The 288,358-nt window shown below is 39.8% G+C and overlaps 8 protein-coding genes and 2 long non-coding RNA genes across 17 annotated transcripts; 5 read left to right on the top strand and 5 right to left on the bottom strand.

The window, feature by feature from the left end:
- Positions 1 to 26,361: 26,361 nt before the first annotated feature.
- On the top strand, positions 26,362 to 50,455 carry lmo1 (LIM domain only 1). Its single transcript, XM_026167447.2, has 4 exons — positions 26,362 to 27,000; positions 40,592 to 40,805; positions 48,320 to 48,445; positions 49,937 to 50,455. Exons 1-4 carry the CDS (start codon positions 26,979 to 26,981, stop codon positions 50,040 to 50,042), a joined length of 468 nt encoding a protein of 155 aa, XP_026023232.1. The 5' UTR covers positions 26,362 to 26,978; the 3' UTR covers positions 50,043 to 50,455.
- Positions 50,456 to 64,068: 13,613 nt separating this feature from the next.
- Positions 64,069 to 67,086, top strand: LOC113022259 (uncharacterized). The gene is made up of 3 exons (XR_013905819.1): positions 64,069 to 64,196; positions 65,281 to 65,373; positions 65,513 to 67,086. It is a non-coding gene; the product is annotated as an uncharacterized LOC113022259 (long non-coding RNA).
- Positions 67,087 to 95,812: 28,726 nt separating this feature from the next.
- ric3a (RIC3 acetylcholine receptor chaperone a) lies at positions 95,813 to 100,200 on the top strand. Of its 3 annotated transcripts, none has more exons than XM_080298299.1 (6): positions 95,813 to 96,022; positions 98,082 to 98,299; positions 98,420 to 98,495; positions 98,640 to 98,736; positions 98,886 to 99,094; positions 99,258 to 100,200. In XM_080298299.1, the coding sequence occupies exons 1-6, from the start codon at positions 95,905 to 95,907 to the stop codon at positions 100,028 to 100,030; spliced, it is 1,491 nt and encodes a 496-aa protein (XP_080154425.1). In that variant the 5' UTR covers positions 95,813 to 95,904; the 3' UTR covers positions 100,031 to 100,200. The 3 variants fall into 3 exon arrangements, with proteins under 3 accessions (XP_080154425.1, XP_026023181.2, XP_080154427.1); XM_026167396.2 differs by having other exon boundaries at positions 95,814 to 96,022; positions 98,937 to 99,094; XM_080298301.1 differs by having other exon boundaries at positions 95,833 to 95,928.
- Positions 100,201 to 101,807: 1,607 nt separating this feature from the next.
- On the bottom strand, positions 101,808 to 168,357 carry tub (TUB bipartite transcription factor). 4 transcript variants are annotated; one of them, XM_026167365.2, is made up of 12 exons: positions 167,770 to 168,357; positions 123,864 to 123,915; positions 119,247 to 119,409; positions 116,573 to 116,710; positions 114,430 to 114,585; positions 113,502 to 113,623; positions 111,107 to 111,298; positions 109,211 to 109,323; positions 106,082 to 106,196; positions 105,198 to 105,296; positions 104,898 to 105,069; positions 101,808 to 104,262 (listed from the first exon to the last, which is right to left on the bottom strand). In XM_026167365.2, exons 1-12 carry the CDS (start codon positions 167,823 to 167,825, stop codon positions 104,129 to 104,131), a joined length of 1,512 nt encoding a protein of 503 aa, XP_026023150.1. In that variant the 5' UTR covers positions 167,826 to 168,357; the 3' UTR covers positions 101,808 to 104,128. The 4 variants fall into 4 exon arrangements, with proteins under 4 accessions (XP_026023150.1, XP_026023160.1, XP_026023169.1 ...); XM_026167375.2 differs by having other exon boundaries at positions 114,430 to 114,582; positions 167,770 to 168,355; XM_026167384.2 differs by lacking the exon at positions 167,770 to 168,357 and adding an exon at positions 133,722 to 134,396.
- Positions 168,358 to 169,515: 1,158 nt separating this feature from the next.
- On the bottom strand, positions 169,516 to 198,473 carry rras2 (RAS related 2). 2 transcript variants are annotated; one of them, XM_026167406.2, is made up of 6 exons: positions 197,636 to 198,473; positions 175,811 to 175,898; positions 175,519 to 175,621; positions 173,868 to 173,976; positions 173,080 to 173,198; positions 169,516 to 171,582 (listed from the first exon to the last, which is right to left on the bottom strand). In XM_026167406.2, the coding sequence occupies exons 1-6, from the start codon at positions 197,735 to 197,737 to the stop codon at positions 171,495 to 171,497; spliced, it is 609 nt and encodes a 202-aa protein (XP_026023191.1). In that variant the 5' UTR covers positions 197,738 to 198,473; the 3' UTR covers positions 169,516 to 171,494. The 2 variants fall into 2 exon arrangements, with proteins under 2 accessions (XP_026023191.1, XP_026023199.1); XM_026167414.2 differs by lacking the exon at positions 197,636 to 198,473 and adding an exon at positions 180,868 to 181,503.
- A 2,633-nt stretch (positions 198,474 to 201,106) lies between these two features.
- On the bottom strand, positions 201,107 to 209,608 carry copb1 (COPI coat complex subunit beta 1). The gene is made up of 22 exons (XM_026167354.2): positions 209,442 to 209,608; positions 207,840 to 207,992; positions 207,202 to 207,431; positions 206,869 to 207,038; positions 206,673 to 206,787; positions 206,464 to 206,556; positions 206,228 to 206,365; positions 205,968 to 206,087; positions 205,647 to 205,754; positions 205,384 to 205,530; positions 205,120 to 205,265; positions 204,865 to 204,961; positions 204,620 to 204,780; positions 204,394 to 204,514; positions 204,068 to 204,295; positions 203,408 to 203,587; positions 202,928 to 203,072; positions 202,701 to 202,820; positions 202,434 to 202,579; positions 202,132 to 202,221; positions 201,692 to 201,847; positions 201,107 to 201,356 (listed from the first exon to the last, which is right to left on the bottom strand). Exons 2-22 carry the CDS (start codon positions 207,928 to 207,930, stop codon positions 201,297 to 201,299), a joined length of 2,862 nt encoding a protein of 953 aa, XP_026023139.1. The 5' UTR covers positions 207,931 to 207,992; positions 209,442 to 209,608; the 3' UTR covers positions 201,107 to 201,296.
- A 4,372-nt stretch (positions 209,609 to 213,980) lies between these two features.
- pde3b (phosphodiesterase 3B) lies at positions 213,981 to 263,377 on the top strand. Of its 2 annotated transcripts, none has more exons than XM_026167329.2 (16): positions 213,981 to 214,998; positions 248,971 to 249,021; positions 250,888 to 251,136; positions 251,338 to 251,489; positions 252,144 to 252,244; positions 252,348 to 252,567; positions 252,682 to 252,767; positions 252,921 to 253,081; positions 253,623 to 253,757; positions 254,159 to 254,270; positions 254,394 to 254,507; positions 255,512 to 255,711; positions 257,829 to 258,032; positions 258,203 to 258,364; positions 258,719 to 258,977; positions 260,462 to 263,377. In XM_026167329.2, exons 1-16 carry the CDS (start codon positions 214,111 to 214,113, stop codon positions 260,662 to 260,664), a joined length of 3,297 nt encoding a protein of 1,098 aa, XP_026023114.1. In that variant the 5' UTR covers positions 213,981 to 214,110; the 3' UTR covers positions 260,665 to 263,377. The 2 variants fall into 2 exon arrangements, with proteins under 2 accessions (XP_026023114.1, XP_026023106.1); XM_026167321.2 differs by having other exon boundaries at positions 252,918 to 253,081.
- On the bottom strand, positions 254,312 to 256,424 carry LOC145425166 (uncharacterized). Its single transcript, XR_013905818.1, has 3 exons — positions 256,093 to 256,424; positions 255,881 to 256,013; positions 254,312 to 254,875 (listed from the first exon to the last, which is right to left on the bottom strand). It is a non-coding gene; the product is annotated as an uncharacterized LOC145425166 (long non-coding RNA).
- Positions 262,981 to 268,020, bottom strand: cyp2r1 (cytochrome P450, family 2, subfamily R, polypeptide 1). The gene is made up of 5 exons (XM_026167342.2): positions 267,397 to 268,020; positions 266,523 to 266,664; positions 265,785 to 266,417; positions 265,338 to 265,667; positions 262,981 to 265,179 (listed from the first exon to the last, which is right to left on the bottom strand). The coding sequence occupies exons 1-5, from the start codon at positions 267,631 to 267,633 to the stop codon at positions 264,962 to 264,964; spliced, it is 1,560 nt and encodes a 519-aa protein (XP_026023127.2). The 5' UTR covers positions 267,634 to 268,020; the 3' UTR covers positions 262,981 to 264,961.
- An 8,773-nt stretch (positions 268,021 to 276,793) lies between these two features.
- calca (calcitonin/calcitonin-related polypeptide, alpha) lies at positions 276,794 to 280,767 on the top strand. Its single transcript, XM_026165618.2, has 5 exons — positions 276,794 to 276,883; positions 277,300 to 277,391; positions 277,676 to 277,807; positions 279,161 to 279,342; positions 280,187 to 280,767. Exons 2-4 carry the CDS (start codon positions 277,306 to 277,308, stop codon positions 279,321 to 279,323), a joined length of 381 nt encoding a protein of 126 aa, XP_026021403.1. The 5' UTR covers positions 276,794 to 276,883; positions 277,300 to 277,305; the 3' UTR covers positions 279,324 to 279,342; positions 280,187 to 280,767.
- The last annotated feature ends 7,591 nt before the right edge of the window (positions 280,768 to 288,358 follow it).

The raw sequence follows: 288,358 nt of genomic DNA, 5'->3' as shown, positions 1-288,358 counted from the left end.
GAAAGTTTAGAATCACTCGGTCAAATTAGCTGACTTATAATTCAAGCACTTATCACCCAACTCTAAAGTAGTGCTTTATGAAGCATCCCGGTTTTTATCTGTATGTACACCTCCAATGTGATCACATGGCTAAATGATATTTCTGCTAACACTCATCCCTTAAATTAAAAAATGCAGTGGGCGTGCATTTCTGTGGGCATAATCTAATACTCTTGATCTCAATGGGGCATTTATGGAGAATTTTATAACTCTAATTATCTGAGCCCATTACAGTATATCAACTTTTAGTGGTCCATTGTATTCCCAGTATGCGCCAACTGGACAGATGCCTCTGTGGCATAGCACATTTATCTCAACTTAGAGTAAAAATACACCAGTTCAGATAATGTTCCTGCGGAGCAAACTCTCCTTTTTTTGACTCAGTCATTTAACAGGTGGGTCAGAGCAGCATGAGGATGGCCTTACTGTCAAAAAGTGACACCCAGGTTTTAGCCTCCATCTGTGACTCAAGGGTCACATTTGCATACAAAAACAAAGTTCAGCAGATTAATAACTCTAATAATATTAGCATAGTAATAGAAACTCCACATATAAGCAGGCATTTGATTGACAGGATTTGATTAAATTAAAACAACTTAGATAAAGGACACACTAAAGAATATGCAAATATGTAATGCAAAAGTTTGCCGTTTGTATCTGGAAGCCCCACAGGGTCTTGGCTCGGTCACTCTCAACCACCCTTGACAGTATATGCCATTTCGACTTGGAGACTTCCGGGGCATACTCAGCACACATTCCTTTATACTAAGGCAGCCACTTGGTTATGGTGTTCCATGTATGCTGTGTCGGTTAGCATCTTGCACCCTGCTGTTATGTCCTTGATTTGTCCAGCCGTTGGTGGGATTTCTCAGTATCAGCCACTTCTTCTGTCTGCTGGTGGTACATGCCATGCAGGAGCCTGTCCTTCCATGATGGTTTCTCTTCTCCCTCCTTTTCTTTCTTGAGCTTCTGCTGCTTGAGGCATTCGCTAAACACACGATTGGTTGTGACCATGTTCCTGATGTACTCTTTGATCTTAGTTGTTTCTTGATAGTGGTTCTGACACTCAGTGGTCTTCAGCCTCCTTCTGTCTGCTTACCGTACAGTCTCAGGGTGCTGGATTTGGGGTAAAAGCCTCCATGCATGGTAAGGAGTTTTCTTGTTTTGATGTCACCTTACATCAAGAAAGTCCTGGGTTCAAATTCACTTCCTCTCACAGTTAGATTAATTGGTGATTTTAAATTGGCTTTAGGCTTTCTTGCATTAGCTCTGCAACAGACTGGCAACAAGTCCAGAGTGTACTACGCTTCTCATCCCATTACACATGGGATAGGCAACTGGGATAGGCTCAACAGTTAGCGTGGTTTAGGTAATGTAAATTTAATATAAATATGATGATATAAATTTGAGTCTGATTCTGCTGGAGGTTTTGTCCTATTAAAGGGGAGTTTTTTCATTCCCACCATTGCAGTGTTTGCTCAGAGAGGGTCGTGTGATTGTTGGGGTTTTCTTCAGTACTGTAGGGTCTTCACATCATAGTGTGAAGCACCTTGACGCCACTGTTGTTGTGAATTGGTGATATGTAAATAAACCTGAATTGAATTTAGGATTAAGATAAACTATTGCTATAAAGCCTCTGCACACACTGCAGCTTTCTTGCACAGTGTTATCAGCCACAGATTACCCATTTGTTCAGTAGTTAAATATATCTCCTAAAGGAGAGACATATGATTTTAAATGCATTTTTAAACATCCTCATAGCTGCTTGTAACTACATTGCAGTCCAGTGCAATTTATTGCTGCTTATGGATGCTAAATAAGACAGACCTGCCTTGCATAATTAAAGCTGTGGGATAGGATAGGAACAGATTTCTTCCTAATGTTTTGTAAAAATTCTTTGCCTCTGAAACATGGGCCCCCATGCCATAACAGCCGTTAGCTCAGCCCCTGACAAAGCTGTTAATGTTCTGCAAAGAATGTGCAAATTGCAGAAACGAGTCCAAGTGTGGGCAGAAAACACTTCTGGTACTTAGAACCAGTGATGGAACAAATTTGGTCAAATTGGTAAAGTGCCCAAAGGGAGGAGGGAGATGTTCCACGGAAAACCAATTCCAAGCTTGGGTGAGCTCAGGATTGTTTGGAAACTCTCCAATCTGGGGGCCTGCATTGAATTGCATGTCAGGCAGAGACTGTTAAATAAGATTAGAATAAGGACCAAGAGAGCAGCACAGGTACCCACAGGATGGCTGTGTAATGTTGAATCACAGGCACTCTTTAACAGCCATACATCAGCTGCAGCAGCGTTGGAAAAACGTTACATGAGGTGACACGTAAACTCAGTGGACAGTTGCAGGAAACACAAGAGGTTTTTTTTTAGTACATTATGAGCTCTGTTTGGAACAAGTCCTACTTCCTGCTTTGATTTATTCCTCGTAGCACCAATTAGGCTATGCCCACTCCTGGAGGAGCTGAATGCCGGCGATGGATATGTCATGGGATGGTATGATCAAAGCAGAAAGAGGAACACAGAGAGAAAGAAATGTCATTCATTTTCACATTTATTAGGCTTTCATGAGTCTTGTATTTCAGCTTGTAAAAGCAGCCACTTCTGCAAAAATGCAGCTTAAATCATAAAAGACTAGAATGAAGACCTTAGAATGAAATGAACAGAAACATTATCATCTTTTGATGAGCACTACAGCGAGCTAAAGTGACAGAGAGGTCTTGAAGCTTACAAACACAGAGCGATCCCTCTCTCCCTTCTCTTTGGTGCAGTTCATCAAGTGCAGTAAATCATTACGTGAGAAACATTTAAAAGGAGCTGTACTTACTGCTAGTGTCTCCGTTTTACACTGAATGGTTCTGGACATAGTAATCACTGGAATAATGGCAGAGAGGGGTGGAGTTGCTTTGTTCACATCCTGTAATTTAAACTGAATAAAAAGCAATGGGGTGATATCGTAGGATGAAATTGGACACATTTATTTTGATGTTTCAATAGCCACTCAACAACTAACACATATAACAGCTATAAAACACTTATGGTAAAAATGAATTTACCAGTGCTCCAACTCACAGGAGGAAACACAGTACTTGTAAGTACTCGTCCATCTCATTATTGAGGCTAATTACTGTACAGACAGCTGGACACTTATAAGCAAGGTTTTGCACGGTTTGGTAGGAGTACATGTGTATTCTTTGAACAAAATTCCAATAGAAGAAACTATACTTTATTAATTAAAGCATTCAGAAGCCAAATATTTTCAAGTTGGTGCTCTTTTTTTTGTTGTTGTTCTTTTATGGCAACAAAAAAAATTTAAAAAGCACTTTAAGGGAAGTGACAGACTTCCATAATCACATAAGTTCCCAATGCTGTTTCCTCATGTTGCATTGCACTTTGGGTCACTTTACTTTCAATTACAGCTGAGCTACTGAAATAAATTTTCACCTAAAATTGTGTTGACCTGTGGGTTTTTAGCCCATCTGGGGGCAGCACAGAGAAACGGTAAACACCAGAAAGCTATATAACATCTACCTTTGAAGCTGATCTAGAGAGCCTACCAACAAACAATTGCTAATTTATACATGCAGCTATTACACAGCAACATTAGGATGTGTTCCTAACCGCTAGGCGAATGGAGGTCCAACATTCACTTTGTTTTGCCTCCTGAGCAAAATATTTGGGTCTTAAGCTGGTAAACACTCCAGTGTGTTCACCAGCTGGGAACTTTGTCAGCCTGGTGCTTAGTGCTGAGCAGATAGCATACAGCAGGCTTTTAGAGCTTTTATCTAAAAATACTTGCTTGTGAAAGTTAATGTTGACGAGGGCTGTGAGAGTGAACCAAAACTGCAAAGATACGGGTCAGAAAATCAAAACAATACGCCGAAAGATGCTAAAGTGTGCCACAGATAGCTGCCGTAGAGTCGGGTGATAATTCCCTGTGCGTTCATCCCCACGAGTGACCCCCTTCACCCTCAATAATATTTATGCATAAATATTGATTAGCGCAGCTTTAAGTTCACAATTCAAAACCATCCTATCTGCTGTTAGGAGCTAAACTAATAAAATATTGACGATGCAAAACCCATCTATAATCAAAGCTACTGCTAAAGTGTTCCTGGAAGTATGTGAAGTGGAAGTCACAGATTAGTCTTTTCCTACATATTTAAACAGGAACAGGCCAAGGCTAGAAATCAAGCACACTATTTCACAAACAATGTAATTAGAATAAGTATTATATGAAGAAATACCATTTTTGTTCAGGTGAAGGGAGTATCTTACTAAATTCAAGGGTGTGGAATTAACAGGCCACCTTCCTTCCAATCATTCTCAACTTAGTGCTGTTTGACTGAGACAGATGGGGAAGGTAAATCAAGGCAGCTGAGTGAAGAGGACTGCTGACAGCACATTAGAGCCTCTCTCAATGAACTGTCACAAGTGCACAGTGAAAGTAAAGTTTGATCATACGTGGCTGCTGTCCTGTCAGACATCCTTAAAAGCAAATGGGGCCTAAGTGCTGCGGAGCTCTGAATGAGCTTGAGATGACAGTTGTAGCTGGTGCAAAGAGAGGGCATCGGCACTCCATCCTCCATCCTGCAAAAGGACAATGAGGTGAGAGGGACTGTGGCTGCATCTCACACTCTGCACCCTCACCGTTGCGGTAAAACCATCTGACAAAGTGTCAGTCTTCCACATCATCATCATCGCATCATTAAGGAGTGGAGCTAAAGTTTTATGCTGCTTGTGCAGAAAGGTTATGAATATGTGCCTACACTCTGAAGCATACTTACCAAAATGGAGAGCTAGATTAAAACTCAATTTTTACCATAATAACTGAGAATGCCAGCCATTGCTGTTAGAGGACAAACAAATCTCTAAACAAATATATTTTATTAAGAGGTTACAACAGTTTCAGTGGCTATAAATAATTCCCTGTTTAGATTAAAATAACAGAAGTGACTTATAATGTGGAACTTCAGATTTAAATTTGTCTTCAGTGCACTGGTCAACATTATAGCATTGTTCCACTGTTTCTCTTTGTGTTGTGGTTTGTTTTGTTTTACTCTGTTGCCATTGGATCTCCTTTCAGCTCATTGAGACATCATATTGATATTGACATGATACTATATTGAACTTTACAAATATACGCTAATGACTTACAGTATGCATGAATTTTGTTAATGGCCAGTCTTAAAAAGTCTTTCATTGCTTCCAAGGAGACATCATTTATTTTCATTTCTTTTTAAAGTGGTCTTGAGCAACAGTTCTCCAAGCTTTCTAAAGGTCTTCCAAAAGCTTCCTCTAGACATTTGCTGCTGTTTCACTCATTTTCCATCCAGTCGTTGTACCCTTGTTCTCTTTGTCTATTTTGTCTATTTGTTTGCTAAGTCATGAATCATTCAAGCATAAAAAAGGAACCCAAGAAGTGCCTAACTCCAGGGTTGATAAACTGTATCTTTAGGTACTTTTTTACTAGCAGCCTGTCACAAAAACACATTATTTTCTTTGTTGAATCTACAAAACATCTCCAAGATAACACAGTTTGACAGGCATAAAATAGTACTTTTGCACCAGCAAGGTGATTTCCAGAGATCTATTAGCTGAAAACTTGCCATATATAGGAATAGTGTGCAGTTTGTCCTTAAAGTTCAGTCATTTTCTTAGATTATTTAACAAAAAAAGAATTCTGTACCCGTAGATATACACTGATCAGTGTCTAATTGTATTTTTTCAACGAATGCAACAGATGCGTTCGTATAAACTTACTGAAGAATGATTCATGGAGAATGCTGACATGGAATGTTTCCATTCCATGTCAACTGACATCAGGGTTCAAAAACACAAGGATGTGCATAAACATACTTTTTTTTTTCCTGATATTGTTGCAGTTACTTATTTTCAGCAGATTAGATATGTGACCCACACATCTCCCGACAGCTGACAATGATGACAACTAAGCTATGATTATGCCATGTGAGTTAATGTTAGGCTCAAGTGTCCTAAAAATGACATTTTACCTCAGATGAACATTGTCACAACATGTCTGTAAGCGTCCAAGTCCAACAATGTTAGATTCACTTTAAAGAAAGTTTCACAAACATTGAAAAACAGGAGCTAGCAGAGGCTAACAGCAGCTAACAGAGGCTAACAGTAGCTAACAGAGGCTAACAGCAGCTAATAGCGACAAAACCAGCAAAGTTCAGGATATCCTCAACCACTGACCACCAGTGTTGGGAAGGTTACTTTTAAAATGTATTCCATTACAGAATACAGAATACATGCCCCAAAATGTATTCTGTAACGTATTCCGTTACGTTACTCAATGACAGTAACGTATTCTGAATACTTTGGATTACTTAATATATTATCATGCTTTTTACAACAACGTGAATGTACTACTGCTGTGTGATTTATTACTGTTACTGAAAGGTCTGCGACTCCGAACTGTAGTAAAGGGACCTCTGACTAATACAGCGGGGTCCCTGTCGGCTCGTAGCCGAAAACTAGCTTTACTTTGTTGTGTGGGTCAACTTTTCTTGCGAGAGACAGAGAGAGGCGTTGAAAGGCTGCAGTGGTTATTATTATATTTACATGCTTCCAGCTCCCGTTTTTCCTCGATGACAACTCGTACCTTTCCACTCCCCCTTTTCTCCCTCCTCGCGCTCACAGACCCATAACGTGTATGGCAGTCCATTCTCCCTGCAACACGGACTACACTGCCCATGATGCTACATTCTTTAGAGCTATGCTTGTAGCATTCTGCCTGTTAGCTTAGCACAACAACAACAACAACGAAAAGGCGCTCTCTCCCCCAGGAAACACACAGTCGCAGAGAAAGAGAGAGAGCGTCGCCCTGTAACCATGGCAACCATAACGCTGCCGCCTGGAACAACAGCACGTAGCTGTCAAACAAAACCCAAACAGTCCTGACCCGCGACAAAATGAAACAGGAAAGTACCGCAGTGTAATCCATTTATTTCAACAAAGTAACTGTATTCTGAATACCACCTTTTTAAACGGTAACTGTAACGGAATACAGTTACTCATATTTTGTATTTTAAATACGTAACGGCGGTACATGTATTCCGTTACTCCCCAACACTGCTGACCACAGTATCAATGTCATGGTTTTTGGGTTTTTTTTGCCAACAACTGACAATGATCCCAAACAAACTGCCACCTCAATAAAAGCATTACCTGGATGGTAAAACACACAATGAACGCTATCAGTCATGGGTTTTCTTCCCCAGGGCCTGGAGCTCAACATTACTGAAGCAGTGTGGGATCATCTTGACAGAGAACAGAACAAAAGGCAGCCAACATCTAAAGAAGAGCTTTGAATGTCCTTCAAGGAGCCTGGTGAACCATTCCTGAATACTACTTAAAGAAATTACATGAAAGTTTCCCTAACAGTGTTCAGGCTGTGTTAGAATAAAGGAGATCATACTAAATATTGTCCTTTAAGGTTGTTAGAATTGTAAAAACGTTATTTTTGCTTTATATACTATATTTCTATGTACATTTCAATAAATTGCTGCTCCTATTTCCCCCCCTTTTTTTTTTAGCAATAAAAGAACAAAATGAGGACAGCAGTATATAATGATCCACTACAATAAAACAAAGACTTTTTTGCAAGTTATATGAGACACAGGTAAGGAATTTAGACTTTTAAAAAAAGCAGTAAAAATTGAGTAATCTGTTACAGAAACTGAATAGAAATAAATAATTATTCACACATTACTCTGAGCAATTTCCTCAACATAACTATTTACATTTCTTCTTCTAACCTGATTTATAACAACACAACAAGAGCTACGGACTTGTCTTGCACGCGGAGACTTAAAGTAAATTGGATTTCTTTCCTCCATCGCAGAGCTCCCTACCTAATGTAAAACTTGCAGTTCCACTTTAGAGGATGTGAAAGAGTGGGACATCTCAAAAATAGGTCTACTTTCAAAACTCAAACATCATATTTATGTTTAATTTGCCTTCAAGTTATAAATAACTATTTTGCACATAAGGTATTGAGATACTTTTGCTGAATGCAGGAATATGAGCACCTTTGGGTGTCAAAGTAAAGCTATTTCAAACGCAACTGCCCTTCAGTTGTGCACCAGACGGAAAAAGTCGAGCTTAATTAATGTCTCTCATAGCTTCTTATTAGACTCAACTTAGAAAACTTGGAAAACTTGTAAAAACTATAACTTTTGTTTTATATGTTATAGTTCAATGTTTTGTTTTAATATTATCCCATGAGGTGAAAGCTTTTTAGGCAAATCTTTATTGCAGCTTTAAAAAACTTAATCAATCATAACCAATCTTTAATGTGTGTAATTGGAAAGCAGGCCACCTTAAATTAAAAAGAAAGAAAACACAATATGGCTGTTACCGTGGGAATTAGTAGAAAGCACTGACATATATTTAATGAATAACTTACAGGCCTTTAGACCAACAGTGGGTAGAGCCTTGTTTACCTGGGCCCAAATCTGCACTCCTACACCGTATGCTACTTCACTCTTCCATTAGTGTGTGTGTTGAGGCCTGTGCCCACTGTTTAGCCTGGCGCAGAGGTACTTCTAGCTGTAGGAATATGGTCTCCCACATATTTTAAAACCCACTTTCAGTTGCTTCCCAGTGGGCCAGCAAACCTTATCTCTGATGCAAAAGAACACTTTCATAAGTGCCCTGCTGGAGAGGGAAAACACACAAACAAAGAGATATTCAGACATAGATTGGACTTTGTTGTTCTCAGCCAATTTGTTTGGTAGGTGGTATGTGGGCAAATGGGCTGTTCTTTGTTGGGGGGTTTTCAACCCAAATGTACTGTTTACACACTTAAAAAATTTACAGGATGAGTGAGTAGATGTACATGTACATTCGATGCAGTATCATCATTATGCTATTAAAAATGTAAACATTTCCAGAGGCCTTTTTAGGGTCCCAGTGTGAGACCATTTCTTCTACACTGGTGCTTTCAGTGTTGACCATTTAACACTCAAGTCATAGCTGTCCTCAAGGGAGTTTTCCCTTAACAAACATGATAAGCTAGCTCAAAAACGTGGAACAAAGGACAATAGCAAAAAAAAAACAACAAAAAAAAAACGCCCAAAAGATGGTCCGTCTCATTCTAGCTGAATGCTTTTAACGTGCCTGTTCCTTAGACAGACATAAACTCTGCATCTAAAAGTGGGTCTGAACCAGGAGAAACAGCCATTAGGGGCAATTCAGCTGCATGAAAGTAGTGTCTGACAGGTCCACTCTTTGTGACAGATGCCATTAAAACCTGTAAAATGCGATACTGGCACTTTAAGGTTATATCATTTTACCCTTCAACTCTGGCAGCCCATCTGCTCAAAAATAAGAGCACGCCACTTTGTTTTAGGTCAGGCAACATCAGTTTCTTCACTACACCAAGTGCATTTCTTTTAAAGTCAAATGGTAGGGAATGTTGCAAAAAGTCTGTAAATGAATAATATTTGTTTTACCTACAGTTTGATGTCAATATCCTCTCATGACAAAATGAAAGCAATATGACCCTGATTTAAGCGCTATACTTTATTAAGCTTTGAATCAAAGCTCCATTTTTTGAGCCGCTACATATACAAACAAGAAGCTACGGAGAGAAAAAATACTCAAATGTTCATTGTCGCCAAGGTTCAGATGACAATTATGACAGCCCAGGTTTAATCATAGAATCGGGTAGTTCATTTTCTCAATGTCAACATGAAACCTTGTCAAAAAATGAATTCTGTCTTTCTCTCGGGAGATAAGCAGGCTCCAGTGCACCGGGCTCATTCAGAGGAAAAAAACTCGCAGGTCACAAGGCAGCGACTTGCATGTTTTCTTATTTTTTTTTTCACCCTCTCTCTCTATCCTCCCCCTCTCCTTTTTTTCTGAAAACCACCCAAGAAGAGATTAATCATGAAGGGAAAACTCAACTTCACCCTCTAGCTGCAGGTCACAGTTCTTATTTCGTGTGGAATTGGCTTTCGGAAAGCAGAAGGCCTGCCCGGGGGGCAGGGACCTGATATGAGAGGAATTTGAGAATGAAGCAGAGGGGATTGATTAGCCCACTTCATATCCCACACTCCGTAAGCACAGTCCAGCTGCAATCTAACACACCGCTGAGCTGAATAGACAAGAGAAATTGGATTCCTTCCTAATATTTAACCTTCAAGTCAGCTCTAACAGCTGTTGATGGGTTGCTCTCCCAGGTAGTTACAAGAGGACTTTTTACATGTTACATAGAGAGGGAATAGCAAAGTGGGAATGTGATGACTTTTCTGTAGGTTATTCAATTACACTGGTGCAAAGAGCAGCTAGGCCATTGAAGCACATCATCTGCATGCCACTGCACTGAGGGATTTAATTTTACACCTCTACTTGTCTGAACAGCCTGTGTGAATATGTGTGGGCACACACACCACTCACATACACACACACACCGCTCACACGCAGCACTCACATACATGTGCACAAGCAGGTGTATGAACATAAAGAGCAATTAATGCCACAAAAGTTGAGGGTGCAGCTAATGGATGGATCATATACTGACATAATGACGTTGGCTGTCAAAGTAGACCTATTTCAAACTCAGAGCAAAAGGCCCTCTGCTGCTGCTGTGTTTTTTTTTTTTATTTCCTTTCACCAGCAGATGTTAGAACAAAAAGCAATGGCTTCAATTCCTTACACTTAAACTTCGAGTAACATACCATTTAGATGTCTGTCTTTCCTCATCTGTACACAAACCCAGATCAATGTATAAAAATATAAAGCACGCACGGATAAATGGCGCATCTCAGTAACTCTTAAGACACCCGTGATTGCAGTGGCTTCATTTACAGGCCAGTTTGATCGTATCCACCCATCATCTCTCGTGCCAGTCTCGGGGAAGTGTTGATAAGAGAGCAGGATGTTATCAGGCTCTTTTTCTCAAGTCATTAAGCCATACAGTTTATTCCAAGCAAAGTGTTGCCCATTTGAATGAGCACATTAGTGAATGTCTTATGATAATTAAGTGCTTGAGTTGCAGAATTGCAGAATCGGATTCATTAGTAGAGTCACACATTTTTTATTAGCACCTCATTCTGTTCCCGGGCTGCTGCAATGCCTGTTGACATGCAGCCTACCCCCCTTTCCAAACAATGAAGAGAAATTCAAGCACTGAACTTCCATGATTAGAGGGATTGTAAAACTCATGGACTTGAAAGTAAATTTAGCTGATTTTTATATTCCCCATAAGAATTTAGGTCAATTTGCTAAAGCATACTTCAGGCGCAGGAAAGCAATCCAATAAAGCAGTCTGGTACAAATCTATAGATAAATGATGCTTCACATTCAATTACAGTGAGGATTTTATCTTTACTTTTCAATGATTTTGTCAATTAGTCAACACAGTGTTTCTTAATTCATCAAGGACTCTGGCCTAGTATTAGTCAGTGTGTGAGCATTTATTAGATTAGCAAAAGCAAGGGGAGAGAAGAGAAACAAATTGGGAGACATTCTTTTTTTTTCCTTGCTAAAATAAATCCACTGGTAAAAAGAGCAGTCCACATTCTCATAAAGATGCTTGTCTGTTATTAGATAATGATCTTCCTGGACTGGTTTCATATCAGCAAACATAAAAAGAAGATAAACAATTCCTTATTCTATGAATTCTGACACACTGACTATTGTGCAAATAACACCCCAGCAGACCAAACCAATCCACCGGGGAACCCATGCATGGACCATGAAACTATACTCTCAACACAGATTAATTGGGGGAAAAATAACTAATTCTGACATTCCCCGAAGAGGTTCTTTCATCTTATAAATACTTGCTGCAAACTTGAGTATTTTTGCTTAAGTAACACAACACTGTAGATGATAGGATTCGTTTGGCTCAGCCTCAGGGGCCCGGCATGACAAAGAACACTTGTTTAGCAACTGCATAACCAGGTCCCAACACGGGCCTGTGACTGTGCCCAACTTCACCTAGAAACCGGCTCCATTTGCATTCTGCCTCTCCAGACACCGGGCGACACAATCTGAGGGGATACAACATCCCAGAGATACCAATGGAAGCTCACACATAAATTAGTCTTTGTTCCCCCATCTCTCCTCCTTTGCTTCTCCCGCTACTGCTCCTCCCCTCTCCTCCTATTTGTCCCATGGCTTCTTCACATCACAGTTCATGCAAAGGAGAAAGTGAAATCCAACTTTAGAGTTTTTCCACCTAATTACAATCTGTATTTACTTTCCCGGGGCTGCTGGGCGACCCAGCATATCTGCTTTTTTCGAAGTCTTGAACCCAATGTTTAATTCAGTGTTGAATGTGTCCTTTGGAATAATGAAACAGCACTGCAAATTAAAGTTCACACTAAATTCAAACCCAGAAAAACTGAATCATGTGCTCATATTGAAAACATGTATCATTTGTCTACAAAGTAAATTAGCCATGTTTTGGAATCACACATCTAATGGAACATGTTCCTTTTTAATCAGTGCAGCTGTTTAGACGTTTAGCATGGATTTGCATGTGCTTTTACAGCTAATTCATTTGGTCCAAACCAAAAACCAGTAGTGTGAAACCTCTCACTGACCACATGTATGGACCAAATACTTGATCCAGCCAAATCAGGTGGTCTTGGTTTGGATCAAACTAAACTATAAATAAAGGCCTTTATTCATTGAGCGCATTGCAAAAAAACAACGTGATATTTAGAATTTTTCAGATCCAAACTTGTCATGTAATATATTTACACACCCAGCTCGTTTAGTTTTTGTGGAAAGTTTGTCCTCAAAAAATGCACTGTGAAAAAAGATGAAGTCAACATCAAGCAATAATGAGCTGGTTCTGATGTTTCTAAACAAGAAAACTGAGATTCTGGGTTTGTCCAATTCTCACGAGAAAGCAGCAGCAGAGAGAACTTAACAGTTTGGGCCAAGAGTAGAAGCTGGATTGCGACCACTTTTGTACATATTTCAGGATGTCAGTGGGGCAATTTGAACTCTTGCTGGCAGAGTTGGGACCACATCTGAGGAGGCAGAGAAATAATTTCAGAGAGCTGATTGACCAGGAGCAGTATGTATCTGAGGTAAAATAGTATTATTGTGCTCTTTGTATATTCAGTACCTGTGCGTGTTTTGAGCTTCAGCGCACCTGTTGCAGAACGCAGTGGTCTGATTGGTCAGATCTGTTTATTCCGATGCAACAGCTTCAGTAAGAATAAGTGAGTCTGAAAAATATTTTTAATGCAGGAAGTATTTGCACAGATTTTTAAATAGCTGGTGTTTAAAAGAATTGTGTGCTAGTTGAGGCAGGTTTGGACTTTCAGACTAACCACGCAAGGTGCACAGGCCATCAGAACCACAAAAAATGAAAACATAGAGGAGATGCAGTTTTAATGAAAATAACAGACATTACAGGTGTTTTCTCCTATGATGAGAGTAAGGGGATGAGAGGATAAGAGAGCAATATTACCTGAAGATAGAAAAGCTGCAGTAAAAATGACAAAGTTGAGACAGACTGTCATTTAAACAGTTACAAGGACCACCTGCCGAAGTGACAACACTCTGTTGTCAGATGCAAAAGCTGTGCTTTTGTTTTAGCACCTAGTGAGCTCTTAACGGCAAAAAGCCTACAGAGCAGAGAAGCACTTCCTCCAAATCGGTCCATTTGACTCAAGAAAAGGAAGACAGAAGACCACTGTGGTGTGGACTCTTTCAAACCCCCACCCCCACCCAATCCTTGACTTTCCAGACAGCCCCACTCTTAGTTGGCACATCATTTGCTTTTGCTGCAAATGTGATCATTAATTTACCCTTCCCAGTGAAACTTCATATACCCATGACACTTTTTTTTCATAGTCTAATTAAATATAATTTTGAAGCTCTTTAAATCCAACTTCATCCAAATGCACAATCTAATTTTTCATTTGCTTTTGTACATGATATAAGACATCAAGTCAATAATTTATTAAATTACTTTTCCCATTCATTTTCTTCTATCTATAATTGATCTCTCCAGCTGAAATTCTGTTGTTCCTCTTACTCAGCCAGTCTACGGAGAGTCTGCGTGACATCACTGTGAACAGGGCTTGTACCTCACCGTGCCCTCACTGGAAAACACACTCACACAACCAAAATCACGCGCACACACACACAGCTGTTTCAAATAGCCTTACAATGAGCATATAATGCCTGTATGTTCACCGCCAATTCATTGATTCTTTCTCTCAAACCAAGAGCATTATTTAAGAATGCACAAATGCATTAACCAGTCCTCCGTAGAGGAGCAGTAGGCTCGATGCTCAGTAGCATCGTACTCTACTAGATCAAATAATTTCTTATTTCTAAACCGTCCGGGAAGCTTTTATGCAGAGACCCTGGCACCACTGTCACAACTCAATGCCACAAACAAATAAATTGGACAATAATATGAATAATTTGTCTATTTGCAAGTAATTACTGGTAACCAAAGATCACAGTTTGCTCGTAGCTGACCTTACCTAGGTATTATTTTGAATGATGATCCGGTTATGTGTCGGTTACACCACAGTGAGAGTTTTGCCGGGAGTTGTTGAATACTAATGATGAACTTCTAACAACAGGGCACCAGACCCTTTCTGGATCTGCTTACAGAGCTCTTTTCTCCATATTCACATTAAAATGCTACTAGTTGGCTTAGCCAGGTGCTTCACCACTGCAAGAACTTCAAAGATGTTTACTTTTATGTTACAGCGGGGCCCTGCCAGGAGAAGTTTCTCTGTGTACTTTTCTAGAGTGGCTTACAAATACTGCACACCATGCTGCCTTTGAGCTTTTTTTCTGGGCGCAAAGAGCCTTCTTCTACCTAAATGACCTTCAAATTGTTTCGGCCTTGGTCTCCAGAGCGATCCCTGCAGTGCAGTGCATCTCACCAGGTAAGAACGAGAGTTCAAAATCATGCATCATCATCATGCAGGGAATGGGAAGTGAACTAACTTTTGCCTCACTAAATAACAGAAGTCCAGGTGCAACCTTGACTTTAATGCATCTTTAAGGTTTATGGCCAACAGCTGACTTAGTGTGCTTTTACTTGGGGTTTTTTTGGCCTCGTATGCAGGAGCAGGTGTGTTTGGTGCCTCTTGGGTAATATCCTACGTCACATGCATCACATAGTAACCATTTCAGTCTGCAACATTCATAGTTTAGACAAGGTTCGATGAAGGATCTGAGCTGCAACAGCAACAAATCAATGTCTCTGTGAAAGACCACGGGACAGCCATGTGGTGTGCTGCCTGTGATAGTGAGCTAAATGATGCAGCATGTGTACTGGCACATTAAAATTTGTTGTATTTCCACTAAAAGAGAAAAATCACATGTAAAATGGTTTTCAGTGACCTTTTTGACTGCTTTTTTTCGACCTAAACTGTTGATGAGTCGAACAGAGAACAAGGATCAGGAGAAGAGACAAACAGCATAAGGTCTATAATTAAATGTTCACATTTAAAAAGCTATTTATTTTGTTTAATTTTAAAATTACAGTGCATCAACGAAACTATTTCCATTCCTTAATTATAATTTCCTTCTTGAGTGGGATTTAAAATCTTCAAATCTTTGAAAATGTGTTGACTTATTATTTCTTCATAAGAAATAACAAATTCATTTATAAAATAAAAGATCAAATTTAAAGGGCCTTTGACCTGGATAGCCGGCTCATTATCGCATGTCAAAGAAAAGCTGAACACTTTTGACAACCATGTACAGCAGAAGAAGATCAGAGGAAGAAATGGGTTGTTTCAATTTTCTCAAAATGCCTTTCTGCGATTGAAATGAACTGAAGGGACATCAAACATTCTCAGCTGCGTAGCTCTCAGAGGGAAGACAGACAAAATTATTTGATGCCATCTGAGGCTCACCAGTGCTAAGGATCACAATACAGCTAGCTGACACGCTGGTGATTATTCATGGCACTCACGCTTATTATTGTGGAGAGATTGAACAATGGTTTTCTGTTGCGGGAAGTGAACAGTTAGAAGTTCTACCCTCTGTCCTAAGCTTTTCTCTCCGCAGTGAAGCAGCACAGCGAGGAGGGATGCAGAAATCTTTCTTGGGCGTAATCACAGTTCAGATAAATATTTACCGTGCAGTCCGAACGTCATGCAAAATCCTTGTGATGCTTTTTTGAAGGTAGGCGTGATTGTTGTATTTCATAGCAAAGACAGATTTTAGAGTCTCACTCATAACCACAGTGATGGCAAACACTAGTTATTAAGGCCCCATCTCGAAGCCTCAAACTGATCACTGCTATCTTGGTGTTTTCAAACCAGACATGACGAGCAAGGGGTGGAACTGACCGAACACCATGAAACAGTGCATGCTTATACTGCGGCCATTATTATCGCCGTTTGTGACTCCAACTGGGACCACAATTTCCAAAATGAACATCCTTTGTATTAAATAACACTGAAAACTAGTAATTAAGAGCATAAAAACATAAAATTAACTGAAGTGTACAATCTGATTTCTTTTTGCAACCAAACGAGCTGCCCCCTGTTGGTTACTAGAATAAAACGCAGGTTAACGCGTAACATACCAACGATTTGTCACGGCCCGAGGCGTCTCAAAGTAACATTAAAGGTACCCTTTCAGGTCCCTATGAGATGCTCCGGATTCTCAATTGAATCCAATAGAACGCCGCTCACGGTGGTAACACACACTTAGAGCAGAGGCTCCAGCGGTCCATTCGAGCCCTAACCCTAACCTTAACCATAACCCTGTCAAACAATGTTTTCCAAAGTGAATCATGATCAGAGCGTAAAACACATTTACATGTATAGATTCATTCCAAACGGCTTTCATGCTCCCAAACATGTAACATACCGACGATTTGTCACATAGTGTTGGTATGTTACGTGTCGGGATGAGTTGTTAAGGCACGTTCACATTAGTTTTGTCTTTCAGAGAAAGAATTGGCTTTTAATGACAGTTTGGGCTCTTTGCTTTATCTGTAGGCTACACATATAAAGAGGAATGAAAATTAACTAAAGAAAAACCATTTGGGGTGTATATATATATAGATATATAATATATAGATAGTTATTGATCCAACATATTCAAAGCAACGTAAAGAGATTTTTATTTTGAATATTAATGCTTTAAAAGTTTCAAAGAGGTTAGCTGAGTGTCTGGCATCGACACAAATTATATTGCTTTTCTCTTTGAAGAGCACCAGTAAGACTTTTCGCTGAATTTCCGCTTACTCTACAGCAACCAGACGCGTGTAGCTCGTGTTTTACCATCTCCCACATCCATCATTAAGTCAAGAATCATATCAATACTCGCCCATTTCCCCATTTGGGGTGAGCTGAGTAGATCAATTCATTTAAAAGGAACCACAGCCAGACATCCGTTTTAGAGATTAGTGCATATATTGGCTAGTCAACTGATGGAAGGTTGAAGGTTCATTAAGTCAATGGAATCCTTAATCAATAAGCAAACTTTAAGTCCAGGCTTTTATGGAAGACTTTCAGCTGCACATGTAGTTACACTGGTAAAGCACTAAGCTATCGTTATCATGATGTTAATATTCTTGTATTTTACTCCCCAACTTTTGTGTATTTTGTCCTTGGTAAACAGCTAGCCTCGTAAAAGGTTCAAGCTATTTGTAACAGGATACTTCAGTGAAGTATTTGGAAAAGTATGAAATGCAGCCTTAGAGGAAAGATTTTTACAAATATGTTTCATAACCTTGGTACTGAGATGTGGTTTTGGGATAATCATAACAGCAATTTATTGTTCCATTCTCAAAGTCAAACAACTGGTAATCTTGGATAGTCAAACACACATGATAACCATCAAACTCATGCTGTCAGTACAGTCCAAGTGACAATGGGTAAAAAGTCAGCAGTATCCTCAATCACTGGGTTTATGTAAATCTTTCAACTCAAGTTTGTGTCGATGGTCCGATGTATCCCTCTCCAGCTAAATCATGGGGCATGCTCAGGCTGTGATTCTTAAGAGTCACTCGTGTCCACCTGAATTATTGTTTGTCTGTAATGCGGGGGAAGAACTGGAATGCAATGAGAAGTGGTTGTGCCCTCTGATTGATTGTTAAGTGTTGTCCAGGAGCCCATTGCCAGACTCCACTTAACGGCCTGCACAGCAGAAAGCAATCAGTGGCTGTTACTAAGGGTCTCGTGGGGATGGGCCCAGTCATGATTGATCTTCAGTGGATCTCTGAAGATGTCTAAGAGGACAGGGTTTCAACACAGTTGTGTTCAGGTCAGAGTGAATGCCCTCAAACTTGAGTGTGTGGCATCATGTCAAGTGAAAACTTTGGTTAGATCAACACAAATAACCTGAAACTCTTTTCTTTCATGGATTTAACTTTCCTTGTGAGGAGAAAATAAGACATATTGATATGTGTCATTGCAAGCGTACTGTCACTTAATTGGCAAGACAAATTTGTGCATTTGCATATATTATTCATGCAGTATGTTAACTTCAAATTGCTGCATGAGAAAGTGTACTCTGTCAAATAGTAAATCCCCGCAGATATACTACATGTCCCCAGGCCCTATTGTATCTGAGGACGCACGCATAAACACACACAGCCACCTTTAGTACCAGGCAGCAGAGCTGTCGGCTCTCCAGTGGTGTGTCAATGTGTTCAGTGACCACAACGCCTGGTGTTAGTCTCATTACAGACGGATCAAAGGGACATGAGCTTCATAGCAGCGGGGACTCTCTTCAGCCCCCCCGAGAAGCAACTCCTCCTCTAATCTCAAAGGTCACATTTAGTCATTCAAATATAAAACAGCGTCACATCATTCACACCCAAGCGACCCGCTAGTCTTCTCCAGAGCAGAGGTTCAAAGGAAAAAACACAAAGCCTATTCCATATAGAATTTAAATCTTAGTGCATGCAGGCAGTTTGTAAAAATGCAGTTCATCTCTTTGTAACAATTAGCTTCTTAATTTCCCATATGGTATATTTTATATAGATATAGTAGTGATTAGAAATATAAATTGTGATTCCAGTTATAGCAATTCATAGATGAAGTGCTGTCCCTGGATGGGGGACCTGAACTGAACTTGATGATAACTTTGTATTCTGTGAAATTACAGCCTAATAGTAATGACCTAACCTGGGCTAACTATAGACTGTATACAAAATATGGCAGAAGCTACGGCAACATTGCCCATAGGTTCATGAACTTCTGTTCTGAAGTCTTAATTTTAGCATTTTGGTCACAGACATCTCTCCTGGGAGTCAAAAGTGACTGTATTTGAACAAGGAGGTGAAATGCTAATGCTAGCAAGCTTGGCTAGCATAGCCATCAATAGATTAGATATTTGCTTCATATAGACAGTTAACCTGCTGATTAGTGCGAAGTAACATATAAATGAATATGTGAATTTGACTCACCAAAGAGTTAACTGAATCGATAGCTGCATTAGAAATGTTTTACGAGGCACTATTAGCATGTCGACACCAACCAGTCAATCAAAGTGGCCATACGTCTAATAAAATATTTATAAAACAAAGGTGGGCTATCAAAATAATATCCTGATCAACGATAGATCAAAGGACAAAAGGCTAAAAACATTTTAAATTTAGCTTTAAAATTCAGCCTTTTAAAGTCTTTGGGAACTGACATGTCAGCCTCTAGTGGTCATAATGGGAACTGCAATTTTTGGCATGGCTCTTTTTAGCCCCTCATGTTGCTACTATATGTTATGCAAGTAAATTTAAGATAAAATCTTGGAACTATACACTGATAGATATTCTTCTATGTTCCTTTTATTAATATTTGTCTTTAACCCGCTTACTTGCACGGTTATTTTCTGGGCACTGCCATATAACGGTTTCTGTGCACATATTAAATTCCTGCACACATACATGCCGGAATATTGCTTTTGCACAAAGACACAAACACCGCTGTAGTCAGTGCAGTTCTAACAATTAAAATCACACCAATGATTTTTGTCAGTGAATTTAGTTTTCCTTAAATGACTCTGTGAATGGACAATAATGGTGGCAGCTAATAACACTGCAGTGCCAACAGCAGTTCCCCGGGATCTGAGCAGCTGTTCTGCAGTCTATATTGGCCTGTTCCTCAAGTGGAGAAAAAAAGAGCAACCTAGATGAGAATTTTGTGCTTCAGTGGCTATTGAAAGATGAGGCAATAAACTGCTAAACTTGAGTAATCACACACTCCCTGAGGAATTTCTCAAATGGGGATGGTCAAAAACCTTGAAATTTGAGCCCCTTGCACACGACCCAAGCTTTAACATTTGATGAGATTCATTATTATAGAGAGCTGAATACAAGTGTCTGCTGATTACAGGCCCCGCCATTAAAAGTTGCTACCAGCATGCATTTCCATAGCAGATCGTCAATGGGATTAAAATCTCAATTCATTGCAGTCAATTCTCCAGTAACAAGATTTCATTAAAAGCAGGCAAGGAGGAAAATGGACTCGAAAGCACTGAAACAGCTGGACTATAAATTATAAAGATGTGCTTTCTGCTAACTGAACACACCTTCAGCTTGCATATGCATTATTATTTAATGTTCAGAGTAGCTGGCTTTATGTAAATTGGAGTCTTCTATTCTCTTCAGTCCCCTTCTCAATGCCAGGTACTTCCAAACCAAGCAAAGGGAGAGATTATGCAAACCAATTAACATATGAAAATAACGTATTAATATACTGTCTCTGAACTGTATCCAATCAGTTCCTTTTCACTGGCGTGTGTACAAAACAATTAAAATTAAATTTATACTGCTCTTCCTTAACATATTCTGCAGAAAATGGAATCAGTGAGCAAATGCTGACAAAAGTTTTACAGGCCTGTGTTCTTCCTTAAAGGCACACTGACTTTAAGAATATTTATAAGAAGCCATGCTAATAAATTCCAGTCTTTGTTTCTCCCTAATGATGTGTGCATCTGAGACAAAGCAGTGAAATCCATAGCGGTAGCCAGGTGCTAATGAATGGCTTACATTATGCTGTCCACTAATTACTACTGCACCATAAATAAAACACAAGACAATCAATTAGTGCTAGACGTGTGTTTGTTAGTCATGGGAAGCAAGTTCCTCCAGGCCAAGGCTCTCCAACAGACCCGCATCTTCATTGTTTAATATTGAAACAGAAAGATGGACGGGTTTAGCTAAATCACCTTTTTTGAATGTTAGCGAATTCACTTTAGGCAAGCTCCTCACAGAGATTACAAACAAATTAAAATCTGACTGACTGAGTGGGGAGTAAAATGTTAGAACGCATGTGGAACAGAAAGTCCTTTCCACCGAATGAGACAAAAGAAACCCAAAGGGCAGCTGTCATCTCTCTGCTTTTTTATTGGAGTTCTGCAAAGAAGAGCTCCACTTAATACAAAGACCCTTCCAGTTTCCCAGACACCAACTGGCTGACGTAGCACACTTGATTTGAACCAGAGCAGGGAAATCAGAGTGCATTAACACTGCATGTAGAAGGCACTAACTGAATGATCCCAGCATTATGTGGCCTCTGGTCTGGCCTATCTGCGTAGTTTGATGCATAATTTGAGCATTAATGTAATTTACATTTTCACACAGTCCCAAAAGTAAACCGATTAGTCGATAGTTATCTACTAATGTGCCAAGAGGACCCACGCGTCACTTGCATCCAGACAGGGACAGGATTACACATGACAAGGTTGGCCTTGCAGGAACACAAAGAGACAAAGCCTGCCAGAAGGACAGACAACAGAGAGTGGTACCACACACATACACACACAAAGTCTAGCACAAAATCTCGTGAGGTAAATGGCTGTCGTTCAGGTTTGCCAGTGTAGCATTTCTTAGTAACTGGATCCATCTTTCTTCTTTGTTTTCAAGGACCTTCAAACAGACCACACCAATAAAGAAGGAGAACCAGAAAGATAAATCGAGAGGATAAAGCAAAAAGGTTCACAGTTATGTTAACGCCAACAAATATGGCTATGCAGACGTTCGAAGGAAGCATTAGTCAATCTAAAATTCAAATCGAGAAACTTATTTAAAGTAGTGCCAGGCTGTCAAATGCATATTATCACAGCAGAGTTTCTTCTTTTTCATTGGACAAATTAGTGCCCTCCTAGATGATAGAAGTGCTTTAGAAAAAAGTGCAACAGAGTTGCAGTCCCATGATGCAACGCTCCCAGTGGTTACATCTGCTCCATTCTTTCATCTTTCTCCATTGTTAGGTGGGAGCTGTCACATTAGGAGGAGAATCGTGGCTCCTTCCCACCCCCAAGTATCCCTTTTTTCCCATTCCAGCAGTTGGCAGGGTGGCAGGCCCATACAAAGGAGCATGCACCAGGAGCACAGAGGGGAGCACCGTTAGAGGAAAAACAGTTTGGGAATTAAGGTCATTAATTTTCCACTTTCAAGGGCTGCCACACAGACGGAGATAAAGTCAGCATAAATATTCTGCCGAAGTTTCTCCTGTTTTTCTCCTCTCCCCATTTTCATCGGCAGCCCATTTATCTCCATGCTGTCAATTAGAGGCAAAAGCAAAGAACTAATTAGGAACTGTGCAATTTTAATTAGCTGTTTTGATAATTAAACTAATTGGTTCCCTTGTGTTTCTGCAATGTGTGCTGAGAACTTTTTTGATATCTGGGCAGCAGATTTCCTATCCGCTGGTTAATTAGTCACTTTTGCATTAAAAAGGAGCCTTCCTTAATAGCCTTAATTTGCAGTTGAAAAGAGAATCTACCATCAATAATTTGTGTAATTGGTAACCGTTTGATTGTAATTTAGAGGCACGGCCGGACAGCTCGGCATGTCTAATTCCTAATGACTAGGATTAAAGTTGGATTAACTGTTTGGGAAAGGGATTCACTCTCCCCTCTTCCCTACCCACCAACTGACACCTTGTCTACATGTGATTGGTCATGAAATTCAAATTGACTAGGTGAACAGCAGGGTTTATACTGTTTCTATATGTTTATATATGATGAACATGCCAGGTTACATCAAAAAGATTCCAATAATTATCATTTTCCACACGGCATTTGAGTAAAAGAAGAGAAGAAAAAGTGTTAGCAATGTATTACGAGATGTGTTAAAAATCAGCTATCAAAGCCATTTGTGAGCAAGTCTGAGGGGAAACATAGCCGGGATCAGCCACTAGGAGGAGCAGAACCTTAACTCTCAGGGTAACAAAGTAACCAGGCCTCACTCTTGAATGTAACCTTATTTGTGTCGTTTTTACAGATTTTCTCTGACTATAAGCACGGCACATTTACAAAACAAATGCCTACATTTAAGTTACAGACCTAAAAACCTCAAGTCGCGTAGTGACTACACTCTATTTTTATTTTTCCCTTTTGCAATGACCTACCAACCCATTTTTTCCTACAGTACAGAAACAGAAACACGAGGTAAATCACGCAGATGTTTACAGGTGTCACCAGAATGCCAAAATGCATTCAAATATCGGTGGAAGCTGGAAAAGCCTGGACTAAAAGCATATCGTTCAGCATCTTAACTATCAGGCACTATCTCTATACTTTTACAACACAGAGCCCCGTCAGTGGTCTGATTAAAAAGCACCATTCATCCCACTTAGCCAGAATACAATTAAGGGACATGGCTTTAAAAGCCCAGCCCTGAAGCCTCTCCCCATCCCACATAAAAGGAGCACTCTCCACTGAGCCTTGCCTGTAAATATCATGTTTGATATGAGGTTTTAATCTGCTTAGCCATTCTGAACTATAGAATGGGCTCATCCTCTCTCTGAAACCCCTGTCCAATGGCTGTGTGCCTGAGGACGAATAGGAACACAACACTAGTGTGCTATCTGATTAGGTGGGGTTAATTACAGAGCACTGTTTTGTAGTGGTTGCATTTGAAAGCCGCCCATAAATAGATGGGCATGGCTAATGCATGCTCAGAAATGAATTTTAATTAACTGTGTATCAGAGAGGCCCACTCAGGGGCCTGTTTCTAGTATTTACTGACCTAGCTGCTGGATGTGAAGTAGGAAAGGGTCTGCACCCAAGACAGAGGGCTGAGATGATGAGCAATACGCCGTGGCCTACCTGGAGCATGTATCACAGGTATTATAATTTATAATTGATCATTTTAGATTTATATTAATGAGAACTACCTTTAGTGAGAACCACTGCTCAACTTGTCTGTGACTTCACATATGTTAAAACAGGACTTTATATATGATCCTGTCAACACCATATAACTCCAAAATCATCACAGACTGATGGTTGGCAAGGAAGCGAAGGCTTTATACTGTAATGCACTGAAAACCCTTTTAGCGTCACTTTTCACTGTGCAGGGCAGTCTGCAAGACAACATGAGCTAAAATGCTCTTCTGGTTGTGCAACCCTGGTATCCAAGGACATGTAGCAGTCACATACATAGTCATAAACATAAAAGATGTCAGAAAACCTCGTTGGAGATGGCATACGTTTGTCTTTTAACATGTGTGAATAAATGTGTGGTAGTGCATCTTTTAATACAAACCATGCCTTTCTCCTCAAACTCTAACAATGTTGTTATGTTACTTAAACATAATGACGTAATTTTATTGTCAAGCCCAAACCAAGCCGCAACAGAAAACTCAAATATGGCAATAACATGGACTCAAAAGGGTCCCGGTGTGTTCAAATACGAAACTAAAATATGATGACCAAGCTGGTGACTTTAAGATACACGGCACCTCTCATCTACAAGATATTTTTCATAGCAAGCAGGCTCTAGTGAAACAACTGTGTCAGATCCACAGAAATCCACATAATGGTGTTCACATTCAAAACTCCACTTCCTGAAGTGGAGCCCTGATGATACTGAACCATTCTTCCCCTTTCCTTCCCAGTTTTCCGTGTGATTGGATTAATTATGTGTCACTCACTTTGCTAGAGGTCAGCAAACATACATTCTCGGTCATAAGTCATCAATCTATGTGACCGTGGAGATGAAAAGTCAAGCGTGTCAGCCAGAACGCTATACAGAGAAGGATCAGCCCATTGATTTGAGGGCCAACCCAATCTCACCACAGCCTGCTGCGCTGAAAACTGAAATTACCCCTACGGGCCATGTACAGTCAGCTTTATACCTTAGATTTGTAGTGCATGATCACATTAGAATGGCCTATAAAATGTTTATTTCAATTGCAGAGCAGGATAATTACGGCATAATAAAACATGCATAGTTCATCCACTGTAAACTAGTGTTAAAACGGAACCTATAATCAACTCAAAACCGGTGCAGTTTAGCTCGCGCTTCGTCATCAAAGTTTTATCTCACAGATAAGCTTTCGCCACGGCAAAGTTACTAAAATGTGCTCCGAAACAGTTCTGAATAGAAATTGCATTATTATCGCTATTGTTTATTACAATAATTTGCTTATATGGGAGCTAATGATGATGTGCCTGGAGGAGGTCTGTAATATGTGTGCAAAATGTAACAGAAGGCAAGGACAGACTGAGCAAGCTCACACCACAGACAGCCTGCTGGCTGCTGACGAACCTACATTATTGTAGCTATACTCCACTCTACTCTCCTAAATGGCTAATCTTTGTTGGATCTCACCCTTAATTGGTTAACAGTCTCCGCAGGGCAAGTGAAAGTGGTGCTATTTAAGGCTCCACCATGAAACAGCAACACTTTCATCTTGGCAATAACAGGCAACAATTATATTACCAGATTCGAAACTGAACCTTCTATCTACCCACTAATCAAAAACGCAGCCCATCTGTTGTGCTGTCTTTTGAAACGACTGTTTATCTGCAGCCTGTATGATAACTGTGTCTGGACACTAATTAACTGCTAAACAGACCACAATTAGATGCTATTTCTATTAAATTCTGCAGAAGAAAAAAAAAGTAGGGAGAAGGGGGAAAAAACAAAAAACAATGAGCGCGTTTTATGTTTACTCAAACTGTACCAGTGAAGCACTATTGCTCTCCTTCAACGTCTCTCTTCCTCTCTCTCATTCTCCCTGAAACATGCACCCGCGTGCGTGCGCACGTGCATCAATACCAACTTAGGTGCATGCGCGCTCTCCTTCTTTCTCCCTCTCGATCGCGCACATTCAGACTGGCAGGCGGACCAGTAACATACACGCACACACACACACATACACACACTTTCCCTTAGCTGTGCTTTTGTGTTTTGTCAGAATTAATGAGAAAAGTTCCCTTGCCCTAGGGGTAATTAGTGTCCTTGGAGTTAAATAAGCTAATACTTAGACACCTCTGGCACAAGCAATTATGTTTGTGTATTGAATAATTGATTCAAAGAGGGGGGAAGGGCTGCTAATCAGATCTGAGCATAATGAATTGATTTAATTAACAGGGGAATCCGAGGGTCTCTGGAAACTGCGCGCATTTATTCAGTAGCAGCAGAGGCGAGCGCGGCACATAAACTGGGAGAGAGGCGGCGCGAGTTTGCTTTTAGCAGTTGTCAGATTTGCAATTGGATTTGTTTGAATATAGTTGCCGTTTCGGAGCAAATGAGAACGGGAAAGAGAGAATATTAAGAAGCGAGGAGAGCTCAGCCGTTCAGTCTGAGCGTCTGATCCGACCGTGTGTGCACAGTTACAGATAGGCGACACTAGATTTGTATCGCTTTTCATTGTTTTTGCCCCCCTCCTCTTTTTTCTTTTTTTATTCTATTCGCATGGAATTTATCAAGAGCAACCGACGCTGTTTGATCGCTATTTGTTTGCGCTGCACTTCAGTCCGGATAGGGGTTTCTCGTCGTGTTTATCGCCGTATTCCGTGTGTGAATTATTATTGATAGGAGGGAGAAAACGCGCAGACGGCAATTCATCTTTCCAGGGTTTCGGTTTATCGAGGCGTAGTCTAGTCAACCGCGCGTTTCAAAGCCATTTCCAGGAGAAGCTGTGAGCACACCGAGCGGTGCAGCCTGCTGGAGCCGAGGACGGATCGCCCGAGGAAGGACTCCTCGTTCCTCAGGACGATGGTGTTGGACAAGGAAGAGGGTGAGTAACGTCTACCACCGTAGGATGCTATAACCTAGGGAGTAACGCGGCAAACTAGTGACATTTTACACACTGAGTGTTTTTTCCCCGGACCCTGTGCACCGGCAGCCTCCGCTTAACGCTGGCTTTCTCAACCCCATTCAGTCACGATGGGGTCCGGGCGATTTTTTCTCTTCCCCTCCCCTCCTTTTTTGTTAACTAACAATATCGTATGTGCTTTCTGTACCACGAAGTTGATGCGCTCTTCCACAAAAAACCCTACAAATGCCAAACTGCAGTTCAGTTAGGGAGAGTTTATTATAAACGGGATTTGTTTGTAGCTTTTTTTTGCCTTTCTTTTTTGTTTTCTTTTTTGTCTTTCTTCGTGTGAGCCACAGTTTGATGATACTCCACACAGACTGCAGTGCATGTGGCTCCTCTTTTCTTTCCTCCTCCTAAGTGCTTTTTGCGTCTGTGAAGTTGGCGAGGCAGCCTTTGACATCACCACGGGATGGGAGATGACAGCAGAGTGCTTTTAACTTGATTGCAAATTATGGATAGCGCCTGTGCAGCGTTCGCTCACTTTCCATCCAAATAGGCCTACTTGCATTACTTATCTATTTCAATGTATTTAGGTTAATGGGCGAGGCAATCTAATTAATTTTAATTTAAATCAAATTCGCCTCTAATGACGTCCCATTTTGGATTAAGCCGATGTTGAGATGTGTGCAGTGCATCCGTCACATTCGGCTCTGTTTAGTGCATATGCTCTGAACACATTTGCACAACCTGATTGAGATGAACTAAAAACCAAGTAGGTGTGTGTTGCATGTCTTTATTCTGTCACTTCTTTAAGAGTATTTTGAGGTCGATTTGCTGACAATACAGACCACCTGCTGGCATGCACGCTGACAGCCACCACAACCATAAAACACTTCTTTTTTTTCCCCGTGTGTGCGTGTGTGTGCATGTTATTTCTCAAAGTACGGGATATTTCTCTTGTACACTCCAGTTTATGCAGGACTCCTCCTCCTCCAAAAGTAATGGATGCATCTGTAACCCATTATTTATGTTTGAAAATGGATCTTTCATTCATCTTAGAGGAGCATCCTTTCACTTACACATCCAAAAACCAATAAAAGGACTGCGGTAGAGACATAAATTGGTCTGTCTGGCTGAATCTATGTTGTGCTGCTAATGTACTCAAATTAACTCAACTGTAAATTGTCTCCTTTGGATGTCTGTCTTGCTAAAAGTTCCCTATATGATTCATGATTCAGATTGCTTTTAACAGTTATTGGCTAAGCAATATGGTAAATGTACAAGGTGATGCAAATGGCATTAGTGGGAAAGGATGCACAGGAGCATGTAATGCAGTCAATACTACATTAACTACTGATGCCCAATTACAGAACCAGGGAGAGAGGCTTTTAGGAGCATTAGGACTTGCAGAAAAGCTGAGATCACCTGCTGCTCATTGCCTAAAAGCTTCACCCTTTATTTGCTGGGTCCAACCAGCAGCTCCAGCATTTTGGCCAGGTTGTCAGCAGAGCGGCTCGGATCTGGTCTCTTTCTCTATGATGCCTCTTAGCGTTTATTGGCTCCAAAGTTATAGGCTTGTCAATTCAACCTTCACGTCTAATGTATCCACTTAGTGCCTGCGCAAACAGATGCACGCGTATGTGGCAGTGGAGGTGTGGGTCTGGGTGGCCACACGTGTGTTTATGTGTGCTTACTCTGCGTTGCTGTTTTGTTTTTTTTTTTGTTAGTTTATTTGTTTTTTGTTTCCTTGATTGATGTACTACTATGCCCGTGTGCGAGTCGCCTAAGTGTTCATATTTCAGTCCTTGCGCGGGCTATAAAACAGATCATCAGTGTGTCTGTTCTCGTGTTCAAAGCCAGCGATCCAAGTTGGCAACAAAGTAATGATGCTGCTTGTTTGGCAGACCGTTTTTGAACTCTGACTCCTCTTAGAAAAGTCTGCAACAATTTGTGCTGCAAAAGCAATTACCAGAAACGAGCCTTTGTGACTGATACCAGTTCTCTTCCCACTGCGCAAGTTTGTCTCGAGTCGAAAATGTAAAATAAAATTTGTGACGCACCCCTGTCAGCTGTCATTGAAATCCTCGTCCTGAATGGTTTCATGTTGGATGCAGATACCTGTGGATACTGTGTGTAAACTTAGCTTCTTACTCTCAGATGATTAGGTCATTATCCTTGTATGTATATTATCTGGCAGAGCCCTGAGTCTGGGAGCACAGAGGACGACTGCAGTAGGAACACAGGCACTGCTCTGTGAAGTGACCTAATATGCAGGTTATAGTGGGCAATGAATAGCAACATGTACCAAAATATTCACTGTCAACATTTTATTTTACTCTGCGATATGAGGTTCCAATTTGCGTATAATTTGAGAGGGGTGGAAAAAGCAACTCAGCCGTTTTCTCTCTTTCTTCGTACACTGCAGGAGAAGAAAGTGGGTCCACGCTGAAGGCATCTTCCTGCTGAACATTACCATAACTACAGTATACTCTTTACAGACCTGAACCAAAGGGCGGGGGGGAGAAAACAGGAGAAAAAAAAAACCTCCAGCTACTTACAAGTTTCCAGTTACCTGTGCTTGTTAATTTAAGATCCTGTTATCAACCTGTCCACTAAAAATGTGTACATTCATAAAGCATGTGATTGAAAAGCAGTGCTCCAGATGAATACAGACTGGCGATCTTTCTGTCAGCTGCTGTAATAAAACTTGGGCTTCGGGCTCCGATTTTTATTTTGAAATAATAAGAATTGCTTCATTCTTTACCAGTGTTACCATGGTAATACTGTCTTGTAGCGATGTTATATTGATTTAGAAAGTGGACAGTAATATTTCTTTTCTGTTATTTGCTTTCTGAGGGTTGATTTCTAATTTCCAGTTGGAGATTACTTTTATATGTTCCTTAAGTCTTTTCACTTTTACAAAGGAATGCAATTTGCTCTCTCGTATTTGCTATTTTCTCAGCTTATTGGTTTGGTCTTACTTCAAAATTAAACTTGCCCATTTCAAATATTGAAATTGCATCAGGTTTTGGTGCTCTAGGGCTTGAACAATATTACAAACACATTGCTGCGTTTGATATTTCTTAAGTCAGTACGTTTTTTTTTATTAAGCTTTATTATAGGCACCTGCGTTGCCTGTATTGAACTTTTTCTCCTCTTACACACAGTTTGTCAGGAGGCAGTTGAGTATTTGAAACATTTACAAAGTGTAACCTAGTGCTTTTTTAAATGTATTTTTTTATAAATATGTAACAAAATGGTACCAAAAAAAAATACATGTGCGTAAATAGCACAATATACCCTGCACTGACAAGCAACAGTCTTACACCCTCACTGTTTTGGCTGTCCATGTAAATCATTTCACTTTATTCATTTTAGCTGAGCTCAGAAGAAAAAAAAATGCACACAAAATCGCATTAATACAATTTTCAGCTGCGAGTGTTTAATTCCATCTAATCTGAGCCTGATCTTACAAATGCAGAAGCCTCACAAGAGACAATTTCGTCTGTCACCACTAAAACCTCTAGATCCCTATCAGTCCTGATCGTTTCATATTTTACGAGTGCGGGAGATTTGTATCACTTTCCATGATCTAAGTGGAATTCAAAGAGACTGAACTGAGACTTAAGAGACGCGTGTTAGCGAGCGCGCCCACCTGCCTCCGATGTAAATTGCTGCACTCATCAGTGTGGCACACAAACTCAATTATGCACTCTTGAGCTGTAAGAGCATCCCTTTTATTATTGCCAGAGGCCACATGCTAGCTATGTTATCATACAAATTCTCACAACAAGATCTGCTGCCACCACATGCATCACAGAGAACAGACCATCCCTGTTGTGTTGTCCCAAGTCTGACCCCCTTTTTTGTTTTTGGCTTGTTTTTATTCACTTCAAAAACGATGTTTTCAGCATCAGCAGGAATATTGCGAGACTGGTGAGATTCAGCCAGTATAAAATGAGCAGGACCAATGCAGCATTTTCCCAAATCTGCATATATTCTAACAAGCTGAGATGAGTCACAGACACTGGGGGAAACCTTGTGTCTTAGTGCAAGTTCAGAGGCAAATGCAGAAGAATACATCTAAAAATATTAGATGAGCCGCTTTACTGGTGTCAGTACTGATTGAATAACTAACACAATACATGCGTATACACTGTATATACGATACTGCTTCATCTGTTTGAACCTGTTGAAAGCAAGTCTCACTGCTACCTGTCACCGTGAAGCCGACTCCCTCCAGCAGTTATTGACTGCGCTCATGTTTACGTGGCAAGGGGGGGGGAGAAAACCGATACACTGATGCCTCTGCAAACATACATGTACACACTTCCTGCAACATCTCATCAGTTATTTTTTTCCTGCTGTTGTTTTGTTTTTTAACATGAAGTTATTTATTCACCTGTTTACCGGTTGCATGCTCACGGCTGCTGCTTGTGTGTCGTTCCGCACTCACTAAAGCTCACTCTTTGCTCGCTGAGAGAAAAACAATCATTTCTCCTCTATTCTGTCATCATAGGCTTAGAAAAGGAAGACAAGAAACATGGGAGAGACGAATGACATGCAACAAAGTTCTTGAGATGAGCAGATGTCAAAACTACAAAGCCACCAACTATCGTTCTTCAGCAGCTTTGCTACAATGGGGGGGGGGGGGGGGGGGGGGGGTTAAATGACATTTGGAAAGATTTTAAACCTGAAATACCTGAAATATAAATGGATGTTTATGTTTGTTTGATTACGATGGTGCGTCCTGAATCATGTTTGACCCGACTCTCGAATCCTATCAGCCTCTTAACGCCTTCTTGTGTCACAAATCAAACTAACCTACATTTTATTTAAACCCTCCTGATTTAATCCCTTGATGCACATTTTTTAAAAGTATGCATACATGTGTTTTTTTTTAATCGCAAAACCCTATTCGGAGATTTTAAAGAATCTACTGACTATATCAGTATGACATATTGATTACTACTTACTCCTCCTTTTTACTTTCATAGCTATTAATGCTTTGTGCAAAGCTAACAAAGAAATCCTAATTGCGTATATGTTTTTTTTTGTTTAAGATAAGATAAGATAAGATAACCTTTATTAGTCCCACACGTGGGAAATTTGTTTTGTCACAGCAGGAAGTGGACAGTGCAAAAGTTATGAGGCAAAAATTAGAATACAATAAGAATAAATACAGTACACAGCTGTACAGAATAGAATAAAATACTATATACAGTAGAATAAAATAAAATAAATATACAATAAGATAAAAATAGAATACAAATACAAATACTATATACAACTGAGTAAAAATACAACGATGACAGAAAGGATTATTGCACTTAGTATTATTGCATATGTATGGATGTGTGTGCTTGATCAGTTAAAGTCTTTATTATGGAGTCTGACAGCAGTGGGGAGGAAAGACCTGCGAAATCTCTCCGTTTGTTTTGATCTTTCAATCCTTCATCGCAGTATCTATGAGCACAAATCCAGTCATACAAATTCAGGAAACCGGATCTCAGATGAGATAAACCTTTGCCACTGCCCTCACTAAAAGTCGTCAAAATTGGCCAATAGGTGCTTGGAAATCAACAATGCGTTATTAGCCTATGCTGCCTTTCATCGCATGCGCGCTTCTATAGTTTTTGCCGTTGTCATATTTCCATTTGCAGAAACCCTGATTGTTGTACATTTTCATCTGTCTCTGGCCCTGCCTGTGCGGATTTGTTTCTTAGGGTGTAAGTGTTCACTGGTCAGTGAAAGAGACTTTGTTCCTGTAAGTGTAAGGAGCAGCGCAGCCTCTAGGGGCTGCTAGTGGGGCTTTTAAACTTTCAGACTAACTTCACTCCACTCTCAACTTCTGAAAACAGATTTAAGCAGATTCAATGTTTCTGAAAAATTAGTTTGATTCTTTTAGGGCAACTTAATTTTGTCATAAATTTGCCATAAACCTTTTTGTTCTAATGTTTTACACAGCTTAAAATGACACGTATTGAAATACTTAAACTGATGCTTGCGTTTCTTTTTTATTTATGCCCAAAACATCAAAATTAAAAGCTGATTTATTGCATGAAATAGAGGAATCCAAAAGAAAGGAGGGTGGAGCCGTCACACTTTATTAAGATCTTGCAATTATCTTGTTGGTAAATAGAAGAGCCTGGGTGCCTTCACTTAAATAAGAGCCAACTTGCTGAGAGCTAACCCCTCATTGGTTGACCTTTAGGTAATAAAATCTTAAATAGCTAATTAAAGCCCGTGATTAAGACAGCCTTTTTGTTGCCCCTTAGAGTTAGATTAGGCTTTTGATATTGACTATCTGAGTATTTGCAAATACAGCTTCTGATCAAATAATGCCATTTGTGTGTGTGTGTGTGTGTGTGTGTGTGTGTGTGTGTGTGTGTGTGTGTGTGTGTGTGTGTGTGTGTGTGTTTTCCCAATGAAGTTAAAGTTAAACCTGTTCCTCAGACACTTTTGGCCCCCGTTTCAATCACATTACCTTTCATTTCATTTTATTACATTTCATTTGACCAGCCATTTGATTTTAGCCAGCAACAGGAATTACTCCTAGAGGGAATGGCATAGCTCTTTTATATTACGGGGTAATAAAATAGTATTCAAACGTATTCATTAAGACCATTTTCATAATGAAACATCAAATATCCTCTATGGCGTTTCCCTTTTGAGAGTTTTGGGACAGGCCTGACTTTGCGAGACAGCTTCTTCATGAAGACCTCTTTCTCTAATTGTGCACCCAACCTCCCTCATTATTTACCCCATCAGGTGTGGGAGTAGGTGCTTGAATGACATTAGAGGCCTGTGCTGCCAAATAACTGCCCCCTGTGGGGAATTTGCATTATTCAAGATTAAAGAACCTCACATAGTGCACCACAGTATGGTGTTCCGTCTTCCCTTCCATTTTCAACACACCGAGGACCCTGAATGGCACACCTGTCTCCTGGCATATCCTTTGAAATAATAAGTGTGCAGTAATTGCTGGGGAGTGGGAAGGATTTCGTACATCACTTCCTGACCTCATGAGTGACACAAACTTTAGAGGGCTCCATTTTTCCATCTCCAAATGCATTTTTAATGTGGACTGAAAAGTGTTTGTGCATTCTGTTCCGGATGGCGGAAAGTGGCTGTGACGGGTCTAATGGTTTGATTTCTTTCTTTCTTTTTTTCTTGACAGGAATCAGAAAGTGGCAGATAAGATTGCCTCTTCTATAAAGGTTTAAAAGTATCTAGTTTGACAATATATAGATTTTTTTTTAAAAACTTTATTCAATCTCAAATGGAGACTCTGGGGGAAATGTCAGTTGATCTTGTGCCTACTGTACTCAACTGAGATGAAGATGCATTCACCTTCTCGATTATTGACAGCTTGCACTTAAATGAAAAGCTGCAAAATGGCAGGTTTCAAGAACTAAACACCTTAGACCAACGGCAGACAAAGCTCAATAGTGAGCCCACATGTGATTGGCTGGATGAAATATCAAATGGTCTCCTTGATCTGTCAACACTGACAGTCTTCCTTCTTTAAGACCTCTCTTGGGGTTTATTTGGAGTAAAACTGCACGATCAAACCATGGCTGTTTTTTGCGTCTCTTCTCCTCCTCCTCATTCATCTTAATCCCCCACTCTCATTTTCTTTTTCCTCATTCTTTCCCCCTCACTCTCTTTCTGCTGTTGACAGCTTACCTTGCAGAGCTCTAATCTCAACCTACTACTGAGCAACCAAGTGTTGGAACAAGTCGCCTTCTGTAATAATTTGGAAACTCTGCCAGTTTCATGTCTTGAAAAAAAAAAAAAAGCAGCAATGAATTTAATTAGAAAGCTGTTGCATATCTCTGTGATACATTTCTTTTAATTAACCCCATGTGAATAAATTAAAAATAATAGGGGGCTGAAAAGTGTGGAAAAAAAGCACCCTAATGAAGTTTTCCGTTAATTGGGATGGAGTGTGCAGCCAAACCACAGTGAGTAGTGAGCACCAGGAGCTAACAATACCTTCTGTAAGCCTTTAGAAAAAGGGCCTAGGGCCTTCGTGCTGACTTCAAGTGTAAGAAATGCACCTCTGACGTGATGGAAATGACCGTAGGCTGGGAGAAAAGGCAGCCCTGTTCCAGGCTGCTCTGCTGAGACTCCCCATGCCGCGCTTGAAGCTGGGCCAGTGTTATTGCAGCCCTAATGTGCCTGACTCATTTGGAGCGGATCAGGAGTAATTATGGTAGGGAAAGTGGCTGCCGACCGTGGGGGTCAGGACACTTGTAACATGTGAAAAGAGCAATTATTCCAGGAGACAAAACCCTCCCTTATCCTGGGCAGTGCCAGGGTCAATGCAAGGGACGGCTGGGCTCCGTTTCAGCGGGGCTTATTAGCCACAGCAAGCTGCAAAGTTTGAGAGAGTGCATCTTGTTAATGAACAGTCCCCTCCTCAACTGCACCAGCCCTGTCTGCTCTCTCCCACTTACTGTGGGTGTTAATTATGTCATAATCATAGCATGCATACAGTCCCAGAAATCACCTCACAGACCCTAGCATTCATACACAACCATCTGGAAAAGTAGCATGCCGCACGGTAACATAGTAGGCTCTTAGAGCAAATTATGAGAGGGGGGAAAAACAAAAAAACACAGCCAGTATGAAATGTAATATTGACTTGGGCCTAATTCGAGAGAGCATATGCACGTGTTCATGCATATCTCTTCTTTTGCTCCTTGCATATGTGCCAGCTAACGATAGGCACATGATTCAGGGTTCTTTATTTTGTTTATCATTCAGAATGCGCTCATCACTCTGCTTTCGACTGACATGTCTATTCCAGCTGATATTATTACCAGATGTCTTGTATTTTGTCTCGGAGATATAAAAACACGTCTACGGACTCAATTACAGCAATGATGGAAGCTGAATGAAAAGGGGCTGATTTATGCGCACAATAGCAAGACATCTGCATGAGATGCCTATTAACCTCAGTAGCAGACACCTTGGCCCAGGGACAAATTTTATTTTCCAATGCCAAGGCCACAACATGGCTGAAGCACAAAACACTTGGATAAAGAACTAGACCAAAATCAGCACAGTAAGTTTGGATTTTTTTCTACTATTCTTCACTTTTTCGAGTTATTTGAGCTCAGCATCGTTTGTAACTTCATGCAGCAGTTTAAAGACTCTGTTAATATCCGGCCCGATGTCTTGTGCAGGAGTGGTTTGAATAAAGGAGAGGGTGGTGGTGGTGGGGATAATGACACATGCGCTTGTTCCAGATAAATGCAATCATTTGCTAATACAGTATCTAATTTCCCCGAGCATCGCGCTCTGTGTATTCACCACGCCGGTGGCTAACGCGTTCTTATTTAGTGCAGCTGGGAGTTGGAATTATAGGGGCCCCCAAGAAGAGGCCCACCCAGGGCCAGCTTCCACTTCCTTGAAAGACCACCTCCCTCCCCATGTGTCAGGAAGGCTGAGCGAGTCTCATCAAGATCCTTTACCTCCCCGTGAACCAGCAAAGTCTGCATCGCACCATGGCGTCAGAGCTTTTAATTGATCAAAAGACATTTAACAAACAGAGAAGCAGATGTAACTGTCCTTTCTGCCATTAAAGGTTGAGTGCCTGTGAGAGCAGCTGTTCCACTGGGAGGGTGTGGGTGTGTGTGCATGTACAGCAGTTGACTAGTGAAGGGGTGAATTTGTGAGTTCGTTTCCCTATCAAATGAGACAACTGGCTAATCAACATTAAAATTATATTGTTTTAAAGCTATTTCTGATATGAAATCAGTTTAGTTCTTTAGTGAATAAACATTTACTGTCAAGTTTTCTTTTTCTTTCATTGTAAATTTAATATAAGAAGAAACAGTGCTGATTTTAGCAGGTGATTATTCAGACTAATATTATCATTCCCACACCTTTACGCCCACAGAAGCTGATACAAGACTAACCAGTCTTCCTTTTAGTCTGCATGAAATGACACAGCAGAGCTGATGGTGGCTCCGGGATTCGTATAAATTAGTGTATGCGGAATACCATTCAAGCACCTGCTCACTTGTTTTAAAATAGCAACCAACACTTTAATGGTAATGATGGGGAGGGGAAAGGGAGTTTGGGGCAAATTGTAGGGTTTTTTTGGGGTTTTTTTTTTTACAGGTTTTCCCATGTCTGTGTGATAATTGTATTTTTCCATTTTCCTCCCCTGTATTTCCTTGAGTGCTCCATCCAGGAGTGTTTTCTTTTAAAACCTTAAATATATCAGAAAGGTTAGTGGACTGATGTGATTTTGTTGATAGCTCTACAGATGGAAGTGTAAATGGGGTAACAGAAATCGGATGCTATCTATAATGGGAAATACATGCTTTGACAGACTGCTTGGCTTGAGTAAAACTAACTGTACATATTCCTGAAAGATACAATCTTTAAAGGGGAGGAAAAAGAGGGAGATGACAGGCATTTTCACACAGTGCTAATGGCAAATTAAATTTCTCCTCAGGAAGGATATTTGGCAGGCCAAGTGCTGTCTCTCCACTTTGAGGGGTAAAATGCATCCCTTGTTGGAGAATGAATCGTGATGTGGAGAGGCATGCTTTTGGTAACATCAAATGACACTGGAAGGTCAGTGGCACTTGTATCTGTTAAATGGATTGGATTAAGTGGAGGCTGCCTCCTAGTCTGCTGCTTCCTTTCATAATGCAGCTTTTCTTTCTGGGAGGTGGCAAGCTTTGGAGGGTCTGTTCTACTCCACCGTTTCACAGAGCGCCGGGAGTGGTGACAGGTGCAAGAAAATGTCTCATGGCATTAGGGGAATTGAAAAGACATTTACTTTACACAATCATTTTTTTTCTGTCACCGCTCTTTGTTTAGTAGGTTTTAGCTACTGCTTGCTACACTACTATTAAAGCAGTTTTCCAGAGGCTGCTTTGGTAGAAGACATCAAACTTGTGTTTTTGGGGGTTTTTTTTCTTTCCCCCTCCCCAGTGTTGCTGCAAGGAAGAGGCATATTGGTTTCTTGGCAGACATTTGGTGCTCCTCTGCTGAGGTGTCTTTCTTAGTTAGGCCTAAGGACCGGGACATCTGCATAAAGAAACAGAGAAACCTCAGTGACATGAAGAAACAGTCTGTGTTGTCACCTTAATGATGCCGAGAAGCGTTTTATTTAAAAAAAGAAAAAAAAGAAAAAAGTGTTGAGCAGCACACAGTAACTCCATGATGGGTTAAGCTTTGGCCTTTTCAAATGTGATGTAAAACACACGCGATATGTTTAAGGGAAGTGTTGCGAGTGGTGGTGGTCTCGACCAATTACGAGTAGCCCTCCGGAGGTGGAGGAACGACCTTTTTGTATAATTAGTTCTCTTATTTAAAGCAAAGATTTTGAGTAGAATAACTAATTAGGTGTCATAAAAGGCAAATTAAAGATTTTTGAAATCCCTGAGGGAAATGCAGCAACTTCTATATTTTTCTTTGCACAACCTCTGAAACACACGCACACACACAGGCATTTTCTCTCTCCTCATTAAGACTGTTTTTAGTTCTGTAGAAGCCTGTCAGGCGAGCACTGTTGGCATACCTGCAGAGAGCTCCCCTAACAAGCCATGAAATACAGGTAGAAGAGTCCGCCCTTATCCAGTGTGGCTTGAATTTGAAGCTTTTTAGCTTCATTTACACTGAACATTGGTATTTATAGCAGGGTTTGTGATCCTAATGCGGCAGCTTCAAGGGGTCTGTTTTGGGAAGGAGGGAGACGAGGGAGCTGGAGGGCAGGCAGAACACTAATTGATGGCTCACATCACCAGCACTGGACCAATTAGCCTCTCCTTTCTACTTCTGATAAAGAAATAAGACGGCTCAACACCACCACAGCACTTACTGACATATAAACCAAAGTCATAAATTTGACTAACAAGCCCTGCAATTCCCTTCACCTCCTTAAAAAAAAGAAAGGGGGGGGGGGGGGGGGGGGTGCTATTTGTATTACAGTCATAGCATTATTGATGTGCGGATGGCCCTTAAAAAATTGCAGCGCAAATCTGGATCCAATGAGGTACTTTGTGGGTCCACTTGCTTGCGTGTGAGAGCATGTGAAAGAAGGAGAAAAAAGGCAGGGAGAATGATAATGATTTTCTGTTCCAAAGAAGTTCTGCTGAAAAGCGGTGTAAGATTTCTGTGAAGGAGAGCGAACTTGACAGATTGAGCTGAGAAAAACAGCGCGGAGCGAAGCAGTCCCTTGTTACCAGCTGAAGTTGTGTGTATCGCTCAGTAAACTGCAGAAGTTAAAACGGATCCAACTACAGGATGACCTTATTCACACGTAACATAACACAACTACACAATATGTCACATGTTTGCATACTTTCATTCCTGAGAAACGCCTGCGTGTGTGTGTGTGTGTTTGGACCGCATGCACAACTTTAAAGTGCAACAGTGACATTTCATATAAAACTGTATAACCCGTCTTTAAAATGGGGCCCTTCACAGATGCCCACACATACAAAATGTTGGCCTGACCCCCCATGTTGCAGACTGTCCAGTCTTTTTTTTTTTTTTTTCCGAGAGAGAGAGGGAGAGAAATGTGTTTTGAAAGTAGAGTGGCAAGTGGCGTCCACTGTGTGTTCTTTTAGATGGATCAATAGCTCAGTGTGTGAGAGAGTGTCTTAAGAGCTGTTGTCTTGTGCTTTCAGCTGTGGCAGACCTGTTAGTGCTACAGAGGGGAGCTGCGCACCCCTGCCTCTGTACCAGCAGTGGCCTGAGGGGGGCTTTTAGTCCAAACACAAATGTCAACCACACATAGACTATTAGTGTTTAGTGCAGTTATTAAATGGACTTTATTTGTCCTTTAGGAGGCTAAAAGGCGCACTTAAAGGGGACCTGTGTGACAGCAGGGCAATTTGCGAGTTTGGTAACTTAGGCTCGCTCATTGCAGACACATGAGTACAGATAAGTGTAAAAGGAGGAAAGGCTGTAATGCTCTGAGCAGGGAGCACTGTGTGTGTTGGCAATTTGTGTGCGCACACACGTGTGTATATGAGTCCGTGTCTGTGTGTGTGTCCCCGCGTGTGCTAAAAGGCACTTAGGCCATAACATATCTCACTGGGGTCTGGTAGCAACGTTTTTGTGGTCAGAGGCTTTTTAAAAGGTTAATGTTAATCTATACCAAACAAAGCCCACAAGGAGCTTTTACAGCTGTGGACAGTTGAGTGAAATGGGCTTTGATGAAATGATAGGTCACTAACATACTACGCAGCTTGTTGTAAATACCTCGGTAAGCAAAATAACTCTGAGAACTACCTGAGACGTGCTCCGTCCTCTGAAGCCTGCTGCCAGTGATCATGTAACTTTTGTATTACAGCATGTTCTTAGTGGAACAAGTAAGTCGAGGCTTTGTTGTCCAATGTGACCTGTGTGCCTATCTACATGGAAGAATGTTTTCTTTAATGCATATGAAGCAGGTAGGCAGTGTGCTGTGGCCGTGTGCGAGGCCAGGCTTAGACGCCTCGAGAAGCAGCCAGCTTATCAAAAAGAGAACATGAAAAGTCACTCGTGTTCCCCGGCCGTAAATCACGCGTGGCTGTTTGTCTCCTTATCACTACAGGTGTGCCGATGCTCTCCGTCCAGCCCAAAGGGAAACAGAAGGGGTGTGCTGGCTGCAATCGCAAGATTAAAGACCGCTACCTGCTCAAGGCCCTGGACAAATACTGGCATGAGGACTGTCTCAAATGTGCCTGCTGCGACTGCCGCCTGGGGGAGGTGGGCTCCACCCTCTATACGAAAGCCAACCTCATCCTCTGTCGCAGGGACTACCTGAGGCAAGAAAGACACACAATCACCTTTCTCCCCTCACAACAAGCACAAAAGCGATGTCGTTCCAAAAATTGTGTTACTTAAAAGGATCGCAGAGTTGTTGTTTTTTTGTTCCCTCCTCTCTTTTCAGTTTCGCATATAACCCTCCCGGTAGGGTTTGTTGTGCTTTGTCAGTATGAGTCGCGAACACTTTTAAAATCAATTTCCATCAGATAAGGTTAACGCCTTATTCTTTTACAGAATGTATATAGGTGAAGGCTAATTTGTTTTGCATAAGGAGAAAAATACGGGCAATTTTTGGAACACCATTTTTCCTTCTTCCTCTTTTTTATTTAAAAAAAATTTGTCCACAAACACAAATCACAGTTCCAACATCTACGATAAACCACGTGGACACACAACCATATATATATTTCTTCTTTACATGAACAATGAACTAGAGTTCTGTCATGACGACATGTTTTTGGTTGTATCAGCACTGTAGGCTGTGAGAAACCTCCAGGCAGGCTTGTTGCTTCACTAGTGCTGCCCCCCCCCACCCCTTCTTTCTGATACCCCTGCCATCTGCTTGTTAAATTAAACATGACCATTTCCTGGGCGTTAGGTCACATTCCCTACCATTTATTTGAGGGGGAATCCCCCTGGGGCCGACTTAAAGATGCCGGTGCCTTAGGCCCCTCCTCCCGAAACACCCTGCCCTGCACCGTCCTCCCCCCTTCCCCTTTCTCCATTTTCCTTCTGCCTCCTTGTCTCACAGCGTGTTCACTTTTATCTCTTACTGCTACCCATTTAAGTTTTGATTAGTTTATTCCAATTTAAGATGGTAAATTAAAAAAGAGCAGCATCACTTAAATAGCCACTAAAATTCAGCACAGAGAGCTTTAATCAACCTGGCTTTCCTCTACCTCACTGATGCCTTTTAATGACATTTCACTTTTATTTCAGCTCTTCCTTCGACCTGGAAGAAGCCTACAGCCCACTTGCGAGGTGCTTAGGGATGTTACGTTGAGATAGGCCATTACCATCCATCAGTCCCCACCCACAGTTAATGCTTTTAAGATGCAGTGAGAGGTTGACTAAGACCTGATGTTTCCCCCAAAAGGGGCAGATGGTGCAGATGAGGTAATAATAAATGGGCAAATGACCGAGAGAAGGCAAAAATGATGAAGCTCAGAGTTTCACTTGGTAAAATACATCAGCTGAAAGGACAGCAACCTCAACCCTGAAGCCATAAGTGCCTACTGGCACTGTAAAGGGAGAAGGAAAAGCTTTCTCGCACATTAGGCCACTAAGATGTAGAGTTCACAGAAGGGATGAAATGAAGAGAATGACATATGGAATCAAGAGTTAGGAATACTAAAATAAGAATAAAAAGGACGGAGCTGTAGAGAGCTTCCTGTGCTCCTCTGCTGCCCCAGATTGTCTAATGAAATCCATCCCACTCGCCTGCTCTTCAGCCTGCGACAAATGCAGAACACTTAATGGCTGAGATGCTCGAGATGAATTCTATTATGGAACAAATTAAAACCCTTGCCTTGCGTATATAGGAAAGAGGCAGTTTGAGAGACCAGAGTATTTGAAAGTAGGTGATGCAGTCTCCATGCAGCGCCGGTTTCCTTTTCATTCCTTCTTTTCTCTGTAGTAAGACGAAGGCTCTGCTCACCTGCAGTAATGAAGTTAAATCTGTACACTGAATTAGCCTCCCGCACTTCATTAAATACAAGCAGTGGATCAAACACACTTTGGTTATTTCCCAGGGTTTGGAACCCTGCCATGCTCACATTAATTATTATAGGAGCTCCATCTGTGATTGTCCTTCAGTGGCATTAGCAACTTATTGAATGCACCCACACTTTACTGAATATTACACTCCAGCGCGCGCACACACACACACACACACAAACACACAAAATGCACACCTCAGCCAGTGTCCTCCCGTGCCCTTCAAAACCATGGACCATCAAAAAGTTTAGTTTTAATCCACCTGATGTCAGTTCCCTGCATCTTTCTTTTTGTAAGCGACTTCCTTGTAAGAATAGCAGCTTTATTAAGCATTTTCTTTATTGTCAGTCTTTTGGTGAAGTCGTAAAACCTTTAACCCCTCGTATATATAGTGATGATACGATCATCAGGACATGAAGCTAGAAATAATTCAATATTCTGTTTCATATATTAGAGTGGACATAATAGTAAGCCACTTATCAAAATGTGGTGTAATTAACTGTAAGAGGAAAACGTTTTCAAGATAATGGACATTATAAGTTATCCTAAAACCAGCTGAATAGCAATGTGATAGAGGATGGCTCCACATGGATGTGACTGTTTTTCAGATCAGTCTTCTTCTTACTCCTTGAGGAAGTGAAACAGTCGCTCTTCTTTTTCAGGCGAGATAGATCTGTACAGAGGTTTACACTTTCAAAAAAGACACAACTGTTGAGGAAGGTCAGAACACGCGACGCATGCATTAACAGTTTTCCCTTTTATGAAATCTGACAAACCCTATGCAGGCAGGGAAGTCTCAAAGAGCTCAGAGAACAGGTAGAAAACTTCAAGAGCCACAGCCCAATCTGAGAGAAGCAATTCAGAGAGGCAGATGATGCACTGTAGGAGCTTTAAGGGTTTGAAGTTAGCAAAGCAGCGAGTTGAAAGAACTAAAGAAGGCCCTCTTTTCTCTAAAGACCCATTGTAATAACTCAATAACAGAGGAAGGAGAGCTCCTTTATGTTCCTGCCGTCCAACTTTGCTCGCAACATCCCACACCAGCACACAAAGTTACATTTTTAGCTACTAAATAGGAGCTCTTTTAAGGAGTCGAGAATAGGCTTCATTCCCCTGCACTGAAGATGGTAGAAAGCAGGGATAAGGCAAGTATACAAATTCTATAAAGTTAAGAACCTAAAATGCAACTAAATTGTTTAAAAACCCAAAGTCAGCATGCATATAATTAGACCTAAGCCATAATAATGACGGCAAGTGATCCAAACAAAGCCTATAATCTTGAGATGGTGAGATAAGAGTAATTTCAGCATTGTTAAGCAGAGACACACATATCTATTCGTCTACAGATGCAATTTAAGGTGTCACTCATCACTGTGTATCTGAAAGGTGTCAATTATGGTCATTAGATGAACCACAAAATTACTTTATTGATAATACAGTTTGCTGCATATTATACTGCAGATATATTAAGGTTTTTTAAGCTGTCTTGATCCTAATACTTACCAAGACTGGTGATCAGTGTCTAAAGTAAAAATGTACGTTTGGCATAGAGAGTCTTTCTTTCATGGCCATTATAGTAACATTCTCACACCCCCGGCATTGCCACCCTTAGATTTAGCAGTCTGAAATATTTAATTATAAAATGTTTAATCTCAGTCTGCAAAAAACACATTAAAAACATCACAGTGTGCGTTGAAGACATGTCGTAGAATATGGAACGACAACAGTGGTACAACAATGTCGTTAACATTTTCTTACCTTGCCACCCCATATTGCAAAACTATGGGGTGGCAAGGCCATTATACGAATTTGCATTGATCACCAACTTCTCCAATGACCTGTGAACTCCAGCTGTGTTAGAGTAGCACACACAAGCCACCACTTGATGCAAGTGTGACAAGCACAACAACAGTCTCCTCAAGGCACTTTTTGTTGTAAGGTAAAGACCCTACAATAATACAAAGAAAACCTCATCAGTCAAACAACCCCCGAAAGTGGAAAGGAAAAGCTCCTTTTTAACAGGAAGAAACGTCCAGCAGAACCAGGCTCAGGGAGGGGCGACCATCTGCTGCGACCGGTTGGGACAAAAGACGGGGCAAAAAACACACTGTGTGTACAAGTGCACAGTGAGTGAAGAAGAAACTCAGTGCATTATGGGAAGCCCATATCAGCCTCGGCCTATTGCAGCATAATTAAGGGAGGATTTAGGGTCACCTGACCCAGACCTAACTGTAAGCTGAAGGCTCTGCCTCCTATTCTACTTAAGAAACAAAAGCAAGCCATCAGTCTGAAAGCAAAGTGCTCTACTTGGTTGATGCGGTACTACGAGGTGGTTACGATAAGATTCGGCCAGTTTATTTAAGAGCTAAGGTTAATGTTCATTGTTGATCTTTTCCACAAAGATTAAGACTTAACAGTAATAACTGCAAAACATCGACAATAGCAAATTTAGCAGGATGCTAGCACATCTTTATCAAAACGTAACTTGTATTTATACCTAAAAGCATTACCACTTCAGTTTGAGTTCTGCCGCTACTGCCAGTAAAAACATTTTTAAGTTTGCAAAAACACAACACTCATCTAATAAGCACATCCAGCTTGCTTTTACTTATACTGCATTATGCCATTTAGAAATCCATATGAGAATGCGTCACAGGCTGTGGTGAGCAATCCAAATCAGCACTTCTAACCCTTTAATCCATTTATATGAACCACAGAATTGTTCAATTTTAAAAGAGAGCTTCTTGCTACAAACCCTGCTACAATACCGATGATTGATCAGCAAAGCACACAGGCCTTGGTGCATTACAAGCTGGAGAAATTTGCCAGTCATAAATGCTGAAAAAATGGTGTTGATGTTGATTTTTTTTTTTCTTTCTTTTTTTTTTACACTTTTCTTCAGAGAATATTGATTTATTTAATCCAAATGGCCAGGGAAATTGAAGTGCATGAGCCACTGCACTCCTACAATACGGGACATGTGTCAGAACAATGCATTCGAATTCCTCCAAAAATAGTCTATTCAAACAAAAAGAAAATCTACTTTAAATGAAATGAATTAATGAACAAAACCCATTTACAGCTTATGTTCGTGGAATGCACTGTTTGGGTGCGGTGAAGCATGTCAAGTTTATAAAAAATGACGGTTAAAATTAATGCAGTTTTATATATGTTGTAGTACACATGTTGTGTATAATTGCAGAGTCCTTGATCACACACAATCTATACTTAAGTACAAGTTAAAGGTGACTCTGAATAGCTTGCGTCTTCATTTTTGTGCTAATATGTTGGGATCTGTTGGCTAACATTGCATTTTAGTATGAAACTCATTACTTAGGATGCTCTGCTACAGTGGTGTTTCTCTCTGACTGCCTTTTAGTTTCATAGGAGCAGGAAGAAAAGAGTATAATGTGTGCTGAACAGTTCACTCAGCCTGTAATCTCCTTTTAGCACAAGGGGCTCAATTAAGCCATATGTTGATGCCACATTATAACCCAGACACGTCAGCTGTTGGCTGAAGAACAGTATGAGTGGGACACAGCGATTACCGAGAGCACTTTTTTGCACTCCAACTTCTCTGTGCCAAATATCTGCCTGCGATTTCAAATCACAAAGCTGATAAGGAAATCAGGTTAGCACGAAAGACTATTAAGACGCTTAAGACAGACCGGTTATGAGAGCCGTTACCGTCCTTCCATACTGAAGGCCTCTAACCCCTTTTTGGTGCCATTAGCAGAATACTTTCTCACTGTGGAGTTTGAAAGACGTGGGTGTTTACCAGGTTCTGCAGGCTTTATGTTGTAAATGTTTCGTATCCAACGACGAGCTCAAATAACCCTCATAATAGAGTGGAAAAGAGGTTATACCCACACTATTTGAATTACTGGTTTGTGGAGAGTATAGATGTAGCCGCAAAGTAAAAAGTAGCCACAGATGTGACACGCTGCTCTGACTGAAGGCGGAACTTGGTGTCAGGAGCAAGCTGGGCTTCCCCACCAGGCGTTTTCACAACCTGTATGTATCAACTGAGCACCATGTCTGCAGCCCAGCAGGGTGTAATGGAGATGGGTTAGAATAATCCTTCTGGCTGCTATAGGTGTGTGCATGTCAATTGCTGTAAATGACCAAGGGTTCTCTAGGCTCTTTTATAGCTTAGGTTCCCTGAGGGAGAGAAAGGACATCACTATGACCTGCTCACTACATGGAAGAGTCTCTGAATGTCATGATGACTCTGGGTGCTCTGGAGTTTTCTCTTTTTTTCCATCCAGGTTAAAAAAAAAAAAGAGAGAGAGAGAGAGAAAAGGGGTTCATTTATAAGCTGGAAACTCAACAGTTCACGGTTGCCAATACTTGTGCTTTGTCCACACAAACTCACTCATGTCTTGTAATATGAATGCTGGAATAGTGTGATAACAAGGTCAGGTTCTGTAGCACTGGTATTTGCTCTGTTTTCAGATCAATACTGAATGTGTGAGATTGCAATTTTTTAAAGCTGTTTGGATAAGTCTTTGTGTCTCTCTAAAGAGGGGGGGGAAAACATTCTTTGAGTTACAGAGCACCCCGTGGGTGGCAGATGTCTACTGTATGAGAACATTCAGTATTTTTTTTTCCTTTTTGTTACTGAAACAGTAACCAGTTGTAACAATGTTTCAGTTTAACACCCTGTGAATCCCTCTCATGGAACATAACAACCTTTCTCCCTCTGTTTCTGTCTTTCCTGCTCCTCTGGGGCAGTGGCCCCTAATTAGAAGCAGAGCTGCTGGATAGACATTTTCTTTAACAAGGTGAAAGCAACTGAATGGGACTCGCATAAACGAGGCAGAATATCAACATGGGGACTCCTCTGTCTGAGCTCTACAAGTTTGGGGGGGAAAAGAGTTTAACATACTGTTGGAATGACAATCTGCTGTTGCCTTATCCCCTCTTGCAAAGCTGTGAAGCGGTCCTTTTCCTGCTGCAGAATATATAAATCTATCTGTGCTTCAGAATCTCCAAATTAAACATAGGGGCAGGCGCTTGGAAAATGAAAATGTAAATCTGACTGGGGAAAGCATTTGAGGTTCCTTTTTTTTTTTTTTTTTTTGGCTTTGAGGAGATCTACACCAGTGCCTCCTTGCTGTGTTTGTGACCTTTATCATTTGGCTCCTATCTAATAAGCCCAAACAAGCCGCAGTGAGGTTTGAGCAGTGAGTCTGTTCACTGTAAAACATTTAGTTAACTCCTCAAGGTTGCATCTACCATCACTGTCTCAGGTTCTTCTCTGAATGAAAGAGGAAGACGGAGAAAAGCGAGAGAGCGAGGGTTTGAGCCTGAATCCTTGTAACAGAAATCTTTTTGAACTTATGACTACATTATAGAGTGTAGCCTCATGTGCAAAAAAAATCCAGCTGGATTTGGTTGAAGACAGACTCATTAGGTAGTTTTGTTTTGAAAGAAGAAAACTTTCAGCAGTTCAAATGGTTTGCCTCAGACCTGTTTTCGTTGCTTTTGCAGTGTGCGAGAGGGAAATTCTTTGAAGAAGGAGATTAAAACCATGTGATCATTATAATTAGATCATTAGCCAAGAATTAAGATCTATGTTTGTAACTCTCATTAACAAATATACCAACTGGATGCCAAGAAAGATTTTTGCCTTCAATTCGATTTTCACTCCCTTTTTCCTGTGAAAGCCCCTGTTTTTATTGAACTTCTTTCTTTTACATTTCTTGCTGTCATTTTGCTACGTGTTTGTTTGCTCTCTTTACTGCATCTAGGTAAAGAGAAGGTGGGTTAATCTCTGTCTGTGCGCTCTGTCTTTCAGGCTCTTTGGTACAACGGGGAACTGTGCAGCCTGCAGTAAACTGATCCCAGCCTTTGAAATGGTGATGAGAGCCAGAGATAATGTTTACCATTTGGACTGTTTTGCCTGTCAGCTTTGTAACCAGAGGTAAGAATGGGGGTCATAACTGCACAACAACATTGCATATTTAAGAAAAACACACACACACACACACACACAAAAATAGGGCGTTAAAATGGCCAGTGGCTTAAATATTCGAGGCTCTTAAAAAATAATCTCAGGTGGAAAAGAAATTTTATATTTCATTCCATTATTGCAGACCACAGTTTATAATTGGTGGTGGGGGGAATAAATTGTGGTTGGCTTGTGTTGCAAGAATCAAGGTTGCATTGCATTTGTAATGCCCTGCTAATTATTTTCTATTATGTCACGCTGCCAGCACTTTGTCCTTGTTTGTGGCTAGATCTGTAAATCTTTTAAGCCAATGGGATGTAAAATTAGCTTTTGTTCTCATTTGTCCGAGGAGGCAAAGGAGCCACAAAAAAAAAAAAAAAGACGTCCTCCAGATTTGTGCTGTTGCACAAAAGAGAATAGACACAGGTGTGAAATGGCGTTTTCCTAAGGGATAGGAACTATTATAGAATTGGAGCAAGCACAAAGCCTACTGTATGGTATGATGTACACAGAATATGACATAGCCAAATATTGCTTTTTCCCATTAATATACTGTCAGTAATGGCACCTCTCTGAAAGCAGAACGTCCTTTGCATGCTTGTCAGGGGTGCTGTGACCCTGTTCCTCCACACAGCACAAGCCCATTAACCTTCTGCAGACCAGATTCAGTTACCATAGTGAACACCTGCTGTAAGGGAATTATGACTGCAGTCTCTTTTCTCAGCTGGCAGACACAAAGCCAGGTCTCATCTGGCACAGTATTGCCACGGCTGTGACCGTTACCAGCTTTATTTACTGTGTTACCAGCCTGGCACATTACTAAAGCCAAGCCATTTTCAGCTGTATTCTTATCTTCACTCCCCTTCAGTCACATTATGGAGCTGTGTCCACTGTGTCACACAAACAAACAGCAGCACACAGAAGAACATCAGTGGGGCAGGCTGCTATGAGTTATTTTTCCCTCTCCAACTGACTGTGAGACTTTGGAGGAAAAATGTTTTCGAGCACCGGAACTAAACTGGTGTGTGAAAAGCTAACCCCGTGGCAGAGTTTCCTTGGAAACTCTTGCGGCGCCACCGCCGCTTTTGCCAGGCCAAGGAGAGCTGACCTGCTTTTCATTGGGTGCCAGCGCCTGTGTCTGTTTGATTCGAAACTGTTTAGGGTTTTAATCTACTTTTATTTGAAACCACACATTTTACGATGGCCATCAAAACAGACTCTGAATCTGGCGAGCCGCGGTCTCGGCGCATGAGGTAAAATGTCTCGAGCCAAATGGGTGCGATCAAACAGAATCATCAGTACCTGCTGATCCTAAACGCAGCGTTTTCACTGCCAGAGCAGAGTCAACCAGTCAACAAACACACACCACTTTGTCGTGATGCCAGCATTAATCATCTTTTTGTTTTCGTTTTGTTTTTGACAATGTTTTTTTTTTTTTCGCCTTTTGTTTTTGTGTGCCAACAGGTTTTGCGTCGGGGACAAGTTTTTCCTAAAAAACAACATGATTTTGTGTCAAATGGACTATGAGGAAGGTCAGCTGAATGGGAGCTTTGAGACACAGGTCCAATAGTTGGACCCCGACGGCAGCAACAGCCGGCTCCACACGTTACACACGAGATGGATGTTCCGCTGCACTTGGAAAAAAGACAAGCGTCTGTCTGCTTGCCTGCAATACTTTTTAAGACCCCTTTATCAGTCCCTAAGGACTCTATTGTAAATGTTAAACTTTTTGCCCCTCCCACATCCCCCCCTCAACACTGAGCAGTTACAAATTTTGATGTACAGTTGTGCCTGCTTAGCTGAGCACTGTATTGCTTGTATGTTTTGTGAAATTTGTTTCAGGTTTGTTTTCTTTTTCTTTAAGAAATGGTTCATTAGAGGGTATGTACAGTCTGTTTTCTCTGTATATATAAACTGGAACATTTATTTTATGAAATGTAATGCAATTTTATTACTAGTGTGAATTAAAGATTCTTAAATGTTCATAGTGAGATTTTTTTTTTTCTCTTACCAAAAACCAAAGTTGTTGTTGGAAGGAGTTGGCCCACGTGTTGATATGTAATCATGTATCAGAAAACTGCAATGCTGTAAAGAGCCCTGCAGGCGAGAAAAAAAAAATATTTGAAGTCCTCTTTAAAACATGATGCAACGAAACAAGTTTTATTACATTTTGCAGAGTTCTGATGGAATTAGAAATGCTGTTTAAAATGAACTAAATAAGATTTTATTTGGAATAAAAGAATGCTTCTCCAAAACCGTGTTGTTGTGAGCGTGCAGGTGTCATGAAAGGGGGCTGAGATAAGCTGAGCTGCTCTGTGTGATTCATGCTTCACTAATTGCCATCTGATTATGAGGGTGAATTGGCCTGGAAATGAAATGCAACAGCAAATAAATTAGAGAGAAAATAAATGCTCATTGAGTTTGAGCTCATTCAAACTCATCAGCTACACAAGTGCAGAGCTGTATTAAAGGGTACTTTCCCCAGAAGACTGTTAATGGAGATGTGTGACACTGTCTGTTTATCTGATGAGGTTATATCAGATATACCAACTCTGGTCGAGCTGTCAAGATTTGCAGCCACTCCATCAAGTGATAATCCACTTCAGTGGCTTTGCTTATTACATGTATTTGTACACATTAATCTTTAAATTAAAGGAGGGGGAAAGGCGTTAAGCATATATTAACTGCAGTGTTCCTGCACACAGCAAAAGACTATGTGCAGGAACACTGATTACCATGGATTTGTTTTTAATACATTAAGGCTGAAAGTTAAATAGTAATCATAGTTTCTTGTTGTTACTACACAGTTACTAGCAGTAACAAGCTATAATTACAAAATAAATCTCAACATTTATGTGATGTTACACCCAGCGAAACTGAAACAGCCACATTTTTACACACTGCAAAGCAGTTTTTAAAAATTCATGGCTCATCATCCATTTCATTTCCATCCAAGGTCAGTAAGAAGTATTGTTGCACATCGGTTTGGACGGGCCTCATTGGCCTTAATTTCACTCACATTACCAGACTTCACGTGTGTCGTGGAAGACCCTGAGAATTAAAACCACCTAATGCTGCCTTCGATTTAGTGGGAGAGTTTCTGTCACCAGTTTATCTCTGTGTGAGAGAAACATAAATAGCTGCATTTACGTTCATGTATGTTTGGCCTTTTGAGAACCGCGCAATTCCAAAGAAACAGGCCACGACGTATATATGTCGCTAAATGTGTCTCAGATGACGAATACATGAATGCTCTTGGGGTTAATACGACTAATCTCCATGTGTGTATTAACTCTTATTCATTCAACAGTGTGTCCAACAAACTTCAGATTTCCACCGAGGCTCGCCAATCTGCGAAGAACTCTCCTACCAGCAGGACACAGAACATCATTATAATTTGCTAACACATAAATCAAGTGTGCAAAGAGCATTAATTAGAAATTCATTAAAAATTTAGACTCACCGGCAGGTGTGCAAATAAAGGATTAGGTAGGCATCAATTATACCACATAAGAGAACATTTTAATTGCAATTCTTGGATTGATTTACAGGGGGAAACAATCAGGCTCTTTGCAATGTGGCTGATTGCTCATTTTGCTGAAAAATAATGAGGAAAAAAAAAAAACCTCACCAAGTAACACTGTCCCCGACTGAAAGGTAATAGGAACGTGCCGATTCAGCTATGTGTGCACTGGCATGCATGCACGTACACAGTCTATCTATCTATGTAATAAAAACACATGCACACAGATATTATTACGAAACATACACATCGATAATTGCAAAACACGGTGCACAAACAGGCATAGTCACACACATAAATACACACGCACTGCAGCTTGGCATTCCCATCTGCTTGTGTTGGTGGAGAAGTTCTTAAGCACCAAATGTTGCTCTGTTATGACTCAACTTTGTGAATTCTCAAACCTCCTCTGTGTTCCTGATTACTGCATTATGGCATCTGCTTAATTAGCTTGGCTGGTGTCATATGTTGCACACGAGGGGGTGTTAAAAAGTGCCCTTCCCTCTTGCTCATTATCTGCCTCGACTCATGTGATGTATAATCTCTCTTGACAGGCATTCATATTGACATAGGGACAGCTGTCAGCAGAGCGTGGTCATAAAGGGTGCACGTAGAATAGAAAAACCACACGGAGAGCAGATAAGTGGAAAGGCTGCCAAAAAAATCTAAGTGAAACTAGTAACTCGGTGTTTTATTTTGGATCCATCAGCAACAATTCTAATTACACTGAATTTAATTTTATGGTTGAGAGTTTTCTTGAAGGAAGTGATAATAGGCTATGCATTTTGATTATTTCAGGTATATTAAAAGTAACCTCTTGCCAGTGTATTATATAAATTAGTGTGTTGCCCAACTCTTGGCGAGGAATCAACCTCATTACGGCCATATGGGGAATTATAATCATTATCTGAACAGTTCTGTTCATTTCCATCTAACAAAATACTCCTTTCTCAGTGGAAGACCAAGTTTGTGGATCTTACATGGGGCTTCTTCACAGATCAAGGGAACATGCTCATAACACAAAAGGCATTGTATGTAGTGACCCCAACAGGACAGCTAATTAGAGGAGGGTTTTTTTTTTTATTGTTATGACTCAACTATACAGCTATACAATGTTACAAGTTTTGTAACATCCAGGACCAAACCTTTTCATCTTAGCACAGTGTTCAGGCTTAGAGAAAGATCGGTGTTATAAAGCAGTGAAATTACAGGATGCACTGGACATGAATCACAACCTTAGCATCTATGCACTAACAGACCTTGTTCCTTTCTTTCTTTTTCATTCTTTCTTTTACCAAAATGTTCACATTTATCTCCCAAAATATTTAATAAACATGCACGACAATGCCATCATTTTTAATTATTCTGGACCACGTGGGGGCAGGTCGGACTTATTTCAATAAGTTGCAGATCTTTTTAAATCCCCTGCCAGATTTGTGGGCATCCACAGCCTTTTTTATTCTGAAGGCCTCAAAGACCGGCTTGGCTTGATGACACTGCATACTTCAATATTACAGAGAACACAATATCTCAGATATGAGAATTTTCAAATGATATGGGTTACACCTGTCACTTATTTAGACCTCAGTTGCACAGGCCTTGAGACTGTTCAGCCACTCCCTGGCATCCTCCAGCCACTGGGAGAAAAAGGTAGATTTCCCAACTGGTTAGAAAGTGGAGATTGAGTTTGCTGGAGGTTGGCGGTGCTGCAGTAAAAACCTTAAAGTGTTATTGCTTTGGTGACAGTGGATGCCTTTAATTTCAAAAGGTGCAGCATTTCCATTTTGCATTGCACTTTTTACAGATTCACCACCGCGAGGTGAGAAGCTGCAGGTGTCTGCAGAGAAGTCAACGTCTTTCATGCAAACTATGGGGGACTGCAGTGAATCTGACACAGGCAGGTTTTTGAAACCCATTGTACCTAGCAACCGACTGTAGTTGATAGCCAACCGGTTAAAAGAAGAATCCACATTTTTCTATGGTGGTTGTCTTGTGCGGCTTGTGTGACTGGGGCATGTTGTAGTTATCAGCATCTCATTTGGAGCCCCGTGATCTAATCGTATTGATGTGAAGATGTGATAAATGTAGAGGTGTACATAGTTTTCCCTGTGACTGATGTCTTTTATTAACTCGAATTATGGAGATGACAGAAAAATGTAAATTGTTATGTTTCTGAAGCTCACCTTTATGTGCATGCACTTTTAAATGGATTAAATCTGTCCTTGTCCAAATTTATAGGTCTGTGTGTGTATTTGTGTATAATTTCTACAGGGTACACTTAATCTTTTACATGAAAGGATATGTACAGAGAAGCTGATTGTGGTCAAGTGACTGTTATTCCCCTTGCAAATAAACAGATTTTCAAAGCTACTCTAAAATTTCAGCATATGTTCCATTGCTGCCTAATAGGCCTGCTTTTTGCTATATGCAAGAGACTGAAGAGGGCAATTAGTTACAAGTGGCTTTGATTAGCACTGATTCCACAGCAGTGCTGGAAGGAATATAGAAAACAAAATGCTAAATTACTGCTGAAGCTCTTTGTGACAGAATGCAATAAAAATGGAAGAAACTATTTAAATTCATGGTAATAACAGGTAAATGTGCACATGTTAACTATAGCATGGTGCCCATGGCTAAGATTATGCATATTCTACCTACAAACAGCCTGTGCCAAGCAATGCATATAAAACTGAAATAAATGGCTACAGATGCATGAACTTGCCCTGAAAGAGGTTTGCTTACTCTGATCTCATTCTTAAATGAAACCAATTTGCCTAGAAATTGGTTCTAAGGCCTAATGTTGAACTCTGCACATCAGCTCTGCCACACACACACACACACACTCAAACGCACACACACTGAGTTAGCTTTTTACAAACACACTTTCACAGTCACACTGCTTCCACCCCTTCCCTCGCTGCAAATCATGTTTGACTTTGAAGTGCTAATTTTGGAAGTTTAGCCAATTTTTATTTGCTGCTTTGAAATGTATCCCCTAAGCTGCTGCACCAGCAATGAAATATACAGACCTTTACAATGAGGGATAAGTGACCAAAATGAGAAGCGCCTGGTTTTCTTCCTAACATTATATAACTGTGAATAATCCCCACATAGCATTTTCTCCTGCCATCACAGCCTCAATTTATATTCAAAAATATTATGCAGACTTTTTACTTTTTGCTCATTCCTCAATCATCCCCACCTAAAGTTAGAGCTAATTTCAGATATCTGCAATACAATACAGCCGACAAAATCCCTGAAGCATTTTTCACATTAACACTATGTTTTATCAGTGACTCAGAACAAAAAGTGTAACTAACATGGGAAGGGTAAAATGGTCATTTGAGTCGACAGTTTCATAACATGCCTGACATGACACCTTATATTGTACACTGTAGTAAAATCTATTTCGTGACAAAAAAACCAAAATTCAGCTCGAGAACATGCGGTCCACGAATAAACACTTTATAGATTGATCTGCTCTTCGAAAACATAAAAATATTGTTACACTTCTTGCCACTAAGCTCCGTCTCTTTGTTGCAGAAAAGCTAACTCTTAGACTGGAAATGTCCTCAGTCAAAGACATAGTGTTTACCACTGTAATGGATGCAAAGATGACCTCAATCACAAGCAATTTTTAACTGCTTTCAGCGGGAGCTGGGACATTGTATAGTAAAATAAGTTGATCAGATTGGCTCCTCAGCAAGCAGCCCAGCTAATAACGTGGCAAGCAAAGAGCTTGAGGGAGAGAAGATTTGGAATGTGGGTCCCTCCACTTTCCAGTGCTGCTTTGCTTTAACACAGTCCTGGACTTGGCAATAAATTGCTTTGGTAATCAGCTTTTTGAAAAGCTTATTTACTGCTTGTTTTGTGTTTATTGTAGTTCTCGGAATAAAATATAAAATTGGATTTTATTACATGTGCAATTTTCTTCTCTCATAAAGAATAGCGAGCGTGCGCATCACCTTGTTGAGTATGGATGATCCAGAGAAGACATATACAGTATATTATTTTTATTATCTCTGATGTGATGCTGTCTCTTTACACCCCCAAGGATAGTGCACTTGGGATTGGATGGAAACACTTCATGTATAAAACGTCCAAAAAAAAAAGCTGAGAGATCACTGCATTGCTATGTGTATTTACATAGTGAGTGAGCAAATAAAATCACGGGGAGTAGTTTGTACTGTGTTTAAGCTCTGAATGCATCAGTTCGATGGTGTAACGCTACTTCACAAATGCACAAACCATATGCTCGGTGGTCCTTTTCATGGTTTCATTATTATGTACAATGCAGTTCAATACTGACACATCCAGAGTTAACTTAATACTAGCACAGGCTCGTATAAGGCTGCCTTCACCCCAGTGGTTTTTTCAATCTTTGCTGTCAGCCCTCAGAGTCCTTTCAGTTTTCACTTCATCATATTTGGCTTTTTGAATTTATATAACTCCATGCTACGACAGAAAACACTCCAAAATTCAACCAAGTCCTAACACAGATCTTTAATACTTCCAATATTTTTCAGTCCTCACTGTAATGTTACAAAATAATGTTCAATTTTGTTGGATTACTACACGTTTCCCCAACAGCACATTTTAATCATAAAATGCTAAATCAGAACAAGTGCAACAAAGTGACTTCTTACCAGCTCTTTCAGAATCTCTAACAGTGTCTTTAAGCAGAAAGCATTTCAGAAGCATTTTTCAGTCATCTGCTTTCCTCTATTTTCTCCTGTTTTAAACACAACATGCCTCCTGGACATCCAAAATGTGGGCAATCCTACAATGACGGGTTAAAGTGAGCCTGAGTGATCCAGAACAGCATTCCAGCACCTTCAGGTGATGAGTAATTAAATCTGATAGGCAGGTTACTATTAAATGAGCTAATTTTTCGGGTGCTGCAGCCTGGCGCTACATCCAGTGACAGCGTGGAGATACTTGCTCAGTAATAAGAAAATAATGACATCCCAAGGCCCGCTTACACCCTCAATACATCTTTTTTCTTCTCATCCCTGCGATGCGTTCATGGTGCAGACGTAGTTGCAGTATTTTACATGTAGCTAGCTGTGGCGTGAGCATAACATCAGTAACATTAAGTATCAGGTGGTTTCAAGTGCAAAATCCTGAACTGTTTCTTCACATTTTTTCACAAAATGTGTCTCTTGGCGAAAGGTACGTCTGCTGTATTTCTCAGGATGACAAAAAACATTTATGTGACACTGATAGATGTAACAAAGGAGGAAAGTTACATTTTATATATTGCACATTTTAATCATACATGTAAGTAGGGACTGATGGGAATTTAGCGATTCCACTTATTGCTTTGACCCCTTATTGATTTGAGTTTTCACTGGCTCTGCTTTAAGAGTCACCACCATCTCTAAGCATGTTTGTCAAAGAAATTACATTCATGCAAATGAACTGCATGCTGTGTGGTCAAATGTCTGTGCATATATTTTGATCAGTGGTCATTACTCGAAAAAAGCCACTTGTATTACGCATATATTACACAGAATACTTAAAGGTACTGCAGTACATTACTTAATTACTCTCAGGAGGAAGTAATTTGTTACACTACCTGTTATATTACTTTTGCCTTTCTCTGTAAAATGACCTTACCCATATGGAAAATATATATATAAATCGTATAAAGTTTGTATCTGTCTTGTGTGAAACTTGTATGAAAAGCATACAAGAGTAAAAACAGATATAAGACCCCTTGAAAAATTATATAATGAAACTTGTATGTTTTGGATACTTACTAAAACAATATATGAAAGTAATGTGAAAGTGGCCACTTTCATGAGTAAATCATGTAAGCCTTATATGATTTACTCATGAAAGTGGCCACTTTCATGAGTTAAGTCATATAAGTTTTTACTATTTCTTTTCCATATGGGTATTGTCTCATAATTACCATTTATCTGTATAGACAGACACACACACCAACACAATCCCTGTCCTAATGAGAACACGCATATGATCTTTCTTAGTACTTAGCTATGAACACAAAGCCGACAGGAAAAAAGCAACAATGAAAACCAGCACAAAGAGATTTTAAAGCGATCGCCACGGTGATTTTACTTTAGAACATGAACAGGAAGAAACAGAGGCTGCAGCCTGACTGCTCATCACTGCTTTTGTTACCTGTGAAAGTTGAAGCTCAGGTCATAATTGACTAAACTTTTAAATAGCTCTGGGCTCTTTGTTAGCTTAGCGTTAGCATGCTGTTTGTGCAAATGCTTGCAAAGAGCTGAAGTTCTGTTAGCAGCATAACATAGATGTTTCTGTCTTGAGTTTCCACCTTAACATCGCACTCTTGTCCTTTAGTGCAATAAAAATAAAAGTAATACCCATATCCACACTCTAGACTAAGGCAGTGTTTTCCTCGAGGCACACAGCCAAACTGTGGGAGCCAAATTTCTGGCTAGGTTGTAGGGGATCACATACTTCTTTTACTCAGTGACATGCAAATCCAGTTTATTACTTTTATGCAAAGTGTTTGTTCTGGATTGGGTAATATTCTGTCTCTCTGAATTAAAATGAAACTATCATAAAAATCTGAGCATGCTCATTTCTTTGTAAGTGAGCAAACATACAAACTTAGCAGGGGATCAAATAATTATTTCCTCCTCTGTACCTGATGTTTTGATTTATTATGTTTTTGTGAGATATCTTGCAAAACAAATTGAAGTATACTAATTCGGTGTTATTCAAATGTTGCATGGAAATACCAGTTTAGTGCAGACTACACTGGTTAGTATGCAGTGTTGTGATGAAGTTTACAGTTTTTCACTATGTTGGACTATTTGCATTTGGGTTACCGTTACTGGGCTACAATTTATATTTCAATTCATATTTTGGGTTATTAGATTGATTGCTTGATTCATTGCTGATTATATTTACTAATATTCAATTAATTCTACCTTTTATGCTAGCTATATAGTGTTTACAGTTTGGAAATTGACCATATAGTTCACTGCTTTTATCTTCTTGAATTTGGTTGGCTACATCCACAAAGAGCAGTAGATATCAGAGTAGCAGTGCCACAGATCAGTTGATCCCAGTCTGTACACAAAGAAAAATCTACTGGAGCTAACAAAACAAATTATTATGTCACTCCTTTCTAAGTAATTCTTTCCCCCAAAGTGCAATAGTGCATCTGATCTCCAGGTTCCCCCACCCACCAAATCCCAATTTAACCCCTTCTTGCAATCAATACTGTGCCCCAGATCCTATGCAGACATGTAGATAGATCCTATGTAGACATAGATGACGAGGTCCTGTGTGTCACACTCTGAACTTGCTATTTTAATCCTACAAATCAGTCCACAGTATCAAGTTATGTATGATATCCTCTATAACATACCAGGCAGCTAAACCGTGACCTTGTAGCATTAAATGTATTTCTCTTTCCAAGTTTTTGCATATTAAACAAATGTTGAATTCAATGAATAGTGACATTATGTAACTTTACAATTGAATAGATTGCATTATAATCAAAAACTTTATAGGGATACATACCAGGCCTTGAACTTTTCAGTCAAATTAAGGCTTTTATTGGAGAGATTTTATTGGTTTGGATCTTATATTTAGCACAACTAAGTATAATATCCTGCTCTACAGGCTGTCTGCCTCAATGCTACATTTTAGTCCATCGTACATGGTTGTTTTAATAACTATTATCTGTTGTAGTTCTGTTACTGTTTAATCCATCAGCAAACACAGATTTGTAGTTGTTAATGAAACTCTGGACAGGCTACAAGATAAATGAGTGATAGCAAAGTAGATTTCCCAGTCGTCTGAGATATACAGTATATTGCCTCAAAGTAAATACATCAGGATATATCTGCTTGTTAAGCAGCTAAACCCGGTGATCTTCACAGGAGGTTGAGACTGTTCTTTTTTGTTATTGAGGTCAATTTGCTGAGACATTCTTTAGAAGTATGATCATTTATTAATGTTGTTGGTTACAGTGCTTACAACGTTTATTAGACCACCTGTCATACACACACACACATTTTAGAAATCTGTCAAACATTTTTAAGCGGGCACACTGGACTTCTCTGAGAAGTCAGAAAATTAATAAAGCATAACATTCTACTAATAAAGCAAACGAATGCAAGTAAATAACTGTAATTTGGCACATTAATCAAAAAACAAGAATGTACTATTTTTCCTGCTTTCTTGTAGATCAGTAAAATTGAAAACTCATAATAAAGATATCGTTATCTATATCTTAACATTAAAAATATCTGTTTGATTAAAGAGCTTGTGCATACTGCTGGGTTTACAGAAACATAATGATGAAAATTATTTTGGTAATTACCAATACTGTTGATTTAGGGCAGCTCTGGCATTGTTACCCTCTGTACATGGTGCAGTTAAAATATACAGCACACTGAAGAAGTATAATAAACTTTAAGGGTTTTCTAACCCTACAGACATACACATCTCTTGCATCTCCGTATGTGACCTAGCACCTGTGCGTGTGTGTGTGTGTGTGTGTGTGTGTGTAGGTTTCTATCCCTTCTTGCTTTTTTCCCCAGTTTTTTGGGAAAGTGAGAGAAACAAGAAAGATCAAGTTCACACCTGCAGCAAATTTGCATCAGTCTCACCCACGCTTGTTGCCATTTTCATAAATTTAGCCAGAATAAATAGCTATTTACCCTTTTATGTTTCTTTCTGAAACATAAAAGAGGCTTCACAAGCAAAGACTTGGCTTCCTAAGAATTCTGTCAGTAATAACAGCGGCCCTTTACTCTGCCTCAGTGACAGTAGCGAAAGTTCACATTTTTTTACATTATATCCAGAACAAATTCCAAAGCTAGCCCTGCTCATAAAGAGCAATTATTCTGGTGGCACATAGTTACAATGAAATCCAAATGAGATCTCTGTAGCACTGACATACTTTCTGCTAGCAGGTACAGGATGCCTCATATATGATTAATTAATTGCGGCAGCCTGCCATCTGTGTTTTAACTGATTAAATAGCTCACAAAGTGGGATGCACCTTTTGATGTGAACCTTTGGGGAACTGGCTCTGTCTTTGTATTTCTACCTTGATTAAGCACAATACTCCAGCACTTCCTCCAGCCCCCTATTTCAAAGTCTCTTTAATTTGGGAGGAAAGGACACACGAGCGTTTGGGATGCTTTAAAATGTTGCCCATTTCCAGCAGTCGAGCGGCCGTCTCTCCCTTTGCCGCTTTTTGTTTTTTTATAAAGTGAATGTTTCACACAGGGCAGGGCTGGTGAGCAAGCATCGAGCTTTCAGATAAAAATTGATTCCAGTAAATTCTCACCTGAGATCCATCATGGTGAAAGGCTTTAAAAGGTCACACATGTAATAAGTTCCTATGGTCTCAGTACCTCCAATAATAGGCCTTTAGTCTGCCATGGAAGGCTGGTATATAGAAATAATTGAGTAATCTGTGGACCATTCAATTCAATCGTAGGACTCAGTGACAGTGCAAGGCCTGCTGGTCTGTGAAGAGGTTGTTCTGGAGAGTCTTTCGGCTGGCAGGGAAATGGTTTGTCCCCTCAAGCCATGCACCTCCATCTTTGCAACAGAACAGGGGATCACTAACATTTTAGAGGCTCTTCCAGGCCCAGATTCATGTCAGCATTTCAAAGGGAAAGAGGGAAGAATGTGACATGGCAGATAATGCCTGAGAGCAATAATTAAATTAAAACAGATCTCTAAGTGTTAATCTAAATTAACATGCACCCCCTGCATACAGTAGTAGCAAAGTGCATATAGGAGAGTGGAAATTTCTCTTGTGCAGCAGTACATACATCCTGAGTGCTAGCTAATGCAGTCTCGCTTGCACGCTATACATAAGTAAAAAGAGAACACCTACCACCAGTTTGAAGCATCAGTTTCAGCATTATTGCCATTGCTACCTTGCTTTTGGAGCCAGAAGTAACCCTATTTGAACAAGAGGGTATGAAAATCTACTAACGCTAGGAAGCTTAGTCAGAACGGTATATGCTTACACTGTATGGGTGCGTAGCACAGACACAGATTCCTCCAAGTCACTGTCTCTCTGTCTAACTGACCACACTGCAAATCAGATTATTTGTAAGATAACTGCATTATAAACATTTACATAAACACCACACAAAGGTCCAGTTCAGTGACTTCACTTTGCTGATCCAACCAACAGCTAGCAACCTAGTTAGCACCCACTTGTCACTAAAGCGTGCCTCTTATGACGCAGTTAGCTACAGCAACCAGACACTTTATTGGACCGCGCTGTAAACATATTTATTTTTGCTGCACTGTGCGGATTTACTAACTTTCGTGGCTTTTCGACATGATGCAGTTGTAAGTGCTTAATGCTGACTTTATTTTTCAGTAAAAAGTAAATACATTTTACAAAGTGAAGCACAAACTCCAACATCTGAACATGTTTGTCTCTCCAAGAATTCAAGGTAACAATATGAAAATGATTTCAACCGTGCTGATGGCATAAGCCTTCATGATAAACCGTTTCTATTGATCAAACTTTTAACTCCTATAAAGTACGAAGGCATACAGTAGTAATGATTTATCACAGCAAATTCTTAATGATTGTTGTGAAACAAAATCTATCAGCAAAGCTCAACTACCCAGGTGTCCGCTTCCTTGTCAGTCAACTCTTTAAGAAGCAGCCAGTTAGATCCACAATATGTGGATATGGTCTGCTAATTTATCTACAGTCTAGAATCTACAACAGACACAGAGTTTTGGATACTGGTTTAGGTTTATGGTTATGGATTGTCAACAAAGGAGAAGGGCACAAAACATCATACTCAAACCTGCCAGCGAGAATGAGATAGAAGATGATGCTGATTTGTACACAGGAGTGCACATGCACATGTACAACATCTGTTATCATGCAGATAACAGATGTTGTACAACAGGCAAAGCTGGTGTGAAAAACATATACATTAATTTTGATCAATTTGTTCAATAATGTATTACAAAATCCATTGTAAAATATTGAAATTCAATATAAATGCATGACAACAGCATTATGTTAAGGCTTCAGTTAATGGCATTCATTTGTTTTGTTTATTTATTTACTGTCACTTGAGTTCATGCAGGGAGAGGGGGCATTTAGGATTTATTCTGAGTAAATTAAATCTTTATATACTGATGATGCCGCACACTTCAGCAACAAAGAGAAGACAAATCTCTAGTCCACACTTTCAAATATAGTTCAGTCTTTAAGGCTGTCTTTGACACTTCATTCAGAACCCCCGATTCCAATGTTTAACTTTCTCTGTGTTTCTATTTATTTAAATTGTGAAACTGACTACAAAATGTCACGTCAGTAATCACTTTTATGTGTAATTTGTTTGAGGATGTCATCTTAAATCTTAATCATAACTCCACAGTTTTCCCTTCTCCTCAGGTTAAGAGCCTTGGTGTCATCCTAGACAGTTCACTTTCCTATAAATCTCACATCAATAATCTCACCCGTTCTGCCTACTTCCATCTACGTAACATTAACAGATTGCTTCTTTCTCTTTCCACCCAGTCTACGTCCATTCTTGTACATAGTCTTGTTACCTCCCGTATTGACTACTGCAATTCTCTTCTGCATGGTCTCCCCCAAATATCCCTCCATAAGCTTCAACTGGTTCAGAACTCTGCTGCTCGCATTATCACCAGAACCCCCTCCTACCAGCACATCACCCCTGTTCTTCAGGAACTTCACTGGCTCCCTGTGAAATTCCGGATAATTTTCAAACTTCTTCTGCTCACCTTCAAGGCCATTCATAACCTCGCTCCTCCTTACCTTTCTGACCTGTTAACCACCACTTGTTCTGCCCGTTCACTTCGTTCTTCTTCTTCTATCCAGCTTACTGTACCTTCCTTCCGCCTCACCACCATGGGAAGCATTATGTAAACGTTTTATGTTAAAATTAATGTCACAATTGATTTTTAACTCTAAACACAAGGATATTGTTTTAATTTTAATTAATAACACAATATTTCAATACAACAAAATGCAGTACATTAAATTCAACGTAAAAAGTTCATTTAAAATGAACAGCACTTTAATTTGAAGAGGATTGTCCTAACAGGCTCTCCGTACTTCTCAGTTTGCACATGTGCAGTGTGGAAGTTTGAACAACTGCCATTTTCAACCGAAACTTGCATCATGCTCAGAAGCCTGGATAAAATCCATTGCCATTTGAGGATTATTTGGTAAGTACAACCATTTAAGGATGACATATTTGGTTAATGTGTACTAAATGATAAACATCCGACATTTTCGGGAGTACTTCTGTATGTTTTATTTTAAAACAAATGATGTCTGGTAATTTTTTTTTTAGCATTCTAGCTTGTATGCCTCTCACAGGTGTTATTAGTCAGGCATTTAACAAATATTATTGGGCCCACTTCGGTGTAATTTCCCAAAATGTTTTACGATTCATGTTAAGCTGCAACTTGCCTACTAAGAACTGCAGCTTTAAAATTACTCCCAACATCTACCGCGCATGCTCCCTGGTGTCAGTAATGAGCACCAGGAGCGCCAGCGATCCGATCCGTTTGAAGAATGAAATATATGTATAGTGTATTTTAGAAACATGCATCAAATAAGTTGCTACATTGTTTGAAGGAATTCTACCCCGTGTTGATATCTGGTTTAGTGTTAATATCAGTGATTAAAGTGTAAGACATGCATTTATCTTGTGTCATTAAAATGCAGCATTATGTGTAATACAGCTATATGTAATGCATTTAACTCCTTGTATCAGTTCCATTGATTATCAAAGTGACAATTTGTGTGTTCCCCCTTCATTTTATGTTGGTCAGCTAGTTCTGTCTGTCAGTAGATGCAACAAAAGTGGCTCAGATGTGATTGTGGTTACTGTTATCTTTTATTGTAACTCTTGTTATCGTAATAAATACCAGAAAATATTGTGATAGGATTTTGAATCCATATTGCCGAGTTCTAATCTTCTATTTCATTTTAACATTTTTAGGGGTACAATTAATAATTATATTGTTGAACAGTCTAGAATTGATTAAAGCAAAAGTGAAAGCTTTCATGTATTGTCAAAAATGAAAAGCTTCTAGTTTTGTGTTCATATATTTGTTGATCTGACTCAGAAGAATCAGTGCCTAACCAATCATTAACCTCACTGAATGTCACTAATGTGAGTTGTCAAACATTGTTTAATTACTCATCGCTAATCACTCATCTGTTAATATTTTTGACTTTGGTTTGGGAAGAGGTGGAAAAGAACCAAAATCTTGTCTCACATTGAGTTCTTATCTCCACCAGAATATCAGCATTGATGTTCGACGGGAATGAGTCCTAAAAACTATCTGTGTCTACTTAAATAAAAAGCCAGATGACCTGTTCAAGGAATTCTTGGTAAGTTAGAAAAGGGGAAAGATCAGTTTGTTTGTTTGTTTGGTTTTTTTAATTTGGGATAGTAAATTGAAGGTGGGCTCATTTGTTCATATGTATCTATATGCAAGTAACTTTTTCCCCCCTTTGTTTTCATTTTAAGGATATGGATCTTAGTGCAAGAAGAGAAACGGAGCAGCTGACTTTAGGAGTCTGTGTTGTCAGACATGAAGGAGCAGACTCTGCAGATACACCTGAGGACATTGGTGTCATCATAGAAGGATACACTGTGCTGAAAGCTCTTAGTGATGTGGCAAAGGGGTGTGCCCTCCTGCTTGGACTAATCTACAGTCTAAATCTGAGGTACCCAAAGCACCTGAAATACATATTTGAATTTCTTCAGAAGGTGCTGATGGAGTTGGATGGGAACAACCTATCCATGAAGGTGCAAGTTCTGAAAAACAAACTGCTTGAGTGAAACAGCCTGCACTGAACTATAGAGGACACTGAACTGGTTACAAGATTCTCAAACCCATCTCCTTGCACTTTATAAACTGTTCAGTTTGAATTCCGCAAGAACTTCTGCAAGGCCTCATACCTTTTGGCATGCTTTGTTCATGTTGAACTTTTACCACCATCCAGCTACATTGAACAAGACTGCTCCTAAGTTTGGACTTCATTTTAAGTTTTGGGGAAAAAAAAGGTTTTTTAAATATGGACAAAAATGCCACTAAAGTCATTTCTACTTGTTGTTTATAGGACTGTATTGTGAGTTTTCCATTGTACCCGAAGCAAGTTTAAATTAAGTCATGTTAATGTTAAAAATGTTGGAATCACAACACTTTCCAGTTTTAATAACTTGATTTTAACATTCTGCATTATGTCTTCCTGTACTTAATATGCACTTGCATATATGTGAAGATATTTTTGTTTAGGAAAAAGGCATTGATCTAGAATTTTGAACAGCTCAAAGTTTGCTTCAGCACATTTTACACCAAGTGTTATTAAAGTTCGGTTAACTGAATAAAATTGTGTTTGATTTATTCAATTTACTTTAAATAGAGTAAGTAATTTAATCCTATAGTTTCAGTAGAGCTCGTTTAGGGTTAGTCAATTTATCAGATGTACTTAAAATTTGTTGTTCAAATTAAATGTGTCATACATTTTAGATTTCACTAACCCAGTTGTGTGGAACCGGTTGACATAACTGGGTGGAGTAAATGCAACATCTTATTTTATAGAGTAAGTAGGGCTTGTTTTGGTTGAGTAGATTTTATTTAGTGTTGTCAATTTAAGTCAACATGTTAGTTAGATCAACATTATGATATTTAGTTAATACAACACCATTCTTGTGATTTGCATTTAATTAGCCAAAGCTTGAAAGATGTACTTAAAATTTGTTGTTCAAATTAAGTGTATCATACATTTTATATTTCACTAACCCAGTTATGTGGAACCGGTTGACATAACTGGGTGGAGTAAATGCAACATTTTATTTCTTAGAGTGCAGGCTGTGGAACTCTCTGCCCCCTGAAATAAGAAATATTGGTTCTCTCCCCCAGTTTAAATCCCAACTCAAAACTCATCTGTTCAAATCTGCATATTCACTGTGAATCCACTGTTTGTTCATTTTATCTTGTGCTTGTATTTTATTGTTCTTATTCTGCCATTGTTTTACTAAGTGTTTTATCCTATTGTAAAGTGTCCTTGGGTGACTTGAAAGGCGCTCATAAATAAAATTTATTATTATTATTATTATTATTATCTTTTTTTCTTAACTCATGGCTTCAAAGATTGAAAAAGGCCATTTTCATGCAATTTACTGGGGTTTTTTTTTAGTGCAACTGTAAGTATTTTAGTATAGTAATAAATCAGGAGGTTTGGAGTAAAAGCTCCCGAAAAAGTCAGAATAAAGGGTTGTAAGCAATTGAATATACAGCAACATCACATCCATCTATCTTTGAGTATCTATGTAGCTCTGCATCCTTTTGGTATCTGAGAGAAAAATGGGACAAATCTTCCCCTGCACTGTGCTGAATTGCAAATGTGATGGCTGTCTTTTAATTAACATCTTTTAGAAGGGTAATTTGTTGACTACAGATATTGTAGTTTTCAATGCAGCCATATTACCATGCAGCAGCTTATGGCAAAGACTGTCCAATAAAGCTGCCTTGAGAAGCTTGCAAACTGCAACATTTCCACAATAGTCTTAAGACTTCATTTTATTTTCAGCAAAAAATTGGTTACCACCCATCTCTCTCTCTCTGTCACACACACACACACACACACACACACACACACACACACACACACACACACACACACACACGACAGATTTAGAAATATGAATTAAACCAGAACAGATGGCCCTTAAAAGTAAAACACAGTAATTCAATCTGGCTAATGGGAGGAAAGCCACAAACTGCTCCATTCTCATTTCTTAGACTGAGAAACTCAGCTGAATTGCTTCTACAGCTTTAATGCTCAATCCCTCTGTCATAGTGTGTTTCTGTGTTCCCCATGCATATTATAAGACATTTAAAAGGAAAACAGTGTATATTTACTAGACATGCCTCACCATGTGCTCAGACAGGAGCTATTAGTGCCTAGACAAAGGGGGAAATGTATCGTAATTGATTGTTACAAAAGATTACCCTCTTCAAGAAAAACATCGAGCTTTTCAGAACTGCATTTGATGCCTCAAAGTGCTGTGCAAACAAGGCTCTTTCAGCGCAACACATTCATGCTGACATGCAGTTTGCAAAACAATTACCATGCGCTGTTGTTTGATCTTTGTCCCCACTTTGGTTCTTTATAAGTGTGACTACAACTCACTTGCCAACCATGCGGGCAATCACGACTTCCATCAAGCGATGTCAGTTATAGGAAAATGGAATGCATATTTCCTACACAACTTCGAAATATGCAATAAGGAGTTGCTTTCACCGCTGAAATGATGTAGTTAAAATGATAATGAATTGCTGTTTGAAAGTTCTGGATGCATGTGTTTCCGTAGTCATTTAAACCTCACAATGTGTCTCCGCCACTAGGAGCATTAAATATTAAATCTTAAATATTTTAAGTGTTCCAAAACATACATTAGGTTTGATGCAGAAAAGCTTTCACAAAAACAAACAACTGCTTAATCATCAGTATAGCATCCAGATGCAGGATCAAGGCTTTTTTAGGGACTCTTAGAGGATGAACGAACCAAACATTGCTTAAGATGGACCATGATTTAATTTCACTCTTTTTTTAAATAAAAAAAATCTTCACTTATTCTCTAGTAACCAAATATATTTCCCCTAATCTTTAAAAAATATATATCAAATCTTCATTATAGGAATTACAACAGTCTGAGTAGCTGATCTGATGGGAAACGATGAAGGGTAAGTACTGAGTGAAAAAGCGGTGATGGGTCATGAATCTGGAGTAAAGTGGCAATAGATTGGACACTTCTAGTCAGTCTTTGGAGGAAATATATTAACCTGCTGGGCTGCATGCAAACTTTCCAACCTCATTGTTGACAGGTTTTATGAGCCTAATGCACTTTGTGATGTATAGCATAATAACCCAGTCTATGACTGTAGGGCCTTACTCTTAATATCGGCCGCCGAGTGGATCAGGCAAAATTATTGTAATGAGACAAAATTTCCATACAACAGCAAAATGAGTTCATTACTCTAAGTTATATTGGTGAAGTAACCAAAAGAAATTGATGGTTTTATTAAGCTAGAATTGAGTTTAAGCCATAAACAGAATTAGGCAAACATGCACACTGCAAAATATAATAATAATTATATTCCTCTTATCCAAAAAGGTTATCAGAATGGCCCCGGCTGTTCCTTATTCACGGCTTTCAAACTGAGGTGCTGTTTTTAAGTGCGGGACAGCGCTAATTTCTTCTCCCCGCAGCTTCCCAGCGCTTCATCAGGACCTATGGAACATGCATTTGCATGCACGTGACACGTGATAACAGGCAAAGCAATTTAACTAAACTGCCGTGTTATTCGTATGCTACTTCATGACATCAGGCTGCCTGCGCCCCCAGGCAGTTCCAGAAGAACTCAAAGATGTAATCCCTGTGGTACATCACGGGTCTGTCTCCAAAGGGAGATCCTATAGGCATTCATCATCCTCAAGATTTATTTTTAATTCAAAACAGTTTGGGGTGAATTTGTGTGGAAATGGTTGAGCTTCAGAAAATAAAATCAAAACAAGCTGGCTTGATACAATGCAATAAATAATGCAGCGCGGGTATACAAATGTAATAACAATCACATAATTAAGATAACAATTTACTTTTGCAGTCCATGTATCTATTAAATAAATTATAAGCACTCATTCCTCCCAAGGTTACCATTTCTCTCAGTAGCCGGCTATAGTCTCTCGCTGTCCACAGAGGACTGCTTCAGTGCATCCTCTACATCAGCTGATTATGCTATCTATCAAGCACAGCTGTCACTGCCCCATTTAAACCTTTGTCAAGTGCATGCATGCAGTGCAGCCTGCACCAAACCAAGTAATTGCACTTTTGTAATCCAACACCTGAACATCTCTTACGCTGCGCATTTCTAAAAAACAGAAGCAAAGCCGCTCTTACAGACCAACATTTTGGGAACTGCGTTGCATTAACGAAAGCTCAGGGAGTAGCCGTGATGACTAACGCACGCTTGTATCAAAACATTCGGACATTGTTTTGTTTTTGTCGCGGTTACAGCGAGCTTAAAGAAGGAAAAACAGATGCCAGCTGCTTTTTTTTTTCTTGTTGCCAAGGCACAAACAGGATGCTGGCAGCTACAAAGATTCAATTATAAAAAGTACAGAAAATAATTAGAAAAAATAATAGCACTTGAAAAAAATCGCCCCTCCAGAAATTGCGCATAACAATAAATCCGTTAATTAGCTCATTAATATTCAATTGGGGTCAGTGGACTTAATGGAACCTTTTTCATGGGCCAAGGAAATGTTTAACACTCAGTTTTTCCTCTGCCTGCTCTCATTATCAACTATGCACAGGCAGGCCTTATCAGTCCCCCAGATGGCGAGGAACAATGCAACACCATTATCGTCTTACAGCAGCGTGTGTGCCTTGTAACCGGTGTGTGCCTGGGACAGTGAAGTATAGATACTGAGGCATTTAGTGTAATTGATATGTGGTATATATCGTATTGTTTAGGCCTGTTTGTTTGCTCTGCTGGTATTCAAGGCGAGAGAAGAGGCGAAGATTGATTTTCACTGCAGCCACTCCCGCTCTCACCACAGGTCACAGATAACTTGTCAACGCAGGTTTTTAGGCTGGTGTAAAATGCATCAAGGCTAAACTCTCGTGGGCATAGAGGAGGATGGGGAGTTTCATCTCTGCAAACACAAGCCCTCTCACTGTCGTTACCTTGTGCATGAGACAGATGTTTTATTCAACAAGTACATGGAATCGAGAGATGTCCGAGTAAGCCTTTTTGTACATCTGCTCTGTGAGGCTCCCGGTCCAAATGCTTTTCTGTTTAGCACACATTAAGAAATGTAATTCACAGCACTGCTAAATATGCTTCGTCTTACAATTGGAAAATGCCGGCTCATTATTTTGGTTCCAGTTTCAATAACCATCTCAAGGAATTTTGCCACATCTAAATCTACAAAGAGTTAAGTGTCAGCTTATATTTTTTTTTGCTGTCAACAACAACAATCGCTGATTTAGTGACAATTACACTTTTAAATTCTAAATACTTACTATCAGATTAAATATACAGGTGTGAATCCCACTAATTTATACTGTTTGTTACCATATACTGCGCCGATATTAGCTATTTGCTGAGATATCGGTTTTGGCATTTATAACTGATGATAAATCAAAATTTAAAAAGTAAAAAAAAGATGTGGGAGAAACACCCTTTGACCATGTTATGAGTATTCATTGCATAGTTTGTCCACTAGAGGGCAACATCTCTGTGTATTTGTTTGGAACGCTACTAACAACTAGCTGGGCCTTGTACCACAAAGCAAGTTCAACATATCCAGGATATCCCTCTATTATCTGGATTCACTTCACAGGAAGTCGTCAAACGAAGCTGGTTATTAACTCAATACCTAGCTTGGGTGTGCTGCTTTCCAAAGTAACCTGTTACTAAAATCACATTACATTGTTCAGTAACACATATTTTTATTGCACAAAAGGACAAGAGTGCGATGGCAATGTGCAAACTGCCTCCAGGATAGAAACAACTGAATTATAGAAAACAAAGCATGCTAACACAAAGCTAGCCAAGAACCACGAGTAATGTTAAAACTGCCATGCCCAGCCGAGCTGCCACAGCCTGATCTTCAAAAGGTAACAAAGGCAGTCATAAACAGAATTGTTGCAGATGTTTCACTGGCTCTTAGTATTTCAACTCTGTTTTGTTTTCACAACTAAACACTAAAAGAAAGAGTGCGCGTGTTCTCATTAAGACAGTTATTTGTTGAGGTTTATATTGTTAACTGGTAATTATGGATCATTTATGGAATAATGTGAAAATAATGTAAGAGCAGTGTAACAAATTATTTTTTCCAGTGAGCAAAAAGTAACGTAAGAAAATTAACAAGTAACATGTAATGTATTACTTTTTTAGAGTACCTAAGTAAAAAAATCTTGGTCAATATATTGGATATTTAAATACCCAAATATCTGCATAAATCTTAAAATCCTATCAGCTGGGTTTTAATTTAAACACATAAAAGCATTTCATCCTTTCTAAAAGCCTCTATGATTGATTTTATCAAGCCAGTCAATCTAATACTGCTCATCAAAAAACTCGCCATGTCCCTGGCTCTGCTCTCTTTCTCTCTCTCCATGCATTATATATATATATATATATATATATATGTATATGTATATATATATATATATATATATATATATATATATATATATATATATATATATATATATATATATATATATATATATATATATATATATATATATATATATATATATATATATATATATATATATATATATATAAATAAGTTTCTCAAACATTCAGATTACTTCAAGCTATTTTCACCAACATACTGCATCAACCTATCATCAAAAAGCAGGCGAAGATAGAACCACTCATGCATACACAAATGACTGTGTCAAAGTCTTTGCTAAAGCCAAGTTTAATTAACGTAGGTATGATGAAAGCGAAGTTGTCACTATAGGGCATTTCAGCCCAATGACATTTAAAATGCCTTTGTTGGGATCTCTTCCAGAAATCAAGAAATATGCTAGCAAGGATTTTACAGCTCTGTGATTTTCTGAGCAAAGTAAATAATGCAATCTGTTAAGAAATCTTCATTCACTGACAGTCAAAAGGGAAATTGATGCAACTTGTTACAAAGATTCAGTGCATTTATTTTTTTTATCAGCGTTTTCCATAACACTGGTGGATTAATGTGCCTGAATTCGGAAGATGAACCGTGACATCGTCATTTTCCATTAACGTGCTCCATCTCATGTATCCATCATAATATCTACAGTAGTTGAATGTCAACCTTTTGAAAGCCAACATTTTCAGTCTCAGCCAAGGTTGTCCCCTTTTAAAAAATAAGGCAAAACATGAAAGCTGAGTGTTTGTTTTTGTCTCTGTTTGAAGCAAAGGTTGTAAAATTTCACAGAGATAAAGGCTATTGCATTTGTTTTTAACATGTCAGTTTATTGACACCTTTTTCACAGTGAATGGAGGTTATTAGAAAGGATATATATTGCTTGAACAACTTCAGTTCAGTGGTGCTGAAAAGTGAGGCTGGGATGGACTGGTATGGCTTAAAAGAGATTTTCCACATCTTTTTGACAACTAAGTGAAACCAAAGAAGGCAGCAATAATATTAAATTTCCCTGACAAAAACAATGGAGGTAGCAGGGTTTCACAGTAAAAGCATTTCTAAACAAATAACTGACAATGGCTTTCAGCTGTGAGAGCTAACAGAGCACAATGGCTCGGACTGAATGTGCTGAGTGTGCGAGGGCTATCCCACAAATGGAGGTGATCCTAAATCATGTGCTTAAAGGTTGCAGCTTGAGAGCCAAGGTGTCATGGATAATTCCCACTCAGATATCTATAGCCTTCACTATCTCACCCCCACTCCCTCTCTTCTAGCTTTACTTTACTTCTGTTAAACAGACAAGCTGCCATGCTATTGATCCCCAGCCTCCAAATGCCCACCCCCTCCTACTCAGGCCCACACATGAGGGCAGTCACTAAACCTGTGGGCAAAGGGAAAGAGAACACTCCCCACTGAGTGCAATTGGGATTTGAGAAAGTTAAACACTTCTCAAGCACAAAATTCCAGCCTGGGCAGCAGAGAGGGGATTCTGTCCGCAGGCCTCCTCACACTTACCTGATCAGAAGGTCAGCCCCATCATCATCGTTCTTCTTGCCCATCTTGCACTCTCGTCGCCTTTCAGTAACTCTTGAAGGGCTCAGCTTTCTCATTTACTTCAAACACTGCTGTCAACAGTTTTTGCTGCTGTCCTTGGCTCTAAAACCACACAGGGTTCAAATTTTGAGAATGACACACTTCGGGAGCAAAAGGGGGGATAAAGAGGGACAGCAGATGAGGTCTGACAGTTAAATATTGAATATAGTTTGACAGACAACACTAAACCATAAATAAAGCTTACAATAATTTACAAGAGTTATTACAAAGGGTAAAATTATTCACAAAGATCTAAAAAACAACCTAAATTGAATATTTCAAGAAACCTGGCACTGAGTTAAATATCTACTCAGCCAATCACCTGGTAGCAGCTCAGTGCATTTAGGCATGTAGAGAAACCTTGTTGATGGAGAATGGCCACACTGCCTTAAGCAGACAAGAAGACAGCAGTGATTCAAATAAGCCACTCTTTACAACCATGCTATGCAGAGGAGCATCTCTGAATGCACAACATATCGATCAGATTAGCTAAGGCAGCAGAAGACCACTCCTGTTTGCTAAGAACAGGAAACTGGGGCTTCAATTTGCATGGACCCACAAATATTGGACAACAGAAGGTTGGCAAAATACTGGCTGATCTGATTTCTGCTGCAACATTTGGATGGTAGGGTCAGAAGCACGGAAGCATGGATCTAACCTGTCTTGTATCAATGATTCAGGCTGCTGGTGGTGTAATGGTGTTGGGGATATGTTTTGGTACATTTTGGCCTCCTTACTACCAACTGAGTATTGTTTAAACTCCACAGTACCGTATTGTTGCTGACCATGTCATCCCTTTATAACCACAGTATACCTATCTTCCGATGGCTGCTTCCAGCTCAACTCAGATGACCTCCACAGTCACCAGGTCTTAATCCACAACATGTTCTCATCCCAACGCATAACATACCGACGAAAGACAGGGTTAAGATTAGGGTTAGGGCTGGCATGGACGGCTGGTGCCTGTGCTTGAAGCGTGTCTTACCGCCACAAGCAGCATTCTATTGGATTCAATTGAGAATCCATGAGGAAGGGTACCTGTCGCATTGCTATGAGATGCCTAGCGGCGTGACAAATCGTTGGTATGTTATGCGATGGGAATGATAATGCTCTGTAATCCAATAGATTGAGCATAAACTTTGGGATGTAATGGAATAGGATATTAATATAATGGATGTGCAGCTAACAAATCTGAAGCGACTGTGTGATACTATCATCATATATGGACCAAAATCTCTGAAGAATGCTTGTTAAATGTTCAAATCATGCTAATGCTAACTACATAGGCTTGCTAACACATAGTTACCATTCATTTTCTGACAGCGCTAACAAAGGGTGCTTAAATGATTCTCTGACTTTGTGAAATCTAATAGTTTAAGTCAGCTAAAGGTAATCAGCTGCAAAATGTGGGACTGCTATTCCTTCCAGTGGGCGCTGTTTTCCAGAGTTTAACATGTGGCACTCAGTCTCTAGGTAAAATTACTTCTATAGATGAACCGAAACCACCAAAAACACAAAAGATCCCTAGTTAGAGACCATACGGAGAAGGCAAACAGTGTAAAAATCTGCCTTATCAAATATGTAGATCAGTCTGCTGTGGCGACCACTTGAGAAAAGGGGAGCAGTTGGAATATTTTGGCAATTTTGGACTCTGGCTTACAAGTTAAACAACATTGACACAACCAGGACACAACACAAAGGCTAGAACCAGGAGGAGCCAAAATATTTTCCATAATAAATGATACAGGAATAACGGACACTTGAATATGAAGACTGTAAGGGCCAAGGATCAAACCCCCAACCTTCCGAATGGTGGTCTACCTCCTGTCCGTGTAGCACCCTTTATCTATGTAGACCTGTAGGTCTCAATGTGACACAACCTGCAATAGTGAAAGAAGAAGCATTTAAAGCTCTATCACCACTACAAAAACAGCCTCATGTTTACAAGAACAAGACAAGCACATTACATTCAAACAATGCAGCACTGCCTCCAATCCTGTGCTCTCTTTCACTCACTACATCTCACCCCCTCGGGGTTAGCAGACCTTCCTTCATGTTCAAAGATTATCTGTTAATCCAAAATGTGCAGGAGCATGAGACGACAGGAAAGGGACCAGTACTCTGGGGGGGTGAGGGAGGGATGCATGGCTTTATTTGTTTGTTGGCTTTCATATTAATCCATTGGAACACAGCGCAGTTTCCCCTCTTTTCTGGGCATGTGTAAATGTTTTAGAGCCATTAAATGGAAGATGAAATTTTCAATGGATAGCATGTAAAAGTATTAATTGTAAAGACCATTATTTGGTGTCCATGAGGCTGAATCAGCTTAGCCACTCCATTCCCCCATTTGCATACAAAATGCTTTATTTTGGCAATCAATGAAAGTGCTCCACTGTATGTGTGGCTTATCACATGCTTGCAGGAAATGGATTCCTTAGCCATCTCGTTAAATTCTGTTGATGCAGAACAATTTGAAACATGGCACAGGCAGCAATGACATTTAAAGATGCCTCGGCTTAATTATATTTTGCAAACATTTGGGCTGTTTGTCCTCAGGGATAAAGCGCCTCCACTACAAAGTTAACTTGTTAATAATTCAAAATGAATCTCTCTTTTTGTTGAGCACCAATCATTATCTCCTATTAGTGCTGGTTAAGGGCATTCAAGGTGCCTAAAACACACAGGGGAGGCATGCTGCTATTTAATACTTAAAATGAAGTGCATATATGCGACACAATGAACTTTGTAAATTTCAGCAGTAAAAATCAAACCACCTGAGTAACTTGAAATTTTTAACCTCTGGCAGCATGTTGAAACTTGTCTGCTGTTTTTTAGTTGTGATACTTCTCTATGCACACTAAGCAAAGAGGAGTAAACGTGAAGTCACAAAGCACTAATTGTAATCTTCATCACTGCACTAGTCTGCAGTTCAACTCCATGTTATGAAACAACTGAAAATTGTGTGTTCTGCAGAGAAATATACAGAAAAAGGGTCACATATGAGAGTAAAGTCATTGCATTCAAGTGCAACATGAGTCCACATGCAGATGAATGACAAATTAAATAAAAAAAAACAATGTCTTAGTGTCTTAGTGAAACACCACACTACATTAAGATATTCAGACATGCAGAGTCCCGTCTAACACAAAGGTTTAAAGTCTCTCTAGACTTTGGACCTTTGTGTTCAGCTGGGTTGAGATGTTGTAACCGTGAAGGCCACAACATATAATTCTTGTAATTTTTAATTCTCAGAAAAACAGTCAGTTACCCCGCGTGCCATCTGGATGTGGATGCTGTCATCGTGGAAATAAAGAGACACTTCATCACCAGATAAAGGTGATAAACTTTGTACTCATGTGTGGCGACCCTTTCCTCTGAAAGGGACAAATGAACTGAAACTGTGCCAGGAAAATGGCACAGCTGTAGGATGCCTTCACCATTGGGGTCAAGGAAACTGCTTTTTTTTTTCTCCTTTCTTTCATCCCAGAAGAGTTTACAAAGAATTTATTCACATTTAATTAGTAGTTTAGTTATTATCATGCTTAAATCGTCTGCATGCTTTCTGACCACAAACAAAGAAAAAGTTCCTTTGGAAGAAGAAACCTGGTCTTGCTCCATTTCTTTGATCCACACCAGGTTTTGATCAATAACTTTCTCAAAAACACAAGCTGTTTCGTCCAATCACAAATTTTAACTGCATAAAATCACCAGTTAATTTACACCACAAAACAGCCAAAGAGAGAGAAATAATTTGTCACCCAAATGCAGAAAGACAACCCTTATGAACAAGAGAAAGGGATGTTAGCTAAACTTAGCAGCTTTAAAAATGCTACTTTGTACAGTGTGCTCTGTAGGCAAAAGTGCTCGAAGCCTCTTCACTATCTCCTTCATCCTGCCATCTAAGAGAAGGTTGACACACAATATATAACATACAGCAATAACAAGACCATTTTAAACATGTTGCAAAATGAACAATTGCCTACTTACTCAAAAGAAATTTAACAGGCACATATTTTGAAAGCTGGTTAATTTACTTTACCAAAATGTTATTACAATGTTGTGCTTTTACTTTGATAAAACAAGACATCTAATGATAGGGCTTTAAGAATTTTTGACGATCATCATTTTTCACACCAGACATTTTGGCTTGTCATAGCAGGCAAAGCAGAGGTCTAACATTAAAACCAACCTGAGTTGGTTCCAGAGTCCTGGTATGTGCAGTCTGGCTTACTGGCATGGCTTACCCAGACAGGAACTAAACCATGCTAATGAAATGCATTTCACTTGTGCCTTTCCCATTATAATAAGTAAAACTCTCTGCCCTGTTAAAAGTCTATTCACTCATATACATTTTTACATTATATATAAATGGCATACCATGATATCATTGCTATAACATTGCACCTTTGGATTCTGTAGTGCATTGCCCTTTAACCCGCTCTCAGACAAGCCCGGGCTTGTCTGAGAGCGAGAGCTACATGTTATCAAAAAATAAATCTAGTATCTAAAAAAGGAGCTACTTCAACACCCTCCAACAAAGCACCGTGCTGAGTAGTACACAGTAGTGCAAGAAAAGTGTTCCAACTAAAGGTGTAAGGCCAGGATATAGCAGGACATATTAGCAGCTGGTGATGTGTGACCCAGATGTAAACAAATGAATCGACTGAGTGTCGCTGGCTGCACTCATATGACAGAGCAAACAAGAAGACAAGAAAGGTAGAAATATTTTCTCAGGTTTGTTGTGTGACAATATTATGCAGTTCCTGAAGAGTTACAAGACTAAGGTACTTCAGTTAGTACAAAGCTAAAGTGTTAAGCAATCGTGTTATACTTTTAATTACAATTTCCAGGAAAAACACTGCCTAGACTACTTTTGTGCTCACATTTGACTTATACCATGTCACTGTTATTGCTCTACTGCTAATTAGAAAAGGATGGAAAATGCCCTTAATTTACTTACAAGCTGGTGCCTGCATGCAAATGGAAAACATCAATAAAACATTGTTCAGTATTTGTTTTTCTTGCTTCATCAGGAATATAGTTATTGCAATTTTCCTGAAATATCATGATACAATTTTAGGTTATATTCAGGTTGCATTGCATGTATGACTCTCAATAACCATGAGAGCCATACATGCAGATACTATTGTTAAAATGTTCTCATGCATGTTAGTAGGTTTAAAAAAAAATAAGAGTACAAAACAGCTGTGAATTTGGGCAAAAAAAATAATTTGTAGGAAATTATTACTATTTATTCATTATTAATTATTTAGGAAAAAATAGGGAAAATAAAACTGCAGCTCAGCCCACAGTGTAATTTAACTAAGATCAAAAATAACAGAGAATACCTTCGTGTTTGTTGAGCAGCAATTAGGCATGGCCCAATCCAGCATTTTCCAGTTCCAATCTGATATCTATACCAATACACTGTGTGTATGTGTGTGTGTCTGCAGTTATCAAGTACCCACGCAGTTTTAAACAAATAATCTGTATCTCACTGTGAGAAGAGACTGATATCTATTCTTTTATGTGCAAGGAAAAATCAAGCTTAACTTAAGCAGTTTTACTAACTTATGAAAAAGAAATGTATATAGTCAAATTATAAACATTTACTGAGTTTTGACATTGATTAGTGAACTGGCAAGTGAAAGCAGGCCCACTATAAATATAGTGATATAATAAATAATGCACTGGTGTTATTCGTCTAAGTTATTTACACTCGTCTTGCTCTGGATCAAAATGAGGATCATTGGAGAGCAACGTGTTGTTACTAAAAATCACAGTAGTTTTTTTTCTTCCTCCTCACCATAAAATTACACTAAACCAGCATCTTTCTAGCTTAACACCTTATCAATGGATACGGTCCCTGACCAAACATGAAAAGAAATAAGCTAAACGAGCCACGGAGTGAGAGAGAAAGTCTCATTAACATTGGATCTTTTCAGTTTAGACAATTTTATTTATATAGGTGCTTCACACTGTAAGGTAAAAGCCCCACAATAATACAGAGAATACCCCAATAATCAGAGGACCCTCTATGAGCAGGCTCTTGGTGACAGTGAGAAGGAAAAACTCCCTTTTAACAGGAAGAAAGCTCCAGCAGAACCCGGCTCAGGGAGAGGAAGTCTGGAGTTGATGGGAGGAAGACAGGACAAGAGGCACACTGTGGAAGAGAGCCAGAGAGCAATAATAACTGATGATTAAATGCAAAGTGGTGTATGAACAGACAGAGTCAAAAGAGTGAATGAACTCCCCAAAGGCAAGACTTATTGCACCATAACTGAGGGAGGGTAGAGGGTCGTCTTATTCAGCCCTAACTAGAGGCTTTATCAAAAAAAATAAAGTTTTAAGTTAATCTTAAAAGTAGAACGGAAGAGGGACCTGAAAGCCTCAGATCCACTTTATTTTCTACTCTAACCCTAGGGACCACAAATAAGTCAGCAGCCTCAGAGCGATGTGCTCTTTTCAGTTACAACAGCTCACTTTTCAGGGTGCAGCAACCAAAAAATAAAAATGTCAAATTGGTGTAACACCATAAAATTTTTCTGAATTGCTGTCCCTCTATTGTTAGCTTCTTTAAGTTACGTTACGTATGTTAGCTTTGCTAACGTTTGCTTTGCTAGCTGCTCCAGTGAGGAAGGACAACATAGAACTGAACGGAATGGATAAGATCCATCACTAATATATAATCCATCTTTCTAGGCCTGTGTTCAGCCAGTATCTGATCCAAATATCAGCTTGGTACATCCCTGATATGTAGTTGACAAAACAGAGCATTTTTGACATGAATACCATATGTTAATGTTATATTTATATTAAAAAAAAACCAACAAACTCATTATTTTCTAACTAGTAAACAGCTTAACCTGAAGACACTGCTTAATTCTGCTCAGCAGCTTTGCTACTCTGCTACATGTGCTGCAGAAAGTGATGAATGTATTGCAAACAATGGATTCAGAGCTCCTTCACTGAACAAGTAAATGCTCAGTAAACGACCTCCAAGGGTCTTCTTCTGCAATATTATACTATTATCCATAGAATAAATCCGTATTAAATGACACAACATACTCTATATGCCGAAATCATTATATCTGAAAAAAAATTAGGCAGTGCTATTTCCTCAAAAACCAAATGATGTAGATATAACTGTACTGACACCGAAAAAAATTAATTACTGCAAACTTAAGTGCATTCATCTGGCGTGCATTCATTAGGAAGGACTAACATTCAAATCTCCCAGAGAAAGAAGTTTTCTTCATGCCAGTCCATAAAAGCAACACAAATTTAAATTGCATCCCTTAGTGATATTGTCTGTCCTTCTCATACTAATAAATTAAGGTGTGCAGACTGGCAACCATACAACTAAAAGACAGTCAAGGTCTGGCCCGTATTGTAAAACATGTTTCGACTCCATTAATTCACTTCATTCACTTTTCACAACTGTCTTTGCTCTATGAATATACCGGATTCAAATTTGTAACACTGTGTCCTTCATGACACTCAAAGCCAGGTGCTTCCCCATCAATATCAGAAAAAAGAGGAAAAAATTAAACCTTCTCAAAATATATACTGTAGGAGTGCTGTGATTTAATATACTGCCATAAGCCCTTGCTCCTACACTCGACATGCAATTTGGAAATAAATTGACTGATTTAGATAGAGGCCCAGGGAGGAGTGAAAAAAACTGATGTAAACCTGGCTCGCTACTATTGAGTGAGGTGACATTGCGCAACAAATCACTTGCATGAATAGAGAAAGAAAACGATTTCTATTTCTAAAAAGTAATTTTGTTTGGGAAAGGTGTGTTGATTGCCATGTATGTGAATCTATTCCTCACTCGACTCGAGGAGCCTGAACATTTTATAAAAGTCAATGTTATATTTGCTGTTAGCATAATAATCAGAAAGGCCAGACTTTCATCCAAAGAATAACAGAATCTCATTTATTCCAAGTGCATAATAGAAGGCCAACTGCAACAGCCTATCTCCCATTCTTTGTATATCTTGCCATGCAAGAGCAGAAGTAGTTGACTTTTATAGCAGCAGAGTCCATTGTGTTTTAATTGAACCCAATGAAGAATAATTAAGTAATTAAAGGTTTGATAAGAGAGTGGCACAGTAAACAGATAAAAGACCAATGCTGGTATTAACAGTGCTGTCAAACTGGGAAGTGAATTGGACATACCTCCAGTATAGCTTCACCAAAAGAAGACAAAGCATCAAAGACACCACCCAAAATAGGCCAACAGGCTGTATGTCATTTCTTTAAAGAGCTTGTGGCTGTGAATATGCACATGGTCAAAGTTAAAATTTAATACTTCCCAGCTGGATTTTGGGAATGGGAGTGCACTCTGATATTTTCACCACTCTGACATTAGCGGGTTTTATTTTTTGAGTAATTGCACAGCTTGATGTGTACTCAGGGGTTTCCATGAGAACGATGAAAGTCTTATTTCAACAATGCTGCAATTATGGGGAAATATGGAAATACATTTTGAGTCAGTTCACAGCTGAGTTGCCTGGAATAATAGGAATAGAAAACAGAAACAGGGAACAAGGGTGAAAATGGCAAATCGAAACTCAACTGTCTTTAAAATACCAGCCGGTTTATGAGAAAGAATCCTTACAGCTAAAATCCCTAATACCCTCAATGTGTCAAATGCTGAAGCATGGCCACATTACCTTGAAGTAGTTTATGGTGCCACAATTTCCCAAACAGTGGTATCTGCTTTATTCTACATACAGCAGCCATAATCTCTGTTGGCATCATATGCTGGTTGGCAGTGATAATCTATAATCCATTCATCCAGAGAGGGTACACAAATGCATATTTGTTTCCTAGGATTAAAAGCTTATGGAGGGTGTATGGCATGGCCAATAATGTTCATCCATGCCAGCTATGTCAGAATTTTTAGCTTTACTGTTGATGCAGGATTCTTTTTTAAGTCACAAGTAGTATCTGAAGTATATGGACACAGAACAGGGACCAAACGGATGCAATACTTCAAATCAAAAGAAAATATTTTGTCAGGAAAATATTGCTTTTGGTGACAAATCTATGGGGATCTGCATAAGTGTTAAGGAAATAATCACTGCTAACTTGAGCTGCAGTTTGAAGGTCACCAGGACTTAGTACAAGATAGAAAAGATCTATGACCCTTCTTTGACTGAAATGAAGCCACACTACACTGCTGAACAAATACGATAGTGAGAACAAAGAAGACAACTGCAAACACCAACTATGGTTTCAACACTGACATTGCAGTAAAGTCAATCCATGTGATGCACTACAGGCTACTACTTGGGCCTTAATGGTCTGCTCTTGAGTGGTAGTAAAAGTACCTTTTCCTGGTGGCTTTTATTAGGAATTTCATTTCAAATATTTTCCTGCTGTGTTAAATAGTTTATATTTCCATGTCTGATGCTAGTCATTAATCTAATCAGGGCTCTAGAGTGCGACCAATTTGGTCGCAAATGCGACCAAATTTTTCAGTGGTGCGACTAAAAATAAATATTTGGTCGCACAGGTGCGACCAACTGTTCCGGTAACAAAAAAAAAATCTCTGTAACTCTCCGTGTGGTCAACAACAGACACACATTATGCCCCTATCGTGGACTAAACCAATCAGAGATAGTCAGGGGCGGGACCTCTCTGATTGGCCGTGGTCCAGTTGAAAGTGCAGGTGGAAGAGAGAGGTGAGTAGCTTGAATAAAGCGAAATCAATTCATTAACGGATTCCACACAAAGACCTAAACACGGAGCGGACCCAACACATCAGAATCAACTTCGTCTTTCTCGGCTTTCTCACCCGACGGCCTGAACACGGACACGCTGTCGGAGCTTAGCGATTCTTCGGGTCCGCGCTGTGTTTACGTCTTTTTGCGCTGATTCTGAGCTGCAGGTTTTGCCTCTCTCCAACCAAAATTCACCGAGCCTGCAGCAAAAGAAGCAGCAAACTGCGCTTCACATTTGATCAATGTCGTCATGAATTCCCTCTGACTTTTGCTGTTTTGCTTCCACCACGATAAAAATCACACTTCCTGCACAGCTCTCTCTCTCTCTGTACTTCAGGAACAGTTTCCCGTCTCAAATCTGTTTTCTGCATTATTCATTCGCTTATTACCCACCAGTCTAGCGTTGTTTACAGCGCTTTTTCTTTTTTCACTTAAATGACCTTGGACAAGAAAGCCTAATTTCTGCTGTTCAATACTGAAGAAATTTAAATTTCTTAAAATTATGCAAAATTGCAGAATATTTTTAAGGTTATCTGCTATAAAAAGCCAGACCAGGAAAATCTCCTTCATGTTTTCCTGTGTTTTATTCTCAGTTACTTTCACACAAAGGCATCTGCTGTGATTTTCACAATTCTGATGAAGTCTCATGTGTATCAGTACTGATAAATGATCAAAATTATAATATTTCTGACTGTTTGAGGCTAAATTGAATCAAATCAGGACTTTGAGAACCGGAATTGAATGGATTATAGAAATCAGTGATGATACTCAGCCCTAGTGAGCAGCCTAGGCCTGAGAGAAGTGGATGTACTGTAGCTGTGGGTAATAAGAAAAGATGAAAAGAACTATTGATAACTTTTTTGTTAAGTTAAGGCCTGATCTGTCTGAAATTCATAGCCAGTGCTCTGACACGGTGCCATCAATATTTGAATGCTGAAAAAGCACAGTGTATCCAGAAAACACATTATATGCTGCAGTAAATGCACTGCCCAAGTGTCCCCTCTCCCCACGGCCTTTCAGCAGCAGACAGCAGCAAACAGGTCGTCAGAGGAGGCCAAGATGATTAAGTTTTTAACATTTTCTACAATATTGACAAAGCACTTTAAGCACAAGTTTGTTAGTTAATAATTTAGAAATTAATATTGTCTGTATGGACTTCCCCCCCCAAAGAAAGTGCACATGTAAAACTGCGGTGTTAAGCGATGCGGTTGAAAAATTTGAGTGCGCCTAACTTTTGTGCCGGTACGCCTAAATTTTTAAAGTTAGGCGTACCGGTGCGCCCATGTCAAAAAGTTAGTCTAGAGCCCTGCTAATATATAGGTCAGGATATCTCTACCAATGGCGACTGAATAACATAGATTGATAGATACACAGTAGATTCTTACTGCCTTTCTTATCAGTGAGACAGGCCTACTGCAGTAGCTGCAGTTGTTGTCATCATTGGCAGTATAAAAGATGGCTACCATAGCTACCATGACATCACCCTTTGGTTTCTGAAATGCTGTTTTTCAAGCCCCAAGTTGAGCATTTCCAACTGGTAGGAAAAAGAAAGACGCAACAAGAAAAGGGCAGATCTGACTGTGGCTAGTCTTTGGCTAATGGCTAGCCAGTGAATGTGCAGTTTCACATCACAGACAAACCTCCATGAGTCCATAAACTCAGCAGGAATGTATGTACAGAAGTCATGAAGTCATTTATCTTTTGACCTTAGTCTTTTTGCAACCAGAGCTAGAGCCATCTGATGGCCTTCAGACAGAATGCAGCTTTTTAGGCACTTCCAAAATGGCTTAATTTTTCCGACCTGGAAGCTACGTCCACGTTTGATGTTGTCTTTGATTGTCATCATCCATTGTTTTCCTGTGTTGTAGGTATCCTTCTTGTTGGAAAAGCAAAAACACTTATTTTTGCTGTAGCCATTTTTGTAGCTGCTAATTAAATGGCCTGTATTTGTATAGTGCTTAGTCCATAAGGACCCCAGAGCGCTTTACACTACATTCAGTCATCCATCCATTCACACACTGGTGATGGCAAACTACATTGTAGCCACAGCTGCCCAGTAGGCAACAGGTGAAGTGTCTTGCCCATGGACACAACGACTGAGACTGACCAAGCCGGGGCTCGAACCGGCAACCTTCCGATTACAAGACGAACTGCCAACTCTTGAGCCACGATCGCTCAAGTACCAAGTACCATCACATTCTCAGGATTGTAGTGCTGTTCACATTCCTAATAATATATCACTAACAGCTAGGTCAACCTAACTTAGATTTGGTCAAAAGCTTTCACCAGAATCATCATTGGCAATCTTGATTAAAAATTTCTGGTAAACAAAACATTCATGACTAAAATGTTTTCACAAGTCCTCAAGTTGCTTCAGTCTATCATTTTAAAAGGAAAAAACGTGAAATGTTTACCAAGAGGCATCCAGGCAGAAGCAAAGAATGAGTGCATCACTGAAACTATTGCAAAGCATTTTTACACAACTATAAGTAAGAGCCGGTGGACTATTTTATTATCATACTCATGTCAATCTCGTCTTGCACAGTCTGAAAGAAATGTTGTATTCTGAGGTTATTTGGTAGACAACTGGTATTTTTTCTTTGAACACCAGTGGACAAGAAACCCATATTGAAATAACTTGCTTTCTTTACCTAATCAGACGATGGCTTGTTACATATATATATGTATATAAATATATAAAAGCTGTATTAAACTTGTTGAATGTGAAGAGCATCATCTCAAAGATAAAACGGATAACCTTGCATCGCAAACAAGATGTAGGCCAAACTAGGGCTGCCACGATTATTCGACTATTCACAATTATGTCAACTATCAAAATCTGACTGATTTAATAGTCGACGCATCTAAGATCACTCTGCTTTGTAAGATCACAAAAGACGCAGGAATAAGTAGTAGAATTTTAGAGTGTGATAACGGGCTGAAACAGAAGATAGCAGCACTGCATGTACAAGGTTACCAGCTGCCGTTAAACCCCGAAGAAGAAGAAGTAGCTCTGTCCCAGAATTCATAGCGCAGCCCAGTTTCCAACAATGGCGGCAGCTAGTTAGTTTTAATATTACTCTTATTATTCCTTCTGGGTCACAAAATAAACATTTAACATGTGTTCAGGCGAGAATGTAGCTGTGTAAACCTCAAATATCTGCTCAGTTTATCAAGACACCACATATTTTTAAAAGCGCTCCGACGTTTTCGGAGACGTCTGTTACCCACTAGCTCGATAGCTAGCCGGGGGCAAAGCTCACTAGAGCCCGTGAGAACACCGGACTCCCGGCAAATCGTTTTCAAACCCACCGCCGTCTTTCGCTACTCAGGTTAAACATATATAAGTCACTTAGATAATTTAAAAATGTTATTGTTTGGCTTTTTTTAGTATTTTATTTGTTCCTGAGTAAATCGGTTTGGCTGAGATTAAAGTTATAGTTTTTACACAGCTGAATAAACATCAAGCAGACAACTAATTATCAGAAGTGTGAGATGCTCGAGAATATACTCCGGTGTCCCGTTATATTTTAGATAGCAAGGAGTTTATAAAACTTCACCGAAACAATCTGTAAATTTCATTAAAATTTAATAAACTATCATCTTGTCTTTATTTTTAGTTAGCACAGACCTTAAACACTTAAAGCTGTAAGCCAATGATCGTTATATAAGAGCAGATGCATGCTGGTGCAATAAGCTGTACGTTTTACGTCCAATGGATGATGATCTGATTAGTCGACTAATCGCAAAATTAATCGGTGACTAGTCGACTATCAAAATAATCGTTTGTGGCAGCCCTAGGCCAAACAATGCTTCAATCTGTACCGCACTTACAGCTAGAAAATAAATAAATAAATGAATATAGTGTAGCTAAAGGTTCACAGGCACAGATTCCTCTGGGTTACCAAGGAACAGACAGGACACCCATTTTTAAACACCTCTTAATAGCTTTTTAATTAGCAATTGGCTCCTTGCCAGCCGCAATTGCCACCACATATTCGTCAAACTTGGGGAGGCAATCTTTCACACTACCTCCCCAAGAGATGTGCTGGCTATATGGATCTACAACACACAAAAATCAATTCTCATTGTAATTCTAATCAATTGTATCCCCAGTAAAGGGATTCAAGAATTTGTAAGGGGTAGCTTTGTAAGTGTTTACCCCAACAATTAAAAAGCAGTGGAAACAGCAGCATCCCCATTTTTATAAGGGTGATGCTTAAATCTTGAATGTAACCTTGCCTTTTTCTGTGTTTTTTAATCTTGTCTTGTCCTGTCTAAATATGCCATGTTTTCCTCAGTATACGATCATACTGTGTGGGAGTAAATCAACATGTAAGTAACACATTTCTATTTTCATTAGAAATGACAAACACTGTATTTCAGTGCAATTTTTACCCTGCTTCAGTTCAATATTGAGCCATCCACTTCTGAATGTCTCCAAGATGGTTATGATGACAGTCAAACCCCTGTGGGTTTTTAGAATTGCATAATAGGTGGAGCTGCATAACATCTGCATAATAAAAAGTACTGACAATAAGTCTATGCAATGGCCTAAATTTTCAACAGAGAACTGAAATTGGCACAGAAAAGCTTCATATGCCCTCAACACCCTGACCCTAAATGTTTTTAGAGCAAGTGACATGTCCAACAATAGTTAAAAGGACTGCATGATTAGCAGTGCAGAATACATTACTGAGGTCAACAAATCAGATCAAAACCTGTGCCGGAATCAAATTACTTTAAGCATGTTGCTCTTCTCCATTTGGTGAAGACAAAATTCTGAATAAATTAACTAAAACCATTATTTTCATTTTGCAATAAGTGATCCGCAATAAATGAAGTATGACAGGAAACTGAAACTCATCAGAGTTCTAAGATATTAACCCATTTTTCCATGCTAGAAATCAAAATGTTCACTGCTTCCTTCAACAGAAAGAGACATGGGGGCCTGGTGCACAACTGAGCAAGATGACAAGAACATGAGAGGCTCTAGTTTGAGAAAAAGTTGCTTCCAAGAGCCTCAACTGGCACCTTTATCAAAATGTTACCATTAAAAAAAAAACAAAAAAAACAAACACACAGTCTCAACGTCAACAGTCAAGAGGTGACTCCTGAGTGGTGTAACAAGATTAATGGGTTACCACAGTATCTAGACCTACAGCCAGTTTTCAATGTCATGAAGGTGGCTTTTCTTTAACCTGGCTACATCACTATGGTAACTTCTCCTGAAGAGCTTATCCTCAGGGTTTTATTGAAAACTTTTATAAAATGTGCCATATTAAAATTACTTAAACAAGCTTCTGATCATTTTTTCCCACAGATACAGACCGACAGAATGTGTAGGTTAGTTTTACAATGAATGAAGCCAAGCAGAAAAATTAGAGCAGCACATATTGCTGGGTTACATCGATCCTGTGATGAATGTGCGTTTACTTAACGTAGAATATGCATAAATGTTTTTATGCATGTCCCCATTTTACACTACTGAGATCTAAATAAATGCACACAGATTAGAAAACTGACAAATTTTTATTAATATGTTTAATTAAGGAAATTAATTTCACTTTTATTTGTCCAAAAATGAAGTTTATGTCAATATCAGATCTGAATGCAGTTCTTTAATATCGTGTTTAACATGATCAATTTCAAAGCTAACAGCTCTAATGTGCAACTGTCACCTGAAAAAAAGACAGAGCAGTAAGAGTGCACTGAGTGCTAAAAAAAAATACATTAATACGTGAAGTGAACATTTTTTGCTGCATTTCTCAGTTGCCTTAGTTGCAAGCATGTTTATCTCAACATACTTGAGATAAACATACAAGCACCTTGTTTTACGTGAGCCCACATAGATACTAAAGCAGGAAACGTGGGTTAACAAAGAAAGCTGTTAACCACTGACGTGATGCCTAAAATCAGCCCAACTAGCGTGAATAAATATGCTGAATTTGCTTCATAGTACGCCCCACAGGATGTGTCAGAGAGAAATTAAGACAAGCAAAAGAACACACACAATGGGAAGACTGGAAAACCATAACATCAGTGACACAGGAGCTCATGCAGGTCACAATCCAGCATTATTCATAGATTACTGCCCATAAAACAACAAACACGACCTTGACCTTGAGCACAATGTGACTGAAGATCTATTAGGTGATCAGTCTGTGCAAGTTTCACTAAAATCTGGTGAGTAGTGATTTGTGTGAATGTGGAAAGACTCCCATGGCATAAGCTCATCAGACGTTCACCTGGATAAGCTAAAAAAAAAGTGATGTTGCTAGAATAATATAAGTCTGAGGTGTTTGGGTCAGAAAGAAAAACATTTGTGAGACTTAAAACAAATGAAAAGATGCGGGAGGAGGTCATGACACCATCTTTCAAGGAAAAAATGTGATGGTTTCAGGGTTCTTTGGTGTTGCTGAAATGGAAGATTAGTACGGGATAAAGGGATACAGCAAGGACAGCTACTGGTCTGGTTTTCAACGCCATGCTATGCCATGTGGACGATGTTTGATGGAACTAACTTCCTCCTACAAAAAGGCCCAAAGCAAACCTCAAAAGTATGCAAGAACTAATTAGAGGAGACAGTCAGCTGGTATATGAATGTGTGGCCAGTGCCTTTACTAGATCTTAATTCAAGTTATAGTTTAGTTAGTCCAGTTATATATTATAAGTTATTATTTTGACTAAACTTTCCATTCAATTTGCAGCTCATTTGAGGAATAAAAGTAAGAGACTTAATGAAAAAGGTGAATTAAACTTTTGGGTATTAGTGTATAACATAAATCATTTATTTGGCCCCTGAAGGGATTAACACATTGATCACCATCTTAAAAAAACAAAAAAACCCTTTAAACTCTTGATCAAGCATTCTGTGAACGATGGGAAGTGGGATCATCTCCGCAATGGTCTTCGCTAATAAGTCCCATAGGTCCCTCCTACACTACTTGACCTTTGTCCACGTCCATTCAGTATTTATTCCAACACACTTTGCACTCTGCAGCCTTGTGCTGTTTGATTCTTGTTAACATAAACAGTTTGACTTCTGTGTGGATCTTATAGAGTGATATTGTTTCTGCATATTTTCTCTTTTTAACCCTTATTAACAAGGTTAGCCATCTGTTTTACAAAGTCGACCTATTCTTCTATGCACACACCGCGTACAATAATATCATCAGTCGGGTTTGTTGTCCTTGTTTTCAGCTGTGTGTCATTCCATCTTCTGAAAAAAAAAAGGGGGGGCCTGAAACTGTGTGTAAATGCATCAACAATACGAAAACATCCAAATCAACTCAAATTTATAACTAAACATGCAGCTCACACAACAGTATTCAGACAGCTGCACATATATTTGTTTTTCAGACACTTTCTTGTCCTCTGTATATTTAATCTGAATTGCGCCACAACTCAGATGAGTGTGTGAGCTTGGACTTTAGGTGTTGAGACCAAAGTGTACTGCCACACAGGAAGTCAAACTAAATGAGCAGTTATGTGTCATTCCAGGATTATTAATGACAAGCAAGGGCAAATGCCGGTGGAGAAAATAAGGAGATTATGATCAAAAGTATCCCGTGTTATTTGTCAAACATGGTGCCGTTATTGTTATAACTTGGACAAGTAGGGGACCTGGCAGACCAGCACCTACTGATGATTTTAACTAATTAAGAAAGCGATAATATGAATATAGAGGTACACAGGAGTATTGTGTTGAGCCAAACTCAGCAAGACAAACAACAAAGCTTTTCAAGCTAAAAAGGTGGAACATCCCCACTTGGTCCAATCAACTGCAAAGATTTCGATCAAATTGGGTGTCTTCAACTTGCTGAAGATCTGAAAAAGACAGAGGGACTCCATGACAAGCTAGAGCTGACAACGGCTGGTCTGAACATCACCCCTGAGCATACGCAGTGTTGGGCGATGTCTGTGGGATACAGACGGGTACTGACTAATGGCGCAGACAGAAAGTTCACACCAAAACATCGATGGTGTAGTAGCTTATCCAGTACATCATTCTTCAGAATTCACAGCTTATTTCCCGTAAAAAGAAGACCTACTAGCTAACCACTGTGTGCAAATTTTAACCAAAATCTGACATAGAAGTAGCATGGACTCTTTTGAAAATGGAAAAGTGCCCATAAAAAACAACAAATGTGACCCTGACCTTGTGCAGATTTCAGGTGATGACCCACTGGGTGTAAGTTTGAGTAAATTCTGACAAATACTGTTGGATGAGTAACAATTCTTATGAACTGCAGACAGATGGACAGCAGGACAACTCATCAAGGCATAAGCTGATTGGTGCCTTGACCAGATGAGCTAAAAATGAAATTGCATTTTTCTTTACTTCGTGGTAATTGCCTAGCAACTTTTAAAGCTCTGAACTTGGAGCAACATGTAATGAAAGGATATGTCTTTTACACAAATACTCGCCCAAACCTACTAATTAAAGCCTTCAATAGAGCCTAAATGTGCTTAAATACAGAACTGTATAAAAAAAATGTCAAAATACTTCTGACTACAGTGACTTCAAGAGCTAAACTGGTAAAATCGCAGTATGAATTAAACCTAATGCCAGAAATCGTTGAAAAATATTCATAAGTCAGTGTAGCTGATCATTGGCTAATAATCAGTCCTGCTTTTTTTCACACTTACAATCTTAAACCCAACAGACTGAAAGACTGAGACAAAAATACCCCCACCCCTTCTACCCCACAATAAAGCAGCTCTCTCACTATTAGAGTATAATATCACAGGATCTAATTAGAATACTGTGTGTCTCCTTGTGCTTTGTTTACTGTCATGTGAGTCATTAATGTTCAGTTTGTACTCGGTTGATGATGCTCTTTGTTTTATTTTTAGTTTGTGCTGCGCACTGCGGACAATTAAGTTCCCAATAATATAATTTATTAAAGGCATACAAAACAAAGCTATAATAAAAATGCAACGATTGCAAGGTTTCGATTAACACGGTCCTAACAGGGTTCCCAGTGGTGAAGCGATGCCCTGCTAGAGTCGGCAGGAGCACACGAGCTGAACCATCTGCACTGAGCTGCAAATGTGGTAAACCTGCACATGGACTTAGTGGGTGGAAAAAAAAATCAATTTTGATAAATCCTCCTTAGTCACTACAAAATTACAAGACAAATCTGTTGAACAACATAATTATATATCATATGACAGTTGGGAGTCTGATCTGCTGTCTTACACGTACCATACCTTTGTACCTGAGCCTACACTGCCATCTGCTGCTTTATGATTTAAAATCACGCCAGAGGCCCTGCAGAGTGGGTGGGGTGATAGGTCATGTGTTGCATTCAAGTTCTATTGTAAAAACCTAACCTTCAAATTATTTATATATTAAATCCGTAAAGGACTAGCACCTCCTTTATTTACTACATTCGTATTTTGGAAAAACGACTTGGAGAGATTAAAAAGATCAGGAATGAGATTGTTTTCAAATGAAGAAAATATCCTTTAGCCAGCTTCCCAGTTCTGGAGCATCCTTCCCTTGTTTCATTGCCCGATGACCTCCCCTTTACCCTTAATCTAGAGGTTTTACACATCAGGATATATCAGCAAAGATGTGGTTTGACGGTCATTAGAACAGGTTCAGGGTCTTTTTTAGGGTAGCCCTGAAAGTAAGCTGTACACACAGAGATCACCCTCCCTGAGTTCTGATGTATACCCAATCATATTGGCCTGGAATGAGGCCTAAAGTGTAACAAAAACCACTCAGATCAGAAAAGAGAAACAAGGGTTACTGCTAGTAGATGTCCGAGGGTAAAAGAGGTTTTGTATGCTCCTCAAAGGGAATGAGTGGTTTCATTTACTTCAGTTTAAAATATAAATTTGTTTATCAAATGGCAAGAAATAACAGCTGTGCTTACCTGCAGAGTCACCCCTAAAGACCCATTTTAAGCCAAGAAAAACCCTGCAATGTAAATGTTCCCCCTTTGCTTTTACTATTTTTGCATTAAAAATAATGCTTGTACAATATTCTTGTTCAACAGTATCTACTATTTGCTGTTTGTATCATAAGTGTGTTTTTCTTTGCTCTGTTCTCTTAAGCTTTTTATCCTTGTTTCTCTTGGTTTCTCCAGTAATGGCTCTAAATGTTGTTCTTTTAAGTTTTATTGCTTTTAATGGCTGATTTAACATCTGGAACATTCAAAGTAATGTTGATAAATGATGTGAGTTGTCTCGGGAAAAAAGACCAAACAAATAAACTAATGTTTGTAAGTTTTGCATTTAAAGCTTTCATTAGGAAATAATTATTCAATATTGTAATAAATTGCATTTGGCGCTTTGCATATCAGGGGTGTAACCTCTTGTTGTGGTGAGGTTTTATTTCTTTGTTTTTATTCAACTCTTTACTTTTAATGGAATAAGGCACAGTTATTGAAAAATAGAGGGCAGTCAAGTGAAGTAAACATACCGATTCAGTGTCATTTGCCGCAGTGTAACACCATGACATGAATTTACTAGATCAATATCGATGATCAAGCGTGGCGCACCTGCAAAACACTTGTAAGCTTATGCTTGCTTCTCTCAGTCTGCCACTCTTACCAAATATGGGATACAAAAACATGGCTGGAAACACAAACTGAAACCATGATTCCTAAAACTGTTGGGATACTGCATAAAATTTCAATGTTAAAAAGGAATGGAATGATTTGAAAATCATTTGCAATAAAACAGAGGAAGAAATATCATGTGCTTAAAGTTAGAAAATGCACCATTTTATGAAAAAAATAAGGTCATTTTGAATTTGATGGCAGCAACATGTTACAAAAAAGTTTCGCTTCTTATACCAACAGTCGACAGGAATGCTTCCATTCTTCTCTGATATCAGATTCTAGCTGCTCTGCGGTCCTGGGTTTTCTTTGTGGAGTTTTTCATTTCACAGTGCACCAAATGTATTCAGTTGGTGAAAGCTCTGGCCTGCAGGCAGCAGCTGCTCGCTTCTATTCTGAAGCCATGCTGTTGTAATAGATGCAGTATGGGGTTTAACATTGTCTTGCTGAAATATACAAGGCGTTCTCCGAACACGTTGTCTGGATAGCAGCAGAACTGACGGTAAGCTCCCAGATGTTTAAGCTGCCAGTTGCATCAGCACTACTGCATACCCACACGATCAGACATGCGAGCTTTTGAGTGAAGTGCTGATAACAGGCCGGGTCGTCCCTCCCCTTTTTAGTCTGGAGGATGTGACGTCTGTGTTTTCCAAAACGAATTTAAAAATTTGACCCATCTGACCACAGGACAGTTTTCCACTTTGCCTCAGCCCATTTTAAATGAGCTTTGGCCCAGAGAAGATGGATCACGTTTGGCTTCTTTTTTCATGTTAAAGCTTTCACTTCCGTTTGTGGATGGCACGGTAAACTGTGTTCACAGACGATGATTTCCTGAGCCCGTGCAGTAATTTCCATGCCAGAATTATTCCTGTTTGTAATCCAGTGCTGCCTGAGGGGCCAAAAATCACAAGGACAGAGATTTCTCCAGATTCTCTGAATATTTTGATGATGATACGTAGGCCTAATATAAGTGATGAGATTAAATCTTCACATTGAGAAACATTATTCTAAATTGTTAGAATTTGTAGACACAGGTTTTTGAAGATTGATGAACCTCTGCTCATCTTTACTCCTGAGAAATTCTCTAAGATGCTGCTTTCACACCCAATCATGTTACTGACTTGTTGCCAGTGAACATAACTGGTTGTAAAATGTTCCCCCTGTAGTTACATTTCCAGCCTTTCATTTCTCCCTTTCCCAACTTTTTCAAGATGTGTTGCTGGCTGCTATTAAATTATTTTAAAAATTGAATATTTGTCATGAAATACTAAAATGTCTCACTTTAAACATTTGATATGTTTTCTATGTTCTGCTGTGAAATCATTCTGATTTGACTTCTTGGGAATTGGAACTGTAGTTTCCTGATATTCCTCAATTAGAAAAGCACTGACTGGACTCTCACTATACCACCAACAATAAGCAATGACATACTGTGTTTTCTTACCTTAAATCAGGTATTTTTTTTGTTATTAGTTTAGTAGGATTCAGATCCAAACCCAGTCTGTCAGTTTATGAGATCTGGGCCTATGTTTGAATGCTGTAGGTGAAGATACTCATATTTAGTCAACAATAACAACAACAATATTAATATTAATGAGAATAATAATAATAATAGGGGGGTTGTATTCAGTCTCTGGAGAATTTCAACCCATCTGCTGCTCACTTTTTCAAACAGCACTTGAATGCAGCTGCTCTAATCTGGTCTAATCTGGGCAGCAGCATCACCAGATGAGCAATAACATCTGTGGATACCAGCTTTCCCGTTCAAGTGAAATTAACGCGTTGCTGTCGTTTTCTGGAAGAAAATGTCGATAACAACTTGCCAGAAGGTTACTCTTATATCATGCTCTGTTCTCTGTGTTTCTCTCTTTCTGCCCAGGATGCTTTTGCCCAGAGCGAAACAGGAGATGGGGCAGCCTGAGGGTAAGACGGCTTATCAGATCATCATCCATCCCCATCCTGCTCCATCTCCAGTGTTTTTTGTGTCAGTGCTGCTGTTGTTAATGCCAGCTGTTACTCAGTACAGACCATGCCAGGCACAGAGGCCCTATCCTTCATAGTCCACACAAGTTAGCTGAAATCTTACACTGTACAGCGAGTTAAAAAAAAAAAAACTGCATTCACCATATTTTGAAGAACAAATAATTTGGTTGTTAAAACCCATTTGAATCAGTTTGACCATTTATCTAAATCTGAAACAAGTGATGTGTTTTTGTACGTTTCCCATCGTGTTAAGCATGAGCGGCTGTGTTTACAGAGACAGGTGTGCATTGACTCCAACAGACAGCGCCTTTTCAAAACTTCTCATTGAAGCAGTTAAAAAACATTCACAAGAAACACAGTATGTGACTTATTTGTTATTTGACTTTAGCCTGATATCAGTTTCACACAGTCACGAGCAAACACCCAGAGGTGCTGTCAAAACGGATCAGTCATCACAGCAGGGGCATCTTATCAGATATAAACTGGTAGTGATTTCACACTAGACCATAAACAACTGGAATTTTCAAATCTAATAAGAGGAAAATTGGTGACCTTATACGAAATGTGAACATACTACAGTCAAAAATAGAAAGCTACTGTGGATTGCACGTTATTCTTAGATATTATTTATATTATTATTATTTAGAGAACAAGGAATGTGGTTAGTGATTTGGTTTTAGACATTGGGGCACAGTTTGCTTTGCTTTTCTTACACATTTTCACAGCCTAATAACTACAACTTGCTTTAGGTTCACTGACTGTCTTCAGCTAAAAGCAGCAATGGGTGGTTACAAAATTTACCCAAACAGTAACCAATGCTGGCCAACAAACAACCCAAGGAGACTAAATATTTCAAAATGTTCCCAGGCAGATATTGACATGGCAGTTTTCCAGACTACTCTCTGTGCTGTGTTTCGCCTAACTGCTGTAACTGAGCCAATTTATGCCTGCTAGCAACCACTGACTGTATAAAACAGTACAGTCTGTGCTAGCACACGAATATAAAGCTGCAAACTTTCCACACAGTTTCTTACCTTATTAATCCAAACAGAGACCCTCTCTCTTCTTTACAGCCACATTTAAATGTGCCCAGTGTTAGGGGACGCAAACATTTAGCTGTTAGCTAGTTTTTTCAGTGTGTTGTGGCCAGTTTTCACCTCTGACAGGTGAGACCAGAGCATGCTAACATCCTCATTTTGTTGGAACCAGATGTGCGCGCGCGCGCGCGTGTGTGTGTACCTTCTCACTTTGCAATTTTTTTTCCGCAGGCCGATTTTAACGAGCGTCCCAGTCACATCTTCCACTTGTAGTGCTAGTTAACTCCCAGATGGGAGCAGCAGCGAGCTTGATTTGACATAAATGCTGAAACATGCTGAGCATAAGCATCAGCAGGTCTGTGTTCCTGCACAGAGGAGTGTCAACATTCTCGAAACAGGCTTCTGAAAAAGCAATAACTATAAATAAAAACAAATCCAAATGTAGGCATTTCATTTTACCCAGGGCTTTCCTGACTGCTTTGACCTTCTTATGTTTTTGACATTGTTCTCAAATATTGATCTGATCCCCATGAATCTCTTCACTTTATTTGTTACAAATTGGATCTCTTTTATGAATAATAGTTAATATAGAGGAAAAAGTGTTCCCAAATGGGCTGGACCATCCAGTGGGCATCATAGGAATGTGTCCATGGGTCCATGCACAGTTAGGGGCCAATCTAAGAGGCATTAGACATTATCATTATAAAACACTGAAATGTTCTGGCTGCGTTATCTAATTACTAAAGAAAAAAAGAACGAAGCCTAACTATGAAAAAAGACACATTTTATGGATAAATGTTATCAAATTAATCCAGAGAATGATAGCATTTAAATAATCGTTAAGTAAAATCTAATTAAAGATACTAAAAGTTTAATGGCTGAGGATACATTCCCCGTGATATGTTTTCGGGGGAAAATTGCTTTATTGATTCTTATTAATTGAATAAAGACTATTTTTGCAGTTGGACCTGGGTTCTACCCTCCCGCCATGCACAAGCTATCAGTGCCAGAAGACCCAGAACAGTGGGACGTGGACCCTTCGTTTTCAATGACACACAGTTTGGAGGCAATGGCAAAGGTAAAAGGCATCAGACGAGGCAAAAAGTACAACCTGATGACTCAAGTGATACCCTTATATGGCTTTGGGATCCTTCTTTACATCCTTTACATTATACATAAGGTAATTTTAATTTCTAGAGCTTCTATATACTATTTGTTATTAACTTCATGCAGAGCTATAGTATGGTAAATGTAACTGTATACTCAATTAATCTAATTATAATCATGTTTATGTTCACAGCTGACATGTAGGGGGAAGGCTAATAAACCAGGGAAGAACTCTGCAGTAACCGTGGGAACCAGGAAGAACACAATAAGTAAGAGAACTACGAGAAATGTAAAATCATTTTCTTCTTCTTAAGATTGAGGGGGATACGTTTTTTGACGTGTCCAAGTGTGCATTGTGTTTAGTGAATTATATTTTAACATCAAAACAATGTTGTCCCGTGTAAATTGTGTAGTCACTGCTAATGAGCTTGCCAGGCTGCAGGAGAGACTTCTCCAAACTGAAGAGATGATGGAGAGGATTGTGTCCAGGAGGAACAATAGTTCTGGGAGGTGAGACTTATTTATTCATTTATTTTTATCTGCTTGTGTTTTACTTCCAGTAGCACCACAACAACAAAGAAACTGTGATGAATTAACTAAGTAAAGACAAATAAAGAAGAAGTAGTCATAAAATACATTTGTATGTATTTGTTTTATAGAGCGATATACACAGGCAGGGTTACTTTACTTCACTCTGTGCTGCTCTCTAGTGGTAGACGAAGGAGGAGTAAAACCACCACGTCAAAAAAGGAGGAGAAATTACTCAGGCAGCTGAGACAGATCACACAGCTTATTCAAGAGAGCCGATTGGAGGGAGCCTCCCCAGAGATGGAGGCCGAGGAGGTCCCATACGGTGCAGACTGGGAAGGTGCATCTGAAATGTCGAACTGCTCCCATTTTTTGCACAATTTGCATTTGCTCAAGTTGTTACAGCCGTGAAATGAAGTGCATTTTAAATTTGAGATCAAATCTAATCTCTATCAAATCCTCACAATAAAAATCTGATGAAGTCTCTTTGAACACCAATGCAGGTTACCCAGAGGAGACCTACCCAGAGTATGATGAACCCTGCCTCAGACGTGGGTTTAAGACGGTTAAACTAGAGGAACCCCCCACACAGCCCACCGCTGAGGCCCTAGCAGAGAGGATGGAGCAAGAGGAGGAAGAGGTTATGGCAAGGAAACTTTCCATAGTGCGAGAGGAAGAGGAAGAGGAAGAAGATGAGGAGGACGAGGACACAGAAGCACAAGATGATGAGGATGAAGAGGAAGAGGAAGAAGAGGAGGGAATAGAAGAAGCTATGGGAGTAGAGGAAGACATAGATGAGGAAGAGGAGGAGGAGGAGGAGGCAGAGAAAAGGCAGTTGCTCCGTCCTCCATCATCCCAGCCGGGTCCTGAAAGAACGACAACAAGAATTGGTTTGGAGGCGAAGAAAGAGCTGCAGTGTAACAATAGCGGGAAGAAGCAAATCAGCTTCAGCGAGCACAAGGATGTCTTCCACTACCCTAAAGAGGACACTTACGAGGATGGGGAAGAGGACAAGGAAGATCAGATGGAGGAGGAGGACGAGGACACAGAAGTGGAAGAAGAGGAGGAAGCTGATGAAGATGACCCAGTGATGGAGGCAGAGAGCCTGCAGTTCAGCTGTGATGGCAGTTCAAATCCAGAGGAGGAAGCAGAGGAGGATATAGAAGGCAATATTTTAATGTCAGCAAACGTGGAGGGGGAGGGTCGAATCTATGCAGACACACCCAAGGAAGTCGGGGTGAGCGGCCTGAGGATGCGGAACAGGAGGGAGACATAAGGACTTTTCCTGCTTCTCAAATGCGTTTGAAAACAGACAGTGAACTCAGACTTGTGTTACTATTACTTCCTTATATGTTTAAACCATAAAATCCAAACTAAACAGAGGCATGCAGTTATGTTCTTAAGTGATACTTTTGTACAAATAAATGTTTCCCTTTACCACAAGCACCTCAGATGACTGCAATGCATTTTGTTTTCTATTTACATTCACATTTCCAGAACAATTACACCCCTATGAAAGATTTAAAGGGGATAATGGTACTTTTTCATTCAGAATTTCACGGTTTCTTCTTTTAAAACCTATTCAGTACATTTGCAATATGTTAAACGCTACACTCAATGTGTTAACCTGTTATAATTTTAAAAGCTGTCCACATCCACGGTGTTCACCCTCACAGCTGTTTTCACTTCTTTGCCTGATTAAACCACTTTTTAGGTCAGCGGAGATCTGTATAACAGTGCTCACCCAAATGTTCAGTCAGTCAGGTTAATTTAATCATCTGTGTGGGTGTGAAAAGCCTTTAATTTAAAGAACTGAAGGGCAAGTCTCAATTAAATCTTGATCTTGGCACCTGAAACATTTTGTTTCGCACAGTGTGAAGCTTTCTATCTAAGTGTGTGTTTAGTTTCCACTGCATGTTTCCAGAATGAGAGTGTGCTTAATGACAAACATGGAGACGCACAGATGACAATGGGTCCAAGTATCATCCTGATACTAACAGCAGTCAGGGTGTCGTTACCTAGGCTGTAGAGGTCTGTCCATCCCTCCATGGATATGCCTCCCCAGACCATCACTGATGCACCACCAAACCAGTCATGCTGAATGATGCTACAGACATAATTACAGACAGGGCCAGGTTCGAAAAGGGGCAGCCAGCTGCCGTGACCTGTTGGTGATGAGGGGGAAAAGAGAGCAAAGCACACAAAAATTGAGTACATGATACAAGATTCAGTCATTTTACGATGTTTTATTTGTATTGACTGCACCTGTTTATGCATAATTGGGTCACTCTACTTTTCAGTTCCATCAGTAAAAATGCTAAATTTGGGGATTTTTTCTTAAAACAACTTTGTTAACTCATTCACTGCCATTGACGTCTATAGCCGTCAATGGCAGTGAATGAGTCAATGGGTTTAACTCATTCACTGCCAATGGCTGGCAGTGAATGAGTTAACATAAACTTCAAAAGACAATGTAGCAGGAAATCTCAGCAAGTATTTGGGGTTTTTAAATGTTTTTACTAATGTGTTTGATGATTTACAACGAAATATTTGGTGTGTACTCAGAGGTTTTATGGTTAGAGTATCTAATCCAGGTTGATTAGAATAAAGGTTGGTAATAAAAGCAAGATCATTAGAAGAAACTCAACATCATTTATTGATATACACAATTCAATTATGGTATTTGCCAATTAGACTCTGATGGCCCTTTACAGCAAAATTAATGAAAGATGAGCAGTGCGACTTAAGGTATGCCGAAGACAGCAAGCAGAAAGATGATTGGACGACAACGTTTTACGGTACGGGAAGGTGGAAGTGATGTAATGAATAGCAGTCAGACACCTGAGGAAGCAGACAGATGAGTGAATGCAGATATTCCTTCTTGAACTTACACCTGAGCTTTATCACACACCTGGATTTGTAACCAGAAAAGTAAAGTATTGTAACAGTGTTTATTTCTTTGTGTAATAAAGACACATGACCATGTTCTATGATCGCTGTACTAACTTCTGAAACATCTGGATTCTTGAGGAAACAGAAATCATATTTTGGAGTATTTTTATGTAATTTTATTTCTTTTTTCCATGAACAAAGGACTGTGTACCACCAAAGTAAATTGTACACCATTTACTGTACATTACAATGACAGCACTAAAAACAAAGTGACAGAACCTCTGGCTCTTGGACACATGTATGAAAAGCAGACTTTACAGCAAGAGTATCAACAGTTTTAAAATAGAAATTTGAAATAGTTAGAACACAGTTGAGTACAAGAATAGCACATTTGATAAAGATTTGCTCAGAACCCACAGTAACAATAGTGGAGATTATTCGTCACCTCCATTCAGCATTTTTTTTTTAATGGTCGTAAAATACAAAATACCGTCATATATTTGAGAAAGGATACTGCCCCATAAGGAGCAAGAGGAATAATAGTTTGAGTAAAAATATGAACAGCAATAAACTACGTGATGTAGAAACTTACTGCCAGTCAGATGAGGAATGTATCATACTCCATCTCAGTGAAGCACAGAGCTAATTTAATACATAAAGCAAAAGATGGAAGATGCATCGAAGCTATGGTAGTTTCACATTGTACGAGTATGTCTGTTGGCAGTAAGTCAATTTCTGTTCGGTACATTTTCCAAGCAGAGATCAGAAGATACCAGCACAATCTTAGTGTCACGGCTGGGCAGCTGGTGTGTTTAAGGTATGGACCCAAAAAGCGGACGTGAGAGAACTGAACTAAAGTTAAACAAAAGGCGAGCTTTCATTTGGGCTGACACAAGAATCAAAGGCGAGAGGAGGACTACATAAACATAAATAAAGAAAAAAACTTAACTCGACAGCTAAGACTATAACTTTGTCTAAGACTGACATGGGGGAAGATAGGCAGACGACCTGACAACGAACAGTAAGAGACAAAAGACTTAAATGTGCACATGAGGTGATGAGGGGCAGTGGAGACACGTGAGGAAACAGGTGACTAGAATGAACATAATGATGCCACAGGAAAATGTAAACCTAAATACAACGGGCATGGAAACGAGACTTTCAAAATAAACAGAAAACATGACGAGACGCAGACATGACAACATGAAGGACTAAAACAAAGGTGCCAAAACACAGGGGGGAATCTACTAAACAATGAACAATAACAGCAACCTAGCATAATAGAAATTAACTAGATAAGCTTAACTAGAACATAAAAACAGTGAAACTAAAAACACTGAGCCAGGACCGTGACACTTAGGCCTGAGTACCTCAGATATCTGCTATATATCTGTTGCCTGATTTACAGTATTATGTAAATAAATAGCCATCTATTTAGTGCAACATGTTCTGGACCCTAAATATAATTTTAAGTTAAAATCTTAAGATGCACACTTATTATTATCTTCTGAATGTTGTGCAACCTCAGGCATTGTTTTTCAGTCGAAATGAACTTTCATTAAAGAAAAAAAAATTCTAAGTAGCTACAGAGAAATCCTCTCGGTGTATGTGAGGAAAGCAAAAAACGCAAAGACCAATTCAAGCTCAGCTCCTTTTACGGCCAAGGTGTAACACTGGAATTAGTCTTCAAAGGCACAATAAAGTATGTACAGCTATAGCTCATCCACCACAGACTTCAAAGTAAAGTGCACCATCATCCTACACATTCACGTATATGACACTGTGACACAATATTGTATATGATACACAGCACTGTGTAACATGCCTTTCCCCTTTTCATACCTCTAATTTTTTTTTTGTTTTTACTGTGGATACAAGTGATCTTCCTCTCATGACATTTAATGTGCTTGCAGTTCCGTGGAACGATTACAGCAGAATTTGTTGCAAATGACAGCAGAGAACATAAAATGTGCAGGTAATAAATATGTCAATAAAATAAATACATTGTGACATGCATGTTATTATTAATTCAGTAAGTATATAAGCAGTATCCATGCTCGAGGAAGCGTGTGACTTTGTGTTGGTAGACTACATAAACCCAGTCAACTTTTTTTTTAAACTTACTGATGTATAACGGTTAGTTATAGTTCACAGATAAAGAAATGTTAAATTACTAGAACTACTACATAAAGAAACATATTTATAATGCCAGTGCAGTACAAAATGACTATAGTTATCAAAACAAATGAATCTGATTTGGAAAGTGGATTACTCTTTGTGCTTGTTTTCTTCCACTGACAAACACCATCCTGAGGTCCCACCCCACCCCCACACACATACGTACACATAAGTTAAGTCCCATAAAGCATTTCAGGATATGTGGGACTTCCAAGGTAACGGGTGATCTCAAATCAGCGATACATAAGCAGCCCTTGTTGAGACAACAGGAGGAGTTGTTATCCACTGAACTTCAGGCTGGAGTCTATTCACAAGCTAACTTGCTGTCAAAGCTGGAGAGGGCAATAGCAAAGGCTTGCAGGGCACACATTGGGTAGTTATAGTCCATGGTGAACACATCTTCTGCCACACGGCCAAACTGCATCACAATATAGTCAGCTGCAGAGGGGAAAACAAGTAGGAAACAGATTATGTCTAAGCTGATTTGAAACATTTCCCCTTTTTACTGTTTCTTCACAAAACTCATAAGTACCTATTTCTTTATAGCAATATTAATACAGATAACTGACAAAATAAGCTGTATGATGTAAAGTATAGTGTAAAATAATCTGCCCCTCAGCAACAGTTCCACTAACTTTCTGTAGTTTCTCTTTGGCTGCTTTTTCACTCATTTTCAATCCAGTTTTTGTTCCTTTCTTTGGAACTATGAAAAAAGTCAAATATAACACAGTATGATGGGCAAAAAATTGTATTTTATGCCAGCAAGTGAAGCAGTGTGGGATCGTCTCAACAGAGAACAGAACAAAAGGCATCCAACATTCAAAGAAGAGCTTTGAGAGTCCTTCAAGAAACCTGGAAAACTATTCCTGAACACTCCTGAAAGAAATTCTAAATCTGTCTGACAAGTACCTATATGTAAAATAATACTGTCTAATTTAATAGCATCCACAGTATCAGGTTATGTGGCTGTCTCAAACAGTCATTGGGTAAAACAAGATTATAAAACAGAAACAGACCTTAGTCTTTAGCCTTTGTTTAGTATTTAGAAATGTTATGTGTGGACGAAAGCTTACGGTCATTGTCGTGAATAATTTGGAAATTCTTAACGGAAGCCTGAGTGACTCTGCCGTGGAAGTTGAGCACGTAGGACTGTGTGTCATCGTTCCACACAGGCGTCTTGTTGTGAAGTTCAATCACGCTCTCTGTGTTCTTGTTCTGCCACCTGGCCAGCAGTGACTCATGATCCTGTAATGAAGAAGAATAGAAAAGCCTTGGACATGGACACCATATGTATCGGATCGATTAAATAAGTATTAGAAGAGGCTGAACTGGTCAGAGCAGCTGCGACTACTGAGAAATTGGCCAACACATACATTTCGTGGCCGAATAGAGACTCTCTCGTGGTCCATGTTCATTCCAGGAATGATGACACTCATTTTTCGAGGCCCTTTAAATCCTAAGACATTGGTTTCCTACATTTAAAAAAGAGAATTAAAAAAGATAAACAGATCACCTCTCAATGCCCTTTCTTAAACAAATGTTATCCTAAGGTGGATTACTGAATGTTATTTCTGGATGCAGTTACATAAAGCTGTACTTTTCAAAGCCTTAGCTTTAGCTAATATTTGTCGTTTTGCTCACTGCCATCGTAGGACGACCGGCTGACGTCCATGTCATTTCATTTTTGACCTATTTTTAAACCATGACCTGGCAAAATGTAGCTCATTTAGTTAACCTTTATTTAACCATGACGCTCTTTTTCAAGGGAGACATGGCCACATCTCAATTTTAAACACTGCATCTGAATTTTTGCAGTGCGTTGTACTGTCATGTATGAGGTTGTTGTGGGAGGTTTTTCAGATCATATAAGTACATTTCTCATGAAAACAGATGATCAGTTACTATGCTGACAGTTAAGATATTTGCTAACTATGGCTATTTTAATTTCCTGTTTATGTAGCTACTTAGAGCTTGAATCACAGCTTGTGCTGCAAATAAAGGATGCACAGTGGTTGTCTGCTGCCAGGGCTTAGACAGGGAGGACAGAGCTGCTCCATTCACAATTCTGCTGCAACTTTTTTTCCATTTCTGCCTAATGCAGTTTTAAACAGGTTACTGGAAAAATGCATTATTTTAAATCAGTAGTATTACAGCATATTTCTAACAAAATCTAAATAATAATAATAATGCTGTATCTTTTCAGCAACGTGAAAACACAAGTATAGTCAAGTATAGTCTAGCATTTTGATGAACTCACATAGCAAATGGCTGCTAGCTCTTGACGCAAGTTGCTAGCTTCGAGGCTGGTGGTGCTCTTCATAGGGTTCAGACCGTTGTCATATACAGTGAACTTAGTTCCCATGAGGTTTGATCTGCAGACAAAACATTACACATTAAGGAATATAATGACTCTCTAAAACAAACACCGGCGGTGGGGCTCAAACTACCTGCGTGAATTAGCAGTTTTGCTATAATCTGGCATGTTTACATGTTATATTTTTCATAATACTTATGCCCACTAACATGCGCTATCCCTGCTAAATATATAAAAAACAAATAACTGGAAATAACAGGTATCCAGGTTTAATTACATAATGAAAACAGATCGCATGGTTTGACACTTGAGTTTTGAAATATGACCTGAGCTCCTTTGCAACAATTGTCACTGGTGTAAAACTTGTGTTTTTGTGCTCTCCCTGGAGTATAACTCCCTTTATCATCTCATTTAGTTTCAACTGAAACCACACCTTACAAAATGAATTATGTTGAATTCAGTAAGACTTAAGGTAGCGAATGAGATCATAAAATCGTCAAGAAGGTGTTCACAGATAAAATCACAAGTGGAGTGATTTTTCCAGAGCCTTCTACATACTGTCTGTGGATACAAACTGAAAGGGAAATAAAAGCAGAGTACAGTGTTTGCAAACCACTGCATGCTTTTGACTTCATGCCCCTCCAAATATAATTGTGTTCCACTCGAGTTCGTCCTTGTTGGCTTATGGCTCAGCAGTGATTGATAGACTGGATTTTGGCAGGTGGGTGGTCCAATCTAAATCCCGACAGACAAGGCAAGTGGCTAGTGCTCTGTCTTTAAGCAAGTTCTTACATGAGGTAAACACTGGCTGAAAAGTTGACAAAATATGGCATACAACATCCTTGACTCGATTCCCAGCGAGAGCACCTTTGCTTAATTTCATACCACCTTCTCCCTCCCTACCCCACTCGATCTTTTTTTCTCATACCACATTTACTTTCATATGTTGCACTCGCTTTTCGCTTAGAAACCTTTTTCTATAAAATGAGGAATTAGAAAACATATTCTCCGCTGTACTGTAGCGCTGATGTTTGATGTATTGTGCTGTTCAATCAATCATTAATTAGTTCTTACACTTTTTAGACTGTCAGTCATTAGTTCTTGCACTGCACACCAGTAAATGGCAATAAAGACAGAATCTGCAGGAAAATTTGTCCAACTATACTCAATTCCAGCTATGAAATAACCATTTATCTAATATTGGAGAACAACATTTGCATTTCTCGGTTATACTCGTCCAGTGTATTTTAAACAACTTTGACTTGACACCTACCTGTGCGGTGTAGGTGGTGCCATTTAGAAATGCTTCTTAAAAGCCACATGTTTAGCCGTCTCATTTAGATATCTCATTTAGGCCAAGGACTGATGAAAGGTCACTGTTCGTTCCAATTTAGACCGCCATCATTCAAGCAGGACAGTGCAAAGCTTTGAGCGGTACATCGACCAGTGGTCCAAAGACTAAAAGGTTGCACAAGCCCATATTTGATTAAACTCTAGAGGGGCTTCCATGGAGCCTTGAAGCTGTTTCTAATGATTATGTCAATCATGTTTTGTTTTGGTTTGTTTTTTAAAAAATACAATTAGATTAGAAATAGTAGTTCGAGCACAAAAGTTAAATAAGAAATCCAACACTTAGCATAATTACTCAGATTATGTATTCTGATCTGGAAGAAATTATTCATCAGTTAAAGTCTTGCACTTCTTTACTTGACAACATCCCCAACAAACTCTTCAAATCTGTGTCTCGTTGTTTTACAAATCATATTATCAATAGCTCTCTCCAGACTGGAATTTTCCCTGTTTCACTCAGATGTGCTGTAATCACACTGCTACTCAGCAAGAACAACTTAGAGTCATTGGTAATGATTATGGAGGCATTTCTAATCTTTCATTCCTCAAAATATTTAAAAAAAAATGTTTACAAACAACCGGATGAATGCCTTTCAAATCACAGCATTTATGATGAGTACCAATCAGGGTTCAGATCTAATCATAGCACAGAAGCAGCTCCTGCTAAAGTCATCAATGACCTGCAGATCAACAGTGACTCACAGAGAGTTGCAGTTTTACTTCTGCTTGATCTCACTGCTGCTTTTGACACTGCTGATCGTGACATTTTAATTTAAAGGCTGAATGACTCAGTTGGTTTACCAGGTCAAGTTCTTGATTTGCTATCATCATACCAAAAGAGGATCTAGATGTGTTCTTATGTTCTTATGTTCTTTCTTGGTACTATCATAAAGAATCATATTATCTTGAAATTCTTATACAGATGATACATAGTTTTACCCATTATCGTCAAAAAATATGTTCATATTTATCATCCCTTCCTCTGAAGCACAATGAGCGAGTCAGAAACCTTGGCAACATTTTGGACAGTGATCTCAGGTTTAATAAAAACATCAATAAGGTTAGTAAGAACTGCTTTTCGTATGTTAGAAAAGTTAGAGGATTCTTATCTCAAAGGGAAATTGGTCCATGCTTTCATAGAAATTAGTTTAGATTATTGTGGTGCTCCATTTGCAGGACTCTCACAAATAATCAGTAGGCCGACTCTCGTCGTATTCAAAATGCAGCAACAGAGTCCTTACAGGTACGCACAAATTTGACCAAGCAGTGTTGAAGTCACTTCATAGACTCCCAGTGCAATACAGAATTACCTGTAAAAGCTTTTTATTAGTTCATAAAGCTCTTAGTAGTTTGGCCCCTTGAGTACATCTCTGACTTGCTCACTGTTTATAACCCAGTCAGATCTCTCAGGTCATCAGGTCCAGAATTTTTAAATGTTCAGATGTAAGTATGCTGAGGGAGTGTTTGGTTACTGTGGTCCTGTTCTTTGGAACAAGCTGCTCACACAGACCTACACTTAATAGCTGTGTGTGTTTTTTAAAGATTTATTTTCACTACCTTAAGGTATTGTACCTTTTTAAATGCGCTTCTTTCTTCTGTGTTAAGCACATTGACTTTAGATATAATGAAATGTGCCATATAGATTAACATTGCCAATGCCATATCTAATTCCTAATGTAAGCTGCTAAAGTGTTTAATACAACAAAGCCACTGAGGACTTACCTCAGTTTGCCAATAAAACTCTCTCCACCTCGAGACAGATCAGTTGGATCAATGGAGATGAGGTAATTTGATGTTTTACTCTTTTTCCTCTTTCTCCCAGCTAACAGGAACACCTGTTACCAAACCATATTGTCAAACACCTACAGACAATCAACATGGTTTGATACCACAAAGCTGCATTATTTGAATATATACAGTGGGGCAAAAAAGTATTTAGTCAGCCACCGATTGTGCAAGTTCTCCCACCTAAAATGATGACAGAGGTCAGTAATTTGCACCAGAGGTACACTTCAACTGTGAGAGACAGAATGTGAAAAAAAATCCATGAATCCACATGGTAGGATTTGTAAAGAATTTATTCGTAAATCAGGGTGGAAAATAAGTATTTGGTCAATAACAAAAATACAACTCAATACTTTGTAACATAACCTTTGTTGGCAGAACAGAGGTCAAACGTTTACTATAGGTCTTTACCAGGTTTGCACACACAGTAGCTGGTATTTTGGCCCATTCCTCCATGCAGATCTTCTCGAGAGCAGTGATGTTTTGGGGCTGTCGCCGAGCAACATGGACTTTCAACTCCCGCCACAGATTTTCTATGGGGTTGAGGTCTGGAGACTGGCTAGGCCACTCCAGGACTTTCAAATGCTTCTTACGGAGCCACTCCTTTGTTGCCCGGGCGGTGTGTTTTGGATCATTGTCACGTTGGAAGACCCAGCCTCGTTTCATCTTCAAAGTTCTCACTGATGGAAGGAGGTTTTGGCTCAAAATCTCACGATACATGGCCCCATTCATTCTGTCCTTAACACGGATCAGTCGTCCTGTCCCCTTGGCAGAAAAACAGCCCCATAGCATGATGTTTCCACCCCCATGCTTCACAGTAGGTATGGTGTTCTTGGGATGCAACTCAGTATTCTTCTTCCTCCAAACACGACGAGTTGAGTTTATACCAAAAAGTTCTACTTTGGTTTCATCTGACCACATGACATTCTCCCAATCCTCTGCTGTATCATCCATGTGCTCTCTGGCAAACTTCAGACGGGCCTGGACATGCACTGGCTTCAGCAGCGGAACACGTCTGGCACTGCGGGATTTGATTCCCTGCCGTTGTAGTGTGTTACTGATGGTGACCTTTGTTACTTTGGTCCCAGCTCTCTGCAGGTCATTCACCAGGTCCCCCCATGTGGTTCTGGGATCTTTGCTCACCGTTGTCATGATCATTTTGACCCCAGGGGATGAGATCTTGCGTGGAGCCCCAGATCGAGGGAGATTATCAGTGGTCTTGTATGTCTTCCATTTTCTGATGATTGCTCCCACAGTTGATTTTTTCACACCAAGCCGCTTGCCTATTGTAGATTCACTCTTCCCAGTCTGGTGCAGGTCTACAATACTTTTCCTGGTGTCCTTCGAAAGCTCTTTGGTCTTGGCCATGGCGGAGTTTGGAGTCTGACTGTTTGAGGCTGTGGACAGGTGTCTTTTATACAGATGATGAGTTCAAACAGGTGTCATTCATACAGGTAACGAGTGGGGGACAGAAAAGCTTCTTACAGAAGACGTTACAGGTCTGTGAGAGCCAGAGATTTTCCTTGTTTGAGGTGACCAAATACTTATTTTTCACCCTGATTTACGAATAAATTCTTTACAAATCCTACCATGTGAATTCATGGATTTTTTTTTCACATTCTGTCTCTCACAGTTGAAGTGTACCTCTGGTGCAAATTACTGACCTCTGTCATCATTTTAGGTGGGGGAACTTGCACAATCGGCGGCTGACTAAATACTTTTTTGCCCCACTGTAAGTTAGATTAGAGTCCAGATGTTAACAACTTACTGTAAAAAAATTCCCTGACAGATATCTTGTGTAATATGTTTTTAAACCTTAAAGACTCGTCTCACCTTCTTGCCATCCTCTCTCTCCAGGTGGAGATAGTAGGTCGGATACATGCCTCTGTCCATGCCCTTTTTGTCCCTGGTGATTCTGCACTTCACTCTGACCCCCTGCGGTGCTGGGCGCAGAGAAAACTCCTCAAGGTCATCAACATCAATGGCAGGTTCACTGACTGGTGGAGTGGGTGCTGAGGCCACCTCCTGTAGGATCAAATATGGCAAGAGCCCTCGTGAAATGGTGGACTGATGAGCATTAAAGCAGAGTAATGAGTCTGGAAATCAAATTGTCCACTGGGATTAAGAATGAGCACACTGTGTCTAAAATAAGAACCTGAAGCAGAGACAGAACATTGAAATGACTGAAGGGAAAAAATTAGAGTGGAAAGAAGAGCAAAGAGAAATTATGTTATCAAAAGGGGAAAGAGACAGCAAAGGCTGGGAAGTCCATAACTGTGTGTTTCATTCTGTGCTTTTCTACCTAGTTATACTTTTACTGCATTCGCAGTGTGTTTGCACTTAAAAAGGAAGTCATTGCCAATCAGACGCTTTCCAGATGGTATAACATATGGAATCAACATCTAATGCTACTGTTCAGTTTTGACTAGACCCCCTCTTTCCTGAACTCCTCCATATATGCTGCAGATGCAAATTTCTATTTTTAACTCCATAAGACATTTTGCCACTGATACTCAGTACAATTCTTGTGTACTTTGGGATACCTCAATCTTTTCTCCTTGTTTCCCTTCCATAAGAATGGCTTCTTGAAAGCCACATATCCACTGAGACTATTTCTGATGATGGTTCAGTGAACAAAAAGTGGATCAACTAAAGGGCCAGATGTATCTCTGTCCTGTGACGGTCGCAGCAGATGGCCGCCCCTCCCTGAGCCTGGTTCTGCCGGAGGTTTCTTCCTGTTAAAAGGGAGTTTTTCCTTCCCACTGTCGCCAAAGTGCTTGCTCATAGGGGGTCATATGATTGTTGGGTTTTTCTCTGTATCTATGAAGCGCCTTGAGGCGACTTTTGTTGTGATTTGGCGCTATATAAATAAAATTGAATTGAATTGAATTGAATTGAATTGACATGCCTTTTCTGTTTTTCCCCCCATATCTTAAAGACGTGACATTTCAGAATTGGATCTTTGCTAAGTTGTCTTTTATGTGTGAATACAACACTGGTTAATCCCTTGAGTTTTATGCTTGAATGATTCATAGGCCAGGCTTAAACGGCTCAACAAAAAAGGGAAAAAAAACCTCTGATAATGGTCAGGTACAAGGACTGTACAGAACATTAGCAAAAAGCAGTTAATATCCAAAGAAAAGATGAAAGGCTAGGGCACTATGGCCCAATACCACGTTAAAAACAAAAAACTAGAAACTCTAGCTTCTTGGAAGCAAAGATTGCAAAAAAATGAAGGGTGGCTCAAGACTTTTGCACCACACTATATCTATAAACAAAGACATTTTTGTACTTTGGCTACTTTCTTACGAGTGCACTGCAACTCTCGTGTTACCTGAAAGAAGCTGTTGGTCCAGTTTATGACCAAACACTATCTAAAAGATTATCTGCATATTTTAAAAAATATGCAGATAATGAGCAAAATGCTCACTGAGGTAAGAAAACAACTGAGGAACAATCATAGCTTTAAAGGAATCACTTGAGCTGGTTAACATGGGCAGGGATAGCTCAGTAGGTAAAGTGGTGGCTGTATGATTGGAAGGTCGGCGGTTCGAATCCACTTAACGGCTACCCTGAGGTACCCCTGAGCAAGGTACCGTCCCTACACACTGCTCCCCGGGCGCCTGCTTAGTGGGCTGCCCACTGCTTCACTGAGTGAATGGGTCAAATGCAGAGAAAAACAAGTAATTTCCCCATGGGGATCAATAAAGTATCCGTTATTATTATTATTTCTGTTATTGAGTCTTCCTCAAGCAAATTGAAGTTGTATGTGTCCTCCCCCCAAAACATGACAGCACACCTGCATCCACAAGACTAGTAAGAAGCAAAGTACAATGTGTGGTCCTAGAAAAACATGGAAAAAATAAACCTGTTTCTGAAACCTGTTTTCTAAAACTACTTTTATTGCACCATGTTCATTCACTCTTGAGCTGCTGTAACATGAATCAAATGGCTGAATTGCCACATCAGCATACAGTCAAGTTCTATAGAGTCTTGCTAATGACCTACTAATTGTATTCAGGTTTGAGACCCCTGGCATATGGGAAATACTTAATTTGTTTTAAATTAAGCTATAATTGTCTGCAACTCTACTTTCAGCTGGGAAACTATCCAAACTGGTGATAAAATAGCAGATTTTTGTTTTTTATTAGCTACTGTCAAAAGGTGCTCGGTGCTGCGCAAAAAGACATGCAGAGAGCACAAATTCATGCTGTGAAATTAATTTTACCTTGCTGGACTTTTTACTAGTGGCAGAGCCTGGTCTTGTGTTGCTGTTGAGCTGTGAAGAGCTGGAGCTAATTTCATCATCATCATCCTCCTCTTCATCAAAATTCATGCTGCTCGATATACCTTCACAGGAAGGATGGAAAGAAGGATCGAGAGGAAGAAAGAACAAAAGAAAGAAATTAAATTGGAACTGTGGCTAAATACCAGACTTAAATACCAGAAATATGAGACTACCAGACTGATCCACTTGTGGCTGTGTTTTATCTGGTGTGTTTTCACTGATTACAGTCTCATTTAATGAGCAATTTTGTTGTAGTTTTTGGCACATAAAACTTGCTGAAAATGTATCTTACTTAAAGCATTGTGATGTCTTACAAGAAGAAAGCGTAGCGTTCATGCTGAGACTGCTAAAACAACATTCTTGCCACTTAAAATAATCTTTTTATTTACTTTTAATTTTGCAAAGTTAAACCCAGTTAAGCACCTGAACTCTAACCCTCATCACTCAACTCCCTCTCACAGTACACTGTGATGAAAAACTGTCATAATAGATCAAGGAAGTACGTGCACTATTACAACTCTCTCTACTACACTGTTGCATCAGTGCATTTGATTGTAAATTACAGTTCACATTTCCCTTTGCTGCATATAGATTATACAGTTTTTGTTTTAATTATGTATGGAACAATTGATGTGTGTTAGCGCTGAGTGTTTACAGTACGAATAATTATATTATTTTTCATTCAGATGCTGGATTTTAAAATGGCCTATTTATTTGGAGTTGTGTGTTTTTTAACATGAGTCAGTGGTTTTCATCCTCCCACCAACACAACGCAGCAGCAGACCAGAACGCCGTGGGTGTAAATAAGGACTTGTAGTTGTGCTATTGCAGAAGCAGTGGCAGAAGCTTTCTTGAGCGCTGTCAGTACCTTTTTTGAGCATGGTCACGCGAAGATCCTGTTTACTCTGAGACTGAGTGCAGCTCATCACGGGCTCTGCCTCGGCCTCCTCTGAGGTGGGGTGACCCACTGTCAGGATCTGGATCTGACTGTCATCCTGCTGGGAAGCCAGGCCATCGATCGCTGCTGAGTCAAAATCCCAGAAAAGAAAAACAAACTCTTTCAGAATGACTCACTTCTTTTCCACTATCAGTATTTCATGCTGTTGTAAGATTCAAGTCTAAATGAACCACTGCAAAGTACAACAAGGGCAGGTCATTCAGCAATAATTTGTGCATTAATCACATAGTCAAACAGCCTGAGTAAATCTGACAACATTCCCATTTCTCCACTTTTGGGCATTTTGTTTTATGTAATTGTTTTGCTCTGTGTCTTCAATATTCAATCAACTTCTAAAGTGTGCATTCAGGCAAAAAGAACACGTCTCCACTTGTCCTATGAAAAAAAAATTAAAAAAGAAAAGAAAAGAAAATATTGCATAGAGTTTGCAGGCATTCAGATTTACAGCTCTATTAAGGTCCCGCCACTGCATTTAAATCATGTTGTGCAGAACCTTAATTCTTTTCTTCTGTTGCATGAACTAATTTTGGGTGTAAGTTTTGGCTGCTGGACAGATGACCTCACATTTCACTCTAGAAAACCTTATACAAAGAAATTCACGGTCAACTAAATGACTGCAAGTTGTCCAAATCTCCCCTCCACTGCTGTGCTGCCAGTTGTTATGAGGTGTTCATTTTTCTCCAAACATCATGCTGTACATAATAACCAAACATCATCACTTTGCCCTCATCTGTTCAAAGGACAGTGCTCCATTCTATTGTCTTGTAGTATTTTTTCAGATGCAAACTTAAGCCATATTGTCATGTTCTGCTTTCCCCTAAGCAACCCTTCGAAACAAGTCATGCTTTTTCAAACTTTTTCTGATTGTAATGTCATGAACTTGAACATTTTTTTTATTTTGTCCAAGAAGAGCACAGTTTGACCTTGGGATGAAACTTCTAGGAAGTCTACCCAGGGAAGAGGGTGGCATTATGCTAACACACATCCGGAAGCTCCAGACTAACTGCAAAAAATGTTGGTTTTAGAAAAATGTTCACACTTGCTGATGATGAATGTACATAGCTGCATAACATCCTGTAACAGCTGTCATTTTGACGTGACTGCATATTCTACTCAGTATATATGTTATATATTAACATGCTGCTTTAACAAAATTAGGTCAGTCTTATCTTTTGATTTCTTATTCATTCCATGTCTTTCTTTTCCTTCAGAGATATGCGTGTAAAAATCAAGAATCCTATTTTTATTTTATGAAAGTATGTAGAAGGCTGCATTTTCATATCTTCATTATCTAAACTGAAAATGAACAACCTCTGATCTTGCTAGAGCTCATTTTCTAATGACTGCATCATTTCTGCTTATGCTTTAACGAATCAGAGCACGAGACAGAAGAAGAAGTGAGACAGATCAATAAGTGGTGAATCTGGCACTACTGGCCTGGATAATCTTTTACCACAGTTGAATCTAATTCACTTTCCTGGGACAAAGTCATTCCAAAGGCAAGCATCTGCTGTATTGCAGTATATCAGATGCCAAATGTCTCCAAAGTCAGATATTGTTGATCATTTTTTTGGCAAACACCTTAACTATTATATTTCATTGTGCTCAGTCTGCAATAACACACATTGAAGGTTGAACGGCATGGAAGCTTAAGGGAAACAATGACAGCAATTGTAGTTCTTTTAATCTTCTAATGTAGGTCTTCATTTGTGGTGTGTCAGTCTGTCATACATCATCACAGACACTGAGCTCTGACGACTTTGGCACCATGGCAGGGGATAAGAGGGCAGCCGAGTTTCACTCAGTTGTGCTGTTGCCAGCTGTGGCTCAAAAAAGTCACTGGGGAAACGTTATCTGAGGAGGGCATACAGAGCTTGGATAGACTGCTGAAGCTGCTGGATAGTAAGGATTTTGGCTCCTCTCTTTTTCACACAGGGGACCGCTTCTAAAAGCTGATTATTTGGTGTTTAAAAATGGATGTGCAAAGCCCAAGAACAGTATGTTTATCCATTTTTCACACAGTTTAATTAACCATTTGAACCAGCACACTGACCTTTGTGTTTCCCCTTCCTCTCCTTCTTTTCACTGCCTGTCTGTGGAGTGGAACTGGCTGATGCTTTGCCCTTTTTGGCTGAGCGTGGTGGCTGTGGATCCGACATCACCTTCACCTCTTCCTGTTCAGCTTCTTGCACTGAACACAGGAATGAACACGACTGAAGCACATGATGGGTTATAATAAATATGTCTTTCACATTAAACATTACGTTATGTTCTAGTGTAATACACAATACCATTTAAAAGTATTTGCCCCTTTTAGATATATATTTTTTAATATAAACATAACCTGAGTAAATACAAAATGCCATTTTTAAATGAGGATTTAATTTATTAAGGGGAAAAATGCTATCCAGACCTACCTGACCCAATGCAAAAAAAGTTATTCGACCCCTAAAACTAATAACTGGCTGTGCCACACTTGACAGCAAGAACTGCAACAAAGTTGTTCACATCAATGTGAAGGAATATGAAGCAATCCTTTCTACAGAATTGTTTAAATTGAGCCACACCGGAGCATTTTACATCATGAATGGCCTGTTTAAGGTCACTCCAAAGCATCCCAATCAATCAACTTTGAAGCCATGAAAAAACCTTAATCTGTATTTTTTTAGTCAGTCAGAGGTGGACTTGCCGATGTGTTTTTGGGTCATTTTTGTGGTGCACTAGAACTATGCCATAGAATAAGAAATCAGGAAGGTGGAAAACACTTTTTCACAGCAACCTATTGCAGTAAAAATGTTCAATGTGTTTATTTGATCTTACAGTCACAATCAAAGTGACTGTAAGATCAATTTTTTACTCAATGTGGGACTAATACTGGGCTGCAAATCTGTAGCTAAAATCACTGCAGGTTTACAGTCCAGAGTTTCCAGCTTAGAAAAAGTGTGGAGCAAACTGTGAACGAAGGCTAGAATGTTTTTATTCATTTTCCCGTAGCATTGTTATGGTTTATTATTCTTTTTTTTTGCATCAGAATAAAAGAATATGGCAGAGGAACATCTTTCTCTTCTCTCTACAGGAAATTTGACAGTTCTTGGCCTTAATCCCAGAAACTGTCCCTCAAAAAATAATTAAATAAATAAAAATGCTCTGCCTGGCCTCTGTGTGTAAATAAGAAGACTTCAGCGGCCCCAGATATAACAAATGGTTATGTCTATAACTTCTGTTCCCTGAAGGAGAGTAACTAGGTACAAAATATAAAGTATTGCATAATAACTTTATTTATATAGCACTTTTCAAAACATCAAGTTACAAAGTGCTTTACAGTTCGAATAAAAGCTGCACACTGATGATACGTGTACATGAATGAAATGAAGGGGAACGGATAAAGGAAACCCTAACCTATGAAAATGAGTTTCAGCATTCGCTTAAAACAAATAACAGACTGAGCCAAACTGATTGACTTCAGAAGGGTGTTCCACATTTTGGGCACTACAACCTCAAAAGCATGATCAGGTTTTAAAATCAGGCACCAGTTAGATGATCGGAGAGGCTGGATGCACTCGTCGTGGTCATCCCTCAGTTTAATAGCTGCTCTTCAGTGAGCCAGGCAAGCGGCAACCTTGTGTTGTACCTTGTTCCGCTTAACATATCTACTCATTCTGTTTCAGTCAGTTCACTCAGTACAACACACACAGCATGGGACATATGAACATACATAAATATACATTAATCAGAGGACAAGTTGGACAATCAGCACCTTAGTTCTTAACGAGCAACTGAAGGGGATGTAACGTCCAAACGATAGACAGACCAGATGATGGACCAACTAGCTGCAGCACAAAAATTAATTTAAAAATTATTTAATTTAAAAAGGGCCCATAAGTTTGCTATTCCTCTGGTGGAATCCCGTGCACCTTTGGTGACAAAACGCACAGGCTTTGGTTTCAGTAAACATTCTTATAGCGTGGACAATCCCCACTGTCCCCTGGGGACAGTAGTGAACAGAAAATTTCTGCTTTACTTGCTTTGGTTTTGGTTACTCATACCAAAATCCAAAGCAAAATTACTGCACAAGAAAACTCAAAATGAGTGCTCTGTGGACAGCCTATGCACCAACTGACCAGTGGAGGCTAACACAATCAGGCGCAGTTAAGCTAACTTCAAGCCACAGACAGCAGAGCTAACTAGCAGTAGCTAGCTAGCCCGACTCAGCAGAGGTTTTCTTGGCAAGGTAAAGAACGTAAGAAATAAGGGGTGTATGTGATAACACGGTGTATATGTACAGCCCCACGTGCACCTATGTCATCACAAGTCATGTGCCTTAAAGCAGTGAACAGAAGAGGTCTTCATCCAAGACTTGCGGGGCTGTGATATCCCACATTACGTGTAGTACTTCGAATCGACTGAAAGGGAACACAGTTTCTGCTCCTGTGTGGTTTGATTTGCAGCACTGCAGTAGATGATGCAGTGTGTTGTATTCCCTCTACATGATGTCTTATTTAAAGCTGTAAATTTTACAGCTATGCAACACTAATCATTTAAAAAACGGTTTCATGTCTGGTTTATAGTTCTAATTGGGATGTCAGGAAGAACAAACACTCTTTATAAATAAGAAAGACTTATTAAACGAACAGTGCGACTTCTTTATTTCTTCAGCTGATGTTTTTCTTTAATTCTCTGTTTAAGCTTTCTGAATCAACACAGCCAGAGAGGAGTGCAAGCTTTACCATGGTAGATAGTGCTGCTGTTGCTGCTGAGGTAGGATTCCACCAGTGGAGCCTGTTCCTCACTTTGCTTGGCCCGACGGGTCCGTGATCTCCCATCCACATTAGACTGGACCATCAGGGGCTCTTGCCTCTTCTTCTTCTGCTTCTGTTCAAGGAGTGCTCGCTGACATTTCAAGCAAATGGAAAAATAAAGGTAGAGTTTCAACAAATAGAAAAAGTCACTATCTTTACTGATCTTCACTGAAGTAATGACATTAGAGACCAAATGCCGCCATGTTTACCGTGACTGAGTACCAGCATGCCATGTCTGAAAGTGGTAGATAATCGTTTCAGTAGAAGATTATCATTTGCAATTCATTATTAAATTGGTGTCAAGAAAAAAGAACCGAAGGCAAAAAGCAGGAATGATATGTTTTGTCAGTCCATCATGGTCTCAATGTGTTTGCGTCATCATTAGTAGTGAAATTTAACAATGCGCCATTTCAATTCATTAGCTTTCATTTTCTTTCCCTGCTTTCCGCCATTTTCCCTGCTGAGCGTCGTCTTTCTTTTTTTTTACCAGTTACTTCCGTTCACTTTACCCTCATTCATTTAATAAGCACCACCACAAGGAGTCATTAAGTAGTGATTTCAATTGGCGAGGGAAATCCATTTAGAGTAGGCACATAGACATATCAATATTGGCGCCAGTGATTCAGTAAGAGCTATTATTGCCATATCGAATTTGTAGTGAGATAATTTATCTGAGTTTCAGGAGCTGGACCACAACTCCAAACACTCCTCTTCCGGCCATACGTCTATAAATGTCTACTTGTGCCACACATCCATTTGTTCTCATTTCTGCGACCCACCCTCCCTCTGCTTTTTCTCTGCTTGTCAACCTCATTCGAAGTCATCAGAGATATGCCAGGCCTGGGAGCTCGATGAGGCCTTCCTCAAACCGCAGCCTCCGGCCTAGCCTGTTGCTTCATAAACAAAAACATTTGCCATCGACATTTAAAGTTGAGGTCCTTGCTACTGCAATATAAATCAAAATTACCTCAGTTGACGGTTTTGTAAAGATTCAGCTGCTGATTAAGAGCACCACAAAGACAGAAATATATACCTTCATTCCCTTTTACAGTACTTGGCAGATATGACAGAGATTATAAAAGAGCATAGAAAGATCAGTGCTAGACATCTAACAGTGTGCTGCCTAAACCAGTATGACCAGAGGCTGAATAAAGCTATTCATTTGGCCCAACTGTCAGCTCTATGCAAGTCTTCAAACCAGAGCTCATCAAATATTAAAAAGGTTTCTATTAGTGGAAACTTCAGACTGCAGAGCAGTGGAGCGCTGTGTCCTGCAAAGCTCACTTCTTTTCCAAGGCAGTGGTGGTTAAGCTAGCAGAGGCATTTTACACAGTGAATTTATTTAATGATTAATGGTCTCACCTGTGGATAAAGCACTTAACAAACTTTCGCATAAAAGGTTTGAAAAACACAATATTGTGCATGCTTCTATCTCTTCCCCTAATATGTCCCCAGCATGTCGGATTTTTCTTTTTTTCTCATGTAGTGCACAGCAGGCTACAATTCACTTTAGGTGACTTCAAAATTGCTGAAAATTACTGAAATACAGGCAGACCTTAGGTGCTCTATTCCCATATCGGAGCAATCTGACATCACACAGACTTCTTTCACCTTTCTTAAATCGTGTATCTGTCCTCAAAGGAGTGTTGCGTATTCCTTATGCGGCGGGTTCTGCTTGTTAACTACACGTTTCTGCTCGTTATCCATGATGAGATCTGTTTGAACTCTGCTTTACAACCACCTATGAAAAATTTGTTTCTACAGATAAAAGCATGGCCATGCCAAGGCTTCACTAGTGTCAGCCATTGTAATCGCTACATGGGGAAAGTATGGGTCAGAATCTAAACTTAAGAAGAAGTCATTGCAGAATTATCAGTTCACTGTGACTGCAATATGAAGTTCACAGGGGAGGATGTCAGGTAAAACAAATTGCTTATTTTAGTTCATATTTTTTACACACACAGACCAGTACCTACATTTGGACTGCCACAGTTCCCTAGAACTGGAGAGGCACAGGGAACAAAGGAGCACAGACGTCTGAAGAAAGCACTTAAAACCTGTGGCTATCCCATCTGGGCCTTCATTAAGTCAAAGAACATCAAGTCAAAGAGATTTATGGAAAAACAACACAACAACATCAAAAAAGAAGAAAAAAGCAGGCATAACAACATTGTCATTCTGCTTGTGGCTAGAGTGTTTGAGTAACTTAAAAGGCTTTTCCCCCAACTGAAGTTCCTGAGACACACGGCTAGAGGATAAAACACTTAAACACAACCTGAGCAATGTTATATATGCAGCCTAATGCGGCAAAGGGTGCACAGAAATATATACAGCGAACACCTGCATCAAAAGGATTGGGGGCACTCTCCTGTGAGCAGCAATGTACACAATTTGGACAGCCATGGTTTGAGAGAGGAGAGGAAAAAAGCCACCCGTGTTAAAATGGAAATACCATCTCTAAACAGGAAATGTGATTTACAACAACGCCTGTCAGCAAATTACGAAACAGTCCTGGCAACGCTCCCCACACACGGTTTTGCCTTCATTCACGCGGTTATTTGTGTGAATTTTGTGCGAACGATAACTCGCTGGTAGCCTTAAATGAATACCTGGAGCTGCACACCAGCTGCAGGCACTGAGGAAGCCTCTAGCATGAGAGGCGAAAGGCAAGGACCAAAAACAAGTCCAGAAATTTTCTCCTTCCCTGGATAAATGAGACAGCCTCTACACGATGTTTCAATCAATAACAATTTGTTTAATGATGCTTACGTGCCTGAAGCCCTCAACTGAGTGACATTAGGAATTGTATTCTTTATTCATTCATTCATTCATTTAGTCACACATGAATAAAAAGCAGTTTACTTCAGAGTGAATCAGAACACATAAAACCTTATACCCACTGATGAACTATGACAAGCTTCCGCAAGCTTCTGCTGCTCTGACAAGGGAACGAGAACCCGTTTGAAGCACTCCACTTACATTATCCACTTCAGGAAAATAGCAGGACGTCAGAAGCAGCAGACTGCACTACGCATAGATAAGAGCTGAAAATGCTTCAACTGCAGCCTGAGTGTTTGTTTTGTTTGGATACAGTGCTGCTGACAACAAACAATGGCAACGGCAGTATTAGTTAGCAGGGTGTGAAATGGCCAAACATCACTTTGACTTAAGGATCCCGAGGGCCGTGCTGCGAAGTAAGTTCTTTGAGCAAGCTGGCTTAACAAAACCTAAAACCCCAGTGAGAGATAATGGGTATCACAAAGGTGGTTATCAACTTTCTCTGTTAACCCAGGCTTTCTGCTTCAGGCTGTGTGCGCGCTCACATAAAAGGGTGCATTTGATGTGTCATTTCTTTTTTCTTCTGTACAGAACTGACCTACTTCGGTCAGAGACATTATCACAGAACAACTGGTGGGGGGGGAAACAACAAAGGGCAACACTGGTACAGAACAAGAGAGCAATGCTGCAGAAAACTTCGAATCATGTAAATTTAGAATTAGTATACTTAGGGCTCTCGGTGATGACGGGTTTTTTTGCTGTTTGGCACATTAGATTTTTGAAACTTTAAACAATTTCCATTTAACATTATAGTACACTCAGCATGTTCATGTCTGTCACTGACCCACAGCCTTATGAAGGAAATGTGGAAACCCCCTAGTTTGTGAAATTAATGTCGCTAATTTAATATTCTTGGTGATGAATGGACCAACTGGTTATCTAATTTAAACTGCAATTCTAGCAGTATAAAACAACGTCAGAAGCACATTAGGCCAAGTATGAAAACATAATTATACATTTTTCCTCTTACTAAACAAATACACACTGCACACAGTTTGTGCTGATGTAACTTTCCTTGTGTAGTGTTTATGAGGTACAGCTAGTTTGCATGTATAAAACTGCACAGAATCTATATTGCACTTAAAGCACCGTGCATTAAAAGAAAGTTAAGTTCAAACAAAGCATCAGAATGGGGGAAAGGGGGATTAAAATGACTGAACATATCATGGCTGCTTGTGCCTGAAAGGTCTACTCTGAGTATTTCACTAAATGCTGATTTAGTGGGACTTTCCTACACAACCATCTCTGGGGTTTACATATGTCCCTCACTTTATGTCCACAGTGTACCCGTGTTCTGGCACAAAGCTCATATCATCTCAGATTAGTTTCTTGAACATGACAATGAGTTCACTGTATTCAGAGTTCAACAGCACACCTTTGGGATGTGGTGGAATGGGAGAGTCACATCATGGATATGCAGTTGATAAATCTTCAGCAACTGTGTGACGCTCTCATATCAGTATAGACCAAAATCTTTGAGGAATGTTTCCAGCACTTTGTTCAAGTCGATCAAAACTGGGCCCAGCCTGGTACCAACAAGGGAGAACTAATAGAATACCACTTAGAGAAATAAGAAGTTCTAGCTGGCTATTTGTGGTCCCTTGATGCAGCAGCAGAAGTTAGTGTCACGAAAAATTGCCCTCCCGTAATTGATTTAGCCTTGGTGTGACTCTTTTATCAGTACAGTAAAAGGCACAAAAGTCTTACCTGTCTGTCCAGTTTCTGCTGGCGGAGGTTGGTGCCCTCATCATCTAAAGTGCTTTAAGAAAGAGCAAAGAAAGAGGAGTGATTAGGTTAAACTGCTCTTCAGCTCTTTGTTATATCTGTAATAGAATAATGACATTACTTAAGTCAATTAAATTGTTTCCCTGGAATTTCGAAGAACATTATATACATGAAATCTTAAAGTCTTAGCTTGTTACCTAATAAAACACTATATGTTAATGAAGCTTCTCGCAAATTTCACAAAACAATGACTGTGTTTCTGCCTCGAGGTATTTTGTTTTCACATCATGAGCTATATCATCCTCTCTGCTGTGATTACTTCTTCACAATAAAAATACATAATACAAGTCATTATTCTCTGAAAAGTAAAATCTAATCATTCATGTAAATAATTATTATGCTTTGGGCACCATTTACCAGAGAAGGATACAAAAATAATGCATACATTTTTTGTTATTGAAAACTGCTTTCACTTACAGTCACGTGGAAAAGAAAGCTTTGACAGGACTTAGGAAAAACTAAGTATACTCTGCTAATCAAATACATTTGATTAATTGGTCATCAGCAACTTCAAGCACCTCTTAAAGAAGAGGTTTTAGCAATACTCTGATATTGAGCTTGTTTTGCAGCCACAGGGTCTGGGCACCTTTTCAGTCATTGAGTCAACCACGAATTGCTCTGTATAACAAAAGTCAAATGTGAGGCCATCTGTCCAATAACAAAAGCTTGGCCCAAATTAGGCCATCTAACAGGATAATGCCCCAAAGTACAGAAGTACATCTACAACAGAATGGCTAAAAAAGAAAAGAATCAAGGTGATACAATGTTCCAGTCAAAGTCCAGCCCCCGATTGAAATGCTGTGGTCAGACCTTAAGACAGCCATGCATAAACAAATATATTTAAATGCAAATTAAGTGAAGCTATGATAGAAAGAAGAGTGGGACAGATTCCTCCACAATCATGAGAGAGACTGATAAAGTCAAACACAAATAAATAAATAATTTCCCCCAGGGATCAATAAAGTATTCTGATTCTGATTCTGATTCTGAAAACAATTACTTCAAGTAACCGCTGCCAAAGGTGGCTCTACAAGCTACTAAATCATGCAGTGTACTTAATGTTTCACAGAACTGGAAAGAGTACTGTGAAATCTTTCTTTTTCACAGAACTGTATCTGCTGCAGATACCGAATATGGACACGGCCCAAATGAGAATGTGTAGAGTACATGAAAACAATATTTCAGATACAAAGCATAGTAACAATGCACCCGTCAGCAACACGAGTATAAAGGAGATGGCTCTGCTGAGTTAACAGTGTCATAGCATTTTAGATAAAGATACTTATATCCTCTGGGTGGTTTATCGTGATACACCATGCAGAAGTTAAATAACAGCATACTAAGCACTTAAATCACTTTTCAAAAAGGTTCCATACAATAATAACTGTCAGGGGAGTTATTAGAAAGCTGTCAGATAGTCTCTCAACGAATACAGCAAAAACATAAACAGAGGTGTCATTTGAATATTGTTCAAAGTGATGTTGATGATGCATTTTGATTTTCCTAGCAATGGACAGAATATAAATGGCAAAAGTCCAATATAATCTCCATAAATTAATTAGCAGTAGCAAAGCTTTAAATGTTTTGTGACGAGGAAGCATAACACAGCTTGAGCGACTGAACGCACATACACACAGCTACTCCGCTCAGTCAACAAAGATTAAGTGCTACTGAAGCAAACAACATTTCTGTGGATATTTGTTGAATCCATGGCTCAAACTTAAGAACACTTAAGAAACTGTATCCTTGAGTAAATGGAGAGGAACGTCTGCCACAAGAAAAGTAAAAACAGACGAGTTAAGGATGATGGGTTTTAAAGGCTGTTTGGGGCATATTGATGATTTTTCTGCTACATAAATAAAACTGAAACAGAAATTGCTTCAGATCCAGCATTACATGTTTACCAGTTGACCCTTAAAGGTAACATAAGGCAGTCACCGGTACACTGACCACATTGTTCACAGTGGAGACAATCACTGAAACGTCTCTTGCTGCATGTGTCTGCCGTCGATAGCTTCTGGCAATCCAGAAGCTTTGCTGGAAGCTGGACACTAATGGAATCTACTAAATGACTTCAATAAAGTGAAAGGCTTTGTGTTGCCTGTATCACCACAAACTAGATAAAGAAGTCTCCATATTAGCTACAGTATTTTAGTCACAGTCCAATTAGTAGATGAGCCTTTCACCAGGGTATTGTGTTGGTCTTTTAGAGGATGCTATTATCCCCATGCTCACTGAAATGTTTTATATCTCTCAAAAGCATTCCTGTGTCCTTTGCAACGAATTTGGTATCTGATGCAATGCAAATAGACCCTAAGGACAAAAGGAAGTCGCACAAGCTCACTGCAAGAACACACCACACAATAACCTACACACTCGCCTGACCTCGTCCTGCACCAACGATTCTCTGAGCATGCTTTGCTGAACAGTCAGCTATCCTCAGCAGAGCCGGCGTATACTGTATCTCTGTCTGCACGAACGCCACTGTTCACTTGAGCAATATTTGACGTGACATAATGACATACTGCCATCTGCAAATGCCTAAAGGTCAGCATAGCATGGGCACCCTGGGATATTGTGTCGTTCTAAAGCACAAAATACACGCCTGCATTGTTAATTTTAGATTAAAGAATATGCACGATCACTTTGTCTGCAAATATATAAACCTTTCTACGCCCTGACTCCATAGCCCCGATAAAGATAATTGGAAGAGGATGGACATAAACCTTATTAATATCATATCTACCACCAATACTCCAATAACCACTTACTCATCTTTAAATAACCCACTTCAATCACAATCAAGTGTTTAAAATGAAAAGACTGTTGATAAGATGATAAGAGGACTGAAGCTTCCGATTAGTCTTTGCTAATCAGCCTGATAACATTTCATACTACGAATAGTTGGCAATACACATCATGATTTAGAGCTTAAAGTAATGACTGACCAAAAGTAGAAAAAATAATTGCCAGGTAATAATTACGTTAGGGAAGGCGATGTTTATTTGAACAATGTGTATTACTTTAGTAATCGGAAACAAAACCGATTCAAATGCTATTAACGAGCTAATACACTAAGTGACAGGCTGTTCATATCAAACAGCTGACTTCTCACTTATCATGATTATACTCGACATTTAGGGAGGGGAAAAAAGGAGGAGTGCTTGTTAAAATGTGGAGAGCATTGTTACACAAGTATGAGGAGGTTACGCAATACTGTGGAGATACAGAAGAATGAGGTTACTTGCAAGTCATCACTTTCCTATTCCTCTCCCTTATTGTCAGTAGCAAAAATGATCAATATCAGAAATTTGTTGTGCTGTAAATTAGATTTTAAATGGATGTTTCGTATTGCAGTTTTCCCTGAAGATCAATGTGAAAGGCCCATTATAACAAAGTGGAAGCTTTTGTTAAGAAATCTACTTAACAAGTTTACTTTATATTCTTTACTTTAAAGCTGAACTCTTTTATGAAACTATATTATCTTTGCTTTGACACTTGTTGCACTGTCAGTGTGGTGAACCCTGTTTATGCTACAGTCACGCTAATGGTTGGAAGCCACGGCACAATCAAAACTGTGCGATTAACTTTTGAGTTTGTTGCCTTTGAAATGGTTGCTTCTAAGATGGGGATGAAGTCTGTGACCATTTGCAGTTAGTTTCTTGTCAACGTTCAGGAAAAAATGCAGCTGAATGTGGAACTAAGGCAGGAAGCCAAACTCCACAAGGTGCAAAAATCCTTAACAGAAAACAAGTTGAATCCAAGAAATTCCAAAACATGACCTAAGAGACACAAGAGAGGTTGTACAGACATCCAGACAAAGACCAAGACTATAAATACATATTTTCCTGGATTTGTGACTATAGAAACAAACTTTGTAACTGATCACAAATATCCTTGGTCTGTGAGGTAAACAAGGACCCAACAGTTTAACCAACAGGATTTATGTTCTGGCTAACACCATTCCTTGGATGCAGCATTGGGCTGGCAGCATTGAGATGCTCTACTTCTCCACAGAAGGCTTAGAGAGGCTGACAGCATAGAATGAATTGAGTAAAATGGAGTACTTAAAGAAAACTCCAAGTTCTCTTATCATAACACTGTTGTGAAACTTACAACCAAAGCCCAGACTTACACAGCACTGCACATCTGTAAAGAAACCTGACGATAGAAGCTCACTGATGCTCTCTGTTAAATCGAACAATGATCGAGGTTTGTAAATCTTGGAAAAGACTTGAAATTATAACTGCAGCCAAAAGGGGGTCTACGAACTTCTTGGTTAAGGTTCCTAATATTTTTGTAAATGAATACAGCTAGTTTTCATGTCTCGTGTACCCAGAACAGACAGATTAGTGTGCCATCAGCAATGATGTGGTGAAAAACGAGCTCTAGCTGAAAGTGAAGCTGTCAGTATCTGGATCGATATACGTTCCCACGCTCACCTATATTTACAAGCTTTAAAGTAGTGAGTGAAAGGATGAGAATGCAGATACAAGTGGCAGAAATGAGCTGCCGCCATAGAGAGACTGGGCTCAGCCTTAGAGATAGCATGAGGAGCTTGGTCCTTCGGGAGGGCTTCAGAATAGAAGAGCTATTTGACTATTGTATGGACGTATGCCATGGGTCTGGAGGAAGATGCAATGTAACACTTTATATTCAGCCACATATTTTAAAATGTGTCCATTAGTTGTTGTTTTTTTAATCTGATGATTCTTTGAAATTAAGTCCACATGATGTGACAGTGCTTTTTTTTTTAGATAAAGCTAAAAAAAAAACTTTCCTTTTGCGAGGAACGTGAAGTTGCATGTTTTATAATTCAGGTCATAAACTTAGCATTTATACAGCAATTAACTGTAGACTGCCTGTTTATGATTCGACAGCTTTTAATTTAAAGCAACCCGCAATGCTTGTGTCAGTGTTGTAGTCCGTCCATCCCCCTGTTACATAAAGCACTACGTAACTAGAGTAAACAACTACAGATCAAGAAAAGCAAAATGACAACAGATCCAATTATGAATGTATTTGTGACAATTTGTGTTCTACAAACAAAGTTATAATTTGACAGATGCCAGATTTCTCGGTAACATTGTTAAACATTGTTTCTCATAGCCGGCCAACAGCACTTAAATTCTGTTTGACCTTTCCTTTCATTTGTGCTCTTGTAAAACGTTTTTCTCCAAGACAGCGACAGGATGATTTTTTAATCACACATTTTTAACACTGTGCAAATTTGAGGCAAATTTTAGACAGGCATCAGGACTTCATACGTACTGCTGGAGAAGATCAAACCCCACTCAAGTTAACTTGTTACTCCTGCTGTGCTTCCTTTTCCTCTGCTCTCCAATACTCTCCAATACCAATAATTTATTAAAGTAAATAAAATAGTAGCTCCTACTAACAAAGCTACGGGATTCATTCAGCACCAGTGATTAGCTGGTTCTATTTTTTATTTATTTTCTTTACCACAAGAGCTTTTAATCACTGACCACAGGCTCACTGATTGTTCCTTCAGCTCTTGGACAGGCGTCTAAGAGACCTCTAACAAACATCCACGGCTCCTAATTCAAGGGCAATCGGAGATTTCCTGCAGCACAGCTTGAGAGAATGAGCTAAAGTAGAAGAGTAGAAGAGAAGAGGATGAAGGATAGAGAGAAAAATGTGCTTCTGATGTTTGATGAATCAAAGCTCAGATTTGGCGTTCCACTCTTGTGATTGAAATCGCTTTGTGTTATAAACATAAAAACATACTTCTTCTGTCACTTTATTCAAGCTTCCTTTTAATCTCTCCCAACCTGGAGACCCTGTAGCAGGAGCAAGTTCAGTTTGTCATAGAAATGACCCTGCAGCATTTTTCAAAGTATGACTACGACTATCATTACATGGTTATAAAGTTTGTTTCTGTTGAAAGGTTACACAAAATCTTTTTGACTGACATTTTTGATCAAGAAGAAGTAAAGTTTTGCTGGAGCTTTCGATTACACTCTGGCCTTGTGATAACAGTCAATACTGTGTTTCAAAATTCCTCGAAATGTCTCTAATGGCTTTAATAATACTAAAAAGGGAAAGAAAAAATCTGTTGTTGCTCTGTGACTACACTGAATCTGTTTGCATTTTTTGAGTGTGCAACACCCTCAACGTCTGGACGACCACTTTCCATTGCAAGGCAATTGTGCACATCCCCTGGTGGGAAACAACCTCTCTCTAAACATGTCTGACACAAACTGGCTGCAATCACTCTCAGACAGATTTGAAGGTTTGTAAATAACTGGCTTCCCATTTATAAGCACAGATTGCAAACATGTTGCAATTGATCTGAGTCAGTTTGCAAATCTATGAGGTTCTGCCCAGACTCTGAATGCAAGTAGTTCATGTGAATTTCTGTGTATGTAAAAGGTTACAGTTTAGTGCTTTTTAGGTCATTTCACTTTTCACAATAGATAGATAGATGGCTGCAATTGGCCGCAGACCTGGATCCCACCCATCTTCGAATCGTCATTCATTGCACACGGTCCCAATAATTTGGTTCTTGTCGAGGTCTGCACCACTATTTTCCCTACTGTGACAGTAACATTACCCACATTCTGACTAAATATCGCACTTTTTTCATTTTTAATTGTAAATTTTTAAAATGTCCAGTTTTCCTGACACACAACTAATGATGAGGCACGTATATTTGCATAATTTGGTTGATCTCTTCTTCAGTAGAAATTATTTTTTAGTTACAACATTTAAAAGCACATGCAATCCTGTATTTCAGTTTAAATCTTTCGTCTCGTTTTTTCCCTAACCAATCTCTCAGATTGCTTACCAGAAACTTCAACAAAATTCTTTCCATCACCCACTATGACTGGCTGCATGAAGGTACAATAGAGTAATTGGGCATAAACTAATGTTCCTTTATGAGCATTGTTGATGAACCTTTTTACCTTTTTACACGCTTCATTCATGTGTCAGAATCATGTTAGTGGAGTCTTGAATGTGGACCATGTAAAATCATTCAATAAACTGATAGCGCTGTGCCACCGACTCTAGTTTGATGACAAATGCCCACACAGATGCAATAAAAAAGTATTTACCTCCCACATGCTGTCAGACATACAGACAAACAAAGCACTCCGTGTCTATTGATCAAGTGTGAATAGGCATCAGACTGAAAGATAATGGCACGAACACGTGCTTTTGTAGTGCAGGTCAAACATCTCATTATTATGTGGAGAGCCTGGTCATTCTTTAACACACCTCTGTAGTGCATACTGACCAGGTAAAGCACTGACATCCGGGCCTATCCATTGCAATAAATCACCTCTACAAAACCTATAAAATATCATTTAAAACTAAGGTGCAAAAAAAGCACCTCAGCAATTTTTGAAAGGAAATGAAAAGGTTATCCCTGAATACTTGCATGCAAGTTTGCAAAGTCTTTGTTGCCATATAAATTCAGTATTTTTATTGTGGTTTTTAAACTGACAGACTGGCTGCTGGACTGATTCAATACTAAGGTGGAAAAAGGCACCTTAGCTCTATCTGATGAATAAAGAAAACCTAGATTCATCAGAATTAATTGCGTCTGAAATCAAATGTATGCTATTTACATATTTATGCTGTAAAGTACTGTTGCTAACATTGTGGAAGTAGTGCCGAAATCATCTGTCGAGCCCGACCAATACAGGATTTTTGAGACAAATATCAATACAGATATCTGGTGATTTCCAAATCAAACATTCTGATATATCGGGACAATATTCTTTTCTTTCAGATGCACAAAACATAAACAGATTTCTCTAACATTTGTCATTTGTAGTTATTTATTTACTCCTTTAGGCTCTGCTCGGATCAGCTGTAGCAAACGGGCAAGTTGCAGAGTGCACTCTGGTGAACAGACAATGCAATGTAAGCGCTCATTACATGTTTGAAGGGTCTTTCTTCTTCTTTTCATTTATTAACCATTAAACATGTCAATACTGATAGAGTGGCAAGATAATATCGGCTGCCAATAAATCAGCTGGGTTCAAATCATCTGTACCAACATACCATGGTACACTGCCCAGGATTCTGATTTTCGTTGAAACAATAGCTTGCCTATTTTCAGTCTTTTTTTAAAAAAAATAAATAAACTGAATGACGCCTTAGCTGCTGTTGAATGTAGGACTGGATGGAGAACAGAATAGAAGTTATGAGACCCTCATATTTTTAAAATAGTTTTGCATGCATCATCAGGTTTAAAATATGTGACAGTAATTGGCTGATGAATCTGCAGTGTGCAACACTACAGGCAATCCATTATGGAGACACAAAAGCAAGATTATTTTTGTCATTTGCATGGCGAAATGCATGAAATTCTGGAAAATTAATCTCATGAGCGTTGTGCAGATGTAGATTGACCTTGCAGGTGGGAATGTAAATAATAAAGCTTTTAAGTACTTTTGTGGTATAGGACACCATGTCTTGCTCTACTAAATTGGTTATTTCTGAAAAGGTCACGTAAAAAAAATAGAATCGGACCATTAACAGATTTTTGACAACATAATTTCTTCATACCCACATTAGAGGAAAAAAACTACAACCCTGATTTGATGAATAATTCATACACAGAGAAGAACAAATTAAGCATCACCAATTCTATGTGGATGTTTGAGCAACATGTTTCCTTGATTTACTTGCTTTCTGTGCGCTCTATACCTCGAACTAACAGATCTACAGAGTGCTGCTGTATCCAACCCTCCCTGCAAAGAGGCCCATGTATTTTTAATGTCAGCTTCATGAGATGAAATCAAAATTCTGCTCACTGGCATGACCTCTTTCAAATAGTATATACAAGTACTGTTACTGCTACGGATACTTTTACTGGTTAATATCTAGTTAGTATTTAATATTGCTGCCTAGCATTCGTTAACAGCTTTTCTGGTCAAGTGATAAGGAGGCCATGGAGAGATAGTTGTAATTTGCGCTGCTAGCTATTTAAGTCTGTGCATTCACTGCATTTCATTAAATGCTTTTGTTTCAACTTTGCCATAGTAGGAGGAATCTTATTCAAAATAAAACCCACAGAGGTTGCTTCCTGCTGTTGTCCTGATGCAGTCTCATTCGAAATTTGCGGATTGCCACCGTAACTTATAGCAACCATAAGCCAATGGTCTCAAAGCAAGCAAGGGAAACCATGGCAATGGGCATTCAATTAGAGGAAGGAGCCACCAGCTTTCGTACTACACTTGAAATGCTTATGTTTTATAACAGGAGATTTAGAGCTACAAAACGGCATGACTGCCACCAGCATGGCTCAGTGAAGCTCATACTGGCACATGCAGTAAGAAAGGAGACATAAAACATGCACATTTACACGTGAAGAACTTTCTCAGTGATTAAAAAAGTGGACATTAATAAATGTACAAATGTGAACGTGGCTCTATCTTTGATATGCACAGCAATCAAACTGGATCCAAACTGATCAGAGACAGCACTGAATCACATTATGGACAGTTGTGAAACAATATGAGATCATCAGAGGTTGATGCAGTTGACATTTTGGGATTGTTCTTTTTTGTTTGTTTGTTTTGGTGATTCTTCAACAACTCGCCACCTAAACTAAAAATTAAAAAAAAAAAAAACCCTGCACAAAAAAAGAAAAAAAAAACACATTACTGTATGCTTTTCTGTCATCATACCGGCTCGATGTTACTGTTAATCAGTCTGATCTCTGAACACCCGCTCAAATAATCACACATGCTTCAAAAGATGAACACTGTGCCCCCTCTGTGTGTTCTCAGGAATGTGGTACAGTACCTGTAGGGAATCCAGTCGGAGGAGTGCTTGGAGCTCATTCTGTATTTATGACTGTGCTGTCTAACTGCAAGGCTAACGGCCTGCAACAGCACCAGTGGAAGAGGCTATGGGGTCTGAGGACAGCGATCACAGCCAGCGAGCCCACACCGCCTGTTCATCCTCTGCACACAGCTCTATATTCCCAGCCTGCCTGTGTGCTTTTTGTACGTCCTCTAGTTGTGGGGCAGCAGATGACTAACAATCCAGTCAGACAGCCGCACTCTTCAGTCATGCACAGTGAACACATGAAATAGCCGTTTTCTTCTCTCTTCCATGTGTATGCTTCCAGTCAATGCCTCTCCTCTTCTCTTCTCCCATCCGCTGCCTCTGCTCCTTCTCTGCGCTGGCTCTCTTCCCTCGCACTTACTCTGTAGGCTCTATCTAAATCTCCCTCTGTTTCTTTCCCTTTAAATCCCCCCTCCCCTCCTTATTCTCGGTCCAAATCTCGATCTCTGCCTCTTTGCCCAATCTATCGCTCATTATTGCTCGTGCAACATCACCTACGCTCGCAGTGAGTGCAAAGTCAAAGGTGCAAAAAGTAAGAAAGGTTATAGAGAATCCCTTTTGTCTTGCATCTTTGATGTTCCTTTAGCGCTATTTTTGTGCAGTGCCACCCCCTCGTTCTAATGCAGCCCTACACATACTGTCTCTCTCGCTCTCTCTTTACGCAGACTCCCTGTATCTTTCTTGCACACTATCTGTGTTGTATGAGGCATGATAAGCAGGCATTCAGATTTTTTTTTTTCTGGCCCATAATTTATTTATTCTTTCAGAGTAAGAGGCATTAGCATATGACTGTGCAGACTAGTGTTAACAGCCTTTAATTCAACACTCTCTACGGGCAGACAAAGGCACCCTGTGATAGTGCCACAGCTCTGAACCTCTCTCACACACATCTGCTTCCGCCCTCCGTCTGCAGCCCCTCACTGTCAGCACACAAACACACATCACTGACTGTGCTCCCAGGGTTATTCAGGAGTCCATCGATAGACAGTTAAACCAAGTGGCTTCCTTGTTTCGAACCTGGTGCAGGAGTGAGTTTAGTATGAAAACGCAGAAATCTTCTTTTTAGACGCCATGTGGAAAATGACCTGCAGCTATCCTGAAAATTATTTTTTGGGGGGGAGAAAATCTATTTCCAGTGGGTACAAATGAAACCATTTTGCCTTCTGACTCCCTCCTAAATAGCCAGGAAGTGGGACGCACACAAACTTATGGCTGATGCAGGGCTCAGATCTTTGTTACATGCTCAAGCTCCAGTTCACTATTGTGCAAAGTGTTACTCAAAGACAGACAAAGAGCGCAGCTACTTTTAAAGGCTTTCAAGCATCGTCCCTCAATTATTCATTGCAAATCTAAAAACAAACACCACACCGAATACTGGTAGGGAAAAAAAGCCAGCTGAGAAATAAGATGCGTTAAAAATAATCTTGACAGAATTTGGCTCCTTGAAAAATAAAAATGAATGACTTGGATTTAATATTCTTCAAACACAACACCCTGCTTGTTATTACAACATGAATTCTGCTTATGATTTCTCACTTTTTGTGTTTCTACATGTAAAGAAAAATTAGTTAGTGGGGTGACAGAAATCAGCATGTGTATTAACAGCATGCCCTTATATAACTAAAACTGACAGAAAGTCTGAAATACAACCGGTCAGTCAAATAAATGAATAAATACATATTTGATCCTCTTGTACAGCCAATAGCATTAAAGCACACTGCGGCTGCTTTACTGAAAGCACAATAAAAAGATTGATTATATTCTGTAACGGTATGGCCTTTCCAAAATGTCATGTTGCAAAGGTGGTTCACCTTGCCTGTTGTTTATGTTTCAGTAAACTAATTTTTTTTATATCAGCTTTCAGAAAATTCCACACATATCAATCCCTTATGTAGTCGTTTCCAACAGCGTCAGAAACCACAAACAATGTTTGAATAAATGGTAGACAAAACGTTTGTGTATGTTTTTTATGAAGGCCGAGAATATAAAGGAGAATTCTGGTTTCCTGTTGAACATGGAAGCTTGTTATTTGGCCCTGGAAAAGGAGTGACATGTTGCTATATCAAACCACCAGGTGAAACGTTGACTGTTTGAATTATATTGAATTGGGCAGTAAGGCTGCTGCTGTTTCTTCTGCAAATTACACAATCATCATTCCAAGGTCTTTTTCTTTTAAAGAGAAAAGAACGAGTAGTAGTAGTAGTTTTTCCTCACAGCCCACAAGACGCTGGGTTTTGAGTTTTGCAATTCATTTGAAAATACAATTATTGTAATTGCATTGGTCCCCGGTTGCTCCCAGTTTCCTCTCTGCCTTCTCCTCTCCTCTTTTTCTTTCTTCTTCCTTCTCTCTTTCCATAACAGGTAGCTCAAGAAAGAAAGAAAATATCCAAGAATGCCAGCCTGCATTATCTTCCTGGTAACAGTATCTTGGTGGAAAGACAACACAGTAATGGAACAGCTCTGTCTGAGCCCACGAGCAAGGCACTGACTCACATACACCTCGGGTCCAAGAACGACAGCACAAGAGATTTATAATGTATGGCAAACCGGCATTGCATTGTAAGCCTTGGTAAGGAGGTAAATGTCAAAGACAGTCAATAAACTGAACTGTTAATTCACTCTGTGGTTAATGGTGTGCTCTCTGCAAGTCAGCTGGTGTGATAAAAGTGGAAGTAAATAAAACAAGTAACCCCACTAAGGAACAGGTGTAAGCACAGGACTGTGATAAATATTTGATGCTGAGAGGAAGACTTTGAAGTCTGGCGCTGGTCCTGAGAGGCCTGACTTTCCTAGTGACTACAGCAAACAGTCTTTCTTTCTTTCCTTCTTCCATCCATTCTTCCATCATGTTCCTCATCTTTTCCCCCTGGCTTTACAACCATTACCGCATTAAAAACCAAATGATAAGATCCTCTTTTTAAATTAAATTTTTTAAGTCCAGAATTTGTGCAGAGTTCTTCCCAGAGGCATTTTTCTGTTGGTAACAGGAGGCCAGACAGTATCAGTAATTATAATAATGGTCCTGGCATAGAAGGCACACTGATGTGAAAATGGATCTCTGGCCTGTATCTGCTTGCCTTCGTCAGACTTCGTCAGCACAGCTGCGGAGTGCACAGCCTTAATAATATAGTAGCCTGATCATCAGCCATGCAGGTCATAAGTTAACTGATGAGTGACAGAAACAATCAACCAAAAAGCACAGTGCTCAAATGCAACAGTTCCATGAACCACTGAATGCAGTGAAGACATCGCCGCTAACGTGCAAGAGAATCGGGCTGTTTTCAGCACTTTTGAGATTTAAGTCCTTGCGCTGGCGCCAAAGTACACAACCATAGCAGTTGCATTCCTATCCTCCCAAAAATACAAAGTGGTTAGTGCACTGTACAACTTCCAAAGTTGGAAATTTATGAGTTTATTTGGGAAGAATGTGTAGAATGTACAGCATAGGTGATAGTTAATTGCCAACAGTGGACAAGTATTTTGACAAATTTATGCTTTTAAAGTTTCACTGTGCAAATCATGTCTCCAAGGTGTTGCACAACAGCATGTTACAGAGGTCACGCCTGGTTTCCATTATTTATAAACTGACGTGGTTTTGTCCAGCTTTAGAGGCGATCCATTCAGGAGTGGTTCATAACCTTATCACAAAAATCTAGCCCAGGACCTGTTTGATGCACCATTAAAAACAAAACAAAAAAATGCTGTGCTGTGCAGCGTTTGTAGCCCTCCAGATTGTGACTAGAGAAAGCTATATTTTCCAGCAGCTTTTCGAGACTTTCATGACGTAGTCAGCCTTGAATCGAGGGCTCCGAAGGAGGTAATTAGGCCTCAGCTAAGGAGTGAGTCACTGAGTGGATCCACATTATGTCATCACACAAGGGAGCTGCCACATTTTTGAGAGCCAAGGGATTGTGTAGCCAATATGTTGGTGTAAACTTAAAAAAAAAACCCTGTATGCATCAGGATTAAGAGCTTTAATTATGCAAGATAAAACAGTAGAGTAACAAGCCTTCCATGGATGGTGCAACATCTTGTGAGTAAGTACAACTTGATGTTGCAGAGAAAGAAAGGGCTGCGGAAGCTCAGCCATGCTTGACTGTCAACCATTCTTTGTCAAGAGCTTCTGAATAATAGGACAATGCTGCATTTACACATGAAGGCATGACTGGCATAAGAAAAACAGCTCTACAACAAACTGATTTCTATTAGTGCATATAATAGAAAATCGCTCTAACAAAAGATTGCAAGAAAGCAAGCAGACAACCTTTTGTTCCCTCTTATCACTCATGGAAGAGGGCGGATAGCATAATCAAGCTACTTCCATGTACTTGAGAAAAAATCTCAGTCATAATCAGATAACATTTGATTGTTCAATTTTACAATAAACCCAGTAAAAAAGCGCTGGATAATTCCTGTGGAACACACTGCCGGAAAAGCTGACTACACGCGTTAACTAACTGAGAGAAAACTCCCACTTTGAGTCTGCAAGAGGCCGAGCGAGGCCTGATACGAATCAGCAGCAGTCTGACGCTTAGCTGCAATTCGCTGGATGATATAATTATTTATAGATGGATGTAGATGGAGACTCCTCAGGTTTTTCTTTTTTTTACTCCTACAGATATTCAAAGAAATCGAGAGCGACAGCAAGCGGCTAAAAACCAAAAAAGCTTGCCTCTGAAGGTTGCTGTGAGGCATTTTGTCTAAACAGTGGCATCTTTCTTTTAAGGGGTGTTGTAAATCTTTGAGGGAGAGAGGGGGAGAGAGAAACAGAGACTATGTGTGTGTTTGTGAGTGTGACTGAAAAGTAAATCTCACGGCTTCAGAAACACAGTGAGAAACTGTGTGTAAGCTTACACATGAAAAGAATAAAAAGTGAATGGGCACAACTGCTTGCGCCCAGCAGTGACTGAATCTAATATGCACCTTCAATTGATTCCCCAAAAGCAATAGAAGGGGAACAATGCAGTGTTTTTTTACTCGTAGATGTAAATGTAGGGGAATCTAAATTCACAATTTCATAATTTGGTTACATTTATAATAGCAACATTTTTAGTATTGGTTCTTCTGCGTCTTTAGAACTAGGGAAGTGTAAAACTGGGTACACACCGGGGAATCAGCATGTGGGACACACACACACACACACACACACACACACACACAAACATACATAGTTCTTGTATCAACATAAGTCCTTCTATCTCATTGTTCAGTGGCCATCAGAGGGCATGCATAAAACATGATTTGGATTAGAAAATGTCATGCTGGATGAAACAGTGTCCCAGTGTCCCAGTGAGGGAACCAGATGGACTGCTTCAATACACTAAAGTTTTTTTCCATCCTCCAAACCACAGAAAAGCTTTATTTGTGCACTCGTAAACTGTAAATACATGCACACGTGCACATTGTGGATGCAAATGGACATTTTAGAAAGAAAGAAAAAGAAGTCCTAAATAGTAGCTTAATCTATTATGTACTAAAAGATGTCTGTCTGACTAAGCATGGGTGGAAGCTGCAAATTTGCATCAGTTAGATGCCCCGTCTACTGTGCTTTTATGGAGCGAGGTTTACCAGCATCACCGCTGTGAAAGAAACCAACAAGAAAAATGTAACAAAAATGTTTTTTAAAAGCTTTAAGCTCCAAAGCAAAACAGACAGGCATTTGAGATGTTTGCTAAAGATCACACAAACACTGCCTTAATAAACCCCAGACATCAAACAAATCCCTCACACTATATGTCTCCAGCTTTGCTAAACTGTGTTGTATCCAAGGGATACAGACAGAGATGCACAGCTTATAAGAGGCACGAAACCCAGTGTGGACAGATGAGTTATTTCCTACATTTTTCCTCTGTGTGATTTTCCAGCTCTTACACTTTCAGTGCAGTCATTGAATTTTTCCCAAGCTGAGAAAAGCGTACTCCCAGGTATGACTTTGCTGTGATTTTTCCTGTCTGAGGTTGAAGCCCTGCCCTTGGTTCAAACAGTGTGATAGGAATTACATCCCACACACAGACATTGATGTGCGCACATACCTCACACCCTGCTGACAGAAAGACAGCAGAGAGGCAGAGATGTTAAATGAGAGTGTCATTTTGTCAGGTGCTATACAGTGTGTGAGTCCTGTATCTATCTTTAGCGGATTAAATGTATGTGACTCACCGTTTCTAAGCGATTTTTTGCTCGCACTTCTCTGTCTTCTTTAGGTTTTATCTTTCACTCACAAATTAGCTTTTGCAGTGCCATCACTTCTAATTCAGACCCACCCCCACTCCCCAGTAATTAAATACAGCAATTTACTGCAGATAAAAGCAGGAAATGGTGAGCTACATGATGCTGCAAATCAAATAAAAAAGCAACTGTAGCTTTAAATGGCAGTGCTTTTTTTGTCTTCTGCCCTTTGTTCTGCTCCTCATAAGCAACACGTGAACAAACAGTCAGCTGATTCACATTGAATTCGTGTTCAAACTGAAATGCCTTCCCATGGAAACTAAGGCTGACTGTGTCACTGTGACTCCTGGCAGTCCTTATGAATGATTTTAATCTGTGTATGTAAACCAAAAACTGGAGGGACTGCTGTGAACACATCACATCCTAACAGCCTCTTTATGAGGAGGCATAAGATGCTCTTGTTCTCTATTTGTCACACTGCCTCCTGTGACACACACACACACACACCTCCACTGGTTCATTCCTGTGACCATGGCAACAGCTGAGACTAATTACCACTTAAAAGCTCACTGCTAGGCTATTTAACCACAATATCTACGTCAGGAAAAGACACACACGCACAAACTCAAATACAAATGCATTACCACCTCGCTAGTTGCCATAGCTATGATTAATTAAAATCTGGCTGAGCCTGCAGTGCACATTACTGAGATGCTGCAGTCAGTGGCAGGGTTTATTTTTCTTGGCCAACAGGGGGACTCGCCAAACTCAGACAGGAGGGTGTAGTGATGAATCGTGGACACATGGAGGTGCTGCAGAATAGCACAACTTTTTGAATTGCAGTTCCTGAAGAATCTGCAAATTTCCATATGGTTTTGACCAGCATCACATAAATTAAAATAATTAATATACCCATTAGAAAAGTATTAGGGTGTCTTTAGAGTGCTGGAAAAGTGAAAATGTAATATCAACTATAGTCTGGAGTTGTGGAAAATTGTGGAAATGCAATAAAAGTCAGTGACATTAAATTTCAATCTAGGATTTCTATTTTATGAAGGTCATAAAAGTAAAAACAAAACAAAGGTCTTTCTCAACAGCATTTCAGTGGTATCGGTCGTTGATAATGCAACTCACCATATCAATTTTGGGTCTTTCCATTCATATATCTTCATTCATCTGCTGCCATTACTCAATTTTCCCTACTCTTTACCATTTACAGCAGTTATTACCACGCAGGGGTACAAGTACAGGAGTGCAAGTAAAGTAAGTGTGGGTACTAATAACTTGACTTACCTGAAATATACAAATTACAGCTTTTCAGATTAATCTACACAAGTTAAAACAGACAATAGGAATGCACTAGGGATAAATATGAGATTAAAATGAGCAGCAATTGCTAGCTTATGGACAGTAAGTTGGGATTTCTTGTTACATAATTAACAACTGTTAGGTCTAGTAACTAAAGTAGTGAAAATGCTATTCAAGAAATAATCAACCTTAAAGTTAAGCATTAACAGTTAAAGCTGCTTACAGTGATTGTTGAATGTTTAGGTACTGTAAACATATTCATTAAGAGAAAATGATGAGCTGACATCTGAAAAATATTAGATATGGTAAACAGCTAAAAGTAGCAAAAAGAAGTGTGGGTATGTTATATGAAAAAAGTTTGGAACTATATTGGTTTACGTGAAAAAAAATTTTTTTTTTAATTAGCTGTAATTACACAAAAAAAGATGTGCTGGAGACCGAGCAGTATGAAATGCTGACTGGTCTTGTTTTATCTAACCTAATCACGTCAGTGGACCCAACATTTTTACATCCCTTAATCATTACAGAACAAAAATCATTCTGTACTTTGGACTTCAGCTAATCAGTACAGTGAGAATCTCATTAAACATTAAAAACATCATCACACATTAAAAACCGGAGTGAAAAAAACAAATCACTTGGTCTACGCAACATTCTGTGCTTCCAAGCAAGTTTCCATCTGTGTGTGTCAGGCACACAGTTAAAGACAGCTTAATAAACAAAGTGAACAAAGCATGGTTAATAGAAATAAATAAATATATATATATATATATACATATTTTTAAAAAAGAATATAGTTTTCAGTCCACTCATTTCCACTTATCCAATTCAGCATCATGGGGGGCCGGAGCCTATCCCACCTGGCATACGTGGGGTACACCCTGAACAGATTGCCAGTCTTTCACAGGGCGACCACAGAGAGACAGACAACCTTTCACACTCGCATTCACGCCTATGGGCAATTTAGAATCACCAGTTAACCTAACCCCACTAGCTGAATGACTTTGGACTGTGGGAGAAAGCTGGACTACCCTGAACTCAGCTGGCACACATTATATAAGGACTGAACTCACTTCCAGTTCAGTCTTTTCATTCCCACATGGGGTGGCAGCTGAGGTGAGTTTGAGTTGGTCTTCTGAGTTAATCAGAAGACCAATAATTGCTATAAACAACTATATGTTGATGATGATGAAAGGACAGATCGAGATAAGACTGCGCGCTCACACTCGGTCTGCTCATGGATGAGGGTTGCATAATTACACAGTACCATGCCACCCATGTATGGACCTTTATGGGCTTCAACCCATTCACCAGGAGCTCAGGATCACCCTGGAATTGCTATTACCAAGTGTTTGACCATGATTACCAGGGGCTGCCAGGGCTGCTGCCATCCCCTTGATGTCATTTTGAATTTTTCTGACTCCACTAATGATGCTAATTTCTGGGTTCTTATCTTTACTGTTTTTAAATTGGCTCTTAAACCTTCATTGCAATAAAACAGTGGAGAGAAGACAGAAACACTAGGAGAAACTAAACGGCCTCAGGGTGGAGTCAAACCTGGACCTTATGCCACATGGGTTGTCCACTCAACCCAGTGATAAGTTGTACTGGCTCTGAAAAGCCCTATGGCATGTTCAAGATACCTCAGAACTCTGGTGTTAGAACTCGAGTTAGCACATATCAGAAAAAGAACATTTGGCTCTTAGTAGAGCCATTCAAATATCAATAGCAATACTTTATAAAACCTTTTTTGTGCTTCGTCATGGATATAGACTATTCAGTGCCTTACATATCACTTATTTAGTGAATCAAAAATACACAACAGTGGCAGTACAGATTTAAAACTTTACAGTACTGTTTATTTTCAGTGCTGCCATCTTGGATTGCTAACTCGGTATGTTGATGTGGTCCAACTTTCTGAGTTCTCATTTATTTATGAATACATTACTATTTATCATATACTGGATATAGCAGGTGGGAGATCAACTGAATAAAGTCATCATAGTTCACCTCCCTTTCTGACTAGTTGTCCTTTGAAAACATTTGGTTGCAGCAGCATTTGGGTGGTGCTTCTGTGCACACAGCCACTGTGTGTTTGAAATCACCATATTAAGGACAACTGTCCATTTTGAAGTCATACTGATCAAGGAGTATAAAAGCTGTGGGGTCAAGCATTAAAACAGTGAAATTTAACTTACAGGAGTTATTTTCACATATATGACGTCGTTTTTTTATAAACTTGGAAAGAGATTAAATGAGAATATACACAGTATATGTATATGACAGTACGTATGGATATGGCCTTAAAACATGATTTATGATTACACTGCTGTTACACAAACACACAAGCTTGTTGCTCAAAAACTTCATATTTTACGCCATGGTTTTTTTCCATAGCAACCAGCTCCAGGGCATATCCCACACACATTCACCAGTGGTGCAGAGCTATGGAAGTGAGGAAGCATAAATGAATAAAGAGACCAGCTAGAGAAAGCAGAATTACCATATTTGATCTTTTTGGGCCTTTTAAACCAATTTGCAGGAAAAACTGCAAAGAATACAGTTCAAATGCAAACGAGAAAAAAAAGGTGAAATCCACAGTGCAAATGTATCTTTCCAGATTTTTCTTTTCTTCCCCTCATGTAATCACTGTTCAGAGACTCCACAGTATTAGACGTCTCTTTTAGTGTTCTGCTGTAGTGTATGTATGTATCAACTTCCAGATCTGATCTATACTGAGAAAATGTACTATAACTACAAAAACAAACACGTATGTTTATGTAATACTTTCAGCATCACATTCATATCATAACATGTAAATGCAAATGATAAAACCCATTTTAAAACCACGTATTTAAAAAAAAAATGAATAAATGAATGAAAATAAAAAATGCTGCACCGGGGTGGAAAAACTGTTCTGCAATGCCAACTGTTCTGTAGTTAAAGGCAGTAAAGTTCACCAACTACACAGCTACAACTACCTTTATTTTCTAAACACTATAGCAGGCTTTGATTTTATCCACAGTGCCTCGTGCAGCTGGGTGAAAAAAAGCCAATTTACTTGCAAGATCAATATTATTGGGGGCCCTAAAATGATGAAAATAACCTCACTGAGCAGAGGTGAATTACCGCTGCAACAAATTTCTACTGGGGCGATCTGGCATAACTGGGCAAAGCCTTCCCAGCTGGCAGCAGAAACAAGTAGCCCCTTTCAGGCAGCTGCTGATATCACATTGTTACCACTCCACAGTCTAAAGTCAATGGCTGGACAGAATCGTTTTGAAATTGTATCATAGCTGTTGCTGGCTGAAGAAGTGTGGTATTGTGTAAATGTTAAGTGTCCTCTATAATACTGCATGACAAGTGCAGTTGTGTTCATTCCCTTGCAGTTTGCAAAAGTAAAAGCAAACGCTATTGAAACAGTATGAGAAGAGGGGAAAAAGCCAGCAAACATCCAAATGCAAAAAGGTCACGTTTGTATAATTATGTGTTCAGAGTGGTTTTTAACACCAACATTTTTCACCTAAACACCCTTATCCCTTTCACAATGCATTGTGAATGCAGTTTTTTTTGTTGTTGTGTTTTTTGCAAATACAAAATGTGTGTCCTCCTTGGCACAATCTCCAAGACAATAGCATTCTGCAATTTTTTTCTTCTTCGTAGCAACCACCTTTTCATGCCCGGGGCACAGCTGGACTGTCATGCTGCTTCACATTCCTGCTCCAAAGCACACCTGCTGCTGAAAGGGTAATTCAACACAAATCCACTTTGATGTAAAGAAGTACCAGTAACGTCTCCTGTTATAATAAGACAGGAGGCATCAAAGTGAGGAGGCTACAAACAGACTGATGCCACTTAACAGTGATTATGATTTATGAAAGGAAAGAATGCCGTTCATTTCAAGAATGTGATGCTGACAAAGCAAAAAATAACAACAACCTCGATTTACATCAGCAGATTTAAAAATGAAGAACTTACTCATACGTGCATTAATTCCCTTTGACAATAAAAGTTCACATATTTAAAGGGTTTTTTGTACAAAAGAAATATGATCATAATAATAACATAAAAGATAATTATGAAATGTGTTTAGATGCTTCTAAAGGTTCTTTGTTTTACATTAGGAACCTTAAAATTAGAGACAAATCCATTCAAAATCAGATGCTGCTTTAGAGTGTATGTCAAACTAAAGACCTGCAGGCCAAATCTAGCCCATTGGAACATCTGAATCTGACCTGTAACTCTTCATATTCTACATTTTGGCAGGAGTAGTTGTAGTAGGCTGTAGTCACACTTGAAACAGCAAAACAGAAGGGCGCACCAACACTGAACCTTCACACTAACAAGCCAGCACAAAACAGAACAGTTGATGCCAGAGGCAGCCAATTTCAAGAGAGATGTGAAGCTGAGGTAGTTCTTCACTGAGTGTAAGAGTCGTCTTGCCACAAGACACTCTCTGTTTTCAAGGAATATATTTCATTGTCGTCATTTTGACATGTGAATCCACCAGAGGAGATGTGGAGCAATGAAGAGGGAAAAGAGCCTTCGGAAAGTTGCTGAAATTAAAAGTCGCACACAGCTACAACAAATTTGCTTCTTCAATCAAAATTTCAACCAGATGGAGCCTTAAAGGAGAAACTGCAACTAGTATATGCAGTCTATGTAGGGCGTGCATTTTATGTAATGTAAACATTCCTATAAGCTGTATATGAATAAGACATTTGGCCTAAAGGCTGGGAACCAATCTAATATTTAAACATTAAATATAAAAATGATCAATTTCTTTTTACATTAAACATTACAGAGAAAATAATGAAACCTTGTCAAACATTCAGCAGACTCTCGCTCTTTTTCGATTGGCTTCTTAAACACTTCAGAGCAAAGATTATCATCAAGCAGCAGTGGGGGAGGTTTAAGATGTTATATCCATAGCTTATAGTGTTTTCTAGACACACACACACAGACTGTGGTAGGACAGCATAGCGGGCAGTAAATAGAAGCGAATAAAAACATTTCTGATAGCATCACATCTTTGTGAGCATTTCATAAATCTCCATCAAGAGCTATATTTAACTGCACATCACAAAATGTCACAGTCAGACCATAACTAATCTATAAGATCCAATAAAAATGTATCTGTTTGCTCTGCAGATTATCAATAGTCTTGACCTAAATAATTCCCAGGCAGGTGAGAGATAAGCAGGAGGTATAGCTGGTTTAACCCTTGGAGAGTGTTTCAAGGGTTACTTTGGTTTTTATTTATCGAGTTTTGGTTCCAGTTTTGATTTTTATTTATATAGTTTCATGTTATTTTTTGTTTTTTCCTTACTGTAAATACCTGCCTTTCGTGTTTAGTTGTTTAGTGCTTTTCTGACATCTTGTTTAGTATCTACAGCATAGATACGTCATAACTGCAGACCTTTCTGAAATGCTACACAGTAACTTTTAGCATAAACCGAGCTGGTAAATATGTTTACCCAAGGGGCCATGTAAGAAACTGGGACTGTCTTTGGCAGCTCAAAGAGAGAAACTCTGAGTGTTGACCACTTGCTTTAGTCTTTTAATTATTTCCTGCTTTGTATTTTTTCAAAGCTTTACTTTCTGCCAGGTAGCTCTCAGGCAAGAAACTAATGCCGCTGTGTTGCTTTCTTCAATGCTTCTGGTTGTATTTTAATGAAAAATGTTTAACTTCTAGTTTTTCAATTTTGGGTGTGTGCTCTAGAGCTGTTTGAACAATTCACCATCCACTCAGTCATCTTTCTGCATGTTTATATTGTATAACTGACCACATTTCCAATCAGATTAGCACCTCTTTGGGAATTACACAAGTTCCAGTAATTGCCAGATTGTCTCTGCCTCACATTAGGGCAATGTTTAAAGCTCCTAGCCTTGAAGCATCATCACCAGAGGACATGCTGACAGCTCTCCACATGTCAACAGCAAGCGAACACACAGAGGAAGATGTCAGTGGAAGAGCTTCTCCACCTTTGCACCCGGTGTCAGTCCTTACTTTAAGGTTGGTCAGCTGGCTTTACTATCACATTGGTCTGAGTTTCCTTTTTTACCTGCAGAGGAAGGAATAGGCTGGCTTTGTGCCATGCAGTCCTTATAAACACTCTCTGATCTCCACTGAGAAATTCTTTGATTTTCACTTCCACTAGAACTCTGTGTACTCAATTCACAATGTTATCTTTAAAATTAGTAAGACCTCAAAAACAGTTCACTTTTCAGCATATAGGCATGCACCAAGAAGTGCATAAATACCTTATAAATAAAGAATTTGATTGTATCACCCTGTCAGTACAAGTAGTAGGTATAAATCAATTCTGATATCAGCCCTAACCAGTGTTGGGCAAGTTACTTTGAAAAAGTAATTAATTATAGTTACTAGTTACTTCTTCAAAAAAGTAAATGAGTTAGTAACTGAGTTACAAGATTCTAAAAGTAATTAATTACTTGAAAGTAACTATTGTGTTACTTTAAAAAAATGTTTTCTAACTATTTCAAACTATTTACATAACAATCAGGTGTTCTGCATTCAATAAGATGCCACACAAATTATTTGTGTAATAATTTCTGTCCACTATAAAGGAGAACATCACAGCCTGATGCCTGCAGGCCTGACAGCAGCAGGTGTATCACTCATCCTGTTTTTGACCTGGAGGCAGCAGTCGCCTCATTGTTCTGACACACAACACAAAACTATCCACAACACTACACACTAACTACACACATGCTAAACGTCACAAATCTCTCACATCTCAAAACTCGCTCACTCGCTTTTTCTGCCCCCTCTCTCTCTTTTGCCGTCTTCCCCCTCTTTCTAAACATCCAAATGTCATGTTGCCATATAATTTTTTGATTGGTCGACATGGTGCATTTTTCCACTAACATGAAAGGGCAGGGTTTTTTTGGTCATAAGCAGAGATCTTGCTAGTACTGTCCTTATACACAGTAGCGGTTTTTGATACGGGCGACAGGGACGGTTGCCCGGGGCGGCATCGTGGTGGGGGGGCGGCATCACGGGCATCGGCAAAAAAAAAAATTTACTCGTACTCATGCTGCCCCGACATCATGCAAGCGTATATTAGGAATGGCACAGGCACCAATCGGTTTTCTATCGCCCATTTTCTGGGAGTAAGGGCGCCCTCTGTTTGCGAGGTGCGCCTGCTGCTTGCGGCACAGGGAGGAGAGGGCGGGGCGGCGGGGGATTTACTGGCTGGCTGGAGCGGCATCTAATAACCAACTCCCAAAATAAAACAAAATAAAAACAAACCAACAAACACCAGACATTATGATACAGACTTATAATTTGCATTGATGTTTTTTCGAAATTCTATATGCAAAAAGTGAGCGCGAGAGCCCTCAGTGCGCCTGCTTGCTGCTGAAGTCAAAGTAAACTTTATTGTCATCTCCGCTATATACAGTCCAGTATATAGAGACGAGACGACGAGGCTCCAGTTACAGCAGTGCAAGTAAACAAACAATATATATAAGAAGAGTAAGAAAATAAATGTACACTTTAGGACTCGGGGTAAAGGGATCAAAGACAATTTAAAATGTATAATTTACAGTTTAATGATTTAAAGTCTCACACACAACCTGTCGAAAGGGAAGGGGGCCCTGCTGATTCTAAATAGAGCACATTTCATTCATAATGTTGTAAATCCAAGCCCATTATGTATTCATGATTTGAATCCTGGGTTGTGTGTGTGGAGCAGGGAAATTATTTTACTGCTATTGTTAAATAATTGTCATCATTACCATTGCATTAATAATATAATCTGGAGTTTATATTGCATTCACGGGTTGAACAGTGTGTGTCTTTCAGAAAGGCTAAAAGTCACAGGCTGACAGGAAACAGGCTTGGAGAGTTTTGCAGAAGTGAAAGTTATTTTGAGCAGCAGGCTAAGACGAGGCTTTAACAATGTAACAGATAGCTTTAAGATGGCCTTAAGATGTTTATGATGATGTTAATTTTGTATTTCAGATGCAGTTATGACTATTTTATACACAGTGCATATCTGTGCTTATTAAAGAGTTGAAGCTCAATTGCTGTCGGCGTACAGAGTGTCTTCCCACACGTGTGTATTCATTAAAAATCATTGTTTGACCAAGAGCTTCTGGACCAAGGGTGGTTTGTACTCTCCCTCCTCAATTTTGAACCTTAACATTTGGGGGCTTCGTCCGGTGGTTGAGGAGGGAGAATTGGAGGTGTAGATGGAGAAATTTGGTCTTAGGTGGTCTGACGGGCAGACATGAATTCCAGTGGTCAAAGTGAGTGGACATAAGCCGGCTGATCCAAAGGTAAGGCACTACCTGTTGAATTATTCCAAAGTGTGCCAAATTGGATATGATAAAATTTAAGTCTACTCACTGAAGTTACTGGTGGATGTCTGTTTTGATTTTGATGAAAAATCTCATGAGTTGAAGCAGTTAGAGTTCTGCTAAGAAGAAAGAAGAAATGAAAGCAGTAAAGTCTGCTAAAGCAGTTAGAGTCTGCCAGGAAAAGTTTAAATACTGGGTTGAAGTCCCAAAGAAATTGAGTTAGAGTCTCAAGTAGTTTGGTAGGAAATTTGGTCATTTTGTGGGTTAAAGTCCCGGTTGGTCATTAGGTCAGACCTTGGTTGGTCATTTTGTGGGTTAGAGTCCCCATTGTCCATCAGGGTAGATCTGCCTCAGTCATACACTTGTGTTGGGTGTTGATTGTTGTCTCAAAGTATTATAAATTATTCTAGAACGGCAGTTCGAGTCTGCTAGGAAGCGCAGTGCTCAGAGGTAACGCTTGCCAATGCCAAGGACGCTTAGGCATTGTCCTCGAAGAGGGATAGTCAGTTGGTCACTGTGGAGTTTGGGGCACTCCAGAATCACTAGGAGTTAGAGTCTCCTTACCGTTTGGAACGGTAGTCTGCGCTTTTTTGGTCAGAAGTTGGACTTCGGGCGTGTAACTTTAACTTAAAACTTCGGGGTAAGCCTTGGCTGTGTAATGCCAAAAATAGAGCTTCAGGCAAAGTTTGGGTTGGTTGACGCTTTTAAATTGAGTTAGGGATTTTAGAGATGAGGCCAGAAACAGTTAAAGTCTTGATACTGGTTAATTGGTCGCAAAAAACTCAGGGAGTTTATCCGCTGGGTGGTTATTTTAAATTTGTCTAAATTGTGTAGGCGCTAAAGCTGACAGATCTGACAGTGGTTGTAAATATAAGATGTCTTTGTAATATAAAATAAGAGATCTCTGTGTGAAAGGAGTCTGAGGCAATGCTGGAGCTATTTTTAGACGGTGTGTGTGTGAGTGAAAATGCAAATGAGTAAGTAGTGAACTGTTTAAACCACAGTTGGTTTTACATATACTGCTGCAAACATTGTTGAGTGTGTGTTTCAAATGCCATTTATGTTCATTAGAGGGTTATAAATAAAGTTTTGAGTTGCCGTAGTGGATGTATAGTAATTGACTGAGTTTGAATGTAGATATATAAATATATTGAGTGCACTGTACATACTTAAGACTAACACATTACTTGCAGTAGTAACTTTTCTCCAGCATTAGTTGCTGGTGTGGTTTATTTTTTCAATTTCTTGTGTGTGCGGTGAGAATTAATAGGGGTTTCAATTGTTTTTTGTTTTTGACTTGCTCTTTTTGATTATGACAAGCATGTCTAAAATACTCTTAGGAAAGTGTGTTTTGAGTTATATTCCTCAACTCTAGTCACAGTTTAAGTGTGTGAATGCGGTGACTAGAAGGTTTTGAATGATGAATAAAGGTGAGAGGTATTTGTTTGGTGATGTCAAGTAGGATGTTTTAAAGTTTGAAAGTGTTTTTAATTTAAGAGATGCATGAGTGATGTTATAAGAGTTTGAGTTTCTTTTTCTTTCAGTTTAAAAAACACATAAGTACATACACTTGGTACACCTGTTTACTCTTTTACTTTATTAAAACAGACGGTGTATTTGAGTTTGAATTTCAGTAATTGTATGTTGATATGGTAATTTAGTTTATGTTAGGTGAAGGAGATGTCCATCTCTGCGTCTTGTAGGATTGAAAGTGAAAGTTGAAGGTTGTGATGTGAATGCTGTGAGTACTCGATTTGAATGATTCTGTGTGATGTGTATAAAATACTAAATAATAATGACACTATGAAAGTTGATAGTAGAGTGAGTGCAAGGCGGTGTGTGAACAGAGGAAGTCTGAGAGAGAAGTGTGTGCGTAGGCAAAATGCAGAGTGTGTGCGTGAAATAAGGGAGTATTGTTTTTACATCAAGGTTTAGTAGAACTAAAGTAGAACGTTACAAACAGATAAAGAAGGTAAAATGAAGAGAGAAAATAACTGACAATTACATTAATGAATAGAAAACACACATACACAAAGTGCCATATGTGAAATTATTTTAGGAAGGAATCAGAAGTGAGATAGTTTAATATAAGATGCAATGAAGGAAGCAGCTTACACTCCTTTAATTTCCAGAGCCAGTGTGTTCCCTACCCTGCCCACTTGGGCCCCGTATCAGGCGAGTATGGAAGGCTGGATAGCCCATGACGGGTAAGATCCCACCTCGAAACCCTGGGACAACCTAAGGCAGGCACAGTCACGATTACTCGGCCTCACTCAGTCCCTGTGAGCTCAGACTCACTGGTGAGATGAAGTGAAGAAGACGGGACCTCAAGGGTAAAGCCGCTGGGCTGAGGCAGAGGGGGAGAGTGGCAAGTGGAGCCCTACCTTCTGGCTGAGGACAAGGAATGCTGCTATTTAAGGGGATATCAAAATGAGGGTTAGTAAATTTGGGAAAGAAATTGACGGCTTAAGTGGAGAATTATGAAGGAGTCTGACACACTGCAAAAGCAACATACACAAACAAAAAATGCATTAACCTTATAAAGACAAGACAAGCTCATGATGATTATTTGTATAGATACTGATTAAACCTGGCTTAGAACACAAAGATACGCAATGAAGAACAGCTTGCTATTTTGTATGAATGATACAATGGTGTGAATGTTTAATGAAATACACTTGAGTTTGAAGCTGAGGAATAACTCAAAGAAGCTATATGACAAAGGGAGTTATGAAAATAAAAGTGATTAAAGTAGTTTTAAAAAGAGTGACTTAGGAGTGCTCTCTCGTACTGAGTGATCAAGTAGTGATCACTGTAGAAAGAAATAAAATGATTTAATGAGTTGGTAATGTTTAAACATATGTTTCTCTTGTTACAGCAACTCATTGAGAGATGACTCAGTATGCAAATTAGTTGGAGTGAGTGGTGACGAAGGAACTTCCTGTGTGTGTGTGTGTGTGTGACTGAGGAAGTGACTTTCAGAAGAGGAAGCATAGCAGAGAAGAGAAGTACAGAGTTGGGTAGGAAATTTATAGTTTAGTGATTATATGTTGTCGTAAGGGGGTTTTATGCTGAATTTCAGTATGTTAAAGGGGGTGATTTTTGTGTGCAAATTGTGTGGTTTTAATGAGACTTTCGGTGTATTGAGGAGGTGAAATTATGTGGTGGCAAGACTTGTGTGTTTAAGGTTGTTGAGGTTGTTGTGGTGATGGGTTGATTCTGTCAGTTAGGTTTGGGTTGTTGTTTTTGTTTTTAATAGAGGGAGTTTTAGGAAACATCGACATGTTTAAAATTGGTTCCATTATTTTGTAACAGTGCACTTAAAGAAAACCTGTCAGGTGATTTTGTTTTGTGTTCTCATGAGCTAATAATCAGCTCTATTTTTTCATTTCTGTTTTAAGGAGGCCTGCAACAGTGAATAACGGCGCTGAAAATTCTCGGGAGGAGCAAATATAAGGGGGCTTTCCAGATTACAATTGGCTGAGGAGAAAGCTACCTGGGGACTATTCAGGTCGTAAGTCCCTGTAAAAAGGATTTTATGCGAGTCAATCCAGTCCAAAAGCATAAAGAAATATTTTCCTATGGAAAATAAAAAATGACTGAGCTCATTTTGCTGAGGGTGGAGAATCTGACGCGGGAAGCTCCACTATTAGCATAAATATGGAGTGAATGTGTGAGTGAATGTGAGGATGAATAAATGTGGACAAACAATTTGCTTTTACCAGAGAAAATTTCTGTTTTGTTTTGTTGACTGGGGTTAGATTATGGGATTATAGTATATTGTTGGGAGAATGCCAAATGCTAAAGGGGAAATATTTTTTGATATAACTCAGTTACCATTAATTGTAGAAACACATGACGGATAATTGTTCTGTTTTAAGTTTATTTGTAAGATATAGATTGGAACATGAGTGGGGAAAACTGAGCATTTTTAAGTTTTGTATAGTATCTTGACACATGAAATGTATCAAGATAAAGGGGGGTTTAGGGTGTATTAATTTAATTGTTTAATAATTTAGGATCATTTTAGGACTTTTGGGGTTTTTGATCATTTGGATATGGTAAAACTGAAACTGTTATTTTTATGTTAAGGTTAAAGGATTAAAGAACTGAATCCTGTTTAGAAGATACAATGCCGGTTTTTCAAAGCTGTGAATAAATCCTTTGGGGAAAATTAGTGAGGGTTGAAGGAGGAGAACAGGTTTGATTTCTTTTTTGATCTTTAGAAGTAGTGGTTATAATGTAGGCTTACACATACAGATATTACATAGGAGGTATTTTTAGGATAAAGGGGAGAGCTTATAAATAGAAATGATTTTTATACATATTGCATTTTTTGATATGAGTTATTGAAGTTATTGAAGGATTGCACACGCTTACAGACACAGAGTTAAGAAACACACATGACAGTATTGATTCCAGGCAAAAGGCCTCAAATTCATTTAGCTTTTTGACTGAACTTAAAGAAGGACCAAAGAGGAAGGAAAGCATATATTTTGGTTAAGTCTGATAAATTAGAATTAGAAGGTATTGCTACATTAAAGGGAGCAAATGAAATAAAAAGGCTATACCAAAAACGGGTTATAACATAGGAAATGTGAGGTTAAAATGAAGTTAACACATAGGAGTTGTTTGAAGGCAGCATTTAGCTATGATGAAATGTATACAGGAGTAATTGCTTATATGCTTAAACTTAATTGATTAAAGTGGTTGTTTTCTTTTGGAGCTTTTAGTAGAATAGGCTGGTTCTAATGATTTTTTGTTAAAAAGGTGGACAGTTTGTGCACAGGATGTTGATGATCAGATAAGGGAAAAATAGAGCGAGCAACCGGACGTGAAAGCAGGGCTTAAAGGGTTTTAAAGGGATGAGTAACGTTGAAGAATATATATAAATATAAGTCAATAAGTTAAGAACATAATTAGGATCAGGCTTTTGATTACAGAGTCCCAAAAAGGATAAGTTAGGGAGATGCAGGAAAAGGTGTTTTGTTTCCTTTGCAGAAGATCGATCTCGGCGACCACAGGAGGGGCGAGGATCCTGGAGATCTCGAGGTCCGAGACCACCAGAGAGGGACCGAGAAAACCTAAGCTTACACATGGAGTGTTCTCGAATGGGAGCTGGTTGAGCCAGAGGACGGCTAGAGAGGGTCTGAGCGAGGACACAATGTATTGCGACCTCTGGTGTTCCAGAGGTCGAGAGAGGGAGTGTGGAGCAGGGAAATTATTTTACTGCTATTGTTAAATAATTGTCATCATTACCATTGCATTAATAATATAATCTGGAGTTTATATTGCATTCACGGGTTGAACAGTGTGTGTCTTTCAGAAAGGCTAAAAGTCACAGGCTGACAGGAAACAGGCTTGGAGAGTTTTGCAGAAGTGAAAGTTATTTTGAGCAGCAGGCTAAGACGAGGCTTTAACAATGTAACAGATAGCTTTAAGATGGCCTTAAGATGTTTATGATGATGTTAATTTTGTATTTCAGATGCAGTTATGACTATTTTATACACAGTGCATATCTGTGCTTATTAAAGAGTTGAAGCTCAATTGCTGTCGGCGTACAGAGTGTCTTCCCACACGTGTGTATTCATTAAAAATCATTGTTTGACCAAGAGCTTCTGGACCAAGGGTGGTTTGTACTCTCCCTCCTCAATTTTGAACTTTAACATGTGAAATCCCAGAAATAAACCCTAGACAAAGTGAATCTGTGAACTAAGGTGTAGGTCTATTAGGTTATGTTGTGGTGATCCTCGAGTTGGGGGATGGGTGTTCATACTGGAGTGCAAAATCAAAACCAATGGAAGATGGACAAGAAAAGTTCAAAGCCATCAGGTGCTCAGTTTAGAAAAAAGAGAAAAGAAGAGGAGGAGAAACGAGCAAAAGATACAGGTAAGCAGATGTGTCACTGGATAATGGCAGGTCATGTGTCCTGAAACAATCAGAATCAGAATCAGAATACTTTATTAATCCCTAAGGAAACTATGTGGGTTACAGTTGCTCCAAGAAGAAATGGTAAAAATAGTAACAGTAACAGACTAAACTCCAAACAATACATTATGTTACAGATTTTACACATTTAAGAAATAGCACTAATATATACAGATCACTCAATTATAAATATCAAGGATTAACAGAGGTGGTTATAAATAAATATCAAGAAAATTGACAAGAATATTCCAGAGTAGAAAAGAGTGTGTGTAAAAAGGGTGTAACTATTGCAAGGTTCACAGTGTGTTAGATGGAGGAGTTGTACAGGGAGATGGCCACAGGCAGTCAGTGTCGGTCGGTCAGTGGTGCTTTTTGGTAATCTCAGTCTCTCACTGAATGTGCTTATGTGACTAGCCAGCATGTCATGGAGTGGGTGGGAGGTATTATCCAACATTGTCTTTATCTTGGACAACATCTACCTCTCAGACAAAACCCTAACAGAGTCCAGCTCCATCCCCACAACATTGCTGGCCTTGTGGATCAACCTGCTGCCCCAGCATGCAACAGCATAGAGGATAGCACTGAGCAAAACAGAGATACAACAAGATAACATCAATTAGTAGGGACAGTGAAAACGTCTGTTAGTCTCTTGGCTATGATAGTAAACAGTAGACACTAATGTAGCTTACTGAATCTTTTGGACTGTGTTCAACACAATATTAATTAGTCATTGTCAATTCTTGATTTGTCCTATTCTCATTGTATGACGAATTATGATGGCTGTTTGGTAGCCGTTTGCATACTATGCATACTCTCTCTTCATATGTGTGTGTGTGTGTGTGTGTGTGTGTGTGTGTGTGTGTGTGTGTGTGTGCGCGCGCGCGCGTTTCTCTGCTGAAATTCAGTATGGTTCCGACAACAGTTTTATGTTAATGTACAATCCTTAATACGTTTATGTGTGCGTGTGTGTGTGTGTGTGGGGGGGGGGGGGGGGGGGGGCACAGGGAGTGTTCGCCCAGTGCGCCAAACAGGCTAGGACCACCACTCCTTAGACAGTAAATGCAACGAAACTTTTGAGGAAAAAACACGCGTATATATTGTTTATCGTGACTCTGGTTTTACGTGGCCTATCAACACAATTTAAAAGCTATATCACCTTGTTGCTTTGTCATCTTGAAGTGGTCATGTGATTGGCTTACGACGACTACTACATTCTTCCTCACTCAAACAACAGCACTCATGCCATTGTTTTGCCCCCTTAGCTCCAGGTGTTGTGCTAGAAAGTGATCATCTGCAAGAAAGTGGTAGCCGTCCGCGGGAGAGCGCGGAGCTGCTAAAGCTGTAGCGCACTGATTACTTACAGTTACTTCCGTGCAACTGATATAAGATGCGGTAAGCTGAACACAGCTTCAACCGTCTGTTTGTTGAAAAATAGTAACGCCACCGCACAGCCTTTTCTTGTTAGTAACGGTAACGGCGTTGTAACGATAGAAATGGTAATTAGTTAGATTACTCGTTACTGAAAAAAGTAACGTTGTTAGTAAAGCTGTTACTTGTAACGCGGTTATTCCCATCACTGGTCCTGACAGTGCTAGTCTGGTTTTGAGTCTGGTGTCTTTAATTACTCTGCTCCACCTGGCTGGTGAAATATTGCAGAAAGTGTGCAACAGTAAACACAGTATTGGTCATATTTTTTGCCTTTGCCTAACAAGCATAAATTCCCTGGTTTGATCCCAGGAGGAGCAACAAATCCCTTTGGGGTTGTGTCAGGAAGGGCATCAGGTGTAAAAATCTGCCAAATCAAACATGTGGAGCTACCTGCTGTAACGATCTCTTGTGAACAAGGGAGCGTCTTAAGGACCTTATCCTAAATTTGGAAGTAGTGAGTTGGGATGATGGCAGCCATGACAATAACCTGCTATTATTCAGCAACATACGGATCACTGATTTGTAGTATTTTTAGTATTTGCTAAATAACAATACATTTTTTCTGTCTGTGTAATACTTTCGTTCACAGGAAAATATTTCAACAAACACTGATTAAGGTGTCATGACAACCACTTTCACATTTTTCTCAATGCACCCTCATTTCCCGAGTTTGTTATATTTCTTTTGGTTTTTGTTATTATTATTGCGGAAAAATTCAGCCTTCTCACATGGACACTGATGAATCAATCTCAATCCTTTTTGTTGGCTTATTCGCGGTTCCCATGTAAAATGCATGCTTCTTTTGTGACTCATTTTTAAAGCCACCCACAATGACCCAAGCACACAATAGATTCCCACTTCAGAAGCTCTCGGTATATTTCAAACCAGTGTCATCTGGCACTTATCACAGACTTTGATTGCGACGAAGTGAAATCCATTATTGTTTAGACACTAGAAATTCATGGCATGCTTTCTACACTAGTAGCTTAAAAAGAGAGCACACATAAACACCGAGTGTCAGCATTTACTGATATGGGCACTTCACACTCCTGGCCACAAATTGATCAACTGCGATCGAACCTAGAATGAGCTGTGAATCAGTTACATTGGGGGTGTCACTGCTTAAACAATGCATTTCACATGGGTCTGACGTAGTTGTTTTAGTTTTGTTTGAGTACACCTCTGATAAACGCACCAGATCGAATACGGGCACAGGAATCGAAAACTTTCAAGAAATTCCATCACAGTATTACAATCTTTACAGTACTGTTCAACAATGCAACAAAGACTTCCAAAAAATACAGATTGATGGCACATTCGCGTAATATGCAACATGTTTTGCCAACAACTGCCAACAAAAAACAGAGAAACTTGAGGACAGCAGTTGCATGTCTGGTTGTGTTCTCAGAAAACAGCTGGTGGGATACTCATCAATATAAATAGAGCAGTGCTGCATGATCTGCATTTGTGATGAGTGATCAGAGATTAAAGGCAAAAGAAAGAGTCAACTTTACTCCTACGTGGCCCTCATCAACATTGTTTTTCAATGACACATACACGTTCATGCAGATGAAATAGGCTGCTGTGTCTGCTCTCATCTGTCCAACAGATAATCACCGGCTAGACTGCCGTCGTTACCAGCTTTCAGCAGTGTGTTGAGGAGTCTTTCAAACTACTAGGAAATAAAATATCTAAGGAGCATTTCAATGTTACAACCAATTTTACAGACAAAATTGAAGAAAAAGAACAAAACAAGATGAGGGAAGAGCCTCCATGGCTTTAAATGGTTAAATGGGGAAACTAAGAAGAAATCTACATACACAATATAAGCTATTTTCCCCAATTTGCTATACCTAACTATTCAGCTCTATATACACAAGGGAGCTGAAAGGAAACTGAGCTCTGGAGGCTCTGAGTTGCATCTTATCAGGCCATCTTGACCCTTCATCTCTATGATAATGTTCAGTGAGTAGGTGTGAGAACAAAATGTGTCCTCAGCATGTAGGTCCAAAATTGAACAGGCTCCACCATGAAATACCAGCAGAAGCACGTGCACACAACACGCCTATACACCTACAAAATGTAGGAGAGCTGTAAAAAGCAAATTCAAGTCAATTGGAGTAAACACCCAAGTTTCTCTTCATCACCACTTACTCCTTCAGCTTTCAGTAGAAACGACTTGTTTAAAATGTAGCTAGATTTTCCCCGGCATACTATTAAGAGCAACAGCTACAGCTACAGAAATGGCTCCAAGATCTGATCTTTTTTGTTTTGTTATGTTTTTTTTCTCTCTTTCTCTCTTCCTGTAACCACAGGCAATAATTGCAATAATGAAACCTATAGACTAGAACATGCGCTTAACCCAATTAGAGGTGTATATGTACGTCCTTTTCTTTCTTTCTTCCTTTTTTTTCCAAAATATGTTCAACCAATCAGTGATGCAAAATGAAAACAGAAAATGCCCTGGGTAGCGTTATGGTGGTGTCCAAAAACACTGTGAGAAAGAAAGCTCTAGGAATGCTTTCTTTCATCTGCACAATTTGGACAAAATTAGGACCATCTCGTTTCAAAGAGATGCTGGAAAAAGTGGTCTAATTGATTAATTTTGAGGCTGAGCTTTTGAAATTCTTTATTTTGAAAATCTAAAAATCCTCCCATGGATGCAAAATTCGTTCAGCAATAGTTGTTCAACTGCTTGTTAATACAACAACAACAAAAAAGCTTAGTACAAAAAGTATGATTTCTTTATTATAACGACAGTTCTTGACAGTAGGTCTAATATCATTGAAATGCTTTTTATTTTCCTTTAAATGCTGCATTTGTAAGGAAAATGCATTCGTGGGTTGAACCGCAGAGCTGAGTATGTCGGTTGCGCCCATGAAAAACTTGCCAAATCTTCTCTGCCAATGCCAAACAGCTGATTCTGCTATTGACTTTTGTGTAGTATCATTTATTGGATTTAATGACTGAAGCCTGAAGAAACATGACATTTCGAAAGTTTAACAGTTTATTCCTTTAACAAACTGGGACTTCAGTTTTATGTGGAAGAACCATTACATGACCAGAACAGCCTGGCACCTCCTCCTCCTCATGGTGGTCACCAGCTTGGTAATATACTGCTAGGGCATGGCATCCATTCTTCAACCAGTATTTGTCACAAGTCAGCCAATGTGATTGTGTTGGTCACTCTGGCATGAACAGCAGTTGCCAGCGATCAGCAAAGCTCTCTCTACACCTTCTCTGCACCTTACAATCCAACTGCTATAAGGCAGAATGTGGATGAACATCCTCCTCCTCCCCATGTTCAGCTTCCAGTGCACGTGTTGCCAGCCAAAATGAGCCTGATGGAGAAGGAGAGCCTTGGCAGGCCGCCTGGCAGCCCCATTAAACCAGAGATTGGCTGCGTGCAGTGTGTTTCCAGATTGTCCGGGTAGAGACCTCTCGGTCATCTACAAATCCACAGAGGAACAAACCCGTTACGTCTCATAGTACCACAGTATTCCAAAAGAGCACTTTGCTCTCAATGTACAGGCTTACTTGTCATACATAACTGGAGAGGCACATTAGACACCTCTTCTACTATTAAAATTAGATTTGAAGGGTTCCTTTATGATAAAGTTTGGAGTAGGGGCTGTGTTACGTCAGCCAGAACCCAACCTCAGTAATGCTGCTATAGGCTCAGGCTACTGTAGGACCTCCCATTCATACAGCAATCAAAACTATTTTCCTCTCTGACCGTCCTTCCCTCTCTTGGCTTTTATATACAACCATTGCATGTCATTAGGTTTGTCCTTTCTCTCTCCTGCAATTTGTGCTTTGCACTCCGCGCAGGTATCACTGACTCCCATGATGCATCTTCCTGATCTCTGGATAATGGTCCCACCAACCTGCTGAGTGTTTTATATTAAAGATTGCGGCTTTTTTCTTTCCCCTTTTCTTTGATTTTTAACCAATTTTGAGAGATGGGCTTCCTGAACCTGGTTGGATGAAGGTTTCTTCCTGTTACCGTTACAGGGAGTATTTTTATTTTTCTCCTGACTCTCTTTCCAAAAAGAAACTGTTCAGTTGTGAGATCTTTTGGGAAATGCATGCTGCATAAATAAAAACTGAATAGAAATGATAGAACTGAATCATCTACACATCACCCAGTATTAAAGTAAAAACACAGCGAGAATTAATTTCTACGTATCAGCATCTTTGTCACCATAAAACAATCAAATAAGCCTCATGCTATTATGCAATGTTTATTTTTCTTGGCAGCTTCCAAAATGGTAGCCCATATCATCTCTGTAATAATAAAACATTTATGTTGATACTGAAAATCTTTGTGTACTTACTTTTCTTTTCTACACAAACAAATTGATCAGAAATCAGTCGGAGAATTAATAATCCATCCCTCTTTATTAGGGAGTCTGTTCATAACACAGGTGCATGTCTCTTCTATTTTTCTAGACTAATAACCAGAAAGAAGGGAGACTTGGGGTTTGGTGATTCAGCAATTATATTAGTGACCTAAATTTGACCCCTGATGCTGATGTCCTGCGCTGGCAAGAAATATCCACATCACACAAGCAATCACTCTTAACTGGCTATATCTCCTCTAGGGTGAACGTCAGTCTATTGCAGCAGTTCATTAGCAGAGAGGCTTCTCATTTGGGCACGCCCAAAACAATGCATTTGTATAATGAAGTAATGGCTTCAGGGCAGAAACACATGAGATGAAATTGCTGCAAACACACACAAAAAACCCCAAAACACATCCTTTAAAGCACAGACTCTGGCACATCTTATAAACCAATGATTTTAAAACACTATAAATATAATTTTACAGAACAAACTGTAGCAGGCTGAGGGACCAGTGGCTCTGACAACAAATTCTTGGGAGATCCAAGCACAGATTTAGAATACTAATTTCACTGTCTGAGCCCTACTGCTGTCACAGTATGACCTCGTCTGTGCCGCTTGTGATCAATGATACAGCAATGGTACCATTGATTTTGTATTTTAGATTGCTGGCTGAGTTGAACTAAAGAGGAATTGCTTCATTAACGAACAGCATAGAGATTTTATGTCAAATCACTTTTTTTTTTTAATCGAACTTTTAAAAACAACAGCAGTGCTTTCTTCCACGTGACAGACTGACGACCAGTCCGGGGTGAACCCCACCTCTCACCCTCCAGCTGGGATCGGCTTCAAGCTCCATCTGAATTGGATAAGTGTAAGAAAATCAGATGGATAGATGAATAGAGGGATGGATCATCTGCCTTGGCTGGATTAACAGTCCAACTATAGGAAATATACAGAACAGGTAGTGCCAACATTCAGCAGGCAGGACTCAGTTGTAGGACGCGTGCCAGGTAGGGGTGGGTTTTTATAATCGATTTATTGATTAAAATCGATTCTGGCTTGGATAACGTAAAATCGATTCATTAAAATCCTGAATCGATTTTTTAATATAAATTTATTTTGCCCGAAATGCCAGAATCTCTGGTGACATCTCACAAAATTTCAACAACCACCAAACAGCTAAAACAGTAAATGAGAGCAGGAACATGGATTCTGCACAAAGACTTAGACACACAGCGCGACCCGCGGATCAGAATCAGTTAGATGTCGCCTTTCTCACAGTCGGGGCTGAAAGCCGACAGCTTGCTGATTCTGATCTGTCGGCAGGTCCGCGCTTTGTGTTCACGCCCTTTATGCGCCGATTCTAAAGCTGTTAGTTTGATGTCTCTCCAAACAATATTGACCGAACCAGCAGCAAAAGAAGATCCAAACTAAGCTTCACATAAACATCGTCATGGATTCACTCTGACTTTTGCTGTTTTGCTTCGACCATGATGCACAGCTCTCTCTCTCTCTCTCTCTGTACTTCAACAACAGTTTCCCGTCTAAAAATCTGTTTTCTTCATTATTCGCTTGTTTATTAAGCACAAGTCTACCACAGCGCTGTCGGCCGACGTTTTTTTTTTTCCGTTTTATATACTTCCGAAAAGAAAACCTAATTTCTCAATAGGTTCAATAGGCTTCTGAGCAAATTTAAACTTTTTAAAATTATGCAAAATGCAAAACGGCTAGCCGTGTCTCTAGTAAAACCTCTGTAACTTCAGAGGCAATGTTCATGTGTTGATTAATGGTTTTCTTTCGTTTTTGATGTACTGCAGAATATTTTTATAAAATCCCAGGCCAGGAAAAATCACCTTCATGTTTTTCTGTTTTATCCTCAGCTACTTTGACACAAAGGCATCTGCTGTGACGCTTACACCTTTGATAAAGTCTTGCGTGTGTCAGCTTCCTTTTTACAGATACAAAAATATGTAAATCTACTGATCTGAATTATAATATTTCTGACTGTCAGAATTTCCCAGATTCAAATCGAATCGAATCGAATCGAATCGAATTAAATCGAATCGTGGATCGAATCGATTCGGGACCTTGTGAATCGGAATTGAATCGATTCAAGAAATCAGTGACGATACCCAGCCCTAGTGCCAGGGACTATTACTGAAGATATGTGTAATAACTGTGCTTGTAGCTGATACACACTAAAAACTGCTGGGTTAAAAATAACTGAATTTGTAGCCCAGTGGGTCAAATTTTGGCCGAGCCACCCCTCGGTTGCTTCAACTCAACAGGGTTGGATTATTGGTTTGATCCAGCATACTGGGTTAGGAGAACTATCCAAAAATTGGGTTAAATTGACCAATGTTTAAAGCTGAGGTTACAAAAAATCATAACCCATCACAAAGGTTATAATACAATTATTATTTGGGTAAAATCTAAAGATTTGTACCTACTTTAAATTCAGCATATAAAAAAATGAATTTAAGATAATTCAAGATAAAAAGTACTTTTATTGCCATATGACACATAGAATATAAACAGCAAAATTCATACAAAATATATCAAACAATAAAAGTAAAATACAAGTAAAACTTTTTACATGTAAAAACCTCAATCATTAAAAAAGTGGTGACTTTGGTTTTTTAAGAACATAAAAAAATCAACTCAACACTTTGGAAAAATGGCAACAGGTAAACTCCCTCTCAGATTATTTCATGTACCTTTATGAACACTGGTTATACTTACCACTGTAATGTAAATGTCACTGAGGAAACTGCTGATTTTCTCCAAAATGATGTAATTAGAATTCTATTATTGAATTTGAAAAAAAGTAGCTTTTGTTCATAGATCAAGACAAACACAAAAGGTTTTTGTAAAACCATTTACGCAAAATAATTTCCAATGTTTAAAAAATTCTACATCTTAAAGAAATGCAAAACTCATTGCTATTCTCCTTTCGCCGTTTCACAGCATGGAGGGGGTGATGGTCATCAATGGATTCAGTGTCCAGTGCCACAAATTCGGAAATAGGACACACTGAAGGCAAAGAAATGCCTTTCAAATCCTTTTAATTTTTTACAATAGTTTGGAGTTTACTGTCACAATGCTCTTAACGGTTCCGAACAGGGGCTCCCCATCTTCAGAGTGAGACAACAATAGTGTCATTCCTGATCTGTAGTTTGTACCCTTGCACTCAATCCAAGATGGCAAAAACCCTTCTGTGAAAACAGAAATTCCCTCAAATCCACTTGTCAGTTTTTCAAAATCATCTACAGCACCAAGCAGTCTGGTGCTTCCTGGCTCAACTTCAAGGCGATGAGCGAGCATCTGGCCGGAAAGAAGAGTGTAGCACATCATTATTTGATGTCTGTAAGCTTGGGTTTTATAAATCTTCGGAAAGTTGCAGTACACATGACTAATTAGCAGAAATGAACTACGCGCTCCAATTTTCTGATGGCTCCAGAATAAGGTAGCATGAAATGGTGACTGGGTTTCAAGTGTCTAAGAGGAAAGAGCTCCAAATAAAGACAGTGGTGTTCCTGAATAAGATGTCTCAAAAAGATTACTGTTCCTTGCGTTAATGAAGGAGAAAGAAATCAACTCCATACGGCTAAGCAATAAAATGAGTAACTCCCAGTATTGGTTTCCCTCTGGAAATCCCCAATAATGAGAGTTAGCAGTCTGAGTAAGCACCATGTCTATATCGCTGTTTGCCTATATGCAGAATCATATATTAAGCCATTGAGTTTGATAGCTGATGGCTTGTTGCGACTATCACAACCCCCATAGTCAAAACTGGTCAATCTATAGTTAAGTTGCTCAATAGTCAGGACTTCTTGGTCCATCAATGCATTTAGCACTAGCTTAATTTCCCAATCCCCAACTCCTTCAAGGATATCATGCATAATATTGGGAGCAACATTGTCAGTGACATGATAGAACAGCAACTTATTAAGAGAACAATCTCTTTTAATACCAGTTTGAAATTGGTGACGTAGAAGAGAGACTGAGATGTAGTTTTCTTTATCACACACTGCTGAAGGATCTTCAATTGTCTGTACCTTCAGAACATCTCTGTGTATCCGACACCATCTACACACACTGTTGCCAGCAAAACTTTCTGTGTAGCCAAGTATGCTGTTGAGTCCGACGCTGTACCCACAGATCTGTGCCATTCTAGCATTTACACTCCCTTCGAATTGTGGGATTTCCACCTGAAAGCCATTAATTTCCAGATATGTAATTTCATTCACAATTGCCTCCAATACAGCATTTATTCCATGGGTTTTTACATCATCAGTCTTGCTTACTGCCAATAAGAAGTGAGATTTTTAGACTAGCAAGAAACTCTTTTGGCATGCACTTATTGATATAGTGATATATGATACAACCCTAGTTTATGGACTGATAGTTTTGATCCAAGTGGATTTACCATCTCACAATCATCATTGTAAAGTGCTAATAGAAAAGACAAATTCTCAGAAAGAAGAAGAGTATTTGCAAAGAATGTTTCATCTGTAAAATCTTCAAGGGATGTTTTTTTTTTTTAATTTTCTCCATTGTTCCTGGACTTTCAAGAATGACTTTCAAAATAGATTTCAGAGGAACATACTAGAAGGTGTCTCACACTGCTACTTGTTTCACTGTCCCTGTCTCTCCATCGATTTCCTGCATATAGGAAAACCCAGGGAAAGGAACTGCTTCTGGCTGTATGAAGTATCCAGACTGGGTGAAATACTTCATTTGTCTATATTGTGATTCAAATCCTTAAAATGGTTCAGAGGCTAATGCAAACTCCTCTAAAAGTTTATCTGCGTTTGGAGTTTCAGACTGGCCAGTCTCTCTTAAGAAGATGCCCCCGCCCCCAATTGTTTATTATCCCATAGAAACAGCACTTTGTAGGATTATGCAAGGCAGCTTACAGACTAAAGTTTCTGCAGATATGTTTTTCAAAGGTCGGGCTGCTTTATGCTTAGTTTAAATCTTGTCTCAGCTTTACGGTGGTAGCGTATCTTCAGTGACAAAAACTCCTTTAACGTTATGTTTATCTTTTGCTCACTGCAAATTTAGACTGAGCCATGCTTGAATATTGTGGAGAGAGGTATGCTTGTAAGTGTGCTGTCTCGCTACAATAACTGACATTAACAGGTGTTGTGCTAATATCAAATGTAATTACATAGACGTCCTATTCGACTTAATTGTTATCATTCTATTATAAATTCTATTATAAACCAATAAACTGTAATTATCAAAAATAACCCTATCACTTTTAAACTGTAAGAATTCACCTTTTACTTACCATGTTTTATTTCATGGAAGAGGAGAAGTCCAGTGATATATTATCAGGTTGATAAGATAAGATAAGATAAGATAAGATAAGATCTAGTTGAAAATGATGGTTTGTGAAGAAAGATGTGCCTTCTTCTGATGCTTGTCTTCAACCCAACCAATTGGGTAAAATTTAACCCAATATTTGATCAAAGCTACCGAGTCTATGACCCAACAGAATTAGTCAAGCTGTAGAGTTAATTAAAGAACCCGGCACATCGCCAACCCAACTCCTGAGTCATGACTTTTTAACCGATATTTGGCCATACTAACCCAACCTACAACCCTTCGACTTCCCAGAAATTGAGTTGTGAAAATAACCCAGCATTTTTTAGCGTATATAGATAAACATGTAACAGAGTGACACACTCAAAGCATGCTATGTTGGAGTCATTTTCATTGGGCAAGGCCATTCAGAAGGACTGACTCATTCACACTTACCACTGACATTATGGCAATGCCATCCCACACACACCAAATGAATGTTTTTGTTATTATGGCATGCAAATGTGTCATGAATCGCACACTTTCAAGCACATTTCATCTTCTTATTTGAGCATCTTATTAAAAACTGCTACGGTGAAGCTGAGAGGAACAGTGGCTGTACAGGGTGGGTGTATCTTTTATGCTTTCTGTGTTCATACTCCACATGCCTGTTTTAATTTTTAACAAAATGTGAGGTTTTGATCACAGTCACCCCTACTGGGACCCAGTCTGCCAACTTCCTGCCTAATTAAGTGAAGCTCTGGGATCACTGTAATGAACGAACACAGTCACGTTTCCAGCATAGCTAGATAGATAGGTGGACAGAAACAGCCTTAAGCATAAACACTTCAGCCGTTCCCAGGGGAATGTTTTGGTAATGGTGGGCTGCCTGGGAAGGTAGGACATTTCTGAATACATCATGACAACACAGAGTGAAGCAAACATCCGGTGTAGCAGACAGCAAACACACTACGATGCTCAGGCTACTGATGTACTCTTATCACATTTCTCATTTCCTGCTCGGTTTCACCTGCCAACTAACCTAATTCCGCAGGGGAGGGGGGTCCCCCAAAGATGTACAGCCTAAACCTTAAGAATATCGCCCTTGAGTGACAGTACATGCGAAACGCATCACACCTCATACTGGTTTAAACATACAATTGGCATTATGGGAAAGCTCGCTTACCTGTCATAACTCCATCTACTGTAAGACATACTCCTGTTGCTGCTGACTCCCTCCATGGCAGGGATTGGACTGGATGGTGAGACGGCAAAAAATAAAAAAAATAAATAATAAAAGAAAGGAAAAAAAATCAAAGCGCAAACGCTGCCCTCCTCTTCGTTGCCACGGCAAAGACGAACTAATGGAATCGCCGTTTAGTGAATGAGCAGGATGGCTCCGCGCAGCCAGACGCTATCCTATGGACTATACCACTACAGAGAGGGGAGCGAGCGCGAGCGCTGTCAGCTCCAGTGCACGCGCATCTACCAATTTCAGTCGTTTACGGCGCCGATTAGTTATACAGACTGACTGCGCCCTACATACACTTCACCCTAATTAACGAGTCCGCACCGATGTATGGCACTACGCTTTCTTTTGATTGCTGGCATGCAAGGACATGAACGCATAAGCATTTTTTTACTCATTTGCTGACAGCTGCACAGTAAAAGATACTTGTATGTATCAGCTCACTGCTGACTGATGCTTTTTTGTTTTAAATAAATGAATACCTGGTCACACACGTGGACATGCTCATTTGGCAAACTAATCCACGGAGTAAAGGTGCCAATTGGGGTGAAAGACAAGCAGGAAATCCTCTTGAGCTTCACCTGTAATAGCCTTCCATTTATGCCAACAAATAAAAATACAAACTCCTTCAAATTTTTCATTTTCTCGTATTTAATCTCAGGAGGAACGCGCCTGAGATTGCACTAATGAGCAACTTTCATTTTCCAGTTTCTGCTATTTTGCAGGCGCAAATATCACATATGCTCGAATTTTGACATTGCTGTTACTCTCTAGAACCTATTGCACAAATAGTGGCATAGTGTGTGTGATTATAAAATCAAAATATCATTAAATTATAGTAAACGAATGATGTAAATTCTTTCAGTTGACAAGGAATTATGCCAAGGAGCTGTTAAGATGTTTATGATAGCCCGTTATTTTTGCTAAGGACTTATTAGGATGGAAGGACTTATTAAGAGCTAAGTCCTTCCATCAATTTGTCATCGAGCTTTATGTCTCTGTATTATGTGCTCTCTATATAAACCCAGTGGTTCTCAAACAGTGTAGGCAGCCCTCCCTTGGAGGCACAGAGCTACTATATGTAAGACTTTACTGATCCTATCTTACTGACCTTTATTTCAATAATTTACTTGGGTCATTTTTTTCTATCGGCGAAAAAAAAAACTGTGGGTTGGGTGGTGTTTTGTATCATCTGATGTAAGGTATGAGAGAAAAATGAGAACCATTGCCTTGACCATGTTCTGGTACATGTACTTAATAGCATTTCCCTTTAGTCAAACAGTTACCCTGTGGTTCAAATACATGCATGTAGCTGTTTATGGAGGTTTGCTTTTGCACAGTTGTGTGAATTTAACTGGGTTCGGGGAGCTTATTAAATCATTGTCAGTAACATGTTTTGGTCTCAAAGACTCAAAATGAGAAGAAAGTATGAAAAGGCGACTGATCTGTCTGAATCTGGCCTTTTTTGGTCTGTTTTAGGTCTAGACTACACGTTTATTTCAACACTTATAGAATAAACATGTGTATTATTATGTAAGGTGTCTGGAAATTTATATGCCTCGGTTAAAGCATGCCAAAATGAAGTCCCCTGCAGATTAAAGGACAGTAATGCAGATCTGCAGTAAATAGTGAATTTTCAGTTCAATCTCATTTTTTAAAGCTAAAAAAAGATTCTCTACCCCCTCAGGCTCAATAACAGACTTTATTTTAGCACCAAAAGCTAGACACAGGGCAAAGGACACTGATGTTGAAGAGAAAAAACAAACAGTATGATTGGGGTTCACACTAGGTTTTGCAATAAGATGGGAGATTTCAGCAATTATAATAATCATTTGTATAATTTAAAGCTCCTCTGTAAAGTTTCCCAAACTCTCCTCCACTTGAACCGGCATTATTATACTCTGTGCTGGTAATGAACACCTCATAATAAATATACTCTCCATAACTAAGCCACATAAGATTTTTTTGAAAAAGCAACTAAAGAAAAAAAGCAAAAAAACCCTTCCTGGTCACATGTTTGTGACAAATCCAATTTTGCAATTTTGGGCCAACAGTCATCTTCAGTTTAAAATAATTGAGAGAATTAAATATTCTTCTTTACATATATACACAGCTGTGCTGTGAACATGTATTCACTTATAAACATATAAAAATACTTGTCAACTAGTCTGATAAGAAAATAATGTATAAAAGTAGAGTAGAAACATTTAATCAAGTCCGTTACTTCAATCGTCTAATTTTTGTGGTTTATATTACAAGATGATGAGTGAAAAACAAACTGCAGTACTCTGTTTGAATGCCTGAACAGAAGTACACAAGTGGGAGGGGAAGGCAGAACATTATACTGGGTATGTGGCGATGGCTGCTCCACAGGTGGCAGGTCCGTTGAGTTCATGTCCCACTGGAGATGGGTTGTCTTATGATGTGCATCTCAAAGCTTCCATTTGTCCTAATTTTCCAACTGGCAGACCATCGGGATGGGGGGGGGGGGGGGGAGGAAGCCGTGTTACAGAATAATTCAAAGACAAAGGGAACAAACACATTGCCACTGTGTTATTGGAATGGTGAAACAGTTATTTGATCTACATCATGGACTAAATGTTTGACAGAAAAGATGCTTTGCACTGGAATGATCTAGATTGAATGGAGCTCTGAAAGCTTGATTTGCAACAAAGGGATTTGCTAGCATTGCTCGTCAAAGGCTGAGTATAGAATGTAGTTTTCAGTGTTTTGAGCTGAAATCGGGTTAGTTTTCAAGGCTACACAAAGCGCTACCAGTTATTTTATTTCTACTGCTTCTTAGAAATGTGAAAAAAATATGTAGTATGTCCAATGCTGACCTAACCGCCACCTTCGAGGAAAGAAATTCAGACAGATTTGCTACTTTTTGACAAGTGTAGGATTTTTAACAATCCTTCAATCTGTAAGACTTAGAAAAAAAATACAGTAGACACTTCATTTTTGACTAAAATGAAAGCAGAAACCACAAAAAAGATCAAGAATTCACTGCAAAATGCCAGAAACCTCTAATCTCATAATAGCTTTAAGGGCTATCATTATATTTATATACATACTTATATATTCAGTTCATATATGTAAAACCAAACTCAATCTCACACACTGTACTGTGGTGATTTAATAGGTCATTAGAAATACAAAATCACAACAAATGTCACATATGTACAGTAGCAGATTAGCACATGGGAGTAAAGGTGGATATGGCACAACATACACAAAGCTTCATAAGATAATCTCTCTGCTCTGGTCAGACACTGGAAACTAAAGAAAGTCATTAACATTCTGGATACATAGTTTTCATTCAATCTCGGTAGCAAGTACAAATGTCACTACAAGGCAAGAGAAGTCCTTCAGAGTACGAAACATTAATTTGTCAGGCTGATTTAGAAGGCAATGTTTAGTGTTGGGACTCTCGTGTGAATTAAGATTACTGCTGAAGGTAGAGTGGTGTTAAATTTTGGCATTGTCAGTTGTCCATAGCGATGTCCTGGGGACAGCAGTTCCTGGTCAAAGTATTTCAGAAAAGGCTGTCTGAAGTCATGCACGTGGAGAAGGCAGCGGTCAGTCATCCACTTAGGATGTGATGTCAGGCAGAGTGGGTGGGGTGGTAGAGTAGCTGCATGAGTTACAGTGATAAGGCCAACTCAGACAATCACACAGTGGCAGCCGCTCTTGTCTTTTTCTTTCCTTGTAGGTTCTGGCGACGGTGGACATTCCTGTTCTTGGAATTTCCTGGGAGTTGGAAGAGATAGAGCATAGCTATAAGGACCCAGTGTGTACTTTTCCCCCTGTAATTATGGCCAGAGATACTTAATCGGTCTTTAAACTATCATCTATAACATGTTATCCACCAAAAGCACCTTATATCCCTTTAAATCTCCTTCCTTTTAACTCAGGGCATTTTAATAATAATAATAATAATGGATTGGATTTATATAGCGCTTTTCAAGGCACCCAAAGCGCTTTACAATACCACTATTAATTCACTCTCGCATTCACACACTGGTGGAAGCAAGCTACGGTTGTAGCCACAGCTGCCCTGGGGCAGACTGACAGAAGCGAGGCTGCCATAACGCAGCCTCGATATATGAACGATATTTTCACACATATCGTTCATTTTTTCTGGTCCGAATCTGTTGATGAGTTTGTAAACTTGTAGCTTTTTCACATGATTCACTTTCTTTTTACACAGAGAAAAAAAACAAGCAAACCCAAGCACATCACTACAAACCACGTGAGAATGTTCAGTCCGCTTATTGTCCAGATGTGTTTGGGGTGGGAACATTAAAAGTAAATACAGGAAGAAGGTGCTGTGTTCTGAACTACTGGAGCATTTACGTTCATGTCACGGGTTGCTGGAAGTTGCTTGCTGTCACTTGGTTAAATTGAAAACCTCCTCAAGGGTGCTAACAGATTACCAGAGTCACCCACTGTTTCTAGTCAAGGAACCGGGCAGTTAGTTAGTTTGTAACTGATTTCACCTAGCGACAGCCAACAACCTCTAGCAACCACTTTCTAACTGGTTGTGGAATACATATGTGGACTGGTCTCTTGGCCTCTGTTACTGAGTACATATGGAAACTGTTTACATTAAATTTAAATTAACCTTGACTGTGACACTTCCATGACCACATACATTGAAATGTGACCTAATTAATAATTAATTTCTTCATCTTTACCACAATTAATGGTGAGCCAAAGTTTAAATTCCTTTGAGTTTTATCTAATATGATTTTTTCTTTTACACAGCCAGAGATTGTGTGCTTAGTTTTAGCACTCCTTGTCAATAAATGAAGGAAATACTGTCCTATTGCTCCCTGCAGAATGCAGATACAGTTGTTTTATGCTAAAGCCTTCTGGAATATTTTCTAGGACTTTATACTTGAGTGGTGGGGAATTTATATTTTAAAATTCAAAGAATATAGACAGAAACAAAGAAATGTAACTCATCTGTTACAGCAACTGTTGACATAGCTTGTCACTGTTTTTATAGTAATTTGCTAGGCAGGAAACAAAAGAGCTTAAGAAAAAAAAATGTTGCTCCTGTAAACATTCACCCTGAGATCCTGCAGTGTGTTTAACAGGGCACTCTGAGGATTAGACATATTATTTTTAAGCAATATGTGCAACATGCCTCAACACTAAAGCTTCCACACTGTTTACAGATACAACACAAAAGACTGACATGTGGACGATATGTAAAACAACACACTTTTACAAAGCACCTACCTGATTACTCTAACCAGCTCGTGGAAAGCCTGGTCTACGTTCATTCGTATTTTAGCTGAAGCCTCCATGTATGTGACCTTTAATTGTCTGGCCAGCTGCTGGCCCTCTTCCTGGGTTACCTGAGGCAAAAAGAAAGATGGTAATGATGACGTGAACCTTCAATGTAAACTGAAGTCCAGGAAGGATCATGCTCTACAATCCATCAATGCAATCACTGTGTTTATAAAAACAATGTTATTACTTACTGAAAAGCTACAAATGTCATAATATTGTAAAATATCAAATATGTCTGTCACATACTTGCCTTTATTCTATGAGTATAGTGTGCAACATCGACCAGTTCCTTTTGCTGCTCTATCTGTATTAATCAAAGTTGCATTCACAGAGGACAATACCTGCTTTAACCGTGACTCCCTTTGGAGTCAAAAAGGAGTCACAGGTCAGCGATCAAGATTCTTGATTTATATCAAGATTCAAGATTCTTTTTCACCATTAGGGGGCGGTGTGGATTTACCGAAGGGAGCGAGGCCTGACTGCACACCAGCGGCTGAAAATTCATCACTTCATCACACTCCTGTTTCCATCCATCCTCCCCTCGACACCAGCCTTTCTGCAGCTTCTTTTATTCTTTCACTCACATCCTGTTGTATCTCAGCAGCTACGCTGCAGCTGCTGCGCTACCACTTTCAAGTATGCAAATGCAAAATCCTCCCGACTGGTTCGTATTATCTCTTCAGCTGATCAAACCGGGTACATGTGAGCCTGTCAGTGCAATCTGTTGGACTTACTTGTCTCTGTAGTTCCAGATCTGCTTTGTTTCCTACAAGGATCATAGGGAATTCGTCTCTGTCTTTCACTCGGAGAATCTGTCTTTGGAATTTGTAGATTTCTTCAAAGCTGTAAATCATAGTATGTGGTGTTAGGTCGTGTTCCCTAAACAAACAGGTTGTGCAATATTTTCTCACATATCGATGAATGCATTCATCTAAAAATGTACATGAGACAGACTTCAAAGCAAAAGGAATGTAGCTACAAATGCCCACCATTACCACACCCACGCGAACAGAACGATCACCCAGAGATAAGGGTCATCGGCAGCGTGCATGAGACAGAAAGGCTAAAACATGTCAGAATATAAAAAATGTCGAATGCATTTATTTAAGGCTCTCTTCTGCATGCTGACTTGACTGCTGAGCCACTACAATAAAGATAGCATGTGAGGGCTAGTTTCAACCCAACAGAAAATAAAAATGTTAAAAAAAATAAGTAAAAAAAAGGAGGAGGTGGGGGGCCAGAATGGAACAGTGCACCCAGGGCGGCGTTCCAGCATCGGGCCCACAGACAGCTTGGTGAGCACATAGTAAATCTGGAAGGACTTCACTAATATAAATGGAGGAAGGAAAGGCTGTTTACAACATAAACATTGGGAGGAGGCTGTGGGGGCAAGGGGAATGCAGCTCACTGCACTGCTGGGCAGGGACGCAGGCATGAAGAAGATGAGTAGAAACACAGAGATCACAGCATAAACTCTATAAAGTTTCACATAAAACACTATTTTATGTGGCGTAAGCTGCGACACATACTGAGAGACATAGAGACATACAGAGACATACTGATGTATCTGCATATTTTTATTACTTTTTTGCTTCTATTCAATAGTATTAGTGAAGAGAGGAAGCCTAGATGCTGCTATATGGCGTCAGTTGGCTTTTACTGAAACTGGTGGAGCCTGCCGTTTCTGAGATTATCTACATAAACAGGAGGAACACCCTTTATTCTTTTTAGTTTCACTATTGCAGTAGCCTGTCTTCATTTTCAAAAGATGAATTTGCTTGGCGCTGGCTTAAAAGTGATTTATGACACTTGTTTTTACCAAGGTGACCAAATAAATCTGGCATCCTTTAAATGCTGTTTAAAATCAGAACCAATTAGAAAGTGTGGACTAAAGTTTAAATTAAAGGTCCGTGACAGTGTTACTTTGACTCAGGGTGCTATGCACCGGGGTTTAACAAGTTAAAGGACTCTCTGTGCCTCAGAGTGTTGTTAGTACATACATACGTGCATGTTTCTACTGTATACATGATGGAATTCAGCAGGGATTGCTACGGGATTCTTGTCAACTCCCTTAAGCGTCAACTTGTATAATGCTCTCTGAGCCCATGCGCTATTGTTTCAGCAGGCTTTAAATAGAAAGCTAAGGTGAAGTCAAGAGAACAGGATAAGGGGGTAAGTGCGAAGAACAAAAGAATATGACAACAAGAGCAACAACAAGGTCCGGAAGTAAGAGCAACAAGTGAGAGTATCGGTGCAAGATTTATGGTTTTACTTTAGAGTCGGAGATAGAGGAGGAGCAGCGCACAAGCGTATGTTACTGTAAACAGAAATGTGCAAGGCGTGTGTGCGTGTGTGTGTTTGCACATGATGAAAACTGTCACTTACCTTCCTCTGTCAGTGACTGAGAAGACGAGCAGGAAGCCCTCCCCTGTCCTCATGTATTGTTCTCTCATGGCTCCAAACTCTTCCTGTCCAGCCGTGTCGAGGACTAGAGAGCATGAACATGTGCGTTGACAAAAAAAAAAAGTACACACACACACACAGGGTAGCTCACAGCAAAATAAACTTCTGAAATCAGTTCCTCAAGTGCAATAGACTTCAGGACAAAGGAGCTACGTGTGCGTCTTTGTACTTGCGTATTTGCACTGGTCGTGTTTATTCAGCAAAGTGCACTTACTGTCGAGCCTGGCCGGCCTTTCGTCGATCACACACTGCTTGGTATAAGAGTCTTCAATTGTCGGGTCATAGTCAGTGACAAAGTACGACTGTAGGAGGCAAAGAAAACGACAATAAAGGTGGATAATATTTTCTTTCTGCCTACTTCTTGTAACAAATGAAATAATGAATTTGTGAATGCATCCGAGGCCTGGAACTGCGTCGGGTTAGACATATCAACATTACATCCAACCTACAGTGCATTTACTTTGTTTCTCCATCTTTGTAGATTTCACATTAAAAACAAACATAAAATGAAATGAAGTGACGTTATTAGATGTTTTTTTGTGTACGTCTTTATACAAAAATGTGTTTATATTTCAACACCATTCATAAAGCATGTCCACAGCACGTTTAAAAATATAAAGTCTGAGTTAACTTTTTACCCTTTTGTTCCCTCCACTGTGTGCTTAAACGCTGCTGAAAAACGACTGTGTGCATTGATCAGGCGGCTTCAAAACTGCCCCTTCTGTTTGTCCTTTTGTTTTAGGTTTAAACACACTACAGTTCCACTGACCTCTACCTTTACTAGCATGCTGCACGCAGGAGGTAAGCACACTCTGTGCGGACACCTGCACGAAAAAAAAAGCCGCTTAGGCTCTGACAGCAGCCTGCTTTTCACGCTAATATCTCATTTACAAGATGTTTCCTCCGTTACCGCTGTAGGCTTTGATTCTTTCACTCCGAGGCCAAAATCTGGTCTCTTAGTAACCTCAGCTGGAAGGGTGGGGCCAGGGCGGTGTTGGAGGTGGGGTGAGACGGGGGGGTCGTGCATTTTTTACATTTTTCCCATGTTTTGTTGTTCTCGCTCTCCTCTGGGACTAGTTAAGCGGTGACAGCTGAGGGGAGTGCTCGGGGAATGTCAAACCAACACCCTAAAACGCAGCGTGATCACGAGGACATAAAAATCCAGACAAGTTTCCCTGTCATTCTAACAATAGGCCAAATTAAACTTTTACAGTTGCAGTGGCGTTGTTTGTGCCTGAAACTGTATGTTATTTTGTGACTCACACACAATCCCACTTATTTTGGGGTTAGCTGGCAGCTGAGGAGACAGAGAGCTCTTGCTCTATGTGCTGTCAGTAGCACATCTCTGAGTAATACGGAGGCGGTTAACGCAACGTAATTTTCATTTGAGAGGGACTGAAACATTTTAGTCAATAAATATTAAGTGATGGTGGCACTGAAACTGCAAAAGCACATCACCACTTAAAGCTACGAGAAGCTCATATATGCTATCAAAACTCTTTTTAGCCTGTTGGATCATTTCTGCAGCTCCATCGCGGATGATCCATGAATATTGTATCTTGGGATGCTCAAATATATTCATGGGATCAAAATGTTTATGCCTTTAAGTCTCTGGTTGATACTGCATATAATCAGATTTCGTGCCTTCTATAGAGCCTTTCTTAGTCCTTAGTCAAGCTCTGTTTCAGTTATAGGGTACTTTATTTTTGTATTTATATATTTTTTGTCTCTTGCAGCTTTTTGCACATGCAGGTAATTTCTCCATCGCACGCTCCTGTCGTTGTGTAGCGTGGAAGCAAGACTGGCCTGTGTCACATCCGTTCACCGCTGTTCAATAATTCATCAGTATTACTGTGCATCCTAGAACTCGCTGCACACTGCAAACCTGCACTGACAGTGTGCCTTCAGACGACGAGACAGACAGAAAGCGAGAGAGAGAGAGAGGAAGGGGGTTAAGAAAAAAACCCCAACAACAAAAAAAAAATGCTGCTTATGTTTCTTGTCCCTGCCCACCACCACCTCTAGCACTCTCCCAGCTGTAGCTTCAGCATGTGACCTCGGCCTCACGTCAATCTCTTATTCCTATTCTGTCAACCTCGGGCTACGATGAGCATCGCTCTGCCCTGGCTGCTCCTCCCTTCTCCCTCCTCTGCGCGAGCAGGCGATGGAGATGCTGCACTGGCCGATTGTCTCATTGCCATTTCCCGTGATAGATGAGGCTGTTTTGCAGTGCCAGCAGCACCAGAGCCAGCACTAACAGGGCTGTAGCCCAGCCTGGCTGGCTTTCAGCTCGGCCACAGCAAAGCGATGGGCTAGGTGAGAAAGTGCAACATGACAGGAGGGCTACCAATAACTATATGACATGTGCCAGCATGAATCATGGGTAGTAATATGGCCTATAAATCCACAACTTCATCAGCTGAAACAGGCTCCTTATAACGAAATGAATCTGCTGCATGTCGAGTACGAGAACAGCTGCAGGTTTTGGGAAACAGTAGCTCCCAGACGCTCACCACACACCACAAAGGTAGTATCCTTAAGGTGCTGATCGCCTCTCGGCTCGCTTTTACTTTTGTGTTTTAGCTGTCATATTGTATTTCATCTAAAAATGTTAAACCTACAGCTATGAGCACAACGCACAATTAATAAATTAACTGATAAGCAAAATACTTTTTCAAGAATGTAGGCAGATTATGACTTGACTAGACAGAAATGAAAAGACTAGACGGATTCAGATGAGGTCAAAAGCTTTGACATTAAAGATTTTCTGCAGCAACATTGCAAACCTGAGATAAAATACAGTATACCAGCTTGTGTAATAAATCTTTAATAAACCAGAACAGGACGTGTGTGTTTGCAAGATATGTATTAGGGAAGATAAGGCTGCTGGAGGCGGGCTACAAGACCATCGACAAGAAACTTGGTGAGAAGGTGACAACTGTTGCTGTGATTATTCAGAAATGGAAGAAATATAAAAATTCCATCAACTGATCTTGCCTCATGGGGGGAGGATGATCATGAGAAAGCTGGTGGATCAGCCCATAACTGATACATGTAAGGAAGTGGTAATGATCTGAAAGCAGCTGGGACCACAATCCCAAAGAACACCATTCGTGATACACTACAGCGCAACGGATGGAAATCTTTCTGCACCAGCAGGATATTTAGTTTGCTAGTGACCCAAAGAAAACCATCCCAAAGTCAAGCACAGAGGTGGAAACATTATGTTTTGGACTGTTTTTCTTTCTTTTGCTAAAGATACAGGACGACTGCAGCGCACTGAGGGGCTAATGGACGAGGCCATGCCGTGTAAAATCCCCCCCCCCTCAGTCAGAACACTGAAGATGGACCATCACTGAGTCCTCCAGTATGACAATAACCCAAACCATACTGCCAAGGCAAAAAAAAGCAGCGGCTAAAGAATAAGCACACCAGGATTCATGGAGTAGCCTCGCCAGTCTTCAAAGATCTCAGTCTTTTAGACAATTTGTGGAAGGAACTGAAGCTTCGAGCTGAGAAGCAGCAGCCAAGAAACCTAAAGGAACCTACTCAGTTTCTAACTTCTATGTAATCCTGTCTTTTGGGGGGTTTTTCTCTTTAGGATTTTTGGTTTATATTCTGTCTCTCCCCACTACAATGACATAAAAATTAGAGACTGCTCATTTCTTCGTAAGTGAGTAAACAAACAAATTCAGCAGAAGAACAAATAATTATTTCTCACATTATTAGCAGCATGGTTTGGTTTCACCTCCACTCAGCAGCAGGACAAAATTTTGGTTTATTTGACACAAATTATCAAATAAAGGTGCTAAAGCTTAACAATATGAAAGAAAACCAGCACAACAGTGAGCACACAACAACACACTGTATGACGAAAAAATAAATCCAGTCTAGTTTAGCTGTCGGTGGTAAGGTGGGTCAAGCCACACTCAGCCCTGGTCAGCTCCACAGGAAGGAAACTCCACCTCTGCAGCACGGAGCTGGCCCGGTCGAGCCTTCGAGTGGTGGTGATGTCACAGATGACATCTTACCCTACCCCGCCTTTCCAGCAAAGTCTGATCCTGTGGCTCAGTCCTCCTCCAGCATTCTAGCTATACATCCCAGCCACACACACAAAGCACATGTACGCTCACACCAGGAAATCATTAAAGGCCACGAGTGGAGGCCCAGTTGATGAGGCTCAGCAGCAGTGCGGCTTTGTGTGCTGAGGCCGTTCTGTATCTAGATGATTGTGAAACAAAGACAGATTGTTTTCTGGGCTGAAACTAAGAAGCTGTCATATAAAGGAGAAAGTCAAGGAAAGGGTTAAAAAAAAATAGGCTACAACAAGGGATTGATTTCTGATCTGCTTATTTTATGATCAATTTCTTTTGTTTGGGTGCCGGTGATGAATGGTTTTCAATGTTCTTAAAATGCCTTTTTCTACCATTTCATATTATATTTTTTCAAAACAATACATAATGTATAAAAAATGTTCAAACAAAGCAGGAAGAAGAGAATCAACAGATTCTTAAAAAGAAGAGGGTTTTTTTTGTTGTTGTTTTTTGCATAATTGACAAAAAAGAGAGAAAAAGAATCCAAGTCTTTGCGCAAATTCCTGTAGATTAATTATCCTTTCAGAAATCCAAGAAATGCAAAAAAACAGAAAAACATGATGCACTGATTCATTTAGACGCACGTCTTCCCCCCCTCTTTGCTACACGAGCCACGCACAAAAAAAAGCGCTAATTCAGCGTGTAGGTGCTTTGTCGTCTAAGCCACTTCATTGCTCAACACAGGAATAAAACACCAAAGCACCTGGTGAAGTTTGTGCTCTGTAACAAGTGAAGAAATAAAGCAATTAATCCCGACTGTTACGACTGCTGGCTGCCAGCGACGCAAGAATGGGTGATATGTGTAGGCGTGTAATCAGCATAGTGCTTGCATTATGCACCCACTTCCTCCCCACACAAACAGCTATGCTAACACTAAATATAGACCCTTTTCCATCTCACTCAGTTATCCTGCTTGTTTGGTTGTTTGGTTAGAGACGCCGATTTGACTGTTACCATCATTATCTACGCGGAACATAAAACCACTGATTCAGCAGCAGCAGAGATGAAACTGAGATTTTCTTTTTACTACATAATAAAAAACTTCATTAAAAAACAAAAACAAAAAAAACACCCACCCAATGTAGGTTACATGGTGCACCCGCTCACAAGACTGTCATAATGAGAGGGAATGCTGAGTTAAAACAAATAGTCATCAACACAGTTGGGAGTTAATTACCTTCTGCATATGGCTTAATGCCCAATGAGAATTCCCAGACCTCAGCTTTGAGAATCATCAGCCGTAGATATTCTTTAATTAAAGAAAAAAATGTAGATTAAATACCATTAAATCTTGTTATTCTAGTCAGCATATGCAGATTTGCACTATTCCCCAAACTGCTCATTCCCCGCTCCAGCACACCGCAAGCCTACCACAAAATGTTCCCCAACTAAACATTTTACATTTTATAAGAAAACTATCTCTTGTGATATGTCTGGAATTGCGACCTCGCATGTAACAAACTGTTTATATCTTGAGCACGCCATTCTGTTTTTTTTTTTTTTTTGTCAACGTAGCTGGTTTTGAGTTCTTAATGCTCACTAGATCGTCACCCAAACGCCTGTTTTGTGCTCAATGAACGAAAAAGTAAAAAAAGAAAAGAAAAAAAAGAAAGAAAAAGAAAAATAGCTCTGCACGAAGAGGTGGGCGTGAAAATGAGCCGCTTGTGGTTTTTGTGCATTTTGCAGAATGAGCTGAAGGTGAGCAGCAAACCTCAGGACTTGTGCAAATCCAATTGAGCAAGCTTTGTCGATTCAGAGCATTTGTGACCACAATTTGAGTGAATGAAAACAGTTCTTATTCACACTGCAGGACTTTTGCCAAATGTATCAAAAGTGCTTGGCCCAGAAAAGCTATATGGCACGGTCAAGGGAAAGCTATAGCTCTCTTTACAGTGAGCGTTCAGCTTACTTCACAAAACTGACCCATGCTCTTTGTTTTGCTGACAGAGCAAGCACAAACTGCTAGATGGACTGAAATATCAGCAGCGAGGAGTAGAACAGGAGTGGTCGCTACATGAAGCGGGGGCGTGCCCCCCAGCTGACAGGTGAGACATGCCATTTGTAAGACTTGTTCGGTGGGCCGGAGCCAAGTTCAGCAATTTTGATTAAGAACACAAACCCCACGCCAGACAGACTGGAGCCTGCCAAGTTACAGTCTGAGACAGAATGTGTAGATCCGTTTCTGACAGCACATCATAGCCAGACATGGTAAATTCATACACTGTACATGCTAATGAAAGGCTTCAAAAAGGCAAAACAGCATAAATATTGGGGGGACTCAATCTGACGGTAAGCAAATACTTGATCAAGCAAGTCTCGATTACCTCAAACCGGCAGGGCAACACTGCCGTCTAAGAAAAGAGAAATTTGACTGTGGGCATCACTTCCTGTCCGAAAAACCATGCAGGTTTAACCTTCTGTGGACCCTCCGGGGCTGCGAGCAGCTGTCTGCAATCAAATAGCCGCCATCAGTGTTTAATGTTAAACAGATGGAAATGAAGACCAATTCCTCTGCAATCTCTGCCCTGCCTGTCCCCCTCCGTTATCGCCTTTCTTTTCATGGTTCACAAAGTTTCACACAAGTGATACAAGAATTGCCGCGAGGAGCATTGTTCTGTCGAGTACCTGGGAGCGCCTGAAAAATAGGGTGGGAGGTGGGGGGGCGTTCAGAGCGAATGAAGAGGTTTGAGGGGGAGTAAGACTGTAAGCTACATGGAGAGGGAGAGCGAGAGAAAAAAGAGGGGGAGGGAAAGGCATTAACTTCCTGTGGAAACACCCACTTTTCCCATGAGCTCATACAAACCAGAAAGGTCACTTATTCAATACCTAATACACATGGAGAGAAAGAAAGCACACAATGTGTCCACTGGCTTAAAGGGCCACGGGGGAGCATTCTGTTATAGCTGGGAAAGCTTTAAGACCGTAAACAATGCTGCAGAGAAATACTCGAACATTAAAAAAAAACAAAAAACCCAGTGCTGGTCATTTCCAAAAAGCCCTACACCCCTGCTATAAAGTAAGCCAAATAAGCATCCATAGTAATGTGACTTCCATTGAATGTTTACAGTTGGAGAATGCGGTCTGGGTACAGGCGCCAAACGTTGGCATGATGCCGAATTAAATGAACCCCTGCACATCACTCCTACAAGCGCTCTTCCTCCTAATGCGCAACAGATCAATAGTCTTTTTCCTTTAATCATTGCCTTGTCCTTAAATGCCAGCAGGCTAGTGAAGCCCCACCCCAACAGGCAAACCCTCGACATAACACACACATCTATCCAGCACTGTGACCTTACTGGAAATTCAGATTCACTTCACTTCAATTTTATTTATTTTATTTATACAAATCACGACAACAGTCGCCTGAAATTGTAAGGTAGACCCTACAATAATACATACAGAGAAAACCCAACAATTATATGAGCCCCTATGAGCAAGCACTTTGGCGAAAGTGGGAAGGAAAAACTCCCTTTTAACAGGAAGAAACCTCCGGCAGAACCAGGCTCAGGTTCTGCCAGAGTTCCCCATAGGCAACTGAAATGATGGCAAGAACGATAAAACGTAAGGTCAAAATAAAGCATATAACATTGATTTTGTCTTTAATGGTGGTTCTTTTATAATTAGATCAGAAATATTCTAAGAGAGAAACATTACACAACATAGAAATTTACAGGTGACTCACGCTACAGTTGTCTAATGGCAAAAGTGGTGACTGTCCTGACCCATGACCTTAAACAATCATCACTCGAGCTGGGAAAGCTAGTAATGTCGTTGCGCTGATGTATGACAGTCTTATATGGGTGGTGGCAGACTCATGCACTTATTATTTTAGTAAAGATGTAGGTGAGTGTATCTCTTGTTCTTCTTTTTCAAAACTCCAAACAAGTTCCTCTTTAATCTTTTTCATGTACTGTAAAGTCTTTTATAGCCTTGGTTCTGTGGCCCTCCTATAATATTTGATTACTATTATTATTATTCCTATATTTGAGCGTGTGTGTTCGCCTCAAGGCACTTTATATTTAAAGGTAAAGACCCTACGATAATACAGAGAAAACCCCAACAGTTAGACGACCCCTATCAGCAAGCACTTGACAAGAGTAGGAAGGAAAAACTTCCTTTTAACTGAAGGAAACTTTTGGCAGAAGCATTCATTTTGAACTATAATTTAATTATTTCATGAAAATGCCTTTATTAATTCCGTACTGTGATATTGAAGTCCCAACTTTCCCACAAAAGTACAATAGTAGTGTTGGAATGATCACTAGTCTGAAACTTATTTAACGAGGTCAAAACAGTCCCTTGCAAATATTAACTTTACAACCTCTATGTGCAACTTAATACCTATTATAATTTCCCAATGGCCACACACTCCACAGCAAAGATATCCACAAAGTCTTCACAATTAAGGAGCACACATAAGAAAGTAAAATAAAACATAAAACACTGATTTTATTTTCAGAGAACTAGTTGAAGTCACTACAACCCAACATTTTGGTTCGACCTCCTACATTTTCAATAAGTACAACTATTTTTACTTTGACATGTTCATTGATTTTTATGTAGGTTTCTTTCCCTGCTTGGGTTATTCGCACTGTTTGACTCCTTCTTAACTAATTCTTGTTGTCATCGCCCAACAATGACTATTTTCATCCAAGTAGCCATTAATGAGGCATAAATGAACGCTACATTGATTTATTACAACTATTCTGGACGCATTGTTAGGATAAAACAAGTCAAGTAGGCTATGCGAGCTGAATGACCAGCCTGCACTCATGGCTTTAGATATGGGGACAGCACCCATGCAGAGAATAAAGCACAGGATAAATGTCCCACCAAGTAGGCCAACTCCTGGTGCAGTCAACCCCCTGCTCTCCTCTAACCTCTCTGGCATTAAGACTTCAATCACTCTGCTAAATATCAATGCGTGCCGGACTGAACACTTTTGAACTCGCTCAAAGACGCAGAATCAAAGCGGTGCCATTTAAAGGCCTTTTTTCTACCAGATCACTTGGCACAAAGCCACCTACTTGCTCTATAGTGGCTACACAGCACACTGTTTCTTTATCTCAGTTTCATAAGCCAATTCTCTTGAATAAGCAGGCGCGTGGCAGACGCATGTGTCGTTCAGAGACGTTCTAGGTGATCGTACGATCTCACTAATGTTCCTTCTCCCTCTGCATTAAGCCAACCCTAAACCCTAAAGTCACTGTTCATCGACGCCGGTTTTCTCTTTTCGGCTTTTTGCTGTTTTGCTGGAGGGAACAGAAAATAAAAGGCTCAACCGAAAAATATCTAAAAAAGACACAGTGAGCCCCTTTGACTGTTTTGACATTTCTTCCGTAATGTCTTCTTTTGTGGAGGCTGGGGAAAAAACTAGACCCATGCGAGGTTGCCTCAAAACTTACAAACGAAATTGGAAAGATCTGATCATTTACAGGTGAAAGGTGCTGACATAAATGTGCTTGACATCATGCATTAAATGACAAAAGAGAATCCAAAAAAATCCTTTTTTTACGACTTAAAACTAAACAGTAATCACATAACAGTAATGAAGGTTATGATCTGTTTAGGCACAGACCCTCCTAGTTTAGGTACACACAAGCTATGTAATGATACACTGAGCGTGAGCCTTGCTGGTTACCCGACATGTAATACAGCTCCATGTTTACATATGTTCTTGCTTCACTCTGGGCTTTATTCAATTCTTCTTCCTCTGCTTGTGTTTGTGCAGAAGTAGCGCTGCACGCGTGCTCATCGACAAAGCGGCACTGTGACAACTCAGCGAGAGGACACCAGCTACCGCAGTGGCTACGAGGACAGAGAAACTACTGTGTGACTTTCAGAAACCCCACACAAAGTCATTCAGTGGAGTGCGTCTCGCAGTCTATGGTTCTCGGGAAAACCGTATGACTGACCAAATAATGGTAACGCTGATCAGTGATGTAAAATACACAGGCCGTAGTTTTATTTATAACTGAATGCTTACAGCTGACACACGATGCTACAATAAACATTTGTCTCTTATTATCTGCTTTAAAACAAGGCAGATACCTCTAAAACCCTTAACTGTACTGCATCTGAGTGTGTGTGTTGTCATCTTCTCCCTTTTCTCCCTACTGGGACAAGCGCTCAGTGTGTATTTCTGCAATGGTGTGCTCTGCTGCAGACCATAATTCCTAGCATGGGGTGATATGTCACAGGAAATGGGTCCACTGACTGGCATCATGTCAGACGCCGCAGCATTAGTGCCGTGTGCTTTTAAACCAGCAGCCCTACATCACAGGCAGCAGAAAAGTTATTACTCCAACAGGCACCTTCTTATAAATAAGTCCTAATGGATCTGCGCTTCACCTTCTCCCGGTTCCTCTCTGTTGATCTTGTCACCCTGTTGTTGATTCTGACAAACACCATGTCAGAATCAACAATTGTGTATCTGACAATAACTTGTTATTTTTATATATATATATATATATATATATATATATATATATATATATATATATATATATATATATATGTATATATATATATATATATATATATATATATATATATATATATATATATATATATATATATATATATATATATATATACATATATATATATAAATAAAAGGGTGCAAAATGTCAGGCAGTGTGACCACGATATATGCATGCACCTTTTTAGTCATTTATGTTGGTAACTCCTCCCACAGTGATTTTTTTCTTCTTTTTTTGTTCAACTGACACTGTATATATTCAAAGTGCCATCATTAAAATCTTTTTTGTGTGCAGGGGGCAGAGTGTCACATTCGTTAACTAGTCCCCCAAAGTCCAAAGAGGCTTGCCTGTGAGACAACAATGTTTTGGTTAGACATACTAAGCACGCTGTTTTTTACACAGCTGTTGACTTTGTGCGCACTGGTGTGTGCCAAATAAAAATTCGGGTTAGTCGACACCAACTGGTGTCACGCACACGGTCGCATACAGTTGCTGTGTGTCAGATCAGCGCAGCAGTCACACAACAGCTGCGTCGCAAACCAAATTCAGATATTCCTGAGTGTATCTACGCGCTTACCTGACGCTCTTGCATTTTATCAGTGGCAGAAAGAACACGAGGCCCAATTGGCCATTGTCGCAGACACATTTGGACAGTGAGTAGTGCTATACCGTCACCTGTTGAGGGGTTGTCTCATTCCGTGCCTCACCTCCCCCTGATGGACAGCAGGTGCCCCACAGGCTTCTGGACACTGTCTGCTCGAGATGTGCCAAATGTCCACCAGCTGCCTGGCAGGCAGTTCAGAGCACGGCATCAGCGACAAGCACACGGACATAAAAAGAACCATTCAGAGCGCTCTGTTGACTAAGGTTCAGAAAAATGTCCCCCTCACTTTTGGCAAACAACAAAAGACGCTTCAATTAGCCGTGTAACTAGTCACGCCAATAATGAAATCAACACTGCCTACTATTTTAAAAGTCAGCAGAATTATCTGTAGCACCATTAATAAATATAAGCTTATCATAAAAAAGATGACTTACCTTTGAAATGCTAAATGTTAAAAGGTGTGGTGGAGTGGGATACTAAAATAAGCAGCCTGCATGTTGGTTTCCCATAGCCAGAGCTGTTGTTATATGACTCTGAGATGTGAGACCTGATACTGTGAGTAGTTATTCTGAAACAGACAGATGTGTGAATACAGAACAATAGCCAAAAACAACACGGATGAACCCGCCGTCCTCTCTGTCTGTCTGACTATGTGAGGGGCTTCGACTAGAAAACAAGGGAGTATATTTCAATTTTTTTCCGCTATTAGAAGGACATCCAACAAAATATACATGGGTAACTGCATGTTCTGTAGAAAATTTAGGCTTGGACCAAACTGAAAAAGGAAAACTGCGATTTCTAGTTCCACATCATATCCGTCACTTGTTGGCTTTATACAATGATATTAAATTGCATGAAAAATAAGGAAAAATTCCGTTAACATCTTATGATATAAAGTTAAGAATGAATGTTGTCTTAATGATCTTCAGTACTGTAGAAATAAAACCTGGAAACGATGCAGCTTTTCAATCAATATGACAAACGCAAATGGAATTTTAAAAATGGTAATAAATCAAGGAAGTAAACAACTGAATTAGGGCTGTTCAATATAACGATTTATATCAGATGACAATTTTTTTTGTTTTGATGGTCACTGTAGTGGCTATATTAATTTCCTAAAGTTCTCTCTTTCTCTTATATTTAATATAACCACATAACAGACGGACAAGCACCTGTTTTTATGCGTTGTTAGCAAAAACGACGATAAAACCATCCCGTATCCGCTTATTTTCCACATAAACCTTTCACAATAAAGCTCAAGATCCTGTTGAGACTTTTCAAAATAAACGGAACCCCGTGAAATAGTATGCAGAGTATTTACGGATGAGAAGCAAAAAAGAGCCGTCAGGTGCTAAAAAATAAACCTTAGACTCAAACATTAGAACAGGCTTTTTCCCGCAGCACACCATATAATAAATACTTACAAAGAAAAAGGCGGCCGTTGAAACTTATATCTAAAAATATATAGTTTCACGCATCGGTTAAAACACTCGACTCCAGGTACACGACGCCCAGCTGGAAACACTAGATTCACAGAATTTACAGAAAATGTTAAATTTTTGTAATTTATATTGTTATCGGGCGATAGATGTCTTATATCGGGATATGAGATTTTGGTCATATCGCACAGCCCTAAACTGAATACAGTTTGTAAATGAACAAAACTAGAATCACACCTTAGACGCACGAGCCTTTTTGTCATCATTACAAACTTGACATAAGGCTGCAGGTGGGTTCTGTTTGCTCAGATCTCTCAGCGTTAAAACTGTAAGCCTAACAAAGGAAACTAGCTTTGAGGTGAAATCTGAGACAATGTTCCGAGCGTTTACTCGCAAAGTCCATGGGGGTGGACATGGTTGCCAACATACCAACATTAGCTGTTTTTAAATGACTGTCATTTATGGCACTGCTGACGGTGATGATGTGTGAATGGCTCGTTGCACACGTCCTACGCCAGCTTGATGCCCGGCCTACAGACAGTGGAAATACTAATAATGTATTCTGCATGGAGAAGTTACTTTGTTCAGCCAAACTTTGCTCTGATTTCATATTTACACCCTGCAAATTACGCTGACATGTTTTCTAACTCCTACTTGCTTTCATTATTAGTAATGATTAGTCAACAGTAATCATAGCTGTCACCTGCTTCATCCTACCCTCCTTGACTTTTTTGAACATTAAGCTGCATTTTCGGACTATTTGTCACTATATAGTGTAATTATCACCATTCAAAACAGCAAATTATCCTTTTTTTAACCATGAAATCATCATGCACTTGAAAGCTGGTTTGTCGTCCAGTACTTTTTAAATTCTTGAAGATATTCATAATAGATGTTGCCCTGACTGTAGTGGTGGAGTTAACAGACTAGACATCAGGACAGTGGCGCAAACTCAAGTGTGTCTTTATGGTAAGAGACTAGTCAGCGACCCCCTGGCAACCTCTAACTGCTAGAGAAAAATATGAAGTCCACAACTGGTTGGCAATTGGTCACCTGTAGTTTGCATGGAAACCAGCAATTTGTTTGGAAACACTTGGCAACTAACCACTGAGCATAAGTAAAACCTTGGAAGAGTGTGACACAAACCGGAATGTTTGCCTTCAAAGGAAAAGCTTCAGGCAACACATTTCAAACAGCACAACTTTTACTTTGAAGTTGAACACTGTTTTCCACAGTTATGCCACCAGCAGATAAGTCACAAACTATGGAAAACCTTGGCAATCTGCTAGCAACAAAAGCAGTAGCAAGGTGGTTTTGGTCCAGCATCATAAATCCTTTTTTTAGCTGGCCACTACCAGCAACCAACCAAGTGGTCAGCAACTTTTCCCTAGCGACCTGTGGTGACCAGGTGTCACTAATTGTTCTCTAAGTCTGTGTGACATGGCAGTAACATCCTTGTGAGTAGGAAAAATTGGTTGCTCAGTGATTGCATTCAGTTTTTCATATTCGGCAACCAGCTGCAAGTAGTTACAGTGGCAAACTGGTTGCCCAGAGGTCAGATTGGCAAAATGTTTCCAAACAATCATGGTTCCTCTTGGATTGACAGCAACCATTATCAAACTTGCCAACAATTTGCAACGAGTCTGAATCAGTCTGTGCTGATGAGTGAAACTCATCTGCAATGCATCTCTTTGCAACTGGGGACTCGACTCAGGTGGTGGCAACCTGGTTGCATTCTATCTGCATGCCCATACCTAAATCAAGGTTTCTGGGTGCCTATGTCATTTTATAGTTAAACTGCCATTCTTAAATCACTTCCAGTCAAGGAATTTCTGTTTCAAATTTATAAGGTTCTGGCTGGACTCTGAATGGAAGTAGTTACTTTTAATGTAGCTTTCTCTGCACGCAGATGGCAACAAATTTGCGACTTTTGCATTTTTATCACAATCATTCACAGTTAGTTGCAGCTTTGTCCTGTCTTTCTCCCCTCAACCCAAATCTGTCGTGTCAGATGGCTGCCCTTCCCTGAACTTGTTTCTGACAGAAGTTTCTTCCTAGTTTTTCCTTCCCACTGTCGCACCAAGTGGTTGCTCATAGGGTTTGTCTAATTGTTGGGGTTTACCTTACAATATAAAGCAAACTGAGGCGTCTGTTGTTGTGATTTTGCATATAAAAAAAACTGAATTCAATCAAATTGACGTTAATCTTTATATTTTCACAAAAAGACTGCATATAATTGTCAACTTGACCTCATTCAATCACAAAATGAGAGAAGACTGAGTCCATCTTATTACCTTTTCAATAAAAAGGTAATAAGATGGTAACTGCACAACTCTGAAGTGACCATTTCAGAGGCAGCATCCACTGCGTACGGTAACAATAACTTTGGTCATGCTGCAGTCTCCAACCGCTGGTTTTCCTAATGTGACCATAACAGTAATTGCATGCTATTTTATGAATTACATTGTTGGAGTTTATAACTAATTCCCCCATAATTTCTCTTTTCCAATATGCATGTATGTATGTATGTATGTATGTATGTATGTATGTATGTATGTATGTATGTATGTATGTATGTATGTATAGCTCTTTTGTTAGTTTCTACATTAATGGGATTTATGGTTTGGTTCTTGCTTGTTGCTGCTACAGAGAGACAGACATACTGAGGGAGACGGAAAGAAGAACTGTGTTATCTGATCTCAAATCTGTGTTGCCTTTTGTAGAACATTTTAAATCACACCTTTGCCTCCAACTAAAAAATGTGTGCAAAACAGGTACTTCCAAATAGATACATTGAGCCGTTTAATACAAATTCGATCACTGACGCAACGTTTTTTCCCACGTTATCGGCACAATGTAATATATTCTGTTGATTTCGTTTTACTGAGACCTTCAGCAGTGCTTCTTACGCAGATTTGCTCCGTTACTCTGACATTCAAGGCAACAAATGACTCAGGGTGTGACTGATCTCGGTTAGGTAAGAGAATGCTAGCATTTTTCTTGAACTCGCATCATATGTGCGGCCCTGAGACAAAGTTCTTCTTTGACTGAGCAGTAATTCGATGTCACACAATCAACGAGAACAGAGAAGCACTTTATAACAAACACATACTATATACAGAAGAAGCATGCAGAATGAGGAAGCGCACTTTCCATTGAAGATAAGTGATGCCCATTGTTCGGGGATATCGATGTGTGGAACATGAGGACGTGGATTCCAGCCAGCATGTGTTAAAAAGATAAAGGCCACAAAAACCTGAGCTAGAGAAAACTGTAAACTATGTGTGTGACCCATGTATGTAAATGTACTCCTGCTATTGTTATTGTAACTGACAACAGATCTTTCCTGACAATAAAACAAAAGTGTATAAGTGCAAAAATAGAGGTTACTCCTATTGTTTTGCGCAATGCATTAATGACTGTGATGCCCATTTAATTTTTGCTGATTAACAGTGGTCTTCCTCCCTGGATAGTCATTAGGTTCTCATTAGCGTGGAGCAAAGGGAATGACCTACTAGTCTCTTGAGCTTTCCCAGATGGGTGGGAGTGTCTTTATGGATCCTGAACTTCTTCTCGTGTACATTCCTTTGGTGTGTTGCTAGGCATTTTGCCAGATACAGCTAAATTACCTCAGCAATGGGATTGCGTTCATCCCCTGCATTTAAAGTCTTACTTAGGGGATCTTGATGTTGAAATACTCATAGCAGCCTACGACACAAAGACAAATCGGACAGCACAAATCTGCAGCTTGACACTCAGCCATCGGTGAGCATCAGTAAAGATACAACAGTGCACTGCAACAACAACTGATGTTTCTCTGTGTCAAAGAACCTCTGGCATTCATGTGTACAGTTATGTTTTCTCTATACATTACAACATTTGTTCTTGCAGCGCTACAAAGGCACAAATGACATGATTTCCTGAATTCATACTTGGCTGGTCACATTAAAAAAAGCATTTATGAATTAACTGTATGCCTTACAGGTTATATCTGGATAGAGTTTAATATTCACTGAAGTGAGATACATTAAGAAGTATAATTAAGTATGTAGACTTGCATATTGTTTTCACATGAGTGAAGGAGAGCGGCAGTGCAGAATACAAATTGACCGCTTAAGATCAGCAAGGGATAGTGGATGAAGTTACACTGGAAGAACCTGAGCACATCTGGCTATGGTGCCATATTAGAATTGGTCCACTGTCCTTAAAAAACATGAAATCTGCCATCTTTACAGAACGACCCCAAGCAAGTGGAAAGTGTTAACAGAGAATTTGAGTGGAAAAGTGATAAAGACTGAGAATAACATAGCACCAAAAGATTCAAATACGGCAGAGAAGGTGGAAAGGAAACTGTTGCTTTAAACCCAGCAGTCTAAATCTTACTGGAACTCATAAACATGAAACAGGTATTGATGTGAGTGTAGCACTGAGCGCTTATAGTAATCTGACTCTCAGTAAGCCACCAGAATGACAACTACCCACTATTAATTTTTTTCTTTCCAGCCAGCTATGATATAGAGTGCACACCGCCTGCTGTTTACACAACACAAATATTGTCTGTTTGATTGATGATTCATAGACAAACAGGCTGTGAAACTGCTCGCAAAAACAGTAGGTCTATGGCAATTGTTTACAATTAAACTTCTGAGGGATAGTGCTGCGTGAAATTTGAAGTCCATAATTTTCTGATAAATTTTCTTTTGCTAATATTTTATACACATTTCTATTTTGTTTTAAAAATAAGAGGCATCATCCGGAGGCTGGAGAAACAATTCCAACTTGTAGTGACTAAACGGTTGCCCAGACCTTCTGCGTGTTGGACACTCATGACTACTTTTGATCGCAAGGAGACTGAACAGGTTGCAACATTCTTATGGCAGGTTTTAGTAATTCCCACCTCTAGCTTTGCTAACCAAGCTAGCAAGTTATCACAATCTTCTTCTGTTAATATGTCCACTTCAAGCTCCGAAATGGAGACTCCAGCAGCCAAAATGCCATCTCAAACCAGTGGGTGACATAAGATGACTCAATATTGAGTCTATGGTGAAAGTTACTGAGGGGCTTATTTGCTCTCACTGAGGCTCCACTCTGTGAGAAGCCAAGGTGTGACCACTCAATAGTGTTAAACAAACAGTTATTCTCCTCACCTACCCCCACACACACACATCTGCCACATCCTACACTTAAAATGAGTTTACTGTTATACTGGTCAGTTTTAGGAGAATGCTATACTTTCCCTGTATAAAGCACTTTTTTTTTTACTTTAATTAAGCAGTCAAAGAACTTTTTACCACAGCCAATGCAATCATGCACACATACAGCACTTTATTGCCTATAGATACTTCAATGTCTAGACTGGAGCAGCCGGGTATCAAACCGCTGACCTATCGATTTTTCAATTGATAAATGACCGCCTCGGCCTATGGAGGCATCCCAAAGTTCATAAAAGCAAAGCCGAGTGGAGTTTATTAGGAAAATTTCAAGCGGTCTTTGAAAAAGCAGACAGAAATAACTACTTGTCTGGTGTCTGCAGGTGTCCGTGTCTGCATCTGAAAGCAAATATAATCCTCAGCTTGCACGAGACATAACAAAAAGACATAAACTTCCTTATAAAAGAAAAAACACCAGTCAGAATATCCAGTGAATGGAGCTGTTTGCACTCATTGGTATGGTATTTGGCATATGACTAAGCCCTACAAAAAGCTACAAACCGCCCGTATTTAAAAATGGGCTGAGAGCATGCACTGTGTGGAAATACATAAAACAATCTCTCAAAACACACATTCACCAAAACATTGTTGCAAAGCCCAGACACCTGTGGCTGTTTCTGAAATGGCACCCTCCACATTTCTACTCAAACACTACTATTACAGCCATATCCTGCCTCCACATGCTCAACCAGGACTGCTGCCCTCATAATCCAGCCTTTTTTCCCCCTACTGAGCTGCTACTTTTGGCAACATGTCTCTTGAAAGTTTTCATATCTGACTAATCAAATCCATTTTAGAAGTTATGAGAGATGCATGTAATGAGGGTGTGTATTAAAGAAACTGGAGAACACGTGCTTTAGCTGTAAATCCAGCTGAGGTCTACATAAATCCTCAGCTAATCTGTCTGGACTTGATCAGTCAGGATGTTTTGCTCTCATTTATGAATCTCCATGGCCAGGGGCTGCCATCATGCTAATATTAGCAAGCATGTGAGAAAACAACACCACGCTTCACCTCAACATTTCTAGAGCTGTCTCATGCTGGCGGCTTCTCTGGTAACCCAGAGTAAATTGAGAAGGGTTTCTAATATACCATTATTTCAGGCACAAAAAAGGCACAGACGCAACCCACATGCAGTGCTCACATGGCTAATGTGAGTCATCTTTTCCCTTACTTGGGATGCTTCCCGCCCCGCAGACGTCACATTAAACAACACGCAGTGTTCAACAACTTTTGTCAGATGACTCAATGTTATGTCATCCTAACGCTATTTCAACTTGAGTCTAATGCTTGGCATTAGGGTGGCCAGCAGCCAGGGACCTGCCACTCTTTGTTATTGCTAGCGACATCATCTTTCATGTTCTGACTCCCCAAAAAGTCTTTTATTTGAGCTGCTCGGGAACCTCAAGATCAACATTAGCTAATACACCTTAGGACTAGCAAGTGATTAAAATGTGCTCGCGGAATAAATATAAAAGCTGACATCAGATAATTGGCCACATTGACGAAGTGCTTTTAAAAATGCTACTGTGCTGGTGCATTGTGGTCACCCACAGCCACCCCAACACACGAACAACAACGATAAACATTTCAGCACACAAACAAAATTCTAAACTGTGATGCCACAAGAGGATGATCTAAATATATGGATCCAATGGAAGTAGATAACAAAATACCATAAATATCTCATTGTTACTGGTTTATTAGAAGTAGATCTTCTAGTCACAGTCTTAATCTGTCATGATCCCCAATCCTAACCATAACCCACCGCACTTTTCTAAAGAAATCCAAACTTTTTTTTTGTTCCCCAATTCCAAACACTTGAGGGAACAATTGTTTTTTGAAACCGTAGAACAACAAGTTCTGATAGTACAGGATGTGGGTCAGGGTTAGGGTTGGAGTTGTCACTGATGACGACTCTGACCTCAGAGGGTTACTGACAAGATAATAAATGACGTTAACCTGTTTCACCAGCAGCTGAGGCTAAAACTATGAGCAATATTTCATACCATGAAGGTGATTAAAAGCACATTAATGAGCAATGTAGGAAAAATCTATTAGTGGAAAAAGAGCGTTTGCTAAAGAGAAATCTAACCAAAGAAGGGTATTTGGGATATATTGAGACTTGAGACACTTGCAGTCACTTCATCGAGTATTTTATGTTTTTGGTAAAACACATAAAACTAAAATTAGTGCTAGTCAAAGTGACAACTAACACACACACACACACACACACACACACAAACGCACACGTGCACAGAATTCCAGTGATTCAGGAAGCAGGTCATGTTTTTCCATACAGAACTAGGAGGCCCTAAGAGCAGCAGTAGAGGGACTTCCTCTGCCAAAGGGCCAAATTCCACATGGTCCGTGACCATTAACCCATCCAGGCTGACTCAGACACCCTCCGACCCCTCCACCCCCACCCCACCACCACACACACACACACACACCCTCAAACTCACAACACTCAGCATAGTTCTGAGTATCGCCTCGACTTCACAACCAGCTGTCAGGTCCACCCCAACACAGCACAGCAGGCGACTTCTTGAAACCTCTGAAGAGTTTGTCAGTTCTCCCCTAACCCTACTATTTCTATCACCATCACGGCACAAGACATGCAAGCCGGCAGTAAGAAAAACACACACGGTGATTAACTGAAAAGGGGACATCCAAGCAAAATCCTCAGTCAGCAGTCAGTTAGCTGATTTGAAAATGAGTCTGTGAGACCTTAGAGAAAACTTTATTACTAAATCCAGGCCCACCTCGTGCATATATGAAGCACGTTTTAAACGATTATTACATATGACAAGCAAAACTACAAATGAGAAAATTCACAATGACATTATCAGCGTTATTCCAGTGGTGTTACCATAACATCTCAAGTGTTTCCACCCAGTTCAGGTCTATCTGATCCCTTCCTACTTGGTATGCAGTTAATGAGCTTTTTGAACCCTCATTAGGATACAACTCTCCCCCACCCACCCAACACACACATTTGCTCACAAGCTTCACAATCCACCCCCCCAACTATTGTCTGTCAGTGTGGAGACACACAGCTGCCTGCCTGTCTTGTCTCCTGCAATCCAGAGCAAGCATCAGTAACACAGTGACACCATGGTGGGGACACACACACACACAAGGCAAAGGGCAAAGAATGTCATCTCTTTCTTACAGTGTGTGTGTGTGTGTGTGTGTGTGTGTGTGTGTGTGTGTGTGTGTGTGTGTGTGTGTGTGTGTGTGTGTGTGTGTTTGGGCCCTCTCCTAAATGGCGATTATGAAAGCCTGGAAGGTCAGAGCAGTGTCTGCACTGTGCTGGAATGCAACCAGGCATTACAGGGAGGTAAACTGTTTACACGCCTTTTATATGTGACACCCAGCAAGTTTTCTTCAAGCAGGCTGCTGTAAAACTGATTAAGAGTGGTGGAAGCAACCTTTCATTTCTATAGATTATCTATATTAGTGCGCTTGCTTGCCTTTGGTTTCAGCTTGAAACGAGGTTAACCAGCAGACCTGGTGAGACTCTGCATCAGAGCACAAAAGTTAATCATCTCTCACTGGACATTTTGTGCAGCTGCTGCTTATTTTACAGTCACCCAACCTGAACGGATTTTCTCTGTCTAGTTCACATATTTCCAGTGAGATCTGGAGGATCCGTTTTGGTGGCACTTAAAAAGAACTCAAACGCACTTTTTCCTCTTGAGAGTGACACAGAGAGACACCAATGTACCAACGTTGTACAGCTTTTGCATCCTTCTATTTGAAGTATTACATTGTGTGGCTTGGTGGGCCAGTGCACCCCCTCTCAAAGAAAATCACAGGACTTCTAACAACTTAGCACGAACTCTAAATCCGCTGCTTTACTTTGTAGGGAAACTTAGGTACAAGAAAATAGGACAACTCTTTAAGCTCCAAAGACCCACTTTCCTTTCTCTTATGACTAGCGGCTGTACAAACTGCAAAGTGGAAGTGGTCCTCTCGGAAATCGTCGCGTTAAAGTGACAGACGTTTAATTCTCCAAAACCTCCCCATCCGTCCGACAGTCGCAGGCCTCGGCAAAGTAGTGAGGAAAAACAGACCCCGGTGTCCGTTTACGGACGGAACCCGTGTCCGGCCTCTCCCTCCTTGTTTGGCCGTGTTTTTTCGGGCGAGCGTGGAAATCAGAGCGAGGCTTACATTCGCTTCAACTGCAAGGTTTACCGCTACTGACCTGAATAAACTGGATAGTCAGGGCTGATTTCCCGACGCCACCTCCTCCGACCACAACCAGGCGATACTTCTCCTGCACCGAGCCGTCCTTCCAGCCTGCCATCGAGGACACCGCCGCCGCTGCCGCTGCCGAAACACCAGTGAAGCAGCAAACACCCACTTTTCCCCCTGTAAACTGAAGAGGCCCTCGTAGTTGGAGGCACCGGAACGCAGATACAGAGGCCAGCTACGTGCCGAAACAGTCTCGCCTGTGCAGCAGCCCCCCTTTCTCTTTTTATTTAGTTGTAGGGATGTAAACGAAGAGGGATCCCGATCGGAGCTACCACCGACTGTCCATACGCCTGACCGCGTTTCGGGCTCGCCAACACTGCACCGTTCAAGATGCTGATCCGATAGTTAAGAGTAATCAGCCAGGCTAATACTGATGTCTGACGCTAGGGGCTGTTTCTAGAGGCAGTCTGCAAACTGCTTCAACACCCTCCTGCACGCACACACACCGACGCAAGTAGACCTCAACCCACTCTGCAGCTCTGCCCTGACACTAATATCATGCACCCTGCAGTCACATTCCTGTCCTCAAATGGCTCTGCGCTGTCTGCTCGCTGTAATTACAGCCAATTACGCAGCGATAACGCGCCCCGTGGCCGTCGTCGTCGCAACGTAAATATGGTTTAAACATGCTGGAAGTTACTAGTTTCTTTACTTTTCAGTCCAATGAATAAAAAAATAAAAACTGTAAAAAAACAAAACAAACTCAGGGTGACGTTTCTTGATATGTTATCTACAATATTTCCACAGCTTAGTCGGATTTAAACATTTTATTTGTGCTGTGCGCGACATCCAATTTTAGATAGATTTAATTAGAAAAAAATCACTTATTTTAATATTCAATTATTTTAAAAAAAAAAAACAAAACCTTTTCCAGCACAGTGGGGAAAAATAGGTTTTGTGGACAGATAAAGCAAACGGAGGAAATGCAGTAAAAGTGATGTTTGCAGGAGTATTTCTGCACGCTGCACACACGCCTGCTGCTGCCCCGCAATTTACTATAAAATGCGCACATGTGTGCACTTTATATGCGGCGTCATAACTCATCACGCAGGTGGAAATTGAAAGTGGTGGACTGTGATTTGTGTTTTCTTTTTGTTTTTTCCCTTGTTGAAACGGACTCATACCAGTTCGTCTAAATTACAACCTTTTATTTCATTGCGCAAAAGTCCCTACTTGTGTTGTCAGCGCGTAAATCGTGTCTCACTTCGTGCTAAATCCAATGTTTAACTGCATTAAAACAACAACAACAACAAAACATAAAACACCACATGGCTTTGGGACCCGTGGCGCCACCCGGTGTCAGAAAAGAGAAAACGCGGGGCCTTAAAAAAAACTCCCTCCAAATCTCCAAAAGTTGATTCTGTTCATCTGGACGTAGCGTTTTGTGGGAGAAACGTTTCGTCACTCATCCAAGTGACTTCTTCAGTCTCAGCTGACTGCAGGTTTCCCCAATCTTATAAACAGTACATTTGCAGAATGACTGAAACTAGCCCACTGGATGATTGAGCATGCATCAAGACTCCCTCCAAATGGTTTACATGGTGAGTGCTGTCAGTTTCAGTCGTACCAGAGTGGTTTTAAAATCCATCCATCCATTCGCTTCCGCTTATCCTTTTTCAGGGTCGCGGGGGGCGCTGGAGCCTATCCCAGCTGTCATAGGGCGAGAGGCGGGGTACACCCTGGACAGGTCGCCAGTCTGTCGCAGGGCCAACATACAGGGACAGACAACCATTCGCATTCACTTTCATTCGCACATTCACACCTAGTGACAATTTGGGTTATCCAATTAACCTATCCCCACTAAGTGCATGTCTTTGGACGGTGGGAGGAAGCCGGAGTACCCGGAGGGAACCCACGCAAACACGGGGAGAACATGCAAACTCCACACAGAAAGACCCCGGTCTGATGTTGGAATTGAACTCAGGACCTTCTTGCTGTGCGGCAACAGTGCTAACCACCGTGCCACCGTGCTTTTAAAATATAATACAAAATATTATATCACCCAAACCTTCTTAAAATTTGGAGGAATTGTGACAGTGATCCTGTGTTTAGCATGAACACTTTGTGTCTACATATTGATGTGGCAAAGCAAGAAAATCACCCAAAAGCACAATGCCAAAGTCATGCCTTGTGTTAGAAGGTGTAGCTGTGATTCTCATAATAACTATACCCGAACCAGACAGTCTGTGCTGTGCACACGGCAGTTGGAGTTGGCTGTTTATTTTCACAGTTGAAGGTCTGACCTCAACGCCACCTTTCAGCCTTTATCTAAAAACCCTGGGGGGAGATTTTTACAGATACTGTAAATGTATGACTGGGGTGGTGACCCTTTAATCTGGCCTACTGCCAGAAATATCCCTTTACTCATAAATAATAAACTGGAGGGCGAGTGGAATATGGAGGCCTGTGCCAGCACTAATCTATCTCCATCTCATTATCACGCTGACAGTGAAACTTGCAGATGGCTCAGAGTTCAATTCAAATCTTGGCAATATATTACCTGAGGTTAAAAGAATTTATGTTCTTGCCCAGGTTATGCATGTAGACAGACATTTTCAAGGTGATGTCGTCAGTTTAGAGGTACTGGCAGTACAAATTCCAATCAGTTACCCCACTGTGGGAGATATTGTGGAAGGAATCTGAGGAATTCTAATTAGATCCCAGAGCTACAAGCTACAAGCTAGACACTCTCTTCACTTTGGGGCACAACGTCCTTTAGGTAATTGTAACAGCTTCTTTAAAGATTATTACTAAACATCTACTGTCATGCACATTAAGGCAGGTACAGCACAACTTTCCATATTTTCCAAAAGAAGGCATACAGTCCAACTACATTTCTGGGTTACCATTGTGCTGGAGATGCTCCCAGCTGTCACAGTGGGTGGGGTGCACCCTGCACAGGTTGCTAATCTGTCACAGGGATAACACAGGGACAAGCAGACAACCGGTCACACTCACACCTATGCCCAACTTAGAATCTTTACAATGAAAGGCTCCAGCCAGCTGATTCAAACCTATTACTAACCACTGCTCCTCCCTGCCATCTCCAAAATTCAATTCAATTTTATTTATAAAGCACCAAATCTCATCAACAGTCACCCCAGGAAGCCTTATACTGACCCTATAAAAAGGGTACACACTTATTTAAAGATCATTGTTTTAGTTTGGATGTTTTTCCGTCTTATGCCTTTAAGAATATCAAATTCAATATGAACCTTAGTGGTTCTGGGAGGTACTAGAGAATTTTTTTACCCATTTCTTACTGAATTGAACTGGAATTCCCTATCTTTTGCATATACTGTCTTAAGTTTCATTTGTAAATTGCACTATTTTGAAAAAAAAAAGAAAATAAAAAATAAAAATAATGAGGTTTTAATAAGAAAAAAAGGCTCTTAACTCAATGAAAACACCACAGAGCATCTTTTGGACATTATTTCAATACATTTATTGAAAATGAAACAGGACAGCGAAAGCACATTGCTGAGATGTAGTTTTCAGAAAGAGGTGATGTTAAAAAATATAGAGCACAGAAGTAACTGACCATATAATAGTTCATATCTGCTATGACGATGATCAAACAGTAAGTTAGGTGACACAGAACAGCAGCTGTTTCAGACATTTGCCTTTTTTTGGGAGAGGTTGATCTTGTCACCCAGACTCAGGGCCATCCCCTGTGGAACAAAGGAAAGAGGGTTAGCTGCGACACATGCTACATATTAGCATATTTAAAATACAGTGAAATCCATCAGCATTTGGAGATTAATAAATGCAAATTTTTTGTTAACTGCGTGCATTTAAGGATGAAAGTCCACACTTGGGGTACTTTAGAGAGGCAAAAACTGTGTCACTGTGCAAATACTTGCAGAACTGATCAATTATTTCAAATCAAATCAGTCATGTGATATTTTTACAAATGGATGCATTGCTTTACTGAGGGGAAATAAAGTCCACCTAGCCTTTACCTCTCAGATTCTTAAGAGTTCACGGTGTGGCAGCTGTGACCTACCTGACTTTTAGCTCTAATGCGTATGTGTCCATTGACAGGTGCATCGGGCCCCAGGTGGAAAGGCTTCTCAATGCTGACATTAGCCAGGGCATCTTCTCCAAAGATAGAACGAGCATAAAGGTTGGCCGCCATGAAGCCACAGAAGCCAGACAGAGCCTTGTTTATGAGAGAAGAACGTTGGTTAAGAACAACAAACAACATCACAGTATCTGCACATTCATCTTATAAGGAAGCACTGGCATGTCTTATGTTTACATATATTCTTTATATAGTCAGCACAAGAAACTATCCTGCTATACGGCCGCTAATGATTCTTTCCAATGTGCACTGGTGCCAAAAATTTTAATTACCCTTGTTATTTGTATTTGGGAAAGCTGCCAAGATTTAAAAGGTTGTTTACTTTCCTTAGTCTGTGGTTTACAAAATGTTCTCATACCAACCTTTTCAGGAGTCAAACACTTCATGTTGGTGGACTTGAGGATATGCTGGAGATACTCGTTCAGCTCAGTGATGTTGGTGTTCACTGTCACCTACAATAAAGAAAGGACAATCAGTGCTCAATGTTAGTTGAATGTGCATCAACTAAACCCATTTAAAAAAAGAGAGAGAGAGAGAGAGAGAGAGAGAGAGAGAGCGAGAGCGAGAGAGAGAGAGAGAGAGAGAGAGAGAGAACTTTTAACATGTCCCACTTTTTGCAAAACGAGTCAGCTTTCAGGAATGTGTTTTAACCCCTTAAGTTTACCTTGTTTTCCCACTCAAACTCTGCCCACATCTGTCTGAATTCTGCATCAGTGCAGGAGGCTGGCTGGATGTAGTCCATGATGTCAATATGGATGTCGCTGAGGACAACGCAGTTTCTGTCGCTAGCAGCTCCTGACACATCGTAGACTGAAAAGAAGAATCCAGACATCCCCACAATTAATTTAAAAAATGCATTTAGAGAAAAAAAAGAAAGAAAAAAAGGTGTGACTTGAGATGTGATGCTAAAAATAGTCAAAAATTCTTTTACCGATGTTTCCAAATATAATGCCATTCTCTGTTGATGCCACCTTCACATTGGCCTTGATGTTAGCAAAATCATGAGGTGCCAGAGTTAAAGGTGAAGGCTTCTCAACCAACTTAAGATCGCCTGCAGGACAGAAAGTTGAATTACATTATAGTAGAAACCCAAATGTGTACAGCCTAAATGAGAGAAAAAAAACATATTTTCACAGAAGTTGAAAAAACTACACTAACCTAAAGTGGCCAGCTCAAGTGTGCAGTTCTGAAGAGTATCACTGGTCTGATTGACCACCAGCACATCCAGCACAATGTCATACTGGTTCACATGAACGTAGGCTTCAGCATAGACTGGATCTGAGAAGCCCGTCAGCTGGGTCACCTAAGTTGGACAAAATGCATTCATTTAATGATTAATAAACAACCTAGTACAAGCACTCCCTAAACACTAGTTTATTATCTTTTAATAACCTATTAAAAGCAAAGCATGTGCACAAGAAGGGCTTCAGCAGCGGTTGCTGCCATGTTGCCAATAATATGAAATAATATGAACAGTAAATAAGTTAGACTAAGCCGTAAACTTGAAATGCACGCAAACAGCAATAATCAGTCCCTTTCCCTCTTTTTCTGTTCAAAAGCGCTACTCCAACATTATCTCTCACATTAATTTCCAGTTTCCTTTTATGGAAAGGCTTTTAGGGGTTAAGTATGGTGCACCTTGTTGAGTTTCGATGCCAGAGGATCGGCGGCCTCCTTCCTCTGAGTGTTGCCCATAGCAGCCAGCAGGCTGAGCTGGAACTGGTCCTCCTTGGAAGTCATCTCATTTTTGGCCGTGAGCTGCATGAAGGATATTGGATCGTCGGCCTGGACCGTTACATTGCGTTTCTCAGACTCTTTCTGTAGTCAGAAGAAGAAACACATGTGGTTATTTTTGGAGGAAATAACAACCCCAATGGAACAACAACAAAAGTATCTATAATGTAGTCTAGTATAGTGAAAATAACACAGCATAGCAAGTTACAAAAAAGACATAAGAAACAGTTGTTCAACAGAAAGAGAATAAAAACAGATGTTATTGTGCAGAACTAAGAGAAACTGGAAAGACAGAGACAATGCTGCTGTCAAGAGAAACTGGTGCACTATAAAAAAAAATGTTTTCCATCAGTCCCAAAGTCTTATGTGTATACACATCAGGTTTAAATGATCATCTAGGGGTGTGATATTACTACACTCCTCCTTAGACCTATCAGGGTGCAGGCTCTTGAAAACAAAAGTTGGCTTATAAACATATCACAGGTTTCGTATTAAATTTGGCACCAAAAATTTGCTCATTTTCTGTGTAACGAGGTTGGTGAGTTTTAGGTCAACTTTCATTACCTTCTGTGACAGCTTCTCTTCCTCCAGCCTGACAGCCAGCATGTGTGACAGGGATCTGCGACACTCCTTGTTGAAAATGTCATTCATAAGTGGTGAACACTCTGACAGGACCTTCAGGCACAGTGAGATGCGATCCACATCGTCGTCTGTAATTGGCTTCTTGGGCAGAGAGCACTTACCCAGGTGCAGCACAGTGACCATGATCAACATGGCCTCTGCAACAAAAGACTGCAAGGGGGGGCACCAAGACAGCAGGGGTCAGAAGAAGCAAAGGTAGGGCAAATTATTAAAAGTACTTTTATTGAAATGAAGGAAGAATAACTTACATTTTGCTTCTTTTTATCTTGAACAAGAGCAACATAGCGCAAAGCCACTTTGGTCAGCGTTGTGGCCAAAGAAGCTGCCACATAGAAGTCTCCATCCATTAGGAAGCCTCTGAGTGGAGGTCTGGAACAACAAATTCTTAATGAGCGAGGTGGATGGAAAATTCAGCACAATGAAGGGTATACAGTGTTAGCAAAATGCTTTTCCTCCATGATGTCCAGTGTTTACCTGTCTTCCTCCTTCTTTGAAGGCCTGGAGGAGCTGAGGGCACTCTGTGTCACATAAGTGCCCATTTCTGTCACAAGTTTCTGAGCTGGAGCTGCGCTCACTTCATCTTCTGGCTTCACCTCACCGGTCTCCTTCTTAATCTCATTCTCCACAATTGGGATCTGTCCCGGGGAGAGACAATTATAAACGTTTTAATCAAAATAGCGTGCGTTACTTGTAATTCTGACAACAATGAACAAACATACCTCTCCCAAGGACCTGCGAACTTCTGTCATCACACTCTGGATGTCTTCCTTGGTGCTGCAGTATTCTCCTAAGATCCACAGTGCCCCCCTGTAAATCCTGAAACAGGACAATTGTGATGAACTTTATAAACAATCACAGTGCTACACAATCAAAGAGTAAGTAGTGACTTCCCTTTAGCAAGCACAGCCTATACAATGGTTTCTTAACCACGAATTGACTTTCATCTGCTCTTTAGACTCATCAGGATTACTTACTTGACAGTTCTGATGGCATGAAAGACTTCCAGCATCTTCTCGATGATCAGGGGTCTCAAGTTGTCAAACCTCTGAATGGCTTCCCGCACAAACTCCAGCACATCGGCAGCAGCTGCCTCATTAGTGTCACTCAAGAATTCCATCAGCTGTAAAACATCAACATATAGAAAATGTTTTATTTTAAAGACCATTTATGATAAAAATGTATATTTAGAAATCTAAAGATATCACGAGAATCTTAAAAGGAAATAAGAGGAAACTCACCACAGGTATGACATTGGCTGCCATGTCAGGAAAACGCACGCTACACGAGTGGAGGGTGCGCACCAAGAGCTGCCTGTACTTATCAGTGTCTTCATGCTCTGTTACGTTGTTTGTTTTGATCACCTCTTTCTTCAAAACAATCACCAACTAGCAGCCAGACAGAAGTCACTACTTTAACACTGTATTCCAGTTTTTCTAGGTGTCAATGCAAAAACAAAAAAAGCAACAACAAAAATACACAAAAGCTGCAAATGTCAACAGACCTCTTCTACATTACGGGATGAAACAAGGTCCAGCGCCAGCTGTAAGGTCTTCTTTCTGACTTCCAGGTCAGGAGTGCTTAGAACACGCAGGATGTCCATCACAAGGTCCTGAATGAAAACGTATTAGTGAGACCCAATTTTTAACACAGTTGGTACTGACACATAACAATTTTTGTATATTTTCTAATAAATTTTATGATCTCAAAAAGACTTCTTTTGGGTACCATTCCTTTCCTTTTATGGTTTCTGTAGTGAAAGAGCCACTAACAACTTTATTTCTTAAGTGCTAGAAAAACTAATAAAAGCCACTATGAGACGTACCTGGAGCACACGCTCATGAGTGGGATGCTCCTTCAGTTCGATGAGACGATCAAGAACGATCAGTTTCACATTATTGTCACTCTCCTTGATGATCAAATCAATGTAGCACTGGGCAGCAGCCTAGAGTCCAACAAAGCACAGAATGCATACAGGCTTTAATAAAGCAAAGATACCAATCTATCTAAACGTAATACAATGTATAAAGCACTGTATAAATGATACAAGACATACACACAACCACTGAAACACTGATGACGTACCTTAATGGCTGTGGGAGCGCTGGAGAGTGTTACAAGGGTGCCAGCAGCCTCATACTTAACCGCCGGGCTGGAAGACTGCAGCAGGTTGTAAATGCAACGGATAAAACGGGCACGCTCAGAAGGGTTAGCATGGCAAACCTAACAGAGGGGAAAAAAGAAAAACAACAAGAACTTGGATGTGAAATCATCCATTGTGCTAAAAGGTTTAGATATGACCACCACAAGCTGTGACTCACTTTGTAAATCAGCTCCACAATAACCAGCTGGAGGATGTCTCCAAAAGTGTGAACTTGGTCAATACATGTGCTGAGGTAGTCCAGAGCTCGATCCTGCAACATATAAATGCATGAATGACAAGGTGTGAGATAGACCTTTGGCATATTTACTGTATGACTAAAAGTAAAAGTAGAAACAGTAAGAAAAGAACAGACAATATGCTACAGACCTGGTCTGCATGAATCAGCATCATGAAAGCATTTCTCTTACAGCTGGCATCTTTCTCATTGACCAGGAAATCATGGATCAGCTCTGGAGCATCTGGGATGAGATGTTCAAAGTTCCTACAAAACAAACAGAGCTGGTTGTTGTTCATGATGAATACAGTTCAAAATTTATACGTTATAATATTTAGCAGCTAGTACCTGTAGATTGTGTAAATGGCCAGGACAGCGTTACGGCGCACATAACTGTGGCGGTGCTCCAGGCAGGCCCGGATCGCTGGCATGAGAGGCTCAAGCAACTCAGACTCCTTCAGCTTGCACAGGAAACGCAGAGTGGAGCCACGGATGAACTCATTGGGATGCTGCAGGTCCTGAAATAGAAGAAATATTTAAAATTAGAATTGCTGAACTGATTTTTTTTAACCTTTAGTTTTCCCCCATTGCTATAGTTATGCAGTAATAAATAGTGTAACCTGATGTGTATATTTAAAAATGCACTGTTTATAGCAGCTGATAGTATATCACTTAGATTACCTTCCTGTAGGCATCACAGACCAGGATCATCTCCTGAAGGAGTTTGCCATCAGGAGTTGTTTTGGGAACAATCTCCCAGAAAACCAGCAGCAGCTTCTTGATGGTGTGGTCTTGAAGCGGCAGCACAAAACGGATTATAGTCATCAGCAGTCCCGGCAACTTCTCGCCATTCAGGATCATGATGATGACCTTCTTCAAGGCTTCAGTTTTGGCCTTGATCTCTCCCTTTTCTAAAGAAAGATTATTATATTTAGCATAGCAATCAGTTATTATTTAAACTAGTCTTCATCGAATTAAATTCATCTGATACTAAACTTCACCAAAAACTCTCAAAGGACGTTGTGAGGTTTTACCCCCCAAAGGACACTGACTTATTTGCACGTTAATGCAAAAAAAGTTAAACCAATCCTGATCAAAGCTTGATGTCATACATCAACAATGCTTCTTTGAATCAAAATTAATCTATAAAAAAAGATTTGAACTGTTTTTCCCCTAAACCAGACATTATATAATGGCCTATAAAAATAACACTCATACATCACAAATGCATTAAGATGTAGAAAAAAGTGGAGAAAGGCTATTTTTCCCTTTGTACTGTATATTGAGGTAAGTTATTAAACTTTACAGCAAATGGTTACCTAGATCTGCCTTTAGGCTGACTTCAGAAGGGGGCTCTGAGTCTGAGGCAACATTGATCAGAGTGTAACAAACGTTCTCTGCAGCCGTCATTTTGCTGCTGTGCTTGTATCAGATTAGAAGAATCCAAATGTATGTTGCTCACTGGATAATACCTATGAAAACAGAAAAAGAACAGATTTCGTCAGTGATGGAGAAAACATTTACACTGGTGAAAAAATCTCAGTGAAGTCAAAACTAACCTAATCTCATGGAATACGTTTGCCAGTTCTTCCTCTTTGTTTATGCTAACTATGATCATCAACATGTTTCCACACAAGATAAAAGCACATAGATTTTATACACACAATTTGATAAAGTCCTATACTTATAATTGATCTATATCTGAAATAAAAGCTGTGGTAGTTTGAGTTAGTCAGATCAAGTTGTTGCCTTTTTGTACACATTTTTTTCTGTTTCCAAATAGCATTTCCCTGGTAATCTGTGGTAGGATAAATTTGTCCTAGAATTTCTCTTGTAGATATTCAGAAACTACAGCACATCAGTCCACTCCCTTAATAGCTCAGCTGCACTGGGTACAGTTTTGGATAAATGTTAAACTTATATTACACATTCTTAAGGCCCTCTGTGGATTTGGTTGCACTATATATCGAAATCTTTTAAATCTGTGATATTTTGCCTTCAAGTCATTGAGGTCATCCTCCCAACAACTGCTCAAAGTGCCATCTTCTCACCTAAAAACTTAAGGTGACTGGACCATCGTTATTGCCCCTAGTCGATGAAGCAGTCTGGCTTCCCGGACAAGAACCTCTAAGGTATACCCAATTTCAGCTGCTTTTAGTAGAGTTCATCATGATTTGGCCAAACGTATTGCAAATGTTTTCCATTGCTTTTTGTGCGTGTGTGGATGTTTTTACCAATATTGAAATCTAATTATGTTTTTATTCTTAGTTTCTCGCTTCTCCTTAACTGCAGTTTTATTTTGCCGTCTGTTTTTGTGAGTTCCATGTTTTTAGTTGGGTTCTAGGAGACCTGTATTACAAATGAGTGTGTCAGTAAAGCACTTTGTGCTAACTTCTGTTGCTTTAGAATTTAGCTATAGAGCTACAATTGAATTGCAAAACATACTACTAGCTGAAACCTGGAGAACCAGGTGATTGGTGTTCAGTCTACGTCTGGATTAAACCTGAAAACGACAATTACTTCTCAAAATTAAAGTCAGATCAAAGTTTTCAGCTGCTTTTTACGGAAAATCTTGGTTGCCTTCATCACAAAACAGCATAAGCTAACAAGTCAAAAAATAGTGACACGCAGCTAATAAGCTTTCTAACAGGTTAAATGGCGTTACATGCGTAAAGACAAAAATGCTAAAATAGCAAGGTTTTGCTCATTTTTATTAGTTAGTTGTCCCCAAAGCTGGTTTTTCTAGGTTAAAACACAGAACCAACTGCTGACTATCAAGAATTAGCTGACAGGAGTTTAGCTTTTGCTTCGGTTAGCAATGAAATGGAGGACAGTAACGTTAGCTAACGAGCTTATGAGTTACCACCAGACAGCGAAACAAATGTCACTCATGTTGGTTAAAAATAAGTCCAAAAACCTACCTATCTGCAGGACTATTATCCTCCCAGGTGACCTTCGATGTGCAGTTTGAGATATTTACATCTGTAAAATTTCTCAAAAGCTCCCGCAGGCGAGCTCTCACTCCCTCGGCTCTGCACTACTTCCTAGTGACGTGGAAGATTACTTTACCGAGAGCCACATCACTGCTACCGTGCGCCACAAGGCTCAAACCGAACGCCTGTGCAACACAAACGCAAAAAAATGAAAAAATAAAATAAAATAAAATAAAATCAATCAGTAAACAAAAAGAAAATCTAACAAGCTGGTCCTCTCTTTCTGCTTAACAATAACACGAGAAAGGCCGTTAATCTTATACTGCCAACTTTAAATGAATATATTGTTATGTATGTTGTCTGTCACCTTGTTTCTATGGTTGAGATACGTTTACTTTTTTAAGCTGTTTTGTAAGTAAGTAAGGCATTATAGTTAACTAAAATTAAACTAAAACAACACAATGAATAAATAATTCTTGCCCTCATAAACATGAAGCAATAATGTTGAGTGAAATGCAAATGAAATATATAAAATCAACAGTTTATGTATCCAAATAATGAATCATTAAGAAAAAAGTAATGGGTATAAACTGAATGCATACCAATCAAGTACATTTAATTAGACCATATTCCATTAAATTTTACATTTTACATTTTACAGTTATGTAAGAAATTACGCGGAACACATACTTAAAATCAAATTATTAAAGTTAGCATTTTGGGGATAAATATTTTTTGACAGTAGATTTGTCAACGAATTTAAAAAAATAAAAACTATAGTTTAGTTTTTTTTTTTAAATTACAATTATTTTGTCAACTTGGAAAGCTAACTAAAAATTTGGTTAAAAAGAAAAAAGAAAAAAAAGAAAAAGTGATGATGATGGCTTTGATAGACATGCTAATTGAGACTTTGGGTATCTACAGGTCTCCTTTCAAAAACATATGTGTTTTTTAATAGTAATACCCACCTGCTGAAGTCTGCCTAATCTCACCTTGATAAACCACCTACACACTACACCTACAAGAGCTGCTCAGGCATAGATAATGCGTGTATGGATGGACCCCGAATTAAAACACGAGTACCTTAACAATAACAGTATGCAGCACCCTCCAGTGGAAGGTTTTAGTGTTTACTTTAGTAACACATTGGATGGGCAGAGACTTGAGTGAATCATATGAGTGCCTCAGAATCTTCCATCCACCCATTATTATCACTTTTCAGTCATGCATCAATCAATGGCCAACAGCACCAAAGCAAAGAGACTATTAGGATATATTTTTAAAAATCTGAATACTTAATTATTTAATTATTAATAATTTCCATGACTGAAAGTGATTTTATACGCACAGATGGTGAATAGACAAGTCCCATTAAAAGTCTGTTAAACAGCAGTTATTTGGTCAGTAGGTTTATGGCAGAATAACGCCCAGTAAAAGAATAATGCTCCCATGTACAGTAACGTGGCACTGTTATTGTTACTTTTTGAGGTGTCAGGTTCTATGTGTTTATACACCACTTATTATTTATCTCTGGCTCTCTTCCACAGCATGTCTTTATGCTGTCTTCCTCCCCTCACCCCCAACCAGTATGGCAGATGGCTGCCTATCCATCAGCCTGGTTCTGCTGGAGGTTTCTTTCATTTAAAAGGGAGTTTTTCCTTCCCACTGTTGCCAAAGCACTTGCTCATAGGCGGTCATCTGATTGTTGGAGTTTTCTCTGTTTCCTCTGTATTCTCTAAGCCCTTTACCTTACATTATAAAATGCCTTGAGACAACTATTGTTGTGATTTAGCACTATATGAATATAATTGAATTGAATTAAATTGTCATATCAGGCTTTCACAACGCTGTTTTGCAAACTATCTGTTGTAGACGCCACAGTAGGCAAAATTGATCCCAACACTGATTAATTCCCACTTCCACAGACCCGTTTATTGCGCTAATTCAAACTGAAGCTGATAAAGAAGATTTATGGCTCAAGTTAAGAGCAAAGTACACTTATCACAAAGAGCCCTGCCAGCCAGGGAACAAAATACATGTTTGCTTCATACAGATGGATGATGAGCCTTTTGGAAATGATAAGTAATCATAGGATTGGCATTTAACACATATCCTGTTCAACGGGCATGCTTACTTTTGGGGCAGTAACGTCATATTGTGCCAGACCATTCAGATTAGCTTAAGAAGGAATATAAAAGGTCATTGTTACTTATATTTCACATAATCGTAGTTGCCAGTATAAGCGCTGACTTTCATTCATTTTGCTTGTGTGTATTTTCATGCAAAGCACAGTTTATTAAATTAAACAAACTCTGTCTGCACCTTGCCCTTCCACTGAGCTCCGCTGCAGAGACAAAGATGTAACCAATCAGGGCTACATTACAAATGCCTTCATTTTAAGGGGAAACACTTTAAGGGCTCTGTGACTGACTAAAGGAAACTGCAGTCATTATTAATATTATTAATGAAATGTGATTTTCTACTGTGTCGGTGGAAAAATGACAGAAATAGCAGCTCTAAGAATAGTCTGTTATGGCGTCAACATACTTTCTTCTGCATGATTAAGGTAACCTGAGACTGTCAGTTTAATTCATGGGACTTCAGCAATGCTTAGCAGTGGAAAGGAGTTTTTTAAAGGCCAATTTCTTGGTTTCTGCCATTCTTTGCACATTTGACATATTAATGAAAATGGGGAAATGCCTTCTGTGCAGTTCAGTGCAGGTGATCTCTACACAGTAATAGTAATTTAACCACAGCTCGCTCGAACCAGGAAGTCATTTTTTTTTTAACTCAAAGAGATGTCTAAGCCTATCATCAGCTAAAAAGAAACAACAAAGCTCACAAGCTGGCTACAAAAAACAACCATCAGTATGGTTTTGTAACAAATGCTAAAACAGTTGAATTAAAACGTGAAAGGTTTTTAAGACCTAATCTTTTATAAATACCAGCAATCCTTGTCCCTAGTGAGACTTACAATTGTAATAACATAAAAAATAACATTAAAATAACATTTTTAAAAAACTACATTCAGCAGATTTTTGTAATTTTTAAGAACCTATATATGAATATAGATCTGTTTTCATCACTTGTAGTTTAAATCAGACATTATTTAAAATATATACAGTGAAATAAAGTACACTTGTATAAGCTGCACTTTGGAATTTGCAGTTAGGATTTTAACCTGTTTTGACTTTATTCACCATGCAGTAAAGGAGAAATTTACTGTGCAAAATTATGGTGAAAAAATTATTTGCCCTTGTTCTGATATCAGTCTGGAACACTGACTAATGTCAAAGAACCCAGAACAACATCTAAAGAACTGCAGGCCTCGCTTGCCTCAGTTAAGGTCAGAGTAAGAAAGTAAGAAAGAGGCTGTGCAAAAATGGCATCTGTGGGAGAGCTCCAAGGGGAAAACCACTGTTGAGCAAAAAGAACACAAAGGCTTGTCTCACACTTCCCAAAAAACATTTCGATGATCCCCAGCACTTTGGGGATTTTTTTTTCTTTAGGAGTGACTAGGTCAAAGTCTAGACTCCAATCTAATCAGGATGCTTTGGCATGACCTTAAACAGACCATTCATACTTGAAAACCCTCCAGTGTGGCTGAATTATAACAATCCTACAAATAAAAGTGAGCCAAAATTCCTCCACAGCAAACGCTTGATTGAGAGTGGATGTATCCACAGCTAAATAAATAAATAAATAAATAAAAAATTAAGGGAGTACTTAAATCACACATAAATCATAATGATTTAAATGTTCAAGATAAAAAAAATGTTTTAACAAACGCTGTGTAATTTGTAAAAAATAAAATAAATAAATACATAATAAATGTTAAAAATGGTCCGAGTGCCCCTTAAATGTTTTAGCGGCATAATTTTGTATATGTCTACATTACGTCCGTGGATAATGGGTGATATTCACTGTTGTTTGGTTTAGCCTGATCAGATCGATAAAATCGAGAATCGATTGAGCTAAAGACAGGCAAACCAAACGATCACAGTGCAAGTCGATGGATCCAACGACTGCGAAAAGCAGCGATGACATTTTAACCAGAAGACCAAAACAATTTCGGCGTCGTGCAGTATCATTTTATTTAAATTAAATTACATTTATTTGTATCTAATAATAAGCGAGAGAGGAGAAAGAGTCAACACTACAAGAAACTCTGCGTTAGTGGGTTTATTTATGAAGCGAAGACTTCCATGAAGCCTTTGCCACACATATAAGATGAATAGTGAACTAACAAAGACTTCCCGTGCACACAAGGGATGCAGACAAAACAAGTAAACTGCATTGTGGGACATCCTGCGATGGAAATTTAACAGTTTTCCTCGCTATATTATATTCTAATGAGCTTCTTCTGTCTAATCGTACACTGCTGCTAATATTGGGTTATAAAGTCTCAGGATTGGTTCGGTCTGTGGGCTCAGCGCTCGCAAAAATAAGCCATGCAGTGTGAGTTGTGGCCTATAGCCGGCGACAGAGAGCCCCATTTCTGTAAAAACAACATCTCACCTTCTTTCTTTAGTCCAAGTGCTGGAGCACGTTTGAGTGACCATGGAGTGCGTTTGCTGTCATGTAGTTGAGCGTTAATACGGCGTGAATAGCAGGAGAGGGGGACTTTCGCGTGGATACGAGGAGCCACAGTCGAGCCATGGCTGCACGGGAGGAAGGAGAGGTTTTGCACAGTAAAACAAGGCACCACGACGGAGCTGGAAGTGTAAACAGCTCAGAAGGCTTCAGGAACGGCTATGTGAAGAGCTGCGTCACCCCCCTGAAACAGGACCATCAGAGGGGATTTTTGTTTAGCGTGTGCAGGTTTTGCAACGAAGACATTCTCAGCTCCAAACTGTTAAAGGTCTCTGCCCTGTACGTGGGCGCTTTTGTGATTTTCGCGGTCTCCTTTCTAATTTCCAGGAGCTTGCAAAGTGACTCGCTTTGGGATTTGCGGACTTTTTTGTCGGGCTTCTCCCAGTCCATCAGTCCTTTATTCAGCATAGGATGTGCTTTCTTCTTCCTGACACTTTACCTGAGGAGGAAAAAGAAGGAGAGCACCAAATGCTGGCTGGTGTCACTGCCAGCATCGTGTTACCTCGGGGATTTTTTGGTCTTGCGGTTTTTACAATGGGGAGAGGACCAGCACCAGATGCAAATGGTGGGCAGGTTGTTATTCGTGTTGGGATGTGTGGGTCTGCTCACGCTGATCCCAACGCTAAAACTCAAACACAGTGTTCTCATACTGGTTTTTGCCAGCGTTGTGTGGCTTGTTTCTTTCACAAGTTTGAGCGGTCTGCCCGCACTGCTCAGACCGCTCTTTGCCTGCTTTGCGGGGGTTTCTGGCTCCCTGTTGGGGCTCTGCTTTGACCGCTACTACCCGTCGAGGGAAGCACCGAGTGGGATTTCCAGCGCGGAGGAAAAGGTCCCTGTGATCAGACCTAGGAGAAGGTCCAGTTGCGTGTCGCTGGGGGAGACGTCGACCAGCTATTATGGCAGTTGTAAAATGCCTCGCAGACCTTCGTTGCCCTGTATATCCAGAGAGCAGGTAGGTCTCCCCCCTGCAGGACCACGTCTGTTGCTGCTGCTGTTGTTGTTGTTGTTGCAAAAGTAGGCCCACTGTTCATCCACAGCTACTCTGAGTGCACATGTGCACAAGTTGAAAGCACAATACTGTATCACTAAAGCCCACACAGAGCATTTACAAAAGTCACTTTGGTAGAATTTGTTTTCCAAATTCAATATGGTTGCTGCAGGTTGCTTCTAACACGTATATAATATTCTTATATTAATGCTAATAATCTGTGATCGATAATGTCAAGCAAATGGCCAAAACCCCGATTTTAACCCTGAAACACAATGCTACCATTGGTTTGAAGTGCACTCGGATACAAAACTTAGGCAGTGCTGTCTCTCCACATTTTCGTGGGAATGTCCTCACCGAAGAGCTCGTGTGGCACACAAGCCATAAAATGCAAGTGCACGTCAACATCCTCCTGGCAGCATAACAGCACAGCCAGCAACAAAGCAAGTGATGTGGGCTCAGTCCCACATGACAAACAGTCAACAACACAAAATGATGGCGAGCGCGCACTGGCATCTTTCAGTGTCCACAATCCCACAGCAGAGCCTGCGGTGCTCCTTTCCACTTTGCAGCACTTCTGAAAACTGATACACCCACATGGAGTGATATGCGTACAAAATGAAGACTATCAGGTTGCATGCAATATGTTGGGAGCAAACAGCTTACGCCGCCCGTCGCCTTAATTTAAGTGTAGGCAGTGTAGACAAATGCCAGCATTATTGTTGCCAGTGCTATTCTTTAGTGGATGCCAAGCCATCAGTTCACACACATTGTTTTGTGTCCTTCGAGGTTTGTTAGAAATGATAAGAGAACTAAAAATATATGTCCAGTTTGTCTCAGTTGTGCTATTTCCAGTAGTTGTTTTTAACCTCATTGTGTTGTGTGCCGTTAGAAGCCTGATAGTCACATTGCACTAGGCCTCAAACAGAGCACCGAAAAGTTGAATGCACCTTGTGTGTTGCTGAAAATGATGGAGAAGTGAATAGTTACATGGTAGGTTGTAATATCTGTGAATTAGGCTTTGGGATTAAGGCCTCAGCTCCAGCATTTGTCAGCTTCTCATTATTATTATTTATAAGAACTGACCTTAAATATTTTTGGGAAAAATATTTGAATAGAAGTGGAAATTTGCAAAGTCAACCCAACAAAAGCAAAGAACTGTTGCCTCGCTGTGTGCCTGCAGTTAGTTTTTAGGCTTTTTGCTGATAGGAATTTAATTTAAAATTACTGGGCAATACTGCTTTCAGCTAAAAAGTAAAAACGGGACACTGATTGCAAATTAACAAATTAATAATAAACTTTAGTTCCCACATGTTATCATCACAGTATCCTGGCCTCTCTTCCAGTGAACACTAAAGCAAAGAGTTTTTCTTTGTGACTAGAAGAGACAAACAGCTTAAGTGCTCTCCATCTGCTGCGTGGACACATGCCAGTCAGGTGAATTAAAGCCTGGATTGCCCGTTAGTTGTCAATGTGTGAGTGAGTGTGTAGTGAAGAGCTATCAGGGATGTTTGTGTCTGTTTTATATTGCACATAAGTAATAATTAATGATTTAAAGACCTGACCGTTTCTGTGTCAGATGCAGATTAAAAAAAAATAAAATACAGAGACAGATAAAAACACTCAGGGTTCATTGGTAATGTCAAACACGTTATTTATTTTCACATAACAGTTCAGTTCATAACAGTTCTGCATTTCTGACTAGGGTACTGGTTTCTGTCTTTCAGTTGCAAAGACAGGAGGTTGTTTTTCTGTTTGCAGCAACATGTGGTTTTCAATATAAAATGTCTATCGCCTTGGGAAAACCGATTTAAAGTTCAACCCCAATGCAGACACAAGTCAAGATGCTCTGGATCAGAACTACAGACATGAGTGTGCGACTAGAGTCAGACTAAAGATATTCAAATTGTGCTTTCAAATCTCAAAACAGAACATTAGAATCATTGTCAGATCACAGTTGCATGCTATCATGCTCCCTCATCGCACGCAAAACTGCATGTTGATTTGAACTATTATGTACTTTATTAGCGCTAACTTCAGCATCAGTGCTTTTTGCACCATCATGTATAACAGTTCCATTAATGAAATGGGGCTCGTCAGGGCTTAAACCCACGGCCAACAACCTTTAACAAAACAGATAATGATGTAAACACAGCTTCCCTTTTTTAAATCTCTGATAAAAGACCGTTTTATAACTGTGGCAGTGCAGAAAATAATGGAGCAGATAGAGGACATTCCAGTTGATGCGTCACATTTCTCCGTATGTTTTTTTTATTTGTATTTTTACATTATGATACTCCTTGTGTAAAAAAAAGAAAGAAAAGGATGTAGCGCACAACAGTGGCTGTTTTTTGTCATCAAGTGGAATTTTGCAAAGTTGAGACTCATCTATATCCTGTGTTTGGTGACTTTAGCGGGTTCTGTCAGAAAAATCAAAAACAGCCTTTAGTCTTTCTACAATACATCTATTCACAATAGTAGGAAGCTTTTTTTAAAGTCATGATTGAACTAGCAGATATGCTCTCAATAACGCGCCATTGTTATTAGTCTTGTTCCATCATGAATACCCTTAAAAAAGGCAGCTTCAGACAGTGCAACTCCTAAGAGACACCACAGTCAGATATATATTTATACCTTTTTAGGCGCATGTTTCTAACAACAATAAGTAGCAGATAATGAATAATGTTTAATTGGTGCTTACAATAAGTGTAAGTAAATCAAGGACATTTTCCATGTTTCTTTTCCACTGAGCTAATGTCACTGATGACAGACTTCCTAATTTGAAATGTGAATCTATTGAAACAAGATCCCAGCCGCTGTGGCATTATATTGCAATAGTAATGAGACAAGATTATATCCAGTGACGAAACAGAATTAGAAGAATTTTCCCTGGAAATTTGAATTAAATGCATAAAATAACAACTTTAGTGCTTTTAAGTTAACAATAATTAAAATAACTTAACATTGTAACTTGTAGGAAGTCTGCACGATAATGTCACATAATACCACTGAAAAATGTATATCACTATGTAACCATATTAGTTATTTCCATCCACTCTTGGCTCTTCCTGTCACATGGAGCGCCACTAGCGAGCGCTCCGGCAGCGCTCGATGGGGTAATTTGTTTACATATTTCAGTTGCACGTCACCAGCGGATAGTATCTGCCTCTTCAAAGCCTGTTTGTAGTCAACGGTGTGGTTTTTCCTCAAGTGGGGGAAAAAGTGTGTCTTCACCCAGCAAAATTCCCGTGCTTTGTTAAAGTAGCTCCCTTTTTTGGTCCTAAATCATCATCGGAAGCTGACTCACAGCTCTTACGCTCAGATGTGCCTGGGCCTAAAAAGATAAAATATTAAAAAACAATTTGTGCAGTTTCCCTTTTCACCTTCTCCTTTTTGAGGAGTGCTGGATCTCCTCTAGTATGTAAAAAAAGCCAACCTTTAACTTGATTTTCATGGTATTGAGGTTCACAGAGAAGTGAATCTGGCAACTATGGCAACACGTCTGTTGATGCGGCCAAAAATCATACTTTAGTCAGCACCGTGTGTTTCCCTTTGCTTGAGATCGTTACTGCTGGATGTTCTGTCTTAGACACGTGAGGACCTCACAGTAGAAGGTATATGATTATAATCTGCCTCTGGGAGACAAATTCATGTACTACCTGATGAATGTTGAAAACAAAATGCTACACAGCACATGCTTGTGGCTACACGCCAGGTCCAGTGTGTTCCTTTTATCATTTGACTAGATATCCAGCTCTTATCACCAGATGTCGGGCGTGTTTATATAAAATTTCTTTCTTTGCTGTGTGTCCTTTCCAAGAGGTCCATGATGAGGTTGCAGAGTGCACAATGAAATAGAGTGTAATTGGACTTCCAGGAAGCAATAAAAAAAAAGCAAACGTTTCTAAAGTGAGAGATGTACGACGAGATGGTGTTGACATGGATCATTGGTCATATTAGAGTTATGTATGGTTTTTGACTTTTATGGGCTCGTTCCCAAAACTTTTTGATCACGCCTCATGAGAGGAGAGACATAATTTTGTGCTAAATCATTTTTTAAGTGTCTTTCTAGAACGTCTCTGATTTTGTTAAAGTTACACCACAACATATTTTCGTCAGACAGTAATAACTTCTTAACTTCTTTCAAATCACTGTTTATGAACGAGAAAAATCATTTTTCTTTATGTTAGGGCATTTTTTACTGCCTTCTTTGCCTGTCTTCTCTTTCTTTAAGTTTTATTTTCAATTGCAAAGTAGTCAAATTACAAAAGTCTGTTTTTAAAAGTACCCTACTATTTAATCATTGATCTTTCTTTTTGGTATTTTTGGTATCACTAAGATAGAACTATAATGATGGTTTACAGGTGCCACAGATATATACTTCTATATCCATTTGGTTCATTATGCAAAGCCTTATTTTAATTTTACACCTCAAATGTATGTACATAACAAGTACTGTCTGTAATATGCACATTCTAGCAGATTTTCCTTAAATTGTGTAAAACAGTGTACATAGTTTTTTGGTGTGCAGATATTGTTTATGTAGCTGGCTCCCAAAATTTTATTTGTCTTGCTTTGCATTGTGTTTCCACCGTGGGCCTTACACTGGTGGAGGTGGAACAGTATGAGTAAAAACATGGTAATAAAAGCAGTTTTAACCTAGTTTTTCCCCCCCTAAAATCTCGTTTACAAATCACTTCTGTGAGTTAAATGTGAGGATACATTTATGAACATACTGTTTTAACCTTAAAGCTTTAAGATGTTTTTCTTTTAAAGTGTTATGTCAGCCACCAAGTATTGCTCACAAAGTCCCCAGTCACTTGAAGGTATTATTCCAATTTCTGGTACATTACAGTACCAGAAATTGGTTAACAATTGTGTAGAACTAGTATTTCTTTGATGTTTAGACAAAAGCCATCACCGTTGTTTCTTAAAGGTAAAGTTAGGAATTTTGGACTCCAGAGTTGCTGTAGAATAACTTGAATTGAACTTAGGGTATGCACTGCTATTACACTCCGTTGCAGTCCTGACAGAACCAAAGGCCGAGGAGTTATTCCTGTTCCTGTTATAGTTTTTTGAAGTCCGGTGCCTGGGGCGCATGCTTAATTGGTCCATTGCAATGTAAATTCTCTAGGAAAAGCCCCTAAAAAACCAGCAGGCATATCTGAAAGGAGTTTTGCCCTCACTGTCTGATGACAGAATCTATGTCGCTCTGACTGAAGCGGACCCTAGTGGACTGGGAGACATGGGTTTATTAGATAGCAAAAATCAGGATTTACAATTGTGTTCCCAATTAAATTTGGAATTAAAAATTCAATCATTCAGTCCCTAATTTCAGTTACCAAAAGTTGGCATTTGAAAATTAATGAAAAGGTTTGTAGTCATAAAAAATATTTGATGGAATACAATACAACAGCAAGTCAAGTATCATGACTGGCTAAAAAAGGAGCATCCTGGTTCGACAAATTGTTTAAGAATTGAAAAATCATGTTTGTGAATGGAAAATTGAATGTCCAGTCAAATATTATTACCTTTTAGAAAATCCGATCACCTGATGTCTGAATGTGTAATCTGAATCAGTTTATACATTTCAATACTGCATCTAAAATGCAAAGTAAAGCTTTCTAAATAAAATCAGGAAAAGCTGAAGCCTTCTCTGACTCGGTGTCCATTTATGTGGAGTGGCAAAGTGTCCTGTACCACGGAGTTATACAAAGAAAATGAAGGAAGCATTTTGTTTTAGTAAACTACTGATTTGTAATTACTGGTTCATTGCCATAAGTGACAGGCTTTGGAAGAGCTTTATTTTGAAAAGACTGAACCTCCAAACAGGTGTAATATGTTAGCTACGTAACACCTCCGACTCTGAAGACATTTAAGCACATTCACGGTTCCACTCGTGTCCACTCAAATCATGAACTTTTTATTTTAACTGTATACTGTTTACTACCTTTGTAAATTTTATCTGTCATTTTTTAAATACTCTCAGGTAGTGGGCAAGCATAAAAATGAAATAGACTTTGCCGTTACAGCCTTACTTAATCTTTTGTCAACCGCAACTCTACAATTTAAATAGAATTGTACCAACTGCACTAGTGTCAGCGCTTCTTTGGGCAAGAAGCAAATGCAAAAATGAGAGGACATCATCAGGATTTCACCTTGAGTCAAAAAACTACTTTACTATTCTTGAAAGCCAATTTCTCAGCTCTCGCTGCTTGTGACTGTATGGAAACAGTTTCTGTTGTTAGTTGAGAACACGATTTTTTGTAATGTGTGATCCTTGAATGTGTCAGATTGACAAGATAGGAAAACCCTTTGTGGTTGCTGTCACCTTAAATTCAGGCTATGAATTTTAGACTTAGTTTTAGTTTCAGTTAATGTTAACTTGTGCTCTCAGTTTTACGTTTTGTCACTCAAAATCTGCACAGCCAAAGCATTGTGGGTTAACTGCAATCGCAGAATCTTTGATTTACTATGTTAACTGTGTGTGTTAAATTCTTATTTAATAGATATTTTAAACAGATCAATGATTTCAATCTGACTTAGTAAAAACTATATTTCGCTAATTTCATTGTGGGATCAGTCTTGCACTTTGAGACTGTCTAATAGTCATAAGGGTCACCGGATGGAAAAAACAAACAAACCCAAGAACCCACAAACCAAGTGAAAATTTATATTAACCGCTCCATATTTGGTTATGGGCCTTTAGAATAATTTATCTCCAATGACTGTTTTTCCAAAACAGTGATTTTATTGTCCAACCCTCTCTGTCAGCGTGCGTCTGTGAGATCAACTGAGGTATTTTGAGACGGAGAGAGTAAAGTAGACTTAATTTTTTTTTAAAGTAGGATTAATGTATTTGGGCTTTCATGGCAGAAATCTAAAAGCTCTGCTTCATGACTAAGACCTCAGAGGCTGTATTAGCAGGCCAGTGTTGAATTCAGGGAGACAGCCCTTTTATGTGTGGTTACCACTTCACGGGGGCAAGAAGAAGTAAATAATACACTTAACTAACCCCCCCTCCCATCAGCGCAACCCCCACCATGCAGACAGGAACAGAGAAGCAGGCTGTAGAGAGAAAGGTTGGAGGGAGAGCAGCGAAAACGCAGAGCAGCTCTCAGCTGTCACGTTAGCTTGCTGTAAAGCCATGTGGAATGATATAACATTGACGTCACAACCAAGTGACGTACAACAGGGTTATTGCAGAGAAGGGGGGGGGGGGGGGGGGGGGATTACAAGTCTTATTAATTGCCTGGTAGCATATAATGTCTGCCTCCAGCAGCGATGAGAAAGAGCGAAGCACTCAGTCTTTAGGCAGTGTGCAGTATGAAGTGTGTTTTGGTGGAAAAAAGGTGCCACAAAAAAAAAAGAGTCTACTTCATATCAACTTATTCATTCAGAAAATCACATAAAGGTCCAAAATATATAGAAATTATATATTTATCTGTAATTATACTTTGCTTTGATATATGCATATATTTTGCTAGCAGTTTATTTAATTCTGTAAGCACTGTGTAAGTTAATGTTTACTTTGAGCAAATCCTGCCTTATCAGTATTTTCAGAAAAGCAGTCACGTATGTGTTGGAGAATCAGTGCTTGTAATCTGCTCGGGCCTAAATGCAGTTGATCTACAGATCAAATCGTGGTGAAAAACGTACGTTTTTACTGTTATGCGTCTTTAGCCTCTTCATGTGTTGTTTGTGGAGATGTAAACCCTTGATGCACGTTTAGTTTTCCCCCCCTTTGATTTGCTGTTATATCAAAACTGAAACACTGTCTGAGCAATGTATATTAAATTCAGGAGTAGTGTGTGTGTGTGTGTGTGTGTGCGTGTGTGTGGACTGCATGCTGAAACAAGCACTGTTTTGTGTTCCAATACACATTTAATCCTGGTCATTGCATCTTTTTCAATTTGGTATTAAGTATGAAAAAAGCATATATATCTCATATTTTAATTGTATAAAAGATAATCAAATCAAGTCTGATTGGCTGAGATTGGGCCACTCGGGGCCTGATATTTACAGAGGATGCATCGTGAACACTTAAGACAGCACTGATATGTAGTTTTATGTTGTTGTTGTTTTTTTTAACTTAGAAAATAATTTAAAATAAAATAGTAGACGTGTTTGTGTAGTATAAAAAAAATTTAATCATTGTTTTTTTCCCCTCTCAGTCCAAGTCAGACAAGAATAGTTTTCAAATATAGGAATTGTGTTTTTCTTGGTTTCTAAATTGAAATGGAAATAGCCATTTTTAGCGAAAGTGATAATTCTCTGGGACAAATTGTGAGCCAAGCTGAGCCTCTGTTGAACTGAAGGAGAGTGATACATGAGGGGTAAACTGTGTGTTTAGGAGGTTGTGTAACAGTTGCGATATCAAGACCAAGATGTCCCAATTCTCAGCGTAGCAACTTTTCACTGATTCCACAGGTAGCTTTCATAATATAGGTAACAATTTTATAAATATTAAATTAATCAGTAATATTGTCCGTATGAGTGATGGAAATTCTTCAGGTGTTTCTGTTTGAAAAGTGTATAATTTGCAAGCCCCAGTTGGGAATTGCACTGGTTAAAACTCTTGCTTTTTGGGATTGGATCCAGATGGGCTGCCGTGATAGCTTCTGTGAATTCTGCTCCCAGCCCGCTTTCTTTAAAGTCAAAACTAGTTTGCGTAGCTGCTTTTAATTTCTCATCGCAGCGGCAGAAGTGTTAGAAAGGGTTAACTTGTGCGAGGCGCAGAGTGAAACAGGATGCAGCGACTGCATTGTCAGCCTGCTGGTGTGAGTGCAAACAGATGAGGAAATGCTGGAGCGGGTACTCCAAAACTCGGGTTGTCCTGGAAACGGTTTGCGTCATGATCACCAGCAATTAGCTTGCAGCTCTTTAGTTTTCATGATAGGTCTACCAGAGCTTAGCCTAATGACTCTGGTGTCTGAGGAGTCACTGTCTAAAAGGGGGCTGAAAAAAAATTATGAATTTATAGTTTTATTTTCTTTGGTTTTTGTTGTTGTTGTTGTATTTTTTTTTAACATTTTGTTTACAAGACTAACAATAAATTACAGTTATTTGAGGGATTAGTTATGGCAGCATGTCCCCTGTTTCTTATTTGTCTCTAATGAGCCTTAATGTGCTGTCCCGACTTTGTCTCAGCCTGTATTATTATCTATACAAAGCTTATTTGTGCTGAGTTTGTGTGTTGTTGAGGCCCAGAATGTTGGACTGGTCAGAGCGATGCGGAGCCATTGCCATCAGATAAATCTGGGCCATTAAAAAAAAAAAAAAAAAAAATCTGCAACTGTTGTGCCAGCCTCCCATACTTTGCATATCTTGGCTTCTGCTCAGGTTTTCTTAAATACACCACGAGATTCCCCACAATTCAAACATTTTAGGTGGCATTGCTTTTTAGGTTCAGGCTGAGGTAGCTGAACTTTTCACGTGCTGGCTGTTTGCTCAGTCCAGTGATGGTGTGTGAGCAGCGTGGTAGGGTTAAATTTGACTGCTGTGACATAGATGGTGGGAGCCCCCTGTGAGAATTTAAGCGTGGAGAAGGAGAGGTTAAGGATGTAATAAATTTCAGTCTAACGTAAAAGAGCACATGCCATGGGTTTTACTGACTGTTAATAGTCTCCAGACAACTTTATTGACATAACCTAATCTTTTCCTCCAATGTTCTTAAAGTGTTTTCAGCTTTTGCTGGTGATTCGTTCTTACAATTATCATTTTTTGCCTTGCAATCTTTCTCCCTCGTCTTTTCTCTCGCTCAGTATCTGTTTCTCATTCTCTCTGAGTTTCTTTCTGTCTCTCTGTGTGCGCCTCTTTTGAAAACGGTGTCAGCACTGCTGCTTTTACACCAAAAGGCTGTTGCTAAGTGACGGTTGACGTCAGCCGCAGCTACAGAGGAGGGCTTGTGTGTGTTTAGCAGCTGAGGGCAGATCCTACTGAAAAGGGCAAAACTGTGAAGCGCTATTAGTCACTGCAATGAAAACCCTAACTCCAACCAACAAGATCGTCATTTGCACTAACTGTGCACGAATTATTCAGAGCAACTCATGTTTAAAAGTAAATATTTTAAAGTGGAATGATGAGGTTTAGACTCATATATATTCTTTTGTAAGGGGGGGGGGGGGGGGGGACTGCACCCGACCAATCCCCACCCCCTTTTCTTCACTTTTTCTTCAGTCTGTCACTGTCTCACTTTTTTTCTCACTTTAACCCCCACTCCTCCATCTACCCTTCCCCCAACACGCAAACACACACTCACACAGACACACACGCACGCACGCACACTGAAATGTCAGATCCCCCTTCCTCTCAAGTCAGATTTTGTAGGTAGATTTAGTGTCGGACAGAGGTCTCTAACTCGGAGCTTCAGGGTGATATCTCCCCCATCCTGTCAAGGCTGCTCTTGATCTACTGGCAGTTGTTCAAGGTAATCAATTCCTAGGGAACCTGTATCATTGTTTACATCAATGCAATCTGCTCTCCCTCCTGTGACAGCAAATTTTCAAATTTGAAATAAAAAGTGCAAACTACACTGCTAATATTTATTTTTTTTTTACAACCCCAATTCCAAAAAAGTCATGGTGCTGTTTAAAATTTAAATAAAAAACAGAATGATTTTCTAATCTTATAAACCCAGAGTTTATCCACAATAGAACATAGAAAACATATCAGATCTGGCACATTTCACTATTTTGTTAAAAAAAAAAAAAATCTAATTTTGAATTTGATGGCAACAACTCGTCTCAAAAAAGTTGAGATGGGATGGAACAAAAGCCTGGAAAAGTAAGTGGTACTGAAAGGAAACAGCTGAAGGAGCGTTTTGCAACTAATTACGTCAACTGGCAGCAGACAAATAACACGACTGGGTATAAAAAGAGCATCTTTTAATCAAGAGGCAGAGTATATAAGAACTAAAGATGGGCAAAGGGTCACCAATTTGAAAAAAAAAATGAAAGAAAAAAAAGAAATACATTCACAATTTCCCTTAACATAAAATTACAGACACTCTGGGTACGTCATCACTTACAGGGCATGATATCAGCCAATTATTTAGAGAATCTGGAGAAATCTCTGTGCGCAAGCGACAGTGGCAAAACTTTGTATTGAATCCCTGTGATCTTCAGGCCCTGCATCTCTGCACCTTAATTTTAACAAAGGAGTAATATAGCTGACATTGTTTTAATCAGTAAATATCCCTGGACCCTCATTTTGAAGATAACTAATTTTTTTTAGAACTGTCCCTAAAGTTGCGTTGTTTAACAACTACAACACCCAGACACTGTAGTGTGCTCTGTTTTGCTCTTACTGTTGTCTCGTTTGATCTCCTTGATGAAATCTTGTGTTTTACCCGGGAAGCTGATGTGGCTTCACTCTTTGCATATTACCACTAGTCTTGCAGGTGCAGTCAGTTTGTGTCATATCCCCAGGGTCCACAGCAGCTGGCGAACCAAATAACACTTTTGATGCATTGTATAACCTCACTTGTTTTTTTCCTCTACAAAATGTCTTTTGTTTGCCCAGGCACCATTGCCTGTTGTTTCCCCCTTTGGTTAAGGTTTCACTATCAAACCTAAGTATTTTATGTAAGTAAGTATTGCCTGAGTTTGTTCACTCATTATCTTATCTCCATATCTAAGAGTTTATCTTCCAAAGTTTTGTTTTTCATCTGTGATGCATGTACCTCCGTCTGCCGTGGAAGCGCATCATCCTTGGCCGTCAATATTCATAGTTTGTGACATCCGTCCAGAAGGAAGCATAGATACTATAAGTGCTACTATGATTATTTTGCAACATGTTTCCATCTCACAGTCTGTTTACTGTTTACAGTTTTTGCAGAACCATATTTTCTCAGTCGAAATTATCAGAAGTTTCAGCAGATCAGTGCAAGGAACATCTTAGTAGGTGGCCTCTAATCTAAAAAGCTTGTGCTTTCGTGATGCTCACTGGGGAAAAATATTTGTGAGAAACATTACAGAGTAATGGCACAGGAGTTCATGAGTCTGTATACAGCAAAAGATGCAAAATGATTATGGCTAATAAAGGCTGCTGCAGGTGGAACAAGCACAACACAGAAGATCCATGGACAGGGTTATGGGGTTTAGCAGTCATATGGAGCTGACTGATGGCAGAATGAGTGAGCGTAGCGCACATGGTTTAATTACTGCAGCTAAGAGGTGGGGAGTTAGAGCTGGGATCTGCCCCAAATTATTACTGATCCTTCAGATGGTCTCGTCATGATATGTCCATAGGATTTTTTGGAGAGTGATATACAGGGATCAAGGCATGATGGAAGAGGAATTACTGTCAAAATTTTAATGTGTTTATTTAGTTAGTTTACTTTAGCAATGTGTAGGTCCCCTTGAATAACTCCTAAACTGCTCTGTTCTGTCTGTGCGTGGACCTCTGGGGTTGTCCGCTTGTTTCTCTTGCAGTCCGACTCTCCTTCTTTGTCCTTATCTGTCTCAACTGTATCAAAGGATCAACCGGATCAGCAGTGGACTTGATGCCACATATCAACAGCAGGCTCCCTGGCACGACTCTACAGACATGGAGCATTAGGCACGGCAGTAGTTGGCTGGATTTAGGCACGGATTAAAGATGAAATATGTGCAACATAAGCTTAACTGTACTCAGAACAGATCATATAGAAAGTTTTGTGGCTCTAAACACAGACACATCAGGTTGGTGTTTATACATTTAGCAAAAAACACAGGCATAAATTCAATTTAAAAATAGAGGTAAATACACTTGGCAGTTTTCAAAACTCGCTAGATGGCTGTAAGAGTTGTTTCCATTCTCTTTTGGTTTGTCTTTTTCATATACAATGACTTGGGACCAGGTTCAGAGCGCCGGCACGTCCACAAATTTACCAAAGGCTAGTAAATCATCAGCCATATGTAAAATATTTAAGGTATTTATTATAGGCATCAAGGCAAAGGGTTGAAGAGGCAAACAGGAGGGTAAAGATAGAAATGCGAGAGTCTCTCTCACCAACTCTGCTTAGACGACACCATCAGGAACGATGACAAGGACGGTAGTAAAAAAACTAGTAGGGGATGTTGGGTTGTTTGAAAGGAGTTATCAGGTCGTTAAGATAATGTTTAGAGACATAAATAAATCCACAGCACAGGTTTCTGAGAAATAAAAGGTATTTAAAAGTAGAATTTAATAGGATTTTTTAGTATAGTATAGCTATAGCTATGTTGTATGAAAGAGTTATATATGTCTTGAGCAAAAAAGGAAATAAATCCAATTTTCTGCTATATTGATGTATTTATTATTTTTCTTTAGAAGCGTTTTATACAACTTGACTCTTCCTTTTCATCAGCACCACAGTTTAATACCTAGAAAGAGTGTGTTCTACACATGTTGGTGAAATGGGTACACAAAGATCTTACCTTTGTTCTTCTTATCTCTGTTTAGTAAACCTACTTCAGGTTTGTTTGTGTTACTCTGACTCATCTGACAGTCCGTCAGAGTTCATGCTATGTTGCATCTGTTTCAGGTGACGTAGGCAATGCTCGCCAAGGTCTAATTTTATACTTTTCGATTTCGACTCATCTGGCCACAGAGCAGTATTCCACTTTGCCTCAGTCCATTTTAAATGAGCTTTGGCGTAGAGAAGACAGTGGCATTTCTGGATCATGTTCACATGTGGCTTCTTCATCGCACGATAGAGCTTTAATCTGCATTGTGACCTGCATTCACAAGTAATGATTTCTGGAAGTGTTCTCGAGTCCATGCGGTGATTTCCTAAATCGCTAAATCATGTCTGTTATTAATGCAGAATCCCCCGAGGGCCAGAAGATCACAGGCGTGCAATAATTATTTTTTAAACTTGTCCCTTGTGCACGGAGATTTCACCAAATTCTCTTTTCATAATATTACGTACTATAGATGATGAGATATTTAAAGCCTTTGCATTTATTCTTAAATTGTTCCGCAACTCGTAGCTGCATTTTTCTGCAGATGAGTGAACCTCTGCTCATACCTAATTGTGTTACTACCCTGCTGCTAATTAACCTAATCAACGACAAAATGTCCTTTTATCGATACTTACTTTTTGAGCCTTTTCTTGCCCCCGTTCAAACGCTTTGAGACGTGTCATTAAGCTGAATTTCAGTTTAAAATGAGTCAGTGATTTTTAATTAAAAGGTAAAATTCCAGAAGTATTTATTTTAATTAAATCGAAATAAAGTTAATAGAAACATTTGTAAAGGTGGAAACTATATTTACTGGCAAAGATTTAACATTTTTGTTTTGTGCTTTTGGTCGCTGTGGGGATATAATATATGTTTAATACAATATATATAGTCTAAATACAGCCTATTCAGAATCATTTCACCTTAAACTTTAGTGAACACATTTACTTTGACTTCTGCTGGTTTTCTTTTGATTCACAAAAGTTCTCTGTTTTCCCTCCAGCAGTTTCTCCACGTTTTGTCGTAGATAGCGTACCGGTGTCGTGACAGTTTCACTTCATTATGTGTGTACTAAACACCAGAGACTCCACACTGTGAAAGACGCTGCAATCACGTATGAAGCCAGGGTAGATTATTCTCATGCTTTTGGACAATGTAACAAAAGTAATCTTGAAGCCTTTTGCACTGCTGTAGGATTTAGTCCCTGACCTGCTACCCATTGTTCAGGCATACCAAGAAGTTGGGGGGTGGGTACATGGAAATTTTGAATGTGAGGATATAATAAAAATAGAGGTGCATATATCTTGGACTTGATCACAAGTAGAGAAAAAGCTTACACCCAGCTCACAGGCACACCGTTAACCATTACTAGGCCCTATAAAATTCTAATGGTTAAAATTTGAACATTTATCTAAACATAGAGAAGCACCCTCTCTCATTTGAGTCATATATTCTGAGGAATATATATTTCCAGTAGTCACTGTTCAGCTTTTATCTCTGCAGGGTTTCTGCCAGTGTATTGCAAGCCTGGCGTCCGGCTGCTGAGTCCAAGCATTTTTTAGAAAATGTAATTTTAAGATTTTTTTAACATGTAAGAAATACATTTAAAGTTGGCTAATTTATGTTTTAATTATCATGCTCACAATTTTTATTAAAGCAGCTCAGAAGTGCTGCTAAAACTCTAAAAATGTATTAAAAAGTGAAAAAGAAACCAATGTGTAATATTGTGTAAGGCTCAGCTGCTACACGTATGGCAGGTATGGTTCAGCTGATCCCTTGCTGCTATAGCATGCTTTGCTTTGCAAGTGGGGGATAAACTGTCCTGTGTCTCTGTCATCAGCTCCGGTGTGTCTGCACTGCAGCTCCACGTGTTACAGTGAGTGGATAGCGCTACATTAACCGAGCGCTACGTCAATTGCAAACAAGACGAGAGGAGTGAACCGAACAGACCGAAACATATAGTAAAAATATGTAGCTGTAAAACCACACAGGGGTGCTACGGGAGGCTTAGAGAAATTCTCAGGGTATTAAAGAGTTTAGTGTATTGATGAATTCAGCTGTTAATGTTTAATGGCAAGTTTTCTATTGTAGCTCCTAGCTGGAGTTGACAAACTCACAGAGTGCTGTGAGGCATTTTGAAAAGAACATGTACAAGCCCTGTATGATGCTGACCTTTACTTCTGTGATCCAACCCAGACCTTCACACCACGATCAACAGAGTAAGAAAGAACAGGATGAAACATGCTCTTTGTTGCTATGGAGCAGCCGAACAGCCTCTCACTATGGATTTGCTTAGATGGATGAACTGAGTTTGGTCAAATTGTGCTCATACTGTACAGCTATTGAGTTATTTAACTGTGTTCCCAAAAAACTTTAACACCAACTTGCCTGCCCGATGTTGAGGTGCTTCATCGTGGCCCAAACTGTACTGATTTGAACTCCCCATAAGCTCCTCTTTTTGACATTTAACCTCCCTGTCGCCTGAATGTTAATGGCAGCTTTGTGACTGTGATACGTAAAGGAGAAATAAGACGCTTCCTAGAGCCAGTGTTGGTCACTTGCTTGTAAATGATTTACTTAATCGCAGTTGTGCTCTTGTCTCTCTGTTCTTCTTGCTCTGTCTCTGCTTCCCTGGGAACTCCTCCTACCACTGCTCAGCTCTGATGGATGGCGTTTGTGTTCACATGCTTGTTATTGGCCAGAGCTCTGGGGCTCAGGCGTTAGGTTGTGTTTATGAGAGGAGCCTGCACTGATTCCATGATAAAACCAGATGTTCCCTTACAAGGCTTCGAGCCTCCCTCATCTAGTTCTCATGTCCATATCAGGTATAACCTTCCTGTTCTGTACTCGGGCCTCCCAGCCTCGAAACTATAGCTTGCTCTTGGGCTCCGCAGTGGTCAAAAAAGGTTGTGTGTGAAGGGCATGGATCATATGTTTGCACTTTGATAGAGAGAAACAGTCCTTAATAGAAAATGCAAGGAATATGGACTAGTTGTTGTCAACACGGAAGTGTAAAAATATTAGAGTAACAGCTTTGCTTCCATGTTTTCTCGCAGTGCATCCAGTATTGTGGGCTTGTAATTTGCAATGAGGAGAGGGTAGCTAATTCTCCCACTGGAGACAGATTGATAAATGACTTAACTAGTTAATCAATTATCAGAACTGTTGCCTACTTCAGCACTAAATTATACCGTTAAACCAAAACACATGGCGCAGCTGCAGATGTTGCACGTAATGTTTTGCAGGGTTAGGACATACATGAAGGGAAATGGCACACGGATTAGCTGTTGTATTTAAGAGATTGTTACCTCACTGCTATCTCATCTGTTCATTGTTAGCATACGTAAGCCCTGTTAGATGCCAAAACACCGGACAGCAGGTTACAGTAAAATGAGGCAGGATTTTACAGCTCTATAAAGTTACCACAGTGGCATTATTCAGTCCTCTGTTTAGATAATTGTGACATACACACTGGAACTATGTAGTAATCCACCTGGAATGTGAATTTGCCCGTATTTGATTTTCCAATTTGCCGTACAGCATTGTTGTAAAAGTTCACACTGTTACCATTTCAAGAGTTTATGTGTCTAAAAAAGCGAAATAAAAAGCAGACGGTCAGGATACTGTGCAGTCAAATGGATCTGCCAGCACGGAAGCTCTGCGAGTACTGTCAGGTTAATTTGTTTATTCTACCTACAGGGCTTTCATTTTTTTTATACCTCTATGCTGGCATATGCAAAACAAGCATGTAACATTAAGCAGTAAAATATGCAAAATATATACTGCATGACTGTGTGTGCAGGATGGAAGCTTGTTGCCTTGGACAACAAGCCTACCTTTGTCCCTGGCATACATCGAGCCTTTGATAATGCAAAGTTTCAAACGGCGTGTTGTAAATCAAACATTGGACTGATATAGGGATATACAGCTGTAAGGTCTGAAAAACAAAGCGGCGCTGCTTATTGTGCCCCGATAAATAACTGCTGAATAGGTTTCATTTTTTTCACGACTTTAAGTGGCCATGACACTTTGATTAAACATTCTGTGTGTCAGAAGGTCATTTGCCTTTTCAGTAATTATGTGCGGTACTATTTGGTAAATCTAGTATTTTTGTATGAACCTGCAGATCAGAAAATCAATGCCAGCAGAAAGGACTTTGAGAAGCACTGTTTAGAGTATTTACACCTGGGCTCTCTGCCACCGCTCTTCAAAGGTCATACATGCCTATATTCTTGCCAATCTCTCGTGATAACGATGAATTGCAGCGTACCAGGTCAACAGAAAATTTAAGCTCAGATAAAATGTAACCTGGATACATATCGTCTACTAGAGACTACCTTCAGCTATTTATAGGGGCATGATTTACAGAGTGGTTTCCAGTAAACGTGGAGCCGAAGTCACGCATGAATTAAGTCCCTTTTGAGGAATATGTTGTGTAGAGTTAAAAGCTGTAAGACATTTTGTTCCCCTTTCATTTGACTTTTACTTGAAGCTCATCTTAACTTTAATCTTAACCAAGGTATAAGTTAGTACAGTGTGTTTTTTTTTTTTTACAAGCTAAACTCTGCTTAGTTTCAGTGTAGTAGAGCACAGTCAAAAGGTTGAGGGCCGTTGGAGCATGAAACATACCATTGTGGGAAAAAGTTCATCATTGACGTAGCAGGGTTGACCTTACTCATATTGTGGCATTTATGTTGTTCCTGCATGTTGTGGTTGTCATTGTGCAAGCTCCATTTTGTCTGCTGTGCAGGCCACTGAACTGAATTGTCTGTGTCTTACCTTTTCTCACTTTGCAAAATAGAATTCAGAACGTTTTGAAATTATATACATTAAAACCTAAAGCCATATGGCTTAACAAAAATTGGATTATGTTGTATTTTTTGTGTATTTAAAATATTTGGATATTGAAAAATAACTCAGCAGAATTTTTATTTTATGCTTGACATTTTTTTCTTGGTGGTGCATTCGCTGCATGTTGAAGAATATATGGATAGACATTATCGTTATTATTAGTGCTACTAATAAGTAGTAATAAGAAATAATCCAATCTAAGCTTTCATGCTCTTTACACCGAGACTCATCAGACCAGACAACATTTTTTTCAGCCTTTTATTGACCTGTTTTGGTATCCAGTGTGGTCTTCTGCTGCTGCTCTGTTGTACTCTCAGAGATGCTCTTCTGCATACCTTGAGTGTAACAAGTGGTCATTTGTATGGAAGCCCGTTTCCGCCACACACAAAAAAAGTATCCATAACTCAAAATTTCAAGTTATTAACTTGAAATTTTGAGAAAAGTAACTTAAAATTGTGACTTACTTTTCTCGAAATTTCAAGTTAGCGCTGCCAATCAGTAATCTACGTGAATTACGTCATATTCTTGTTGCCCAGAAGGATATTCCACAGAGGGATACGCAACAAACTGGCGCTTTCGAGAGTATGTTTGCCATAGTAACGCCATGTGATTCAGCTAACAACACAAGGATTCATCATTTGTGAAGCCACGCTGAAAATACTCAGCAATTTGTGCATCATGACTGGCTGTAATACTGGTAGTTTAGCTGTAGTATTTGGAGCTGAGGGCTTCAGCTTACAGGTAAAAAGGAAATAATAAATAATAAGGAAGTAATTCACGTAGATTACTGATTGGCAGCGCTAACTTGAAATTTTGTGTTACTTTTCTCTAAATTAAAAAAAACAAAACTCAAAATTTCGAGTTATGGATACTTTTTTTTCAGTGGCAGAAACGGGCTTTCATACATTTGAGTTACTGTTGCATAAGTAACAACAAAAGGCATTTTCGCTCAGAAAATTTGATATTTTCTATTTTTGGAGTCTTTATCTCTAAATACTAGAGATGGTTGTGACTCAAAAAAATTGTTAACTAACAAACTTTAACCACTAGTTAATTCTGTTTTCAGCTCCTGTCTTATTGCTTATACACTTTTACACATAGCCTTGGACACTACACACCTTGTGAAGTACTTGTGTGTACTTTTTTTGTCTACATCCCCACAGTGTGAATTGATTTTATGCAGAAAAGTGGGGGGGTTTTTTGTTTTGTTTTTTCAAAATCTGCTGCTGATAGATTCCTTCTGTGGATGTTCATCTCGAAGTTCATAGCCAATAAGATCGTGTTGTTGACAGAAACCAGGTCGATCCAGGATGAGTTCACAGATCCTTTTAAATAGCTGGATTCATAACCATCTTGCAGTATGTCCCAACTAAAACGTTTCATTATGGAACTTCTTTCACTTTTACATTTGTCAGTGCTTTGCTTTTTAACAGCTGAGTTAGAAGGTGTTGACAGTCCTATCAATCAGTATTGTCGCTTGTGTGAGTTGATGCTTAAAGTATTTTTTGGAGGCCTGTGCAGCCAAGCGAAGCTAAAATACAATGCTGTGGTAGCAATCAGCCTGTAACTGAAAGTGACTACAATAAGTTAAGCAAAAACATTAAATGAAGATAAATGGCTTGTTTCCTGTGCAACTATGAAATGCTTATATTGTCAAACTATGCTATAAAGCAGGAAGTACAGTTTTCATTGGAAAAACAATATGTGACCACGTTGGGTGCAAAAAAGTGACACTAGTAATTTTCTTCTGATTTTATTTGGTATTTGTAAAATTCTGGGCTAATGTAAATGCCAGGATTTAAAACAAGCTGCAGTCTCTGGGGTTGTTGAAGTGCCCTAAACGTAATATCCTTGAATGACCACTTGAGGCTGGTCCAAAGGTGAATCATTTCTTATGGAACCATAAAGACTAGTTTTATAGGAGAAATAAACATGTTTACGTGACTCACCTGTTAAATTGTACTAATGCTTATGCAGGTCTTACAGGGTCTGAGTGACCACTCCAGTCACAATAACAGTTTCTTCAAGGCACTTTATATTGTGAGGTAAAGATTCTACAAAAATACAGGGAAATCAGATGACCCCCTATAAACTAGAGATGGCACGATACCACTTTTTTATGTCCGATACCGATATCATAAATTTGGATATCGGCCGATACCGATATGAATCCGATATAGTGTGTTTTTTAATCAATAAAACTGTTTTTTAAAATATCTTGCTGCATTTTGTATAAGTTCAAATTCAATTTTAAAAATCAAACAAACACTAAAGCTATTTTGTTATACCTGTATGTAAAAAATACACTGCACCCAAAATATTTCATAGTTCAGCAACATTGATCAATCTAATAAACTTAAACCTACTCAATCCTTCCTATTCTGGTATTTTAAAGAGTAAGCAACCTAACCAATACGGTTCTAAAACTCCCAGCAAAAAAAAAAAAAAAATAGGGAACCACCCCCCACCTCATGATGCTTAATTGACGTAATCAACTTTAATTTGATGCAGTGTGAAAAAAATGCACAGAAATCCATTATTTTTCAAGAATAATTAAATAGATTCAACATCTTTCTTCAACAGAATTGCAGACTGCACAGATGGTATCTTCCCAAAGGAAAAAGTACTATTGCTTACTAGGGTATATTAGACTTAATAGTTACTATATACAGTAATGGACTTCTATACATTTTACATCAGATTAAAACTTTGGGTGTAAGATTCAGAAAATGATTTATTAAAAGCTAGACATTTTAAATGAGAATAAGAAAGAAAAGTATGTCTTTGTGCCCCCTTTTCCCTGTTCATGCCCTATCGGCCCCCCTGGCTAAACTTTGGTAGATCCGCCCCTGCACAGTTACCAGCGTCAGCTACGTAGAAAAGGATCCTGGTGTAGAAAGTAATATTAAATAAATTCTAACAACAGATTATCAAGCTTAAACGTGCTGCTGTTGTTCAGCTGCTGGTTTCCTCTTTCTGGCACGAAGTGGGCGATAAATAAACATGAGAGACGGACTCGTGACAGAAAAGCCGATCAGCTGATCATTGATCAGTTTCACGATTGAAGTAGCAGCAGGAGAGGGAGGGAGAGAGAAGAGGCAGTCGCTCCATATATCGGTTGTTAAGCGTAACGCTAGAATGCTTTACAAACATTCAGAGATGAACTTACACATAGGGCTGGGCCATATTATACCGTTCACGGTAATACCGGTATAATGTTAGGCAACGATAGGAAGATGAAATATTGCCATAGAATATGAGTAAAACGCGCATGCGCAGTGCCTTTGTTTTCATACGCACATGGCCGATTGTTGAGTGAAACAGATGAACCAGAATTGGTTTGTAAAAATGGTGCAACTTCAGTGATGTGGAACTGGTTTGGCGTTTGTTCGTCAGATACACGACAAAGCACATTTTTTGCAGAACATGCAAGCGGCCGTCGTTATTGTCGTATTTGTCGGACTAAGATGCTCTTAAATCTGGGAGTAATCTGGGTCCTAAACTCCGTCTCTTCAGGTCAAACGAACACTGCAGCATCACCGAGAGTTAAAAACTGTCTAAATTCTTTCATCTTTAATAAAACGATCAGCATTGCTGCTTTATCAGGTGTAACTATGAAGTTTAACTTCCAGGCATCCATGAAAACAAAATTATTACATTTAACGGAGTTAGAAGTTAGCAGGAAGCCAGCGGAAGTTAGCAGGAAGCTAGCAGAAGTTAGCTCGCTAGTTTCGCTAGTTACCTAAGCATGATATTGCATGTTCTGACTGAGAGATTTCTGAAAAAAATCAAACGTACAGCTCTGCTATCACTTCCAACATAAATGAAGACAGGAAACTAAACAGCAGTGACGTTTGTAGGGTTACTGAAGTTGGGCTAGCTGGTATATAATTATGTGCTACGTGCTCGCTAGCGACACAGCTATGTTAGCATAACATAAACAGTGAAGCTGGAGGACGAACACTAACACTTTTCCACTTATAAAAGTTAACGTGAAGGTTCCTCATGGTTAGAGACAAATGCAATCGCATGGCAGGATGCTGTAAACGGACCAAACTTCAGTCAGGAGACTGAGATAATCCATCCACAATACGAGGTTAGTCATTAATATACTGCAACAACATGGGAATAGAACAGCTGCCAGAGAATTCAACATTAATGAATCAATGGTACAGAAGTGGAGGAAGCAAGAAGAATGAGTTTAATAAAGTTTGATTTATCTGACTGCTTTGTTTCGCTTAATGTGCCTTATAATCCCGTGCACCTTATGGTCCGAAAAATACGTACTGCACACTGCAGTTTAATGTTGCAAAGCACCTCTTTTTAACTTCAGTGGATATTATACATGGTTATGCTCAGGATATGTCAGCCCATTTCTACTGAAAATGCCTTTTGGTTAAACTTTCAGCAAGGAATTTGCATTTGCACTGTTAAATTTTTATAAAGCTTTAATGTACATAAAAACCAGCTTCTTGTTTAAGTGAAAATAAATGGAAGGTTGTCTTTTTGCGCTAGTAATGTTGTGGAGTTGTATTTTGTCTCGCATCAATTATATCGTCAGTTATATCGTTATCGCAAATTTTCAAATATATATCGTGATAAATATTTTTGGCCATATCGCCCTGCTCTACTTACACACTTTCTTTACTTCTCTCTGGGATAACTTTCTCGGAGATGAAATGCCAGTTTGGTAGCGAGGCTCCAAATGCTGAACCAGACAACAGATCTCGCACGCCACAGCCGCTCTATCACGTGATGCATACTGCTCCGACGCGCTACGGTTATGAGCCGAGTTATGCCATGTTGCAAGTTTTGTGAGGTGCTTTTTTGATATTTAATGGATCGGATTACATTTTTTATTTCTCTCCGATATCCGATCCAGTAATTTACGTCAGTATCGGACCGATACCGATACTTAACATCAGATTGGTCCATCTCTACTATAAACAAGCACTTTGGCAACAGTGGGAAGATTAAACTCACTTTTAACAGGAAGAAACCTTTAGCAGAACCAGGCTGAAGGAGGGGCAGCCATCTAGCATGACTTGTTGGGAGTGAGGAAGGAAAACAATGGAAGACAGCATGAAATTAATAACTAATAATTAAATGCAGAGTGGTGTGCAAGCACATAGTGAGCGAAGAAGGTGAGTGAACACGAAACATTTGGTGCACTGTGGGAAGCCCCAAGCAGCATTACTGAAGGAGGATTCAGGGTCACCTGATCCAGCCCTAACTATATGCTTTGTCAAAGCGGAAAGCCTAATGGTCTAGACAAAACACTCATCTCTGGTGAATGCAGATGGTGTCTGCATATGAATATAATGCCCACTTCAAAGTTATGCTCAATTAAGTAACCACTTTGAGTAAAACTTGGGTGGTGACACAGATGGCTTGCTGTGTGGTTATTTGTACCAGCAGAAAAGTAGTTAGCTTTCGGTGACAACTTTTCATTCCACCCTCTCCTGCAAATATGGTTACCCCAAAACCCTGGGTGCTCATAGGCAAAATGGCATATTCAAGGCTTTAAAATGGTAGTCTAGCAAACAATGTGGTAGATATGTTGGCTTTAACCATATTTTACGTGCAGTGTGTTTTATTTATTCCGCCTTGTGTGACAGGCAAACAAAAGCTGAAGCGTTCTAATGTCTTTCTGGTCTTTGATCAAATTATTTTAGAGCAATTACTCAAAATAAAACTGATGACATACAAAAAACAAAAGCCCCCCAAAAAGCCAGCAAAGACATAAGAAGTACTCGCTGTTTACTGACACTTCTTGCAGCAGCAGCAACACTCACACAAAGAGACTTCCTGTATCTTTTCTTGGGAGATCCAAGAGTGATCTTAGGTCAACTGTGTTGTACTGTAAATCAACAAAGTGGAAAGTCTGCCGGGACACTTAAGTATCCTCTACCGCCACTTTCTCTTGAATTGAGGACACACCTGCAGAAACAGAGCTGCCTGAGTGATTTCTGCTCTTGCCTTTGCTTCCTTAGGCAGCCACGTGTTTTTACTGTAGACTCCTCCAATGTGTTCTGCATGCTTTTGCTTGTAAGGCCTCTGTGTCTTTTGCTAAAACTTTATTTGATCAGCAGTTTCTTTGGCATCGACCATGTTGAACACAAAGTAACTTCTTAGTGTCGGCTCATAGCCATTTCCTTCACCACACAGGGGTGTAAATGGGTCAGTTTAGTACCTCAGATTGTGCCACATAAAGTTAAAAAAAAGTCATCTAATATTTTGAGTTGAACTATCTGACAAAAAACACCCTTTCCACATGCCTCAGGCTTGTCCAGTCTCTACGCCTTGACAGCAGTATCCAACTTGGCACGCATAATTTTCCTTCTACATTCCAAAAGTCAAGTTGAGCTTAGTTATAACTCTTCCATTCTCTTTCTCTGTTAGCCTCTGTCCAGCCCATCTGCTTTTTGTGGGGACACAGACAGCAGCAACAATTTTCCCCTGTGGAATTAGCGCCTGTGTGTGCACAGGCTGTGTGCCGCACATCTACAAACTCATGTAAACAAAGTGCCATAGTAAAATCACATGCTAGGCCTCAATGATAGAAGATGAGAAGATCAGTCTGCAGCTGCAAGGAGCGACCATAAGTGTCTTTAGCCTTAGTCTTTGATTAAACAAAGCTTTGTTGATGTACGCCAGACATGCTTGGATGTTGGATTAGTGTTGAAGCTGATCAATCACTTGGTCTTGTCCAAATTCCTCTGGTTTCCTGTTTTTCCTATTTTTGCTGCTATTTTTAGATGTAGTTTTAGTTGTATTTATTTAACTTTATAAAAACTCATTTTCCATTACATCTCCGAGGACAAATTCACATTCCACATTTAATTCACAACATACAGTAAAGTCTTGCTCTGCTGCTTCATCCCACATGTGATTTTTGCAGGACAAAATTTTATTAGTCTCATTTGTAACATAATCTTGACAAATGGGCACATGTGGTCACATCACATTTGGGACCACTTACGCTTGTTATTAAAACTATTATTATCTATAGGGCACAGAAATCTGGAAATGCTGCTTTTTAGGTGAAAAATGTGTAACACACCCAAAGAAAGATTCTAGGTCTGACCAACCGTCTCTGTCGTGGGCAAAAAGATGACAGTCAATAAAATTCTAAAAGATAATTTATTGACAAAAAAATATATCAAGAGATAAAAGATAAAACAGTCCAGTGTCCCATTTATGAATTGTATAAAAAACACACAGTCCCAAGGCCAGAGCCAGCTATGCCACACGGCCAGTTGCACTCCACGTGTTGCCTGTAACAGGGTTAGAAGTTGTCCTTGGAGACCCACCACCCTGCAAGCATATAGCCAGTGGTCACTCCAGCCTCTGCAACTCTGCTGCCTTTAGGCTGTGGCATATAATAGGCCCTGGCCTGCACAGAGAGACAAAACGACACTTTCACTATAGAATTCATAGCACAAAATCCATCCATCCCAAACATATCTGATTTCATCACATTACATACCTGCACAGAGAGACAAAACGACACAGCAGTGTTTGTAGTGTGGGCTATAAGTAGACCAGTGTATCAGTGCAATCAAGTACACCTGCCTCTAATTAGTCCAACCCCATTCCAGCCATTGGCTCACCAAAAATGTGACACACACACACACACACACACACACACACAAAACCACTCCCAACCCAGTGCAACTTCACACAATAATATGGAGCTGAATTAACACAGGCACATTGGTCTACCATGTTACAAATGGCCTGCAAACTGCAAAAAGCTCCACGAAGATATTCTAAATAGTTGTTACACATATACATTAAAAATAAACAAGCCCAGCACAAAACATGGCTGAACATGGTTTTGCATGCACATCTGTGGATACTTGCTCTTGCTTGTTGTTCACTTAAGTACACTCTGGAGCTGGTGGGGTCCCATGAAAAGGCATCTGTAACTTATCAAGGAAACTAGAGTAAACGAATTATACTCCTCTGAGAACAAACAACAATGTTTTTCTAGAAGGAGACAAATAAAAAGGAGGATTTGGAACTTTTCACGGTATCTTGGTCTGTGATAAAGGTCACGCGAGTGTAAAAGCTTTCTGTAGAACTGGTTTGAATGGAGTATATAGTTCACAAGATGGTAGCAACACCCATATGGAAATAGAAAAGAGCTATAGTAAATGTTTATGTTGTACATGACTTATCTCATGCTATGATTTACTCATATAAGTGTCCCCTTTAGGATTTTCTTAAACTATATGACTATAAAAATGAAGAAATAATTAAAGAAAACATTATGCAGCATGAGAAAAATGTGAACGGACCTACTCTCATAATAGTGTGAGACAAAGAAATATTATTGGACTTATAAATGATCTTTTTTAGATCAGCTTTCAGTAATGACTCTAAATAGAGAGAAATAGCTACAATAACAATTATCCTCATCTGCCCTCCTCATTCTTCTATTTACGACACTTTTTAGGATGTTATTTGTGTACTTGCCATTAGTTCCGGGCTGCTCCTTTGTTAGCCTCCTAAAATATTGTGGATAATTATTTAATGGGGCTTATCTTATCGTATCATGTAGCATGTACCAGTTGTTGTAGTTTACACAACCAGTTCTTATAGTGTTAGTGCTAAAGACCAACTGTTTAGGCTTATCTTCATTAGAGATTGTTAAAGCCTTAACCTCATAAGATGGATGTTACATTAAGGATGGACCAGTGGATTGCCTTTACAGTTCCCAGTAGTTTAAAAGGTGTAATCACACAGTTAGATTTGCAGTGTACAGTTCCCAATAGGGTGGGAAGTGGAGTCTGTAGTAAATGTAACCAACCATATGGTGATGTAATTGGGAAGAGCAAAAACAAATTCATAAAAACTCACTGGTTACCACATGGCCATTAGTTGCATGGTACTAAAACTGGGTTGGACCCTTTTTGCCGGAATTCATCATGGAAACATTCCTCGTGGATTTTGATCCGTATTGAAGTGATAGCATCACACAGTTGTTGCAGATTTGTTGGTTGCACATCCTTGATGGGACTCTCCAGTTTCACCACATCCTGTATGCTGTATTGGATTGAGATCTGGTGACTGTGGCGGCCACAGTGAACTCATTGTTAAATGTTCAAGAAACCAGGCTGATGAGCTTTAAGATACGGCTGATTATCCTGCTGGAAGTAACCATCAGAAGATGGGTAGATTGTGGACATAAAAGGATAGACAATGGTCAGCAATCGTACTCATGTAGGCTCTGGTTTTTAAATGGTACTCAAGTGGTACTGAGCCAAGTGTGCCAAGAAAATATCCACACCATTACACCACAGATAGATGGTAGGATGGATCCATGCCCTCACGATGTTATCAGCAGAAATCGAGACTCATCAGACCAGGCAATGTTTCCTCCCCCCAGTCTTCTCTTGTCCAATTTCGACAAGGCCATGCAAACTCTTGCCTCAGTTTCCTGTTCTTAGCTAACAGGAGTGTTGTTTTCAAAGATGCTCTATGAACACATCACATGATACGTCAGATGATACGGAGGAAATCAGAAATCTCTCTTTGAAAGTCTGCCAATTTAAATTTTGCCATATCAAGGGGAAACCTGATAGAGAAATTAAAAAAAAAACCACTTTCAATTTCTTTTTGCATTTTAGAATATTGTATTCAAATGCTTTCTTGTGGTGTAGTTTGTTAAACTCCAGATAAAAAAGTGCAAGTACACTCTTGAGGATCAGACGATAGTAGATGTTAGATGTTTTTATTGTGGAAAATGCATAGAGATAATGATGGTGAGGTGAAGTGAGACATTGAATTAACAGCTGCTGTCTTCTGTGTGTTTCTCTCAAATGTCTAGAGAGCATTTTTCAAATTTTGCACAGAGGTTTACTTGGATTCAAGTTCAGTCTGATTGGAATCAGTTGGTCAAAGATCAAGGTCGCTGTGAATTAACAAAAGCCATAGCTCAAGAAGTGATGACATTTGATATGCACAAGGTCAAGGGTCAAATTCACTTGCCTTCATAGCAATCTGCTGCAAAAACACACTCGCCATTATTTAAAGCTGCAGCTCAGGAACACAAGAGGGAATTGTAAAGTGTGCGTGTTAGTCCCCATAGGGAAATAGTTCCTCTGCATTTAACCCATTCACCCAGTGAAGCAGTGGGCAGCCGCCAGTGCAGCGCCCGGGGAGCAGTGTGTAGGGACGGTACCTTGCTCAGGGGTACCTCAGGGTAGCCGTTCAGTGGAGTCGAACCCCCGACCTTCCGATCATGGGGCCACCACTCTACCTACTGAGCTATCCCTGCCCTGAATTTTGACCATATTTCATCTTTGGTCAGACACTGAATTGGTGACGTCTGTTTACCAATTTAATTCTTTTAAAGTCTTTTCTGCATATAAAATATGAGTCTAAGATATGTGGATGCAGCAACTCTACTTGTATTCTTTGTAGTAGAATACAGTTTGTCTGATATATACAAATACCAAGAAACCGGTTTTATAGTATTTAAAAATACTCCAAAGGACACTTGCAGATGTTTGCTTGCGCAAGGCACGCGCTGAACAATTCCAGGTCCAGTGAAGTAGTAGATGAGTGTGAAAGAGAGGAATGACATTTTGAACGAGCTCCTTTCCACAGTCAAAGAATTTTCCATGGCCTTGCCAGGTCGCCCTGACAACACTGGTGACAGCCATAGGCGGCCTGGCCATCTGGAGGCCCCTGATTTTTCCCATTGGACTTGCTGATCTATGGGGCTGCTGTTGAGACCAGCAAAAGTCTTTGGCCCTGTGGGCTGTCCAGCTGAGTTTTTACAAAGTGCAATTAGAAAATCCGTCCTTGTGATGTAATGCATGCTAAATTTGAAGAATTTTAGTAAAGCAAAATATTTTATCACACAGGTTTCCAGTTTATCTGCGGTTGAATGTAGGATAAAGCCTTGTAGCAAGTCTGTCAAGGTCAGAAGTTCAGAGACAATTTTTAATCCCAGTCTGCTTCTTCCTTAGCCTGCCTGAGCTCTTACACTAAGCTACAGGCACACTTCTGTCAGTTCAGGATGTGCCTCCACCCCCCACCCCTATTGCACTTTTTTCCTGAATATAGTCTTAAAAACAATCAGGCTGTATCATCTTGTCCCCCTCTGCAGGTCTTGACAGCCAGAGCTTAGCCCTCATTATCAGCAAGTGCATGTGCAGAGGGCTGCTGACGCTGTGTGTGTCGCTGCACACTGACGTCAGCAGTGCCCCGCTCCTCTACATGCAAATGCCCTTCCTGTCTGGCTGCCATTGATACCGTTTCTCTGCCCTCCCCACGCACTCTTATTAGCATGTTTTTATCAGTTCTAGCACCTCTCGCGCCACACAGCCCAGCTAATATGACACACAGGTGTAACCAGCCGGAGGCCTAATGGCCCGCACAGTTTTATTGACTCCTGTTAGGAAATATTTATGACCTGTGAGAGGAGTTATTTTCACATTTCATGTTATGCCATGTTTATCAGTATTTGCCAGTGTGTTTTGATGTGTGTTCTTATCTGTACAGCTCGCTTTCTAGCCATCTTCAAACATGCAGAGAAGCTCAAAAACTCTGGAGACGTCAGTTGGCAGCTCCCTAGTACAAACTCCATGTGAGAACAATGCAAGATTATCCGGATAATTCACAGCGAGCAAGTGGACGTCATATGTCCTGCATTGCCCGTAGTTGACTGTTAAAAATGCGTGCGTCTGATAATTTCCGTCCTGGAGATAAAATAATCCTCATATAGGCGATATGTTCAGTTGTTAATGTGTCACTGCTCCTACGTAAAAAATGTGTTGATTAATTAAATTAATCAGATAAGCAGGTGGTCTGACATAATCGGCATCATGTCAGAAAAAGTCAAATTAAGCTGCAAGCATGTTTAGTTTAGTTTGATTCAAATCTAGTTTTTAATTAGTTTGAGTAAAAACAAAACAAAACTCTACCACAATGTGAAAAACTGTCATAGCACGTTTAAGTATAAGTTGTATCAAAATGTACTTAAAATTAGAAGGGAAAGTTGCATATTACCTATATTAACTATGTTTATTATCGGTGTATTACTGTTTCATAAGGATAAACATGTACGTGTTATATCCATGCTGCACAATACTTTTGACGAGTATAGCTGCAATGCTTGCACGATGGTGAAAGAGGTGAATGGCATTTCACTTGTGTTTTGCTGTGCCTGTGCGGCTGCTTGCGTAAAGGTGTCTACGTGTGCTGAATTGTGCTTCTTTCCCCATGCTATGATTTCGTGACGTCGCTGGAGACAATATTTCGTGCTCATTGAAAGATTTTTATCGCGTCACGTGCACAAGGAGCACGTGCCTCTTGACACAAGCTTTACCGGTTGTGGCGCTAGCAGTGATTCATCCAGCTATTCCTGTTTCTGAGCTTAGCGAGAATCACGGAGGAGCCCGTGCTCTTGTGCGTTATGCGCTCAGGTAAGGCAGAGGAGAAGGAGAGAAGTGAAGAGACTAGTGTAACTGTGAGGTTTTGGCAGCTTTTGTACACATGTTTTGTTTTGTTTTTTGTCTCTCTCTCTGTAGGTCTCAGCCCTTTACTCTCCATCCCGGCTTTAATGGCATCCGCTCCTTCAGCTTTTACCCATCTCCCTCTCTGTTTCGGCCCTTCTATTTCTCTCTGTAAACAAGCAGAAGGCCAACAACTCTGTCCTCAGGCTGTCTCCCGCCATCTCGTTGCCATGGTGTATGGAGCATTGTTTGCTGGCCTCTATGTCGGGTTGCCATGGCAGGGCTTATTTGCCATATTAAATGTTTGGCAGCACTGTACAGATGCTGATGACAAACACCCATCATCCCACTTTGATCAGTGAAACAGTCCGTGATTAGAGGAGATGGCATGGATCTACTGATCTATTTATCAAGCTTAGTAATAGATTACTGTATGGACATAATCAACAAATGATGCTGCAGCTGATAAAAAATATAGTGTAAAATAGCTAGTTTTGGCATTTAAGTGCCAAAACGCAAACTTTTTGCTTTTCAGTGTTCCTCTGCTCAGTCCCGTGTAACAGTAATATTTCAGAATGATAAAAATTTGCTTTTGATTTTGCTGATTGTGACCTAATTATGTCTGATGGTATCATGGCTGCATGCGTGTTTACATGATCAGATGAGACTTGTGCTGCTTCTGTGTGAGGCATACTCCCCTGCGGTTCTCCCTCTTGTGGAGCGGGGTGAGACTGCATGCTGGTGCTGCAAAAGAAATGTTTAATGTCTGGATTTTTACACATGAAAGTTCACTTTTTGGCACACATTTATCCAGTTCGTAAGCTTCACGTTGTGATTTGTTATGCTACCCAGAAATGCATATGCATATATTTTATAAAGTGCATGGCTGAAATGTTAGGAAAACAGAAAATGTGCAAGAGGATAACTAAATTCAAATACTTACAAATTGCTACATTTGTATATGCTGTCATAAAGCTTTAGGCTATTTCTGAAACATACTGTTAAACAACTTGCACAGCACTTTGACTGTGCAGCTCTGTAATATGTGAGAGCTCCTTTGTAGTTACCAACAGATAGCGCTTCTAATTGACGTAGTTGAGGCTTGATAAGATCTCATAGCTCTATTGTAGACGCCAGAGGTGGGACCAAGTCATTGTTTTGCAAGTCTCAAGTAAGTCTCAAGTCTTTATCCTCAAGTCTCAAGTCAAGTCTCAAGTAATGTCAGGCAAGTCAGAGTCGAGTCTCAAGTCACTGGTGTAAAAGTCCGAGTCAAGTCACAAGTCTGAAACTTTGAATTTCAAGTCCTTTCGAGTCTTTAAAAAAAAAAAAACGAAAAAATAATGTTGCAGTTATGCTAAATGTAAATATTAGACCATGTAATTTTTTAATCTGTGTTTTTCTCAACACATGACAAAATAGTGAACTTAGAAAATATACACAAATTGTGAAATTGCACCTCTATAAAATGCAGCTCAATTAAACTTAGCTCCAAGAATAATTTTCACCGACAGTTCTGAGATAAGCTGCATGTTATTCTTGGATGCGCTTGTAGGACCGACTTTAAAATCGCATGACAAAAATATCATACACATTAAAAAAAACTGAATCACCAACGTAGCCTGGAAAACATTTGCTAGTTAGATAAAGTCAGCTATCTCATTGTAGCATATTTATATGCATATTTATAATTATACGGTTCTTGGAGTGAGTGCATACACTCATGAAGTTTAGTAACTTCAGGTCACTGCAACAAGCTCAGGTACAGTTTACCGACGGATGGGTACAGGACCTTGAAATGCACCGTGTAGAACGAAAGACCATCGTACGTATCATAAGTTTACCAGTCTCACAAATCGTCGTCATAAATACACATTCGTTAACCGTTTATTAATAGGACCTTTGAGCTCAACGGTAATTAATTAGTAGTGGAAATAATTTCTGGTAGCATCACAGAAATGTAGCAGTGACAATAATATTGTATGCTGTAATCGTACTGGGCAATTAGTGATACAAAAAACCTGTTTTATCCTGTGAATAAAAGTATATGTTTTTGTCAATGTACCATAATAACAGAAGCGAAACGCAATATTGTGTCAGGACAATTCACTATTTATGCACAATAAATAAAGGAGCATAGCGCGACAATTTCTGTTCAGCGCCAGACTTGCTTGTAACCTATATCACCAATTATGTTATGAAAATGACGTATTAACTACTAAAAAACACTGACCTTCGTGTAAATGCTTGGAGCAGACTAACCTGTGAGCTGGAGTGTTCTGGGACGTTATATTTGATCTTTGAATGGCTGCAATCCAGGCCATCCGTCGCGTCTTTGTTACTTTGGAAACATGGCTCGAACAATTTCTCTTCAACGACCAACCGATCTCTTTACCCGTCGGCTTCCCGTGGCTGTCATGCGACCGGCTATTGCAGTTAATAATACAACAGCTTCTTGACATTTTTGTGTTTCTTTTTATCGCTGTGTGACTGATTTCAATTGAAAGCCTGCGTGCGTTAGTACCGCTTGCCACGAGTTCCCAGAATCCTTTGCGGTTCTACCCGTGAATGACGTCACATTTTCAATCTCTATATAATATGCATGTTAAATTTTATATTTGGGGTAAAATATCAAGTCTTTTCAAGTAAACCGGTTCAAGTCCAATTCAAGTCCCAAGTCATTGGTGTAAAAGTCCAAGTCAAGTCACAAGTCTTAGAACATTTTTTCAAGTCAAGTCTAAAGTCATAAAATTAATGACTCGAGTCTGACTCGAGTCCAAGTCATGTGACTCGAGTCCACACCTCTGGTAGACGCACCTTGGTGGTTTTCGTGGTTTGCTTTTCTGCTTTTGCTTTCAGTGAGAGGCCTCTGTCTGCCGTCACTCAGGCAGACTGCATTAGCATACCTGTAGTAAAATTTGTATTTTGTGGCACGGGGAATCCCTAATGTAATCTGCGACTACACTGTTGTGTTTAATGTTTAGATAACATGAAGAACAGACGAGCAGAAGCTGTCTGTTTGTGGCCCACCGGCGCCTGCTCTATAAGGTCATAAAGCATTGTGCTCAAAGTGGAGCATAGGTCAGAGCCCGAGCTCCATCTGTGTAGATACATTTCATATTCTCTTTTATAAATAAACACACAACATACAAAGATGACATTTGACTGACGTTTCCTTTGTTTCTTCTTTTCAGATGATCTTATGGGACTGGGATCTGAAACACTGGTACAAACCACAGTATCAGGTCAGTGCTGTGCTTTGTTTAGCTCGCATGTTTATGAGGGTTTAAGGTTGTGGGTAATTCAGGAAACACACTGCCTATATAGTTTCTTTTAGATAGTCAGTCTGTAGTCCACCCACAGAGAGTAATTCAGGTTTAGTGCGTTAAGTTAAAACACGCATTTTGTTCCTACAGCAACCTTTTCGTCAGGTTTTGCTCTTGTGTCTCACAAACAACAGCATTTCATATGAAATCTGCTCTAAAAAAAAGAAGGGATAAAACCCTGTAACAGATTGCGCTCACAATTTTGGGGATTTCACTTTAGACAATAGCATGTCACTTCAATAATCCAAATTTCTGGTCTAGACAGTGTGTTTTCATCCACGTACACTATTTTTATTATCTTGCTGTGCAAAAGGCTAGAGGAAGAGAAGAGGGATAAGGAGACAAGAAAATAGAAATCATGTGGAAGAAGAAGTTGGAAACAATACATAGTGTTTAGAAACAATTAGGGAACACTTAAATTACACATCAGATCTGCAGTTCTGTGAAAAACTAAGTACACCCTTAGTCTATCCATAGGAACTAAGAGGGTAAGTAGCAGTCAGGTGCTGCTTATCAAATGTACTTGATTAAATGTAAACGCAAGTGTGAGCGGAAACGCAGAAGTTTCTAGAAGAAGTTAGTTTCTAGTCTGGAGCATTCAAGTGTGTGTTACAAAATGCCACAAGATTTCCAGGAGTGGACATCCCAGGAAATTCAACCCAAGGTCAGAGCGTGAAATGCTTGAAGAAACTGCAAAAAACCCAGTAGCTACATCTCAGACTTAACAGGCCACAGTTAGCATGTTAAATGCTAAAGTTCAAAAAGACTGAACAAGTATGGCTTCGTTGGAAGGGTTGCAAGAACAAAGCATCTTCTCTCTAAGAAGAAAATTGCTTAGGTTTGCAAAACTGCATCCGAACAAACCACAGATGAGACCGAGGTAGAGATGTTTGGCTGTAATACATTTCACCACATCTGGGGAAAACCAAACACAAACACATCAACACAAACACTACACAAGCAACTGTCAAGCATGGTGGTGGAGGGTTGATGATTTAGCAGCCACATTATTATGGCACCTTGCAGTTATTGGGTTGACAATGAATTATCAGTGAATGTGAGACCATTTAACTGAGAGCTAAAGCTCAGCCTAAAATAGGCCAAACAGCAGAACAATAATCCCAAACAGAGCAGCAGCAGAATGGCTGAAGAGACAAGCATCAAGGTGTCCAAAATCAACCTGGTTGAAACGGTGTGACTTTGAAGGAGCTGTGGGTGCACAAATGCCCAAAATTCATTGAACTGAAGCAATGCTGTAAAGGAAGTGGGTAAAAAAAACAATGATGTAAGAGATGGATAAAGTCATAAAGAAAACGATAACTTCAAGTTATTGCTGTTAAAAGTAGACCTACGAGTGGCTGAGTCATGGGTTGTTAGTTTTTTACAGTGATGAATAGAGTCCTGTGAAAACGTTATCTTTATCTATCACGTGACTGTATATAAAGTTGATGTACATTGTGCAATTTACACAAAGACATAACAGTCAGTGGAAACCAAAATCGTCAAGGACCGGATTCAGAATCATTTAAAATGCCTTCTTCATGTTTTTGCACAGTTTATGTGTAATTTATGGGAAAGTGGAATTTATAAAAGAGAGCGTGAAGAAATAAAGAACGCGATTATAAACCTCATACTATTCCTGGCCACCTATCTGCCATAAACCAGTACTCACACTCCAGCAGGAGTCTACTAGACACCACAAACCATAAACTTTTAACTGTCATTTTATGTCTGCCTTTGCAGCTCTGCTCCCTAACCTGTGCAGTGTATGTGCATTTACAACAGGGTGCAGTGAGCGGCAACGGTGTGGACCTTTCAGTCATCAACGAGGCCAGGAATCTGGTGTCAGACCTGCTCATGGACTCGTCGCTGCCTCCACACACTATCTCAGTTCTGCGCAGCATCTCCAGCCTCATGGGGACGTTTTCAGGCTCATGCCGCCCCAGGGTCAACCCTTTTACCCCCTTTCCAGGTTTCTACTCCTGCGATGAGGTGGAGGACTCTGTAGAGAGGAGTGATAGGAAACCTATTAAGGTGGGAACAAGTGTTACTACTGCACAAAACTAGTCCCTTATCAGTTATTAATAGTTTTAACCAGCACTGGTTTGTGATGGGAAATAGTTCTGAAGCCATAAAACTGATTACTAGTTTCAAATAGTCAGCCAAGTTAACTTATGATGTTAATGTTACTGTATAAAACATATATTTATCACTGGATCTTTCTTCACCAATCAGGGTTTGAACAGCAGAAACAGCCTCCCCACCCCTCAGCCAAGGCGTAGCTCCACCTCATCTGCATCCTCCACACTCCCTTCTCTTGACTGCGCCTCTTTACGGTGGGAACGTAACAACGGCAAGAGACCCCACCCTGACCTCAACTTGATCAGGTACTCATCACAAACTCAGCCGTCTACCTTACCACCTCGCAGAAACACAAGAGTATCTGTAGAGCTGCTAGCGCACGTTATTTATCTCTTACTTGAATCTCTCCTGTTTTGGAGCAGATAAAATTGCTTTTCTTGCAGGATCTAACGTGTTCCTTTTATTGCCAGAAAGTCATAATGAAAGTTATCATGAAAAGTAAGTGCAGTGATAGTTTTACCCAAATGTAAATAAATCACTGTACTTTTAGTACAGTTGTCACTTCTTTAACTAAGGCTACCTCGATGAACCAAGGACTAGCAAATCTATTCTTTGATGCACAATCAAGAAATGGACTTATTAATTATAGCATAACACTTCAGTGTTAAAAATGGGTTTAGAAGCTTTAAATAAATTCATTTCAAAATTGGTTTGAATTACCATAGTGACGGTGGGGTGCAGTGCCTGTTACCGTGTGTCTCCACTGGATGGCAGGAGAGGATTGGCTATGTTGGCACCTTTTTTTGTCTTTGTTTCTGTAGTGTAACGTGATTGGCTTGCCAGAGTAGCCTTGAACTGTTGTTCTTTGTCTGGATAATGCATAACATCTGATAAAAAGAAACCCTTTTTATATTTTCTTGATAAATCCCGTGTTTAATATATGTGTTTTTGTCCTGCAGCTCAGGTTTGTCCAATGGGCCTAATGCAAACCTGCTCACCATTCCCAAGCAGAGATCTTCCTCTGTCACCCTCACATACCATGCGGGGCCCAGGAGAGCAGGTGAGACTTAAATATAAAGCTCCTCGGACTCACTGCACGTCTGTTTATTACTCATGTTTGACTCTGTTTTTGTCTTTTCCTGCACTCCCTTTATTCTCTCTAGGCACATCACCGAGCCTGAGCCCCGTCACCTCTCCAAGCCACAGTCCTCCCACTGTAGGCACAGGTTCTTCATCATCCCTTGTTCCTCGATTGCCTGTGGAGTTCCCAGACACGGCTGACTTCTTGACGAAGCCTAGTGTAAATCTGAACCTGCATAAACCCTTGGGCTACACAGTAAACTCCCCTGATTTCCGTAGCTCCGCCTTACCTCTCTGCACCAGGTGAGACCTGCAGAACTGAAGAGACACGCCACACTGTCATCTTTTATCCAGTCTATCAGCGATTGCCGTTAAGATATATGATGGATTGCATTTGGTTATGTCTGTGATTATTAGCTGTGGTCGTCAGATGCTCAAGGGCAACAGTGATACAGGGGAATCCCATCAACCGTACACCACTGAGGCTCAGCGGAGACGCTCAGGTACATATAGTTAGATGTTATGGAACAATGGCACAGTTTCGAGTCTTAGGGTTGAAAATATAAAACTTCTATAAGCTGCGTAAGGTGCTAATGTTTTTCTCTGCATGTGATGCATTACTGGGTGGTTTTACATTGTGTTTTTATACATAGCAGGGGAAGGACCAGAGTTCATAGGAGAACCTCTGATCAGGGAGGAGAGTTCGGAGATGGATGTGTCTGAAGATGGGTGCCCAGACGATGGGGGGAACCAGAGGCTGACAGAGGAGGAGAAGGAGAAGAGCACGAGCACAGACCAGCAGACTCAGGAATCAGAGGTGAGCTTAATCAGAGGGCTTTTACTCACAGTGTGATTATCGACCGGAGAACAACCTGTGAAAAAAACATAAGTGCACTGTTCCCGTAGAAGTTAAGAGGGTGATTAGCAGCCAGATACTGCTAATCAAATGCACTTGAAGAACTGATCATCAACAAGTGTGAGACGTTTGGGGAGTTTTTTGGTCTGGAGCAGTCAGACCAAAAAACTGGTCTTATTGCTCAGGCTTTCGAGGATCAGATATCTCAGCAAATTCCTCCCAAGGTCAGACCATGCAATGCCCAAAGAAGCTGTAAAAAGCCTTCAATGACAACTTCCTGGGAGTTTATCGGAGATACGAAGCAAGGTGTTTAGCACCGTTTTAATACGCCATGCGAGGTCCTGCTATCAGCAGAAGGGTACATTAGCGGTGACCAGCAAACAAAATATTTGCAAATCTCTGATCAAACTGTCAGCAGGCTAGCTGCAGAATCAGAAGGAAAATACTGCATTGTTTTGTTGTTTGTTTGTCTATAGTGAGCCTAATGATCTTGTGTCATCAGGATGAACAGGAGTTTATGCTAGATCCTATGCTTGAGGAACACGAGACCCTCATGGAGAGGATGAACACCTGGAACTTCCAGATTTTTGACCTGGTGGACAAAACAGGAGGGAAGACCGGAAGGATCCTAAGCTATGTTAGTAACAACTCCAAACCCAATATGTACATATCTGATAAGCAGTTCTGCTAGTAGCATATAATGACCATTGTTTTCCCTGTTGGATAGACTTTAAACCTTTTAGTCTGAAGTGAATATGTCCAGTTTTTTCGTAAACTTTGATTACCAAAATTAGCAGAGGTGCCCCAGAGGCACAGCTTCATACATTTTCAGCAGTCTAGTGGAGCCTGGATGCTCCGGTACCTCCTCCCTAAGTTATGACTGATTATGATTATGAGTATGATTCAGTTTGAGCCAACTGTGGACTTTATTACTTGTGGAATCTACTTTGTTTTACTGTAGCACTAAACTGATGTGATGTCGCTGGCTTTCCTGTTTTCGGATGGGTGTTTTAGTAAAGTTGCCTTTTCTTTCCCCAGGTGACATACACCCTTTTCCAGGATATGTGTCTCTTTGAGATCTTCAAGATCCCTGTGAGGGAGTTCATGACATACTTCTGTGCTCTGGAAAATGGATACAGAGACATTCCTTGTGAGTGTTGCGCTGTGCAGTGTTTAAGACTTAAAAAAAAATCTTATACATGGTTATGTTTATTTTTGCAATAATCAAGCACAATAATTTTTAAGTTAAACTGTTATGGTTAAAAACACACAGATCATAATCGGGTACATGCTACTGATGTGCTGCACGCTGTTTGGTACCTGACCACTCGACCAATCCCTGGGTTCCAGCAGATCCACAGTGAGCATGTGACTGGGAGTGACACAGGTAAACAACAGTTTGTACTATTACATTATAATCTTATAAATCACTTTTCTCATGCATACCAGTTTCCTCCACTGGAAATACTGCCATTTGGTTTAGACAGAGGGAGGCACCGGGGTAGAGTGTGCAGGTGACAGGACACAGGGCCTGGATTTGCGCTCAGTTGGATATTATCCGACCTTTGTACTAATAGGTCTCGGGGTAAAGTCAGCGATTGATCTGCCTGAATTGAACATTTACATTCATTTACATTCACTCCGTGTCTTGAAAAGTTCAGGGCCGTAGTGCATGTGCGAAAGCTGCTCTAGACAATGCTGTTTGCAGTCCAAACACATGGTCGCACAACATTGACTCCCAGTGATTCCCTCACACTGTAAAAAAATTTAAAATGTCATTAACATGCAGAAACACTTTGGTCTTCTAAGTTTCATTTTTTTCTGTTCTGGTAAAAAAAAATACAGCCAACTAAACATAATTAGCCTTGTTGTGTTAACTTAGCTAAAGTGTGCATGCTTTGGAAGTGCCCGCACTGTTACTGCTGCTTGATGCTTTTAAGAGTTTCTCCCTCACGGGTTGGTTTAAAGAAAGCAGATGGTTTGGCTCAAATGGCAGAGATTCCCAGGCTCGTTTCTGCAGATGATATTTAAGCTCTATTAGAAATTATCTGAGGCTTATCCACTGACGTGCACCCACTGCTGCCAGAGCAGCTGTCATTTGATAAGGAGAGGGGGAGTGAGAAAATGGAAGTGATCTGGGAAATGAAATCTAAAACAGCGAATACGCTGGCATAGAACGCTCTGTGTGTGTGTGTGTGTGTGTGTGTGTGTGTGTGTGTGTGTGTGTGTGTGTGTGTGTGTGTGTGTGTGTGTGTGCGTGTGCATGTAGGTGTATGGAGACCTTTACATTAGCTCCAGTTTAGTTTTGCTTAATTACAAAAGAGCTAAAAGTGTAATCTGTCTGATTTTTTTTATTGCTGAGACTCATCAGTCTTGTTTGTTATGTTCCAGATTCAGACAGTGGAATCTCTCCAGGCAGGATATCCTACGCCTCGTCCAAGAGCTCCTCAATTTCAGATGACAGCTATGGCTGCCTGTCCTGGAACATCCCTGCCCTGGAGCTCATGGCCCTTTATGTAGCAGCTGCAATGCACGACTATGACCACCCTGGTCGCACAAATGCCTTTCTAGTAGCCACTAATGCACCTCAGGTAGCGTACAGTTTCTGCTTGTACTTCAGAGGGTTGCAGACATAACAGAAACAGAGGATAACAATATGAATTCAAAATATGGGTTAAGGCAAAGTGCCATTTTCATGGATTGCTAAAAATGGAGTGGTGAAGACAGAGTATACAAAATGTTGTTATTAGTTATACTTACTCAGCTTACACCCCTATTTAGGCGGATAAATCACTTAGTATTTGTCCTGCGCTTTGTTTGCTAGTACAGCAGTGTTAGATATGGTGTCTCACACTCAGAGTTGGTGGCCAGTCTATATAGTCCTCTAGGCTTCCTGTGGAAATTAACAGTATCTTCCATAAAACAAAGTACAAAATACATTTATGTCAAAGTCTGCAGGGTGAATTACTCACTGGCTGTTGATGGTCATTGCCTGAAAGGCGCTGGAACCTGTTTTCCCTGAAGACCAACAGCCCAAGAGCAAATATCAACACTTGGCCTGAGACAAGCCTCGTGTACATACAGAAACTCACATGGCTGTCTGTGCAGCATTGATTGGGCTTCCCTGAAGTGTCACCCGACGGATATTGTGTGGCTTTACTTTTACATTCCTCCGATTCCACCCCAAGGAATACTTACTGCCACTGGACATAAGATGTATGATTTATTATATTAACATTACTAGCAATATAGTAACATCAGATACATTAGGTTCCTACACTAGAGATAGCATTACAGCTAATGCAGCAATGTAAGCATAATGTTAAATTTTAACTTGCATGCACCTCGGTATCAGATTGCCTCACGTGGTATTTTTTGTGGTTTGTCTTTATGTAGTTAGTGTCCGGTTTTTCAGTTAATCTTTAACTTTTCTTTACATCACCGCTGCGTGACACACGAGCCACACTTGTGCTTGTCTGACAGGCTATTTTACGCTGAGGTGTTATTTGATTTCCTGAGACTTCCTTAGTTATCTCTACAAATGAAGATCATGTGCAAGATTAGCTTGTCACCACATGGCCAGTTAATGCTCCCTCATTGGTGGTGAGTTATGTAAATGAGCGATGAAACAGTTAACCACTTGCCCCAGTTTAAATATTGTATTTTGACGACATGTCCAGTGATAGCGCTCACTCTGTCTGGGTTTCGTGCTAGGAAAGTGAGTTAAAAGAAAAGGAGAAAAGAACCTTGGACCTATTGATTGCTAACGATGTTGACGACCACTATGTCTGTTGAAAGGATCTTAAGTATTTTGTGGTATCAAATGTTTTAACATTTGTTATCATTTGATACCTTTCAACCAGTAGATGTTTTCAGCTGTGTCTGCGCCTTTGCTTGTCACAGTAAAAGTTTTACATACTAAGATTGATCTAAGATGAAAATGACATATTACACTGTCTCATTATTTACTTAACAGACACTAGGCTAAAATGCAGAACCAGAATGTGAAAACCTAAGGTGACCCCACGATTCAGTAGCTGATAGAACCACCTCTGAATCATTGAATTTTGTCTCTTCTTTGCAGCATTGTGTCAGTTCATTGAGGTTTGCATTCATTTATGCACAGCTCTCTCAAAGGTCCTGCCACTGCATTTCAGTCAGGTTGATTCTAGACGTTGACTGCTCCATTAAACGCCTTGATTCTTTTCTTTTTCTTGCTCGTAACATTGTCCTGCTGCATGATCCGGTTTAGGCCAGGTTTTAGCTGCTTGAGAATGATGGCCTCACATTTGCCTCTACAATACTTTGTTATACGGACGACTTTATGGACGATTCATTGACTGCCAAGTGCACAAGTACTGTGGCTGCAGAACAAGGCAAAATGATCACTTCTCCATCACCTGACTTGACAGTTTGTCGACAGTTTGATGCAATAGGTGAATCTACTAAGAGTCTGGATTAGTTTGAATAATAATGACCTTTGACCTTGAGATCTAAGGACTTTGTTATTAAACAGTGAACACTATAACTCAAGAACGATCACCCGGGATTTAAAAATCAATACCTTTGCGATTTTATACACAATACAAGTTATGCAGCTCATACGCACAACACGAGCAACCCTATTATTAACCTTTTAGAACTTTTTAGGAATCATTTTAGTGTGCCACTTTGACACCTTGTGCTTTTGTCCTCCTGGGCGCTGTAGGCTGTGCTGTACAATGACCGCTCAGTGCTGGAGAACCACCATGCAGCATCTGCCTGGAGCCTCTACCTTTCCCAACCTGAGTTCAACTTCCTCGTCAACCTGGATCACATGGAATTCAAGCGTTTTCGTTTCCTCGTCATCGAGGCTATACTGGCCACAGACCTCAAGAAGCACTTTGATTTCCTGGCTGAATTCAATTCCAAGGTCTGAGATGAATTATTTTGAACAGACAGCTTACAAAAAGTATAATTTTCTGCAAAACATTGATTTAAGCATTGAGAGGTTGTTAAGTTAAAAAAAAAATCAGTTGAGCAATACATGGCATAATGAGTCTACGATACAAGTTGTACTAAGGCATCCATCTTTGTAAACAGGTGAACGATGTGAACAGTCCAGGAATTGATTGGACCAACGAGAACGATAGACTGCTGGTGTGCCAAGTGTGCATAAAGTTGGCAGATATCAATGGACCAGCCAAAGTCCGTGACTTGCACCTCAAATGGACAGAAGGAATCGTCAATGAGTTCTACGAACAGGTACAGACTGCGTGCTAATGCTGCAGAGAGTTTTTAGTTATCATAGATCATAGATTTTTATCTCTGTATTAAACTTTAAGCATTTCCTTCTAGAAGATTTGAACTTTTTTGTAAAATGAGAGTGCACCCTCTTGTAAAACTGATCCTGAAACCAGGAAAGAAGAAATATCAAGAAATATCAACACTCAAAAAACCTTTCAAATTTGTGTCAAATCTGCTTTTGTGTGCGCATGGTCATACGAGGAAAAAAGTCAGAGCTGCGCAACGCTTTCTGTTCCTCTGATTGTGATATAGTTTGTATCAAATATCAAATCTCATCTCTAAATGTCTGTAATCTGCGGTTTTAATCTGCAGGGAGATGAAGAATCCAGGTTGGGATTACCCATCAGCCCCTTCATGGACCGCTCCTCCCCTCAGTTGGCCAAGCTGCAGGAGTCCTTCATCACACACATTGTAGGACCGCTTTGTAACTCCTACGATGCTGCTGGCTTACTTCCTGGCCACTGGATCACTGAAGAGGGGTCGGATGATGATGACGAAGAGGGCCAGGTGGACATCGAAACAGACGAAGATGAAGATGAGGAAGATGAGCTAGAAGAAGAGCTGGCACCAAGTAAGATGTGGTACCCACAAATTTTAAATAAAGCCACTTCAGGTGTCGTTATGAGACAGGTATTCTTAGTATTTTGGGTTTTGTGGTCATGTGACTGTTAACAGCATGACATTGACTCGTCTGACATTTTGATATTTACCTCTCCCTGTTTTTAAGCTAATTGGTTAATTTAGTGTAACAGTCTAAAGTATTTAGCACTTTTGTACTATTTTGTACTCCTTGTGCAGCTTTGAGAAAACCTCAGTAAAAGTTATATCAAAGTGACTGTGTCGAGAATAGCACGCTATAACTCCTGGTACCGATTTGTTTGATAGTTTTCCTGAAATTCGCATAGAACTGTGTCCAAAAAAACCCCCTCCACATTGAAGAACAATCAACTCATTCAGTCTCCGTTGTCACTTTGTTATATATACAGACAGAAAATTACATGCTTCCATGATAGTTGTTACAGTTGAGAGCGATTTTGTTTGTTTTGGTCAAATTTAACTGCTTCCAACTTCCTCGGTCTGCTCAGTGTTTTGCACTAGAAGATTCCTCTTGCTGCCAATGCGTTTTGTTAGGCTGACAGTCCTTGTATGATAAGGCAATGATTTTTTTCTTTATTTTCAACGTCTTTACCAACCTAAACCGTCCCTTTACGCTAACCAGTGCTAAAACTTTTGCTGTACTTGGAGTTTATACCTACACCAAACTATACCAGCACTTCCACTTTGTCTGTCTTTCTGTTCTAAGCTGTTAAGCTGTTAACAGTATTGGCTGCTACTAACTCAAATCGTAATTATATAATTATTATATCAGTAATTATTATCTAATAATTATTATCTAATTGCACACTCAAAATTTTTTCAGAAATGTTCTTAGTTGACATTGATTGTTGCATTTATTTCTATTCCTGGTTGCACAGTCAGTTTCATACACTGTATATATATCAACAAAGCCTGCAGGTCTGAAAAGTTAAAGCAATGCAAAATATCTCATTCGTCCTGATAGCCAGCAGGGGCCAACTCTCTTAAAGACCATCTGTATGAAAGTAAAATGTAATTTATAGCACTTGTGAAACTTTTACAGTCTCAGTCCCAGGTTTCAAGTCATACGGCATGTTGATGTTTATTTAGTACATAATTTTATAATTAGTTGATCAAACATTGTTTTTTATGTAATTTGTTTGTTGTGATTTTAAAAAATCATAAGAGTGGCCAGTGTTTCTTGTTTCTTAGTTGGATCCACCTCCACCTGTGATGTCTGGTGAAATTTTAAAAATAAATAATCAAGGCTTATAAATGGGACTTTATAAACTAATGAGTGATGTCACTGTGCGTCCATCCTTTAATTACAGTCTATGATCTGACTATTTCCCACCCTGGTCAGACGGGGAGTCGGTTGATGTGTTGAGAAAATAAAGAATCATTTATGTTTACGTTACAGTTACACCAGTGTGGAATTCCCTAAACACATTTATTTTTTTATTTTTGGTGTTGTTGTAGGAAGGAGGAAAAAACGGCGCAGGTTGTTCTGCAGCATCATGCAGCACCTGACAGAGAACCACAAGGTGTGGAAGAAGGTCATCGATGAGGAGGATAAGAGCAAAGAGCTTGCCAAACAGCAGCAGCCAGACAGTTTGCCCACCTCTCCGTCAGATGACATCCAGGTCATCCAAGAGGAGGAAGAAGGGGAGGAGCGTCAGTAGCAGCAAGAGGAGCAGACGCGTGGACAAGAAAAGGAGAGGCAGTACAAGGGCACGAGGCCCTCAACCACCTGCCTTTCACCGACTTTAACATTTGACAAATGCACATAAAACACACGTTCCCTCTCTCTTACACACGCCCACACAAACATATTGAAAGATTCACTGTGCTGACACTCAAATGCTTAAGCAGTCACGTGGTTTTTGGAGAAACAAAAAGGCCTTACTACTGTGAGCGGATCCTTACTGCAACGGTGGGGGCCCAACTCCTATGCACTTTCACCCCATGGAGAGTCAAGTGCACCCAGAGAAACGCACCAGGACTGAGGAGGCAGAAGGTGCAGAAAAAGAAGAGCGTGGACTGACGTCCAGGATGAACTTGTCCTCCATGGTAACTTGGCTGTGATGCTGCCTTGAATGCAAAGCGCTTAACACTTACCACCTCCCTTAGGTACAAAAACAGTTTCTGTGTATTTCAAAAGGAAAGGTAGAGGAAACATACTGAAGCAAATGACATCATGAAGTGGTAGATACCCTTTACCAAAGGAAAGACAAGAGACTGAAACTGTTTCAGCTTCAATGTCAGGTATATTTTTGAATTATATATATGTAAATATATATATATATATATATATATATATACATATATATAGCAAATGTGCCTGTCTGAACCTTTACTAAGTCCATATTGGCCCAGAGCCTAGGCTTGTGTAGTTCTCTCCTTGCTGGTGACACGAAACACTGTATCAGACTCAGTCACAGAGACAGTATTGAAATGTTGACTGATTAATAGCATTATATATGCATCATTTTTGATGCTTTTACTCATGCGTACCACCTGTCTTCTTGGATTTTGTTTTGTTTTTTTTCTCTCTCTCTGTCCTTTGTTTCGTTTGAATGTGTGAACATTTTTGTCCGGAATGTGACGGAGAGAATGAGCAGGGAGAAAGAGATCGCATTTTTAATTATTTTATTATGTAATTTGTATGTATGTTTGTTTGTCCTGTTAGCAACAGTTGATTTCTAATCAGTGAAATGTCGTCTGGTTGGTGTTTAACATGTCGCATTCAGATCAGGAGTGCCGATTCAATGAATGGATTCTTCATTTTCCTTTTTTTTTTGATTCTAAGTATTTTTTTAAAGGTTACTCAGGATTCACGCAAAGTTGAATAATTATTTTGCAAGAGTTTATGTCATTAATATGAAATACACTTTCAAACGTAAGAAGATTAAAAATCTGGGTGACTGAAGTAGTTTGTAATCTCTCAATGAACAACTCGACTACAAACAAATTCAAGCAATCCTCGAGAAATCCTCTGTGACAGAGGGACATGCGGTATGCGCCGTCTCTTGGCCATCCATACACTGTTTGCGTAACCTTTTTACAATCTCACTGGAGAAAGGCCTTTCTTGGTTGTCAGCAGACTGCAAATGTGTCTTCTGTAGCAGCAGCACATCATGCACACATGCTATAACAGTGTGTTTGGGTTTTTTTAGGGTTTTTTTTAATTGAATTTTAAAATGATTTAAAATTCAAACTCTCATTTTAACAGAACAGTATCTAAATGCAGACCTTAGATAGACAAACTTTTCTCTTTTGTTCACACTTATGACTTGGCCAGTTTGCAAAGAAGGGATCCAAAGTTTCATGTCACTTTGGTTTTGTTTCTATATATATACATATAAATATATATTCTAACCTACCATGAGGAAGGTTAAAGAACTCTTGGCATTCCACTAGAATAAGACATTATATCAAAGGGAAGTTAGAACTGTCACCTAGCTCCTTTCTCACCTTATTGAATCATATTGTTTGGAGAAAATGTTAAGTAAGCAGTGCAAACTGAGATAGTAATATTTAAAGACACAAAATAGATACAGATGTGCACATTTTAATACCAAACAAGTGTTTAGCCGCTGTACAAAAGAGTATGTGCATATAAAGATATATTTTTAAAATAATCAAATGAATGCATCTGTTTTCTACACACAGCTGACATATTGTACATTGCGATCCTGTAATTACCTTTGTGTTTCCAAAGTTTTTATCTACTTCTATTTCCAGGTGTGGAACTGTGGGGCTTGGTGTTTTGATTTAGCTTTTTTCATTTTTCCAACTTCAGCGTCTGTCTGTTCTGTATCATAACCACTCTTATATTCTTCATCGTCTCTCTCTGTCCCTGTCTTTATCACCTGACCCAGCTAGTGCCAAACGTTACCTACATGGATTCATTTGTGTGCCGTGACGAGCTGATTGGCAAAACGCGCACACACACAAAAAAATTGCTCCGGTACCATTTGTGAAAAGAGAAGCAGCTCGTGTCAAATACTCCACTGGGATCAAAGTGGCAGTGACAGTGTTAAGAATAGCGGGTGGACTCAGAGCCATAAACAATATGACAAACGTGTCATAATTTTATTTTCTTCTTTTTTTCACATGGACCCGTGCTGGACTATAAAGCATCGGTAGCCCCTGATCTGACGTATTCCAGCTCATTAAGTTGTAAAAGTTTGTTGGCTTCTCGCTGTGCAGTCCTTCAAACCACAGTGTCCTCTGATGATTGTGCCATAAATACATCAATGAATGGTTGTTACCCTTATGTAGCATCAATATACGTACGTTTGTCTAATGTAACCATTCACCCTTATCTACACTGTGGAGGCAACAGATTTTTGTTGTTATTTATAGCTGTCATAAAACACCATCCCTCAAGTATCAGCAGTTCTCATTGATTTTTATTGGTGTCTGTGTTTGTCTGTGTGAGCCCAAAATATATACGCCTTTCTTTTCTTTTTTTAATTTTATTTTTTATTTTTTGTCCATGCCACCCCATAAAAACAGGAGAATAACCTTAAAGACATTAGATATACCAACTGTGTATTCACTTCCTCTTATGGAACAGTACATGTACAAACTATGCTTGATTTACGAAGGATCAGGTCACTTCAATTCCACACAAGATCAGTACACAAAATGTGAGCGTCTCTCAATGTATTGGTTTGATCTTAGTAGTTTGATTTATAATCATTTGACTCATGAGTGGATTGTCTCCATGGTTTCAATGTCTGCACCTTTAACAAAGGGGGCATACTGTGCCTGTTTAGTTTTTCTACCTATGAGTAGAATTATAGGTAGAAAAACATTTTTAAAGGAGCTGGTTTCAGCTCTTGGAGGTTTATTCCTGTTAAAAGGGAGTTTTTCCTTCCCACTGTCACCAAGTGCTTGCTTATATATTCATGGTGGGGGTCGTCTGATTTTGCAGGTTTTCTCTCTATTTTTTTAGGGTCTTTTCCTACAATTTAGAGTGACTCGAGGGGACTGTTGTGATTTTTTGCTACATAAATAAAATTGAACTGAATTTAACTGCTCCCTTGTCACAAGGGGTAGTTGCAGCAAGTAGCTGTGCGTGTGTGATTAGGCAGATTTTTTACACTTGGCACCATGTTTATGTTCAGGTTCCTTTTTCACTCTCATGAACATGATTTATAGATTTGAAATGAATAATGTTGGGTCTTTTAATTTTTTAGAAAATACTTTATTAATGTGCATAAAGCTCCTTCAAAAACACCAGCATTACAAAACAAATAAAGTACAAACAAATGTTAACATTCCACTTAAATTCAGTACATACTGAGAAGCACCATTTAACAGAAACCAGCGTTGCAACGTCAGTTTCTAGAAAAAAACAGGGTTGCATTTGCTTTCTAAGAGAAAGATTTTCCACAGACCGTTATGCCTGGAGAAGGGGTCAGTGTCAGTCAACATGATGTGAATCTTGGCCCACGTCTATCTTCAGCACACAGTGTTACGAACGTTCTTGGAAAGTCTGTTCATCCCATTTTGTGTGACCCACATAAATTGCTGGTGTCTTCTGTCTGACCCAGTGCTATCCTGAACCGCCACAGGTGCACATACTGTAAGTCATTGACTGGCATATAAGCTACTCATTGCTACTGTCCCAGGGTTCACAGATATTTCAGTCTCTGAGCTCAGAGAACTGAATCAATATGACACTCATGTTCCCAGGATGTTCTTTCATCACTTGCTGCCTCACCAGTTGTTTCCAAAAAGAGCATTGTGCAAACATGCATATTGCTCATTTTAAAAAAAGAGAAGCAATAGTAATTAGATAAAGTGGATTAAATAATCAGATGTACAGCCGTATTTGCCATAAATGATGCTTTGGAAAAATGCAATGCATTGAAACTTCAGAGTGATTAAGTTATCACGCAATTGCATTGTTGTGCAAAGTAGTGTAACACATAATGGCTAAACAAGCCATTGAAAATGTTCACCTGACTACTTGTAAAAAGGAGTGTATCCAGAGCAGGGAACTTTCTGCTGCCTGCGGATCGCACAGATGTAGTAAGTTTTGGGCTGTAAGGTCATGCCCAGCTTGGGAGTGACAGTTGGGACAGTTCCTGGAGGGAACTGAAGATGAAACCTCTGCAACAAAGTTGTGAAAAAGAGGAACATCTCCATTCTAGCCAGCTGTTCACCCAGGCACCCACGCCTCCCTGAAAAAAAAAAAAAAAACTGTTAGTTTTTCACACACACACACACACACTGCATCTGGCTAATTATCTCAAATCTGCAAATAAACAGGAAAGTCTTTGAGGAATAACTTGGTTTAACCAATCATAGCTAATGCTGGTTTTGAGAAACGAAGCCTTACCCAAGGAGAATGGAAGGAAAGCCTCGCGCCTCACAAAATTGCCGCTGCTGTCCAGAAACCTCTCCGGTGAGAAAACACCAGGATCGTTCCAGTACTTCTCATCGAAGTGCACCGAGTAGAGGTTTGTGATCACCATGGTCCCTTTGGGGATTGTGTACCCATTGACTTTTGCATCTTGGGACGTGGCACGGAAAATCCCAAGTGGTACAATATTGCAGAAGCGTAGAATCTCATGCAGCACAGCCTCTATGTATGGCATCCTCTGTTTGTCCTCCAAAGTGGGCGCCCTCCCATTGGACAGCACGCTGTCGATCTCCTTGTGCACCCTCTCTTTGTAGGTAAAAACACAGATTATTAGGTGAGATTATATAACCATTAAATTTAGAGCAAACTCAGACTAAATAATTAGAAGTAAAAACATTTTTGGGGGTTTCTACTACAACTGACCTTGTATGTTGGGATACAGAGCCATGTAGAGCATGGCCCAGCGCAGAGTGTTAGTTGTAGTCTCTGTACCAGCAATAATGAGCTCACCCACTGAATAGATGAGATTCTCATAAGAAAAGGAAGACCCCTGAATGCCTGCATTCTGCTCCAACTCATCCAAGTAGGCATCAACATAATGGCGTGGTGCATGGGGCACTCTGCCCTGTGAGAAACCGTTTATAACCTCCTGTAGAAAGTTGTAAACCTCAGCAGCATTGCGGAAGAGCTTCTGGTGTTTCCCAAAGGGCACATACTCAATGTAAGGGAAGGCATTATAGAGGAGGGCCCAGCCACTCACTGCTAGTTCCACATTCTCACTGAATATCTCAATCATGTGCTGGAAGTTGCGATCATCGTAGGTAAAACGCTGGCCAAAAATGATCAGATTGGTGATGTTGGACACTGCGTTGGTCACAAGATGTTTGGGATTGAAGGGCTTTCCCTTGTGTTCATCGATGGCATCAACAAAAAACATGCACTCCTCCGAGATCTTTTTCTCAAAGAGTTTCTGGCCGCTGCCGAAGTAACGAAAAGAGCTGCATGCCAGTTTGCGGTGTTCGTTCCAGCCTTTGCCATATTTGCAATTAAGAAGCCCTTTGGACATTGGAAGAGAAAAACAGAATTTAATCATTTTGAATCAAAATAACATTTTTTTAGATTGCAAAAAACGGCATTCACTGTTATATCAAAGCATCTTACCGCCCATTTTGGTCATTTTCTTGAACAAAGGTAGTGATGGCCGATCAGCAAACACCTCACCCTGATGGTAAAGGCACTCTCTGACACAGTCGTATCCATTTAACACCACAGTCAAGATGCCTCCCAGGTCAAGGCTGAAAATCTGAAAGGTGTGAATTCCATTATTAGCAGTCACTGCAGTCATTTAGATCTTCACACACATTTCTATCCACATTAAAGCCTCTGTTAGAGGAATGTACTATTTTTTAGACAAATGTATTTGCATTTGCAAGTCTTTGCTGGTCTGTTCTTTCCAAAGTGGCTGTCTGAACTAGAGAAGGAGTTCCCTGGTATTCAATAGAGAGACAAACGGTTTTATAATACACACACTCAGTGGGCACTTTTTTGGTAAACCTTGCCAATAACATGATAGCATCACACAGTTGCTTCTGATTTTTTGTTTGCACATTCCTAATGTCAATCTCTTGTTCCACCAAAGGAGCTCTATTGAATTGAGATCTGGTGGCTGTTAAGTATGGGGCGCGAGTACACTGAACGCACTGTCATGTCCAAGAAACCAGTTTGAGATGATCTGAGCTTTGTGACATGGTTTGTGTTCTGAAATAAACTGACGTACAAACTACCAGGTTGCCATTATGAGTTTTATTCACCTTTCCAAGAGAGTCATATAAGGTCGGTAGAAATAGCGCTATATATATTTATATACATACATATGTGTGTGTGTGTTTTGGGGGAGGCCCTGACTTGTACGCTTTCCAGCTGTTCCCAGGCCATTAAGGCGAGTCTCTTTTGTTCTCTTGGTGTGTGGGTGTGGGTGTACACGCTGCAAACTAGTAAAAGCGTTAGATTCATAAAGTGCGCGTAAGGGCATTACCTGTCCATGAACTTCACTCTGCTTCTTGAGAAAGACGTGCGGCTCGGTGGCTAAAGAAAAAATGTTGCCTATCACAGGGATGGGAGATGGACCGGGAGGAAAACCAGGAGGTCTTCTCTGCTTGACGAGCTGGCGAACCAGCATGAACGCGAGGAGGGCGAAAGCCAAACAGCCCACACCGAGCAGAGCCTGCGCGCAGGGCACCGGCGTCAGAGACGGCGATTTTATTGAAATCATCTTTTTTTTTTTTTTTTAAACCAAACAAACTTTTTTCCCCTAACAGATCAACTCTGCTGACTTCGGCTTCGTCTCTGAGCAACCGAAGCGCACATGTATCTTCTTTCACGTTTCTATCCCCCGCCTCTAAGGCTAAGATTGGTCAGAAAATCAGTGTGACTTTGGCTGAACTTTGTTCAACTATCGATCAATGATCCGAAGAATTTCGGTGGCTATTACACGGAGTTTTGGCAACTATACATTCACTTCCAGGGGAGGTAGCGCAACATACAACTGCAATTCATCCTCTCGTTACTGGTTGTGAACATGCTTTAGAGCTTATGGTTGTGAAATGCATTTGTAAATGTATTCGATTAGACGAAGATGTGAATAAAAGAGGATGTAAAACAGTCACACACTAATTTCATCTAAATTCATTTCAAATCTATGACGTTACAGTAGAAGAGACTAGTGAACATATGGACACATGCAACTGAATAGCTTGCAGATGTCTCTCAGTTATCGATATAGAATATGCTATAGAGCACGAGTATGATGTATCAAAATAAGACTTCTTGGTAATTTTCACCCAAATTACAATGAAGCAGATGTACGTGCTCTTTGTCAGCTTTTATTTGAAGTTCAGCATGTACTTTTTTGCGCCACGGACCGGTTTATGCCCGACAATATTTTCACGGACCGGCCTTTAAAGTGTGGCGGATAAATACAACAAAATAAAACTAGTACCGGTACCGAAAAAAAGAAGATTTATTCATAACACACGTGAAAAGACCCAGGAAAACCGAGTTAATGATAAAAACGATAACAAAATAACGCTAAAAACCGATAAAAACCCTGAAAACCATACATTTCACACTCGAGCCTCAACTCTCGCGGCCCGGTACCAAACGACTCACGGACCGGTACCGGTTCAGGCTCTGTGCAAGTTTCTGGGTATTCATAGCTGGGGACTGTGGCTATGGCCGCTTCCTTTAAATGTTGGGAGAACTTTAAAACACAAGGTTTTGGTTAAAAAGGCATTTCTAGGTGTAGCACTCTCGTGTGATGCGACGAGCCAATAATCACTCTCGATGTTAGTCCGCTGTAAAACTTTAATGGTACTCCAGCACACGACAAAACACACAGACCGCACCGGAAGAACAAAACTCCCCCCACCATACTATTCCGGTTGGACTAGTCCCCCACAGTTATGGCAGGTCTGCACAAACAAATATTGCTTGGTGATCAAAATGATCTACATCCTCCCCATTTAGCTGGTAGCACCTAACAAAACTAATTCACTCACAAGTTTCTAAACAGTGCTTCTAACACAACTTTAACTTAACAATGTTTTTTTGCTCGGAGTAACCCCACACCTTAACATAACAGCAGTTATGAAAAATGCAAATAGCAAGCATCATATTTCAACATACTGATAACAAACTGATTACACCTAAGGCATCCTAGTGTTTTCCATTTACATGTATCTTGGGTTGGGTCTGCAGATGCGACCTGCACGTGTAGTGTATGGTGTCTGGTTCACAATGTTCTGTCCGGGCACCTGCACAGCAGGTTGGGGCTGAGGAGAGGATGTGTTTTGTGAATCTTCGTTTGAGCGTGTGTGTGATTGTGGTGTGAGTGTGGAACTGTCCATTGTAGAATGGTTAGTGTCCTGGCACTCAGGGTCATAGTCATGGAGTGGTGGCGGAGGCGGTTCTGCCACTGGGAGGATGTGGCAGCGATTCCTCCTGTAGGTTCTTCCATCGACCTGAATGATGTAGGATCGTAGCTCCTTGCTCTTCCTTTCCACAATTCCCAGCTTGTCGTAGCCTTTCTCTGTCTGCACGCGGACCACTTGTCCGTCTTGCAACGGCTGTAGCGTGCGACTGGACTTATCATAGTGACGCTTCAGTCTGAGTCTTTTGTTGCGAAGTCGGTCACAGATCTGTCCTGTGTCTTTTGCAATGGGTGCCAACAGCTTGCTGCACACAGGAATGCCCGCGCGTGTCTGACGAGACATGAGGCGTTCAGCAGGGGAGCCTAGTTGTGTGTCACGGGGAATGTTTCTAAGGTTTAGGAGGTCAAGAAACACGTCGGTCCCATCTCGGTGAGATTTTTCCATGAGCTGTTTTGCACTGCGCACCGCTCTCTCAGCAAGACCGTTTGACTGTGGAAACTCTGGGCTGCTGGTTGAATGGGTGAAGTCCCACTGTTTTGCGAAATCAATAAACTGTTGACTAGTGTATTGTCTGCCATTGTCAGTGAGGAGCGTGTGCGGTGTGCCATGAACTGAAAAGTGTCTCTTTAGCTTGGAGATGACCGCTGCTGTGGTCAAGTCACGGAGAAGGTCAATCTCAATCCATCCTGAATAGGAATCTACAAGGACCTGGTATTGTTTTCCATGCCAGGTAAAAATGTCAGCAGCCACCGTTGACCTTGGGAAGGCTGGAACAGGGTGCAGTTGTAGCGGTTCTCTCTGCTGATGTGTCTTAGTGCTGTTACACACAGTGCAAGAGAGCAGCTCTTCTGCGATGTCTTTTGACATTGCTGGCCAAAAAATGACACTCCTAGCTCTGCGCTTGGTTGCTTCGGTACCTGGATGGCCTTTGTGTACGATGTTGATGTACTCTTTGTGCAGGGACTGGGGAATGACAGTTTTGTGGCTTTTCATGATGATCCCATCCTCCATGCTGAGCTCATCTCTATATGGAAAAAACGGAGCCAGAGCGGGCTGTACTTGGCTCTCTCTGCTGGGCCACCCTCGCTGAATGACTGTGCTGAGTGCTTGTAGCACATCATCTTGTGCTGTGTGCTGTCTTAGCTCCTCCAGGCAAGCAGTGGAGATGTAGCTCACTGTCATCACTTCATAATCAGTGTGTTCAACCGGGCAGCGTGACAGCGGGGCGAGCGGGGCTCTTGAAAGGGTGTCGGCTAGATACATGTATTTCCCCTTTTTGTAGACCAGACTGATGTCGTAACTCTGTAGTCGCAGTAACATCCTCTGGAGCCGGGCAGGGGCGGCATGGATTGGCTTTTTCATTATGGTCACCAGGGGCTGGTGGTCGGTTTCAATGATTGTTGCTTTGCCATAGACATAATCTTTGAACTTCGTGCAGGCAAACACCACAGTGAGGAGCTCCTTCTCTATTTGAGCATATCGCGTCTCTGTGTCAGTGAGAGCACGCGAGGCGAAGGCCACCGGTCTGCCATTTTGCAAACACGCGGCACCCAGCCCATAGCATGATGCATCACATGTCAGTGTGACTGGCTCCTTGACGTTGTAATACGCCAATACTGGCGGGGTGGAGAGGCATGATTTGAGGTGGTCGAAAGCCTCTTGGTGCTGTGGGAACCAGCACCACGCAGTCTCCTTGTGGGTTAGTTTCCTTAGGGGTGCGGCAATCTCACCAAGGTTCGGTATGTATTTCCAAAGGTAATTAACCATACCGAGGAAGCGCTGTAGCGACGTGACATCCGTGGGCACCGGCATTGCTCCTATTGCTGTGGTTTTGGAGGGGTCTTCTTTTAGACCGTCCCTTGTGAAGATGTGGCCCACATATGACACTTGATCTAGGGGAAATTTGCACTTGTCAGGGTTTAGCCTGAGTTTGATCTCTCGAGCACGTGTCAGCACTTTTTTCAGGTTGGCATCATGTTCGGCCACTCCGTGTCCTCCGATGATGATGTCATCCACGATGACAGAGCACGGGTAACCGGCAAACAGCTGTCCCATGGAGCGCTGGAACACCTCACTGGCTGAGTTGATACCAAAGGGCATCCGCAGAAACTTGTATCGCCCAAATGGGGTGCTGAATGTGGTCAGCATTGAGGATTTCTCGTCAAGCCGTATTTGCCAGAAGGAGTTTTTTGCATCTAGCACTGAGAACACTGTCGCTCCTGACATCTGTGCTGCCACTTCCTCAACGCTGCGCATTGGGTGATGGGGTCTTTTCAGTGGTGTGTTGAGGTCTTTTGGATTTATGCACAGTCTGATCTCATGCTTGTTTTTCTTGTGTGCTGCCACCATTGAGGACACCCAGTCAGTAGGCTCGGTGACTGGTGTTACAACGCCGATGCGTTGCATGCGTTCAAGTTCAGCTTTGACTCTTTCTTGCATCGCGACGGGGATGCGGTGAGCTGGACGGACCACAGGCTGTACATCAGGGTCTAGCATCATTGAGTATGTGACTGGAAGTTTGTTGTAGATAACAGGAGTATTCCTTTATCTGAATGAGGGGGTACTCCTTAACCATGAACACATAGTACAGAGACATTATCAATAGCTTGATAGAGTGACTTTATCAGCAAGAAATATAAGCAAGGAAGTCAGCATTGATATTTTAAATCAATTGTAATGGCAACACTGGAATCCACATTCAACAAAGTGAAAGGAGCAGAAGAGGTAGGCTACTCGTGCGTTATTAAAAAGCATGAGAACAAATGATTGAAGTTGGAGTGTAAAACTTTAGTAATAATAAGTGCCATGATACAGAAATGTAATTTCCTGACACCACCAACTACTCATAACTATTAATAATAGTTATGATTATTATTATTATTCATTATGTTTTAGTTTGTATTTTTTGTTTTGGTATTATTTTTTTTTTATATTTTGGTTGTTACCCATGTCCTCTTTTGTGCTAAAGCAGGGGTGGGGAACTCCAGGTCTCAATGGCCAGTGTTCTGCAGGTTTTAGATGTGTGCTTGGTCCAACCCATCTGATTTAAATGGATAAATTACCTCCTCAACATGTCTTGAAGTTCTCCAGAGGCCTGGTAATGAACTAAAGGAACAAAAAAACAAACAAAAACAAGAACAACAAAAAACCCATAAGGAAATGAGCAACTTCAAGTTTTAGGTTCAAGTGTCAACCTATTTGCCCATATTAGTACAAAAAATCATTTTGTTTTCAAAAATAAGAATAATCTTTAATCTTTTAATATTTTGATGGATTATTTAGCTAGTTGTCTTAATGATAGCTGCTGTACTAGCATTCTTTACATTTTCACTTTTACTTGTGTAATCATAACTCACTGATAGTAAAATTAACGGCTCACAGAGTGCTTCTGGATTCATCAAACTTACTGAGGAGTCCAGGTACGTTACCAGGTTTTAAAGCAAATAAACGTTGACACCCGTAATCTGTTGCAGGTTCTTTTACCTCAACCCATTAAAGGTTAGGTCATGGACTAATTCAAGAGGGTAAAGTTGAAGGCACGTGCCACTTTCCAAACTTGTGAAGTTATGTGTGATCTTTTCAGGATTACTGGATGTGTATGTTTTAGGACAGGACAATAAAACAATGATTGATGAAATTATATTTAATAAAACAAAGCCCTAAGTGGGAACAAACAACAATAACCTACCTGGTAAAAGTACATAGGTCTCACATTATGTCATTATAGCTTTTATAGACACAAAATACTTCTAAAATTTGCTGGCCACACCGCTAGACAAGTTTGTCCTGATTGACTCCTCATTACACATGAAGTTGTTTACCCTGCCATTGCTTCCTGCTAAGACAGCTGGTATTTTTTTCTTTTATTAAAAAAAAATCCTTTTTCTGCAGAGCTCTCTGATTCAGATCTGTTAGAACTACTACATAATAAGGAGAATCTTGCATTTTGTCTTTGCTTCCTGCCATCTCCCTGAATCAAAGACTAGTCTGGGTGTGTTAAACATCTGTCAAATCTAATCAAAACTCATGTTCTCTTACTGTACCTTGTTAGTGGATTAATCAAAACAGAAGAGACAAGAGTGGCCAGATGTTTAATACGGACACTCAAAAAGCCTACACTGGATTCAGACAAAGCAGACTCAGTTTTATTTCAAAGATATTTGTCTGAAATTCGAATGTTATTAGTAGAAAATGTAGAAAACAACAAATGCCACAAGCATACAAGCATTACAGGGTGCCAGTAAATATCTGAGAAGGAGACGAAAAGAAAAATGTCATAATTAGTATAGCTGCCCGTGTATAAACAGCCCCAAAATGACCACCAGAGGGCATAAAAATGGTTAGGTCTGGTTCAACAGTTACTTTCTCACACAGACTTGTAACAATGTAACAATACATTTTCTCACATCACCAGTTTTATAAAATAAATTAACTTTACTTGATATGTGAAGTCCCACAAAATCTTGGCAGAACCTCATATGAGTTAAGAAAAAAAGAGTTTATGGCACATTACCCAAGATCCTAATACTATGAAAAGTCTTTAAAGAGGTAGCCACCACTATATATACATATATATAAATATAGCCCTATCCTGGAGAGATTTTAGTCATGTCTAGTATACAGGATATCAATGCAGTTACCATATGTGCTGTAGGAAACATCAGTTTGCATATTATGAGGCTATTTGTGGAGTGCTCTTCCTGCTTTGCTATACTGTGTGCATGCATGCTAGTTTAATTGGGTGGGACTCTTGACTACTCTGGTTCTACAGTAAATTATTTACCATCTGGATGACCGGAATTATCAAGTGCATGTGGAAAATCTAATAACTGGCCTTCTCTGTTAATGCTAATACTGTCCAGAACCTCGTCTTTCTAACAACATAATGACGCTGGCAGGAACATCAAGAGCTCTTGTAATCCCTCTGCAACTTCTGGGCAGGTGTTTAAATGTTAAATTGAGTTTGGTTAGCTTTCTAATGGAGAGCAGCAGGTGGAAGTACCTCTGCTGAAGCATACTTCACTTCTTTGTGTTTATAATTCCATGAAGTTGAATTTTATGTTCCATTTGAAGATACGGAGCAATCTGTAAATGTCCTCCTCGGGCTACTCTTTTCCCAGGACTTTGCATAACACCATTTCTACAGTTATATTTCTTTTATCCACTGTTTGTTTTTTGTTTTTTCACTTTTGAGCTCTTACAGGATAGGTTGACATTTGATTTCTGACCATGGGTTTAAAACATATTTAAACATGTTATACTCACGGCCTATTTAGTTGTGCTCAATGCTTCAGTGCAGCTTTACTTTTTGCATATAAGCCTATTATTAAAAAAAAAGAGAGAGAGAAACCATCTCTTTAACAAAATGCATACATTCAAATTCACTTAATTTTTGTTCAGCAATTTTTGTTCATTATGTGGTCATTTCCTCATGGTGCCTGCACAAATAATGATATAAGCAAACATTAGGAGTTTGGAAAGAATAATTCTTGTGAAGACTAGAGTTACTTCTGTTTCCGAGCAGTTACATTCACAGTGACTCTGCTGAGACTGTCAGTGATGAGCACCGCGCCGAGCCTAATGTTGCCCTAGCTGTCATGAACATTCTCCTGTGTTTCAATTAATCTTCCAGGCCAAATCATGCTTAACGTTAGCGAACGTGAATATTGTGAGCTAATTGCAATCTTGACAATGCACTTTTCCCTTTGGAATGTAATTTCTCTGCCTCATTTGGTGTCCCTGGTCAACCAGATAGTGGCCAGTTGGGGCTCTAAGCGTCAGTCCAAAACAGTGTGAATGATACTTAATTATACACATGCTAATACAATATGTATTTGATCTGTTTGGCTTATTAGAGGGGGCACCTTACATCCTTTTCTGAGTTGGGAATGATTCAGTGTAGATTTACATCATTATTACAAAACTCTTGGCTTCGGTATTAACTGTCATCTTTTGAGAAAACCAAGACGTAGCATCGAATTCCAGATTCTTGTATTTTCATGCCCTTCAATTTTCAATTATGTGCTCTACTTGGCTAACGCTGCACTTAAACTTGGGGATGAGCAGTTACCTAAAAGATAAATATATATATAATTAAAATGTCTTGGCAGAGAACAAGATAATTAACATTAGTCATTGTGAATGGGATTGCTTGCTTTAAAGTCTTTCGTTTTCATAAGCTTCAGCCTTTCAGGAGTAGTTTCTGACAGCATGTGGAGCTGGGGGAAACTAATTTAGTGCTTCTGGTATAAGAGGCTGCAGGTCTGCACAATAGTACTAAAAGGCTCATCTACTCTAATGAGTTTCCATGTGACGCAAAAAATAACTAGGAGGCAGGATGGTTTATGATACCTCATCCAATATCATTACATAAGAGGAATTAGAAGATGGCCAGAGACCAACAGCCCAGTAATTAGCTCGGAGAAACAGGATGGATACCAGGAAATAGGAGGTTTAGCTGATCGATGTATCTCACTGTGATGCTATTTCCATGTATTAAACAACTGCCTAACTAGCTAACACAACTAAGAAATTAACTCCAGATTCACTGATTTACAGCATTACATTTAAATTGTTGTCAAATGGGACATCATTGTGTTCAGTATTTCTCTACACCTCATGATGCCAGGTCAATCGTAAGATCAGCTAGAAGAAGATAACCTGATTGGCAGTTCAGGAGGTAGAAAAATAAATTACCGTGATAATAAATCAATTTAGACGCATATTATGCATTCTTACGAGTCTTAGATTTTCTTGCTATCAGTACTAATGTGTGAGGTTTTAACTGAACGTAAATTGTTTAGAATGTTTAATCAGCTGTGTTGTTAAGTCATAGATAATCAAGATGTCTTTTTTAGAGGTATTTTAGCATTTTTCTGCAGATGGCATTCAAACCTGTTCACATTCAGTAACCAACAGTACGGGGGATCTATGAACACCACATTATCATACATTTGTGTCATGCACAGCCTGTTTCCTGTTTGTTTTCACTGTCAGTCTTCTGTTTGTAAGTGTCAGGGTTAGCTTTTCTCCTGAACAATGTCCAGTACCTAAAGTCGGAGTTCTTAGTGCCACAAAGGTCACTCTCCTTTGTCTTAGCTAATTCACAATAACAACTAGTACTAATCATATGTTGAACCTGATCTGGAGCGGTTTATAATTAGAGTTTTAGTTTAAAATTGGCTTCAAGAGCCATATTTTTGCTTTGATAATGTCTCTGATTGGCATAAGAAGCACTCAGTTGATGAATTTTATGCAGAAGAGTCACATTTCTTTTGGTTAAAGGTTGACTACACTGCAAATTCCACCACCAACAAAAAACAAATACTTGACAGCACAGTAAATTTGACTGTGTAGTGATGTCATTTGCACAGAGGCACTTTTGTTGGCTTACTTTAAGAGACAAAGGACTTCTGATTGGCTGGTAGTTTGAGGTAAAGCATTTGATTGGCCAATAAGCTACCGTTGAGTGCTCACTCACTTGATGCTGAAACCCATAGGGAACATATATAAAAGCGTGTACTGTGGGAGTGCTCAGCAGATCCACGAGTAGGTCCATCACTTGAACCTTCAACAGCTGAAAAATCTTGTACGGTAAGTAGAGAAAAGATTGCTTACTTTGGTTTTACTGAAAAATGTGCTGTCAGTCTTAGAAACAGCAGATTTTAAGAAGGTGGGTAAATCGGATAGTAGCTGGCACCCACTGGTGTGATGTTGTTAGGATGTCTCTGGTTTGCTGCTGTTAATTTTGCTAACACGGAAAGCTGGTGGTATAGTTTCTGGGGGAACATGCAGTTACTAATAACTCTCCTGCTTTCCTCCGCAACTTCAAGGACTTCAAGCAGAAAGGCAGTGAGTGTGTGAGAGAGAAAGGGGATTCATACAGCTGTGGATGTATGGAATAGAGAAAATCTTGTGAGCATATGTGGAAAACCCTCCAAAACAAATCACAAAACCTTTTCCTGATCATATTTAATTACCTTGTTTTGTATTGTATGTGTCTTCCACAGTGAATAATGATAATGTTCAAGCTGTGGACGCTTTTTCTTGCTTATGCCTTGATCATTTGCCAGATGTATGTCTCAGAGGCAGCTCCAACTAGGTGAGAACTGTGTTATTATTCCTATGAAAATAAAATATTGACCTTTAAAAAGTACGATAATCATCTGTATTTACATACATTATTACATGTTGCAAGCTGAATGAAATATTGCTACTTTAGTGTACTCCAGTAAAAAAACAAACAAACAATCACTTCACATAGTTTTTGGTTTACTTTGTGCGCTATTGTATTTACGCTGGACAACACCTATAATTTATGAGCAAGTGCATTGGCAGAGCCTGAGAGATCAATGCACTGTACAGTAATTGAATGTGTATTTTCAGAACCAGTAAGGAATCCATGTCAGATGGAGTCACACTATCAAATGATGACGCCCAAAGGTTGCTCAGAGCTATGAAGGAGTTCATGCAGATAACTTCAGAGGAGCAAGCCCAACAAACAGCTGATGGGAACAAGTATGACTCTTTTTAATCTATCTATCTATCTATCTATCTATCTATCTATCTATCTATCTATCTATCTATCTATCTATCTATCTATCTATCTATCTATCTATCTATCTATCTATCTATCTATCTATCTATCTATCTATCTATCTATCTATCTATCTATCTATCTATCTATCTATCTGTCTGTCTGTCTGTCTGTCTGTCTGTCTGTCTGTCTGTCTGTCTGTCTGTCTGTCTGTCTGTCTGTCTGTCTATCTATCTATCTATCTATCTATCTATCTATCTATCTATCATATTGTTACACTACACTTTTGGATAAGCCCAACAGCTCCAACTTTGTGTTTATTACTTAATAAGGTATAGAGTGAGATCTGTAAACATTTTCATTATCTGTTAATGCATGGACAGCAATTATTCATTCATCCATTCATTTCTTGAATGTTAAATGACATGCCTGGAACAGGAATAGGCCTGGAATAGGCGCAACACTGGAAAAGCATGATGTCATACATACAGGAACATGCATGATAGCCAGCCTTAGAGCAGATTATACCAATAGCATGAAAACATGCATAAGCTATTTTGGTTAATAAGATATCATTATATGCATTCAAAACCGTTAGCATGCCTTTGAAATATTAATTGAAGCTTTTCTGCTGGTGCATGACATTTCAGGAAAAAAAAACCCATATGTCTGCATGTAAATAGTAATAATTATCTGCATGTTACTGTAAGCCTGTTTTTGCATGTTTGTCTCCATCTCTAACAGCTTGGATAGACCCATGTCTAAGCGCTGCACAGGCTTAAGCACTTGTGTGCTGGGAAAACTCTCCCAGGATATTCACAAACTACAAACCCATCCTCGCACTGACGTGGGAGCAGAAACACCCGGCAAGAAGAGAAGTCTATTTGAGAAATATGAAAACTACAGCAACTCTTACAATTGAAGCTCTCAGCGCTAGCCCATTTATGTTACATTTATCTGAGTCAACATTTTCTTGCAGATATATACGTTTACATGTATAGGATTGTATGTATTGTATGACCACCTTAAAACAAAGGGACAAAAAAAGCTTAAAGAGCTTAATGGCAGTGCTTACACTAGTTTTAGACAGCAAACTGAAGATTTCATCACCTATAAAGTTGTAGTAATTCTACAAAAAAATTTTCTTATGTAAATTTTTTTCCTGGCATTTTTCTCTTATAATAAATTCATATTTTACTTCAAAGCAGTTTTTCAGTGCCTTTAATTTGGTGTTCACAATTCCAGACTGTATTGTTTGCTTAATGTCTGTCACATACGTTTCCAGTCTTATCTTGAATACCATAATTTGCTGTCTTGTTTCTATTCCTTACAAGCAATGCAACAGCACAAAAGCGGGCATGCAACACAGCCACCTGTGTAACCCACCGCCTAGCAGACTATTTGAGTCGGTCTGGGGGACTTGGATACAGCAACTTTGTTCCCACCAACGTTGGTGCCCAGGCTTTTGGCAGACGGAAGCGGTTCATCTCTGTGTGAGCACATTGCCAGATAAACGGTATGTAGTCACTGGATACAATCGACTGCAGGTAAAAGATGGATAAAGCTTGCTGATCTGAAAAATGAAGTCAATAAAAAGTTCTTTAAAATCTGCATTCTTTCTAATTGCAAGCAGGGTGCAACTCTTTTGACTCCACAAAAGATATACAGTATGCATTATAAAGTCTATGTTAAAAACATTCAGTTCACCCGATGTACCATCTGATTGGTTTAAGGTCTTACTTGCAGATACACGTCTGAAATTTGGGACTTCACTGACCAGTGAGAGGCTATGTCCGTCTTTACATGGACTCCATGCTCTGTACTTCTTTTACGGCTGAACTCATCGGAGATTGAGCTGAAAATAAAGTATAAGAGAGGGAGTATGTCTGTGAAGGTTCTCAGTCATCCAGGTCATCGTAGTCTAAGGAGCTTGGAAAGGAAGGCGTCTGGACCTCTTTGAGTTGCTTGAAGACGTTTCACCTCTCATCTGAGAAGCTTCTTCAATTAGAACTGAAGAAGCTTCTCGGATGAGAGGTGAAACGTCTTCAAGCAACTCAAAGAAGTCCAGACGCTTTTCTTTCCAAGCTCCTTAGACTAAGAGAGGGAGTAAACAAATTTAGTGTGTCAGAATAATCGTATTAAAACTCATTAATGTATTAATTCCTCCAGAAGATTAACTTTTGGTGTAATCTACTTCTGTAATCTAGTCATATTTTATTTTATTTTGCACTCTATTGTTAAAGTCTGATATAAAATCCTAAATTCACCGCAAAAATCTGGATCTTATACATCGTGTTGTGATTCACTGCAAGTTCAGAAAAGATAAACTTTTTTGTTTTGTCTTCTCTTTTTTTTTTTAGGACAAAGTGCCTCTTTCCTTGGGTGACATCAACTTCATCATCAATCCATTTACACACTTCATAAACACTGACTGATGTCTTGTTTTCAGGCTAACAAACATTTCCATAGTATTGATGATTAATCTGTGCTTAAAACCAGAGAAATAACTACAGTTACAGAAAGGTAACTCAATAGGATAAAATAGAGTGGATTTCTTTCTGTCTCAGCCTGTGGCTCAGCTGCGCTTCTATTTTGTGCTGATGTATCCATCTACATTAAAACCACCTTCACCTTCTTGTGGATTGCTGTAAAACACTTTAATTAAATTATCGTGAAAAATACAAATGTAAAATGCAGGAATAAATTGTATTTTAGCTACATTAGACTCTACTGTCTTACTGTGTTGTTGATCGACTCATGGACAAAGAAATGTACAAAGAAATGTTGATTTGTTTTTAAAAAGGTGCAATTTAAGTTGTATTAAAAATATGAAGTTGGTTTCTTTCGGAAGCTGCTCCCTGTGGTCGCCACAGCGAATGAATCTGCATGTTGAGAAAACGAAACTATGCTCTTGATTCTTAATTAAAGAGTAAGTATTGAATTATGAGTTATACATTATTATTTCATTTTATCTTGTCATGTGACACAAAAGCAAGCACAACACTTGTGTTATTTCTTTCCTGTTGGCGGTTCACATTTTATTCTGGTGAGAAATAACTTACATAACTACATTAGCATCATTTGTCAACCAATCAATTGCCTTTGAAAATGGCATCATCTGGCAAACGTCCACAATAAAACCGATTGGCCTTTCCTGATCATATAGATCTAATCCTCTGAGACTTCTGCCTTTTTCTTTTCAGACTTTAGCTGCAGCAACCTTTTAAAGTTTTAGTCTAATTGAGCTATATTACTAAATTCACAGATAAAGTTGTTGTAATATAATGACAGCGCTTTAAGAATAAGGAGATGTACTTTTAGTGAAGAGGGCGTTTCTGTCAGACCAAACCATCCAAAAAATTTTTTTATGCTTTTCCCTTAACAGTTAAACGGGTTGAGTAGGTCTAAGTGGAACGTTAGAAATTAAGTAAACATGCTTATAAAAATAAAGCTCTACATAAGTTGACAGACTTTGAGAAAAAAGAAAGAACTAGCTAACTGTGTGGCAATAAATTGCAGAAAAGCTTTTGTTTGTGTTGATACACACTGACTGGCCACCTCATTAGGCACACCTATTTAACCATTACTATCTAATCAGCCAAACACATGGTAGGGACTCAATCAATACATGTAGGCAAGTAGGCTTGGTCAAGATGACCTGCCAAAGTGGAAACTGAGCATTGAATGAGGAAAAAGTTGATTTAAGTTACTTTAAACAGAGTATGACTTTTGGTGCCAAATGGGCTGGTCTTAGTATTTAAGAAACTGAAACAGTGTACTGAAAAAGAGAACATATCCAGTGAGCAGTGGTTCTCTGGGTAAAAAGTCAGGAAAAAGAAATGACTGCTTCGAGCTGATAGCAAGGCAGTAGAATTCAGAAAACCACCAGTTGAAACCAAGATCTACAGAAAAGTATCAGCAAGAACCACAGTGACCATGTTCACTGAAAGCCTTCATTTTATATTATTTCACTTTCAATATGATAATTGTTACAAAAACCTTGAAGTTAACATGTGTAGTACACCCTATTACATGTGTGCTTGCAGGAAATACTGTCTTAGAGGCCAAAAACACCTTGTCTTTAGCTCTACCTGAGCTCACCGTCTCTGTGTGTGTCTGTACATACTAGCCTTCTTGTAAACTGTGCCAGCGTCATCATCACTGCTGCTTTTGTGTTATCAGTCGGTTTGCTGAAAAAAATGGGAGTTGGGTAGGTTTATTGTTGTCAGACTTTTTATTCACATGCTACTCCTATCATCAAATTAATACTGGTCCACTGTTTTGAAGTCTTGGCTTTAAAATACGTGTTTATAAAAAAAAACCCCTCTTCTCTAGAATACACATTAAATTTGCTGTTAGCCAAATTTTGATTACTCATGCTGGTTTACTTGTGAGTTTTAATAGCATTAGCTAACATCTCGGCTAATGCTAACTGAATGCTCAGACAACATGACTGGTCAGGTGCAATGTTGATCCTTGACCTGGTATGAAGATATCAGAGCTGCCATCAGAGCCTATACTTATGAAGATGTTAGCATGATGCTACTGCTAAAGAATTAAGCTAGCTGCAGCAGGCTATGAAGTTTGGACCAAACTTCTGTTTGGTTTAGAGAAGTGTATTTTCCCCAGACAAAGTAAAAAAGTCTTAAGGTGAATATATATATATATATATATATATATATATATATATATATATATATATATATATATATATATATATATATATATATATATATATATATCCATAGGTCCCTCATCCTATTCATGTAGCCCCTTCCGCCGGGGTTACGGAAGGGGCTACATGAATAGGATGAGGGAGGGGACAAGGGGCAGTACCCTCCATGGAGAAGGAGGCTAGAGGGCAAGATCAAAGTAGCACGGAGGGAGGTTAGCCAACTAACGGAGTTGCAGAAAGGTGCGACAAATAAGGTGCCTAAGAAATACAGCAAGCTGTCCATACCTGAGGCCTTGGAAACTGCCAAGCAAAGACTCACAGCCTTGGCCAGCCGCTTGAGGAGGTACACCAGAGAGATAGAAGGCAGGAGAATAAACCAGCTGTTCTCCACAGAACCAGCAAAGGTGTACTCTCAGTGGCAAGGGAACAATAAGAGAACAGCACCACCAAGGCTGGAGACGGAGCAATGCTGGAAGAGCATATGGGAGAAGGATGCAACCCATAACGGCAATGCTCAGTGGCTAGAGGATCTGAGGGCTGACCACAGCGACCTCCCTGAACAGGGTCCAGTAACCATCACAGTGGCAGATATCCAAGAAAGGGTCTCCAGTATGAAGAGTTGGACAGCACCAGGGCCCGACATGGTTCACGCCTACTGGCTGAAGAAGCTGACTGCACTCCACGAGCGTCTGGCAGCACAAATGAACCAGCTGCTAGTTAACGAGAGACACCCGGAATGGCTAACTGAAGGCCGGACGGTCCTGATCCCCAAGGACCCCAAGAAGGGACCGGTCCCCTCCAACTACCGACCAATAACCTGCCTCAGTACTACATGGAAGCTCCTGTCAGGCATCATATCGGCTAAGATGAACAGGCACATGGGTCAATACATGAGCGGGACACAGAAAGGAATTGGCAAGAATACCAGAGGCGCAAAACACCAGCTACTGGTAGACAGAACAATCAGCCGAGACTGCAAGACCAGACTGACCAACCTGTGCACTGCCTGGATTGATTACAAGAAGGCCTATGACTCAATGCCCCACAGCTGGATACTGGAATGCCTAGAATTGTACAAGATCAATGGGACCCTAAGAGCCTTCATCAGGAACTCAATGGGGATGTGGCGTACAACACTAGAGGCCAACTCCAAGCCCATAGCACAAGTCACCATCAAGTGCGGGATCTACCAAGGAGATGCTCTGTCCCCACTGCTGTTCTGCATAGGCCTGAACCCCCTCAGTGAGATCATTAACAAAACTGGCTACGGATACCGACTACAGAACGGAGCAGTTGTCAGCCACCTCCTGTACATGGATGACATCAAGCTGTATGCCAAGAGTGAACGAGACATCGATTCACTGATCCACACTACCAGGCTATACAGCAATGACATTGGAATGTCGTTCGGACTGGAGAAGTGTAGTCGGATGGTAACAAAGAGAGGGAAGGTAGTCAGAACTGAGGGGATTGAACTACCAGAAGGCAACATTGCAGACATAGAGGACAGTTACAAGTACTTGGGGATCCCACAGGCGAATGGGAACCATGAAGAGGCCGCTAGAAAAGCTGCAACCACCAAGTACCTGCAGAGGGTCAGGCAAGTCCTGAGGAGTCAGCTGAATGGTAAGAACAAGATCCGGGCCATCAACACGTACGCCCTGCCCGTGATCAGGTACCCTGCTGGGGTAATAGGCTGGCCAAAGGAGGAGATAGAAGCCACTGACATAAAGACAAGAAAGCTCCTTACCATGCATGGAGGGTTTCACCCCAAGTCCAGCACCCTGAGGCTGTACGCTAAGCGGAAGGAAGGGGGCCGGGGACTGGTGAGTGTCAGCACCACAGTCCAGGATGAGACAACGAACATCCAAGAATACATTAGGAAGATGGCCCCAACTGACCGAGTGCTCAGTGAATACCTCAGGCAGCAGAAACCCAAGAAAGAGGAGGGAGACGAGGAACCATCATGGAAGGACAGGCCCCTGCACGGTATGTACCACCGGCAGATAGAGGAGGTGGCTGATATCCAGAAATCCTACCAGTGGCTGGACAAAGCTGGACTGAAAGACAGCACAGAGGCACTAATCATGGCAGCACAAGAACAAGCTCTGAGCACAAGATCCATAGAGGCTGGGGTCTATCACACCAGGCAAGACCCCAGGTGCAGGCTGTGTAAAGATGCCCCAGAGACAATCCAGCACATAACAGCAGGGTGCAAGATGCTAGCAGGCAAGGCATACATGGAACGCCATAACCAAGTGGCCGGCATAGTGTACAGGAACATCTGTGCCGAGTATAACCTGGAAGTCCCGAGGCACAAGCTCAAGCTCAGCTAAGTTAACATATATAGTTCATGGCTCTGTAGAGTAAACATTTTTCTCCCAAAAAGTGTGTATGTGAAAATGTAGGACATATAAACTTAAAGGAACGTTTTGGAACATTTTTCTTGACTCACATGTGCAAGTTTGACAAATACAGTATAACATCAATAAAGAATCAAAGTGAAGTTCTGTCCAGTTCAAGGCAACAGCTTCATAGTGCTTTGTGAAGCTGATATAAGGTGGCAATAATCTCCAGTAAATTAATGTGGCTAAACATTTATGTACTTCTCTTCAAAGATTTAAATTCATTTCTTCAACATAGCATGTGTATATAGACCCAAATTCCAGTTGTGCTATTCTGTGTCATGGTACTTGATGGGCAGGCTTTCATTAAAGAGTCAACTAGACAGCTGCAAGAGAAAAGAGTACATTTTTGAGTCAATATCAATCCAACTTTGAAGGAAAACAGTAACAGTGAAGTGTAGATCTACTGAAAACAAACAAAAAAATTGACATGGAAAATCGTAAATGTTTAACAAGAAGTAAAAAAAATAGTGTTTTAACTACTGGTGTTAGCTGTTTTTTTCTTATACATAATTCAATCAAAACTAAATAAAACAGAAATATTGAACTACTAAATCAATTTTAGCAGTAAATAAAACTCACAAAAAATAAACAAAAAGCAAATACCAATATATGCAATTTGAGTATAATAAAAAAATACACATACATATGGTTATAAAACAAACAAAAGCACATATTTTAATATTTATAGCTTGACAATGTGCATAAGTGGATCCATATATAATTTTCTACTAACTTGTGGCAACATCAAATATACTGTTGAGTTCTACTGTAAACTTAAATAACACAAATGTGGCTTCATGGATCTTGTGTAAATATTGATTTACCATCATTTGACCCAGTTTTAGGTGAACAGGGCTTTCGATTAATATATAATGTTCCTTGTTATAAAGGCTATCATAAACATAAAGATGTGGGGTTAGGCATGGGCCAAAAACCCAGTTTCCTGAATTCTGGAAGGACAGTGAAGTCTTCAAATGCTCAGGGCCGCTGCTGATTGGTCAGATGCAATAATGTTACTATTTGTCATGTAACCTGATCGTTTTTTTTATTGGCTGAGATAAATCTATGTGGTACCACAACCTCACAGAGAGGGATGGGGAGGCCAGTTTTAATGTCCTTGAAGTTACCAAATTCCTTACCCAATAAAGAGTAGAATACATAAAAAAAATTAGACCTATTCTATGGCGGTTGGTGGTACATGTTGATATGCATTCTTGTAAAGGAAGTTGTTGTAAAGGAAGTTCAACATTGCCAGGCTCTCTTAATTGGTTTGACAAAACCTGAAACCTTGTTAAGCACACTTATCAACTTTTCTGTTAACCCAGGCTTTCTACTTCAGCCTGTGTGCATGCTTATGCAAAAAAGGGGGCGTTTGACAGTCATTTCTTCTTTCTTCTGCATAGAATTGATCTATTGAACCCTGCCTGCTTCAGTCAGACGTTATAAGGGAGCGGCTGATAGAGATCTATAAAGATTACAAAAAAATTTGTAGTTGCAAAATGCAACAGTGATGCTGTAAATAAGAGAGTAATGCTACGGATAGTGGTGTTAATCTTATGAATTCATGATCATCACAAGCCACTGTGCATAATGTATTTATATTTTACCCCTGAGTGCGCTCTCTGCTGCTGTTTATTTTTAACGCGACAGCTCTACGTTAGAGCTCCGTAACTTTAAAATGGATGCAATTTACAACATTACAGGTTACTTAGTGTGTTCATTTTTGACTCTGTCCCATAGCTTACTAAAGGATTTGGGCACCTCAACAGTTTTTCACCACATCAAAGTGAAATTAATTTTATTGATGGAATATTCTTGGTGATTAAATAGCCTAAAAATGTAGTCGATCAATTTTCTGATCTGTGTTTCTAGCAGTTGCAATTCCAGCGCTGTGAAACAGACTTAGCAGCAGATTAGAGCCAGTCATAAAAAAAACAAACACTTGTACACTTCCTGCTTTTTCTTTATGGTAAATTATCTAAACTTGGAAAAAAATTATAGGACCATAAAAATTAGCCTAACCACATTAATATAAAAAGTGAGCTCACATACTTTTATAAAAAAAAGAAAGTAATGCTTTAATAATGTGGCATGAAGCGCAAATTATTATGGATAGAGACAGCTTGAAAGGTCTTCTGACATAGAAACACCTGGATTAAATGATGCAGATCATTATGTCAATGTGGAGTACACACTGAGAGAATTACACAAGAGTAGGATCTAGGAACTAAATATCAATTCACCTTTATCACTAGAGTGCTGCCCCATTGATATGAGCTTCAGTGAATGTCTTTCTCTGTAGCGTTGCTATGTTTGTCAAATCATCGTTGTCATGTTCAAAACAATAACAAAGCAAAAAAAATCATAAAAACAGAAACTCCCAAAAGCATGACTTGCTAAAAGCGGTATCTTGCTAAGTATTCTCAGTTTATCTCTCGCCGGCAAATATTGATTTCAAATTATGACACTCTTACATAATTGTTTACAAGATAGTGAAAATGTTTTCTGTCTTGTCAAGATATGAGTGTACTTTGTATGTTCTGATGTCAGGCTAAGGTTGTGATAGTGCAAGGCTAGTAGGAAGGTGACTTGCTCTGAACTTGGTTTCGCTTGCCCACATTTAACGATGATGTTTGCTCTTTTTTTGTTGGTGTACGACTGGTGGCCGGTATGGTTGGAGCCGGGGCATGGATTACTGTGTCTTACTGTACCAGGATGATGCAAAGAAAACACTCCCAAAAAACAGTGCTTTGAATATCAAATATTGCCCTTTGGTTGTATAAGAGAATCCATGTAAAAAATATGCACAATATAGACGGATATATATGCGTGTGTATATCGCTATATCTAGAAAACAAACCGAAAACAAAATAAAGCCAATCCCTAAGCTTTTTCTATGGGAGAGGGCGGGACTGTGCCTCATGTACAGTAGGCATTGATTGGATAATTAACTCATTGGGTTTTTCTACTCGTTTGTTTTTGCTAAACCAAAACATAGGGTCAGTAATTTTTGGTGGATAAGTGTTATTTAAAAAAATGAAAGTGTTTTTTTCATTTAAATAGATCAGAATGACTAAAGTTTTAGCCACTTGAGCAACCTTGACAAAAAATCTTATTGTCTCACCATTAGCTCTGTTTCTGCAGCCCTTTGTTCCAGAGTAAGAAGCATGATGTTGATTCATCATTTACTTGTGTCCTCCTTCGAGGCTAAATTTAGCCATCTTGTAATTATTAGTGACAAACTCAATAAATCTGACTTTTGCTCTTTTAGTCACATTTGTCTGAGATTAGGCCCTTGACTTTTACGGTTACTGTGTTGTAGCAGTAGTTAGTCTGTCCTTTTACTTCATAATGAAGGATATCCCCTGGAACCTGCTGTTCCAGACCTAACAGCACCCTAGAGTACTGCCACATTTCTCAAGCGTTCTTGTGTAACAGACCCTTAACTT

This window comes from Astatotilapia calliptera, chromosome 1, assembly GCF_964374335.1.
Source record: "Astatotilapia calliptera chromosome 1, fAstCal68.1, whole genome shotgun sequence".
NCBI lineage: Eukaryota > Metazoa > Chordata > Actinopteri > Cichliformes > Cichlidae > Astatotilapia > Astatotilapia calliptera.
Note: the sequence above shows the minus strand (reverse complement) of the source record. Positions and strands in the feature narration are given on the sequence as shown.

Coding starts and splice junctions, on each gene's coding strand:
- lmo1 (XM_026167447.2), top strand. CDS start 26,979: ATGGTGTTGGACAAGGAAGAGG. Junction 40,806..48,319: donor TGTCGCAGGGACTACCTGAG/GCAAGAAAGACA, acceptor TCTGTCTTTCAG/GCTCTTTGGTACAACGGGGA. Junction 48,446..49,936: donor TGTCAGCTTTGTAACCAGAG/GTAAGAATGGGG, acceptor GTGTGCCAACAG/GTTTTGCGTCGGGGACAAGT.
- ric3a (XM_080298299.1), top strand. CDS start 95,905: ATGTCGATAACAACTTGCCAGAAGGTTACTCTTATATCATGCTCTGTT. Junction 96,023..98,081: donor GGAGATGGGGCAGCCTGAGG/GTAAGACGGCTT, acceptor CTATTTTTGCAG/TTGGACCTGGGTTCTACCCT. Junction 98,300..98,419: donor TCCTTTACATTATACATAAG/GTAATTTTAATT, acceptor TTATGTTCACAG/CTGACATGTAGGGGGAAGGC.
- tub (XM_026167365.2), bottom strand. CDS start 167,825: ATGGAGGGAGTCAGCAGCAACAGGAGTATGTCTTACAGTAGATGGAGT. Junction 116,711..119,246: donor CAGCAGCACTATCTACCATG/GTAAAGCTTGCA, acceptor TCCTGTGTTCAG/TGCAAGAAGCTGAACAGGAA. Junction 111,299..113,501: donor CTAGTAAAAAGTCCAGCAAG/GTAAAATTAATT, acceptor TTGATCCTACAG/GAGGTGGCCTCAGCACCCAC.
- rras2 (XM_026167406.2), bottom strand. CDS start 197,737: ATGGCAGGCTGGAAGGACGGCTCGGTGCAGGAGAAGTATCGCCTGGTT. Junction 175,899..197,635: donor TGACTATCCAGTTTATTCAG/GTCAGTAGCGGT, acceptor TGCCTCCTACAG/TCGTACTTTGTCACTGACTA. Junction 173,977..175,518: donor TCAGTCACTGACAGAGGAAG/GTAAGTGACAGT, acceptor TATGATTTACAG/CTTTGAAGAAATCTACAAAT.
- copb1 (XM_026167354.2), bottom strand. CDS start 207,930: ATGACGGCTGCAGAGAACGTTTGTTACACTCTGATCAATGTTGCCTCA. Junction 206,788..206,868: donor GCCATTTACACAATCTACAG/GTACTAGCTGCT, acceptor TTTGTTTTGTAG/GAACTTTGAACATCTCATCC. Junction 202,580..202,700: donor CATTATATTTGGAAACATCG/GTAAAAGAATTT, acceptor TCTTCTTTTCAG/TCTACGATGTGTCAGGAGCT.
- pde3b (XM_026167321.2), top strand. CDS start 214,111: ATGGCTGCACGGGAGGAAGGAGAGGTTTTGCACAGTAAAACAAGGCAC. Junction 251,137..251,337: donor GTGATAGGAAACCTATTAAG/GTGGGAACAAGT, acceptor TTCACCAATCAG/GGTTTGAACAGCAGAAACAG. Junction 258,978..260,461: donor AGAAGAAGAGCTGGCACCAA/GTAAGATGTGGT, acceptor GTGTTGTTGTAG/GAAGGAGGAAAAAACGGCGC.
- cyp2r1 (XM_026167342.2), bottom strand. CDS start 267,633: ATGATTTCAATAAAATCGCCGTCTCTGACGCCGGTGCCCTGCGCGCAG. Junction 266,665..267,396: donor AGAGTGAAGTTCATGGACAG/GTAATGCCCTTA, acceptor CACACCTTTCAG/ATTTTCAGCCTTGACCTGGG. Junction 265,668..265,784: donor TCTGTATCCCAACATACAAG/GTCAGTTGTAGT, acceptor TTACCTACAAAG/AGAGGGTGCACAAGGAGATC.
- calca (XM_026165618.2), top strand. CDS start 277,306: ATGATAATGTTCAAGCTGTGGACGCTTTTTCTTGCTTATGCCTTGATC. Junction 277,392..277,675: donor TCAGAGGCAGCTCCAACTAG/GTGAGAACTGTG, acceptor GTGTATTTTCAG/AACCAGTAAGGAATCCATGT. Junction 277,808..279,160: donor CAAACAGCTGATGGGAACAA/GTATGACTCTTT, acceptor ATTCCTTACAAG/CAATGCAACAGCACAAAAGC.